The sequence below is a fragment of the Suncus etruscus genome, chromosome 17 (genome assembly GCF_024139225.1).
Source record: "Suncus etruscus isolate mSunEtr1 chromosome 17, mSunEtr1.pri.cur, whole genome shotgun sequence".
Classification (NCBI taxonomy): Eukaryota; Metazoa; Chordata; class Mammalia; order Eulipotyphla; family Soricidae; genus Suncus; species Suncus etruscus.
The window spans coordinates 29,782,094-30,070,451 of NC_064864.1; the positions used below are offsets into that span (position 1 = coordinate 29,782,094).

General features: G+C 44.7%; 3 protein-coding genes, 3 non-coding genes and 1 pseudogene across 14 annotated transcripts in view; 5 read left to right on the forward strand and 2 right to left on the reverse strand.

Annotated features, from left to right (window-relative positions):
* Nucleotides 1-5,732: 5,732 nt before the first annotated feature.
* Nucleotides 5,733-61,384, forward strand: OPN4 (opsin 4). Its single transcript, XM_049790389.1, has 11 exons — nucleotides 5,733-5,764; nucleotides 49,295-49,385; nucleotides 51,228-51,373; nucleotides 53,384-53,517; nucleotides 53,820-54,023; nucleotides 54,452-54,623; nucleotides 54,943-55,107; nucleotides 55,968-56,075; nucleotides 57,295-57,475; nucleotides 59,518-59,652; nucleotides 61,346-61,384. The coding sequence occupies exons 1-11, from the start codon at nucleotides 5,733-5,735 to the stop codon at nucleotides 61,382-61,384; spliced, it is 1,407 nt and encodes a 468-aa protein (XP_049646346.1).
* Nucleotides 41,273-41,379, forward strand: LOC125995290 (U6 spliceosomal RNA). The gene has a single exon (XR_007490836.1). It is a non-coding gene; the product is annotated as a U6 spliceosomal RNA (small nuclear RNA).
* Nucleotides 61,385-64,436: 3,052 nt separating the features above from the next.
* LDB3 (LIM domain binding 3) lies at nucleotides 64,437-135,683 on the forward strand. 8 transcript variants are annotated; one of them, XM_049790663.1, is made up of 14 exons: nucleotides 64,437-64,529; nucleotides 77,961-78,112; nucleotides 78,595-78,670; nucleotides 85,944-85,966; nucleotides 86,892-87,095; nucleotides 92,149-92,318; nucleotides 92,740-92,776; nucleotides 105,570-105,734; nucleotides 110,228-110,346; nucleotides 120,879-121,350; nucleotides 123,787-123,967; nucleotides 124,692-124,812; nucleotides 129,079-129,194; nucleotides 135,594-135,683. In XM_049790663.1, the coding sequence occupies exons 1-14, from the start codon at nucleotides 64,437-64,439 to the stop codon at nucleotides 135,681-135,683; spliced, it is 2,019 nt and encodes a 672-aa protein (XP_049646620.1). The 8 variants fall into 8 exon arrangements, with proteins under 8 accessions (XP_049646620.1, XP_049646617.1, XP_049646618.1 ...); XM_049790660.1 differs by lacking the exons at nucleotides 85,944-85,966; nucleotides 105,570-105,734 and adding an exon at nucleotides 79,963-80,330; XM_049790661.1 differs by lacking the exons at nucleotides 85,944-85,966; nucleotides 86,892-87,095 and adding an exon at nucleotides 79,963-80,330.
* Nucleotides 135,684-142,657: 6,974 nt separating this feature from the next.
* Nucleotides 142,658-142,848, reverse strand: LOC125995177 (U2 spliceosomal RNA). The gene has a single exon (XR_007490760.1). It is a non-coding gene; the product is annotated as a U2 spliceosomal RNA (small nuclear RNA).
* Nucleotides 142,849-185,357: 42,509 nt separating this feature from the next.
* BMPR1A (bone morphogenetic protein receptor type 1A) overlaps nucleotides 185,358-288,358 on the forward strand; it is a 103,535-nt gene continuing 534 nt past the window's right edge. Inside the window, exons 1-13 of one of the 2 annotated variants that reach the window (XM_049790684.1) lie at nucleotides 185,358-185,400; nucleotides 237,674-237,788; nucleotides 261,169-261,379; nucleotides 268,706-268,868; nucleotides 270,129-270,231; nucleotides 275,112-275,208; nucleotides 275,724-275,823; nucleotides 277,826-277,970; nucleotides 278,611-278,803; nucleotides 282,015-282,312; nucleotides 285,558-285,733; nucleotides 287,302-287,432; nucleotides 287,532-288,358. The exon at nucleotides 287,532-288,358 is cut by the window's right edge and continues 534 nt beyond it. In XM_049790684.1, coding sequence (XP_049646641.1) covers nucleotides 261,313-261,379; nucleotides 268,706-268,868; nucleotides 270,129-270,231; nucleotides 275,112-275,208; nucleotides 275,724-275,823; nucleotides 277,826-277,970; nucleotides 278,611-278,803; nucleotides 282,015-282,312; nucleotides 285,558-285,733; nucleotides 287,302-287,432; nucleotides 287,532-287,657 — 1,599 coding nt within the window. In that variant the 5' untranslated portion in view covers nucleotides 185,358-185,400; nucleotides 237,674-237,788; nucleotides 261,169-261,312 and the 3' untranslated portion in view covers nucleotides 287,658-288,358. The remainder of the gene's footprint in view (nucleotides 185,401-237,673; nucleotides 237,789-261,168; nucleotides 261,380-268,705; nucleotides 268,869-270,128; nucleotides 270,232-275,111; nucleotides 275,209-275,723; nucleotides 275,824-277,825; nucleotides 277,971-278,610; nucleotides 278,804-282,014; nucleotides 282,313-285,557; nucleotides 285,734-287,301; nucleotides 287,433-287,531) is intronic. The other variant, XM_049790685.1, reaches the window with a different exon arrangement.
* LOC125995664 (small nucleolar RNA SNORD86) lies at nucleotides 255,071-255,144 on the reverse strand. The gene has a single exon (XR_007491143.1). It is a non-coding gene; the product is annotated as a small nucleolar RNA SNORD86 (small nucleolar RNA).
* On the forward strand, nucleotides 257,456-257,553 carry LOC125995473 (uncharacterized; annotated as a pseudogene).

Here is a 288,358-nt window from a genome sequence, read left to right on the forward strand (position 1 = left end):
GTCTTGGGTTCTTTCTGTTTCCCCCAAGCACCTATCACTTACTGTTTTATTCAGGATCCTCCCCAAATTTTTTGTTTGTTTGTTTTGTTTTGTTTTGTTTTTTGGAACCATTCCTGGCCACACTCAGAGGTTACTCTTGGTTTTTTTTTTTTTTTTTTTTTTTTTTTAGAGGTTACTCTTGGCTCTACCTCAGAAATTGCCCTGGCAGACTTAGGGAACCATATGGGATGCCAGGGATCAAATCTGGTCCATCCCAGGTCAGCTGCATGCAAGGCAAATGCCCTATTGCTGTGATATCACTCCAGCCCAGGAACTTCCTTCTTTTTTATTTTATTTTATTTTATTTTTTCCTTTTAAGGAGGAATGGAAGGAAGGAAGGAAGGAAGGAAGGAAGGAAGGAAGGAAGGAAGGAAGGAAGGAAGGAAGGAAGGAAGGATGGGAGGGAGGGAGGGAGGGAGGGAGGGAGGGAAGGAAGGAAGGAAGGAAGGAAGGAAGGAAGGAAGGAAGGAAGGAAGGAAGGAAGGAAGGAAGGACGGGAGGGAGGGAGGGAGGGAGGGAGGGAGGGAGGGAGGGAGGGAGGGAAGGAAGGAAGGAAGGAAGGAAGGATGGAGGAGGGAAGGGAGGAAGGAAGGACGGAAGGAAGGAAGTGAAGGAAGGAGGAAGGAAGGAGGGAAGGATGGATGGAAGAACAGAAGGATGTAAGGAGGGAAGGAGAAGGAGGAATGGAGGATGGAAGGAGGGAGGGAGGAAAGGATCTTTTTCATTTTTTTAAATTTAATTTTTATTTTTGGGCCACACTCAGTGATGCTCAGGGATTGCTCCTGGCTATACACTCAGAAATCGCTCCTGGCTTGGGGGACCATATGGGACACTTTGGGATCGAACCACAGTCCATCCTGGGTCAGCCGTGTGCAAGGCAAATGCCCTACCGCTGTGCCATCACTCTGGCCCCAGTACCGTGGTTGTTTTTTTTTTTTTGCGGGGGGGGGGGGTTTGCCTCCTTGAAAATATAGGTTCTGGGGCCGGAGAGATAGCATGGAGGTAAGGCATTTGCCTTTCATGCAGAAGGACGGTGGTTTGAATCCTGGCATCCCATATGGTCCCCCATGCCTACCAGGGGCGATTTCTGAGCGCAGAGCCAGGAATAATCCCTGAGCACTGCCCGTTGTGATCCAAAAACAAAAAAAGAAAAGAAAAGAAAAGAAAAGAAAAGAAAAGAAAAGAAAGAAAGAAAGAAAGAAAGAAAGAAAGAAAGAAAGAGAAAAAAGAAAGAAGAAAGAAGAAAGAAAGAAAGAAAGAAAGAAAAGAAAGAAAGAAAAGAAAGAAAGAAAGAAAGAAAGAAAGAAAGAAAGAAAGAAAAAAAGAAAGAAAGAAAGAAAGAAAGAAAGAAGAAAAAGAAAGAAAGAAAGAAAGAAAAAGAAGAAAAAGAAAGAAAGAAGAGAAAAAGAAAGAAGAAGAAAGAAAGAAAGAAAAGAAAGAAAGAAAGAAAGAAAGAAAAGAAAAGAAAGAAAAAGAAAGAAAAGATAAGAAAGAAAGAAAGAAAGGGGCCGGCGAGGTGGCGCTAGAGGTAAGATGTCTGCCTTGCAAGCGCTAGCCAAGGAAAGGACCACGGTTCGATCCCCCGGCATCCCATATGGTCCCCCCACGCCAGGGGCAATTTCTGAGCAGTAGCCAGGAATAACCCCTGAGCATCAAATGGGTGTGGCCTGAAAAACCCAAAAAAAAAAATGAAAGAAAGAAAGAAAGAAAGAAAGAAAGAAAGAAAGAAAGAAAGAAAGAAAGAAAAGAAAGAAAGAAAGAAAGAAAGAAAAGAAAGAAAGAAAGAAAGAAAGAAAGGAAAGGAAGAAAGAAAGAAAGGAAGGAAGGAAGGAAGGAAGGAAGGAAGGAAGGAAGGAAAGGAAGAAGGAAGGAAGGAAGGAAGGAAGGAAGAAAGAAAGAAAGAAAGAAAGAAAGAAAGAAAGAAAGAAAGAAAGAAAGAAAGAAAGAAAGAAAGAAAGAAAGAAAAGGAAAGAAAGAAAGAAAGAAAGAAAGAAAGAAAGAAAAAGAAAGAAAATATAGGTTCTGGCTGGAGAGATAGCTTGGAGGTAAGGCGTTTTTGCCTTTCCTCCAGAAGGACCATGGCTCCAACTGCATCCCATATGGTCCCACATGCCTGCCAGGGGCGATTTCTGAGCGCAGAGCCGGGAGTAACCCCTGAGCGCTGCCCGGTGTGAACCAAAAACCAAAAAAAAAAATTGTGGTGTTCATACAACAGTGCTGGTGCCTGGTTATCTGCAGTGCTGAGGATCTATGTGTTTGGCCACATCAACTGCCTAAGATTTGGTATTTGCAAAACCAAAATAAAATAACTTTCAGTGGCCAGAGAGATAGCACAGCGGTAAGGTGTTTGCCTAGCATGCGAAGGTCGCTGGTTCAATCCTGGCATCCCATATGGTCCCCAGAGCTTGCCGGGGGTGATTTCTGAGCGTAGAGCCAGGAATAACCCCTGAGCATTGCTGAGTGTGACCCCAAAATCAATAATAATGATGATGATGATAATAATAATAATAATAATAATAATAATAATAACTTTCAGTCTTTTTCTCTCACCCCACTTAGACATTTTTGGGGGGCTATATCTAGATATGTTCAGGATTTACTTCCAGCTCTGCTTTCAGTGGTTACTCCTGGTGGGCTGGGGAACGTATGGGATTCTGGGGATTAAAGGCAAATGCCCTACACACTGTACTCCTGCCTAAATATTTTTTTAGCTTTATTTTTATTGATTGATTCATTGGTTGTTGGGCCACATCCAGCAGTGCTCAGGGGTTACTCCTGGCTCTGTACTCAGAAATTACCCCTTGCAGGCTGGGGGACCATATGGGATGCCAGGAATAAAACTGGGTCCCTTTCTGGTCAACTGTAAGCAAGGCAAAAGCCCCACCACTGTCTCTGGCCCCTTGCCTTAATTTTTTTTTTTTTTTTTGGCTTTTGGGCCACACCCGGTGATGCTCAGGGGTTACTCCTGGCTCTATGAACAGAAATCACTCCTGGCTTGGGGGACCATATGGGATGCCGGGTATCGAACAGCGGTCTGTCCTAGGTCAGCTATGTGCAAGGCAAAAGCCCTACTTGTGTGCCACCACTCCAGCCTCCTGCCTTAATATTTTGAAAAGAGATTTAGAGTTTAGTTTTCTCAAACATATAGACACTCCCAGAAAAAAACCAGTGTTGGTGACTCTATCACTTCCATTTAGAAGCAAGGTTATTATCTTCTATTACTGTCACAATGATAGAAATTATCCCCAAACCTAATAACTTATCTTCAAATAAAAGGGCAATCCTTTTATTTTTATTGTCTCTGTACCTGGTAATGACTGGACTATTTTGGTCTTTTGCAGGGTAGGGAAAGGGTTGTGTGTTCAAAGGTCATCCTGGCAGTGCTGGGATCAAACCTGGGCCTCTGGCATGCTTTGGCTGTGCGCCAACCCTTTACACCATTATCCGGCCCTCTGCCAGGCCGCTCTCTCTTGTGCATGGACTCCATTGCATAGCTATACTCAAATTGTGGCTGAGGCCTGAAGGTCTTCTCATAACTAGAACTTCAATTGGGGTTTTAGCTGGGCTGCCCTTGCTAAAACTCAAGGCTCTTCACTGCTTCAAAGATCCTTTCTGATAATGACTGTTTGCAAGAGGAGAAAAGCAGGTAGCAGCAACAGCAGCAGATCTGTTTGTAAGTCACAGAGCGTCACTTCCCCTGGGCTCTGTTTGTTGGAAGCAAATCATGAGGGGTGGCACATATTCAAGGGAATGGGAATAGACTTCACCCCCAAAGGGAATCATCCTCAGGACTCATGGGCATGTTTTTTTTTTTTTTTTTTTTTTTTTTTTTTTTTTTTGGTTTTTGGGCCACACCCGGTAACGCTCAGGGGTTACTCCTGGCTATGCGCTCAGAAGTCGCTCCTGGCTTGGGGGACCATATGGGACGCCGGGGGATCGAACCGCGGTCTGTCTCCTAGGCTAGCGCAGGTAAGGCAGGCACCTTACCTCCAGCGCCACCGCCCGGCCCCTCATGGGCATGTTTTTACAACCACTGCAGGATCCCTCAGAGATCCTGCAAGCCAAGGCTTCTCAGGCAAGTGCATTAATAGATAAAGTGGGAAGAGGCTCATGAAATACCAGAGAGCAGGCCCTGTGCCAGTGGCCTAGGGTGATTTTTCTCAGCTTTTCACAACTGGGGCCCCTACACCTTTCACAATTGTGGCCCATTCTCATCTTCTTCTTCTTTTCCTTCTTTCTTCTTCCTTCCCTTTCTTCTTCTTTTTTTTTTTTTTTTTTTTTTGTTTTTGGGCCACACCCGGTAACGCTCAGGGGTTACTCCTGGCTATGCGCTCAGAAGTTGCTCCTGGCTTGGGGGACCATATGGGACACCGGGGGATAGAACCGCGGTCCGTCCAAGGCTAGCGCTGGCAAGGCAGGCACCTTACCTTTAGTGCCACCGCCCGGCCCCCCTTTCTTCTTCTTTCTTCTCCTTCCCCTCCTCCTCCTTTTTCCTTCTCCTCCTCTTCTTTCTCTTCCACTTCCTCCTCCTCCTCCTTTTCCTTCTATTTTTTTTCCTTCAGATCACACCTGGCTGTGACCACGGCTTACTCCTGATTCTGTGATCAGGGTTCATTCCTAGCAAGGCTCAGAAAAACATAAGTGATATATGGGATTAAACCCGAGTTGGCCCCATTCAACACAAATACCCCACCTGCTGTTCTATGTCTTCAGCCTCCTGATCTTTTTTCCTTCCTGTGTCCCCATCCCTGTGCTACTAGTTGATCCCCTTGTCTCATGCTATGGTTTCCTATTTAAGGGATTTTTACCCTGAGGGGCACTTTGGTATATCCTGGAGGCCCTCTGGATTTGATTGAGAAACTCTGGTCTAGGGCCCAGGTAGGAAGGTGCCAGCGCTGATCACTGCTTGCTCTAAGAAGCTCCTTCTAGGGCTGAGCCAACTGACCTGGCAGAGGATGCGGACAGACCTGTTTCCCATCACTGTTCTGCCACCCACTAACTCTTAAACTTGGGTGAGTTTCTCCCTTTCGCTCTAGGGATTATGTATGTCAGGATCCTGGCAGAAAATAGAGGACAACTTTGGGTCATTTGAGGAGAATTTAATAAAGGGACAATTTACAAAGTGTGACTAAGGTAACCATAAAGGTTAGTGGAGTACCCTGAAACTAGGGACAGGCAATAACAGGGATTGCACCCTAGATTACCACCCTTACTCCCACATCACTATAGACCCCAGGCTCAAAATAAAACAAAACAGGGCCCGGAGAGATAGCACAGCGGCGTTTGCCTTGCAAGCAGCCGATCCAGGACCAAAGGTGGTTGGTTCGAATCCCGGTGTCCCATATGGTCCCCCGTGCCTGCCAGGAGCTATTTCTGAGCAGACAGCCAGGAGTAACCCCTGAGCACCGCCGGGTGTGGCCCAAAAACCAAAACCAAAAAAAAAACAAACAAACAAACAGAGAGACAGGCTTTTGGAGGCCCCTTTAGGGAGGTTGCACCCAGCCACAAAGTGAAAGATCTGGAGTGGAACCAGATGGGGGTGGGGGCTCCTCATTGTCCAAACCTAAGGGAAAGCCAGAGGAGGAGGGAACTGCTGATATCGTGGCATTACACAGTGGATGATGAATGGAAAGGGGTAAAGAGAGAACTAGAGGAGCAGACAGACTGCATGGAGACTAAGTAGGAAATGTAAGATGTTGCCAGGCCCAAAGGAGGCCATCAAAAGGTTTGGATCTTCATTCAAGAGGGTCAAGGCCCTGGGTCACGGGGCACAGATTTCCCCTACCTGTCAATCTGGGTTGAATTCCCAGCACTTCATATGGCCCTCAGCACCCCATACTCTCCTCCAGCACTGCCAGGAGTGAGTGCAGAGTCATCCTGAGCATTGCTGGATGTGGTGCAAACAAAACAAAACAACCAAACCTCCATTCAAGAGATGTAGAAAAGATGAGGTTCACTAAAGGTGTCCTAACACAAAGCATTCGCATGAATATAATTTCCCCCACAGGAAGTGGAGAAAGGCATTGCTTCTTGTAGACAGCCAACAGCAGCATCTAGTGGTTATTTCTTTCACATTTGACTTTTTTTGTTTTTGTTTTTGTTTTTGCGTTGTTGGAACCACCACCTGGCAGTTTACTCAGGGGTTACTCCTGTCTTTGCACTCAAAAATTACTCCTGGTGGTGCTCAGAGGACCATATGGGATGCCTAGGATCGAACATCCTCATGCAAGGCAAACATTCTCCCCGCTCTTGCCTCTAGACATGAACACATTTAGGTACTCTTATCAAGGTGGCACTTTCATTTTTCACCAGCATTCAATCACTTTGTTTAGGCGTCCCAATCATACCTTTTTTGGGACCCATCTAAGGATGTGACCAAGCAAGAAGTACCATCAGAGAACTAAAAACAATTCAGAAAATTCAGAATAAATGTCAGAGTCATCATGAGAGGCACTGCCTGGCACAAAGAGAAACTGAGGGGCCCTTCCATGCTGGCTTTGCATTTACCACAATAGCCAAGATACAGAAACCCTTGAATACCAACCAATAATGAATGGAGAACAAAATGTACAATGACACAGTATGAGGATTATTGAAAATAAAACTATTAAGTTAAATTAAAAAAAAACAATTAAATCTATGAGGAGAGTTCATTTTTTTTTCTTTTGGATGGTGTTGCTGGGAATCAAACATGCAAAACAAGTGCTCTGACCCCTGAACCACTGCCTGTGAGAAGAATGGGTCTTTTATTTTGGGGTGTGTGCTGTGCTCAAAGCTTATTCCTGGAGGAACTTGGGGGAACCATATGTGATGGTGGGATTGAACCAGGCTGCGCTGTCCTAGAATAGATTCTTTTTGTGGGGAAGGGGGTACACCCAGTGATTCTCAGGTCTTAAGGTTGGTTCTGCTCTCAGGAATTACTTCTGGAGGTGCCAATGGTTTGGTCCGAATCCCGGCATCCCATATGGTCCCCCGAGCCTGCTAGGAGCGATTTCTGAGCAGAGAGCCAGGAGTAACCACTGAGCGTCAGGGAGTGGTCCAAAAGTCAAACCAAACCAAACCAAAACAAAAAATAAAACACGGGGCCGGCGAGGTGGCGCTAGAGGTAAGGTGTCTGCCTTGCAAGCGCTAGCCAAGGAAGGACCGCAGTTCGATCCCCTGGCATCCCATATGTTCCCCCCAAGCCAGGGGCAATTTCTGAGTGCTTAGCCAGGAGTAACCCCTGAGCATCAAATGGTTGTGGCCCGAAAAAAACAAACAAACAAAAAAACACCACAAAAAATATAAAATCAGTAGGTTGTATACCTTAAACATATACATCTCATTTGAAAAAATGATATCTGGGGGCCGAAGAGATAGCAAAGCGGTAGGGCATTTGCCTTGCTCGGGGCCAACCCAAGAGATGGTGGTTCAATCCCCGGCATCCTATATGGACTCCCAAGCTTGCCAGGGGCAATTTCTGAGTTTAGGCAGGAGTAAACCCTGAGTGCCCACCGGGTATGACCTAAAAACAAAACAAAACAGAAAAAATGGTATCTGTTGTCTGGCTGTATTTAATCCATTTACACCGAAGGGTTTGTTTCACTTCTTTTGCTGTTTTTGGGTCCCGCCCAAGTGCTGTTACTCCAGCTTAGTTAGATGGGCTATGTGCTTGAGGACCTGCAGTGCTGGCATCAAACTCCTGCATGCAAAGCATATGCTCCAGCCTGTTGAACTCTCTCTAGCTCTCTCATTTATTTTTATCCTTGCTTTTCTTTTTTTAGGTTTTTGGGCCACACTTGGCACACCAGGGGTTACTCCCCCCTCTGCCCAAAAAAGTATTGCTGGGAATCCAACCCAAGACAAATGCCCTTATTGCAGTGCTATTGCTCCAGCTCCTGTCCTTGTCTTCTTATTGGAAATATATTTATTCCCATCGTGAAACAAAGCAACTTTTACTTTTTTTTTTTTTTTTTTTTTTTGGTTTATGGGTCACACCTGGCAGCGCTCAGGGGTTACTTCTGGCTCTAGGCTCAGAAATCGCCCCTGGCAGACACAGAGGACCATATGGGATGCCGGGATTCGAACCACTGTCCTGCATGAAAGGCAAACGCCTTACCTCCATGCTATCTCTCTGGCCCCAACAAAGCAACTTTTTGAAAGAATGATATTTTCTGGTCTTTGTTCATACAATTTCATCTCATTGATTAGCTGTAGACAAACTTCTACACTGTATTTTTTCCTTTTTTCTTTTTTTATGGGTCACACCCGGTGGCGCTTAGGGGTTACTCCTGGCTCTACGCTCAGAAATCGCTCCTGGCAGTCTTGGGGTCCATATGGGAAGCTGACATTTGAACCACCATCCTTCTGCATGCAAGCCTTACTGTACCCACCTCCGCTTCTGCCCTTTACTGGGAGAGATTTCCGGCCAGCAGCTTTCTCTCAACCGGGACAGAAGGCAGAAAGCAGCTACAAATAATTCGCGAGTGTTAAGCTCTTTTGTGAACACCTAAAAAATTAAGCTGTAGAAATTAGTAGAATGCTCAAGGTGTGTTCCAGTCAAGAGGTTTATTTAGGGAGAGAGCAGGGTTTTTATGCCCTGCTTCAGTGGGAGGAGCAGCAACATAGGATTGAAACTTAAACCAATCAGATTTGTACAGGTACAACGATTTTAACCAATGGGAGCATAAACACATTTTGATGGCGGGAAGGATAAAGAGGAACCTGGCAGGATGGGGGGAGGGGAAGCAAATCCTTAAACAAATAGTTAATAGATTTTTCTTTTGTGCAAGCAATAAGGATTACAGTTTAAACCTTACAAAAACCTATCTATAATTACGTTTTTGAGAGCAGTTACAAAAAACAGGTTCCATGGAAAGGTTAAGGAATCTGGTTTAAGCCAGATTCTGTGTGCCGGGCTAAATTTATTTGCAGAGTTTCTTTTTGGCTCGGGGCTAAGCAAACTTATGGCTTGAATCAGGCAGCGGTGAAAAATTCATTCAGAGTTCCATTGAATATGTGGGTGTACGGTCGCCCACACCTTACTTCCATGTTATCTCTCCTGCCCCTCTACACTGTATTTTTGAGTTTAGTGATACAATCAAAACTTGAGAATTGGGGCTGAAGGGCCAGAGTGATAGATAGCACAGCAGTAAGGCATTTGTCTTGCATGTGGCCAAGATAGTACGGACGGTACTTTGAATCCCGATATCCCTTATAGTCCTCCGAGCCTGCCAAGAGCAACTTCTACATGCAGAGTCAGGAGTAACCCAAGTGCCGCTGAGTGTGATCCAAAAACCCAACCCCCCCAAAAAAAAAAACCCCAAAACCAAACCAAACAAAATTGGGGCTGAGAGATAGTATACAGTCTAACTTTGGGGGACCATATGTGGTGCTGGATATTGAACCAAGGTTGACCACATGCAAATCAAGCACCTACCTGTTATATTATCTATCAGGCCCCCAAATTTAGTCTTTTTATATTCTGTGTATGTGGGTGTGTGGGATGTAAGGAATTGAACCCAAACATCACATATGCAAAAAATTCTACCTCTGAGCCACATTCCTTTGTCCAAAGTTATTCCTTCTTTTTTTTGGGGGGGGCACACCCATTTGACGCTCAGGAGTTACTCCTGGCTATGCGCTCAGAAATCGCTCCTGGCTTTGGGGGACTATATGGGACACTGGGGATCGAACCGAGGTCCATCATAGGCTAGCGCTTGCAAGGCAGATGCCTTACCTCTAGCGCCACCTCTCTGGCCCCAAGTTATTCCTTCTTGAGCTTATTCTTCCAAACATTAAGAAGTGATTTTTTGGACTGAGGGTTAAAGAAGAGATAGATCCGTGATAGCTCAAGACTGAACTCAAGACTGAACATATCCAAGACTCAAGACTGAACATCCGGGGCCAGAGAGATAGCATGGAGGTAAGGCGTTTGCCTTTCATGCAGAAGGTCATTGTTTCGAATCCCAGCATCCCATATGGTCCCCCGAGCCTGCCAGGAGTGATTTCTGAGTGTAGAGCCAGGAGGAACCCCTGAGCACTGCCGGGTGTGACCCAAAAACAAAAACAAAAAAACAAAAAAAGAGACTGAACATCCAAGTCCTGCCATGTTTGTGCTCTTGTTCTGCTTTGTTGAAACAAGCTTACTTAGGCTCTGAAGGGTCTTTATGTGGAGCAAAAAGCTCAGTCAGACAGGTATGAGTAGACTGCTTTGTGAGGTTACAAATGGAGAGATAGCATTAAGGTAGAGCATTTGCCTTGCATGCAGAAGGATGGTGGTTCGAATCCCGGCATCCTATATGGTCCCCTGAGCCTGCCAGGAGCGATTTCTGAGCGTAGAGTCAGGAATAAACCCTGAGCACTGCCGGGTGTGACCCCCAAACAAAAACAAAAAAACAAAAAAACAAACAAATAAAAAAAAAAAAAGAGTCACTATGGGGAGGCCAGAGTGATATTATAGGGGGGAGGGGACTTGCCTTGCATGTGGCTGACCTGGAGTTTGATTATGGGTATCCCATATGGTCCCTGAGCATAGAGCTAGGAGTAAGCCCTGAACATCACTGGTTGTGCCCCTAACAAAGTCATTATGGTTTGGAGAGAGTGCAGGGAATAAGGGAAGGGGTTTGTCCACACGTGACCAACCCCAGTTTGATTCTTGACCACTGAGCCCTGCAAGCACAACTCCACCTAGCCCCCTCCCCCACAAAAATAAGCACAAGCATATTGGGAAGGGAGAAAAAAGTAACCATGTCACAGTGGTTTATCATTTCATACTCTCTAGGATGGCTTTTTTTTTTTTTTTTCTCAAAATGTTGATATGTGGAGAACTTGGAACTCTACTATTTTTCTGGTAGGAATATAAAAAGATGCCGTTGCTGTGGAAAACAGCATGGTAGTTCCTCAAAAAGTTAAATATAGAATTACCATATGATCCAGCAATCCCACTTCTGGGCGTATGCCCAAAAGAATAAAAAACAGTAGCACAGCAGTGTTTGCCTTGCAAGCGGCCGATCCAGGACCTAAGGTGGTTGGTTCAAATCCTGGCGTCCCAAGTGGTCCCCCATGCTTGCCAGGAGCTATTTCTTTTCTTTTCTTTTCTTTTTTTTTTGGCCACACCCGGCGTTGCTCAGAGTTTACTCCTGGCTGTCTGCTCAGAAATAGCTCCTGGCAGGCACGGGGGACCATATGGGACACCGGGATTCGAACCAACCACCTTTGGTCCTGGATCGGCTGCTTGCAAGGCAAACGCCGCATCTCTCCGGGCCCCACCAGGAGCTATTTCTGAGCAGATAGCCAGGAATAACCCCTGAGCATAGCTGGGTGTGGCTCAAAAACCAAAAAAAAAAAAAAAAAGGGGGGGGGGGACAGAGAGATAGCATGGAGGTAGGGCGTTTGCCTTTCATGCAGAAGGTCATCAGTTCAAATCCAGCTTCCCATATGGTCCCCTGTGCCTGCCAGGAGCAATTTCTGAGCATGGAGCCAGGAATTTCCCCTGAGCACTGCCGGGTGTGACCCAAAAACCACACACACACACACACACACACACACACACACACACACACACACACAAAAGAATCAAAAACAGGAACTCAATAGATATCTGTATACCTATGTTCGAAGCAGCCATTATTCGTAATAGTCAAAAGGTGGAAGCAATATTAGTGTCCACAGCAGATGAATGGCTAAACCGAATGGGGTTCATTTATTTATATGAGATGTTATTCAGCTTCAAAAAGGTGTAGACTGAAGGATAACTCACACGGTCCAGCACATTTCTGTCATGTATTTGTTTGAGTTTGCTTCCTAGAACCTCATGGGACTGCCAGGTGAAGTCCTGGTGAATAAAACTCTGAAAAGATTGAAGTTGGTAAAATAAGTCAGACACAAAAAACCAAACATATCATTCTACTTATGATATATATTATATCATATAATATATGAGGTACTTAGAATAAGGAAACTCAAAAAGAGAGAAAATAGAAAAGGGGCCAAAGTGGGAGGAGGAAAAATTTGGGGCCAGAGCAATAGCATAGTGGGTAGGGCATGGCGTTTTCCTTGCACATGGCTGACCGGAGTTTGATCCCTGACAATCCCACATGGTTCCCAAAGCACTGACAGAAGTAATTTCTTTTGTTTGTTTGTTTTTGGGGCCACATCTGTTTGATGCTCAGGGGTTACTCCTGGCTAAGCGCTCAGAAAATATGGGACAACGGGGGATCGAACCGCGGTCCTTCCTTGGCTAGTGCTTGCAAGGCAGACACCTTACCTCTAGCGCCACCTCACTGGCCCCCTTTTTTATTATTTTTTAAACTTTATTTATTTATTGATTGTTTTTTGGGCCACACCCAGTGGTGCTCAGGGGTTACCCCTGGCTCTGCACTCAGAAATCGCCCCTGGCAGGCTGGGAATTGAACCCGGTTCCTCCCGGGTTTGCGGCAGGCAAGGCAAACACCCTACCACTGTGCTATATCTCTGGCCCCATTTTTTTTTGGGGGGGTCACACCTTAAAAAGTGTGTAGTACTCAGGGATTGCTCCTAGCTCTGTGCTCAGAAGTTACTCTTTGCAGGCAACCTAGGACGGACTGCGGTTCATCCCCAGCATCTTATATGGTCCCTCAAGCCAGGAGTAATTTCTGAGCGCAGAGCCAGGAGTAACTCCTGAGCGCCGCCGGGTGTGACCCAAAAACCAAAAACCAAAAACCAAACAAACAAACAAAAAACAATGGGGCTGGAGAAATAGTAGAAGGTAAGGTGTTTGCCATGAAGGTGGATGACCTGGATTCCATTGCTGGTAACATGTACTGTCTCCGGTCTCCTGAGCTCTTCAGGAGGGATCCTTGAGTGCAGAATCAGAGTAATTCCCTGAGCACCACTGAATGTGGCTCAAAACAGCAAAAGAAAATCAAGATGGTCTAAGGGCCAGAATGATAGTATGATAGTGCAGTGGATAGGGCTTTTGCCTTGCACACGGCCATTTCAAGGCCCTGCCTTCAAGTTCCCAGATTTGTTTGCTTCACAATAATAGCAAATATAGGGGCCGGAGAAATAGCACAGAGGTGTTTGCCCTGCAAGTAGCTGATGCAGGACCTAAGGTGATTGGTTCGAATCCCGGTGTCCCATATGGTCTCCTGTGCCTGCCAGGAGCTATTTCTAAGCAGATAGCCAGGAGCAACCCCTGAGTACAGCCGGGCATGGCCCAAAAACCAAAAAAAAAAAAAAAAATTAATAATAGCAAATATAGTATTTGATAAATATAATATAGTATAATAGCAAATGTAATATTGCTTTACAATAATAGCAAAAGTAGCACGATGCCAAAGGCACTTGCCTTGCACATGACCCACCTGCCTTCAATCCCCAGAATCATCTAGAGTGATCCCTGAGCACAGAGGTAGAAATAAATAGAACGCCAACCTGCATGGTCAAAAATAAAAAGAGGGAGGTGCCCCCTTCTCAATAAAATCTCAGATTATATGTATACCCTGAATTGGTGGATTTGGGAGAAATGAAAAGCATTTCATTGTTTGGTTGATATGTTTACATGCTAAAGCAGGATGAGGAGGCTCATCTTTGTTGATAATAAGTCACGGTGCTCTTTGCTCTATATTATGCTCTATATTTTGCTCTATAGTCTATATTTGCTCTATATTTTGCTCTATAGTCTATATTTGCTCTATATTCTGAAGGCTAGGTATAGTAGGGTCCTGTTTGTTGGTATATCAGCAGAAGTACAAGCTTTTTGCTGGGGGGGCATATAGGGGAGTCACAGTGCTCAATGGGGGAATAGAGTCTCTTGGATTATTTTTTCTTTTCTTTTTTTTTGGGGGGGGGGCACACCCGGTGATGCTCAGGGGTTATTTCCGGCTATGCGCTCAGAAATCGCTCCTGGCTTGGGGGACCATATGGGATGCTGGGGATCGAACCCAGGCTCCTCCACCTCCACTTGCAAGGCAAACACCCTACTTCTGTGCTATCGCTCTGGTCCCTTGGATTATTTTTTCAATTATTTTGTCTTATTTGTAGGTCCTTCCCTGTGGTGCTGGGGGACCAGGGTATGCTAGAATGTCAAACTTAGGGTCTTCATAAAATGCCCTTGAGCCCAGCTCTCCCATCCCTCCTGATTTTCCCATTCAGGACCACAACACCACCTGAAAATGCTGGCAGAGACTCTTTCCTGCCCTTCCTCCCATTTTGGTGAACAGGGGAGTCAAACTGGCCTCTATGCAGGAGAGGGTCATTAGAAGTTGAGTTCTCCCACCTGGCTGCCACAAATCTCAGTCAGTTCTTTTTGTTTTTGTTTTTGGGCTACACCTGGTGATGTTTAAGGGTTACTCCTGGCTATCCACTCAGAAATCGCTTCTGGCTTGGGAGAACAATATAGGACGCAGGGGTGGTGGTGGTGGTGGGGGATCGAACCGTGGTCCTTCCTAGGTTAGTGCGTGCAAGGCAGATGCCCTCTTGCTTGCGCCACTGCTCTGGCCCCAGTCAGTTCATCTTTGTTATTTATTTATTTATTTTCTTCCAGAAACTGATTTTCAGTTAAAGTATTTGCTTGTGCTTTTCAATACCATGATGAGCTAACTTCTGAAGAGAAATTCTGAAAACTAAGAGTCTTTGTTTCAGCTTTTAAAATGTAATGAAAATGTATCTAGCAGATATTAAACCATTTACTTGCTACAAAGCTTGGTTTATCAAATTTTGCAGCTGCTGTGGAGATGAATTGTTCTCCAAGGACAAAGACATTTTCTGGCTTCTTCACTGAGTCTAGAGGCCTGAAGCAAGCAAAGAGGGGAGGTTCCTCCTTCCCCAGGACCCCCACCTCCAGGAGATCTACCTGTTCCCACAGGCCTGACAGCTACACAGACTGTTCTTGCTGCTCTTTGATTTCTTTTATTTATTTTTTTCTTTCTGGTTCGCTTACTTAGCTCTATACTCAGGGATCACTTCTGGCAGGGTTTGGGGAACCATATGTGTGGCCATGTGCAAGGCAAGCACCTTATCCCTTTGTTTATCTCTCCAGTTTCACATTATTATTATTATTATTATTATTATTATTATTATTTCTTTTTTGGTTTTTGGGCCACACCCAGTGACACTCAGGGATTACTCCTGGCTATGAGCTCAGAAATCGCCCCTGGCTTGGGGGACCATATGGGATATGGGGGGGGGGGGGAATCTAACAGCCGTCTGTCCTAAGCTAGCACGTGCAAAGCAGATGCCCTGCCCCTTGCACCACTGCTCTGGCCCTCACCTTATGGTTTTCAAATTACACGTCCTTCATATATTTCACGCACAAAAGTCCCCTTTTACAGATGCAGTAGCTGAGACTGAGAGCAGTGGTGGTGTCCAGCCCAAGGGTGCTGGCTAAGGTTGTGCACTTCGGCAAGTCCAAGTTCATTGCTTGGACAAAGGGGGCTCCCAGAGGCAGAGCTACTGTGGCTGGGATGGAAGTCCTTTGAGATTGCTCTCCTAACTGAAGGTCTTCTCACGCTGGAGCTTTAAGTGCTTCAGGGAACAGAAAGCACCCAGGGACTCATCCTTCTGCCCCTTCCAGATGCCAGGAGCATCCCTTGAGCTGCCCTGCAAAATCTGAGCTAAACCTTTCACAGGAGCTATTGCATCTATTAAATAGTCCCCACTAGACTCAAATGCTTCCTTCTTCCCCTGGGCTCTTCAGTTGCACTCAGTTGTTAGGAGTTAGAACAATTATTTGCCTATTATTTGACCAATTGATTCTTTTCTTTCATTTTTCTTTTTCTTTCTTTTTATTCTTTTCTTTTCCTTAGATATTTGTGCTACACTCAGCAGTGCTCATCAGAGCTACTCCCCCAGAGTCCCAGCTCGAGATCACTTGTGTCCTATCCTCTGCGCTCTCTCCCTGGCCCTGGAGCAATTAATTCTTTACTGTTTGCGGGGCAGAAACTCTTAATTTCAGCAAACCCCGTTGCAATTCCTTTGCCATTCCAATGCCCAGCACAGTGGGGCCCTTAATCGAGAGCTCCCACTCTTTCTCCCCAATCCGATCACTCTCGGCAAGGCGTAGTCCCTTGTGCTTGTGCTGGACGCGAGAGAAGAAAATGCTCTTACACACAGCGGTTTGCCTTGCACGCAGCCGATCCAGGACAGACAGCGGTTGAATCCTGGCGTCCCGGATGGTCTTCCAAGCCAGGAGCAATTTCTGAGCGCATAGCCAGGAGTAACCCCTGAGCGTCACCGGGTGTGGCCCCCAAACAAACAGACAAACAAACGAACTCTTACAACCGACCCTAGTCCCAGGCCCCCTACTTCTTTCTGTGGCCAGGCCCCTGCACTCTCCGAAGAGCAGCAGCACCACCCAGTGGCAGACTAGCTGTACTGATTGTGTGAGCTGCTCTCCAAGATACTGGATGCCCTTCTTTTTGTGTGTGTGTGTGGGGGGGGGGGAGGATTTGGGTCACATCCGGCCGTTCTCAGGGGTTACTCCTGGCTCTATGCTCAGAAATAGCTCCTGGCAGGCTCGGGGGACCATATGGGATGCCGGGATTCGAACCACCGACCTTCTGCATGCAAGGCAAATGCCTAACCTCCATGCTATCTCTCTTGGATCCCCTTCTTTCTCTGCATGCATTTGCAAATGCCCAGCTAAAAACATTGGGAGGTGGGAGATTTAGAGGGTCACACTCGACGGTCCTCAGGGATAATTTTTGGCTCTACGCTCTGGGGGACTTGAGAAACTATACGGGGCTACTGGGTTCAAACACTGATAGCCCACAGGCAAGGCAAGTGACCTGTCTGTCCATTGTGGTATTTCTGTGGTTCCAGGAGCATATACACTGTTCTGTTTTTGTCTCACACCCGACTGTGCTCAGGGCTTACTCCTGGTTCTGTGCTCAGGCAGTGCTTGGGGGACCATATGGGAGGCTGTGAATTGAACCAGGTCAGCTGCATGCAAGACAAACACCCTACCTGCTGTGCCTTCATTTAGCCCCCATTTTTTGGGGGGTGTCACACTCGGTGGTGCTCAGGGGTTACTCCTGGCTCTGTGCTCAGAGTTACGTAAATTTTATGGCTTTAGATTGCCTTGTGTGCTGTTAAGAAATATATATATATTTTTTCGGTTTTTGGGCCACACCCAGCGGTGCTCAGGGGTTACTCCTGGCTGTCTGCTCAGAAATAGTTCCTGGCAAGCACGGGGGACCATGGGGGACCATATGGGACACCGGGATTCGAACCAACCACCTTTGGTCCTGGATCGGTTGCTTGCAAGGCAAACACCACTGTGCTATCTCTCCAGGCCCGCTGTTAAGAAATATTATAATTTGTTACAATCTGGGGACTTGAGGGACAAAGTACATGGATTCTATTTTATTTATCTTAATGTTCTTTCGCTGAAAGTTCAAAGTTAAGATATTAGCAAGGGGACTTCTTCTGAGAATTATGATATGGGTGATTGTCCTTCCACTGTAACTTTACCTTGTCCTCTTTCTTTGCATCTTTGTTCTCATAAAAAAAAAAAAAAAAGAAAAAAAAAAGAAAAGAAATCGTTCCTGGCAGGCTCAGGGGACCACATGGAGTGCCGGGATTCGAACCACCAACTCAGCTGCGCGCAAGGCAAACACCCTACTGCTGCTGCTGTGCTATTGCTCCAGCCCGGCCCCCCCCCCCATTTTTTTGGTTCACATCCAGCAGCGCTCAGGGGTTACTCTTGGCTCTATGCTCAGAAATCCCTCCTGGCAGGCTCAGGGGACCATATGGGATGCTGAGATTCGAACCACCATCCTTCTGCATGTAAAGCAAATGCCTTACCTCCATGCTATTTCTCTGGCCCCGCCCCCATTTTATTTTTTTTTTGGTTTTTGGCTCATACCCATCAGCGCTCAGGGGTTCCTCCTGGCTCTACGTTCAGAAATCACTCTTGGCAGGCTCAGGGGACCATATGGAATGCTGGGATTTGAACCACCATCTTTCTGCATGAAAGGCAAATGCCTTACCTCCATGCTATCTCTCCGGCCCCAACCTCCCCAATTTTTTGAGATCAGCAGGAACTACCTCCAAGCACCTGCTTACCAGACAGCTGTGACCCTAAACAAAACAACAGCAAAAGCTGTCAAAAGAGAATTGGGCTATTGGTGTTTCAATTTTCAACTCCATATGATTCCTTGAGCACAGCCAGCCTGAGGGCAGAGCCCTGCACACAGCCAGGTGTGGCCCCAACCCCCCCCAAAAGAATTCCTCCTCAAAATATAATAGTAAATTGGGCACCAAGATTTATTTATAAGATTTACTACCACATTCTTGGCATCTGTGAACAATAGGAAGTAATCAGAGAAGGGAGCAACGGGAGAAAGCAAGAGATTTGTAGAATGGTGTATTAGTCAGTCATGAAAGTGGAGATGGGAAAGAATTGCCATTGGAGATGGGATTTTAAACGAGGTTGGGTAGGGTGGTAGTTTTTGTTTGCTTGCTTGTGCGTTTCTGACTTTTCAGTTTTCCTATAATAAAGATATATCGTTTTCCCAATCAGACAAATCATTATGAAAAGCAATTTATTTACCTGTGGCTGAAATAAACCAATCTCAACTCTAATGAGGCCAAAGTGAAAAAGCCCATCAGTGTTATCTGAACCTCAGAATAATGATTGTAAAGCAGGTTAAGAGGTGTCTCAGCCACTTTATTCTTTCAATCCTGTTTCAGATAGGACTCAGACTCAGCATGTGAGTGATATGACCAAGGTTACATGACCTGTGTAAATGGAAGGGACATTCTCAGGGTGTTGAAGAAATAGTTGTGAGCTGAAATAAAAAATAGCAGAGATATTTAGATGCATAGTTTTATTCAGTAGAGGAAAACAAAATAAAACAAAAAGGAAACACATTTTTTTTGTGGGGTCACATTCAGTAGCATTCAGAGGTTATTCCTGGCTGTACACATGGCAGGGCTGGAGAGATAGCACAGCTGTAGGGCATTTGCCTTGCACACAGCCGATCCAGGATGGACAGTGGTTCAAATCCCGGCACCTCAGAAGGTCCCCCTAGCCAGCCAGTGGCGATTTCTGAGATCAGAGCCAGGAGTGAACTCTGAGCGCCTCCAGGTGTGACCCAAAAACCAAACAAAAAAAATTACTCATGGCAGGTTCAGGGGCCTATATATGGGATGCGAAGGATTGAATCAGGTTGGTCGTGTGCAAAGCAAATACCCTACCTGCTGTGCTATCTCTCCAGCCCCTGGGAACACTTTTTTTTTTAATTGAATCACTGTGAGATACAGAGTTAAAAAGTTGCTGATGGTTGAGTTTAAGTCACACAATATTTCAGTATTCATCCCTTCACCAGTGTTCATTTACTGCCACAAATGTTCCAATTTATTTCCTGTGCCCTTCACCCTCACCCCTGTGCCAGCCTGCCTCTACTGCAGACACTTTTCTTCTATCTCTTTTCATTTTTTATTTTGAGATACTGTGGTTTGCAATATTTTTACTAAAAAGGCATCATGTGGGGTCTGAGAGATAGCATGGAGGTAGGGTGCTTGCCTTGCATGCAGAAGGACTGTGGCTCAAATCCCGGCATTCCATATGGTTCCCTGAGCCTGCCAGGAGCGATTTCTGAGTACAGAGCCAGGAGTAATCCCTGAGCACTGTCGGGTGTGATGCAAAAACCAAAACAATAAAAAATAAATAAATAAATAAAGGTATCCAGTTCTTGTCCAGAGAGTTTATTTTCAACAATTATTGTCATAGTGGTTCCTTCTCTTTCCTAACTGCTCCTCAACTCTTTGCTGCAAACTTCCTACCAGGGATTAGTCCTCCTGACTTTCTTCTCTAGGTATTATTAACAAACTATGATTTTTTAAAATATTCCACAAATGAATTATTTGATGTCTATTCCTCTCTCTGATTAATCAAATTTCATGACTTTATTTTTGCTAAAAGTTGCAGAGTATTCCATTGTACACAGTGTACCACAGTTTCTTTAGCCATTCATCTGTTCTTGGGCACTTGGATTGTTTTCAGATTCTGGCTATTGTAAATAGTGCTGCAATAAACATAGGGGTGCAAAGGCCTTTTCTGCATTTTTTGAGGGCCGCTACGTATATTCCCAGAGTGGTATTCTTTGTTTGTTTGTTTGTTTGGGTCATACCTGGCAGTGTTCAGGGGTTACTCCTGGCTCTGTGCTCAGAAATCACTCCTGGCAGGCTCGGGGGACCATATGGGATGCCAGGATTTGAATCAGGGTCTGTACTGTGTTGGCCGCATGCAAGGCGAATGCCTTACCACTGTGCTATCCCTCTGGCCCCTCAACTTTTATTTATTTATTTATTTATTTATTTATTTTTGAGGAAGATCCATTTTGTTTCTCAAAAAGACTAGACCAGTTGACATTCCTACCAGCAGTGAATGAAAGCCCCTATATGCCTGCATCCATGCCACACTGGGTATCTTGTTCTTTTTTTTTTGGCTTTTGGGCCACACCTGGTGATGCTCAGGGGTTACTCCTGGCTATGTGCTCAGATCGTTCCTTTCTTGGGGAATCATATGGGACTCCAGGGATCAAACCACAGTCCGACCTATGCTAGCGTGCGTAAGGCAGATGCCCTACGCCAGCCACCACTTCTGCCCCTCTTGTTTCTTTCTTTCTTTTTTTTTTTTTAAATACACTACTTTATTTAATTTCAATGGTTTACAAAGTTGCTCATAATAGTTTTTCCTTTCACTTTTCTGTGTTGATTAGCACAAGAACTCTTAATTATGTCAACCCTGTCCCTCAGGTGATTTATATTAAATTCTGGCTAATAAAACCAGCTCAGGGGAGAAACAGAGGTAGAATGAAACAGTGAGAACAGATCAGCATAAAAAACAGAGACCAGATCAGCAAGACAAAACACAACAGCATATAGAAAAAGAGAACAGCCAGCCAGAACAGAACAGCAAGAGAGCAAGATCCTAGAGGCTGCTCAACTCCCTGGGCCTTTTTTTGACCTTACCTCATGATTGGACTTGATCTTCCTCTTTCTCCTGTAACACCTCTGCAGCTAACTCACCAGTCCAAGGATGGCGAATTACCATGAACTGCGGATGGTTGAAAGCAAGCTATAGGTGATAGCTGTCAACCCTCAGGAAATCAACCAACCAACAAGCCCCAGAATTTTCCCCACAGTTGAATGTCAGAAAACCACTTAGCGGGGCCTGAGTGGTGGTAAAAGCGGTAAGGCGTCTGCCTTCAGTGCACTAGCCTAGGACAAATCAGGGTTCGATCCCCCCGCGTCCCATATGGTCCCCCAAGGCAGGAGCAATTTCTGAGCGCTTAGCAGGAGTAACCCCTGAGTGTCACTGCGTGTGGCCAAAAAAACACCCCCCCCCCCAAATTTTTACTTGAAGGCTGCAAGAGGGGCCAAAAATATAGCTTAGGGGTTAATGCACTTGCTTTGCCTGATCCTGGTTCAATTCCTGGCATCATATATGGCCCATAAAGTGGAAACTTCCAAGAGTGATTCCTGAGCACAGAGCCAGTAAAAAGCCTTGAGCACAGCCCCTAGGTCACTACCTAAGCTTTTTTCTGTCTTCTACACCCCATCACAGGCTACATTTTTTTTTTTTTTGGTTTTTGGGTCACACCTGGCCACGCTCAGGGGTTACTACTGGCTCTATGCTCAGAAGACGCTCCTGCTAGGCTCAGAGGACCATGTGGGATGCCAGGATTTGAACCACCAACCTTCTGCATACAAGGCAAATGCTTTATCTTCATGCTATCTCTCCAGCCCCACAGGCTACATTTATACAGTCAATAGGGTAGAACTTGATACAAAGAAAAGAAGACACTTTCTAGCACATGAAACTTCATATGATCAAAGTGATCCCTAAGCACAAAGATAGGAGCAAACCCTGAGCACTACTGAGTCTTGCCTCAAAAAACTAAACTGCTTTTTCTTTTTGGTTTTCAGGTCACACCTTGCTCTGCGCTCAGAAGTTGCCCCTGGCACGCTCTGGGGACCATATGGAATGTCGGGATTTGAACTATCATCTGTCCTGGATCAGCTTCGTGCAAGGCAAATGCCCTACCACTGTGTTATCTCTCCGGCCCAAACAACTAAACATTTTTATAAGATTTACATTTCGGGGCCGGGCGGTGGCGCTGGAGGTAAGGTGCCTGCCTTACCTGCGCTAGCCTAGGAGACGGACCGCGGTTCGATCCCCCGGCGTCCCATATGGTCCCCCAAGCCAGGAGCGACCTCTGAGTGCATAGCCAGGAGTAACCCCTGAGCGATACCGGGTGTGGCCCAAAAACCAAAAAAAAAAAAAAAAAAAAAAGATTTACATTTCATGGGCCCGGAGAGATAGCACAGCGGAGTTTACCTTGCAAGCAGCTGATCCAGGACCAAAGGTGGTTGGTTCGAATCCCAGTGTCCCATATGGTCCCCCGTGCCTGCCAGGAGCTATTTCTGAGCAGACAGCCAGGAGTAACCCCTGAGCACCGCCGGGTGTGACCTAAAACCAAAAAAAAAAAAAAAAAAAGATTTATATTTCAGTTACCAAAAGCATTATTATTTTTTATTATCATTATTTTTGAGCCACATCCAGCAGGGCTCAGGCCTTACTCCTGGCTCTGCACTCAGAGATCACTCCTGGCAGTCCTTAGGGTCCATATGAGGTGCTGGGGATCAAACCTGGGTCCATCCCATAGTTTGGCCACCAATTGACCGTAAGATTGTTTTTCAGTCTTTTACTTTAATCCTATGTTGGCAGTTTCTGTGTTTACTGTTCAGGTATGTCTTTTGTAGGCAGCAGAAAATTGTGTTCAGTTTTCTGATCCATCTAGTAACTCTTGCCTTTTTATTTGGTTTTTGGGCCATACCCGGCGGTGCTCAGGGGTTACTCCTGGCTGTCTGCTCAGAAATAGCTCCTGGCAGGCACGAGGGACCATAAGGGACACTGGGATTCAAACCAACCACAACTCTTGCCTTTTGATTAGTGAGTTCAGGCCTCTTAAATAATACTGAGGGCCCAGAGGACCCTGAGCTCCTGAGCACAGCAGTAGGGCATTTGCCTTGCACAGGGCCAATCCAGGACAGATGGTGGTTCGAATCCTGGCATCCCATATGGTCCCCGAGTCTGTCAGGAATGATTTCTGAGAGTAGAGCCAGAAGTAAGCCCTGAGCACCACTGAGCATAACCTCTCCCTCAAAAAAATACTGAGATGAAGGAATTGATTGCCATCACTTTGTAGAAATTATGAGTGTGAAGTTTGTCTTTTTTTTTTTTTTTGGTTTTTGCTTTTTGGGCCATACCTGGTGATGCTCAGGGGTTACTCCTGGCTATGTACTCAGAAATTGCTCCTGGCTTGGGGGACCATATGGGATGCCTGGGATCGAACCGAGGTCTGTCCTGGGTCAGCCGTGTGCAAGGCAAACACCTTACTGATGTGCTATGACTCAGACCCCTGAAGTTTGTCTTTTTATTATATTATTATTATTATTAATATTTTGGTTTTTGGTTTTTGGGTCACACCCAGCAGCACTCAGGGGTTACTCAGGCTCAAAAATCGCTCCTGGGAGACTCAGGGGACCATATGGGATGCTAGGATTCAAACCACCGACCTTTTGCATGCAAGGCAAATGCCTTACCTTCATGCTATCTCTCCGGCTCCTTTTTTTTTTTGTTTTTTTGCTTTTTGTTTTTTGGGTCACATCCGGCAGCGCTCAGGGTTACTCCTGGCTCTGTGCTCAAAAATCGCTTCTGGCAGGCTCAGGGAACCATATGGGATGCCAGAATTCGAACCACTGTCCTTCTGCATGCAAGGCAAACACCTTACCTCCATGCTATCTTTCCGGCCCTATTGTGAATCTTATGAAGAATCTATTTTATGGGCCCGGAGAGATAGCACAGCGGTGTTTGCCTTGCAAGCAGCCGATCCAGGACCAAAGGTGGTTGGTTCGAATCCCGGTGTCCCATATGGTCCCCCCGTGCCTGCCAGGAGCTATTTCTGAGCAGACAGCCAGGAGTAACCCCTGAGCACTGCCGGGTGTGACTCCCCCCCCAAAAAAAAAGAATCTATTTTATGCTCACCCCTTTGTTACCTTGCTGCACTCAGGATTATATCTTTGACTTTTGTCATTTTTATTTATTTATTTTTGGGGAGAGTTTTTGGATCACACCTGACAACTCTTAGGGTTACTCCTGGTTCTGTGCTCAGAAATCACCCCGGCAAGTTTGGGGGAACCATACGGGATGCCGTGAATTGAACCGGAATCTGTCCGGGATTGGCCATGTGCAAGGCAAATGCCCTACCCTGTGCTATCACTCTGGCCCTGAGAGTTTTGTCATTTTAATATCATGTGTCTTGGAGACTTTTTATTTGGATTTTTTTTCTTTTGCCTTTTGGGTCACACTAGAACCCAGTGGCTCTCAGGGATTACTCCTGGCTCTGTGCTTAAAAGTTATGCCTGGGGCCCGGAGAGATAGCACAGCGGTGTTTGCCTTGCAAGCAGCCGATCCAGGACCAAAGGTGGTTGGTTCGAATCCCAGTGTCCCACATGGTCCTCCGTGCCTGCCAGGAGCTATTTCTGAGCAGACAGCCAGGGTAACCCCTGAGCACTACCGGGTGTGGCCCAAAAACAAAAACAAAAACAACAACAACAACAACAACAAAAAGTTATGCCTGGCAGGCTTGAGGGACTATATTGGGATGCTGAGGATTGAATCTGGATGGGTGATGTGCTAGGCAAATGCCCTACCTATTGTGCTATCTCTCCATTTCCTATTTAACTGAAACCCTTTGAGCTTAAATCTGAGTTCATAACTCAATCCTCAAATCTGGGACATTTTTGTTTTTGTTTTTGTTTTTGGGTCACACCTGTCAGCACTCAGGGGTTACTCCTGGCTCTCTGCTCAGAAATTGCTTCTGGCAGGCTCAGGGGGACCATATGGGATGCCAGGATTTGAACCAATGACCTTTTGCATGAAAGGCAAACGCTTTACCTCTGTGCTATCTCTCCAGCCCCCTGACATTTTCAATAATTTTTTTGAAAACTACTTTTTAGGGGCTGGAGAGATAGCATGGAGGTAAGGCGTTTGCCTTTCATGCAAGAGGTCATCGGTTCGAATCCCAGCGTCCCATATGGTCCCCCGTGCCTGCCAGGAGCAATTTCTGAGCATGGAGCCAGAAGTAACCCCTGAGCACTGCCGGGTGTGACCCAAAAACCACAAAAAAAAAAAAAAAAAAAAAAAAAAAAAAAGAAAACTACTTTTTAATTTCTTCCTGTTTCTTGGGGGACACATAATTTGTATAATGTTCCTCTTGGACTTATTCCATATTCTTTGGGGTTTTTCATTTTCTTTAAAAATCTTCTTCTGGGGCCGGGCGGTGGCGCTGGAGGTAAGGTGCCTGCCTTGCCTGCGCTAGCCTAGGACGGACCGCGATTCGATCCCCCGGCGTCCCATATGGTCCCCATATGTTGCCAGGAGCAACTTCTGAGCGCATAGCCAGGAGTAACCCCTGAGCGTCACAGGGTGTGGCCCAAAAACCAAAAAAAAAAAATCTTCTTCTAATTATAGTTCTGTATAGTTTCCTTATTTCCTTATGGTTGCCTTATGATTTCAATCTAGATACCCTGAAGATTCTTTTTTTGCTCAGATCCGGTGGTGCTCAGGGGTTACTCCTGGCTCTGTGTTCAGAAATTACTTCTGGGGCCAGGCGGTGGCGCTAGAGGTAAGGTGCCTGCCTTGCCTGTGCTAGCTTCGGACGGACCGCGGTTCGATCCCCCGGCGTCCCATATGGTCCCCCAAGCCAGGAGCGACTTCTTAGCGCATAGCCAGGAGTAACCCCTGAGCATCACCGGGTGTGGCCCAAAAACCAAAAAAAAAAAAAAAAAAAAAAGAAATTACTTCTGCAATGGGCCCGGAGAGATAGCACAGCGGCGTTTACCTTGCAAGCAGCCTAGCCAGGACCTAAGGTGGTTGGTTCGAATTCCGGTGTCCCATATGGTCCCCCGTGCCTGCCAGGAGCTATTTCTGAGCAGACAGCCAGGAGTAACCCCTGAGCACTGCCGGGTGTGACCCAAAAAAAAACAAAAACAAAACAAAACAAAACAAAAAAAAAAGAAATTACTTCTGCAAATGCTTGGGAGACTACATGGGATGCCAGGTTTTGAACCCAGGTCAACCTAGTGCAGAGCAAATGCCCTACTCTCTATACTATGACTGGGTTATGAGGGTTCTTTTAAATAAGTTATTCTCTGTATGAAAATTGACACAAGAGGCTGTTCTCTGAGTTTGGGCTCAAAGTAGCCAGAGTCAGGCATGTCCTCCACAGGTTCACAGATGTCTATAGCTTCTCTAGCAAGTCTGATACACCCTTTGTCAGCTTCTCTTTCTCAGTCTTCCCAGGCTGAAGCTGAGTGTGGCTTCCTCTACTTGGCCCAGAATTAACCAAAATTAGAGGAAGGTGCGTTAGGATAAGTAGAACAGAGTATTCCCATAAAAGAATAGAAAAAAACAGATTGTGTTATACTTTGTATGCTTTGTCAACATATGGAAGTTTAGGACTTAAAATTGGGATCATGGACATTTATAGTTTAGAGACTAGGTTTCAAGTCCTGTAAAAAGTATCCAGATTTGGTTCAGAGATAGTAAGTACAGTGAGTTGGGTGCCTGCCTTGCACCTGGTCAACCTAGCTTAAAACAATGGCACTACATACAGTCCCCTTGCGCTGACAGAAGTGTTCCACACGCAGTACTCCTGCATAGACCCTGAACCTTAAAGATAAATTTCTTTATGAAGGGGCCAGAGAGATAGCATGGAGGTAGGGCTTTTGCCTGGCATGCAGAAGGACAGTGGTTCGAATCCCAGCATCCCATATGGTCCCCCGAGCTGCCAGGAGCGATTTCTGAGTGCAGAGCCAGGAGTAACCCCTGAGCACCACCAGGTGTGACTCAAAAACCAAAAAAAATTCCTTCATGAAGAAATTTGTGCCATCCCCCCAAATATTTACCCAAATTGTTTCCCTGTGAAATAGAGGCATAATAGCATCTTATAGGGGTGCTTGAAAATGAAATAGAGGGTTTGTAACTGCTGCTGCACACGAATAATTGATGATGACCATAATAAGGATCTCATAATTTCATCATCACTATGCTTGACATGAACATTTTTTCTCAGAATAGAGGTAGATGTTTAAGAATTGCATCTGAGGGGCTGGAGAGATAGCATGGAGTTTGCCTTGCATACAGAAGGACAGTGGTTCGAATCCCATAATCCCATATGGTCCTCTAAGCCTGCCAGGAGTGATTTCTGGCATAGAGCCAGGAGTGGCCTCTGAACATTGCCGGATGTGATCTAAAAACAAAAACAAAAACAAAGACAAAACAAAACAAGACAAAGGGCCCGGAGAGATAGCACAGCGGTGTTTGCCTTGCAAGCAGCTGATCCAGGACCAAAGGTGGTTGGTTCGAATCCCTGTGTCCCATATGGTCCCCCGTGCCTGCCAGGAGCTATTTCTGAGCAGACAGCCAGGAGTAACCTCTGAGCACCGCTGGGTGTGACCTAAAAACCAAAAAAAAAAAAAAATTGCATCTGAGCGCAGAGCTAGGAGTAAAAAAAAAAAAAAAAAAAAGAATTGTACCTAATTGTTTTATTTAGTCTCATTTGTTTTGGGGGTTTGTTTGTTTGTTTTGGGCCACACCCAGTGATGCTCAGGATATTCTTGGCTATGCACTCAGAAATCGCTCTAGGCTCCTGGCTCAGGGGACCATATGGGATGCTAGGGATTGAGCCCAGGTCTGTCCTGGGTCAGCCGCATGCAAGGCAAGCATTCTACTGCTATGTTATCACTCCGGCCCCCTATTTAGTCTCATTTGAAATGAACTCCTTAAATTATCCTCAAATTGGGGCCGGCGAGGTGGCACTAGAGGTAAGGTGTCTGCCTCACAAGTCTAGCCGAGGAAGGACTGCGGTTCGATCCCCTGGCGTCCCAGATGGTCCCCCCAAGCCAGGGGCGATTTCTGATCGCTTAGCCAGGAGTAATCCCTGAGCATCAAACGGGTGTGACCCAAAAAACCAAACAAACAAAAAATTACCCTCAAATTTAAAGTAGCTTGACTGGAATTATATAACATTTAAAGAGTAAGGTGATTTAGCAAATTTACCAGAAAAAAAAAAAAAAAGAAAAGAAAAGAAGATGGCTTGAGCTTCATTTAACTGACTTTACAGATTGACACGTATTCTTTTTTTTTTTTTAATTATTTAAATTTATTTAAAGGAAATATATCACATAGTTGACACAATTGGTCATAATACATTTGTTTCAGGAATAACAAAGGACACATGTATTCTTATGTTTTTTTAGGGGAGGCCTCACCTGGTGGCACTTAGGGGTCACTCCTGATTCTGCACTCAGAAGTCACTCCTGGCAGGATTGGGGGACCATATGGGATGCTGGAGATCAAATCTGGGGCTGTTCTGGTTTGCAAGGCAAACCCCCTACCACTGTGCTACCACTCTGACCCCTAATATATATTCTTTTTCTTGTTTGTTTTGGACCACCCCTGCAGCACTCAGCAGTTACTCCTGGCTCTTTGCTCAGAAATTGCTCATGGCAGGCTCGGGGGACCATATAGGATGCCGGGATTCAAACCACCGTCCTGCATACAGGGCAAATGACTTACCTTCATGCTATCTCTCCAGCCCCACCATGACATATATTCTTTTTTTTTGGTCTTTGGGCCACCCCTGCAGCACTCAGGGGTTACTCCTGGCTCTATGCTCAGAAATAGCTCCTGGCAGGTTAGGGGGACCAATGGGATGCCAGGATTCGAACCACCATCCTTCTGCATGCAAGGTAAATGCCTTACCTCCATGCTATCTCTCTGGTCCCAATGACATACATTCTTATTAAAAAAAAACAAAAACTCGGGGCCGGGCGGTGGCGCTGGAGGTAAGGTGCCTGCCTTGCCTGCGCTAGCCTAGGACGGACCGCGGTTCGATTCCCCCGGCGTCCCATATGGTCCCCCAAGAAGCCAGGAGCAACTTCTGAGCGCATAGCCAGGAGTAACCCCTGAGCGTCAGAGGGTGTGGCCCAAAAACCAAAAACAAACAAACAAACAAAAAAAAACTCTTTGCTATAACTCTGGTGCTCAGAGGCTACTCCTTATTTTGTGCTTGAGAATCATTCCAGGCAGTGCTGAAAGTCAAATCCAGACCTCCACCTCATAAAATTATGCTCCTTGGGGTTGGAGAGCTAGCATGGAGGCGCATGCAGAAGGATGGTGGTTCGAATCCCGGCATCCCATATAGTCCCCAGTGTCTGCCAGAAGTGATTTCTGATTGTAGAGCCAGGAGTAGCACCTAAGCACTGCCAGGTGTGACTCAAAAACCAAAAAAAAAAAAAAAACTTATGCTCCTATCCTTTGACATATCTGGATACCCCCTCCTCATAATTTAAATTAAATTTATATATTTTTTAGTTTGGGGGCCACACCAAGCAGTGCTCAAAGATTATTCCTGGCTCTGCACTCAGGAATCATCCCTGGTGGGGCTCATATGGAGTGTTGTGAACTGAACTTAGTTCTGCCATACGCAAGGGAAGCTGTAATGTTGCTCTAACCTCTCATTTGTTTGTTTGTTTGTGTGTTTCTTATTTGAGTTACATCGAGCATGATTTTTAGGAGTTACTCTTTACTCTTGTAACCATATAGATGAAACCTGGGTCGGCCATATGCATGCTGTAGCATCTTTCTATCCTCTGGCCTCTCAGATGTTTAAATATTTATTAATTATAATTTAGTTTTTGGTTTAGGTCATATCAGGCAGTGCTTGGATACAATCACAGCTATGTGCTCAACAGTTATACCTGATGACAAAGGGGACCATATACCCAGGTCTTCTTCTTCTTCTTTTTTTTTTTTTTGTTTTTCAGGCCACACCCATTTGATGCTCAGGGGTTACTCCTGGATAAGCGCTCAGAAATTGTCCCTGGCTTGGGGGGACCATATGGGACGCCGGGGGATCGAACCGCGGTTGAGATCTTTCCTTGGCTAGCGCTTGCAAAGCAGACACACCTTACCTCTAGCGCCACCTCGCCGGCCCCACACCCATGTCTTCAACATACAAAACATACACTCAGCCCATGGAGTCATATCTTCAGTTCTTCTTCTTTTATTTATTTGTTTGTTTGTTTGTTTGTTTGGGTATTTTAGGTCATGCCCAGTGGTGCTCAGGGATTATTCCTAGCTCTGTGCTCAGGAATCACTCTTGGCAGTGCTTAGGATACTGTATGGGATGCCAGATATTGACCCTGGTTCAGATACACTATTACTCCTGCCCCTATTTTATTTGAATTTAAATTATTTTATTGAGATACCACAATTTACAATGTTCTTATTCATGATTGAATTTCATCCCTTATTTCTTTTTCACACCTCTCTCTCTTTCTCTTTTTTATTTTTTGGTCACACCCAGCAGCGCTCAGGTGTTACTCCTGGCTCTATGCTCAGAAATCGCTCCAGGCAGGCTCAGGGGACCATCTGGGATGCCTGGATTCAAACCACCGTTCTTCTGCATGCAAGGCAAAGGCTCTACCTCCATGCTATCTCTCCGACCCCCACACCTCTTATTTTTAAACACTAGGTTCTTTGTCTTTAACCTTATCTTGCAACTGTGTCATAAGGCTCAGGGGGCCTTGCTTTTCCCACCCCTAAGTAGACAGTGTTTGCACATTCCTGTGGTAAAATACCAGTCTCCCACGTCAACTGTGTCTGGTGGGTCCCCATTTCCACCTACAGTAAGTGTGACATTTGAAAGCTTGAGATCTCTTTGATGGTAAGTAGGGAATTGAAATTTTCAAGATTTGGTTTTATGGATTTCAAGAAGGAGGTTTTTAAGAAACCTGTTAGATGACTCAACAGGATACTCTAGGGGTAATCAAGACACGAACATCACTTTACAAAATGTGAAATGGTTAAAAGAAACAAAATAGAGTGATCACTTTATGAAATATGTGATTTTTATTTTGTTTTGTTTTATTACTTTTATTTTTATTTTATTCTATTTTTTGGTTTTTGTTTTTTTGAGTCACACCCGGCAGTGCTCAGGGGTTACTCCTGGCCTCACGCTCAGAAATTGCTTCTGGCAGGCTCAGAGGACCATATGGGATGCCGGGATTCGAACCAATGACCTTCTGCATGCAAGGCAAATGCCTTACCTCCATGCTATCTCTCTGGCCCTGTTTTATTTTATTTTTTAGTTACTTCTGGCTCTACAACTAGGGATTGCTCCTGCAGAGCTCAAAGGATCAGACAGTGCCATGGGTCAACCACAGGCCTCCTGCAATGCAAAATACATTTTCAATCTGTTGACTCATCGCTCAGTCCCAAATACATGGCTTTTAAATATTAGTACGTCAATCAATTAGATAAATATATACTATTTCTTTCATACTTCAGCAGTTTTATATATTTGCAATAAACAAAACAGAGAAATTTGATTTGAGAAGGAGTTGTCATGCATTGGTTATAGAAGATGTTTTTCCAGTTATAGAAGAACAGATTCAAGTACCCTATGGCCTTTTGGTACTTTGTGAAGTTACTCCAGTTTTCACACCTCAGCTTTCAAATATCACACTTTCTTCATGCAAAAAACTCTAAATGCTCTAGTTTTGGTCCCTTGCTATTCGTCAGAAAATCACCGACTCTGTCCACTTTTCTGTGAGTCTCTGTTGGTTTCTCACTGACTCATTTCCTCTCACTATACAGGGCACAGGGCAAGCACATAATAACTGATTTTAATTTAGGAGTAAATAAGTAAATCCCTTGGGGCTGGAACAATGGCACAGCAGTAAGGTGTCTGCCTTGCCCATGCTAGCCTAGGAAGGACCGCTGTTTGATCCCCCAGCGTCCCATATGGTCCCCCAAGCCAGGAGCGATTTCTGAGCGCATAGCCAGGAGTAACCCCTGAGAGTCACCGGTGTGGCCCAAAAACAAACAAACAAAAAAAAGAAGTAACTTCCTTCATTTCTGCTTTTGGCCAGGAAGATTATGTTCCTTCGTTCTAGAGTTTAGCATTAGAAGGAGCCCCAGAAACCAGACAGAGGTCAAGAACAAGAAATAAGTCCTTATTTTGGTCCTGAGGATTTTTTTGGTCACACCTGGCAGCACTCAGGGTTTCCTCCTGGCTCTATGCTCAGAAATTGCCCCTGGCAGGCACAGGGGGCCATATGGAATGCCTGGATTCGAACCAACGTCCTTCTGCATGAAAGGCAAACGCCTTACCTCCATGCTATCTCCCCAGCCCCGGTCCTTAGGATTTTGACACAATCTAGAACATCTTCATTGATACAAAAATTTATGCTGAGGCCTAGGCAGAGATCTGTAGCCTCCTCCAGAGCTGCTCTGTGGTTCTAGTCAGAATTCTGCTGTACTCTAGCACTGAGTCTGCAGGATGGTGTGCTCTGCTCTATGAAGCCTGGGGGAAAAAAGACTGTAGGATTGCAAACACTGGGCAAGAAGATTTCTACCTTACCTGTTGACACCCACTTGAAAGTGATGGAGTCAGGGGTGGGAGAATGTGAGGGTCTAACCTCCTTTGCTAGGGGCAAGGAACTTATTCCATGGCAGTCAGTTCCCAGGGCTGGAGCTGCAAGATGCCTTCTGTTTGTTTGTTTGTTTGTTTATTTATTTATTGGCTTTGGGTCACAGCTGGTGGCCCTCAGGGGTTACTCCTGGCTCTGCACTCAGAAATCGCTCCTGGCAGGCATGGGGTACTATATGGGATGCTGAGATTCGAACCACGGTCCAAATCCCTACCGCTGTGCTATGTCTCCAGCCCCTGCAAGATGTTTTGATACAATTATTCAAAATCCAGCACCATTCTTGGTAACTTATGTTATAACCTCAGCAGTGCTTACTGTGGTTTGTTGTTGCTGTTGTTGTTGTTGTTGCTGTTGTTTTTGGGCCACACCTGGCAGTGTTCAGGGACTACTCCTGGCTCTGTGCTCAGAAATCACTCCTGGCAGGCTCAGGGGACCATATATGATGCTAGGAATCAAATCTGGGTCCATCCCAGGTCGGCTGCATGCAAAGCAAATGCGCTACCAGTGTGCTGTTGTTCTGGCCCCAGTAGTGCTTACTGTGAACAACATTTGGGAGCCAGAAAGCTGCAAGAATATGAACCTGGAGCAGGTAGAATGCTTGCCTTGCAAGCAGCAAGTTTGATCCCTAACACTGCATATGGTCTCCTAGATAATTTTCAGGAAAAAAAAAATGTGAACCACAAACTGCCTATCTCCCTGCTCCATGATGCCCAATCTTGTCCTCTAGGTTTGGAAGGATCTGGAAAATGTGCTCCTATGGCTCCCTCACAGTCACTCACCTCTTTTCTCTTTTGTTCCCCCTGCTGTAATAACAGGTTCTTTCCTGCTGCTTTCCAAAGTCTGTCCAGGAGAACCAGAGCCTACAGAGCCTGAGTGCTTGTTGGGCCAGGCTTCCAGATCTTACAGAGAGATAGCATGTTTTATGGTAGCTAAAAGTCAAAAGCACTCATGAACCTCACAGTTCATGCACCTCCCTGGATCTGCTCAGTCGTGATGGTCAGACAGACTCTACCGTGGCCCTATGTAGGACTGTCCAGCTCCATCACATGCTCAGAGCTCAGGTAAGGTTTGGAGTATTATTGGAAAGAGACTACAGAGATGGACCTGGTCCTATAGTGGACCCCACATCTGCTTAGTGTCCACCCATCCAGCTACCTGACCCTGCAGCATTGCATAACACACACACACACAAACACACACACAAATTCACAAACTCACTCAGACTTGCACTGTCTCACTCTTCCTACTATCCCATAGCTTCTCTCTATTGAGTAGCCAGCAGTTGCAGACCCACAGGTACTTATGCTTCCTTACTGGCCTGCTGTGTCAGTGTACAGAGCCATGGCTGCTAGATGGCAGGTAAGAAATGTCACTCTCTGTGCTGCTGTCTGTGCCAAAAATATACCACCAAGGCCTTGGGGTATACATTGTATGGGGGCACCATTCAGAAAATGGTGCAGGCTACATTGTATGGGGGCACCATTCAGAAAATCAGAGGAAGAGGCTCCTGGGGAAGGCAGGTAAATGCAGCAATGGGAGATGGGAAATCAATTCTCTCTTCCCCCTTCCAGTCAGATTTGTTGGTGTCATAATGGTTCACAGCAGCCTCTGAAGACCAGATGAGTGAGCAATCACTCAGCTTTTGACAGACAACGCTGAGGCCAACTCAGTCATGCACTGCCTCATTCTGATTCTCTGGGTGCCACTGTCTCACTGAATGTTCTCATCTTTGCTTTTGCAAACTCTGTTTTCTGGGGAATTTGACTTTCTCTCTGGTTCCTTGTTTTGTTTGCAAAGAATGTTTTGGTGCCAGTTTGCTCACACAATAGTAAAGTACAGAACAAATCCAGGAGTTCTCTTGTCCTGGTCTATCCTGGATTGATGGGTTGTCGGGGGTGATAGAGGGATGATTTAAACTCTTTAGCTACCATCACTCCCATGCTCACTGCTGTAGTTGCAAAATCCAGTCCTGAAGTAGGGTCCAGGAATGAGTAGACAGAGCTGAGAATACTGATGCTCTTGGTACTGATGTGTGATCATGAGAGGAGAAATGGTGACAGTTTTGCTCTTAGAGGATTCTGAGGAATGTATTGATTGATTGGCCCTCTTCTCTTCCTCTTCCCCTCCCACCCTGTTGGCTTTTGGACCACACCTGGCTGGTACATAGGATTCACTCCTGGCTCTGTGCTCTGGAGGAATCATTCCTGGGAGGATTCAGGATGTTGACCATCATGCAAAACAGGAGGCTCATTTATCATTCTGGACCAGATTCTGAGCTTTATTTTGGGGTTTATACCTGTAACCCACCCCCCCATTCTTTGTGTAAGGGGTCTTGGGGAGGTTACAAAAGGTTTGGCCTAGGGGCAAAAGGGGATTTTGCATGGGTGCCGGATGGAGGAGGAAGCAAGAGGAGGAGATGGCTGAGGAACAAGGTACAATGCAGGTACAATCCAGCATAAATTGTTATGGCCACACATGTTGGCTAGGGCATGAATAAAGCTGAGATTTCCTGAAGCCTGCCTGTGAAAGGATTTTCTCTTCACTGCCACCCTGAACCGGTAGACCTGCCGGCTGGAGGGGCTTGGAGCCACGTGGCCTGGGACGGCAGAGAAAGGCCCCTCCATCTCCATCCACCATCATCCAAGCCCATCCAAAGGGCCTCTTTATTATTTAATTCTACACATACCTAACAGTCTCTGAAGACCAGATGAGCGAGCAATCACTCAGCTTCTGACAGACAGTGCTGAGGCCAACTTAGTCAGGCTCTGCCTCACTCTTGATTCTCTTGGAGTCACTCAGGTTTTACTCCTAACTCTGTGCTCAGTGATCACTCATGGCAGTGCTTGGGGGATCATATTGGATGCTGGGAATTGAATCTGGGTTGGCAATCCTAGCTGCAATTTTTTTTTTTTTTTTGGTTTTTAGCCCACTCAGTGGACCATATGGGATGCTGGGGATTGAACCCAGGTTTGTTCCAGGTTGGCTGTATGCAAGGCAAAAGCCCTACCGCTGTGCTATCTCTCCAGCCCCATAATCTACAATTCTTTTTTCTTTTTGGTTTTGGGGCCACACCTGGTGATGCTCAGGGGTTACTCCTGGCTATGCGCTCAGAAATCTCTCCTGGCTTGGGAGGTCATATGGGAAGCTGGGGGATTGAACCGCTGTCTGTCCTAGGCTAACGTGTGTAAGTCAAATGCCTTACACCCTGTGCCACCTCTCCAGCCCCAATCTACAATTATTTTTTTTGTTTTTGTTTTTGTTTTTGCTTTTGGGTCACATCTGGCAGTGCTCAGGGGTCACTCCTGGCTCTGCGCTCAGAATTCACTCCTGGCATGTTTGGGGACTGTATGGGATGCCGGGATTCGAACCTCAGTCCTTCTGCATACTAGGCAAATGTACTCTACTTCCATGCTATCTCTCCGGCCCTCAATCTACAATTCTTATTCTTTTCTGTACCAGGAACCTTTTTGGAGACTCTTTTTCTTTGTTTTGGGGGTCATATCCAGGGATGTTCAGGACTTTCTCCTGGCTCTGCACTCAGGAATCACTTTAGGTGGGGTTTCAGCACTCACTATATGGGATACTGAGGATTAAACCCTGGTAAGCTGTGTGTAAAGCAGGTGTGCTGTTATACTATTGCTCTGGCCCAGATCCTTTTGAAGTCTTATGCAGACTAAGCATTCAGGAATGTTTTCAACACATAAAATAAAAACACAAAGCATTGCCCAGGAAACTAATTACAGTGAAATAGTGTTGCTAAAACATTTCCTAATGAAGTGATGATGGAGTTACATGCCTGCTTCTCTATGAGCAAATCAACCAGATTTAGGGAAGAGGCAAAGGAGAGCTCTTTGCAGGAAATTTATTTTGAAATAGCTATGAGCAAAACCAACATTGCATCATCGTCTCAATTATATTACATTCATAGAGTGTTTGTGAGGGAGAGGAGAGAGCACAAATGATGCTTAACAAGTGTAAGGCTCTGAATTTGATCTTTGGCACTTCATGGCCCCCAAATACCACCAGGTGTAGTCCTGGGGGGGCTCCTGAGCACCACCAGAGTTGCCCTTATTGAAAATAGATATAAGTAGAACACAATGATAAGGAAATAAATGAAAGTGGGAATAAAGTCTTGTCAAGTTGCTAGTGTTTGTCTAGAGATGTATAAAGCAGGTAAAAACTTAAGGATGTACAAGGAAGTCAAGGTCATATGCTACACTGTGACTCCACCCTGGATGTAGGTGTACCTATCTGAGACCCGCCCATTTCTGGGAGGGGTCTTGGGAACTGAATATTAGGTGTGACCTTACCTACAAGACCCCGCCCATTCCTGGGAGGGGTCTTGAAATAAGATAGATAAGCCTTTGAGGGAGGGGATTAGAGGGCTTGGCCCTGCTGAGCTCTCTGGCTTTTGGGTCTCTGTGTTCTGGTCTTTGACCAGCGTGGAGCCCAAAGGGAAGATGGCTGAAAGGAGTTAAGAGGCAGAGCTAGCAAAGAATGGCTGTATGCTTAATTGGTTATGATATTGGCCACACATGTGGTGAATAGGGCATGAATAAAGTTGATGCTTCCTGATGTCTGCCTGTGAGTGAGTCTGATTCCGCCGTTCACCTGGGCCTGGGACCGGCTGGCTGGATGGGGGTTGCGGAGCCACGTGGCCTGGGATGGCATCCACTTCCATCCAGCCCCATCGTTAATTATTTAATTCAACACTACACAGAGCTGTGCAGGTTTTTGTTTGTTTGTTTGTTTTGGGTTACACCTGGCAGTGCTTAGGAGTTACTCCTTGGCTCTATGCTCAGAGATTGCCCCTGGCAGGCACAGGGGACAATATGGGATGCCGGGATTCGAACCACCGTCCTTCTGCATAAAAGGCAAACACCTTACCTCCATGCTATCTCTCCGGCCCAGCTGTGCAGGTTTTCCTGACCTAATTCCTGCATTTTTGAATGCACATGTGGAGGTCACAGGCAAGGCCAGAATGTAGCTGCTTCTGTTCCACTGCTCCTGTGAATTTGGGGCTTTGGTGTAAAATCACCCCACACATCATATCTCCAACCCCAGGTGAACAAATCTGAATCAGGATCGCACATGAAATAATCCAAACCAGACTGAGGATGAAACGCTTAGAGTCTGGCAATCTTCTATCTCGTATCCATAGCAAGCTGCCTGCCAGAACTGTTTTTATTGAGTACAGAGACCACCCCCAGGTCAGGGAGAAAGGACAAGTAAGGGCAGATAGCCCTATCCTGAGCCTGTCCTGCCCAGGTTTAAATGTAAGACAGTCTTTGTTTTGGATGAAACCAAGTTGTAAACAAACAGATACAAAGAAATGAGGGATGATCTTTGTTTTGGGTAAAACAAAGTATAATATAACAACTTCCCCTTTTTTGTTCAAAAAATGGAGACGGGTACTTGGGAGAGAACCCCAGATCAGAACTTATGAAATCGGCTGTTATTTTGGATAAGCATAGTAAAAAGTTGGCTGTAATAGCATCAAAGTTTAAACTGTATACATCATTCTCAAAACAATCAGCCTTTTCCATATCTTATACATGTCACAAAACTTTTTCATAGATTTCTCTGAATCATAAACATTAGAACCTTTCTGTGGAAACATTTTAAATTCTTTGAAATTCTTTTTTTTGTTTGTTTGTTTGTTTTTGGGCCAGACCCGGTGTTGCACAGGGGTTACTCCTGGCTATCTGCTCAGAAATAGCTCCTGGCAGGCATGGGGGACCATATGGGACACCGGGATTCGAACCAACCACCTTAGGTCCTGGGTCAGCTGCTTGCAAGGCAAACGCCACCGTGCTATCTCTCCAGCCCCAAAATTCTTAAACATTCTTACACCGAGCACTGTAATACAAGTCTATAGTATCTAAGTTCCTTTTCCATCTTCTTCTATGGACAAAGAAATTAGACCTTTTTTGCAGACATAACTTGAGGAGTTGTTGCTACACATAGCCATTTTCTTTCTCCCCCTTTTTCTTTTATTGTTGTGATGATCAGGTGTGCTAAACTGTGGTGCTAGTGCAGTGTTTTTCAACCCTTTTGTGCAAAGGCACACTTTCTTCATGAAAAAAAAAATCACGAGGCACACCACCATGAGAAAATGTTAAAAAAAATTTAACTCTGTCTATATTGACTATATATAAAGTAATTATCTTGAATAGAATCAAATAAACACAATATAATTATTTTATAATTACTTTACTATGAAATAATAAAGTATTTTATAATGATTGGTCTATTTGTGAGCTGAAGTCGCACGTTACGAATGAAATTGGAATTTTTCCCATGGCACACCAGACAATATCTCATGGCACACTAGTGGCCCACAGCATAGTGGTTAAAAAATGATGTGCTACGGGCTGGCTCCTGGCAGACCTCCGTATGTGCCAGGGGCCTCTTGGCCCGGCCTAGGGTAGGGGGGCCTGGACTTGGGTCACCCGACCCCCCTCTCCCCCTTTCCTCCGGATCTCCAGGTGGGTTTCTGGGAGGACCTGATGGGGCACCCTGGGTTTTCCCCACCCCCAGGCCAGCTGCGGAGATTGGCCTAGGGTTGCGCTTGAGCTCGTGAGATTGGCTTGGGGGGTGGTGTTTGATCTGTGGGGTGGCAGATAGTTTGTCAGTTATACTCATGCTGTCACTGGCAATTTCATACTAGTCTACATGATGCAAACCGCGCGGGGGCTAGTGCCCCCGCGCGAACGTATACTCCTCCCAACCATCACTACCCCCGATTTACCCCTCTTAAGTTCTATAATACACAGTTTTAATCTCAGACCAAAGACATACAGTGGATCTAACAATCCCAGAACTATTTAGAAGGACATAAATTAAACACATATATCTTTTGAATATTTCATGTATATTTTCTTTAATGGTGTAACTCTCTCTATATTCTTCTACCATGATGTTTCTATCCACTTTCATCTTGTCTTTTCTTTGTAAGCTGTTCAATAAGGATTGTTGGTGGAACTGTCCCTCAGTTTGATGCCTATGATTGAACTATGTCATGGAAATTGCTGGTCTTGTTCCTATGGCCTCCAGATGCACCAATAACGCTTCATGGCATTGATCCTTCTTTGCATAGACACATTAAAATAGGAAAACACTATACCTACAGATAAGTTCTTATCTAATAAATCTCAGTACAATGTACCTTACACCCTGAACATTGATAGAATGACCTGGCACAGGCCTCAGAGGAATGGGCATCCTCCATTCACGCCAGAACCAGGCAAGCTATCTACGAAACATCCAAGGTCTTTTATAGCAACAGCTGGAAGCAGTCCTCTACCAGGAAAGACACTACCAAGGGTCTGACATCGACCTCCTAAAAAGAGACTTCCGATTACACTGAGAAGACTTGACAACAACAATGACCTGCTCTACAGGACATGGTTCTCTCTAGTGCCCCTTAAGTGTGAGATGAAACGAGAGGATGCTCTGCACCATCCTGACTGCAATATGGGATATGCAGACTCCAGGACCTTTAATACAGAAGCATGATACCAACAACAGAGACTATGTGAGGAATGAAGGTGTATTGCCACTACAGACGATGACTTGAATTGGACAAACTAGTTTGCCTGGAGCCTAGAGTCAGTCCTGTGCCAGGAAACTTCAGGGGTAGGGTCTCCTTGTATTTAGACCATAATTTTTCTTTCCATGTCTCTTATATTTTGGTGGGCCTATGCAAACAAATGCCACTCTAACACCATTTATTACTACTTTCCCTTGACTCCAATCCTTAAGAAAAACAACCCACTAAAACTTTTGAGGTTAACTTAAACTAGTAAGCATGTGCATGGAACAAGATAAATGTACTTTGCCCTCAATGTTTAAGGAGTTACATAAGTCTAATCTCTTTGGATTATATTGTGTGCTGCTAAGAAATAGTATGTAATACAACTGGGGATTTGAGGGACAAATTAATTGTATTGTACATGGGTTCAGTTTTGTTTTTCTTAATTTTCTTTGGTTGAAAGATCAAGGCTGGGATATCATCGATGGGACTACCGAGAATTCTGCTTATGGGTGATTGGGCTTCCACTGTAACTTTACCCTGTCCTCTCTCTTTGCATCTTTGTTGTCATAATTAATAAAAGCAAAAAAAAAATGATGTGCTAATATATTTGGTTGTGGTGTTCTCAAGGGGTCTCTGTACTGCTCAAAGATCTGGGCTGCCCCATCCCATCCCCACATTCTCAGTAAGTAAAGATGTGCTGAATCTCTTCATGCATGTTCTTACCAGAGATTCTATTTCCTGGCTGTGGTGCTTAGACATCTTTTTTTTTTTTTTTCCTTCTGCATGCAAGGCAAATGCCTTACTTCCATGCCATCTCTCTGGCCCCACTTATACATCTTTTTTTTTTTTTTTTTTTTGTGGTTTTTGGGTCACACACGGCAGTGCTCAGGGGTTATTTCTGGCTCCAGGCTCAGAAATTGCTCCTGGCAGGTACAGGGGACCATATGGGACGCCGGGATTCGAACCGATGACCTCCTGCATGAAAGGCAAACGCCTTACCTCCAAGCTATCTCTCCAGCCCCCTAGACATCTTTTATTTATGGTACTCATTGGGGTTGCCTCACATTTTTCCTTTACTTTAACTTTTTTTTTTTTGGTTTTTGGGCCACACCCAGCGGTGCTCAGGGGTTACTCCTGGCTGTCTGCTCAGAAATAGCTCCTGTGCTCGCTTCGGCAGCACATATACTAAAATTGGAACGATACAGAGAAGATTAGCATGGCCCCTGCGCAAAGATGACACGCAAATTTGTGAAGCGTTCCATATTTAAAAAAAAAGAAAAAGAAAAAGAAATAGCTCCTAGCAGGCACGGGGGACCATATGGGACACCGGGATTCAAACCAACCACCTTTGGTCCTTGGATCGGTTGCTTGCAAGGCAAACACCACTGTGCTATCTCCCCGGGCCCTTATTTTAACTTTTGATTCACATCTGATGGTGCTCAGGGAACCGTGTGTTGCAAGAGAGCAAACCTGGGCCTCCAGTTGGCTCGACTCATTGAGTGATCTCTATTGCTCCCTCACATCCCCTTTATTTAAAAATAGGGGTGCCCACATATACCTGGCTGTGGTCCAAATCCTTTCAGGTGAACACAGAAGGTTTTAGTATCCTCATTCTGCAGTGAGGATGCTGAGAGTCAGACACACATGGCTCCTTGTCATGTCCCAGATTCTGGCAGCAGATGGGAGTGAAGCTGGGTGATGGGACAGGGGCTTGCAATGTTCGCAGCTTTGGGACTCTGCCTGCCAAGCGGACATGTCTGTAGTCACACCCAAAGACATAATCAATGAAGAACAAGGTTTTCATTCAGAGGGTTCCAGGGCTGCACTGCAGTGCTTAGATACAAGAGAGCTTGTGGGGTGGTCGCCGAGGTGTCTCTAGATTCAGGGCAGTGCTTCACTCAGCACAGCTTTAGATTTTGTGTTGAATCCCGATTCATTTGTCTTCCAGATCCACTTTCTCTGAGCAGTTAGCAATTGCTTGGAGTGGTCATGAACCAAAACATGGCCTCCCTTTAACAACCTAAACTTAAATGACCCTGTAATACTGGCAGGCCAGGGGGCAAAGGGTGGTGGTATGGGATGCACTCTGGGTCCATTGGTGGAGGGAGGTTGACACTGGTGGTGGGAATGGCCTTGTATTATTGAATATTAAAATTCAGTTATGAAGGATTCTGTAGATCACAATTATTTCAATAAAATAAAATTAAAAACAACAACAACAACAATAACAACAAAACCCATGGCCTCCCTTTCTCAGATACACACCTCACTGTGTATGTAGGGGACATCTCAGGAACAGGGTTAAGGTCTCAGTGGAGGACTAGAGAGATAGTGGTTAGGGCACTTACTTTTTTTTTTTTTTTTTTTTTTTTTGGTTTTTGGGTCACACCCGGCAGTGCTCAAGGGTTACTCCTGGCTCTATGCTCAGAAATCGCTCCTGGCAGGCTCGGGGGACCATATGGGATGCCGGGATTCGAACCACCGACCTTCTGCATGCAAGGAGGCACTTACTTTTGACAGAGCTGACCCCAGTTTGATCCTGACACAACATATGGTCTCCTGAACATTACCAGGAGTGAACTCTGAGAAGAGCCAGAACATGACTAAAAACCTCTGGTGTGGCCCTCCTCGTCTTTCTCTCAATAAGTAAAGATCTGCTGAAGCTTTATTGTGTGTTATTTATTTCTGTTTGGGGGCCACACTTGGCAATACTCAGGGCTTACTCCTGGCTCTGTGCCTACAGGTCACTTCTGGTAGTGTTTAAGGGACTAAATGCAATGTTGGGGAATCTAACCAAGATGAATTACATGCAAGACAAGCATCCCCACTCAAGCATTTTGAGAAGGAAAATAGGTTCTGCTGTTTCACTGTGTTACAAAAGGTCAGAAATGCAAAATAAAAGCATTGACCTGGATCTGGAGAGATAACACAGCGGTAAGGCATCTGCCTTGCATGCAGAAGGACGGACAGTGGTTCGAATCCCAGCATCTTATAGGTCCCCCAAGCCTGCTGGAGGCTATTTCTGAGCATAGAGCCAGGAGTAACCTCTGAGCACTGCCGGTGTGACCCAAAAAACAAACAAAACAAAACAAAACAAAACAAAACAAAAAAGCATGGACCTTAGATAGTATCTCTTTTAGACTTCCCAAAAAGTGCTCCATGTATTCCTTGGGAACTATCAGTGATTCTAAAGAAAGACTTTTTGTTTCTTTTCTTTTGGGGTGGAAGAAGCACACCTGGAAGTGGTTGGGACTTATTTTTGACTCTGCACTCAGAAATCACTCTCGGTAGGGCTCAGGGGATCATATAGAATACTGGAGACTGAATCCAGGTCCGCTGCATTCAGAGCAAGTGCCTTACCTTGTGTATTATTGCTCTGGTCCAACAAGCTTGTTTATTTTTGTTTGTATTTAGGCCACACTTGGCAGTGCTCAGGGGTTACTTCTGGTTCTGCGCTCAGGGGTTACTTCTGGCAGGCTCAGGGGATCATATGGGATGCTGACGATTGAACCTGGGTTGGTCCCGGGTCAGCTACGTGCAAGTCAAAGGCCCTATCTTCTGTGCTATCACTCCAACGACCGAGAATCTTGTTTCTTAAAAACGCTCTGGGGTGATGATTCAAAACGGTGACATGCCTGACATAGGAAGACCAAAAATTCCACTTCTACAGCATGTAGGCCGCCATACTTCTGGACCTGAGTACAGCAAGGCCCACACAGCTGATCCAAGGATCGCTGGGAAGTTCTTAGTTTCTATGGGCTCCTCTGCCTTTCTGGGGTCCATAGTCATTTGTTGTTTTTGAGCCACACTCTGCCATACTCAGGGCTTACTCCTGGCTCTGTATTCAGGGATCACTCTTGATGGGATCAGGGGACCACCTGTTGTGCTGGGGATGGAACCCAGCTTGGACATTTGCAAGGCAAGTGCCCTACCTGCTATCTCTCTAGCTACTCAACGCCCTGTCTGGACAGGGCATGCAGTTTTCAGTTGAGGCAGGCCCCAGACAAGCTGCCAGCCAGCGCCTGCAGGAACATATGCACAGAGATATTTGATATTCCCTTGGCAACAACTCCTAAGAGTTTCCCAGGAGTCTCTAGATAACCAGATTAGTCCTTGCTGGTCACTGCACAAGGAAAATGATCTTTGGGAGAGGGGGAACCGTAGGACTAACCCAGTAATAGCACAAAAGTGTTGCCGGCTTTGCCAGTTGCAGGCCAGGAAAACCACTGCCTCAATATTTTGGTTGCTGCCAAAATTCTGTGTGTTCAGGACTTTTTTCTCTCTTGCCTTTTAGTTTTTCTTCTTCTTTTGGATGTTGGGCCACACCTGAATGTACTTAGGGTTTGCTTCTGGCTCTGCTTGGTGGACCATATATGGTGCCAGGGACCAACTCAGGAGCCACATGCAAAACAAGCACCCTAACCCCTGTCTCTTCACACCCCTCTTGCTTTTTCCACCAGATTTTCTGTATGGGATTTCATGACTTTCTACAAGGGTTAGCAATTGGGAGCTCAGAAGCCTATGAGCAAAAGTCAATCTTTGGCTCGATGGACAGCACCCATAGGACTATTCTACTGTACCTAAGTGTGGCTACGTGTCAGCCTAGGGTCTGCTGTTGAGCTTTTCTAGCTCTTGTCTGAGCTAACAAAAAAGCATCATACAGGGGCCGGAGAGATAACATGGAGGTAAGGCGTTTGCCTTTCATGCAGGAGGTCATCGGTTTGAATCCCGGCATCCCATATGGTCCCCCGTGCCTGCCAGGAGCAATTTCTGAGCCTGGAGCCAGGAATAACCCCTGAGCACTGCCGGGTGTGACCCCAAAACCACAAAACAAACAAACAAACAAACAAAAAAACGCATCATATAGTGGATCTAGTGAGACACTAAGGCCTGGGTCCAATCCTCTGTACCACAAGGTCTCAGGAGCATCGCTGGGAGTAGCCCTTTAGAATCTCTGGGTGTAGTTCAAAACCCAAACATCATTTCCCTCCCTCCTAGCAGCCCCTAGATTGTGCTAATGCCAGGTCTCCTGGACCATCTGGCTATCCACTTTATATGCCCATCCCATGGGTAAGGGGTCTGGAAAGCTTTTTCCACCTCCGGTCCTGACATTGAGGTGTAAAGAGCAGATGGCTGGTCAGTGCAGAGTTGTGGTTATGGTCTCCAAAGTACTGTGATGCACCACTCACCCCTTTCCTCTCCCCAAGGCTCAGCCATTGTGACAGAAGGGGGGCAAGTGTGATCTACTGCTGATACCCTAGCTGGGCTGAGCAGCAAGTGGCCTGCATTGGCTCAAGAGGACAGATCATATGAGAGTAGAAAGCTGGCACTACTACCTATTTAAGCTAGTTGATCATTCTGGGTGGGCTGAAATAAAACACAGAAAAAGGGGACTCTGAGATGAATTGGGAGCTAGCCTGCCCCACTGACTGGCCCCAGAGAGGGGTAGAAGTCTGGAGTGGTGCCAGCTCCTCCCCGCTCCATTCCTGCTTTGCTTTCTGGCACAGGGAGCCACTGTTTCAGGCCAACCTCCCTCTGGGCATCAGGAGAAGATGGGAGACAAGAGACAAAATCCTTGGGCTTCAGTGCCCTGCTCTTCTTGCAGTCCTTCCATTCTTGGCAGTGGTTTTCTTGCTAATGCTAATCTGGGTCACCTCAGTGTCCCCTTTGATCAGTTTCCAGCCTTCAGAAGTTTCGTCCAGCACTTTTCCAGTGTAGCAGGTAGTTAGATCTCTAGATTCAGGAGATCTAGAATTTATCTTTTTTTGTTTTTTGTTTTTGGGCCACACCCGTTTGACACTCAGGGGTTACTCCTGACTATGCGCTCAGAAATTGCCCCTGGTTTGGGGGGACCATATGGGACGCTGGGGGATCGAACCGCAGTCCATCCTATGCTAGCACCTTACCTCTAGCGCCACCTTCCCGGCCCCCTTGAATTTATCTTATAAGCACTTCCAGAATCCAGGACCAGAAAGATTTATTTTGTTTTTGTGAGTGTGCTAATGTTGGGATCTGAATTCTGAACAAGGATGGACACCATTTTGTAAAAGCCACATGGCAAGCTTCTTCTTAGGTTCTGAGCAGGGAGAAACATCATTTTGTAAGAACCACATGGTGTGAGCCATATGCTGGGGTTTTACAAGCCTATTTCCATAGACCCCGCCTCAATCTACCTGGCTATACCCGGTAGCCTATCAGGGAAGGACAAGGAAGTAGTAGGAAGGTACCCCTAGACAAGAGCCAATTATTTTTAAGGATCATCAGAAAGCTGGAACCTCCCTATATCCCTTCCCTATATAATCTTTATCATGACCTTGGGCAGGGCTCATTTCCTTCGGGGATGGCCCTGGCTGGCCAGGCTGGGGAATCTTGTTGGCAGATGGATTAAAGTCTTAAACTTTATTCCAGTTCTGTGGTTTCGTCCTTCTACTCTGGAACCCTACACTATGAGCTTTATTGGGCACCGGGTCAATGGTAAGACTACAGTTGTCTGGAATGTAATGAGGGAGAGGGACCCAATTGAAAATAGTCATTCCAAGTGACACCATTTGTGCTCAGGGAAAGGAGAAGAGGTTCCAATAGTAGAGTCTGCAGGAGGCTGTCTGTCCTCTTGCCTTGATGAGGTGGTGTGTAAACCGAGGCCAAGGGAAGGGGCAGGGAAAGATTTGAGAGCAGCCCATTGAAAGAGATCAGATGAGGAGAGACGGTCCATATTTGCTGGTTCAGAAGAGGCCAGATTGTCTGGGTACGGTGAGAAAGTCCTGGTGGGCAGAAGTGCAAACCATGAGGACCTTTGTGTGGGCCAGATTCGTGGGCTTCTTCTCCTCCAGCAAGAAGGGCTGCCCCTGAGCTGACTCCCAAAGATCTGATCTCCCCTTGATCCAAGATCCAATTCAGATTTCAGCCCTGAGGACAAGGACGGTCTTGAAGGGGCACCAGCTAGCACTCTCAGACACCCCTGCTGGGCTGGCAGCCACACCCAGACTACTTGGCACCAAAGCTTGGCTGCCTGTCTCGTCTCTCTTCCCAGTCAGACTGTTCTGGGCAGTGGCAGGGGGCAGCTGCCTCCCTGGCATGACAACAGCATGACCAGTTCACCCAGAAATTCGAGGGGAGACACATGCGTCTTCTCTCTGTGATGTGTCTTGTGTTTGTTTCCCTAGTAAAGCCATTTCTTATTATTCCCTTCCAGTGGGGACAGCTCCTCTCTACTTTGTACTTTTCCCTTATCTTCTTGGGAGAGTGGGAGTGGAGGGTTAGGTGTATACCTGGCAGTGCTCAGGCCTTATTCCTACTCTATGCTTAGGATAACTCTAGGAGTAGGACAGGGGTTATCTGCATGCAAGGCAGGAAATGTAACTCCTCTCCAACCTCTCTGACACCTTTCTTTTCATCATCTGGCAAACATTTCCGGGACCATAGGTGAGCTAGTTTATCTGCATTTACTGCTATGTATCAGGTGGGGTTGTGGGACAGGGTCAGATGGACTTTGTATTGACTCAGATTTGCTCCCAGCTAGAGAAGTAAATTCCAGTACCCCTAAGCTCAAATCCACTTTGAAGTCCACTCTGGACTTCAAGGAGAGGACCACAGCAAGCACCTCAGCCTCACCTGCTATTGGAGTTGGTCTCTGTGGCCAAGTGGAGGGATGGGATTGGGAAATCATGCTGAGCTGAGAAGGGTTGATTTGGGCAACCCTAGCTCAAATGTAGTACTCCAGAATTGTCCATAAAAACTGAGGAAATGGTGCTTAAAAAGGAGGAGACATGCCATTCCAGAGCTGAATGGGTTTTAGCATTCTGCCTCAAGACATGACCCCAAGGAAGACATTTCTGGGTCAGAGCAATTGCACAGTGAATAGGGTGCTTGCCTTGCATATGCCTGACCTAGGCTTGATGCCAACACTCCATAGAGTCCTCTGAACACCACCAGGAATGATCCTAGAGCACAGTGCTAGGAGTAAACCTCGAGCACTGCTCAGTGTGGCTTACCTTCCTAAAATAAGGCCCTTCTGAAAGCCCAACTGGGTCACTCATTCACCCCTAAACTCACAGCAACCATCTCTTGAAAGTGTAGGGGCCGGGTGGTGGCGCTAGAGGTAAGGTGCCTGCCTTGCCTGCACTTGCCTTGGACGGACCACGGTTCGATCCCCCGGCGTCCCATATGGTCCCCCAAGCCAGGAGCAACTTCTGAGCGCATTGCCAGGAGTAACCCCTGAGCAATACTGGGTGTGGCTCCAAAACAAAACAACAACAAAAAAAGAAAGTGTGGACATCTTCCATCTCCTCTCTGGGACCGGTTCATTCAGCTCCTGCTGCCTTCTCCAAGTTTTCCCCACCTTTAACCTGGGGTTCAAGTCCAAGCATTTGTTTTGAATCTTCATCCCAACTGTGCTTTATGCTAGCTCATCCTTGAGGATACTTCACCTGTGAAGTGGATGGCTGGCCTCTGTGCTGGCCAGGTTGAGTGTAAAGGAAGTGATAAACTGTCATGGGCCAGACCCAGAAAATGGCACTCATTGGAAAGACTGTGACTGAGTTTCCCTGTTCACTGGATTATGCTGGAATCACAGAGGCTATTTATGATGAGTTCAGGAGAAAGAGATAGAGATATATAGAGAGAAAGAGAGAGAGAAAATGGTCAGAGGGAAGGACAGATTTTTCTAACCAGTGTCAAGGAGCCTTGCCTGGCAGTCTCTGAAACACATACTCTCTCTCTCTCTCTCTCTCTCTCTCTCTCTCTCTGACACCCACTTCCACTTTCATGCACATACATGCGCACTGCCATCATGACACCATTTATTGACAGACACCCAGGGACCTTTGTTGGAAAGAGTTGGGGGGGGCACTGTGTAACTGGGCATGTGCACAGACTGCTCCAATCCTTAAAGGTGAGGACAGACTCTGTGGCTGTGAGTCGCCATAACTGCAACACTCGTTCCTTTGTGCTTTGCTGGATACAGAGCAGCCACCAGTTTTAAGATCTGTTTCAAGCTGGGAGCATGCAAGATACAGGAAGAGGTGGCTAGAGAAGCAGGCAGGGCAGTTGGGACATGCATGACAGCTAATACCCTGAGTCCCCGAGCCCTTGACTTCTCTGTGGCCTTGGGAAAGAACCACTCCACCTCTGTATGAATCCTCCCTTGCGGCCACAAGTTTGACCAGGCCAAGTTCTGCATTCCAGCTGCATGGCCACTCCTGCCTCACCCAGCCTGTTGGACAGCACCTGGGGCAGCACCTCCAGCCTGGGCCACCAGCCAACTCTCAGCCCTACGGTAAGTCTGGGGTAGGCATGGAACCTTCTCTTTCCCATTCCCCTTCTGGGCCTGCTCTTAGGGCCATGACAGGGTTCTAATTGGGAGAGGGAAGTTTAAGCCCTGTTGTGAGGTTTGGGTGTAGTGAGAATGTCTGGTATGCCCACTGTGGCTATCCCTCTCTGAGCCTTCCTGGACTTAGAAACAAAGAGAGAGTATAACTAATGGCCTTAACCCAAGGAGCAGAGAGAACACACTGCAGGAGGGGACACTGGATACTGTTCTGGATACAAACCTAATTTTGATGACCTCCATGCCTTTCTGAGTTGGTCTATACTCCATAGAACCTTCCAGACAGGAAGGATACCCTTAGCTTCTGGATGGTTTCAGGTAGGTGTTTTCTGCTGCTCCATAATCCTAGCCAAAACCCCAAGACCATACCTTTAATTCACTGCGTGTGGGAAAGCTGGTCAAAGTCCTGGATAAGATGAAAAGTCTCCAGTAGTTACAGGGTCTGGAGTAGGATAAACTAATCCATTTTTCCTTTTTCAGAAAGGAATGGGAGAGGGAAGGCTTGGTTTCTTTAAACTTCCTGATCTGCTTTTTTTTTGCCCATCCTTGGTGGTGTTGGAGATGAAGGTTTCTTCCTCTCTATGCTTTGGGGTCACTGCTGATGATGCTCTGGGGACCACTCAGTGCCAGGATGGAACCTTGGCCTCCTGCATGCAACACCTGGGCTCAGTCCTTTGAGCACCCTCCAATCTGAGGGAGGGGTTGCAAAATTCTTTGTCTGCCAAAGAGGTCATGATGTCCTGCTGTGCCCTGTAGGGTTGGCCTCCAGTGTGGAGTATCTGGCACATGCATGGGCCTATGCTCCACATGGGCACTTTATGACTTCCAAACAGGAGTGACCCAAGGAAAAAGAAAACAACTGGGATGCTTGGCCACAGATAGGCTCAGGGGTCTCTCCTGGTAAAGCTCAAAGGCCAATACAGTGTTGGGTATTGAATCTGGGACTCTGGGGATAGAAACTCAAGATCCTGCCAAGCTTCTATCTCAATCTCTGAGCCATCTCTCAAGCCTGAATGAGAAACAGTTTAATGAGAACTCTTCCCCTCATTCTGTTCTTGGCATCAAAATCAGCTTGTTTTGTTTTGTTTTGTTTTTGAATATGCCACACCTGGCTGTGCTAGAGATTACTCCTGATGGGGCTCAGGGGACCATACATAGTGTGAAGGATTAAACTTTGGTGACCTTGTGCAAGGTAAAATCCCTAGCTGCTGTCATCTTTTTTTGTTTGTTTGTTTTGTTTTGTTTTGGGGCCATACCCGGCGGTGCTCAGGGTTACTCCTGGCTTTCTGCTCAGAAATAGCTCCTGGCAGGCACTGGGGACCATATGGGACACCAGGATTCGAACCAACCACCTTTGGTCCTGGATCGGCTGCTTGCAAGGCAAATGCCGCTGTGCTATCTCTCTGGGCTCAACTGCTGTCATCTTGCTACAGCCCCATTAAGATCAGTTTTATCTCCTTCACTCTTGAGAATATAACTTCTTCTCTGAGGGCATCTGAGAAAGGGGCTTCCATTCCTCTTCACCTCCCACAACCTAGGGGATCTTGAATATCACTGTTGACTATCTTGGGCATTTGGGCAGGGATAATATAGGGAAGAGAAGCCCCAGTAATTGGTTCTGCTTTTTCCTAAGAGAGGGAAAATCAGGGCCAGAGGGCTAGCATATTATGGGGAAGGTGCTTGCCTTGCAAGCAGCTGACCAAGGTTTGACCCCCAGCATCCCATATGATTCCCTGAGATGTCCCAGGTGCCAGAAGATAATTGTTGTCATTTTTCTTCATCTCTCTACAGATAACTGAGGATCAGGCAGCCACATGGGTCCCCTTCCCCACAGTGGACATTCCAGACCATGCCTACTACACCCTGGGCACAGTGATCCTACTGGTGGGGCTGACAGGGATGCTGGGCAATCTGACGGTCATCTATACTTTCTGCAGGTGTCTGGTGGGCAGAACTCTGGCTTGGGGATAAGGATGGTGGGTTATGTGGAGACAAGATAGACCCAGAGAAAAACGTATTGTAGAAGCAGTGAAAATTGAGAAGTTCTCCCCCAGACCTCAGTCTTCAAACCAGAGAAGTGGCCATAAAGGAGTCTGAGTGTCTTGAGTGTGATATGATATGTGCCCCCGCTCTGTGGGATGAGTATCCTAAGGACACCCCTAAGATACTAAATGGTCCCTGCACATTCTACCCTGTTCCCAGCTCACCTCTGCCATCACCTGCCTCACAAGTAGGCTTTCTCCTTTCTCCTTGAAGTCAGGGTCTGATCACAGTCTCTCTGCCACTGCTTTGGCCAAAGAACTTCAGACAAGTAATTTCTTCCTTCCCCCTTCCCTCACTCCTTCACTCTTTCCTTTCCATTCTTCCTCCTCATTTTTTTTGTTTGTTTCTGGGCCACACTTGCAGCACTTGGGGGTTACTCCTAGTGGGTTATCTCTGGCTCTGTGATCAAAAATTACTCCTAGCAGGCTTGGGGGATTATATGGAATGCTGGAGATTGAACCCAGGTAGGAGCAGGTGCAAGGCAAACATCCTTTTTTGCTTCCTTCCTTCCTTCCTTCCTTCCTTCCTTCCTTCCTTCCTTCCTTCCTTCCTTCCTTCCTTCCTTCCTTTCTTCCTTCCTTCCTTCCTTCCTTCCTTCCTTCCTCCTTTCATCCCTTCCTTCCTCCCTCCTTCCCTCCCTCCCTCCTTCCCTTCATCCCTTCCTTCCTCCCCCTTCCCTCCCTCCTTCCCTTCCTCCCTTCTTCCCTCCCTCCCTCCGTCCTTCCCTCTCTCCCTCCATCCTTCCCTCCCTCCCTCCTTCCCTTCCTCCCTCTTCCCTCCTTCCTTCCTCCCTCCCTCCATCCTTCCCTCCCTCCCTCCCTCCCTCCCTTCCTCCCTCCCTCCCTCCCTTCCTTCCCTTCCTTCCTTCCTTCCTTCCTTCCTCCCTCCCTCCCTTCCTTCCTTCCTCCCTTCCTCCCTCCCTCCCTCCCTCCCTCCCTCCCTCCCTCCCTTCCTTCCTTCCTTCCTTCCTTCCTTCCTTCCTTCCTTCCTTCCTTCCTTCCTTCCTTCCTTCCTCCCTCTTTCCTTCCTTCCTCCCTTCCTTCCTCCCTTCCTTCCTCCCTCCCTCCCTCCCTCCCTCCCTCCCTCCCTCCCTCCCTTCCATTTTGTTTCTCTGATCCTAGTCCGTACTCCTGGTAATACTTGCAGTGCTCAGGAGCCTCCAGGGTCATACCCACGTTGTCAGCGGGTCATGTGAGACCAGAAATTGAATGACCTCAGGGGCTCATGTGCATAAGCCATGTGTGGCCTTTGAGCCATTTGCCTGACCCTGAAGTCTCTGTGTTTCCACCTGGATAATGGGAGATGGAGACAAAGATGGATAGTTCCAGAAGCCAGTTTGATGACAGTACCCCAGTGCACAACCCTCTCTGCTCCTGCACACCCAAGGAGAAGACTGCAGACAGTTGTGCTGAGGAGGATTAGAGCCACAAAGTGATTCTGGTTGAAGGGGGTTGTGGTGGGAGGAGGAGCATGGATTTCCTGGGGAAGAAGGGGAACTGAAAAGCTTATAGGAAGGTGGTGTTAGAGCATGTGGGAGGACCTGGGGAAAAGCCACCCTGGATTCCTAGACCTGGAGGTGCTTGGGGAAACAGACACAGCTAACCAGTAGCCTCTGCCAGGCTGCCCAGGTATCCTAAAATCTTGCTTTCTGCTCTTACCCCTCAGCATGCACCAGCTGACCCCAGATCAGTGGGGCAGGCCACATTGGGCTGTAGGATGTGGTTCCTCTCCTGCAGCCTAGAACTTTTCCTGTGCCTCCTGCATGTGTGTGTGTGTGTGGGTGTGTGTGTGTGTGTGTGTGTTTGCATATATGTGCATGCAAGGCAAAGGTAGGTGTGTGTGTATATATATGTATGTATGTGGTGCCATGGTAGTCGTCTTCTGACAGCATCTGACCCTCACAGGAGCAGAAGCCTCCGGACACCTGCCAACATGTTTATTATCAACCTGGCTGTCAGCGACTTCCTCATGTCCTTCACTCAGGCCCCTGTTGTCTTCGCCAGTAGCCTCTATAAGCGGTGGCTCTTTGGGGAGGCAGGTAGACTCTTGGGGCTCCTTTGGGCTGGAGGGAGGAGGAAGACATGTGATGGGAGTGTCCATGGTAAAGGGGGAGTCTATGAGATGGTGATTTGCTTCAGCTGGGCAGAGGATGATGTGACCCTGAGGGCTGCCACCTACTCTGTTCCTGTGTACCTGTTTCCCAAAGCCATGACAAGGGGAGGGAGAAGTGGGGGTCTCATACCTGCCTTTCTTGAGAAGTGAGGGCAGGAGCTGAGCACCAATTGGGCCTTCTTGGGGAACCTGATGCTTGCTGCCCTCACTGAGGTCAGGTGCCCACAGGCTGCGAGTTCTATGCCTTCTGCGGGGCTCTCTTTGGCATCACCTCCATGATGACCCTGACAGCCATCGCACTGGACCGATACCTGGTCATCACACGCCCACTGGCCTCCATTGGGGTGGTGTCCAAGCGGCGGGCGGCGCTGGTCCTGCTGGGCATCTGGCTTTATGCCCTGACCTGGAGCTTGCCCCCCTTCTTTGGCTGGAGTAAGTGAACTGGTAGAACCAAGGGAAGGGAAGCTAGACTGAGAGGACAAGAAGTGGGACTTGGAACTCTCAGCTCTCAGAGGGACATCCAGAGGGCATGACTGGCAATAAGGGACTATGGCTGCCCACTGGCCATTGAGGGCCTTCAGAGTGTCAGAATTGGGGCTGGACATCATCAGATGGGAGGATCAGCAATTGGTTGAAGGCTTGGGGAGGGATATCTAGGGACTTGGTGAACACTGTTCCCTGTGGATTCTCTGTTCCTCTTTTCCCTTGTCATTTCTTCCTGAGCTGGTGGCCCTGACAGAATCTGTTAAAAGGCTCTTACTATGCTGAGCAGGGCTAGAGGTGGGGCCAGTGTCCAAAGAACCCCACAACCAAAGTCCCTTGGATGGGTGCCTGAGCCTACACCCTGTTTTGGCCATCAGGTGCCTATGTGCCCGAGGGGTTGCTGACCTCCTGCTCCTGGGACTACATGCGCTTCACACCATCCTTCCGAGCCTACACTCTGCTTCTCTTCTGCTTTGTATTCTTCCTGCCTCTGCTTGTCATCATCTACTGCTATATCTTCATCTTCAAGGCCATCCGGGAGACGGGCCAGTAAGCTGGGCCTGGGGAAAGATTAAATAGGGTTGGGGCCTCCTTGCTCCCACCGAGAGGGCCCCTCAATTCCCCAGCACACTTCAGACAAGCTTGCAGGGAGGCATCCTAGAACTCAGCCCAAGTATCCAGGGCTGAGGGTGGGTCAGCAGAGAAGAGATCCAGGCAGGTGGGACCACAGAGCAAGCCTGGGCTGACATACAGAGATGTTCCTAGGAGCCCAAACTGCCTGTGCTGGGAGGGTCTGCCCTTCCCTAAATGCCCCAGGGAGACTTGCTGTGCCCAAGGTGGGGCAGACCCATGCTTCCACTCTCCCTAGGGCTCTTCAGACTTTCAGGGTCCGTGAGGGTGGCTGTGAGTTCCCGCAGCAACAACAGCGGCTCCAAAACGAGTGGAAGATGGCCAAGATCATCCTGCTGGTCATTCTTCTCTTCGTACTCTCCTGGGCGCCCTACTCCACGGTGGCCCTTCTGGGCTTTGCTGGGTGAGCAGTGGTCAGGGCTGGGGGTCTGGAAGAGCGAGCAAGGAATAGCATCTCCCCCCTGGCCAGCCAGCCTCTCCTGCAGAACCCAGCTGAGAAGGGGGTCCCTCGGGTGGGGTTCATCCACCTGGACGAGGCCCGCCCACTAGCTCGAGGCTCTACTGGGCCACTTCAGATCTGGCTGAGGTTCTATGGGGGTTCCTAAGTTCCACTGGACCCCTTAGGGGACATTTGGATTTTCCTGGGGCGCTGGCTCCTACACCAACTGGGTTGAAGGAACATAGACGGGCATTCTGCTCACCTCCTGCCCACCAGTCCTCTGTGGCTTAGGTCTGGTGCCTTTCGCCTCTGCAGCAGTGTGAATGCGGGTCAGACTCTTGAGGCCATAAAAGCATTTTATCCTGGGCATGCCTGGGTGATTGCAGGCCTTGTCCTGGCCCAGGAGCACTCTGGGCCCCTCTCAAGTCCACCCAAAATCTCTCCTTTGGCATAGCCAGGAGAAGAAAGGGCATCAGGGTTATGGGTGGGCTAAATTAGGGGAAGGATTAGGCTGAAGATCAGAGGACCCAGGGCTAATTGCTGGCAGCACAGCTCTGAGAAACAGAGAAGTCTGATGAACCCCAACCCAGCCTGATATACCCTTTTTTTTGACTGTTCCTCAAGGCTCCATTCCCTAATCAGAATCACCCCTAGCACTGCAGTCCTCAGCTGAGCTGACTTGACTGGGTTGGTTGGACCCATATATGTGTGGCCCGATAGGGAAGGGTTCCCAGGAAGAAGATTCCTGAAAAAGCAGGTGAGCTGTGAAGTATGTGGACGAGGTCAGCAGGCAGGGTAACCCCCACTTTTCTGCTCTGTCCTAGGTATGCTCATGTGCTGACGCCCTATGTGAACTCAGTGCCGGCCGTCATTGCCAAGGCTTCTGCCATCCACAACCCCATCATTTATGCCCTGACTCACTCTAAGTACAGGTTTGGTGCCCTTTCACCCCAAGCCCTGGGGCTGTGGTCCAGTCAGAGGTTGGTCATTATTCTTACCTCCTAGCATGCCTTGGGCAGGGGGCTGCTAGCAGGTAAGAGCAGTCATCCACAGGATGGGGTCTAGGATTGATGCGTTCCCCCCTCTGCTGCCCAGAGGGTTCAGCTTTGGAGGAACCCCCAATTTCCCTGAGTAGTAGGGCTGCTTCTCCCTTTCAATTCTGCCCTCTGCCTGGTGGTTTCAGTAATTCACTGCCCTGCCTGGGCCACTTCAGCCCTCATCCTAGCCAGCTGAGAAGTTGTTCCAGGTAACTCAGTTCCAGAGAGGTGCCAAGGCCAGTGCTTTGAGGGCTGGAATCTTTCTCTTTCCCCCACCTAATATAGCTGCTACCACTTTGAGTCCATCAGTCACTTTTTTTTTTTTTTTTTTTGGTTTTTGGGCCACGCCCAGCGGTGCTCAGGGGTTACTCCTGGCTGTCTGCTCAGAAATAGCTCCTGGCAGGCACAGGGGACCATACGGGACACTGGGATTTGAACCAACCACCTTTGGTCCTGGATTGGCTGCTTGCAAGGCAAACGCCGCTGTGCTATCTCTCCGGGCCCCCATCAGTCACTTTCATCACAGCATCTGTCTGTCTGGCTAGAATTATTTGTGACTCCCACTACTCATTCTTTATGTTTTTGTTCTTTGTTTTCTTTTTTTCAGGGGGTGGGGGTTCATACCAGGTGATATTCAGGGGTTGCTCCTGGCTCTGAGCTCAGAAATTATTCCTGGCAGGGGGCTGGAGTGATAGCACATCGGTAAGGCATTTGTCTTGCACGCAACCAACACAGGACAGCTGGTGGTTTGAATCCTGGCATCCCATTGGTCCCCTGAGCCTGCCAGAGGCAATTTCTGAGTATAGTGCCAGGAGTAATCCCTGACTACGGTGGGTGTGACCCTTCAAAAAATAAGAAATTACTCCTAGCAGAACAGGCTCGGGGATGCCAGGATGCCAACCTGGGTTGGCTGTGTGCAAGGCATATGCCCAATCCCCTGTGCTATGGTTCCAGCCCCCGCTGCTCATTCTCAATATTCCAGTCTTTCTGTCCTCAGCCCCAATCTAAGTAAGCTTCCTCCCTGCCCCAGGGCCCTCAATGATGCAGTATGTCCATCTTCATGTCTGTCTATCCCTCGCCTGGCCCTGAACAAATGTGTATTATGTTCCTACAGAATGGCTATTGCTCAGCACCTGCCCTGCCTGGGGGTGCTGCTGAGAGTGTCTGGCCAGCAACCTCGCCTGTATACCAGCTATCGCTCCTCACACCATTCCATGCTGAGCAGCCAGGCCTCGGACCTCAGCCTGGCTTCTAGACGTGGACGCCAGACATCTCTGGGCTCTGAGTCTGAAGTGGTGAGGATCTTGGGCTCTCATGGACATGATACCTGGCTGTCCCTCCTCAGGTAGCACCTCTGAAATTCAGCAACCCTCAGCACCCCAGGGTGCTGGCAGGAAGGATTCCTCACAAGTAATTCACAGCCTTTCTATACATTGTCCCCTTTGCCAGGCAGGACGCTGGGGCCAGAGTGGTGATAGGTTGGTTATTCAGCAGCTGGCTCAGAACTGAGCATGGGCCTTCCAGTCAGCCACCTCTTCTGCCTGCAGTGACTGACTCAGATTAGCGTTTCTTTCCCCTGGACTGTGAGAGAGGAAATAGCACTTTGGTGATGACAGTGCCTCCGAAATATGTAAACATTTACCCTTTTATCGACCAACATTTCATGACTTGATAAAAGTAAAAATACTTTTGGTTTTTTGAGCCACAGCTGGCAGTGCTCAGGACTTACTCCTGACTCAGCACTCAGGAATCACTCAAGTACTCAGGGGATCATATGGGTGACAGGGATCAAACCCAGGTTGGCTACATGTAAGGCAAGTGCCCTACCCTCTCTTGCCTCAATTAATTGTGTGTGTGTGTGTGTGTGTGTGTGTGTGTGTGTGTGTGTGTGTGTGTATGTTTTGTTACCTCTGGTAGCCCTCAGGTTTATACCTGACTGTGTGCTCAGAAACTACTCCTGGCAGAGTTGGGGACCTTATGGGATACCGGGGATCAAACCCAGGTTGGCAAAGCAAACGTCCTACTCACCATGCTATCACTCCAGCACCTAATTAAACATTTGTAAAAGAGGGGCCAGAGAGATAGCATGGAGGTAAGGCATTTGCCTTTCATGCAGAAGGTCATCGGTTTGAATCCTGGCATCCCATATGGTCCCCCGAGTCTGCCAGGAGCGATTTATGAGTAACCCCTGAGCGCTGCCAGGTATGACCCAAAAACAAAAAACAAAAATTGTAAAAGATAAAAAATAATTTTTTTTTTTTGGTTTTTGGGCCACACCCGGCGATGCTCAGGGGTTACTCCTGGCTGTCTGCTCAGAAATAGCTCCTGGCAGGCACGGGGGACCATATGGGACACCAGGATTCGAACCAACCACCTTTGGTCCTGGATCGGCTGCTTGCAAGGCAAACACCGCTTGCTATCTCTTAGGGCCCGATAAAAAATAATTTAAAAGATGATCTTGGGTTAGAGAGATAGTACAGAGAGCAGGGTATTTGCCTTGCACCGGCCAATTCAAATTCCATTCCCAGCAGCCCATGTGGTCCCCTGGACCCTGCCAGGTATGATCTTTGAGTGCAAAACCAGGAGTAAACCCTGAACACAGTGGGGTGTAACCCAGAGACCACAAATAAATAAGTAAATAAATGAGCTTTTCTGGCCCTTGTTTGGTCTCCCAAGAGATGGCGGGGGGGGGGGGGAGGCTTTCAACATGAAGCATTTCCTATATAGAACCTCCAATTGTCCATAGGCTACACAGCATTTGTGCTGGTACAGGTCGCATGGAACCTGGGTTCTAGCCACAGCTTATCCCTGTCCTTGTTGTGCAAGCTTAAGCAGATCATTCACCCTCTCTGAGTCTGTGTGGTCTCTTCTGAAGAAAAAAAACAGCTTTCCATTCACAGTGGACTAAGGTGTGCTGGGTGTGTGCTGACACCACAGCCATTGTCAGTCCTTGGAGTCTATCTATAGCCTATATATAGCCTCTGGAGCAGTTCATCCCTTATGTCCCCAGGATTGTTCACTGCCCTGTGACTTCTGTTGCCAGCTACCTTTCTCACTCATTCTGGATAAGGGCACACTAATCCCCTTCTAAGGGTCTGAGCTGGGTGCTGAGAGGCACCCACTATAGGGAATGATGACAAGAAGTGACTTACTTGTGAACAGTCAGCCTAAGCCTTCCTGAGACTTCCATCCCTCAGTTTATAGGCATGAACAGACACTCCCAGCCCCACAGTACACTCACTGAAACAATTTGAGGGCAGATGGAGAAGTGCCTCATGGGAGGTGAGCACGGAGCAAGTTTCTGACTCTGACCATATAAGACTCTTATTTCTTCCAGGGCTGGACAGACACAGAGGCTGCTGCTGTGTGGGGGACTATGGGTGAAAGATCCCATTGCACTCAGGGCCTGGAGGACATGGAAATCAAGATCCCACACATGCCCTTGGGACTGGAAGAAGAGGATCTTGGGAAGGTGACTGAGCTTGGTACCTGTCAATCTGCAATGGGGAGGGGCTGATGAACAGGTAGCCCTGGAAGTGGTCCCCTAAAGGGACTTGTTCTCATGCCTGAATCCCTCTGAGAATCCCTCTTCTCCACTTGTCAGCCTTCACTTAACCACCTTGGGGCTCAGGGATCATCATACCTTCTTGATTGGGAGGCATGACATGGGAGGTGCTGAGAGTGTCTCTGTGATTGTGTGTCCCGGGAGCTGGTGAGTACAGTTTGTGGAGAGATGCATCTGCGTCAGCGAGTGACTGTGAGAGAATGGGATGTGCTTTGGCAGAGGGTCACCGGTGTGTATGTGGGGTTGTCACCATGGCAGTCCTGGGGCATGTGCAAATGTATCTGCTCTAAGCTGAGTGTGGGGCCATGGAGGTGAGTGATGGGAGGCAGGACAAACCTGAGGGGAGCTGCACGCAGTGTTTGTGCTTGCTGTGAATGCCCAGAGATTAGGCTGTCCCCCAGAATACTTGTGGCTATTAATAGAAGGCCAGCTGTCGGCCCAAGTGCCTGTAGGATGGAATGTGGGTGGCGATGAGAGAAGGCCCAGTCTGGAACGCTGGCAACGCCATGTGTGCTTCACCTTACCTGATGGCGCCCAAAACTGCCCCTCTAATTCTACATTGAACCCCCAGACCCTCTAGACATGTTGATCCAGAGGACTGACCTATTCTGGGCTTTCAAATTCCCCACTGAGTTTATTTCCAAACACTTTCCTGCCTAACTTCCCAAGGTGGCTCTTTCCATGTTTCAAAGAGGAGGAGCCCTAGTTACTGCTCCGTACTGCTCTGAAGTCCCTTCTCTAGCATTTACAACCCTGGAAGCAAATGCTCCCTTGATGCTCCAGCGCAAGGGAGGACTCTTCTCCCACCCTGAGCTCACCCTCAGACTCAGAGCCACTCCCAGGCCAACATGCAGGAGACACACAGTGTTGCCCTAGGGGACAATGGGGAGAGGAAGAGAGGAAGAGGCAGCAATTCCTGATCATTTGTGCTAAGCATGGCATGGAGATTCGGTGAGCAGCATATTGAGAGCAGAGGCAAGTTCCCAAGGGCTGCCCATAGATGTGTCCAACAGTGTGTCCCAGAGCAGCTCTCTGTGCCAGGAGCCGCCAAGAAGACCTTGTGGAATGCCTAAGGGAGAAGGGGTGTAGGAGATGGGGAGAGGGGCAGAAAGTGAGAGCAGCAGGGAAGTCTCCATCAGAGCTGCATGTAGGCTTCCTTAGTATGATTCCCAGTGGGGGCATGTAGGGAACCCTGAAGACTTATAAAAGAGTGTTAGGAGGGTCGGTAAGCTCTGTTGTGACTACAGAAGGACAGAATGACTGGAACAAGCCGCAGAGAGGAGGCAAGAGAAGCGGGGTTGGAGACCAGGAGAATTGCCAGAGACAGGCAGCAGGGCAGAGGCACAGAGGAGGGTGAAAGTGGATGGCAAGGGTGAGAAATCCCAGAGTCATCCTGCAGACAGCCACAGTCACTGCCACCTCACCATGCAGGCCTCGTGGCCTGCTGTCTCCCAGAAAGCCCATCTCTACACTGCCAGGACACAAACCAGCCCTTCCTCGGGCCTTCCCTTCCCACTCAGTGACCCTCCACACAGGGCAGAGGGGTCCGCTTCTGGCAAACACTTGTAAGTCTGCATAGATTTGTGCTGCTTATTTGCAGACCAAGGGGCTGCTCCCCAGCCTGGAGTCCAAGATGTAGGGCACCGCTTTTCTCCTGAGACATCCTGCTCCCCGACATCATCTCCACAACTTACACAGATCCGGGATCATCCTGAGCCACTGTGCTAGATTCACAGCTCTGCACGCCAAGCTCCTGCCCTGCCAAGCAGTTTGCACCCACTTCTCAACTCAGCAGCCGCTCGCCAGGCTTGGCCTACAGAGGGGCAGTTGCTGCCTCTCCTCAGATGCTGTGTGCTCTGATTGTCGCGGTGATCACCAGGAGGATGGCTTAGCAGGTCACACCGGCCATTTCCGAGCAGCCTCTGCATTTGGGCTGGGCATCACAGTAGCAAAGGAAGGCTGGTATCACTTCCCCTACCGCTGACAGAGAAAGTCAGGCAGAATGACTGGAAACTGTCACTCACTTCGGCAGACGGCAGCTCCCACTGTGACCATGTGACCATATTCTTGCACAGGCGCATTTCCTTTGCATGGGCCCCAAGCACCTCTGTGCATATAGTGTGCATTTATGGAGTGTCCTGGCTTCCCCTAAGTGCATCCCACGGCTGTATGGCTCTGCGAAACTCTAGGAAAATAAAATGTAGAGATTTCCTTGAATAAGCATGGACTCTATCTATGGTCGCTTAGCAAGACAGGCTTCTGCAGCCCAGTGTGTCTCTCTTACTTCTAACAGGGTGAGAGTGGATTTCCCTCTTTCCACTTCTCCATGAGCTGTTGTTATCAGGAAGCATCTTCCGTCCAGTCTGTGGGTACCAGCTGTTCGCTGACTGCCTTTGGGTCTCCCAGAGGAGGCAGATGGAGGGGAGCTGGCCTTTCCCATTTAAGAGGCATCCATCGCACTACCCCTCCCTTTCCCCAAGGGCAGCATCACGCATCAGGCAGTGCCCAAGTCTGGAGAAATACAGCATAGCTCTGGGGGCACTGGTATTTGTCTAGGAGACCCCATTCAGGGACCCCATTTTCTCTCCTTTACTGGTCATGTTCTGAAGCTGGCTCCTTCCAGGCCTGCCTAGGCAGACATGCCCCCAGATAGCAAGGGATAGAAGCAGAGGCAAGGGGTGAGAGGGTATGAAAGGAGGGAAGGCAAGGTGCCTATCTCTTAGTAGTAGGAAAAGTACAGTGTGTTAGAAAGGAAATGTTTCTCAGCAATGCTCAGGAGCCCAGGGGCTATTCCTTGAGACACTCCTAGTGTCTGGGACCACCAGTACTATACTCAGTGGTCAAGATTGGGGCCATTGCCAAAGATCTAACTGGGGACTCCAACATGCAAGGCCTGTGCTCTAGCATTTTGAGCTCTTTATGGCTCTGCCTCCACCACCTGATACTTTTGTGACTTTGGGCAATGCACCAAAAGCCTCTTTATTGTGATGACTCTACCAAACACATTGGATAGCCAAGTCAGAGTATGAGGTGGGGAGTTGAAAGCTAGAGAATCATTTAAACTCAAACTTGGCTTTGTTTGTTTGTATTTTTCTTTTGGGGTCACACCTGGTGACACTCAGGGGTTTCTCCTGGCTATGCGCTCAAAAATCACTCCTGGCTTGAGGGACCATATGGGGCAATGGGGGATGGAACCGCAGACTATCAAGCCCAACGCAGACAGACGCCTTATGGCCTGCATCATCGCTCCACCCCATGTTTTGTTTCTGTTTTGGGTCACATCTTGGCGGTGCTCAGGGGTTACTCCTGGCTCTGTGGTCAGAAATCGCTCCTGGCAGGCTCGGGGACCATATGGGATGCCATAATTCAAATCACCTTTGATCCTCGATCAGCTTCATGCAAGACAAATGCCCTACCGCTGTGCTATCTCTTCAGCCCTTAAACTCAAACTTGCACTGAATCGTCAGGGCCCTGCCCAGAGCACTGTCACCTTCCTGGGCCAGAGAACAGGTGTCCAAGCCTCAGTTTCCCCAGACAGAAGCTAGGGTGAACCTTGATCGCCTGTATCATCCAGAGCCTGAGGTTTCTTCTGGGAAAGGGCAAGAGAAAAACCTTGGCACAAAGCCGGCAGGGACAGGAGAACCAAGGGACCTCAGCCCCTACCCAGAACACGCTGTCTCTGGATTATGGGTTGAACATGCTGCACACATTTTCCCTCCCTGCTTTTCTGTCCTGAGTCCCAGCAGCTGAGCAAATGGCATCTCCTCCCCTCCACCCTGGTCCTGCCATTCCTGCGCAAAGGGCATGGGGCCTGGCATACACTGCCAGCAGCTGGCACTTTCCATGTTGCTGTCAACTTTTCCAGAACACAAATGGGGAGGCAGAGCCAGGAATAACTGCTGGGTTTCAGAAGTCTGGAGGGGCGGGGCCTGCCCCAAACCTGCTTTCAGATTCTGTAACAACAGGTACTGGTAGAGCCTGGCTGCTCCCCAGTTGGGGTCTGCAATGATGAATGGCTGAGGCCCAGGAACCTGTAATATGCCACTAGCCCCTCTAAACAAGTCCTAGTTCCCAGGGGCCCCATTCCACCTCCTGTGTGACCTTGGAGAAGTCACTGCACCTCTCTGAGCCTTGGTTCCTGTGGGCCAATGCAGCTACTTCTCAGGAAGGGATAATGGCATGAAGGGCTTGGAAAGACACTTGAAAGGAAAAAAGAAAGCAAAACCCCTGTCCATGGTCTTCTGAGCCTTTAAAGGAGTAGGTTGGTCTGAGCAGGAAGAGGCATGGCTGAGCTTTCTAGAAGGGAGAGGAATCCAGAGCCCGGAACATTTATCACTAACCTGACCTGTCCTCTCTTTTGCGTCCTGGAAAGGGGGTGCCGGCTGCTGGACACCCTCTCCAGGGGCTATATTAGCCTTGTGAGTCATGGAGGACAGGCTGGGAGGCTGCAAGCGGGCGGGCCCAGTGTAGGGTTACAGTCCATTTATGGGCTCAGCGGAGGGCAGATATCTGTGTCGACGTTCGAATTCGTTCTCAGCTATTCTCAGAAGCTCGCACAGCCAGCCCGGCCAGGCAGCAGGCAAGGCCCGGTCCCCGCGCGCGGTGAGGTCAGGGCTGGGAGGCAGGTGCCCCAGGCATTCTCACTCCACTCTTCTCCCCTGTCCACAGAGGCAGCTGCACTCAGCATCAGCATGTCCTACAGTGTGACCCTGACAGGCCCTGGGCCCTGGGGCTTCCGCCTGCAAGGGGGCAAGGACTTCAACATGCCCCTCACTATCTCGCGGGTGAGTGTGCCGTGCCAGCAGCCTGCTCCCCACAAAAGCTGGGCATTGTAAAAGAGGGTGTGTGTGTGTGTGTGTGTGTGTGTGTGTGTGTGTGTGTGTGTGTGTGTGTGTGTGTGTGTGTGTGCGTGCGCGCGCGCATCCATCTGTCTTTCTGGGGCTCACAGAAAATGTCCATTCTTATTTTGGGGGAAGATAAGGTAGGGGCTTGACTAGACCATCTGTGACAGGCCCTGTGCAAACCAGTTAGTTCTGAACATGAAATATTCTGCATCCAAGTGCACTATGAACTGAGGAAGAAGGTTTAAGCGGGCATGGGGGTAGAGAATACTAGGCTCGCCTTCTTTTTTGTTTGTTTGCTTGTTTTGGGGCCATACCTGGCTGCTCTCAGGAGTTACTCCTGGCTTTGCTTTGAGAATTAGTCCTGGCAGGTTTGGGGGACCAGAAGGGATGCTGGGATCAAAAACAGGTTGTCTGCTTGCAAGTCAAATGCCCTACCCACTGTGCTCACTCCGTTCACCCCTACCCCCGGTTTACCTTCTTAAATCCTTTCTCTTAAGATGGGTTCCGACTACCTCCTAAGTGTGAACTTCTCTGCAAAATGGGAAGAGACTGGTCTTAGCAAGGAGCTAGCAGGATAGCAGACAGACAGACAGAGGGAGAGGGTGCAGGCCCTGTTGCCAAGCTCAGGGTTGTACCGGTTACAGGGCTTCAGCACAGCTTAGCCCTGATCCCAGAGAGCTGGCTCCTCTGTTCACTGCCTTCCTGAGCCTGCCAGAAACCTCTCATTCTTGTCATCTGGTTTGGGCTAGGACTTTCTTGCTCATCAGGCCAGACCCCTGCTCTGTTTGTCTCTCTCTTGCCTGGCTCTCCTTTGGCCCTTGGAGAAATGGTCCTTGGGTTTACAGTGTTTGCCCTACCTGATGGGGATGCACAAAACTCTAGAGACCGAACAGCTATCTGGCAAGAAGCTAGACCTGCTCAAGAGGAAGCTCTTTCAAATAGAGAACTTCCTAGCAAGCTGGGCAGAACAGAGCCAAAGGCAGCAAGGCTCAGGGTGACTTGAGGTGGAAGTAGGCAAAGACCCTGCTTGGGAGGTAAGGTTGGGGTGGAGCCTCCGTCCCTCAGTGCTGAGGTGTAGGGCCACATTTTCCCTGATCTAGGCAGGTCTGTCTGGGTGACTGTCCACCTAGAAATAAGAAGACTGCAGGTTCCTTCCTTCCTTCCTTCCTTTCTTCCTTCCTTCCTTCCTTCCTTCCTTCCTTCCTTCCTTCCTTCCTTCCTTCCTCCCTCCCTTCCTTCCTTCCTCCCTCCCTCCCTCCCTCCCTCCCTCCCTTCCTTCCTTCATTCCTTCCTCCCTTCCTTCCTTCCTTCCTCCCTTCCTTCCTTCCTCCCTTCCTTCCTTCCTCCCTTCCTTCCTTCCTCCCTTCCTTCCTTCCTTCTTTCCTTCCTCCCTCCCTCCCTTCCTTCCTTCCTCCCTTCCTTCCTTCCTTCTTTCCTTCCTTCCTCCCTCCCTCCCTTTCTTCCTTCCTTCTCTTTTACTTTCTCTCTATCTCTTTCTTCCTCCCTTCCTCCCTTCTCCCTTCCTTCCTCCCTTCCTCCTTTTTTCCTCCCTCCCTCCCTCCCTTTCTTCCTTCCTTCCTCCCTCCCTCTCTCTCCTTTCTTTCTCTCTCTCCTTTCTTTCTCTCTCCTTTCTTTCTTTCTTTCTTTCTCTCTCTCTCTCTCTTTCTTTCTCTCTCTCTCTTTCTCTTTCTTTCTTTCTTTCTTTCTTTCTTTCTTTCTTTCTTTCTTTCTTTCTTTCTTTCTTTCTTTCTTTCTTTCTTTCTTTCTTTCTTTCTTTCTTTCTTTCTTTCTTTCTTTCTTTCTTTCTTTCTTTCTTTCTTTCTTTCTTTCGTTTTTGGGCCACACCCAGTGACGCTCAGGGGTTACTCCTGGCTATGCGCTCAGAAGTCGCTCCTGGCGAGGGGGACCATATGGGACACCGGGGGATCGAACCGCGGTCCATCCAAGGCTAGCGCAGGCAGAGCAGGCACCTTACCTCTAGCGCCACCGCCCGGCCCCCTCTTTCTTTCTTTTTTTTTTTTTTTTGTTTTTTGGGCCACACCCGGTAACGCTCAGGGGTTACTCCTGGCTATGCGCTCAGAAGTCGCTCCTGGCTTGGGGGACCATATGGGACGCCGGGGGATCGAACCGCGGTCCGTCTCCTAGGCTAGCGCAGGTAAGGCAGGCACCTTACCTCCAGCGCCACCGCCCGGCCCCATCTTTCTTTCTTTCTTTCTTTCTTTCTTTCTTTCTTTCTTTCTTTCTTTCTTTCTTTCTTTCTTTCTTTCTTTCTTTCTTTCTTTCTTTCTTTCTTTCTTTCTTTCTTTCTCTCTCTCTCTCTCTCTCTCTTTCTTTCTTTCTTTCTTTCTTTCTTTCTTTCTTTCCTCTCTCCTTTCTTTCTTTCTTTCTTTCTTTCTTTCTTTCTTTCTTTCTTTCTTTCTTTCTTTCTTTCTTTCTTTCTTTCTTTCTTTCTTTCCTCTCTCCTTTCTTTCTTTCTTTCTTTCTTTCTTTCTTTCTTTCTTTCTTTCTTTCTTTCTTTCTTTCTTTCTTTCTCTCTCTCTCTCTCTTTCTTTCTCTTTCTTTCTTTCTTTCTTTCTTTCTTTCTTTCTTTCTTTCTTTCTTTCTTTCTTTCTTTCTTTCTTTCTTTCTTTCTTTCTTTCTTTCTTTCTTTCTTTCTTTCTTTCTTTCTTTCTTTCCTTTCCTTTCCTTTCTTTCTTTCTTTCTTTCTTTCTTTCTTTCTTTCTTTCTTTCTTTCTTTCTTTCTTTCTTTCTTTCTTTCTTTCTTTCTTTCTTTCTTTCTTTCTTTCTTTCTTTCTTTCTTTCTTTCTTTCTTTCTTTCTTTCTTTCTTTCTTTCTTTCTCTTTCTTTCTTTCTTTCGTTTTTGGGCCACACCCAGTGACGCTCAGGGGTTACTCCTGGCTATGCGCTCAGAAGTCGCTCCTGGTGAGGGGGACCATATGGGACACCGGGGGATCGAACCGCGGTCCATCCAAGGCTAGCGCAGGCAGAGCAGGCACCTTACCTCTAGCGCCACCGCCCGGCCCCCTCTTTCTTTCTTTTTTTTTTTTTTTTGTTTTTTGGGCCACACCCGGTAACACTCAGGGGTTACTCCTGGCTATGCGCTCAGAAGTCGCTCCTGGCTTGGGGGACCATATGGGACGCCGGGGGATCGAACCGCGGTCCGTCTCCTAGGCTAGCGCAGGTAAGGCAGGCACCTTACCTCCAGCGCCACCGCCCGGCCCCATCTTTCTTTCTTTCTTTCTTTCTTTCTTTCTTTCTTTCTTTCTTTCTTTCTTTCTTTCTTTCTTTCTTTCTTTCTTTCTTTCTTTCTTTCTTTCTTTCTTTCTTTCTTTCTTTCTTTCTTTCTTTCTTTCTTTCTTTCTTTCTTTCCTCTCTCCTTTCTTTCCTCTCTCCTTTCTTTCTTTCTTTCTTTCTTTCTTTCTTTCTTTCTTTCTTTCTTTCTTTCTTTCTTTCTTTCTTTCTTTCTTTCTTTCTTTCTTTCTTTCTTTCTTTCTTTCTTTCTTTCTTTCTTTCTTTCTCTTCCTCTCTTCCTTTCTTTCTTTCTTTCTTTCTTTCTTTCTTTCTTTCTTTCTTTCTTTCTTTCTTTCTTTCTTTCTTTCTTTCTTTCTTTCTTTCTTTCTTTCTTTCTTTCTTTCTTTCTTTCTCTTTCTTTCTTTCTCTCTCTCTTCCTCTCTTTCTTTCTCTCTTTCTTTCTCCCTTTCTTTTTGTTCTCTCTCTTTCAGTTATTGGGCCACATCTGGTGGCACTCAGGGGTTACTTCTGACTCTGCCCTCAGAAATCACTTCTGGCAAGATCAGAGGACCTTATAAGATGCTTCTATGTGGCTGACTCAGGGCAGCCATGTGCAAAACAAACATCTTTACTGCTGTGCTTTTGTTCTGGCCCTTGTTTTGTTTTTGTTTAGGGCCATACCTGTCTTTTCTCAGAGCTTACTCCTGACTGTACAGTCAGGGATCACTCCTAGCATTGGAGGGACCATATGGGGTGTCAGAATCAAATCTGAGTTGGCCATATGCAAGACCAGCACTCTTTGGTATTCTATTGGTCCAGTTCCAGCCCTCTTCTGTCTCAGTCTCTCTCACTTTCTTGTGCTTGGGTCTTTCTCAGCAGTTGCTCTAGCTATGGTTGGTGTCCAGGAGATCGTGTTGTGCCAGGTTGAATGGGGCCTCCAGCCCTTTGATCTGCCTTTCTAGGGGGAGTGTTTCTTCTCTAGGACAGGAAAGATTTACGTAGGACCCATGGAGGAGGCAGAGAGCCAAGAAAGGCAGAGGGGAGGGGGATAGATAGACCTGAAAGGTAGTTGGGGAGGAGGGGGGAGAGTAGATGACTATGCTGAGGTGCAATTTTAACTGTGGTATTTTGGGGCAATCCTAGAAGAAGCATCCTCACTCAAGGGTGCCATAGAAACTGCAAGATCCTTTTTCAGGGTGGGGTGTTGATTGAATCTACACCAGAGAAGAGGCCATGCCTCTTCCTTCTCTAGGAATTCCAATTCATCCTGTCTCCACTCCCAGGCTCCCTGACCTGGATACCACAGGGAAAGTGAGAGCCTTATATACTTGCTTGATGACCTAGACATATGTGGCCTTTGCATCCCTCAATCCCTCTAGTCACATAGAACGCAGGCCCCCCTCCCTACTTTTCCGTTTTAACAGCCCTCATGCATGGGCCTGAGCCCTGATCTTCCCAGACCCACCATCCTCCAGGCTTTCTGCTGGAGTTCCTGCCATCTCAGTGGAGAGAAACAAGCCCTTGGTGCAACAGCACCCAGGATAGTCGATGATCTCACCCTGGCTCTATGCACCACCTGGCCCCAGCCAGCCAGGGCTTAAATTGCAGAACAGAGAACCTTTAGCTGCAGCCCAGAGGCCTTGGCTTCCTTCTATGAAGGACATTCTTCTATAATGTCCTTACTACTAGGAAGGGGGTGTTTTGAGATGTGCTAACGCCAATGATTGGGGACAGGGGAGGGGCTTATAAAAATAGATCCTGAAGCTAAAACAGGGCATGGGGGTGGACAGAATGGTCTGTTGCTACCTTCAGGGCCACAGAGCACACCACAGAGGCTTCCAGAGCAAGCTGGATTGGTGTTAGGGCCTCCCCTGGACCTGAAACGTCTGATTTTTTTTCTTTCTTTGTGTCCCTATTTTCTTTTTATCTTTCTATTTTGGGGGGTGATAGGGGGCACACCTGGCAGTGCTCAGGGACAGCTCAATGCTTGAAGTTCACTCCCAGCTATGTTCACGGGGATCAGGAGGGGGGACGATATAGTGAACATGGACTTTCTGCATGCAAAGCTGTGCTCCAATCATTAACCCATCTTCCTGGTCCTGGATCCTCTTCATCAAGTCCTTTGTGGCTTCTGATGGCCATAGTCAGGTGTCCCAGTTCCATGCTGCTTGGCCAGCATACCCGCCGGCCCTCCCCATGGCCTGTGATATTTCTTGTTGCCCTAAACGCCTGCCCCTCCAGGGAATGCAGTCCCAATATTCTCTTTTTTGTTGCTTTTGGTTTTTGTTTGGGGGTCACACCAGAGGTGCTCAGGGGTTATCCTGACTGTGCGCTTCTGGCTTGGGGAGGGGCATATGGGATGCCGGGAATCGAACTCAGGTTCGAGCAAGGCAAACGCCCTACCGCTGTGCTATTACTTTAGCCCCAATATTCTCTGAAGGAGCAGTTCTATCATCAGGCTATGCCCCAGTCCTATGGCAGGTCAATAGCTGCTCAAGCAATTAGATTTGGGCCTCTGTCACAGGGTCTAAGCAGCACATTACAGTGGGAGATTAGTCAAGGCTGGACTGCTCCAAGGGAGCAGGACCCCAGGCATGCCTGCTACCTGCAGGCTAAGTAGGGTCACTCTGCATAACCATGGGGGCAACAACAACCCCTCTAAGCTGTCCTGAGGACCCACTGGAGATTCAGGTGGAAGACTGAAGGTGGAGGGGAAAAGCCTCCATTGATCCGAGACAGGTGGCTGAGCCTGCAATTTGATCTGTCCCCAACCCAAGCTCCTCCCCCAGGAAGTGGGAGAGGTTGGGCGCAGTTTCAAAGCCTGAGGCTGGGGCCAATGTTTGGACCTTGCCCCAGGTGCATGCTGTGACCCTGCATTTTAGGGAAGGGGTTTGTGCTTTGGATTGGCTTTGCCAGAAGAGTCAACTTCCAGTTTGGCCTCCTCAACAGCAAAACCCAGCTAGGGCGCTGCAGGAAGCACTCCTGGGCTTCCCACTAGCACCACAGAAACCTGCAGAAAATTGGGGGTATACTGGGCTACTCTGGGGAAGGCCTGTCTCTGCTTCAAGACTTTCATACAATTGAACCTTCACACTCCAGCCTATCAGGCTGGCCTGGGGCCTCAGCTCAGAGGCCCCTGCCCCTTTGACAGTTCATGGGGACTCAGAGGACAGAAGGCCCCTGGGGAGTAAGGGGGATAGGCTGAGACTATTCTGGGGCATCTGTGCTGTCAATTCCTGGAATTCTGAGGCTGCTGGAGCAAGCTGTGCTGGTTCTTGGGCAGCACCTCCCAGTGCTGACAGACCTTTGCCGTTTATAGCCACACTGAAGGTCAGGTAAGCCTCCCCAGAGGAATGGGGCCCTCCCTGGCTGGGAGATAACAGGCAGAGAGAGGCCCACAGCAGTGCATTCTTTGAGGACCCTCACCCCACCCTGCCAGTTCCTGCCTCCTCCACCCCCACTCCTCTTTGCTTCTCTTCCAGGGCTCAGAGCTCTCCCTGACTCCTGAGGGACCTGAAGCAAAGAGGCCTAAAGTTGGGCTGGTCTTGGGGGAGCCCTGCTCAATCAGGCCTTGAGCTAGGACACAGGATAAAGGAAAGTTCATTGGCTGCCTCCGGGGGCTTCTCAGGCTAAAAGCAAGTGTGAGGAGGCCTGAGAGAGGTCCCTGGGCCTTTGGAGAGCTCTCCAGCTAGGGAGATGTCATGCCCCTCCTCAAGTGTTCTATCTTTACATGTCTCTCCTTCTGCTTTATCTCCACCCTACATTCTCAAACAGCTTCTTCCACCCCACCCCTGCCTGGTTTGGGAGATGAAGCAGGACTAGGCTTAAAAGTGTTCCAGGACAAAAAAGAGGAAGGAGAAGGAAAAGAGAGAGGGAGAGGGGGGGGGAGAGAGAGGGAAAAAGAGAGGGAGAGAGAGAGAAAGAGGGAGAGAGAAAGAGGGAAAGAGAGAAGACTTAAGCTAGGGAAAAGTGTGGTCTACTTTTCAAGGAGTAGGTTATGGGGAGGTTATGGTGGAGGCTGACGTCAAATATAAGAGACACAGAATGGTAGAGGCAGAATCTACTGATAATATTGGGGAATTCTGGAGGTGAGGAAAGAGAGAAATCTGATAGTCCTTGGGTGGCTACAAAATCAGGGAAGGGGAAGCGTGGCTTTAAGATTTATTTTTGTTGTTTTAGGGTCAGATTTGGCAATGATCAGGGGTTATGCTTGGCTCAGAAATCACTCCTGGCAGGCTTGGGGAATCATATGGGATGCCAGGGATTGAACCTGGATTGGCCACATGCAAGGCAAATGCCCTACCCACTGTACTATTGCTCTGACCCCAAGACTTAAATTTTTTAGTGGTGGGGATTGAACCCAGGCCCTCACATTGAACCAGGCCCTTGTTCTAACACTGAACTATGTCCTGGGCCAAGACACTTTTTGTTTTGTTTTTGGGCCACACTTGGTAATGCTCAGGAGTTAACGCCTGGCTTGGCACCCAGGAATTACTCTTGGTGGGCTTAGGAGAGACATATAGGATACCATGAATCAAATCTGAGTCATCACTCACAAGGCAAATGCCCTACCCAGTGTACTATTGCTCCAGCCCCAAGATATTTTATTTATTTATTTATTTTTTGAGTAGCCCTAGATTCATTGTGAAATGGAGTAGAAGGTACGTAGGCCTCTCATCTACTTCCTACCTCTATACACATATTACCTCCCCCATTATTTGTACTGCCCATCAGAGTGGCTCAGCATTTCCTATTCAGGAACCTGCAGTAATGCATCTTAATTTCCCAGAGTCCAGAATTGACCACAACTTACACTCTGGCTGTGGTACAGTCTCTGAGTTTGGACAGTGACTAATATATGACTGGCGTGTCACCGGCACTGTCCTAAACATCTGTGTAGCAAGAAGCATTTTGGTTTTTGGCCATATCCAGAAGTGCTTGGCACTCAAGCATCACTCCTGGTATGCTTGGGGATCATATATGTGGTGCCAGGGATTGGTCACATGCAAAGAAAACAAACACTCTACCTGCTGCTGTACTATTGCTCCAACCCCAGAAGAAGTATTTTGAGCAGAGAGATGGACTTGACTGGGTTTGGGATCAAGTGGAGGGTGAGGGATAGAGCCAGGCCTAGGGGCGACTGGAAGGGGTGAGAGTGGCGCATAGAATGTTTGTAATTCAGTTACACCATGGGCAGTGAACACAGAGCTCTGTTGGAAGTCCTGGGCTCATTAGCCTGGGAAGGTGACTGGGTGAAAAGGGCCAAATGGTGCTGTGCACAGCACATGATCACTATCCTTGCTCTGATGCTTGTCATACTCATATCTCCTCAAGCAGATCTAGAGGAGAAGGGTCTGTATGTCTGTGAGCACTGGCAGAGATGACTGCGACTTTCTAGGGAGTCCCGCAACCCCTCTGCTGAAGACAACTAGGAGAAGAGGTGTGAAGTGTGGGTAAAGTTTAGTTCAGGTGTTACCCTCTTGACTCTATACTCTGCTGCCTTTACCTCTAATCATTTCCAGGGGATCAGCCAGAGCCCTTTCCAGCATTTTCTTTCTCCAAGATGCTGGACAGTATTTCTTTCTCCTTCATTCAGGCCCCTCCAGGACAGAGGCATGGAGACTAACAGTGCAAACTCAAGAGCAGTTGTGTGTGACAATACAAAAATAAGAATTGGTTTTCAGCTGGAAAGATGGCATGGATAGGGCATTTGCCTTGCATGCAGAAGGATGGTGGTTCAAATCCTAGCATCCCATATGGTCCCCTAAGCCTGCCAGGAGGGATTTCTGAGAATAGAGTCAGGAGTAACCCCTGAGCACTGCCGGGTGTGACCCCCCCAAAAAAAAAAAAAAAACTAACTAAAAAAAAGAATTGGGTTTTAGGTGATTTAAGTCCATGCTCTAGGCCTAGTTGTCTCCTTACCTGCAAGAGCTGAGGCCATGGTTATTCCCTGACGTCAGTGATGCCTCCGAGGTGCACTAAGACCATGGCTTAGCAAGGTAGGATTCCTGTGGGTCAGGTGGTGACCGTGGCCTCCAAATACCTAGAAGCTGTCTTAGAGAGCTTTTGACAGAGGACTTTGGACTTGGAGCTCTGCCCAGGGCTGAATTCCCAGTTGAGAAGCGCTAACCACCAAGCTGGAAAGTGAAGTGGGAATGAAACAAGTATTGAAAAGAAATTTTGAAACTGTGCTTACCAAGGCAGCAAGATAGGTGGATGTTGGGAGCCCTGTTGGTGGAGGATGTGGTATTGCAATGCCGTATTCAGAAATGCTGTCGGTAGAGGCTGGTGAGACAGCACAGCCATAGGGCATTTGCCTTGAACACAGCCAAACCAGGACGGACCTGCGTTTGATTCCTGGCATCCCATATGGTCCCCCGAGCCTGCCAGGAGTGATTTCTGAGCACAGAATGAGGAGCAACCCCTGTGTGCTGCTGGGTGGGGCTCCCCCCAAAAAAAGAAATAAAAGAAATGCTATCAGTAGCAGTATTGTAAAACATGGTGCATAAATTTAAAAAAAAATACTATTTGGAGATACCAAAGGAGAGGTAACTCAATGGGCTGAGAATATATTTTGCATGCAGAAGACTTAGGTTTGATCCCTAGCACTGCCTGATCCCCTAAGCACAGAGCTGGGAGTAGGCCTTAAACATTGGATGTGGTCCAAAAACCAACCTCAACACCCAATAAAGGATTTTTTTTGCAGAGGCCTTGTATACACAAGATGGATCCTTAGCATCTGTGCTTAAAAAATGCTTAAGCATTCTGTGCTTAAAAAAAAAAAAAAGGTAAAAATAATTTTAGGCTTCTCAGTGAAGGAATATTAAACTCCCCAGTGTTTTGCACAGGCAAATCAAGGGCTCTACTGTTCCCCTGGCCCACAAAAAAATCTTTCAAATGCTTAGAAGGTGATATATATAAAAAAAAAAGATATACAAGTAAGAAACATTCCTAGGATTTCACTGCTTTTGGTTACTTTCTGTGACAAGGAAAGCAGGGAGAGGGAGTCAAGTTAGGTAAGAGCTACCTGGGCACATCAAGTTTGATGTGAGATCTTCCTGAGGCCTGCTAGATCAGAGTTTGGGGAGGGGGGGCAGGATATTATGGTCCTGGGCTGAGCTGGGAGGATTGAGGGTCCTTGACTCCATTGCCCACCCTCTTAGGAGACTTGGACATAACATAAGAGGATATGCCCTCTTACATATATTAAGTCCCCAAGTCTTGTGATCAGGGGCCCTGTTTAAGGCAACCCCAGATGAACAGAGAGTGCAGATATAGTGGGAAGCTCAAAGGACTGGCTAACAGGAGCCTTTGGGGGAATTTGGTCACTAACAAGGCTGAGCTCTTCCCAGGGACAATAATGGACCTGTACTTAGAGTCGTCTGAACAGAACCATTCCTATAGCTAAGAGGGAGAAGGGCAGGGCCTGACAAAAGTAAAGCAGGAAACTAGCAAAAGAACTGGGGCCACTAAGCCTATTGGGAGACAAATCAGTTCCCAGGGCAAATCCATAAGGAGAACATTCCAGATGGCTCCACATTTGGTTGTAACTCATCTAGCCCAGTTTCTGTTGTATGTCATTCTGGTGTCCTTGTCATTATCTGTCTCCTCCACCACCCTATGAGCCACAGGTCTGTCCTATTCTCTGTGGCATGGCAGTACTCCACCTGGGCATTCTCTAGTGCCAGGTGTTGATCCCCTTTTCTAGAGGCAATGAGAAGTGTCTGGGGCCCAGCAAGCAGTCTTCCAGGACAGCAGAGAGGCATTCATTGTACAAATACCTTGGTGAACAAATATAGGTATGAAATATAGGTATGAAAAAATAGGTATGAAGGGTCACATTCTCTTGCAGATTGGTTGAGGTTTGATTACCCCAGAGCTCCCAGAAAGGAAAGGCAATTTCCATTGCCCTGTCCAACCAGGACAGGGGAAGCAATTCCAGTTGTATAGATACGCAGAAAATAATCCACACAGACAAGAGAAACATATACCAAAGAGAAATATTATAAAGGCCTCTAAATATTTAACAGGTATATCTTCACCTCTCTTTGAAATTATAGACATTGATGATGGATGGTGAGAATAAATAGGGAACACAGCAGGTTGAATGAGATACTCATTTGGGGATTCATTGTACAGTCTTCTTGCTTTATCTGTTTAAAGATGTCTATGATAAATGTTGAGTTCATACAGGCCTGAATGTAAAGCCAGAGAAGTGGAAGGCCTGGCAGCATAGTCAGCCCTCTGGAGCTTCCTTCCTTCAGAGAAGCTTTTTCCTCATTAACTTTTTCATTGTTAACCCCTGAAAACCAAGGGAAGCACATACTGTTGTTATTAATGGGAGCATCTAATGTGGTGTGGGGATGAAGATCATGAATATTTGAAAAAATCCTGAGGCATTTTAAATTGCCCTTACAGGAGCTAGAGGAGCAGGCTGGAATTCACTAGCCAGATGACATGATTTCCTGGTAATCTGGAGTCTTATTTCTCTGATATTCTTGCTTTGGCTCAGCAGTTTCAGGGATGGGGATGTTGCTCTAGGTATATGAAGGCATCACAGCTCTCGGGGTCTGGAATGGTGGGTCTGTGGCAATTGGCAAAGGTGTTGTTGGCTCTGCATTTCTCTCTGGTTATCTATTGCAGGTGGTTTCCTGAGTCACCATGTGGTGCCTAGTGGCACCATTCGGTGGGAATGGGCTGGAGGCTGGGCTGGCAAATATCTTGTGGGATAGGAATTCCCTTGAGGAGCCCAACAGGAGGTTTCCATTTCTGTTTGCAAACCCAGGGCCTGGCTAAAGGCCTACTTGGGCTTGACAATCAGGGCCAGGATTTCTCTAAGTCCTCTTTGGGCTTTTTCTAGGATGGTCCCTAGGCCTTGGTCAAAGTTATTTCCAGGTAGTGTTAGAAACTGGCCCTGTCCTTTAGAACCTAACTGAAAGGTGACTGAGATGTACCCAGAGAAGCTAGGAGGTCTGGCTAGTGGGTGTGTTGGAAAGGAAAAGCCAAGGAAGAGTCCGTAACTTTAACTTGACAGGGTTTCTCCAGAGGTGGGACCTACATGGCATAGAAGGACGTTTCCGCACTTGATACTTGTAACTCATCTAGCCCAGTCTCTGCTGGGCAAGGGTCAGGTTATAAAGCCATCACGGTGTCATGGGGTGTGGGTGGAAGGAGCTAGAATCTTCCTGATACTCCATGAGACATCTTTAAATGTCAAGCTATTTTAGATGATGCCTCAAAATCCGCCCAAACTTTGCATTTCACATGGTATAACTTTTAGACTTTCACGATGCTATGACTAGTGACTGCACATGGAGAACTTGGCATCATGCATATCATTAGGTGTGAGACATCGGGGTTCCCAAGGCTTTCCTAGTATTGCAGGGAATGTTCTGAGAGTGGGAGATCCATAACATTATGAGTTCGTGTTGGAGAACCACAGTAACTGGAAAAGTGGGGTCCCACTTGCATGAGGATGTTTGTGAGGGATCATTTGTTCTGCCTGTTGACTTGGCAGCCCCTCTGAGCGAAGCTAAGTTTGAATCTCTCTCCACTGGAGACTGAAAGGTGCTCCATGGGTTTTTCAGGGTGCAGAGATGACAGAAGGCTAACTGGTATAAGAAACTAAGGTAAAAAGGGTTATTACAAGCCCTCCTATACTTAAAGAGGTCAAATAATATGAGTGTATTATTCAAACAACACACTCTTCAATGCTCTTTCCTTAGTCATTCCTCCTTCAAACAGGGACTCCAGGATCCAAGTCTTCTCCAGGTTGGGGCATGACTGTCCTCCTCTTCTGCCTTTAGTCACCCAATATGCAGAGTTCAGAACTTCCTGGAGGCACCCCAGGAAGGTAAAGGACTTACCCCAGGAGGTAAATGATTGCCAGAGACAGGCCTGGAAAGGGTGTACCTTACTTCTAGTCATATCCCATTTTCCAGATCAAGTCCTTAAGCTGAATTCAGGGTCAAAGCACCAGAAAATGGGGCTGTTGTCAGCCAGCAGGAGAAGTGAGCCACTGGTATTGGTCACTGTGAGTGAAACACAAAGCAACAGCAGTTCTACTGGCTGCTCAAAGGCCACTCTTCAGGGGACTTGTCTACCTTCCCTATGTCCACTCTTCTGTGCTTCTCTTTCCAGATCACTCCAGGCAGCAAGGCCGCCCAGTCGCAGCTCAGCCAGGGTGACATGGTGGTGGCTATTGATGGTGTCAACACAGACACCATGACCCACTTGGAGGCCCAGAACAAGATCAAGTCTGCCAGCTACAACCTGAGTCTCACACTGCAAAAGTAGGTGGGAGCTCCCAAGAATGGGGATGCTAGGTTGAGGGCACCGGGAGCCCAAGGGCCTTTGTTCAGTAGCAGGGCTATGCACAAGACTATATGAAAGGGAAACCAGAGACCACCCAAGACTTTCTTAGATGGTCTCTGGACTAGATGAAGAGCCAGGTGCAAACTGTCCCCTGTCACATGGCTCCTTCATTTTCTAGATGAGAGGGCAGACACAGTGCTGTGTGATGTTGGGTTTGGAAACCAGAGTCTTCCATTTCCTCCTACCCAGAAGCCCTCAATGACCTGGCAGAGGTTCCTGGATATGCCATGTCCAAGGGTTTTGACACTTCTGGACCTGTCTAGTGTCTTTCTGGGATACCTCCGGCCATGGGGTGCTCATTGGGTCTGGAGCTGGCTCTCTGCCTGGTCCCAGATTTCTGTTCCTTTATCTAGTCCGAGGAACAACCGTCCTCACAGGGTTCTACTTCTGCTTTCTCTAGGTCCAAGCGTCCTGTTCCTATCTCTACAGCACCACCCTCGATACAGTCCCCTATGCCGGTGATACCCCACCAGAAGGTAGGTGCCATTTTCAGGTTGCAGGCCCCACTCAGCTATGGTTCATGGAGTCAGGCCCTTGATCTGCCTGGCCCCTGGTGTCACAACTGCTGCCATCTGTCCATCCTGTCCCTGCTGATCGCAGTCACTGGATCATTGAGACCCCCTGAAATTTGGATTGTGGAGTGTCTGTCTGGTATGGCAGCCACTCTGAGCCTCCTGTCTGGGCCAGCAAGAGATGTGGTTAGGCTGGGACCATCTCAGGAGAGACTAGCCAGACAGGGACAAGCATCCAGGAGGTTGTGACACTCATTCTCTTGAATGGCATAAAAGCCAGTCCCCAAAGGACAGACAGATAGGGGCCTCTGAGAATCCTTCCCCTAATCCTCATTGGAGAGCTGGAAGCAGCCAAAATGCAGGCGTGGGAGAAAGGGGGAAGCCTAGACACACTCCCACAACCCCTTCCCAGCCTTTTTTAAGCATTTCAGCCCTGGTGCTTCAAGGATCTGACCCAAAGCATAGGCATCCAGCCCCTGTGGGTTCTACCCTACTCCTCCTGGCATGCTGTCATGCTGAGCCTTGCTTATATGTGAGCAGTGGGTAATGTGTGGGAAGAGCATGAGGAAGATACTAGGGCTGGACTGTATATTGGGCATACAGTCACTTGTAGACCAAAGGTCAATACTCAGGCTGGAGCGATAATACAGCAGGCAGGGTACTTGTCTTGCAAAGAGCCGACTTGGGTTTGATCTCTACTACCACATATGGGCCCCTAAACACCTCCAAAAGTGATCCCTGAGCTTAGAGTCAGGAGTAAGCGTTGAGCACTGCTGAGTATGGCTCCCAAACGAAAACAACAAACCAAATGTCAACGCCCTCCTTCCTCAGTTTCCTTTCCGGCATCTCTGCCTATCCACTGTCAGCTGGGGAGAAAGGGCTCTTTCACTGACCATGTAGGGGGGCATCTCAGCGTGGAATCAGAGACTGGGCTGTCCCACCTCCTCTCAGGGGTCCCTTCCTCCCAGGAACCTCATCCCTTTCTCTGCCCTCACAGGCAGGCTGCCTCAGCTTGGCTTTCTTTGCAGTGCTTTGCCTTGTGCAGGTGGATACCAACCTTGAGCTAGGAGCCCGGGATCTCTCCTGCTTTTCCTGACCAAGTCTTTCTCTTCCAGATGCCACGTCAGGCCCCTCTGGTGCCCTTGCTGCAGGCTACAGGCTGAGGGCACTTCTTTCACACCACATATGGGCTGGGACGCTGGTGGCTTCTAATTCCTCTTTTCTCTCTCCCCTGCATGGTACCCACCTTGGGCCAGGACCCTGCTCTGGACGCGAATGGCAGCCTGATGGTGCCCAGCCCGGACCCCGAGATGGGGACTAGCCCGGGCAGCCTCGGCACCCTGGAGCTCAGGCCGACCATTAACTCCTCCTTCTCCCAGACCTCCGGCTCCTCTTCACACATGGAGGCCTCTGAACCTGGTCTTCCTCGGGGCAGTCCAGGGGCCACAACAAGCCCAGAAGGGGCCCCTGACTCAGTCAGCCCGAAAATGCCCCCGGGCTCAAGACAGCCAAAGCAGTATAACAACCCTATTGGGCTGTACTCGGCAGAGACCCTGAGAGAGATGGCTCAGATGTATCAAATGAGCCTCAAAGGGAAGGCCTCAAGTGCTGGACTCCTAGGAGGGTAGGTAACAGGTATGCAGCTCTCCCCAGGGCTGGATCACCTGGGTCCTCAGTGCTCAGTAGGGCCTGCTCAAGTGCTCTGAGCCAGGAGCTGGCCTCTAACCAGCCTCAAACCCATGAGATGGCAGGGACTAAACACAGTGATCCTCTTGACATTTACCAGGAGCTGGAAGTATCACAGCTTCACAGCCTGGGTTGATATGCTGGATTCTATACCGGGGGGAAACTGAGACTCAGAGAGGTGAATCAAGGACCAAAGGCACAGCTGCTAAGTGAATTTTCCAGGCTTGAAGGCCAGAGACTCTGATTTCCAAAACTTTCACACCTCTGCCCAGGACAAGACAAGCCACTGCCTACAGGAGTTCTAGGGCAGAGGACAATCTAGTCTCTATCCTTTAGGGAGCCCTGAGGCAGGAACAGGGAAGGCAAATTCTCCAGGGCTACATTTGGTCTGGAAAGGCTGCCTGAAGAAAGGAGCTCCTGAGCTAAATGCAGATGGGAGGGAAGAGGCTTGCAGATAGATCTGGGAAGGACAGAGCAACAGGAAAACAGGCCTCCAAGAGCACCTCCTTGCCTACCTTCCATCCCAATCCCACAACTATAGGTCTAGCTGGCAGGACTCAAGAGTTAAAAGATCTGGTAGGGCATTTGCCTTGCATGCGGCTGATCCATGTTCGATCCTCAGCATCCCATATGGTCCCCTGAGCCAGGAGCAATTTTTGAGTGCAGAGCCCAGAGTAGTGTGGCTCAGAAATAAAACAAAAAGCAAACAAACAAACAAAAAAGAGTTAAAAGAACACAAAAACTGATAGGCTGGAGAGATAGTACTGGGGCTTAGGGGCTTGTGTGGCCAGCTTCAGTTTAATCTCTAGTACTAAATAATCCCTGAGTACTGCCAGAAGTGATTCCTAAGCATAGAGTCAGGAAGAGCCTCTCAGCACTACTAGTGTAGTCCTTGAACCAAAAAACAAAAATAAATAAATAAATACAAATGGGAGAACCTAAAATGGAGGTGTCAGAGATATGGAGGAAGGTGAGAAGAGCAACTTCACCTGTTCACTGATGATCTATTGGTCTATGTGCTAAGATAGTGTAGGCCAAGTCAAAGCAGCCCATGTTTGGGACTTCTCATATACATGTCTTGGGAAGACAGGGAAGTCTGAAGGACTGGACCCGAGCTTGGTGCTGAGCTGAGTTCTGGCACACTCTCTATTGTGTGCCCTCTGTGTTTTTTTTTTGCCAGGGTCATAGAGCTAGTACCCCAATGCACTGAATTGCATTCATGCCCACATTCTTCCTTTATCTGTTGTTGAAGGTACCCCAGCTCAGTGCTGCCCTGGCCCTGTCTAGGATTCTTTGTGAGACAAGACTTGAACACGCCAAGATCTGAGCACATAGTTCAAAGTGTCCAAGCCATATACTTAGGCTTTTTCTTTCATTGGGTATTTATTTATTTATTTATTTATTTTTAGTATTTGGGTCACACCCAGCAGTGCTCAGGGGTTACTCCTGGCTCTATGCTCAGAAATTGCTCCTGGCAGGCTCAGGGGACCATATATATATGGGATGCCAGGATTCAAACCACTGACCTTCTGCATGCAACACAAATGAAATGGGTTTTTATTTTGATTGATTATATTTCATTGGGTACTTAGGCTTTTTTTGAGAAGGGTCTTCTGGTAAACACATGGCAAGTGGCAGAGTGGAAACAGCTTTCTCTTTGCTAAGGTGTGTCCTATCAGACAGGGAATTGAGCCTCGGAGAGTTCCACCTGCATCTATGGTAATATCACTGAGACCCCAGTCCCCCAGTCTAGATGAGGCCCAACTAATAGTTTATTTACATTATCTTACTGACTTCAAAGGTGAGTGCCATCTCCTCCACTATAGTTGGGGAATAGACACTCAGCAAAAGTAAATCATTGTCCTAAGGTCACACAGCTAGTGAGCTAATGAGGGGATTTACTCCTTTCTGCACTAAGACAAAGCTCTGCATTCCTGCCCCTTGAGAATCAGAGACTATTCCCTGCATTTCCATGACTTTCTTCTTTCATAAACACAGACTTCACAGAACCTGGCAGGTGCTAAAGAACTAGCTGATCCTCAGAGATCAGGACCTAGAAATCTCCGATGACAGAAGAGGCTTTGGGAAGAAGGGGTAGAGGTGCTTCAATCAAAACAGAGGCAGTGGCAGTGCAGTGGTTAAGGCATTTGCCTTTCATTCAGCCAACCTTGGTTCAAGTCCTGGCACTCCATGGTCCTGAGCACAGTCAGGGGTAATTTTTGGGGTTAGAGCAGCAAGTAACCCTTTGAACAACACCGCACTGACAAAGTGGATCCAACACACCCTTTAAAAAAAAAACATGGAGGCAGAGTCCAGGGGTGTAATTAAGGCTTTTGCCTTGTGTGTGAAGCTCTAAGTTTGAAGGAAAAAAAAGAGGATCAAAGTGAAGTCAAAGTGAAGTTTGATTTGCTATTTCTGAGCAATGCCAGTGGGTGAGGGGAGTCTGACTAGGTCCCTCTACTGGGCTATGACCATCATCTACATCTGAACTCTGTGTCTAATTCTTTTTTTGTTGTTGTTGTTGTTTTTGGGCCACACCCGGTGGTGCTCAGGAGTTACTCCTGGCTGTCTGCTCAGAAATAGCTCCTGGCAGGCACGGGGGACCATATGGGACACCGGGATTCGAACCAACCACCTTTGGTCCTGGATCAGCTGCTTGCAAGGCAAACACCGCTGTGCTATCTCTCCGGGCCCCTGTGTCTAATTCTTGAAGTCAATGTGGGCAAATGCTCATTTACCATTAATAAGAATGGAGGGTTTTACAATCAGGATTCTATTTAGTCTGCATGACCCATCTGTATGATGGGCAACACTTGTCAATTTTATGAACTAGGATACTAAAGCTGAGCTAGGTGGATAATTTGTCCAAAGGCATAACATTTAGAATGAGAAGGAGTAAGATGATTCTTCTGGGGGTAATGATGGCTAAGTGCATGGCACGCAGGAAGCCTAAATTCAATCTCTAGCACCACATAGTTCTCCAAACACTGTCAGAAGTCATCTCTGAGCATAGATCTGGGAATAATCTCTGAGTTCTACTAGATGTTCCCCTCCACTACTTTTTTTTCTTTTTTTTTCTTTTTTTGATGCTATGGGGTTATTCCTAGTTCTGCACTCAGGAATTACTCTTGGTGGTACTCAGGGATGTCAGAAATATAGAATAATTCCAGTAGGTTATATGCAAATGCAAATAGCTATTCTACTATTTCTCCAGCCCTTCACTAATTTTTTAAAAACATATTTTTAGAAATTATTTACCTAAGGGTCATATCCAGTGGTGCTGGGTAGGACAGGTGAGTAGGGACATTTCTGGTGGTGTAATTCAGGCTACACTCAGCAATGCGTAGGGAGCCATGTGATATTAGTTGTCAAATTTAGTACTACTCACATGCCCTACAACTTGAATCGAATCTCTGGCCACAGTGAAGACATTAACCTTTTCCTATCTGGGTCTAGAAGGACAATCTTTCCCCAACTCTTTCTCGCTGGGAAATTGGTAAATTTTGGGACAAGTGGGCAGGAGCAGGTAGGTGGAGGCACAGCTGGATGGGACACTCTGTACTGTCTTTTCCTTATTTTCTTTGGGGCTGGACCTATATTGCAGCATTCCTCAGTCCAGGAGTTTCAAGGGCCTTTGGGAAGGTCCTATATCTTGGGCTACCCCCACCCTGAAGTTGGCTCCTCTCTACTATAGGCAGCTTAGTTGTTAGGTTATCTAACAGAAGCTAAGCCAGAACAAATAGATAAATAATTGCCAAAGAATAAATGCCAAAGAAGGAGCTGGTCTCCCTGGAAGGAAAGATCAGAGGCTGAGAGGCTGACCCTAGAGGTGAACACTGCCCTTCACATAGAACACTAGACATTTCAGCCAGAGCCGACCCTGCAGTGTCAGCACCCACCAAAAATGGAGAAGGAATGGAAGATCTGTACAGACTCCTAAAATAGCTTGGCTTGCAGCTATTTTGAGGCCCTAAGTACAGAAGGAATGTTATCAGCTCACAGGCAGTGTTGGACTTGGGACTGAGCATGGACCCTGGAATCAGCCTAGGGCTGGGGAAGAGCAGTGGTATCTTGGTTTTGGTCTGGTGCCCCAGGGTCAAAGACAGAGCTAGTCAGAACTTAGGAAGGGGGCAGAGTTGAGAAGCAGAGTCACCTTGGGGTTCTGATCAGGCCATTGTGGCTGTGAGGAGGCTGCCACAGTATTTCTAGAAGACTATTGCAGGCACAGGATCTGAAGCAATAGTATTGCCTTATATATGGCAGACTTGGGTTTAACCCTCAGAATTCCATATGATTCCCTGAGCCCCACCAGGAGTGATCCCTGAGCACCACTGAATGTGACTCTAAACCCAAACCAAATATCTATCTATCTATCTATCTATCTATCTATCTATCCATCCATCTATCCATCCATCCATCCTTCTAACCACCCACCCACCCATCCATCCATCCACCCATCTATCTATCTATCCATTCATCTACCTACCTCCTATCCATCCATCCTTCTAACCACACACCCACCCACCCACTCATCCATCCATCCATCATCTATCTATCTATCTATCTATCTATCTATCTATCTATCTACCTACCTACCTATCCATCCATCTACCTTCTATCTATCTATCTATCTATCTATCTATCTACCTACCTATCCATCCATCTACCTACCTTCTATCTACCTACCTACCTACCTATCTATCTATCTATCTATCTATCTATCTATCTATCTTTCTCTCTAGGGCATCACTTCCCCCAGGAACTATCCTTTGATCCTCTCAGACCTGAGTTATCAGAGGCCTATGGGAGTGAGAAATCTGGGGGCTGAGTGTTCCTCTACCATGAACTTCAAATCCACACTTCACCTGTGCCTCCCCCTACTCTTGCATCATTCACCTTGCTGCGCAGTCACTGGACCTTAAAGAGCAATCACTGAGATCCGCCGAACCCCCCCTACTGCTTGTGTCCCCGGAGGAGAAGCCTGGGTCTCCTGCTCCCCAGGGGGGAGAGAGCAATCTTGAGGGATGCCTATGGGGATGGGGATCACAACTGCACAGACACCCCACTCAGCAATTCCTATTCAGAGAACATCTGTGATTAAAGTAGGGCAAGTCTTGTCTAATGCCAGCACCCGAGAGCCTGACCTACAGCTACTGTTGCTTCTCAGGTCTCTAGTGCAGTTTCCTCTCCTGGGGTTTACAGTCAGGCTAATACATATACTGTATATGGGGGGATTCATGTATATGTTATGTGTGCGCCGTTAAAGATGAACAAGAAAACCTTTCTCCTAGTTTTGGGTTCCAGGATCCCCCAAAAGGGAGTCTCTGCAGTGGGCCTGTTACTCTGAAACTGAGGTTCCCCACTCTGCTCTTCCCCTGCCTTGCTTTTGGACTCTCCTAGCCCAGTGCGTGTCCCGGCTGGCTCTGCCACGCAATGGCTAATCTGAGGCTGGTCCTGAGCACTTTTCATCTTCTCTATTCCCCCCCCCCCAACCCCCCTCCAAAGAATCCTGACTCTGATAGCCTTGTCTCTGCTCTTTTTCTTCTCCCAGGTGGTAGCCAACTCTCCAGCCAAGTTAGTATCCAAGGAAAGCATGTGTGTGCGCTTGCGTGCAAAGCCCAGCATGCATCGGCGCGGCTGTCTGGGCAGCGTGCGTCTGCGCCCGCATGTTTTCCTGTGTGCATGGGAGAAAAGGCTTGCATTGATGTCCCGGAGTGTGCTTGCATGGGTGTGAAGCTGCAAGAAAGGAGTGAAGATGTGGGGAGGGGCGCCGGGGCTGTGCTGAATAAGCCCCAGCAGCAGGTCTTGCTCTTTTAGAAGCCTATGGGGTTCTGGAGGGTGGGCCCAGTGGAGTATGAAACTGCAAAGCTCTGTGTGCCTGGAGGTGGTCTCTTGGCTGCGCTTGATCTTGTCTTGGTCTTGGATGGGGAGCTGGTGATGTTGGGAGGGAAAAGCACAAGATGGACAGAGCCTAGCGGCCACACAAACAAATCGGATTTGGGGGAGACTGAGCAGCCCCAACCCTGCTCTGAAGAAGTACATGCACCAAATGGCTGGAGAAACAGAAGAGCACCTTCATGAGGAAACCATTCAGAATCTTCATGGGAATCCCAAGGGACTGCTCTTCGCCTATATTCTGCTTGGGCTGCAGATGCCGCTCATGTGTGGCCTAGCGTCTGTCCCCTGACACCCACTCCTGAGTCCATATTTTGTCTCGGCTGAGAGAGCTGTTGATGCTTGGCTGAGTCCCAGAGGGCCTGCAGAAAGCAAAGCCTGCTGCAAAGAAAAGGCTTTGGGGAGAGGTGCGGGGCCCAACTGCAGTCCAGGGAGAAAAGTGGCAGAATGTGTGTAGCTTCTCTGGGGCCAGGTCCTAAGAGATCTCTCTCTTTCGACACATCCACACTGCCTGCTCTGGTCTTGACACTCCATGTAATACCACCTGTTGCCCTTTTCTCCTTCCACCCCTTTCCTGCACCCCACCCCATGTCCCTTCCCCCAGTGCGGACTACCAAGAACGCTTCAACCCCAACGCCCTGAAGGATTCGGCCCTGTCCACCCACAAGCCCATCGAGGTGAAGGGGCTGGGCGGCAAGGCCACCATCATCCACGCGCAGTACAACACGCCCATCAGCATGTACTCGCAGGACGCCATCATGGACGCCATTGCTGGCCAGGCCCAGGCTCAGGGCAGTGACTTCAGTGGGTAAGCCAGAGGCCAAGGGCATCAGAGATGACAGGCCACTTTCTTTCCTTGCCCTGGCTGCTGGGGGGCTCAGCTGTGGCCAGGGCCATCCAGAGCAAGCACTTCTCACTAGTCAGCCTTGGAATACTTTTTGAAGGGTGGTGGAGAAATGCGGTTCTTCCAAGTGCTTTTCTCAGCCGCTGAATTTTTCCCATCTTCATGGAAAGGCAGCTGGCTTTAGAAAGAGACTTTGGGAGGACTTCTGACAACCAGGACTTCTCCTGATTACCTAGCTCACAAGAAAGCTAAACTAGGTATTTTATGGAGGTGAAGGAGTTGCTACATTTGTCCAAAAACAATTCAAATGATACTGGGTCTCTTTTGGGGTCCATTGGGGAATGGTCTCTGGACCAGCCATTTACTGTGTGTTGGGCAACTAGCCCTTCTTCAAGCCTAAGGAGCACCCTGGACTTGGGCATCTCGCCTATTTGCCCCAAGGGAGCCCAAAGGTGGGCAAACTTAGGCCATCCTTGATTCCTGGAATATACCTGCTTCAGAAGTGGAGGAATGTCAGGGCTGCCAAAAGACAGTTGCTGAAAATTGTGGATGAAACTGGTCATGAGCCAGAATTAATGGGGGTCCCTCTCTTCTCAATGTCTTTTTGTGTCCTTTTCATCTCTTTTTCTGTCTCCATTCCTTCCTTCCTTCCTTCCTTCCTTCCTTCCTTCCTTCCTTCCTTCCTTCCTTCCTTCCTTCCTCCCTCCTTCCTTTCTTCCTTCCTTCCTTCCTTCCTTCCTTCCTTCCTTCCTTCCTTCCTTCCTTCCTTCCTTCCTTCCTTCCTTCCTTCTTTTTTCCTTCCTCTCCCTTCCTTCTTTCTTTCATACTCTTTGTCTTCATTTTCTCTTTTTCTGTCTTCATATCTCTTCTTCATATCTCTATGTGTTTTCTACTTGAGAATATTTCTAGTGTTTCAGAAAACAGCATTAGTGATTTCAGAATGAATTTGGGAATTTTCTGGGAGCTTCTTCTCCCTGACAGGAACTCTCCAACCAAGAAATCTTAAAAATGATGATTACACTTATTATCTAAACTTTATTTTTCTTTTAAAGGATGTAGTAGGAACATTTAAAGGGGCTTTAAAAATCTTTAAAAAACAAAACAAACAAAACAACTCTTACTTGGGGCCGGAGAGATAGCACAGTGTTGGGCGTTTGTCTTGCTTGTAGCCAACCCAGGACGAATAGTGGTTTGAATCCTGGCATCCCATATGGTCCCCCATGCCTGCCAGGAGTGATTTCTGAGTGCAGAGCCAGGAGTAACCGCAGCCACGTGCGACCCAATCCCCCCCCCCTTCAAAAAAAAACTCTTACTAGTGTGTTGCCTTTCCAGACCTCACTTGGGTATCAGTGGGTATCACTTAAGCACGGATTGTAAGGAACTGATTAAATCTCCCAAGAATGCAGCACGTCTTTGGGGCCACCAGGTGGCAGAGGTTGCTTTCAGACTGGTCAGACTCCAGGCTGTAGCTCCATAGCACTCTTGGCAGTGGTGATTGCTTTCATTCCATTGCTCAACAAACAAACAAAAAACAAACAGCATCCTTAGTTCATGAGTCCTCAGAAAAATTTGACTGCCTAAACTGAAGCTCTCACAGGGATTTCCTGTCCACATTTGTTGGACATGTGTGTCCTTGGTAGAAACGAGAACCCAGTGGAAAAGAATGAAAGGACTGCCCTGTGCTAATCTTAGCCCCTGGATCGAGATGTTCTTATATGGCTTTACCGCCAGGGCCTCTGTGATACTTTTTTTTGGTTTTTGGGTCACACCAGGTGGTTCTCAAGGGTTACTCCTGGCTGTCTGCTCAGAAATAGTTCCTGGCAGGCACGGGGGGACCATATGGGACACCGGGATTCCAACCAACCACCTTAGGTCCTGGATCGGCTGCTTGCAAGGCAAACACTGCTGTGCTATCTCTCCGGGCCTCTGTGTTATTTTTTTTTTTAACATGATGCACATGGATCTAATTGAGGCTTCTCACAGAGGACCTTTCCCGTCTCTGCCTCGCCTTTGCCCTTCCCATTTCCTTGCAGCCTAAGAAACAAATCCTTTTCCCTTCTAACTCAGCCCTACTAGGCTGATGGGGCCAGGATGCTAAGGGGTAAAAACACTCCCTCTCTGCCTAAAGGTGCTTCGTTTCTGCTGTTAATTTCCATCATTCCTTCCTCACTGACAGTTTTCTTTTTCTTTCTCTCTTCTTCCTTCCTCCGTCCCACTCCCTTAACTCACTTCTGACTCTAACCCTGCTTCCCTGTGTATGCGCGCCACCCCTCTGCCACCCCCTGATGGACATGCACCCTCTGCTGGGCTTTCCTCTGCTTGGCAGGGCGTCGCCACTGGCGTAAGTAGATCCACGATATCTGTTGCGGCGTGCGTCTGTCTGGTTGTGGGATGGTATGTGGGTATAATAGGTTGTGTCTGAGGACAGCAGTCACTGGCTCCAACCACATTCTTCCTCACAGCCACCTCTCAGCCAGATGACCAGCTCTCCTGACAATACAGGCAAGAATTTATCTTGGGGATGAACTCAGATAACCCATGAACCCAGATTTGGATCACTCATGCTGCCCTTCCTTCCTGGCCAGGAGGCAAATGTGTCCTGTGTCATCCTGGCCATACTGCTCAAGGGCTTCCCCTGCCTTTCTTGCCTACATGTTCACAGCATAGAATCTATTCAGGGAGAAGGTGGCCAGGGCCCTGTTGGAAGCCATATTTCAGAGTCCTCAGGGGAGACATACCTGGTGAAGGCTCACCCATTGAGGGAAAAATATGAGTCCAATATGGGAGCAGCATTTGATTAATGGTTGCCATGAAGGAGCACCAACCTGAGAGTAGCTCCAGAGACTGGCCTCAAGTGCCTCAGTTTTTATTTTTTTTGTTTTGTTTTGGTTTGGTTTGGTTTTTGAGTCACACCCGGCAGTGCTCAGGGGTTACTCCTGGCTGTCTGCTCAGAAATAGCTCCTGGCAGGCACGGGGGACCATATGGGACACCGGGATTCGAGCCAACCACCTTTGGTCCTGGATCGGCTGTTTGTAAGGCAAACGCCACTGTGCTATCTCTCCGGGTCCCCAGGTGCCTTCATTTTTCCCATCTTTTCTCGGGCCCATCTTCACTGCCTGATCCCTAGAGTCTCCAGCAGGCAGCAGCTCCTTCACCTGAATTTCAGTCTCTGTTGGGGTGACAGTAGAACCCCTTGTCTTTGTACAGTCTGGTGGGGAGTGAAGTCAACTCTGGGAATCCTAAGAACTCGTATCTGACAGTTGTTGCTGTCGTGAGCCCTTCCTAATAGAAGGACAGGGGAGCTCCTTCAGGTCACCTTTTGGGGAAATGGCAGCAGAGCCCTTAGAGAGAGGCCCAAGACCAGGCCTGGCTTTGGATTCACATCTGTCCTCCCCAAAAACACAGTCAACACTCCTTCCCTTTCATTCTGGAGGACAGCAGGTTCAGACTGTGCCTTCCTAGGACCCAGTTCACTCAAAGGCTTCAGCATTCCCAGCTTTGGAAGACTCAGGACTCCTCCTCCTAGTTCCCCATGAGAGTCTTTTCCACAACCACTTCACTCTGTTGCCTGGATGTTTCCAATTCTTCCCCCACTTGGACCACCAGGGGATCTGCTCTTGTTCTCCATCTCATCTCAGTGGCTGCTTATAGCGCTCTATAATAGGTGGAGTCTTCAGGGAGAAAAGGACAGTTGTTTCCTACCCTCTTCACTCCCCCTCTGCTCACAACCCATTCTGGCCAAGACCCTGGGAGCAATCCTGAGAGAGCAATTCTAGCTTCTGACATGAAGGGGAGCACTGACAGGGCAAGAAAAGAAAACCAGAGCATCAGACAGGGTGCTGGATATGGCACCTGCCTGGGCTAAGCCATGGCAGCAATCAGGAAGTCCTGGGCATGTGCAAGGCCAATGCAGAGTGGCCTTCCTGAGCACTATTGCTACTGAGGTTGTGGTGGAAAGGACACAGACTGGGTCCCTGCAGGCTAGTTCTAGCTGAGCACAATGCTCTTGCTGCCTACTGTTACCTGTAGCTGGCCTTTCTGGAAGGGCCTCCATTTCAGTATATGTTAAGGGAGAGGTCTAGAGACATAGGACGTTACTGCTGCAAGTAACTCCCGAGTCTTCCTCATTCATGCCAGGATGAAGAGCTTTTGATTTATCATCCATTTTTTTTTAAGTTTTTGAGCCACATCCATGGTGCTCAGCCTTGAGCATTCAGGGAATCACTCTTGGTGAGCTTGGGGGACCATATGGGATACTGGGGGTATGTACAAGAAAATGCCTTACTTGCTGGATCTCAACCTGCCTTTTGATATTCCAAGTCAGATATACCTGAGTTGGGACATACTGGACCCAAAAGTGTGAACTGGAATTGCTTTATTCAGTGAGGTTTTGACCATCTAAACTATTAGGAGTCAAGGGGGGGTACTTTCCAAGATCCCTTTAAAGGCTGCTCTGCCCTGAGACAGAGCAGTAGTGCTAAAGAGTTCCCTGAAGTTCTGCTCCCAAAAGTCGTAGGATACGAAAGCCTGCAGACACAAAGCCATGGAGGAGGGGGGGGGGGGTTTCATGCTGGGGGCTGACTGATTTTCGCCCAACTCCTCATTGAGCCTGCCTATTTGGAGCTGAGCCTGCACAGGCTTTCTGTTTAGATGCATAAGTGAGAGATAGCCAGTGCACAAAGTGGCCTGTCCTCACTCTGCCTGGTCAGGGAGGTTGAAATGACTTCAATTCTGCTGCTTCTGCTGCCTCTTTCCCTAGCCCCAGGGAATCCGGAGTCTTTGGACCTTGCATTTGGAGGTAGTAGGGTAGAGAGAGTGGCTAGCAGGAGTAGCCCCAACTGTCCTGGAGAAGGATCACTGTCTCATGGTCCACCCTGAGCACTGAGGACCCAGTCCAAGCCCTTGTAGGGTGGCAGGGCCTGGTGGGTTCAGAAAAGGAAGCCACCAAGAAGTGTGGAGGTTGGGAGGGGGCGGGATTCAGCTTGGCCCTTGCTCACCACCTCTCTCCGTGTCCAGGAGCCTTCCTGTGAAAGATATGGCTGTAGACAGCGCCTCCCCTGTGTATCAGGCTGTGATTAAGAACCAGAGCAAGCCAGAAGATGAAGCTGATGAATGGGCCCGTCGCTCCTCCAACCTGCAGTCTCGCTCCTTTCGCATCCTGGCCCAGATGACGGGCACAGAGTTTAGTAAGTGCAGGCTGGGCAGTGGGACAGAGAGGACAGCTATTGATGGGGTGCCACTCCTCCTGGGCCCATAAGTATCTAGAGCCAAGTAGTACCAAAGCCCGATGGGTTTGAGGGAGCCTGCTAAGCCCTTTTGTGTCCCTGATCTCCCCAAAGGCGGGTCATTCCTCTTTTCACTGCTCATTTCCCTTTTTGAAGTGGGCTGATATAGTGCTTTCAGACCAACAGGTCATGCTGAAAACTCCTTTCCCATTTCCGCCTATGTATGACCTGTTTCTCCCGGGCCCCTGGCAGGCTGACAGCCTTCTCCTTCCACATTTCATGGTCTTTTTTCAGTCCCCTGTGGCACCCAATGTCTAGAGTAAGAGTTCATCTTCTGTTATGCTCCCATGATGCCTCCTGACCAGTCACTTTCTGCCCACAGTGCAAGACCCTGATGAGGAAGCATTGCGAAGGTCAAGGTAAGTGCTCTGTGACCCCTTCACATCCCACTCCTCCCCAAGTACCCCTAGATCAAATGACTCTTGGAAGGATCCCTCTCACTTCCTGTTCTGGAATATTCCTAGCACCTAATGGATTCCAGCTGATTCTGACTTGGGCCTTGAGTCCCAGCCATGAAGGGGAGGGTGCCTGGAGCCGTGTCTCTATCCCCAGGCCCAGGCAGCAGGAGAACTCTGGGCTCTCCTGGCTGTGTTCCTGGGCAGGGGGCAGCGCTGCTTTGGCCTTTACTGGGCTGTTGAGAAGGAGGGCATCTCTCCCTGTGAGGGTACTGGGCCAGTTGCCCTGCCTACCCAAAAATCTCAGGGTATGTCTTATGGGAACATGCAAGCAAAATGCGGGATAATAAGTGTGCAGAGGGTTGTGTTGAGTGTGCACGCTGGAGACCCAGCCCCAATGTCCAGATCCAGGCAGAGATATATGTTCCAGCAGTATCATGGAACTCCCCAGCTGCTAAAGAAGGATGTGTCTCTATAGGGCCTGGTGTCTCTGGGTGCCATTTCTAGCCCACTTCCCACTGTGGGTTCCTGGACTTGAGGAGAGTGTCCTGGCCTACTGCTTGCTGGGATTTGCTGGGCCTTTGGTGGTGAGGCACAGCCTTGTGTGACAGTTTATGCTTCTGGAGAGCAAAAATCCCCTGAGCAGTGCCTCCTGGAAGGGGCCTGGGGAAGCTTGTATTTGCTCTCCAGTTCCTGGTGGTCACAAGACAGTGGAGAGGGAAGCCTGGAGTCAGCTCCAGTGAATGGGGACTGTGTTTTAGAACCGGAGTCTTTATTGATCCAAGTGTCTGTCACTCTTTAGATACGTGTGTTATGTTTCTAGAAAGCCTATATTAGCTGATGATTTGATGAGGCTCAAAAGTCAGAATCTAGCTCTCAGAAGTGTGACTAGACTTAGCAGTGACTCGGATCTTGTGCCACCTCCACCCCTACTGTTGTGCTACCTAACCATCCCCCCCAGCAGTTTCCCACCAGATTTATCCTATCCACATAGATGCTGAGACATTGCCAAAGGTCTGCTAGTGGCTTTTCATCTTACGCCCCAAGCAGACAGCTGCAAGGCTCCAGGTTCCTTCTGTCAAGCAAGCAGCAGGCATGACTGAAAGCCCTGCCAGGTCACACAGCCTGGCACCTCCCCTCCAGCCCCCTTGTTAAAGAAGTTGCTGTTGTTTTGTTTGCCTGCTGAATCTCGTCCATCGGTCACAGAGAGGACACAGTGTCTTCTCTTGTTCTCTCTCTTGCCCGTGCTGTTTCTGCAGTTGTGAGGTAGGAGTTCATAAGATGCCACATGAAGGACCTTCTCCGGGCTGTGACTGGCCTCCTTTTTCCACCTTCCAGAAGCATCTTGTGGGGCTTGTCCTACCTGATTCTATTGATACCTGGGGAGTGTTAATCCTCATGTGCTTCATTGGGCCCCCACAAAAGATGAGGGATCCTGGGATCTCAAAACCCCCATGTAATGTCTCAGAGACCCTCCTCTTGCTTATACTCTCACCAGGTTTGTAGAAGGGAAATCTAAATTGAAGGCCCAGAAAGAGGCACTAGCTTGAAAAAGCAATCTGTTCCCATGATTCTCCACCACCATCAGCCCTTCTTCCCTCTGGTGTCTCTGACTATGCAGTAGAGGTTCTGAGGTATCAAGCACATCTTCTGCTTATCACTGGGGTTCTGGGAGTGCAAAGTCACTTTCCTTCACTTTGATTCCTGCAAGGTTTTCCTCAAAGCCTCTTCTACAGCATCTGTCTTCCTCATGGCACCAGGAGGTGGCAGGGCACTGGGTGGTGGTGGCAGAATTTCCAATTCAGTCAGGCCCATGTAGCATGAGGCACCCAGGGGCTGGGTGTATAATATGCAGGGTTTAGTTCTGGCTTCTTTCTATTTGTGGTCTACACTTGGGGCTTCTCCTAGCTCTGGTTTTAGTGGTTGCTCTCAGCAGTGCTGGGGAAACTATACAACTGAGTTCTCTCGGGAACATCAATTATGTAATCAATTATTACTCTGGTCTTAACCCATGTACAGCTGCCACCCCAGACTCACCTGAGTGGCTGCTGAGCATAAGGCAGCACTCCTGTACCCTCCCTGCTCCTGGGAACTTGCTCTTAGGGACCCACTGAGCCACATGTCCACTCATCAAAGCTGCCCTATCCCCTATTCCCTTGTTAGAGAGTCCCCCACCTCTTTCTCCATTTCCTCTCTAATTGGTGTTCCTGACAGTAAGTCTGGGTGTCCCTCTACATCCTCCAAGCTGCTTCATTACACCTTGCTTCAAAGTATCTTCCACCTACAGAACCTGCTGTCCCAGACCAACATGTACAGGGGTTTGGGGTGCTTGTACCAGTCACAGTCTGGGACACTGTATTATGGTACAGTATATGGGAAGGCTAGCAGGAGTGCCATGATGCAGTGGCATCAGGCCAGGACATGAACGGCCTTGAAGGTAGGCTGAGTCTGCATGTAGCATGTCAGAGAACCCTATGACCTCTCCCTTGCTGTCATAGGTCCTTCCTTCTGTAGAGTTCCTAAGCAGTTCCACCTGCTCTGCTCTCAGGCCTTGCTCTCTGTTTTGTACCAGGGAAATGACTTTAGAGTTTATTGTCCAGCCCAAGGCAGAAACTAGTCTTTGGGAACCCTGTCCTTACAGCAGGGGCAGGACAGGCCTCTAAATGGCCCAGGCATCAGCTGTGGACTTGACTAGGGGAGTCCAAGAAAGACCCCAGTACCTTAGCAGCCTTGATATTAGTCTTTGCTGTATTGACCAAACCCTGCTTAGCAGATGCAGGAAATACAACTTTCCCACTTCCACCAAAGATGAGTACCTCCATACCAAAGCAGAGTCCCTCTTCTAAGGAGGCCTTCACTTCTTCCGTCTGTCTTTGGGAAGGCATACTGGGATGCTGTTGGCCCTGGGCAGGCCTATACTGGGGAGTCCTGACAAGGTCCCAATAAGAGGAAACAAGGCTCCATCCTAGGATGATATCTAATGTATAAGACATCTGAATGTACTTGTATCATTCTGTGTGACCCAGATTCTATGTCCCTGGCCAATTGCATGTTTTTTTGTTTTGTTTTTGGGGTCATACCTTGTGGTGCTTGAGGACTACTCCTAGTATGGTTTGGGATGCCAGGGATCAAACTTGGATCTTCCTCTTCTTTTTTTGTTTTAATTTTTGGGCCATACTCAGTGACACTCAGGGTTTTCTCCTGACTATGCACTCAAAAATCGCTCCTGGTTTGGGGGATCATATAGGATGCTGGGGGATTAAACCATGGTTGTCCTGGATCAGCCATATGCAAAGTAAATGCCCTAGTACTGCACCATCACTCCGGCCCCAAGGTTTTCCTTTTCTGCTCCAGCCTGATGAGCTTTTGCCTTGGCCTCTGTGTCCCAGGATACTGAGAGCAGACTTGATTTTAGTATGAAGTTCACAAAACATGAGGGCTGCATTAAACACCCTCCTCTGCAAACAATGTCAAAGTCCTTCCCCATCTAAGGTTCTTTGTCCTGGGGTTCTCCTGGACTCTTCTGTGGAACATAAGGACTAGCCTGACTCCTAGGCTGTCAGTACTTCCCTTCCCATGAATAGGGGGCTCTGTCCAGCATGTGGGGCCCCAAGGCTCAGCCTCTGCCTTTAGAACCCACAGCTATCAGTAACAGAAGTTCCCTGTGTTGTGGATTTTGAGTTCTGCTGATTTTTGAGGGTCCTGCTTGACTTGGCATCACAGGTTTGAGAAGCACAGCTAGGTGCCCAAGTGCAGTGGGTAGGATGCTTGCCTTGTCCATAGATGACGTGGGTTCAATCCCTGGTCTGCCAGGAATGATCTCTGAGTGCAAAGCCAGGAATAAGCCTTGAGTACTACCAGTGTGGCCCAAAAACCAAACAGGAAGCATAATTGGAGAAACAGGACCTCCCACTGAATGTCACTAGAGCAGTCCTTGTGGGTATTTTAGGACCTCTCTTCTCTCTCACATGTTCTCTTCTCTTTGGTCTCTGGCTTGCTAGTACCTTTAAGGGCTATAGTAGATAAAGTGTGCATATGTGCATATGAGTGACTCAAATTAGATTCCCAACTGACTCTCCCACCCCCCCAATATCACCAGGAGTGATCCCTGAGTGCAAAGTTAGAAGTAAGCTCTAAGCACAGCTGGGTGTGGCCTAAAAACAAAAACAAAACAGTAATAGAAGCATTAATCTCTGGAGGATGATCCCTCAGCCTGTCCCTGGACACTGATGATGAAGCTACAGACCTTTCGGGGCACACCTGTGCAGCAGTGACCTGGGTGGCCTTGGAATGGGTGATAACTGTGGTTAATGGGGTTGTGGGGACTTGCTGCAGGCCTACTGTTCCTCTCCCAACCTTTTAGGGTCAGGGGCAGGTCTCTGCCTCCACCACTGAGTATTTGAAGTTTCTAGCTGTTCATGTACTCTTGGCTCTCTCCTGGTATTTGGAACATTTGACTGAACTAGTGAGTTTCTTGTGTATCCAAAGAAGGCCCCTTTTGTCAACAGAATCTTCCACAAAAACCAAGAGCAAGATGCAGGGTGGCAAGGGGGAGGGAGCCTGGCATCCACATGGCAGGATACAGGTGTGGGAAGGCAGTGGGCATGCAGAAATATAGGAACAGCATAGTCCATCCTAATTTAAAGACCAAAAGTTGATATTTTATAATTTGGCAATTTATTTGTTAATGAAATAATTACTTTGGAAATAATTGCCAATATACATGGACTTGTAAAAAATTTTGCAGAGATAGGCTGGAGTTATAGCACAGCTATTGGACTGACCTGGGTTTCATCACTGGCATCCTCTGAGCCTGCCAGGAGTGATTTTTTTTTTTTTTTTTTTTTTGGTTTTTGGGCCACACCCTGTGACGCTCAGGGGTTACTCCTGGCTATGCGCTCAGAAGTTGCTCCTGGCTTCTTGGGGGACCATATGGGACACCGGGGGATCGAACTGCGGTCTGTCCTAGGCTAGCGCAGGCAAGGCAGGCACCTTACCTCCAGCGCCACCGCCCGGCCCCAGGAGTGATTTTTGAGCGTAGAGCCAGATGTAACCCCTGAGCTCTGCCAGGAGTGGCCCCCCAAAAAACAAAACAAAACAAAATGCAGAGAGATCTCATATATACTTTATCCCTAATAATTTCTTCTTGCCAAATGATACTAACCAGTGCCATAATTCATCATCATAGATCCAGAACATTCCCCTCATCACCTAGAGATGAGCCCGTGATGCCTTTATATACTACTCCCCCACCACACACACACATATACACACCCTGTGCTGTTCAACCCCTCTCTATAGCCTCTGTCCTTTTCTCTGTTTCTAGAGTTTGTCCATTTAAGGTGTATAGCTAGAAGCATATCATACAGGGCCCTTTAGAACTGACTTTTATTACTAAGCCTGACCTCCTGGGATTCATCCAAAGTTGTAAGAGATCACCAAAGCCACCTGTGTCTCATTGCTGACTTGTAGTCCACAATCTGGATTAAATTCATTTTTCATGGGGCCAGCGAAATAGCATGGAGGTAAGGCATTTGCCTTCCATGCAGAAGGATGGTGGTTCAAATCCCCCGTCCCTGCCAGGGGCGATTTCTGAGTGTAGAGCCAGGTGTAACCCCTGAGCGCTGCCAGGTGTGACCAAAAAAAAAAATTCATTTTTCATTTTTCAAATGTCTTCAAACACTTTAACACAGGTTAAAGACACTGCACGTGGGTCAAATGCAGCTCCAGATCACCTGTTTACTCTCCTAATCAGGGTGGGAAAGACCTTGCCAACTGGACAGTCGAGGATTTGGCATTTGTGGCTTAGGCAGCACTCTTCTTTTCTGCCTTTCTGGATGCTCCTTGTCTGCTTTGTCCTGTGCGCCTGCCTGAGCAGGCTATGGGTTGAGTCTCAGGTGCTGCTGGTGGAAAGTAGCTGGGAACCCTGCTTTCAACCTGTGTGCATGGCCTTGTGAGTGTGCGTGGTCACATGCAAGCTTGCTGAGTGCAGACTTGGCTGCTGGGAGTTGTCCTTGTGTTGCAAGCTTCTCTCTGAGGACAGGGAAGATTTGGCAGAGACCTGGGACAGTACTGTAGGCAGCAGGCCTGCTCACTAGGCCCCACCATATAGGGACAGGTGTCCCTCCTTCTTGATGCCCAGCTAGGGCCCACATGCCCACTAATTAGGTTCACCCAGGGGATCACAGCCAAAGCAGCCCTGCCCACCTCTAACCACACAGGCCAGGAAGAACCCAAAATGGCCCCTTTGCCCATCCTTACCTCAGGCCTTCTAGCCAGCATCCCATCTCTTAAGCTGAGGCTTCAGTTCCTCCAGTCTGGCCCTCAGGATTCTACTCTTTTCCCAAATCAGGTTGGCTTCTTTAAAGTGCCCATAGGTGGCAAAACCTCTCCACACCCAAACTCCTCTGTCCCATCCCCTCTGCCCTACAGGGAAACAATGAACATAGCCCCTAACCCCTTTCTCTCTTCCTCTCTTCTCTCTCTCTGTCTCTCTGTGCCACAGGGAAAGGTTTGAAACGGAACGTAACAGCCCACGTTTTGCCAAATTGCGCAACTGGCACCATGGCCTTTCAGCCCAAAGCCTTAATGTTAAAAGCTAAAGGCTGCCTGGAACATCCCCCTTACCCCTCTCAGAGCCATGCCCTTCTTCCCCTCCACTTGTATCTCCCACCTCCATCTGACATGTGACCCCCCTGATGATGCTTGAGAATATAGAGCTGTGCTGGAGAAAGCCTTTGAGAGTCAACTCCAGCAGGTCAGCTCTCTGCTGTCTCCCAGAAATGATCCATTGTGGCACTGTCCCACTTCCTTCCCCATCCTTCAGTGACACCCCTCTGGCTCCTCAAGGAGCCAGATGACCAGGTCTGCTGCCAGAAAAACACTGTGCCCCCACCTAAGTGTTCAGCTCCCCTTGACTGCAGCCCCCAGCAGAGACAGTCACCTGGTCTCAGGTTGTCTGGTGCCATCCTGAAGCAGCCATAGATCAGGGGCCTGAGAGTTGGCTGCTTCCTTGCTTGCTCCTACTGGCTTGAGAGCAGCCTGATCAAGGCCCTGTGCAGAGGAAGTGGAAGGCCCAGGCGAGGAGGTGGAGCCCCCTCCTGGCTGTGGAGAGACTGGGGCACTCTTCTCTGTGCTGTGTGTGATTCCTTAGGTCGCCATCCTGTACATAGAAGCATGCTTGTTCTGAAATAAAGAGGATTTGAACTGAACCAAACTAGCCCCAGTCATGCTCTCTCTGTGTGCAGACCACCCAAGAAGCACTTGCTGGGCTGGGAAAAGGAGGAGAATCCCTGGAGGGGGGCAGGACTGTGCCTGGCAGCCTGGGGCCCAGGACAGTTCTCTGTCTGTTCTCCCAGTCCTCACACCCACCTAGCAACTCCTGGGTTGGGAGCTCAGGCAGAGAAGATGGTGGCAGCTGCCAGCCTCTTATGGGTGTTGTGTCTATAAGGGCCAGAGGGCTTCCACAGGAGCTCTGCCTCTCCTCCCAGCATGGCTCCAGCAGCAGGCTGTGTCTTCCACTCTGCCTGACCCAAGGCATGCAAAGCCCCTCCAAGAAGTTGGTGCTCATACCAAATGACCTGGAGAGCAAAAGAAAGAGCTCCACTCTTTCTTTAAGTTAAGGGGCACCACTTAACTAAGGAGCAAAGCCTGTGGGGAGCAAATGAGGGATTCTCAGTAGGCAGAGAAGATAGAAAACATACAAGGCAGAGTCTTTTTTTTTGGGGGGTGGTCACATCCGGCAGCGCTCAGGGGTCACTCCTGGCTCTACGCTCAGAAATCGCTCCTGGCAGAATCAGGAGACCATATGGGATGTCGAGATTTGAACCACTGTCCTTCTGCATACAAGGCAAATGCCCTACCTCCATGCTATTTCTCTGGCTCCAAGGCAGAGTCTTGATCAGGTGACTGGAGGGCCAGAAGACCCCATCCACCTGTGGGTTTTTCCTGGACTCGAACACTTACAGAGAATACAAATGACAGGCTTTTTTCCTCCCTACCATCATGTCCTCACCCTGGTGCTCTCCCCTCTATAAACAAGGTTCACCCCATGGCTCTGTCATTGTCCCAGTGATTGCTGTGGCCCACAGCCATGCTCCCCATACCTGCCTGTGTCCTGGCTCACCTTCTGCCTCTAAAGGGAGGATGTGCTAATCCCATGGTCAGGGAGGTGATACAGTCTGACCATCACCTGAGATTGTTCCTAAAGCTTCCTACAGCCTGGTTTGCAACTCCCATATCTTGCTGCCTCCAGCAATCTGACTCCACAGCTCAAACCAAGGCCCGGCAAGTGGTCCTCAATTTTAGGACAGAGGGTGGTTGTTTCTAGGCTTGCCAGGACATACCCATGTCTTCCTGACCTTCCACTGAGGACTTCTCAGGCCCCAAAATAGGACCTGCCTATCAGAAACCAGTTCCAGACAGAGTTCCAAGGCTGGCAGAGGGCCTGCCAACTATTCAGTTCCCATGGTGCCATAGCCTCATGGCCTGCCAGTGGAAGTCCTTGCTATCTCACATGATTGAAAGCTCTTGTCTGCTTGCCAGCCTTCCTAGTGCCTTGCCAGGCCAGGGATCTCATCAAGCCCTTTGGAGTAGCCAGCAGAGATGGCGCTCCTCCTTTTTCTGTGGGGAAGGGGCACATTTGACAATGCTCAGGAGTTACTTCTGGCTCTGCGCTTAGGAATTGCTTCTAGCAATACTCCAGGACTATATATGAGGCTAAAGTTTCAACCCAAGTTGGTCACATGCTAGCCACATGCAGCTAGTACCTGTTGTACTAGCTCTTCAGACCCAGAGATATCCCCCTTCAGCAATTTATGTTTGTGGGCGTTAGTTGAGATGCCATGTCTGGCTTTGTGGGTACAAAAGAACTGCAACTGGCTCTGTTAAAAGCTGGTTATGTGAGAAGCACCCGTGGGCTGGGGGGTTATAGAAAACTTCCTAGAGGGGCCTGGAGAAATAGCACAGTGGTGTTTGCCTTGCAAGCAGCCGATCCAGGACCTAAGGTGGTTGTTTTGAATCCCGGTGTCCCATATGATCCCCCGTGCCTGCCAGGAGCTATTTCTGAGCAGACAGCCAGGAGTAACCCCTGAGCACCGCCGGGTGTGGCCCAAAAACAAAAACAAAAAAAACCCCAAACAAACAAAAAAAGAAATAACTCCTGGCAGGCACAGGGGACACCGGGATTCTGTTCTGTTTGGTCTTTTGCTGCTATATTGTTAGGCTACACCCAGCAGAACTGGGTGTTTATCTCAGATGATGTTGGGGGCCCCTCTTAGTGGTGCTTGAGGAATTCTTCAGTGCCAGGGATTGAACCCAGTCCTCTAAGACATCTCTATGGCCCTTCACTATATGCAGAAAATTGGTGGATCCACCAAAGGTTGCAGGGTGCCATTCCACACTGACCTGTGATGTCACACAGTTCTCATTAACATAAATGACAGTGTCAGTGTGTTCCTGGAGTAGTGCAGCAAAACAACCTTGCCATGTGGCACAGTGGGGACTGTCCTGAGCAGCAACATGAAATGTCAGTGAGTAGGCAACAGCATGTCTGATCTCCAAACTAAATATTCAAACTGGTGAATTCTGCCATCACTCAAACCAAATAGATGCTTATATTCTGTTTTCTAAGTGAATACAAATGCCACCATTCCCACATAGGAATCACTCCCCAATACTATCAATAACAATAATCCCACCATATCAACAGTTCCTCAAGACTCAGAAGAGCACCAATATTATCCTCATTCTTTCCAGATCAATGAACATGAACTAGGTCCTATCTTGCCGTTCACTTTATGTGTTGGTCCACCAAACTGAACAGGGGGTACAGATTGGTGTCCTTGATACCAACTGAGTTGAGGGAAGAGATTATTTGAAAGGGTGATTGTAGCCTGTTTCTTTTTCCTATGGCTACATCCTCCTCAGGCAACTTTATATAAGTGTAGTTGATTTGGCTGGATTCTTGTGCAAATGTTTAAACCGAAGTATAACCAAGGCAGGCGATGACTATGAAGTCCTAGACCAGGTGGGTTGAGCTCATGAGTGTCTCTAGGTCTGAAGCCAGTATCACACATGCCTGCTCTTTGATACCCCTTCCTTGGGGATTTTGGGTTTTAAAGAACTACAGATAGGGGCCCGGAGAGATAGCACAGCGGTGTTTGCCTTGCAAACCACTGATCCAGGACCAAAGGTGGTTGGTTCGAATCCCAGTGTCCCATATGTTCCCCCGTGCCTGCCAGGAGCTATTTCTGAGCAGACAGCCAGGAGTAACCCCTGAGTACCACCGGGTGTGGCCCAAAAAACCAAAACCAAAAAAAAAAAAAAAAAAAAAAATATATATATATATATATATATATATATATATATATATATATATATGTAGCCAGGAATAATCTCTAAGTGCCACCAGGTGTGGCCTAAAAACAAAACAAAAGGCAAAAAAAAACTAAGACGGCATCGCTTGGGAGCTTGTGAGAAATGTAGACCAAGGATATAGTACAGTGGTGAAAAACATGCCTTACCCATATAGGGCTGGGATTTGATCCGTCACTATACATACACACAAAGAAGATGGAGGGCTGGAGTGGTAGGGCGTTTGTCTTGCATGTGGCTGACCTAAAACAGACCGTGTTTTGATCCCCCTGTGTTCCATATGGTCCTCCAAACCAGGAGTGATTTCTGAGCGCAGAGCCAGGAGTAACCACTGTCACTGGATGTGGCCAACCCCGCTCCCCCCCCCAAAAAAGAGAAGGAAATGGAGATGCTCAGTTCCACTCCAAACCTACCAAACAAAACTTTTAGGTTGCATTTTAGCAAAATTCCCAAGCAATTGCATTTGCATATCAGTATCTGAGAAGCATTGTAAAGATTACAGCTTACACATGTCTCAGCCACTTGGCAGCTGTGTGATGTTTTAGTAGAGACCAAGTCTCTCCAGTTACACATCTGGTAAGTGAGAATCACAATACCAGGCTCCAGGAAGGTGGAAAAAAAATAGAATGTTGAGAGCACAGCTGTTCCAGCATTCATATAGTGAAGTGTTTTGAAGGGGAGAACTTTAGTTTAAGTAGGGTTAAATTTCAAGTAGGGTTAATGCCTTTTGTCAGGGAATGATTCTCCTTGACTGATCAGAGACGTTTCTTTTCTCTTCTCTGGGAGGACCACTGAAGTAAGGGTTTAGGCTTCAAATCCAAACACTCCTTGGGTCCTGAATCAACTCCTGCTGTCACTACAAATCAACCTCAAGAGCTCGAACTATTATTTTCTCTCCATCCCGTCCTCTAGTAAAGAAAATGGAGTACCACACAGGGGGTTGGGATGAAGGATTAAAGACAGGTGCCTGGCACATCGAGCAATGTCAAAGAATGAATTCCACCTCCTGGAATTCCTGTTCACAAGTGCTATCCTGTTGCTATGGAAGCAAATCCAAATCTTGATCTGGTGACCCAAATGAACCAAGAATGTGCATTTCTGTGCTTCTCTACCTAACTTAACTTCTATTGACTGCCTGTGTCACAGGTAGCAGATAGCAAGCCCCTTGATTCAGGTTGTGAATTCAGAAATAACGGGCCTCATTTGCGCAGAGTTGTTCTTGGGCAGAGGTGTATATCATAGCAGGCAAGCTGGAGCTATGAATCCTGGTCCTCCATCATGATCTGGCACCTGTGGAGTTTCTCCCATTGTGGCTATCACACTGGTTCTCACTGGTGAGAAACACCACTCTTGTTCCCAGTCACAGATCAGTATGTACTCATGGCAGGGCCATGCCTGTGTCCCTTTTAGGGAGAGTGGGGGTTAGTTATAGTTCCCAGCTCACATGAGAGGCTCTCTCAGGTCTGCCTGTCCCTTCCCTATGGGATGAGAATATTAGGGTCCTGACACATCTCCAGGGTTTACCCCCCCAAAAAAAATGCACCATTGCTTCTTTTCTCAAATCCCCTTTCCATGATCTGCTTGTCATGTAGCTTTCATCTACCTTCCAATGTCTGTGCTTGCAGATGTCACCAACACTTTTGAAGTCCTCAACCCAGATGTTCCCAATTCCTAAATTTGTATCTCATGAATATCTTATCTGACTTTCATTAGAATCCCGGTTGATAGTGCAATTTACTATCTCATCACTCTAGGTACTGTTGTTTTTGTTTTTGGTGTTTCAGCCTTATCTGTCAATATTTAAGGCTTACTCCTGATTCTGTTGTCAGGGATCACTCCTGACAGGGCTCAGGCTACCCTGAGGTGTCAGGAGTGTCAGGAATTCAACCAAGTCAGTCATGTGCAAGACTCTACTCACTGTGCCTTCTTTTGGCCACTCTGAATTTTTACAATAGATACAGAGAAGAAAAATGAGGATGTGCAAAAAAAAAAAAAAAATGAAGGATGGAGTTTTTTTCAGGCTAGAGAACATTTTTTATTTAGGGTGAGTCTCTGTAGTATGAACCCTTACCAACTAAGGTCTCAGAGGGCTCATTCCCCATAAAGTCTTGGGGATGGAACCCAGGCTTCCAGCTTGTGAGGTAGCTTCTATTTTACTTGGGGACTGGGGCCACACCCAGTGGTGCTCATGGGTCAATCCTGCTACATTACTTCCATGTGGTACACAAGCAGTATATCTGGAGTGCCCCCTGAGCATCATTGGGTATAGCCCCCCAACCCAAAAAAATAAATAATAAAATAAAGGGCTACATCCCTGAACTTGGGTCCATGCCTTAGAAAGGCTCCTCTTGACCTGTTGTCTTTCTTGGTCCTGCCTCATCAGCACCCCTATTGAGCATGCTCCAGTGTGTACCAGCCAGGCTGCCACCCTGCTGCCCGCTTCTGCCCAGTCGCCCGTTGCTGCCTCTCCCAGTGCAACCTCACCACCCCTGGCCTCTGCTATCGCCTCTGCTGCAGCCCCTACCTCAAGTCGTGTGGAGAGTCCCAGGTAACTGCCTGCCATGCTGGCCTGATTGCAGCTAAGGGGAGCAAGAAAAGCCTCTGCTGGAACTGTGTCTGCACCCCCCAGAGGCCCATCCAAGTGGTTAAAATGCCAAGGGTCCTGAAAAGTCAAGGTAATATCGTATGGTGCTCAAGGGACAGGAAATGCAGAGCTGCATTTCCAGGAAGCAGGTTTGTGGCTGAGGACAGAGGGACAGATATGAGTTTCGTTTTTTGTTTGTTTGTTTGTTTTTGTTTGTTTTTGGGTCACACCAGGCAAAGCTCAGGGGTTACTCCTGGCTTTATGCTCAGAAATCGCTCCTGGCAGGCTTGGGGGACCATACGGGATGCCAGGATTTGAACCACCGACCTTCTGCATGCAAGGCAAATGCCTTACCTCCATGCTATCTCTCCAGCCCCAGGCATGAGTACCATTGCTTCTCATGGACACATGCTTTAGTGAGAGAGGTTAAAGTCACACACAGTGGTACTTCTCCAAGCCATATGCAGATTGAGCATCTCCAACTGTGACCCTGAGACCTTCAATTATTGCTTGGAATAGGAAGAATGCATAGAAAACATAGAAAAGCCTGGAAAAGATTCACAAGTATTGCAGGTGACTACATTGTTACCTGCCCCTGAAAGTACCTTTGAAGGGGCCCGGAGAGATAGCACAGCGGCATTTGCCTTGCAAGCAGCCGATCCAGGACCAAAGGTGGTTGGTTCGAATCCCGGTGTCTCATATGGTCCCCCGTGCCTGCCAAGAGCTATTTCTGAGCAGACAGCCAGGAGTAACCCCTGAGCAATGCTGGGTGTGGCCCAAAAACAAAAACAAAAACAAAAAAAGAAAGTACCTTTGAAGACTGAGGGAGGGAAGGAGAGAAGGGTGTTAGGGAATGCAGAGTTGTCCGAGAGAAAGCTAGGCAGATCATTCTGGAAAGAACAGGTAGAGTAGCAGGCCTGGTATCCAGCTCTTTATGGGCTGCATGATGTGTTGGGGTCAGAACCATGAGCCAGATCCCTATCCTCATAACTCTCTTCATGGCTTTGTTGGAGGTCATGCTAATACAGGCTTCACATTTACCCAGATGGCCCAAGCTTGGCCTTTGTCTCACGTGAGGGCGAGCCCCAGCCGATGAAGGTTGTTTCACCCTCTCTTCCTCTACATTCCAGATTCTCTTGAGGAAACTATATGAAACCCTGTGTGCAATGGAAAAGATAAGGGTCAAAGTGGGAGAATGCTGAACTCCCCAGACTAGGTGGGGGAAGCCCTAGATGCGGTGACCTTCACGCAATCTAGCCTGGTCCTTGGAGTCCCAGAGCAGGTCTTTTCCTGACACACAGGCTGGGGATAGAGCTAAAGCTCAGGGATCCAGAAGTAGGTAAATGGCCTCCAGAAATCTCAGAATTCCTTTTGTTTGTTTTTGTTTTGAGGCCACATTAAGCAGCGCTGAGGGATCACTCCTGATTCTGCACTCAGAAATTACTCTTGTTTGGGGCCATGCTGCCAACCTAGAAGGGACTCGGTTCAATTCCCGGCATCCCATATGGTTCCCCAAACCTGCCAGGAGCAATTTCTGAGCCCAGAGTCAGGAGTAACCCCTGAGCACCGCTGGGTGTGGCCCCAAAACCAATAAATAAATAAATTGTGTTTGTTTAAAAATATAAAAAGGAGGGCCCGGAGAGATAGCACAGCTGTGTTTGCCTTGCAAGCAGCCGATCCAGGACCAAAGGTGGTTGGTTCGAATCCCGGTGTCCCATATGGTCCCCCGTGCCTGCCAGGAGCTATTTCTGAGTAGACAGCCAGGAGTAATCCCTGAGTACCGCCAGGTGTGGCCCAAAAACCAATATATATATATAATGAAAAGGAAAGAAATTACTCTTGTTGAGCTCAGAGGACCATGTGGGATTCCAGAGATTGAAACTTAATAGGGCACATTCAAGACAAGTGTCTTACCTACCATATTGTTGCTCCAGTTCCAAGTTTCAGAATTGTACATGTAGGTTTTAAACCTCTGCCTCCTCTCTCAACACTAATCTCTGATGTAGTACTTATTAATCTTGGGGAAACCCCTGGCTTACTCCCACTATAGAGGAAGCACTTCACCCTTTGGACACTGCCTTGTTCCTTTTATTGAGAACCTTACATCACTGGCCCTGACAGGATTTAACAGGAAAGGAAAGACATGCTTAGAGAGGGGAGGCTGGGGCCTAACTCCACCATCACACAATTTTTTTTAGCAAGGTAGATCTGAAAGCTACCCTTGGCTGGGACTTTCTTCTTCTTCTTCTTCTTCTTCTTCTTCTTCTTCTTCTTCTTCTTCTTCTTCTTCTTCTTCTTCTTCTTCTTCTTCTTCTTCTTCTTCTCCTTTTCCTTCTCTTCCTCCTCCTCCTCCTCCTCCTCCTTCTTCTTCTTCTTCTTCTTCTTCTTCTTCTTCTTCTTCTTCTTCTTCTTCTTCTTCTTCTTCTCCTTCTTCTCCTCCTCCTTCTTCTTCTCCTTCTTCTCCTTCTTTTCCTTCTCCTTCTCCTTCTTTTCCTTCTCCTCCTCCTCCTCCTCCTCCTTCTTCTTCTTCTTCTTCCTCCTCCTTCTTCTTCCTTCTTCTTCTTCTTCTTCTTCTTCTTTCTCCTCCTCCTCCTTCTTCTTCATCTTCTTCTTCTACTTATTCTTCCTCCTCCTCCTCCTTCTTCATCTTCTTCTTCTACTTCTTTTCTTTTTGGTTTTTGGGTCACACCTGACAGTGCTCAGGAATTACTCTTGGCTCTATGCTCAGAAATCGCTCCTGGCAGGCTCGGAGGACCATATGAGATGCTGGGATTTCTGTATGCAAGGCAAATGCCTTACCTCCATGCTATCTTTCTGGCCCGAGTTGCCCTTTTCAACCTCAGCCCATCTGAACCAACCTTTCAGTTCCTTCCACATCCGACTCAGAAACTTGGCAGTGGGCGAGGTCCACACATGCCCAAATCCACCAAGAGGAAGATGTTTCTTTATCCTCTAAATCAAAGAGGAAGGCCAAGCCTGGATTTATTGGAGTATTAGGAAAAGAAAGCAGGAAGGGCTGGCAGGAATATTTCCAAGCGTTCACTTTCTTAGCTCCTCTATTTTTTCTACCAGTAGACATGGAGTCACAACTAGGATCCACATTTGCCTTGCATGCAGAAGGATGGTGGTTCGAATCCTGGCATCCCATAAGATCCCCTGATCCTGCCAGGATCGATTTCTGAGTGTAGAGCCAGGAGTAGCCCCTGAGCACTGCTGGGTGTGATCCCTCCCCCCAAAAAAAACCCAAACAAAACAAAACAAAATTAGGATCCAAAGGAGGCAGGGAGAGACCAGGGATTTTCTGTAGGTGTTCATTAGCTTTATTTTGGAGGTAAAAGGGGTTTGGGGCCATGATAGAAGTGTTCAAGGACCACCCTTAGCTCTGTGCTAAGGGAACCATGTGGTGCTGAAGATCAAACCAGGATCAACCCCCTACCTTACTGTAAAGTAAGGGCAGCACCATACTTAACCCCTGTTATCTTTCTGAATCTCATTAGTTTGATGTGAGAATGGGGGGAAGTTTGAGTGACCCACAGAGAGTTGAAATCGGGGAACCATTGTATTAGATAAAGTTGGCTTCTCTCCCAGGCTCTTTAGAAAGAAAAACCTGAGACAGCGTGTCCTTGAGGCCAGTGAAATGGGGCACTTTCTCCCAGTCCCTTGGGGGAACATCTCTTTGGTCCCTGGTCATTTGATCACAAGTAATAACCGGCTTATCTAGGTTTCTTTTTTTTTTCAGGGGGGGGGTCACACCTGGCATGGGTTACTCCTGGCATCGCTCCCAGCCAGGTTGGGGAACCATATGGGATGCCGGGATTCGAACCACCATCCTTCTGCATGCAAGGCAAATGCCTTGCCTCCATGCTATCTCTCCGGCCCCTTATTTAGGTTTCTTAACAGTTAACTCAGCAGATGGAAGGGATGAAAGGAGTCCTATAGGAGGAGAGTGTGTGTATATGTATATGTATATGTATACAAATGTGCGAAGAGGGCTAAAGGATTCTAGACTTCCTTTGAACCTTCCATAGAACACTAGTGCCCAGAAACCTACTCACTCCTGCAACAACTTGTGGGGTGGTGGTGAAAAAACCAGGTGATCTGAGGCTGTGAGGTACCCCGAAGGTTGAAAGGGCAAGCAACTCCAGCTCTACTCTCTTCTGCCTCAGCCTAGTAGTCTCTCTTATGGGGAGAAGGATTTCTATCCCTTTGTCTAGTGGCTTCCTTCCCTTCCCTGTGGGGGCACCAGCACATCTGAACATGATTGAGACTCAAACCAGACTTACCATGACTCAAGCTGCCTCCCCCAAGACCCACTGAGGTCTTTCTTTCACAGTCTCTGGCCATACTACATGGAAATCCAGGCCATGATTTCTACTTCCAGAGGCTCTGGCCGGGCTACATGCCCCAGGGCCTGGTGGAGCTCTCCTTCGGCTGCTAACTCTTTCCATTGGTTCCAGGCCCCAGGCGACCTCTCCAGCACCTGCCACTCATACATACAGCGAGGCCCCTGCCGCACCTGCGCCTAAGCCCCGGGTTGTCACCACTGCCAGTATCCGGCCTTCTGTCTACCAGCCAGGTGAGAGACAGAGTGGGTCAAGAGGCTATCTGCAGAGTTGAGTAGGGGTTCTGGGGGGGCCAGTGGTTAGTGAGGCTAGTGAATTTAACTTGCCTTCCTCCCACTGGGTCAGAATCTTCTGAGGTCTGTTCTGGCCATGGGAAGACAAGTAGACAACACCAGGCAGGATGGGACCTCCAACTCTGCAGGAAAAAAACCCTCCTAGATGGAGGTTTCTAGACTCAAGGTGGGGAAGAGAAGCTGGAAAGCAGCTGGTTTCTCCAGGAGCCTGCTTCAAACTGCCAGAGGACAGACAGCTATGGGGAGAGCATATTGGTCATGGTGTGGCCCCTGACCGGCTACTCAACTGGGTGGTTTTTTTTATTTCCTCACACAGAACACAGGTGACCGGCCATTATGGGAGGCAAATGGCAGGCCAAACTTGCTGGCTGCTGTACCATTTGCTTAGGTCCCCATTCTTATCATCGCCTAGTCCTCCTTGCAGGGACAAGGTCGAAGCCTTATGTTCCCTTCTTTCACAGGAAAAGTTGGACCGGTTCCCCAGTTTCAAATGTCAAAAGGCAGTTTTCAAGGTAGCTTGTACCCCACCTGTTTCTTGCCTGCCCTTGCTCAGTGAAGCTAAATGATCTCTGGCAGATGTTTTTCAGGCCAGGAAAATATTCCCTAGGAGTTGTTTCTCAGAATATGTCCACAAGAGGGCTCCTGGCACCCAGCACTGGGTGCTGATATCACCGTTTCCTCCTTCCCACTGTATTGTTTCTGATTTCTACAAGGGCAGAGCTGTGGGATACTTTTCTCTACTTTTCCTCAGCCTCTGACCCAAACCTGGCACTGAGAAGCTGCCCAGGACAGGTAGTGAAAGAATGACTGGAATGAATGCAATTTGAAGGGTGTGTGGAAGAAGCTGGGAGCTGTGCTCTTTGGTGGTCCAAATAGGAATACCATCACAAGGGTCCCCAACACAGTCTTCTGCCGTTCATTCCATAGGTGGGTAACGTGGGGCCATAGTATCAGCTTTTTGTTGAAATCATTTTGTTTTTATCCTATTTTTATCTCTTTACAGCTTTCTTACATATGAAAAATAGTAGTATTGTGTGTTTCTGGTCACAACAGAATTAGAAAACATTCTTCCTTTGCCCACCTTTACTACCCCATTATTATACACATAACTCAGGGGTTACTTCTGGATCTGTGCTCCTGGCAGGCTTGGAGGAGATGCTGAGAATCGAACCCAGGTCTATCCTGGGTCGGCCACGTGCAAGGCAAATGCCCTACCACTGTGCTATTTCTCTGGCCCATGCCATTTTTTTTTAATGTGACAAATGTGAAGTTTGGAGCTAGTGACTGATTGGGAAAGAATGAGCCAGCTAAGTGTACAACAGGCCAAGGGTACTATTCTGTTGGTTAAGCAGCCATGGATGGAGTCAAGGAGTATATCCAAATCAAGAACTATGAGAATTTTTACTGTGTCTGGAGTACGTGGGGCAAAAGACAGGAGAGACAGTATGCAGTAGGTATGATACTTACTTTGCAGATTATGGACAATTGGGGTTTGAGCCCTGCATTTCATATGGTCCCAGAACCTGTGGTTCAAAAATAAAAACAAAATAGGAACTGAGTCAAGAAGGATTTTCTTTGGAGGTATTTGATTTGATGTGTAGGGCCGAGGAACCAGGTCTAGCCTCATTTTTATAAAATGCAGACAAACCCTTCACCAGAGTCTGTTCTTGTCCATAAGGAGAAATGCTTCCTCTTTCCTATCTGATTATCCTTGTTGGAAGAACAGGCAGATAGGGTGTGTGTGTGTGTGTGTGTGTGTGTGTGTGTGTGTGTGTGTGTGTGTGTCTGGGGATGAAGTGAATTTCCTAGCACCGTGCTTGGCACCCAAGTGGTGGCCTCCTCTGTCCTTTTTGTGGCAATAATGTGAAGTTTTGAGGTTACAACTCCCAGATGGGGGAACAATTTGCAGTGAGTTGCAAAGATGAAATACCTCTGGAGCTGGAGGAAGCAACTGCCCAGGGTGGGAGACACAGGAGATAGAACACTGGCGTAGGTAGAGAGCCGCCAAGAATGATCCATGAGTACTGAGCCAGGAGTCAAGCCCTGAGCATCAAAAGGTGTGACTCCAAAAATAAAACAAAAATTAAAAAAAGAGAAGATGGTGTTTGGGGCCAGAGCCACAGTACAATGGGTACAGAGATTGCTTTGTATACAGAGTACCAGCAAACTGTAGAGTGGCCCTAGCTCTTCAAGAGTGATCACTAAGTACAGAACCAGCAGTCAACTCTGAACACTGCTGGGTGTGACTCTAAAACAAAAACAAACAAACAAAAAAAGGGGGGGAGTGGGAAGGAGTTAGGATGAGCTGCATTTCCTTCTAGCAATGCCCCACCTAGGCGGGTTCTTCCAGCAACCTTCCAGGAAGGGACAGGCCCAGGGTTGGGCTGCCCCGCCCCATCTCCTGGCACACCCTCCCCCTTGACACGCCAGGGGGCAGCATGAGCCCGAAATGGGGCCCGTCTGGCTCTCCCATTCCTTATGCACAGAGAGGGGGCCCGGAAAGGAGAGACGTGCTGGATTCCGCAGGCCTCGGGCCTCCTCGGTGTTTCTAAACCACCCAGATGTTAACTCATTCCTGCCAGGGGGAGAGGGGAGGGGTGCAAGGCAAAAAGGCTGCAGGAGTGTCCAGCCCTCGCCAGGGTGGCCAGCTGCTGCTGGATGAAGCTCAAAATCGGGGAGTAGGCGGGAGCTTACTTCCCAGACACCCCCAATCCCACCACTACCGCCCCAGCCAGCCCAGGCTCTCCATTTGCAGTGGCGTTGGCAGCTGGAATCTTATCGCTGGTGCCAACTCTGGACTGCAGTTCCCTGGCACCTGCCCCCCTCCAGGGCTGGGTGGAGGCGGCTGTATGCAGGCCGGGCCTGGTGTATGGAGGCCGGGGCGTGGGTTGGGCCCTCTCAGGGAGTCTGGACCGACCTGCAATGAGTCAGAAATCACCTTGTTTAATTACACATTCCGAGGCTGCCCAGTGCCAGTGCGATAGGGGTTCTTTTGAACTGGAGCCCATTAGAGATGAAATATCACCTTCTAATTTAGATTGGGTTTAATTCCCTCGTGCAGAAATAGCAACAGCCCGGGGCTGGGAGATGGGGTATCAAGTCTCTCTCCCCAGCTCGGTTCTTCGGTGCAGTCCTGCTGCAGCTGCTCACTGCTGCATTAGACTAGCTAGAGTTCTTTCTTGCAAGAAAGGGTTGCTACTCCTGCAACAGGAGGTCCCTAGCTTGGGTTCGGCTGCAGCCCCGAGCTGGGACACAGCCAAACTATGTCCAGATTCAGGATTCACTGCCCCCCCTTCTTCCCCCCTTTCTGTGCAGACTTCAGCATTGCAAGAACTTCCATGAAGGTGGGTGGGCCAGGGTGTCTGCCAGGCCTTGCAGGGGAAGAAGGGGAGCGAGCAGTCTGCCAGGCACCAGCAATGTTAGTGTTGCTGAGGGAAGCGAGCAGAACTGGGCAAAGACCCCATTTGGAAGGGGCATGCTAAAGCCTGTTTTGCTAAAGTCTCCAGGAGTGGCTGTAAGCAAGGGGGTTGAATCTGAAGGGCTTGAAAGGAGGTTTCTGCTAGTGAGTCCACTAGCTACATGATTTTTAAGCCAGGGACTAAAGTGCTCCAAACCTCAATTTCTCCTTTGTAAGATGGACTGGAGAATAATACCTGCTTGATGTAGGTTGCAGCAAATATTAAATGAAATTATGCCCTTGACGGCCCTAGCGGTGGAAACAAAGTCAAGCCGCTGGTAGCCACTGTTTTTGCTGAGGTCTGTGTAGTCCAATAAACGATAAATCATCTAGAAGGCATGCCTTTAAACATTTCAGAGGAAACGGGTGAAATCTGTTTAATAGATTTACTTAACTCCTATATTCAAAAGATGTCAACTTATAGCCCAAATATCACTCCTTTTTGTCTGTTTGTTTCTTTTTGGGTCACACCCGGCAGCACTCAGGGGTTACTCCTGGCTCTTTGAATGGATTAACATTAAAAAATATAGGGCCCGGAGAGATAGCGCAGTGGCGTTTGCCTTGCAAGTAGCCGATCCAGGACCAAAGGTGGTTGGTTCGAATCCCGGTGTCCCATATGGTCCCCCGTGCCTGCCAGGAGCTATTTCTGAGCCGACAGCCAGGAGTAACCCCTGAGCACCGCCAGGTGTGGCCCAAAAAACCAAAACCAAAAATATATATATATATATATATATATTAGGGTGCTGGAGAGATAGTACAGCAGAAGGGCATTTGCTTTGCATGCGGCCAATCCAGGACAGATGGTGGTTGGATTCCTGGCATCCCTTATGGTCCCTGGAGCCTGCCAGGAACGATTTTTGAGTGCAGAGCCAGGAGTAACCCCTGAGCGCCTCCAGGTGTGACCCTAAAACTTATATATATATATATATATATATATATATATATATATATAATCATTGCCCATTTGATATTAGTATAAATTTTGTTGTTTTTTTTTTGTTTGTTTTGTTTTGCTTTGTTTTGTTTTGTATTTGGGTCATACTTTGAAGTGCTAAGGGTTTATTCAGGGATCACTCCTGGCGGTGCTGTAGGAATGATATAGGGTGCCAAAATAGAACCTAGGCCAGTCACATTAAGAGGTAAATAGTAGGCCCGGAGAGATAGCACAGCGGTGTTTGCCTTGCAAGCAGCCGATCCAGGACCAAAGGTGGTTGGTTCGAATCCCGGTGTCCCATATGGTCCCCCGTGCCTGCCAGGAGCTATTTCTGAGCAGACAGCCAGGAGTAACCTCTGAGCATCACCGGGTGTGGCCCAAAACTCCCCCCCCCCAAAAAAAAAGAGGTAAATAGTGCCTTCCTCATGTTCTGGTGCCACTGTCAAGTTTCTTTTTTTTTTTTTTTTTTGGTTTTTGGGCCACACCCGGTAACGCTCAGGGGTTACTCCTGGCTATGTGCTCAGAAGTTGCTCCTGGCTTGGGGGACCATATGGGACACCGGGGGATCGAACCGCGGTCCGTCCAAGGCAGCGCTGGCAAGGCAGGCACCTTACCTTTAGCGCCACCACCCGGCCCAAAAAATTGTTGGTCTTTTTTTTTTGTGTGTGTGTGTGGTTTTTGGGTCACACCCGGCAGTGCTCAGGGGTTATTCCTGGCTCCAGGCTCAGAAATTGCTCCTGGCAGGCACGGGGGACCATATGGGGCACCGGGATTCGAACAAATGACCTCCTGCATAAAAGGCAAACGCCTTACCTCCATGCTATCTCTCCGGCCCCAAGACTCTTTTTTTTTTGGGGGGGGCCACACCCTGTGACGCTCAGGGGTTACTCCTGGCTATGCGCTCAGAAGTTGCTCCTGGCTTCTTGGGGGACCATATGGGACGCCGGGGGATCGAACCGCGGTCCGTCCTAGGCTAGCGCAGGCAAGGCAGGCACCTTACCTCCAGCGCCACCGCCCGGCCCCCACTGTCAAGTTTCAAAGTAATGCTTTGTACCTCCATATGTGTTTATGTCTTCTCACATAACACTACCAATGTGCCACTGCCATCTGCCATCACAATGCCCCACCCTCTCCCCCAGCCCCTCATTCATTACTTCCATACTTCTTGCCCTTTGTCACAGGCAAGCACTCTTAAGTTTTCAGAGTCTACGTGTTATTTTATGCTGTTTTGCCAGTTTGGTTGCTGGGTTATTTATATTTCACATAAAAGAGAAAGTCACTTAGTAATTATTTTTTATTTCCTGACTAATTTAATTTAGCATAATCATCTCAGGTCGCACCTGTGTTATCTCCAACGGCCCTTCATCATTTGGGGGACTTTCTCTTTCTTTGTTCAAGAAGGGCAGAGTTTGGGGTTATTTCATTCTTTATAACAGCTGGGTAGATAAATACCATAGCTTCTTTATCTAGTCATCTGTTGATGGACATTTAGTTTTGGCTATTGTGAATAATGTTATATAAAATAGAGGTATAAATATTCTTTTTGTTTGTTTTTTTTGGGGGGTCACACACAGCAGTGCTCAGGGGTTACTACTAGCTCTGAGCTCAAAAATGCTCCTGGGGGCCAGAGAGATAGCATGGAAGTAAGGCGTTTGCCTTGCATACAGAAGGATGGTGGTTCGAATCCCAGCAGCCCATATGGTCCCCCGAGCCTGCGAGGAGCGATTTCTGAGTGTAGAACCAGGAGTAACCCCTGAGCGTGACCCGAAAACAAACAAGCAAAAAAATCACTCACGGCAGGCTTGGGGGGCCATATGGGATGCTGGGAATCAAACTACTTTTGTTTGTTCAGGGTTAGATGAGTGCAAGACAAATGCCCTACCACTCTCTCTCTGGCCCTATGTACAAATATTCTTTTCAATTCATATCTTTACTTTCTTCATAAATGCTAGAAAATGGTGTTGCTAAATTATCTGATACTTCCATTTTTAGCTGTGTGTGTTTTTTTTTTTTGTTTGTTTTGTTTTTGGGTCACACCCGGCGGTGCTCAGGGGTTACTCCTGGCTGTCTGCTCAGAAATAGCTCCTGGCAGGCACGGGGGACCATATGGGACACCGGGATTCGAACCAACCACCTTTGGTCCTGGATCGGCTGTTTACAAGGCAAACACCGCTGTGCTATCTCTCCGGGCCCAGCTGTGTGTTTTTGTTTTGAATGTGCTGGGGATAAAATCCATTATCTCACATATGTATGAGACATGAATCCATTTAAGTCTCAAATACATTAGTTTTGTTTTAAAATTATTGTGTGGAGGATACATCTGGCAGTCCTGGGTAGTGCTGGACAGGGCAGATATAAGGGGAGGTGGTGCTGGGAATTGAACCTAGGGTTTTACACCTTAAGACATGTGCTCTACTCCTTGGGCCACATCCCTGGCCCCTATTTTAAGTTTCATAGGAATCTACATACTGTTTACTGTAGAAGTCACAGTCAATTTACATTTACCCAAACATTGCACATGAGTTCCTTTTTCATCCTATTCTCAACAACATTTCATTTTTTCCAATTGGTAGATAAGGGACATTCTTATAAGTGTGCCGTGTTATTTCATTATGGATTTGATATACATAACTGAGATTGAGACTTTTCCATATGTCTGTGAGGCATCTGTAAGTCTTCTTTGGAAAAATTATTGCTTTCAGAGAGCAGGAAGAAGGGTGGTGAAAATGAGGCACGCCCTTCTCCCCACTCCTAGACCTTGATAAACTCAATCTCACACATCCTCACTTTTCACTTGGCCACGATAACCATAGGCCAAGAGAGAAAGCAGCTAGCCCTGAATTATGTCACTTTAGCCTCTCTACCTAATCTGAATGAGTCCTTCAAGAATCCAACTTTAATCAAGCTAGGATAAAATTTCTCTCCAATCCAAGCTGTTTTTCAAGAAAACAATGGTCACAAAAGCTGTAACCTGAGCCTCGAAACCCAGCTGTCTGGTGATCTACTTTGTTTTGGCACCTGGACATGATTTGGGTTTAGCAAATGCGCAGCAGATCATAGGGCAGAGTGCAACTGCAAGCATCTTCAGGAAGTCAAGGCCCAGCTGACCACCCCCAACCTCTTCCCAGCCCTGGAGATGTGAGTCTTGGAGTTACTCTGAGGTTCTCCCCACCCCAAATCGCTCACACCTACCAGTGTTCTGCAGGCAGCCAAAGCCTAGAGAGTTATACCCCCACAGTTACAGGTATTTTAGCCAAATCCCAGGCTGAGTTCTCTCCAAGCTCTCCAGAGCAGAGCTCTACTCCAAATGCTCTATTTAAAAAAAAAAAAATTCTTTAATTGAACCACCATGAATATAGTTACAAAGTTGTTCATGATAAGATAAAATCATACAATGTCCAATACCCTTCACCAGTGTACATTTTCTGCCCCAGCCCCCAAGCTTCCCTCCTGGAAGACTTTTTATTCTCTCTCTCTTCTTTTTTTTTAGACACTGCAATTTGCACTATTGTTAATGAAGGGGCATCATGCATATCACTTTATCTCCTTTAGACAGAGTGATTATTGTCATAGTGTTCCCTCCTCTGCCCTATCTGCACTCCCTAGCTATTTATAGCAAGCTTACTACCATGGATTGGTCCTCCTGGCATTTGTCTCTATTGTCTTTGGATATTATTATCATACTATAAATATGTAATGTACTATATATGGTATATGTTACATATATACCATATTATATATATAATACCACAAATAAGTGTCATCATTCTTTTTTTTTGTTTTTGGTTTTGGTTTTTGGGTCACACCAGGCAGCGCTCAGGGGTTACTCCTGGTTCTATGCTCAGAAAGAGCACTCCTGGAAGGCTTGGGGAACCATATGGGATGCTGGGATTCGAACCACCATCCTTTTGCATGCAAGGCAAACGCCTTGTTTCCAAGCTGTCTCTCTGGCTACAAGTGCCCTCATCCTACCTCTCTCTCTCTCTGACTCATTTCACTCAGCACTTTATATTTATTCATGTATAAACAAATTTTGTGACTTTGTTTTTCCTAACAGCTCCATAATATCTTATTGTGTGTAGATGTATCATAGTTTCTTTATCCACTCATCTGTTCTCAGGTACTTGGGTTGTTTCCAGATTTTGGCAATTGTGAATAGTTCTGCAATGATCATAGGAGTGCAGAGGACTTTTCTGTATTGTGTTTTGGGGCCACTAGGGTATATTCCCAGGAACAGTATTACTGAGTAATATGGAAGCTCAATTTCTAGTATGTTGAGGAATGTCCATTCTCTTTCCAAATGGCTGGACCTGTCTACATTCCTATCAGCAGTAAATAAGAGTTCCTTTCTCCTCGCATCCTCACCAGCACTGGTTGTTCTTTTTGATGTGTGCCAGTTTCTGTGGTGTGAGATGGCATTTCATTATAGTTTTGATTTGCATCTTCCTGATGATTATGATGTGGAACATTTTTTCATGTGCCTTTTGGCCATCTGTGTTTCTTCTTTAATGAAGTTTCTGGTCATCTCTTATTCCCATTTCTGTATGGAGAGTGATTATCATTATGTCCCTCCATTCCTGTGGGGTTAGTTTAAAGAACTGGAACACATGCTGTGTATAGGAGTTCTGGGCTCAGTCCCTGACACCACATTGTCCCTCGAACACTCCTGGGAGTGCCCTCACCCATGACATCCTCCTTTCTCCATCAAGTAATGCTCCAGAAATAGGTCCTAAGCACTCCAGCCATGGTTCCCAAACAAATAAACAAAACGTTCAGATCTGGAGTAACCAGAAGTCAAGTAGTTTTATCTTGGGAAGGATTGGAATTGTATTGCTTTAAGAGTCGTCTCCTTTACAAAAAATATAAAAGAAAAAATAAAAGGAAAAAAAGAAAGAAAGAGAAAGAAAGAAAGAAAGAAAGAAAGAAAGAAAGAAAAAGAAAGAAAGAAAGAAAGAAAGAAAGAAAGAAAGAAAGAAAGAAAGAAAGAAAGAAAGAAAGAAAGAAAGAAAGAAAGAAAGAAAGAAAGAAAGAAAGAAAGAAAGAAAGAAAGAAAGAAAATGGGGGCCGGGCGGTGGCGCTGGAGGTAAGGTGCCTGCCTTGCCTGCGCTAGCCTAGGACGGACCGCGGTTCGATCCCCCGGCTCCCATATGGTCCCCCAAGAAGCCAGGAGCAACTTCTGAGCGCATAGCCAGGAGTAACCCCTGAGCGTCACAGGGTGTGGCCCAAAAACGAAAGAAAGAAAGAAAGAAAGAAAGAAAGAAAGGAAGGAAGGAAGGAAGGAAGGAAGGAAGGAAGGAAGGAAGGAAGGAAGGAAGGAAGGAAGGAAGGAAGGAAGGAAGGAAGGAAGGAAGGAAGGAAGGAAGGAAGGAAGGAAGGAAGGAAGGAAGGAAAGAAAGAAAGAAAGAAAGAAAGAAAGAAAGAAAGAAAGAAAGAAAGAAAGAAAGAAAGAAAGAAAGAAAGAAAGAAAGAAAGAAAGAAAGAAAGAAAGAAAGAAAATGGGGGCCGGGCGGTGGCGCTGGAGGTAAGGTGCCTGCCTTGCCTGCGCTAGCCTAGGACGGACCGCGGTTCGATCCCCCGGCTCCCATATGGTCCCCCAAGAAGCCAGGAGCAACTTCTGAGCGCATAGCCAGGAGTAACCCCTGAGCGTCACAGGGTGTGGCCCAAAAACGAAAGAAAGAAAGAAAGAAAGGAAGGAAGGAAGGAAGGAAGGAAGGAAGGAAGGAAGGAAGGAAGGAAGGAAGGAAGGAAGGGAGGGAGGGAGGGAGGGAGGGGAGGGGAGGAAGGAAGGAAGGAAGGAAGGAAGGAAGGAAGGAAGGAAGGAAGGAAGGAAGGAAGGAAGGAAAGAAAGAAAGAAAGAAAGAAAGAAAGAAAGAAAGAAAGAAAGAAAGAAAGAAAGAAAGAAAGAAAGAAAGAAAGAAAGAAAGAAAGAAAGAAAGAAAGAAAGAAAGAAAGAAAGAAAGAAAGAAAGAAAGAAAGAAAGAAAAAGAAAGAGTCGTCTTCTTTGACAGTCCTCTACCTAGGGTGGGGGAGTGAGGGAAATGAATGCCTAATGCAGTTTCTTTCTGGTATTTTTGCTTTCAGTGCCTGCATCTTCCTACAGCCCATCCCCAGGGGCCAATTACAATCCAGCTCCCTATACACCCTCCCCTGCTCCTGCCTATACCCCATCACCCACCCCTGCTTATTGCCCCTCCCCAGCCTATACCCCCGTGCCAGCCCCCACATACACCCCCTCTCCAGCCCCCACCTACACCCCCTCTCCAGCCCCTACTTATACCCCCTCTCCGGCCCCTGGCTATAACCCCACACCTACCTATGGTGGAGGCTCTGTGGAGCCTGCCAGCCGTCCACCTTGGGTGACCGATGACAGTTTCTCTCAGAAATTTGCCCCTGGTAAGAGTACCACTTCCATAAACAAGCAGACCCTGCCCCGAGGGGCCCCAGGAGCCCCCCCAACAGCTGCCCCCTTAGCCAGGGGCATTGTTCAACGGGCTGAGCGCTTCCCAGCTAGCAATCGGACTCCACTCTGTGGCCACTGCAACAACATCATCAGGTAGGATTCCTATACTGGTGTAGGGAGGGATGGGGTGCAAGGCTTACTCATGGGTGGAATACTAGGGACGGGGGCTGAGGCATAAAGGGGATCTAAGAGGGAAGGCCATCTGTAGGGCAGCCCCTGAACCTTCCGACTGGTATCTGGTCGACCCTTTTAGAACAACAGCTTTCCTACCTATGTGACATTACTACCCAGGAGAGTTGGGAGAATTCCATGAGGTAAGTGGGCATCAGAGGGTTGCCTGGTGCCAGAACTTCCCTCCTAGGCTCTGGCCAGATTCTGGGAGTCTCAGACCTTGCTGTCATGTTGCAAGCTGGTAAGCAGTGCTGGTCTGACCCAACCTCCTCCCTTTTGAGTTACTTCTAGAACTTTCAGAAATCAGCCCCATAATGCTTGAGCTTGGGTAGGTATCTACCACAACACTGAAATAAAACAAGTTATTTTATGTTTAGAGTCTAGGGATATTGGGAAATGTTAGTTTAAATAGTTCATTTATGTGTGTATGAGATATAAAACTTGTTTATTTGGGCCGGGCGGTGGCGCTGGAGGTAAGGTGCCTGCCTTGCCTGCGCTAGCCTAGGACGGACCGCGGTTCGATCCCCCGGTGTCCCATATGGTCCCCCAAGAAGCCAGGAGCAACTTCTGAGCGCATAGCCAAGAGTAACCCCTGAGCGGCACAGGGTGTGGCCCAAAAACCAAAAAAAAAAAAAAACTTGTTTATTTGAAAAGATATATATTTTCGGGGAGGTGGCGCTAGAGGTAAGGTGTCTGCCTTGCAAGCGCTAGCCAAGGAACGGACCATGGTTCGATCCCCTGGCATCCCATATGGTCCCCCCAAGCCAGGGGCGATTTCTGAGCATGTAGCCAGGAGTAACCCCTGAGCATCAAACGGGTGTGCCCCCCCCAAAAAAAAAAGAAAAGAAAAGATATATATTTAAAACCCCTTTTTGAAAATAAAATGACAGAAAAGAATTAGAAAATTTGTAAAAGTAAAAATGGAAATTAAAATTTTGTATTTGGTCCAGAGAGACATTTCAGGGTATAAGGCACACAGCCAACATGTTTTGATCCTCAGTACCATGTAAGCCCTGCCAGAAGTGGTCCTTGAGCCCCCAAATACCTTCCCAAATGAAAAATATAAGCAAAGTCAAAACATTTCCTATGATCCCACTGATCTACCATCTAGATCTAGAGTCTTAAGCCATTTACCTTCTTTTTTTTTTTTTTTCCTTTGAGGAGGGCACACCCAGCGATGCTCAGGGTTACTCATGGCAATACAAATTGCTCCTCAGAAATCAGGAGACCATATGGGATGCTGGAAATCAAATCTGGGTCTGTTCTGTGTGATCATGTGCAAGGCAAATGCCCTACTACTGTACTATTGTTTCAGCCCACACTTACCTTCTTTTTTTTTTTTTTTTTTTTTTTGGTTTTTGGGTCATACCCGGCAGCATTCGGGGGTTACTCCTGGCTCTGAGCTCAGAAGTCACTCCTGGCAGGCTCTGGAGACCATATGGGATGCCGGGATTTGAACCGAGGTCCATGCTGTGTTGGCTGCGTGCTATCGCTTCAGCTACCTTATTTTTTAATGTCTTTGTTACCTTTCTGAGACCAAAACTTATAATAGTACCTACTTCATAGGTTTATTGTGATAGGTTAAACAAATTAGTAAATATAAATTCCTTCTTGAATGATGCCTGACACATGAATAAAAATACTTAATAAATGTTAAAACACCAGGACCTTTACACTTGCTTTTGTTATTATGAGCCATAGTAGTCAGCCGAGTAATTGGTTTAAATATAATAAGCTAACCTGAGGCCCTGACATATTTGAGTTGACCCCTGCTTCTCTTTACCATTACAGACAAAATAACTATGAATATAACTCTGAGTTGAGCTTTTTGTTTCCCGTTGGTTTTTGAGCCAACACATTCAGCGTTGCTCGGAGTTTACTCTTGGCTCTCTGTTCAGAGATCAGTTCTGGCAATCTCAGGGAATGAGGGATTCAGTCTGGGACTACAGCATCCTACTATCTCTCTGGTCTCTCTGCATGGAGCTTTATTTTTTGAATTTCACATAATTTTATTTTATATTTTTATTTATTATTATTATTATTATTATTATTATTGGTTTTTGGGCCACACCCGGCATTGCTCAGGGGTTACTCCTGGCTATCTGCTCAGAAATGGCTCCTGGCAGGCACGGGGGATCATATGGGACGCCGGGATTTGAACCAACCACCTTAGGTCCTGGGTCGGCTGCTTGCAAGGCAAACACTGCTGTCCTATCTCCCTGGTTCTATCACATAATTTTACTAAAATAGTCAAAGAAGTCAAGATTATGGGGTCAAAGCTTGAACACTGACAGAATCTCAATATATCTGCTCTCAAACCTTTGGAGCTGTCTTAGCTTCTATTCTCTGCTTCCCCAGGGGCCCCTTTCTGGTAGCCATGGGCCGTTCCTGGCACCCAGAGGAATTCAACTGTGCCTATTGCAAGACCTCGCTGGCAGATAGGTGCTTCGTGGAGGAGCAGAACAATGTATACTGTGAACGGTGCTATGAGCAGTTCTTTGCCCCAATCTGTGCCAAGTGTAACACCAAAATCATGGGGGTAAGTAAATGGGCAGTGTCCTTCTCTCTGGCCTTGTCCCCGTCCTTTGCCAATCTCTGCCCTCCCACAGACTGCAGGGTTCCCTGAGGAAGTTAAGTAATGGCTGCTGACAGAGGTAGAGACTTCCTGTGTAATATGGAAAGGGGTTGGTTTGTCACAGGAACACATGGACTTCCAGCCATGGAAGATTATCCCTCTGAACCACACAGCTCAGAGAGACAGAAGAGCTGCAAATCTTCTTTTCATAGCCTGACCTACCACGGATGTGAAATTGTCCTCTGATGTCCCTTTTGTAAAAGGGGGTGATGATGGGGCCGGGAAGGTGGCGCTAGAGGTAAGGTGTCTGCCTTACAAGCGCTAGCCAAGGAACGGACCTCGGTTCGATCCCCCGGCGTCCCATATGGTCCCCCCAAGCCAGGGGCGATTTCTGAGCTCATAGCCAGGAGTAACCCCTGAGCGTCAAACTGGTGTGGCCCAAAAACAAAAACAAAAACAAAAAAAAAAAAAGGGGGTGATGAATGGTACCTCCCTCCCAGCTTATGGAAGCACACACAAAACTTGGTGCCTCAATAGTTCTGCTAGTGTAGCATCCCCTCCTCTTTCCTCAATGCATTTAAGGCCCTTTCCTGATCTTTCCTGCTCTGTCCCCCATCCCTCAGTGACTGAGAGCTAGAGGGCAGGGAGGGCCTGTTTTCTGCCTCTCTGAGCAGCACTTTCCCCCCAGGAAGTGATGCATGCCCTGAGACAGACCTGGCACACCACCTGCTTCGTTTGTGTGGCCTGCAAGAAGCCCTTTGGGAACAGCCTCTTCCATATGGAAGATGGGGAACCCTACTGTGAGAAAGGTAGGACCTCTCTATGCTACAGGGGAACTACCCCCTTTCCCAGGCTGGGAGCAGATTTCCTGCCTCTGTCCACTGGTACAAACAGAACCCCCTAAGGCTCCCAGTAACAGAATCAGGCTCATGTGTGTCAAAGGAAATCCACCAGATTATCTGCCTTGCCTATTTGGTGCTAGCCCTGCAGTGGACATGTCTATAACTACTGCTTTCTTCCATGCATGAAATATATAGATTCCGTATTAGAGTTTGTAACCACTTGGGGACCTTTTAGGTGATTTTTGTTTGAGGGGTATGGCATACCCAGCCAGAGCCAACTCCCGGCTCTGCACGTAGAAATCACTCCTGGGGAGCCAGAGTAGTGGCACAGCAGAAGGACATTTGCCTCGCACGAGGCTAACCTAGGACGGACTGCAATTCTATCCCTCAACGTCCCATATGGTCCCCCAAACCAGGAGTGATTTCTGAGCACATAGCCAGGAGTAACCCCTGAGCATCATTGGGTGTGGTCCAAAAAGCAAAAAAAAAAAAAAAAAAAAAAAAAAAAGAAAGAAAGAAAGAAAGAAAAGAAAAAGAAAAGAAAGAAAGAAATCAGGGTCCCACATATATATCACTGGGTTTCACTCTTAAAAAATAAAGAAAAAGAAAAGTAAAATGAATTAAAGTTATACTTGTACACTATTTTTTTGGGTACCAGACCAGCAATGTTCAGTACTACCCCCAAGCAGTACTCAGGGATAACTTCTGCTTCTGTGCTAATATTGCACACCGGAATCATATGCAGTGTAGTGTCTATCTTACCCAAAATTTTAGTTTTTTTTTTTGTATTTTTTGGGGAACCATGGATCAAACCTGGGCTGCTACATATACAATATGGGCTCTCTCTAGCCCCCACATCTTCTTAGGTTGATGAGATTGAAAAGTCTCTGCCAATTAAAGAAATTAAATATTTTGTTAACGACAAGATTGATGGGCTGGGCCAGAGAGATAGCATGGAGGTAAGGCATTTGCCTTGCATACAGAAGGACAGTAGTTGGAATTCCGGCATCCCATATGGTCCCCCAAGCTTGCCAGAAGCGATTTCTGAGCATAGAGCCAGGAGTAACCCCTAAGCGCTGCTGGGTGTGACCCAAAAGCTGAAAAAAGAAAAAGATTGATGGGCTGATATTTTTAAATATGTGCATTTACATGACAAACTATAATTCAACCCCAATGGGGAAATCATATATTAAAAAAAGCATACATGAGATATAACTTATCAAAGTTATAGATAACCAGAGGCAAATAGATAACCAGAGAGAGACAACATGCAGTCATGTAAAGAGGATGAACTGTGGAGTTCTGACTAGTCCTGTGATGGAGTGACTACAGCCCCTTTCCTTTTGTCCAACAAGAGAATGCTCTTTCACAGACCACCATCAAGATGAAACAGAAGACTGTCAAAAAGTCCTTGAAAGGTGGGAGTGATAGTACAGTGGTAGGGTATTGGCCTTGCACGTGGCTGACTCATATTCAGTCCTTGGCATACCATATTATCCCCCATGCCCTAGGAATGATTTCTGAAAGTAAGCCCTGAGCACAACCAGGTATGGCCCCAAAACAAAACAAAAAATAAAACAAAAAAAAGTCATTTGATACTGGGTTGGCAAGTAATAGGCACTCAAATCAGCTTCTCTTCCCTCATTGTCTATGAAGGGAAGGACCAGGAAAATGATTTGGATGACTTGGGCTTTCATATGGAAAACCTGGGTTTGAAATCTGTCACTTTGTGGTTCTCCCCCAGTATCTCTGAGAATAGCTACTGAGCACTTCTGGCTGTGTTTCCCAAACCATTGTTAATGAAGTCTTTCAGAACACAAGCCAACTTTTCTGAGTATTTGTGCCAAGTATTTCACATACACTACTGTATTTAATCTGCACAATAACTCCATAAATTTAATGTTACATTTATTTCCATTTGATGAGAAAGCTGAGGCACTGAAAGGTAAGGTGACTTATCTCAGGTCTGAAGAGCTCTTTACTAGGGCTGGGATTAGAAGCCAGTAAGAGTTCATAAACACCAAGGAGCACTGCCTCTCAGCATGGGATTTAAGAAAGTTAAAAAGGAATTATCACCCACAAGGAGATGTGACTAGAAAATCATGTAAGATCTCGGGCCGGAGAGATAGCATTGAGGCAAGGTGTTTGCCTTGCATGCAGAAGGACAGTGATTCGAATCTGGCATCCCATATGGTCCCCCGAGCCTGCCAGGAGGGATTCTGAGTGTAGAGCCAGGAGTACCCACTGAGGGCTGCTGGCTGTGACCCAAAAAACAAACAAACAAACAAACAAACAAACAAACAAAAAACTCGAAAAGACAATCATGTAAGATCAGCCAAGTAAAGCTGATTTATGGTGAGACAAACATACCTCTGGGAGGATTGTAAAAGGCATCAAGGTTTTGTAGAAGACTCTGGAGGAGTTTCACCATGACTGCAGCAGAATTGTTGCGGCTGTGACCCAAGGAAGACAGAACCTGTGCCAGAGAAGCAAGGACCTGGCCGCTGAGACTCAGGCCTGTGCCTCAAGTCCTTCACCTTTCTGAATCTTACTTCTCTCATGCACAAAGTCAAACAACAACAAAAATAATAGTTTGTTCATCAAAGAATTTTGCCAAATTAAAATATATTTATTCATTGATAGTCATTGACTCAGCCATGTGCACATTCATTCAATGTCTACGTTGAATCCAAATCTGTGTGCCAAATGCTGTGTGGGAAATTAAAAAAAAAAAAATTAAGGAACCGGAGAAATAGCACAGCAGTAGGGTGTTTGCCCCGAGCCTGCCAGGAGTGATTTCTGAGCGCAGAGCCAGGAGCAACACCTGAGCAATGCAGGGTGCGACCCAAAAACAAAACAAAAAAATAAGACTTAGAGCTTGAAGTAAAATAGTTTTTGTGAGAATTTTAATTTTGGTTAACTGTGAGCTAACAGTTACTCTCTCCTTGGTTAGATCACCTCATTCTCATCGGACCAGGTCCCAAAAAAGTAACTGTTTCTAGCTGTGAAATTTTATCTTTTTTTCTGTGTGTGTGTGTGTGTGTGTGTACACCTAGCAGCGATCAGGGCTTACTCCTGGCTCTTTAGTCAGGGATCACTCCTGGAGGGGCTTAAAATACCATATGGGATATCAGGAATCAAATTCAGGGTTAACTATGTGTAAAGTAAGCATCCTATTTACTGTACTATTGCTCTGGTTTATAGTTGTGAAAATTTGCTAATACAAAACCCCAATGATAGAGGAATAGCTAGCAAAGAATATTTGATAACTTTTTTAAATGTTAAGGATAGTAATTGTTTTTTTTTTGGGGGGGGGGTCATATCAGGCAGTGCTCAGGGGTTACTCCTGGCTCTACACTCAGAAATAGTTCCTGGCAGGCTCAGGGCACCATATGGAATGCTGGGATTCGAACCACCGTCCTTTTGCATGCAAGGCAAATGCCTTACCTCCAAACTATCTCTCCAGCCCCAAGAATAGTAATTCTTTTAAAATAATTATAGCTATTAGGGAATTCTGTTCACTTTATATCTTAGTGGGGTTTGGGCCACACTCAGTGGCACTCAGGGTGCTCAGAAATTGCTCCTGGCAGGCTTGGGGGTTCATATGGGATGTCGGGGATTGAACCTGGGTCTGTCCGAGGTCAGCTGTGTGCAAGGCAAATGCCCTTCCACTGTACTAACGCTCCAGCCCCTATTTAATTTTATTTTGGGGGATTATTTTGTCTGTGCTATAAGACTTGGCAGGCAAGAGAGATAGTATAAAGGTTAAAGCACTTACCTTATACACGGTTAACCCCAGTTTGAGCTCCAGAAAGGCATATGGATTCTCAAACAATGACAGGAGTGATCCCTGAGCACAAAGTAAGGCCTCAGCACTATTGGGTATGTCCCCCTCCCCCAATAAAATCCAATAAATCAATCAATAATTTTAAAAAGAAGTGACAGAAGCTGAGGAGAAAATCAATCTGTAGCAAAGTAATGAGAGATTCAGAAAGTATTTGCAAATCAGACCAGCACAGAATACCAACTAAACCTAAATTTACACACCAGTGCCAAATATTGGAAGAGGGAGAGCAAAACGACCAACGATTATGTAGCAGATTGTTTTGTCTGTAAGATGGGTCGTAGCCAACCTAGTTTTATCCATTGCTCCCTGACCCATTGATTTGGGGGCTTTCTTAGTATTGTGTGGATGCTCAATCGGCCTATTCCTTACTCCGCATTTCATTCCAGACTACGTCAATCTCTTCAGCACCAAATGTCATGGCTGTGATTTCCCAGTGGAGGCTGGTGACAAGTTTATCGAAGCTCTGGGGCACACTTGGCATGATACCTGCTTCATTTGCGCGGTATGTTTTGACCCGGAGTTCTGACTTCCTTGGGGGAGGAGGCACCAAGTGGGGCCAGATGACCAAACCCTCAGACCACTTTCAGCTCTGACATTCTGCTATTCTTATTTCTTGGCAGCTGGGGGCGGGGACAGTTTGTGCCCATACCCAATAGTTCTCAGCTTACTCCTGACAGCAGTAAGGAATTGGTTTTGGCAGTGCTCAGGAGACTATATGGGGTGCTGGAGATAAAAACTGGCTTAGCCTTGGGCAAAGCAAGAGCCTTACCTACTATATATTCTTCAGTCCCTATTCTGATCTTTTTTTTTTTAAAGTCTGGCAAAGTGCCATGATATTTTGTTGTGTCATAATCTAGTAAAGTTTATTACTAATAATTATTTAGAAATCTATGTCGCTCTGTTAACTCTTGGTTTCCATTAGGCCAAAAGAGTTCTCAGGATCTAGCAAACCAGCAATTTATCTCACTAGCAATGTTTATTTATTTTTGTTTTGTTTTGTTTTTGGCTTTTGGTTTTTGGGTCACACCCGGCAGCACTCAGGGGTTGCTCCTGGCTAGTCTAAGCTCAGAAATTGCTCCTGGCAGGCTCAGGGGACCATATGGGATGCCGGGATTCAAACCACCGTCCTTCTGCATGCAAGGCAAATGCCCTACCTCCGTGCTATCTCTCCGGCCCACTAGCAATGTTCTTAATAATGGGCACAGTAATATTGCTTGGATTTAAATAGGGGTGGAAGACTTCTATGGATATTTATTCATTGTTATAGATGTGATGAAGTCACTAAAGGCTTCTCTGAAATTTTCCAGGTAAACAGGAGATTGGAGTTTGTTCACTAATCTTATGGAAAGCTGAGATACATTTCCCTTTGTTAGAGCCTTTAGAAAGTAAGACCTGTTCTTGATATGTGGTTGCCTGGAGATAAGCCCTAGATTAACTATTAACCATGGACAATTTATTTCTGCTCAATGACCAGGTCACTTTTACTTTGAGATTGGGTTTCCTTACATGGCTTTGAGTTGGAGAAGGCATGGCAATGAGCCTCCCAATTTTTGTTTGTTTTGGTTTTGGGTCACACTCGGCAGTACTTAGGGCTTATTCCTAGTACTACGCTAAGAGATCACTCCTGGTTAGGTTCAGAGGACCATATGAGGTACCAAGGATTGAAACTGGATTAGCCATGTGTGAAGCAAACACCCAACCCCGTATACTTTTACTCTTTCTGTCCTAAGCTTTCCAATATTTAGCTGCATGAGTTTTAGGAAATGGTCCTTCCACCAAAGTCCTGGTTATGAACCTATAATTGATTAAACTTTATTTGGAATACAGGAACATGATATTACTACCTTTTTTGTGGGGGGGGTCACACCCTGTGGCACTCAGGAGTTACTCCTGGCTCTGCGCTCAGAAGTCACTCCTGGTAGACTCTGGGGACCATATGGAATGACAGGATTCGAACTGGGGTCCATCCTGTGTTGGCCACATGCAAGGCAAATGCCTTATCGCTGGGTTGTCGCTTTGGCCCCCTTTGTTTTTAATGTGGGGCCTTTCCTATTACTCCTAGCATAGTATTCAGTCACTCCCAGTGGTACTCAGGGGACTATATGGTTGAACCCTGAGTCACTACAAGCAATCTATATGTTCCAGTCCTTTGAACTATCTCCACACACACCTTGTTTCCCCCCCCCCCCCACACACACACCTTTTAAAATTTATTTTATTTTATTTTTTGGTTTTTGGGTCACACGTGGTAGTGCTCAGGGATTACTCCTGGCTCTGCACTCAGAAATTGCTCATGGCAGGCTTGAGGGACCATATGGAATGCCAGGCTTCAAACCACCATCTATTCTGAATCGGCTGAGTGCAAGGCAAATGCCTATCTTGCTGGCCTCATTAACCCCCCCCTTTTTTTTAAACTAGAGCTGTTTAAAGATAAAATTGGGGATGTATAAAATCTCCATGTAGTTTCAGGTTAAATAAATTTTATAGACTTGAGACCTGTATTAGGGTTATAATCAACCTGAACTCATAAACTTTACTGCAGTACACTTCAGGTTTTTACATTTTACTCTTCACTTTTACATTTTAGCATTTGTGAGGTGCATTGTTAACTCACTCTGTGTATTAGTGTGCTAAGACAGTCAGAATAAAGTATCACAAAGGGATGGCTAAAATCCCAGAAATGTAATCTTTCATAACTCCTGGGACTAGAAATTCACATTTGAGGATCAGCAGCGCCATGCTAGTCCTTAAGCATAGTTGCTGAGCCTGCAGCTGCATGATCCCAGTCTCTGTCTCCATCTTCACATTGTTGGGTTTTTTTTTTGGGGGGGGGGGTGTCACACCTGGCAGCGCTCAAGGGTTACTCCTAGTTCTATCCTCAGAAATCGCTCCTGGCGGGGCCTGAGAGATAGCATGGAGGTAAGGCGTTTTCCTTGGGTGTGGTTCGAATCCCAGCATCCCATATGGTCCCCCGAGTCTGCCAGGAGTGATTTCTGAGCCTGGAGTCAGGAATAACCCCTGAGTGCTGCCGTGTGACCCCCCCCCCCAAAAAAAAAAAAAGAAATCTCTACTGGCAGGCTCAGAAAACCATATGGGATGATGGGGTTCAAACCACTGTCCCTCTGCATGCAAGGCAAATTGCCCTACCTCCATGCTATCTCCCAGCCCCTATCTTCACATTGTTGGCTTCTTTCTGCAACTTCACATAACAATCTGTTGTGTGTCTGTCTGTCAAGTGGACATTCGTCATATTGGATTAATGCCAACCTTACTCCCAGTGTGAGGTCATTTTAACTTACATCTTTGATGTATCTGCAAAGATCCACTTTTTTTTTTTTTTGACACACTTGGCAGTGTTCAGGGGTTAATCTTGGGTCTGCACTCAAGAATCACTCCTGGCAGGCTCGGGGGACTATATAGGATGCCGGGTATTGAATCTGGGGCAGCCGAGTTCAAGGCAAGCACTCTACCCGCTGTGCTATCATTCCGGCCCCCAAAAATACACTTTCTAAATAAAACTGCTATGCTTGGTAGTATGGGGGGGGTAAGGACTTCAACTTATGAATTAGGAGGTGGCCAATTCAATCCATAACCTGATTTTCCAAGTTAGATCAGATTTTCTAGTTGCCTTTCAGCATCTGTTAAATATATAGTGGACTCCCCTCCAAAAAGGAGCAATGATTGGGGGTCAGAAAAATAGTAGGGTATTTGCCTTGCACATAGCCAACCTGGGTTTGATCCATGGTACCCCATATGTTCCCTGACTCCTCCAGGAGTGATCCCTGAATGCAGAGCCAGGATTAAGCTCTGAGCACCGCCAGGTCTGGTTTCCCAGAAAAAAGGGACAGTGATGTATGGTAGGCTGGAGTTGTACCCCGCAGAGCTATGATCAGAGCTATTGACTCTTACATTTAAGCTATGACATATCTGATAATCTGCCTGCAAATCTGGCTACCCAATATTTAGAAAGATCCAAGAGACTTGAGGGGCTAGAGAGATAGCTCAACAGGCTGGGTGCATGGTTTGCATGCAGTAGGTCAAGTTCAATGCCTTGCACTGCATGGTCACCTGCACATCTCTAGAGGTAGGAGGACCACCAGAACACCACTAGGCATAATCCTGAAACCACTAAGAACATAATTTGGGGGGTTGTTTTTGTTTTAGGGTCACACCCGGCAGCGCTCAGGGGTTACTCCTGGCTCTATGCTCAGAAATCGCCCCCAGCAGGCTCGGGGGATCATATGGGATGCCCGGATTTGAACTACCGTCCTGCATGCAAGGCAAATGCCTTACTGCTGTGCTATTTCTCCGGCCCTAAGAGCATACATTTGAAAAGATACTTGGAGGGCCCGGAGAGATAGTACATCGGCGTTTGCCTTGCAAGCAGCCGACCCAGGACCAAAGGTGGTTGGTTCGAATCCCGGTGTCCCATATGGTCCCCCGTGCCTGCCAGGAGCTATTTCTTTTTTTTTTTTTTTTTATATTTGGGCCACACCCGGTAATGCTCAGGGGTTACTCCTGGCTATGTGCTCAGAAGTTGCTCCTGGCTTGGGGGACCATATGGGACACCGGGGATCGAACCGCGGTCCGTCCAAGGCTAGCGCAGGCAAGGCAGGCACCTTACCTTTAGCGCCACCGCCCGGCCCCTCAGGAGCTATTTCTGAGTAGACAGCCAGGAGTAACCCCTGAGCACCGCCGGGTGTGACCCAAAAAAAAAAAAAAAAAAAAAAAGAAAAGATACTTGGAGACTAGGGAAGGCAGTACATAGCCCAAAAGATCAGATCTCTGAAGACAAAACAATGCAAGACCTATGACTCATGGAAAGAGTGCCATGGCACAGGGAATTGCAAGTCTGCCTGCTCCTTCAGGTCTGCCGTGTTTGGCAGACAGTCATAGCAGCAGCAGTCCTAAGAGACCAAAAGAAGCAATGAAATCTGGATTGTTCAGGCTGACATTACAAATAAGTTCCAGCCAGCTGTGAAAATGCCACAGGCTACCCCAAAGACCCACCTATAGAAACAGGTTGATTCTGCTCTTTGGAGAATCCTTGTCTTCCCCAAACCAGCCTGGGCAGCACTTACTGCTCTAGTATACATGATTGAGTCATTGTCTTTGTTTTAATTCTGGTGTTCGGGATTGAACCTACCTTGGAGCCCTGCCTGATAGCCTCGATGTTTCACTTCTGAGATGGGGAAACGTTGTACTATTCCTCAGGAGGAATGTTTTTTTTGGTTTTTTTTGTTTGTTTGTTTGTTTGGGCCACACCCGGCGTTGCTCAGGGGTTACTCCTGGCTGTCTGCTCAGAAATAGCTCCTGGCAGGCACGAGGGACCATATGGGACACCGGGATTCGAACCAACCACCTTTGGTCCTGGATCGGCTGCTTGCAAGGCAAACACCGCTGTGCTAACTCTCCGGGCCCAGGAGGAATGGTTTTAAGTAGAGAGAAGAATGGAGGGAATGAGAAATTGAGAGAGAGAAAGAGACTGTCTCTCTCATAGTCTCTCTAAATCAGTCAGACTCCCAGTCTAATTTCAGTTACTCAGAAAATATTACTGAGCTTACTTCTTTCAGTTATGTTTCTATTGTCATCAAACTGCATCCAAATACTATCACCTTCAGATGTATAATTTTATCTCTGCTTTCTTTTTTGGGGGGGCACACCTGGTGGTGCTCAGGGATTACTCGTGGCTCTGTGCTCAGAAATTACTCCTGGTAGGCTCATGGGCCTTATGGGATGCTGAGAATTGAACCCAGGTCCTGAGACAACAACGTGCACCCTACTACCACTCTGGCCCTATATTTGTTTTCTTTTGTTTGGTTTTGTTTTGGGGCCACACCCAGTGGTGCTCAGTGGTTACTCTTGGCTCAAAACCCCCTCCCCAGTGATATGCTTGATACCCCTTCAGTAACAATATTGCAAAGCACAGTGCTAAAAGAAAAAAAGGAAGAGATAGAGAGTATAGAAAAGTAAGAAAAATGGGGCCAGAGGGATAGCACAGCTGTAGGGCATTTGTCTTGCGCTCGGTCAACACTGGATGGAGCACAGTTTGATTCCTGGCATCCCATATGGTCCCCCATATAGTCCCCTGAGCCTGCCAGGAGCAACTGACCTAAAAATTAAAAAAAAAAAAAAAGTAAGAAAAAAATTTGCCATAGAGGCAGGTGGTGCGGGGTGGGGAGTGGAGAATGAGAGGGGAAATTGGGAACAGTGGTGGCAGGACATATGCACTGCTGAAGGGTATTGGATATTGTATGTCTGAAACTCAATCATGGAAAACTTTGTAACTGAATCTTATGGTGATTCAATAAAGAATTCGTTTTAAAAAAGAAGAAAAATGGGGCCCGGAGAGATAGCACAGTGGCGTTTGCCTTGCAAGCAGCCAATCCAGGACCAAAGGTGGTTGGTTCGAATCCCGGTGTCCCATATGGTCCCCCGTGCCTGCTAGGAGCTATTTCTGAGCAGACAGCCAGGAGTAACCCCTGAGCAATGCCGGGTGTGGCCAAAAAACCAAAAAAAAAAAAAAAAAAAAGAAGAAAAATGGAATTCATAGTCAGGAGAAACAGACTGTACCTTGAAGAGCACCTTATCTTAAATGGGTCACTGAAATCTTTTTATTTATTTATTTATTTTTATATTTTGGCGATGCACAGGGGTTACTCCTGGCTCTGCTCTCAGAAATCACTTCTGGCACGCTCGGGAGACCATATGGGATACTGGGAATCCAGCCCAGGTCTGTCCTGGGTCAACCAAGTGCCAGGCAAACGCCCTACAGCTGTGCTTTCTCTCCAGCCCAGTTACTGAAATCTTATATTCCTGTCTGCCTTCCATCCAGACTCATGCCATCGTTGTCTGTTAAGCACTAAAGCTTTGTCTCATGCTGATGTGTTTTCTGTCCCAGGTCTGCCATGTGAATCTGGAGGGGCAGCCATTCTACTCCAAGAAGGACAGACCGTTGTGTAAGAAGCACGCGCACGCCATTAACGTGTAGGGAGCCCTGGGCTTCTGCTGAGCTCAAGCCAGAGCTCTTTCACTGCAGGCAACGAAGGACTCAAAGAGGCTGATGTTTCATCTTGGAGGAAAGAGGGGAGACAGGAAGCAACTGGGCCCTTTTGAAGAATACTTGTCATCCTTTCTTTTGCATAGTTCACACTAGAAGCCAAATGAAGATTCTAAACCAAGCGAGTAATACATTGGTCTAATACTTCAGATGTTCAGGACAGAATTTTGAGAACTCAAAAAGTGGAAAGAAGTAACATTTCCAAAATGATCCACGTCTATGGGGTCACCAAAGCAGGGAAATAATCTCAGAGCGGTTATGGAGAATCCCAAGCATTCTGTGGAGTTCTTTAGAGCTATTCTGGCAAACAGAATGCAGTGCCAAACAGTCCGCACTGCAGGGTATTTTTAGTCATAGCTGAGGGCTGGTTAGCTAAAGCCTACTGGGCTCTCCTCACCAAAAAAGGAAGTGTTGCATTGTTAGCATCATGGAGTGATTTCTCCACATCAGTCTGCAGACCTTGAACAGACCTGAGCATTCTGAAGGGAGCCCAGGCATCAGAGGAGATGGGCAAAGGCTTCAGAAAGGGCATTGGCTCTCACTGCAGAGAGCAGGAGAAAGGCAGACTCTTCACCTTCTCTTTCAATCTGAAACAGCTGAAAGACTTGGCTCCTTTTTGAATTGTGATAGGAAAGTGGAATTGGATTTTTCCAGTTTTGCTTGGCTGTGTGAGTTTTTTTTTTTTAAATGACTGCTGTTAGGTTGTGGGGTTGTGTTTGGCTTTTGTCTTGCTTTCGGGGGTTCATTTTTGCTAATGATTGGCTTTGTTAAATGGGGAGATATAATATTTAATTCCCAATCCCATGTCTACTTACTTCTAAGTCTTTCCTAGCACCCTTCCCAAACAGATCGAATGATGTGTGGAGAAGAGAGAGATGGCGTCTGTAACAGGGGGAGGCAGAATAGGCTGTGAACAGACCCAATCAAAGTTGGGGTGGAGAACTTTTTTTTTTTTTTGCCAACTTCAATAAGAATGAGTTGGCAGACCCTCCCTTCTCAGATTGGCACCATCCTTTCTGTCAGCTCCTTTAAGTGAAGCACAGCAGTTACACAGAATGGTGTTGAATGTAGGAAGGAAAAGAGAGGAGATAAAAATTTTGTCACTTTGGCCAACATTTTAAAAATGTATGTGCTGCATTGATCTAGCAATTATTTAAGTGTGCATTGAAATAGATTCGGGTCTTCAGACTGCTCAAATGTATGAACAATTGTTCGAAGAAGCATTTTAAAGTTGTTGGATGATGCAGAGAGAAGCTTAGTTCCTGAGGTTGGCCATGGTAGACTCTTTTCCTTTTAGGAAACACTGTGATGATGATTGAAAATTTCTTTGAAGCAGGTAGTTTGAATAGATTTTTCTCACTTGCACACTTGGGCTTTCTTTGGGCTGACTCATGGATATCCTCTCTTCACTCTTCTTTTGGGGTTTCTCTTCTCACATTTGCAATGTTGTGTGGGAATGAACTAGAACACGTTTTCTTTTGAGAGTGGAGGCTGTCAAGGGACTGCTGATCTTAATGTCCTTGGTGTGTTCTCCTTGGAGGACATAGCTGATTTTTTTTTTAAAGAACAAAGCCACAAATCTCCTCAGGGAGCACTAAAAAGACATAAATGTGCTTCCACCACCCCAGGGCCTTCTTTCCCTTTGGTGCCATAAGAAAAAGAAGAGAAAGACTAGGCAGAGTGAAATCTGCAGGAAATGCTGGGAAAATTTTCAGGCATTGCCAACAAATACCTTAGACTTTTCTATACTTTTTGCAGAGTTCAATATACATGGACTAGGAGGTTGCTGAATATTTATTTGTAAAGGCTCTAGATGGCTTTTCTGAAAGCAAAAACTAAACAGAACTACTAAATCACCAGAGACTTGTCTTGAGGAAAGGAAAAAATGTTCCCTAGAGTTAAGTTTCCAAAATAACTTTTTAAAGGTTTACAGATACACACACACACACACACACACACACACACACACACATCATTAAAAGGTTTACAGTCATTATTATGAGAAATGAACTATCTCAAAGGATAATTTTGTCAGAACTTTTTATTCAATTTTTTTGCATCTCAGAGCAGTATAAAGTCTGAGGAGCTCTTTTTTCTTTTCTTTTCTTTCTTTCTTTCTTTTTTTTTTTTTTTACCAATACACAAAACAAGCAGAAACCATTATAAAGGTGGCAAGGGAAGGAGATAGCTTTGAGTATGGTTCTTAGAGCAGAAAGATGGCACTTGCCTTATTTGTGGCCAATCCAGGTTCAATCCCTACCATCTTATACAGTCAGTCATCCAAGCCCTGCCAGGAGTGATGCCTGAGCACAAAGCTGGAGTAAGTCCTGAGCAGCTCTGGGTATGATTTAAAAAATAAAACAAAAACTTATGAATATGGTTTCCTCAGTGTCTATAAGATGGATTAAATATTAGGGTTAAGGTTATAATTATTCAACTTATTATTTCAAGATAATACCCATGTCCTATAGCATCAAACACAGTTTTCAGCTGATCATGGTGTGGCTCTGTTATATTTAAAAATCTATAGTTCTTGTCTCTTTAATTGAATATTTATAAACATTAACATTTTACAACTGGGTGATTTGTATATGCAGTGTTTATGTTAGAAACTTAGCTTTTATAAGGTTCACTTCTCAAACCAGGTACTCCTCCTTTGGGTGTTTTTTGTTTGTTTTGAAAAAATGTTTAAGATGTCAGAAGTGGAATGTAGTATGGTAGAGGTGTGCTTCAAAACATTTTGCATGTTTTTCTTTAGGGGGAGGGGCAGCTTATGAATTCTACTTTTTAAAAAATAAAACCTTGAAAGAATATGCAAATACTAACTTTTCTGTACAATTCTTTTTGATGCGACATTAAAAGTAGGTTATTTCTAGGTAGTTAAAAATATAGTTTGAGGGGCCAGAAAGATAGCACAGAGGTAGGGCAGTTGCCTTGCATGCAGCCAACCCAGGGTGGACGATGGTTCGAATCCTAACATCCCATATGGTTCCCCTAGCCTGCCAGGGGTGATTTCTTTTCTTTTTTTTTTTTTTTTTGGTTTTGGGGCCACACCCGGCGATGCTCAGGGGTTACTCCTGGCTGTCTGCTCAGAAATAGCTCCTGGCAGGCACGGGGGGGAGGGGGGGCATATGGGACACCGGGATTTGAACCAATCACCTTTGGTTCTGGATCGGCTGCTTGCAAGGCAAACACTGCTGTGCTATCTCTCTGGGCCCGCAGGGGTGATTTCTGAGCACAGAGCCAAGAGTAACCCCTGAGCTCCACTGGATGTGACCAAAAAAAAAAAAAAAAGTTTGAGATAAAACAAAATGCCCTATAGAAAAGAAACACATAACTTGCTGACTATGTTGGCTGTATAGCTCCATAGTTCAATAGAAACAAAGATATATGAATAAAATGTTTTGCTTACAAAGTATATTTTCCAGAGGCAAAAGTTATAGCATAGCATAGCAGGTAGGGTGTTTGCTAGGTACGTGACCTACCCAGGTTCAATCCCCAGGATCCCATATGATTCCTCAGACCTGCCAGGAGTGATTACTGAGTGAAGAGCCAGGAGTAAATCCTGAGTGCAGCCAAGTGTGGCCCAGAAACAAACAAAAAAAGTTAATTTTCCAGTTTAACAATAAGCCTGGAGAGCAGAATTTTCTTTCTTTCTTTCTCCTTTGTTTCTTTGTTCCTTCCTTCCTTCCTTCCTTCCTTCCTTCCTTCCTTCCTTCCTTCCTTCCTTCCTTCCTTCCTTTCTTTTCTTCCTTTCTGTCTTTCTGTCTTCCTTCCTTCCTTCCTTCCTCCCTCCCTTCCTCCCTCCCTCCCTCCCTCCCCTCCCTCCCTCCCTCCCTCCCTCCCTTCCTTCCTTCCTCCCTCCCTCCCTCCCTCCCTCCCTCCCTCCCTCCCTCCCTTCCTTCCTTCCTTCCTTCCTTCCTTCCTTCCTTCCTTCCTTCCTTCCTTCCTTCCTTCCTTCCTTCCTTCCTCCCTACCTTCCTCCCTTCCTTTCTCTTTTTTTTCTGGTTTTTGGGTCACACCCGGCAGCGCTCAGCGGTTACTCCTGCTCTATACTCAGAAATCGTTCCTGGCAGATTTGGGGGACCATATGAGATGCCGGGATTCGAACCACTGACCTTCTGTATGCAAGGCAAATACTCTAACTCCATGCTATCTCTCCAGTCCCCAAGCCAGGAGTTTCAACCTCTGCAAGCAATGTGTGTGTGTATATACACTGTCATGACCCCAATGAGCACCGCAATCAGAATGTGGGTGAACACTACAACTGAAGGAATACGATCCCCAGCAAACATTGTGGTAGTACGTGTGAATACTGCAAATACATGGCCCAGGTTAGGACTACAACTAAGCACACAACCCAGGTCATGGTAACAACAACAAAAAGAAGGGGAAATGATAAGTAAATAAATAATGAAAACCTTTCCAGTTTTGTTGTTGTTTTGGGGTCATGTTCAGCTATGAATGTAATGCATAAGCATTACTACTAAGGACTTGGGTGGGAGACCATATGAGATGCTGGGGATCAAACCCAATCAGCTCCATACAAGGCAATCTCTCCAGCACCAAACAAGGAAAACTCTTCTGAGAATACAATGTGTAACAAAATTCATTCAATCATTTACCAGATCTTTTGGTATCAAATATTACTTTAAAAAAAAAAGGGGAACTTTTTCATAATTCATTTGATTCTTAGAACCCTTTCTGTATCAAAAATTGCAAGAATTGTGCAATTATTGGAGCTGGAGCAATTGCACAGTGGGCAGGGTATTTGCCTTGCATGCAACTGACCTGGGTTTGATCCCTGGTATCCCACATGCCAGGAGTAATTTCTGAGTGCAGAGGTAAGTGCAGAAGTAAGCCCTGAGCACCACCATGTGTGGCCCCAAAACAAAAGCAAAAAGAGTTGTATAATTATGAATAAAATAAAAATCCACTATTTGGGGACTTCTTAAAGCTATAGCCATTAAAAATTTAAAAGGGAAGTGTCTTCCCCAGCACAGACAATTAGCTAGGAAAACAGCTGAATCTTTAATATGGTAAGACAAGGGTTTCATTTGGTTCTTGGATTCTTTTTTTTATGTTGTGTGTTTGCGTGTTTAGGGGAGATGGGGGTCCATCCAGTCATGCCAGCACTTACTCCTACTCTGTGTTCAGGGATCATTTCTGGTGGTGCTTGGGGACCTTATGTGGTGCCAAGGACTGAATCTGCGTCAACTGAAAGCAAGGCAAGTCCCCTAACCACTGTACTAGTTTTTTGGACCCCCAAGAGAGTTTAATTTGGTGCCTAGGAGCCACTCCTGCAGTGCTTGAGTGAGTAGACTCAAGCACTGAGTAGACAGTGCTTGCAGTCAAACCTGGGTCTCCTGCATGCAAAATATCTCCTCATCCCTAGAGGAGGGTTTAGATCAAAGCTGAGTACCACCTGAATGTATTGGAAGAATCTCTCTAAGTTTAGCTACCTGAAAATCAAGGTAATAATAACTATTTCAGGAGTTTTTTTTTTGGGGGGGGGGAGTCACACTGGGTGGTGCTCAGGGGTTACTCCTTGCTCTGCACTCAGAAATTGCTTCTGGCAGGTATAGGGGACCATATGGGATGCTGGGATTCAAACCACCGTCCATCCTGAATTGGCTGTATGCAAGGAAAGCGCAGTAGGTCTTTGCTATCTCTCTGGCCCCTACTTCAGGAATACTTTGAGAACAAAATGCAATAGTTTTCAGATGAAAATTTCAATGCCAGTGTCAATTTATTATCACTAATAGAGAGAGGTCAGAACCCAAGGCCTTTAGTCCTGCTTCAGTTTCTCAACTCCAGCTTGTCTATCCATCCAAAAATTAAAAAATTTGAAAAAATAGTAGCAAGAAAACAGATTATACAAATAAGTCAGAATCATGAACTAGATGGATCAGAATTTTGCATAATTGCCTTATACTAAAATTTCTGCCTTTTTATCGGAGGAATTGGGATAAAATAAAGATTTTGGGCTGGGGGAGTTAGGGTGATATCTCAGTAGATTAAGCACTTTGCATGCAGGAGACCTGAGTTTAATCCCTGGCATGGCATGTTCATCTTAGTCCCAAAAGAAGTGACTCCTTAATAACTGAGCTGGAAGTAGTCCTTGAGCACCACTGGGTATGATCAATTAACAACAACAACAACAACAAAAGAGTATGTGTGTTATAGATAAGGACAAATGAGTAAACATTTCAAAAACCCAAGATTCTTGGTGGCAGGTGAAGCATTGAAGTATAGATTTGAACTGGCCTTGGAAAAGTGCATAACTAATAGACACATGAAACTGCTTGTGTTCCTGCCCTATTGCTTTGAATTATCACTGTCCAGGGTAATCAGCGCTTCCCCCCAAAGATCTTTCCTGCCTAGTAACTATGATCAAATCCTGATGTAGTCCATCTATGAAAAATAATAATAGTTCATGAGGATCTTGTTGATTATGTCCAGCAAACTGGTCTTTAAGCTGACCAATAGCTTATCTTAAAGTCTTTAAGATTGGGCCCGGAGAGATAGCACAGCGGCATTTGCCTTGCAAGCAGCCGATCCAGGACCAAAGGTGGTTGGTTTGAATCCCGGTGTCCCATATGGTCCCCCATGCCTGCCAGGAGCTATTTCTGAGCAGACAGCCAGGAGTAACCCCTGAGCACCGCCGGGTGTGGCCCCAAAACCAAAAAAAAAAAAAAAAAGTCTTTAAGATTGATATACTTGTTATGTCCGTCCCACAAGGTTTTGATAATCTTGCCAGATTCTTCTGCTAATTTGCCTTTATGTCCCAAAGGATTTAATCTGTTAATGTCCTTCTTAGAATAGTCCTGATCAAAAATAATGTGTCAAATTTGCAATATTATACAGGTATTTCAGTATTGAGTTCATTTAGCAAGTGCATTAATTAATTTTGCACCGTTCCTGGATGTACTGAAATACCAGGTTGATGCGTGGAATGGACGGAGCAAGCTCCTATTCCAGTTCTGAGTGCCAAAAATCCATTTAATATATTGTCGTCGAATAGACGACGTATCAGATATTAAACTAATAAGAACAGATACTACACATGATCTCAGCCAAAAGGCCGAGAAGCGATTGTTAATTTATTTAATATATAGTGACTGAGAACCTATTATGTGCTGAACACTACTCTAAATATTAAGAATATGATAGTAAACCAATCAGACAAAAACAGACCTGTTCCAACAGAACTTAAATCTGAAAAGGAGGGCCGGAGAGATTACATGGAGGTAAGGCATTTGACTTGGTTCGAATCCTGGCATCCCATATGGTTCCCCGTACCTGCCAGGAGTGATTTCTGAGCGTAGAGCCAAGAGTAACCCCGGAGTAACCCCTGAGCGCTGCTGGGTGTGACCCAAAACAAACAAACAAACAAAAATCTAAAACGAAATGAGCCAAACAACACACATAAGTTACATTATAAGAAGAAATAATTGACTATTTAAAACTAATCTTCTAGGAAAAGATAATGCTGGACTTAGTCTCTTTCTTTGGGGGGGCGTTTGGGTCACACCCAGAGATGCTCAGGGGTTACTCCTGGCTCTGTGCTCAGAGATCGCTCTTGGCAGGCTAAGGAGACCATATGGGATGAACCAGGTCCATCCTGGATTGTCTGCATACAAAGCCCTATCACTGTGCTATCTCTCTAACGCCTGAACTTTGTCTCATTGATGACAAAGATGTGGCATGGAGTGGATTCTGGATCATAAAAATTTGGGAAATAGCTACATATGCTTTAGCTCTGGAGATAACATACAGATTAGAGTTGTGTAAATACTCCATCACTTAATAAAACCTGTTTAACTTATTTGGGTACAGAATATGCACTCCATGAGGCTGGAGAGATAGCACAGCGGTAGGGGGTTTTGCCTTGCAAGCAGCCAACCCAGGACCGATAGTGGTTCGAATCCCAGCATTCGATATGGTTCCCTGAGCCTTCCAGGGGCAATTTCTGAGCAAAGAGCCAGGAGTAACCCCTGAGCATCGCTGGGTGTGACCGAAAAACCAAAAAAAAAAAAAAAAAGAAAAGAAAAGAATATGGGCCTGGAGAGATAACACAGTGGCGTTTGCCTTTCAAGCAGCCGATCCAGGACCAAAGGCGGTTGGTTCGAATCCCGGTGTCCCACATGATTCCCCGTGCCTGCCAGAAGCTATTTCTGAGCAGACAGCCAGGAGTAACCCTGAGCGCTGCTGGGTGTAGCCCAAAAACCAAAAAAAAAAAAAAAAGAAAAGAAAAGAAAAGAATATACACTCCAATTGGAAAACTTTGCCTAACATTTTGATTCAGTTTTTCCTGAGCTCTAGTTTCTCTAGTACAGTTCTCAGTCAAATAATCTTTCTCAAAGATTTAACCCATTTAGGGGCCAGAAAGATAACATGGAGTCAAGGCGTTTGCCTTGCATGCAGAAGGACGGTGGTTCGAATCCCAGCATCCCATATGGTCCCCCGAGCCTGCCAGGAGTGATTTCTGAGTTATATAGAGCCAGGAGTAACCCCTGAGGGGTGCCGGGTGTGACCCAAAAACCAAAAAAAAAAAAAAAAGATTTAACCCATTTGAACTATTTTTATTTATTGGTTTGATAACCACACCGAGTTTTTAATGTTCTAAGATCACTCCTGGTAGTGGTTAGGGATTAATACTAGGGATTGAATTTGGGGCTCCTCCATGCAAAACATACTCTCCAGTCCATTGAGCCTATTTGCTTTTGTCCCATTTGTCTCTGATTCTATTTGCTTACTTTATTATTTTATCCGGGAAGGTGGTACTTTGAGCCACACCTACAAGTGCCAAGGGGCTGCAGCTTCTAGCTCTTTGCTCAGAAATCACTTCTGGCAGTGTTCAGGTACCATATGTGGGACAAGGGATCAAGCCCAGCTTGGCTGCATGCTAACAAATATAATGTTCAATGCTGAACTCAGGACAGGGGAGTCGATTTTAGCTTCCATTATTCTTCATCCATACTGCCCATGTTATTCCATGTAAACACACTGCCTAACTAAAACAGAGTGCTTATTACTGTAAATAATAGTTTCAAGACACATCGCACTGTCCAGTTGTCCTGTATCTCTCCTGTATAGAAGTTCTGCAGCTGCCACTGTGTGACCTGACCATCCTAACCCCCACCTCTTTCAGACTCTTTATTTCAGTGTGTTGCAGGTACCACCCAGTCATTGAAGTTTGGAATCTGGGAGTCAGTCACTATGAATGTCTTTCTTCACCCACGGCTGCTCTTTTGGACAACCAATAATTACTAGCCACCAAATTTACTTCCTGAAACTGTCTTGAATCTGCTCCTCAGGACTTCCGTCTCCAAATATCTCTTGTTTCAGTTATGCCACCTACTTTCTTACTGACAGCATCACTTTCGTTTAACTTGGGGTGGGGACCACACCTGTTGATACTCAGGGGTTACTCCTGGTTGTGTGCTCAGGTGTCGTTTTTGGTTAGTACTCAGGAGATGAGATGTACTGTCACGGCTTGAATTGGGATCAGCTGCCTACAAAACTAGTGCCTCAATTTTTTTTTTTTTTGTGCCTCATTTCTTGTGCTATTTCTGCAGCCTCCTATATTTATTTTTGGGCCAGACTCCATGATGCTCCAGGTTTATTCCTCACTCAGAGCTCAGGGAACACACCTAGAGGGGTTTGGGGACCATATGTGATGCCAAAGATGGAACCTGAGTCAGCTTCATGCAAGGCATACCTTATCTGCTGTATTATCTCTCTACTCCATTTCACTAAACAATTTTAAATTAACTTTGAGGTATTATGTATTAAATTTGAGGTATTAGTATTAAATTTAATTAAATCATTTAAAATTAAGTCCCCTTCATTTTGTCCCCAAACCACGCAGAACCCATACCGCATAGTGGAGTTAGGGAAACATTTTCAAAAATAAATTTGATCAGGGCCAGGTTGTAACTAAAAGGAAAAAACATATCTTACATGTGAAATGCCCTGGTTTGATTCTGAATACCATATGGACCCCTGAGCATAGATGAAGATGAAACTGGGGACCCGGGCCACTGTAGGGAAAGGTCCTGCAGCAAATAAAATAAAATAAAATAAAAATATATCTGATCCTGGACTGAAAGATATCTCAAAGGGCTTGAGCTTAAACTTTGCATAGAGGAACCCTGAATTTGATCTCCATCACCACCTGAACCCCTGAGCACTTCCAAGAGTGACCTTGACCACTGAGCCAGAGGTCAGCCCTGAGTACTAACATTTTGATCCTGTAATGGTCTCAATTGACACTCAAACAGAGGTCAGGAATAGAATTTAACAGTAGAGTACTTAACTTATCTATGTGAGGTCTTGAACTTGAAACTCGTTTCCACTAAAACAAATCCCAAAATTCCCCAAAACACTTCTTTTTTTTTAATTTATTTTATTTTTGGGGAGGACCACACCCAGCAGCACTCAGAGGTTACTCCTGGCTCTATGGTCAGAAATCGTTCCTGGCAGGCTCGGGGTACCATATGGAATGCTGGGATTTGAATCACTGTCCTTCTGTATGCAAGGCAAGCACTCTACCTCCATGCTATCTCTCCAGCCCCTCCCCAAAACACTTCTTTTTTTTTCTTTTTTTTTTTTTAATTTTTTCTCTTTATTTGAATATCTTGATTACATAAATGATTGTGATAAGGTTTCAGTCATATAAAGAACACCCCTCTTCACCAGTGCAACATTCCCGCCACCAATGTCCCAAATCTCCCTCCATCCCACCCCACCCCCACCTGTACTCCAGACAGGCTTTCCAGTTCCCTCATTCATTCACTTGATTATGGTAGTTCTCAGTGTAGTTATTTCTATAACTGTGCTCACCACTCTTCGTGGTGAGCTTCATGGAGTGAGCTGGTGTTCCAGCCCTCCTCTCATTGTCTCTGAGGATTGTTACAAAAATGACTTTTATTTTTCTTAAAACCCATAGATGAGTGAAACTATTCTGCGTCTCTCTCTCTCTCTCTCTCCTTCTGACTTATTTCACTGAGCATGATAGATTCCATGTATATCCATGTATAGGAAAATTTCATGACTTTATCTCTCCTGACAGCTGCATAATATTCCATTGTGTATATGTACCACAGTTTCTTTAGCCATTCGTCTGTTGAAGGACATCTTGGTTGTTTCCAGAGCCTGGCTATTGTGAATAGTGCTGCAATAAATATAGGTGTGAGGAAGGGGTTTTTGTATTGTATTTTTGTGTTCCTAGGATATATCCCTAGGAGTGATATAGCTGGGTCGAATGGGAGCTCAATTTCCAGATTTTGAAGGAACCTCCATATCGCTTTCCATAGAGGCTGTACTAGATGGCATTCCCACCAGCAGTGGATAAGAGTTCCTTTCTCTCCACATCCCGCCAGCACTGATTGTTCTCATTCTTTGTGATGTGCGCCAATCTCTGTGGTGTGAGGTGGTATCTCATCATTGTTTTGATTTGCATCTCTCTGATGATTAGTGACGAGGAGCATTTTTTCATGTGTCTTTTGGCCATTTGTATTTCTATTTTATCAAAGTGTCTGTTCATTTCTTCTCCCCATTTTTTGATGGGATTAGATGTTTTTTTTTTGTAAAGTTCTGTCAGTGCCCTGTACCCAAAACACTTCTAAATGACTTTCGAATTATCCCTTATTAAAAGTCCAAGCAAGGGGCCAGAGAAATAGCATGGAGTAGGGCGTTTGCCTTGCATGCAGAAGGACAGTGGTTCGAATCTTGGCAGCCCATATGGTCCCCCCGAGCCTGCCAGGAGCAATTTCTGAGTCTGGAGCCAGGAGTAGCTCCTGAGCACTTTCGGGTGTGACCCAAAAACAAAAACAAAAAAATTTTAAATGCATATATACTGTATAAATGTATTTAGTATTTTATATAGTTTGGCTAACATTAAATGCACACCTAAGAGTCATCTTCATAGCTGCTTCTTGTGAAAATAGGAGATAAATGATACATAAATAGTCAATTATTAGGGTACTACGAAAATATTGAGGCAGGAATGCAACTCATGTATGTTGTGCCATGGAAGAGTTAAGTTCAAGGGTTAAAGCAATAGTATAGTGAAGAAGGCACTTGCCTTGCTTGTGGGTGACCCAGATTTAATCCCTGGCACTGAATATGGTCGGTCCCTGAGCTCCTACCAGGAGAAATCTCTAAGTGTAGAGCCAAGGATAGACCCGTAGGGTGGCTCCAAAACCAACCAACTAAAACAAACAAACAAACATAAAACAAGAGAAGTTAGCCCCACAAAGCTTACTGTCCCCTCTCCCTATGATGTTTTATATGCAGATTAGCTTGGACTTTTACCTCCATGCTATCTCTCCAGTCCCAATATGCATTAAATTTTAAACATTTTTTCTGTTTGTTTTTTTCCATCTACAATTAGTTATTAGATTGTGGGGCCAGAGAGATAGCATGAAGGTAAGGCATTTGCCTTGCATGTAGAAGGGTGGTTCAAATCCCGACATCCCATATAGTCCCCTGAGCCCGCCAGGAGCAATTTCTGAGCATAGAGCCTGGAGTAACCCCTGAGTGCTGCCAGGTATAACCCAAAAACAAAAACAAAAAACAAACAAAAAGATATTAGATTGTTTAGAACTAAAAATGGCAAAAGAAGGCCATGGTCAAGGTCTGGAAAGATGATCCAATGGGCACTTGCCTTGCATACAGCCACCCCAAGTTTGATTCCCAGCATTCCATATGGTCCACTGGGCACCTCCAGAAGTGATCTGGGAGTGCGGAGCCAGGAATATGTCCTGAGTATAGCTTGTAGTCCAAAACACTCAAACAAACCAAAAATATAAAACAAACAAAACAGAAGGTCATGTCATAATCACATAGGTGGGGACTGAGTTTCTCTTTTCACAAACAAATTGTATTCAAAACTCAAAATAAGTTTTTAAATAAACCCTGACAAGCTACCTTTCCAATTGCAAATCAGTTATCCCTTATCTAACACTAGTCCAAAGTCTCTTTGATGCATGAAAATGAGGAGACCAAAACTATTTCAAATGATTTTTTTGTTTTTGTTTTTTTTTTGTTTTGTTTTGGGTCACACCTGGCAGTGCTCAGTGGTTACTCCTGGCTCTGCGCTAAGAAATCCCTCCTGGGAGGCTCAGGGGACTATATGGGATACTGGGATTCGAACCACCATCCTTCTGCATGCAAGACAAATGCCCTACCGCTGTGCTATCACTTCGGCCCTCAAAATGATTTTTAAATAGAAGAGATTGTACAGTAGGGAGGGCACATACCTTACACACAGACCACTTAGGTCCATCCCTGGCATCCTATATGGTTCTCCAAACTTTCCAGGAGAGATCCCAGAGCACAGTCAGGAATAGCCCCTCAGTACATCTGGGTGTGACTCCAAAACCAACCAACCAAACAAGAGAAGTTAGCCCCAGAAAGCTTAGCTGTCCCCTCCCCTCATGAGGTTTTATATGCAAATTAGCTTGGATTCTTTTTTTTTTTTTTTTTTTTTTTTTTGGTTTTTGGGCCACACCCTGTGACGCTCAGGGGTTACTCCTGGCTATGCGCTCAGAAGTTGCTCCTGGCTTCTTGGGGGACCATATGGGATGCCGGGGGATCGAACCGCGGTCCATCCTAGGCTAGCGCAGGCAAGGCAGGCACCTTACCTCCAGCGCCACCGCCCGGCCCCTAGCTTGGATTCTAACAGGGATAATGAGAAAGTCATTTATAAGCATTTTGGGGGCTTTTGGGGGATTTGTTCTTGGAGTAACAGGTATCAAGCTCAGGGCCTCACAATAAAAGGCAAATATTCTACTGCTGAGTTCTAAATGGGTATTAAATTGGGTATTAAATGAGATTATTATAGGATCAACAAAGTTTGTTTTTTTAATTATTTAAAGAAAATGCATCACGGGAGCCAGAGAAATAGCATGGAGGTAAGGCATTTGCCTTTCATGCAGAAGGATGGTGGTTCGAATCCCGGCATCCCATATGGTCCCCTGTGCCTGCCAGGGGCGATTTCTGAGCATAGAGCCAGGAGTAACCCCTGAGCAGTGCCGGGTGTGACCCAAAAATTAAAAAAAAAAAAAAGAAAAGAAAAAAGAAAAGAAAATGCATCACATAGTTAAACAAACCTTTGTTTGTTTTTGGATCACATCCGGCAGTGCTCAGGAGTTACTCCTGCTCTGAACTCAGAAATCGTTCCTGGCATGGGGGACCATATGGGATGCTGGGATTCGAATCACAGTCTGTCCTGGATTTGGCTGCATGCAAGGCAAAAGCCCTACCACTGTGCTCTCTCTCTCTGGCCCCTGAACAAAAAAAATTTTTTAACCTAAACACAGTCTCTGGGAATGTCAAAAGGACTTGGCATTTGTGAGGAAAAACTGGTGCAAGGCATCCAGTGTGTGACTGGGGTGGAGGTGGAATGCAAGTAGTGAGGGTATTCTATCTTGCATGCAGTCATCTCTGCAGGGACAGCTGCTGTCACCTCCCAGTTTGTTTGTAACCTTCTGGTGAGCTGTAGGATAGGAAGGGAGGTGTTGGAGAAAAGTTGACACAGATTAGAGAAGGGCCTGGTTCATCATAGGGTACGGTTTTTGTCTCCTTTCTTTTCTTTTCTTTTCTTTTTTTTTTTTTTTTTTGTGGTTTTTGGGTCACACCCGGCACTGCTCAGGGGTTTTCCTGGCTCCGTGCTCAGAAATCGCTCCTGGCAGGCACGGGGAACCATATGGGACGCCAGCATTCGAACCGATGACCTTCTGCATGAAAGGTAAACGCCTTACCTCCATGCTATCTCTCCGGCCCCTTTTTGTCTCCTTTTCAATACAAAGAATATACAATTTCAAACACAAAATAAATCACAAAACTCAGTATTTATTTGAAAGAGAAAATGAGTCACAGGAAATTACTGGAAATCAGTGAACTTTCAAGTCTCTTTATTTTGAAATCGTTTTAGGCAAGTAAAATTCTTCATAAAGCCTAAGAATGTTCCAGGAATCTCATAACCTGACTTTCCTGTCAACCTACAACATTCTATAAACTCTCGGTATTTATAGGGGCGTTTACAAATAAGGAATACCTAAAGCTTCATTAGTTTCTGATAAAACTACTATGGAGGAATAGAGTGACAGCACAACGGATAGGGTGTTTGTCTGCATGTGGCCGACCTGGGTTTCCCGTATCCCCTATGGTTCCTGACTCTACCAGGAAGGGTGATTTCTGAGCCCCTGAGTGCTGCCACAGTTAAAAAAAAAAAAAAGAAAAAGAAAAAGAAAAAAGAAAAAAAAACTATTCAGAGAGAAGCCAATAGAATGAAGAATATTATATTCATTTTTTTTGGGGGGGTATTAATTTTCTGGCTTACAATCTATGTTAGGGAATGACAATGTTTTTCCACGGCTATCTAGAAACCAGGACCAAGATATGCCTTGATGTTGGGAGTTGGGGACCAGAGCTATAGCACAGTGTTAGGGCATTTGCCTGGCATGTGGCTGACCTAGGGTCGGATCTAGGTTCGATCCCTGACATCCCATATAGTCCCTTGAACCTGCCAGGAGCTATTTCTGAGTGCAGAGCCAGGAGTAACTACTGAATGGCACCGGGAGTGACCCAAAAACCTAAATAAATAAAAATAATAACATCTGGGGCCGGGCGGTGGCGCTAAAGGTAAGGTACCTGCCTTACCTGCGCTAGCCTAGGATGGACCGCGGTTCGATCCCCCGGTGTCCCATATGGTCCCCCAAGAAGCCAGAAGCGACTTCTGAGCGCATAGCCAGGAGTAACCCCTGAGCGTCACCGGGTGTGGCCCAAAAACCAAAAAAAAAAAAAAAAAAAAAAAATCTGATTATCAAGGAAGTGGAAGCTTGAAATGGGCCTAGACTTTGCTAGGCTTGATCGCCAGGAGCGATTTCATAGCATAGAGCCAGGAGTAACTTCTGAGTGCCACCGGGTGTGGCCCAAAAACAAAAACAAACAAAAAATGTGCAGCTAGGATTGTATTCTCTTTGGTTAACATTTGTTGTGGAAGTTCCTCTTCTTGGTAGAAACACTATATTTTCTTTTTTTTTTTTTTTTTTTTTGGTTTTTGGGCCACACCCGGTGACGCTCAGGGGTTACTCCTGGCTATGCGCTCAGAAGTTGCTCCTGGCTTGGGGGACCATATGGGACACCGGGGGATCGAACCGCGGTCCGTCCAAGGATAGCGCAGGCAAGGCAGGTACCTTACCTTTAGCGCCACCGCCCGGCCCCGAAACACTATATTTTCACACAAGTATTGGGAGAGGACAGACTTGAGTTTACTTCCATAAACATTCATAAGTCAAGCCTGGTACATAGCTAAGTACTTTTCACATTCCACATTTTTCATTAGTGGAAGGGTAATGCTTGGTTGATGGTATGAGCTTGATGGTGCAGTGCTCCAGCCTGGTGGTATGAGGAGGGATGGAAGCAAGTGGTAGGCATGTGGTTCCAGGGATCAAGCCCAAGGTCTTGCATATACTAGACATGAGCTTTACCACTTGCATTATTTACCTGATTAAATATATGAATTTAATAGCTAAGAATTTGAATTTAGAGACAACGGAGGCACAATTCCTGCTCCATCAGAGGCAGTTTGATGGATTAAAAAATAAATAGTTTTGCTATCATATGGCACTAAACATTTCTTCAAAAAAAATTTTTACCATGTAAGCATAAAAACAAAGGACGTAGAGCCCAGAGAGATAGCACAGCGGCATTTACCTTGCAAGCAGCCGATCCAGGACCAAAGGTGGTTGGTTCGAATCCCGGTGTCCCATATGGTCCCCCGTGCCTGCCAGGAGCTATTTCTGAGCAGACAGCCAGGAGTGACCCCTGAACACCGCCGGGTGTGGCCCCCCCCAAAAAAAACACAAAACAAAAAACAAAAAACAAAGGACGTAAGCATATCCTCTAGGGACCCTCGTGATCATACACATTTTGGGGCCCCACCCAGCTGTGCTCAGGGGCTACTCCTGACTCTGCACTCAGAAATTACTTCTGGCAGGCTTGGGGAACCATATGGGATGCTGGGGAACAAACACCCCGGTCAACCAAGAACAAGGCAAATGCCCTACCCACTATGCTATCTCTCTGGCTCCTCATAAACTTTTTAGGTAAAGATAAAATTATGCCCTGTCTTAAATGTTATTAAATATTCTGCCCCAAAGAAGATGCCATTGTGACATCATATACTCCATGTCAAAAGTTAGTAGGTACCTTGACTTGCAAAATAGAATGCATGGAAAGTTAATAGAATAGAAATAAGCTCCTGGTGCTTCAGGACTTCTCAGGAGAGACACTATCTTGGCCTGGGAGTAGGCAATGAAGGCATTTTAGAGAAGGAAATTCCTGAGCTAAGGCTGGAATGAAGAACTGGAGTCCAGCCCAAGATGAAGCAGAATTCAGCCTACTAATTACTAAACTGCACAGGGCTGCATTTGAAGTAAGGCTCATTAAGAGTTTTATAGTTTGTTTTCTTTCCCCTTCAATACAAACACTAATGGACCAATCACTTTCTAGAAGGGAAAAGAAAGGTAACTGAAGTTAATTGATTGTTGACTATGCCAATTGTTTGCCGAACGTACACTCAGTTAATTCTCACAAGTGTTGTTATGATTGATTCGATTTATCCCCATTTTATAGATGAAACAGGGATTGAAAGGTTGACAAATTCTTTTCAGGGTCAAAATTAGGAAATTCAACCAGAATTCTGAGTCTGAAAAGTTAATTTTCCTCCTCCCAGATCCCAGTTACTTAGCTTGTTTCTGATGTGTTTCGCCAGTGTGTGGAAGCAGCAAAAAAAAAAAAAAAAAAAAAAAAAAAAAAAGGACAGGTTTCAAATTTCAGGGAAGAAAGGAAAGAAAAACAGGCTTCCATGTGCTCCCTGACAAACTCCTTTCCTCATGGAAAGTTCTGTGAAGGAACAGCTGAGATCCCTCTGCCTGGCAATCATAGCACTCACGAAGCCAAGAGCTGCTGAATCTGGACTTGAAGTAAGGGTTCACTGGATCTACTTTGGGAGTGTCCACTGAAGTCTGCTTTATTCAGTTTATAATTTGCTGTAAACAGCTCGCTGTTCCTAATTAGACCTGTCTGAGCATGCCTGAACATTCAGGAAACGAGGACTTCTTTTTATGGTTCTCTTCTCAGTGGTAAAAAATGAGAGCCCTCTTCAGTCTCATGAATCTTCTTAATCTGTTGGGCCTTGATTCCAAGACTCTGGACTACAGTCGAGAAATGTGTGGATCCTGGTCAAAAGTCTGGCAAAGGCCTGGGTGAGGGAATTGTTAGCTACCATGAGTCATCTCTTCCAAGAGAAGCTTCTGTGATTCTATTTAGCAATGCTCTAGGAGACATAAATGTGGCTTCTCTGATACTTTTCGTTTTTTTTTTTTTTTTTTTTTTTTTTTGTTTTTGGTTTTTGGGCCACACCCGTTTGACGCTCAGGGGTTACTCCTGGCTATGTGCTCAGAAATCGCCCCTGGCTTGGGCAGACCATATGGGACGCCGGGGGATCGAACCGCGGTCCTGATCCTTGGCTAGCGTTTGCAAGGCAGACACCTTACTTCCAGCGCCACCTACCCGGCCCCTCTCTGATACTTTTCATGTGAGGAGAGACGAGAATATTGATTTGACAATTGAAAACTCCTGATTAAGAGTAATTTTGAGGGGGCCGAGAGATAGCATGGAGGTAGTGCATTTGCCTTGCATACAGAAGGACAGTGTTTCGAATCCCGGCATCCCATATGGTCCCCTGAGCCTTCCAGGAGCGATTTCTGAGCACAGAGCTAGGAGTAACCCCTGAGTGCCACAGGTGTGGTCCCAAAACCCAAACCCAAAAACAAATCAAAAAGAAGATAGTAAAGTAGGTAGGGCACTTGTCTTGCATGGAGTCAAACTCAGGTTTGATCTCCAGCATCCCATATGGTCCCAAACACCACCTGGAGTGATTCCTGAGTGCAAAGCCAGGAGTAACGAGGTCATCTGGGTGCGGCCCCCAAACCACTCAAACACACACATTATCATAAAGTGTAATTTTTACTAATTAACTAAGAAATAATTATGAATGCCAGAGCAATAGTCCAGAGGTAGGGCATTTGCCTTGTACACTACCAATCTGGGTTCAATATCCATCATTTCATATGGTCCCCTAAGCACCTCCTGGTGTGGCCCAAAACAAAAAAGAACAACAAAAATAAATTATGAAGTTGGAGACATAATATGGCGGGTAAGATGGTTGCATTATACATGTCTAACCTAATCTTGAGCCGCGGCACTCTATATGGTCCCTTGAGGTCCCAGAAGTGATTTCTGAGCCCAGAACCTGTAATAATCCCTGAGTACTGCTGAATGTGACCCCCCCAAAATAATTAAAATACACACACACAAAAAGGAATTAAGTATGTGTATAACTTCAGAGGTTAGAGGTTGATCACATGCTTTGCATGCAGAGGGCTCAGGTTTGATCCCTGGCACTGTACGGTTCTTTAAATTCTACTGGGAGTGATCCCTAGGAGCCAAAAGTAGCTCCTGAGCATCACTGGATGTGATCCAAAAACAAAACAAAACAAAAAAATAAAAAGAATAGCATAGGTGCCAGAGTGGTAGTATAGCAGGCAGGACACTTCTTTTGCACATGACCAACTCAAGTTTGGTCCATGGCATCCCATATGGTCCCTCGAATACTATCAGGTATCAGAAGTAATCCCTGAGTGCCGAGCCATATGTGGTCCCCATAAAAAGACGAACAAGAAGAAGAAGGAGGAGGAGGAGGAGGAGGAGGAGGAAGAGGAGGAGGAGGAGGAGGAGGAGGAGGAGGAGAAGAAGAAGGAGGAGGAGGAGGAGGAGGAGGAGGAGGAGGAGGAAGAGGAGGAGGAGGAGGAGGAGGAGGAGGAGAAGGAGAAGGAGAAGGAGAAGGAGAAGGAGAAGGAGAAGGAGGAGGAGGAATACTCACTAAAAAAAATCTGAAAAATGGGGCCGGAGAGATAGCATGGAGGTAAGGCGTTTGCCTTTCATGCAGGAGGTCATCGATTCGAATCCCGGCGTCCCATATGGTCCCCCGTGCCTGCCAGGAGCAATTTCTGAGCCTGGAGCCAGGAATAACCCCTGAGCACTGCCGGGTGTGACCCAAAAACCAAAAAAAAAAAAAAAATCTGAAAAATGCGTATTTTATTTATCACATAATCACAATCTCACTTCCCAGAGATGACCACAACAATTTTTTTTTTTTTGGTTTTTGGGTCACACCTGGCAGCACTCAGGGGTTACTCCTGGCTCTATGCTCAGAAATCATGCCTGGCAGGCTCAGGGGACCATATGGGATGCCGGGATTCGAACTGCCGACTTTCTGCATGCAAGGCAAATGCCTTACCTCCATGCTATCTCTTCAGCCCCTGACCACAACATTTTTGCCAATTTTTTTACCACTTTTTTTTTTGAGAATAGTTTGGGTCACACCCTGTGGCACTCAGGGGTTACTCCTGGTTCTGTGCTCAGAAATCACTCCTGGCAGGCATGGGAGATCATATGGGATGCTGGGATTCAAACCACAGTTCATTCTGGATCTGTTGTGTGTAAGGCAAACGCCCTATCATTGTGTTATCTCTCCAGCCCCTTTCTTTTTTCTTTTTTTGGATTTTGGGTCACACCCAGGGTTGCTCCTGGCTTTAGGCTAAGAAATTGCTCCTGGCAGGCTTGGGGGACCATATGGGATGCCCGGATTTGAACCCCTGTTCGTCTGCATGCAAGGCATGCTATCTCTCTGGCCCTCCAGCCCCTTTCTACCACTTTTAAGAAACGATTATTTATTCATTGTGATAAATTGTTTTCTTTTTTGTTTGTTTTTGATTTGGGGTCATACCTAGCAGTGCTCAGGAGCTACTTGTATTTCTGTGCTCAGAACTTCTAGTTCTGACATTGGTTGGGGGACCATTGGTGCCAGAAATCAAACCTGGGCCTCCCACATACAAAGCATGTAATCAGCCTGCTTGAGCTCTCTGGTTTATGGTAAGAATCGTTTTTTATATAAGTCACTTACTGAATAACCACTCCTTCCGCAGATTTGGTATTCTACACATTTGGGAACTTCTCTATCAATGCACTTTACAAATAATGTTTGGAACATAGTTTTTCCTAACCACTTGTTTTGAATATTGAGAACAGAAGTATCAGTAAATGGAATTAGATACCATTCATGAGGTTTGAACTGAATAGGTCTGTGCCAGCACTGTCCAATAGAACATTCTGTGAAAATGGAAAATACGCTATATTTATGTTCTTTCAGCTTGATAGTCTCTAACCTCAGATAGCTATTGAACACTTAATGAGCTGACTGAGAAATTCATTCTATCTAATTAATTTAAAATTTACATAGCCACACAGAATAAGTGGCTATTGATCTAGGCGATGCAGATATACATAGATTTATGATCACTTACTGGTCTCAGAGTATATGGTTGGCAGGGATCAAAGGCCGGTATTTAGAATGCAACATTTCTATCACTGGGGAACTCAGATTACTTCTCAGAATAAAACAGCCACCCCAAGTCCAGAGATGGATTCACATTTAGTCTCTGAAGGATGTCAGTCACTAGCCACCTTCTGCCATTAACTAGCAATTAACTAGTCTTAGGAAAAGAGCAGCTATCTCCAGAGAAATGCCAAGTAAATAGGAGATAAGAGACTGTAAAAATGAAAAGCCTTTCGTTCTTTCATCACAGGATAATCCAATGCATGTAGAATTAATGGCAAAAGGCTCAATAATAGCCTTTGTGAGGAAATAGGAGCAGTGTTGCAGGATATCCTTTTTCCGCACTAAAGCACCCAATTCTTTCAATTTTATATACAGCGGAAGCAATTAATTGCACTAGAAAAAAATTCACAGTTGGCTTTTCCTGGTGGCCCTGTAAGCAGCAAGTACTATTGTTCAACTTCCGGGACAGACAAAAAGTCATTTTACTGACTGAGATTTTTCTGATCTTGACTTTTCTTTTTTTTTTTTTTTTTTTTTTTTTTTTGGTTTTTGGGCCACACCCATTTGAGGCTCAGGCGTTACTCCTGGCTATGCGCTCAGAAGTCGCTCCTGGCTTGGGGGACCATATGGGACGCCGGGGGATCGAACCGCGGTCCATCCTAGGCTAGCGCAGGCAAGGCAGGCACCTTACCTCCAGCGCCACCGCCCGGCCCCTGATCTTGACTTTTCTAAAGATAAAAAGAACATGTCTATTAACATCTAAAATTTAATTCTTGTCATTGCATGTTTTTTAAATAAGCAGCTGTCAAAGTTAATATTTTCTTTGTAATATAATCCAAGTATGTGATTTAATGCTGGTATTTTCTCCTAAACTTGATGTGACTGAATCATAACTTATTTGCTTTTATTTGTTTATGTGTTTATATGCGGTTCAACTTTGCTTTTGTTATTAACATTCATAGATTATAGGATTAAAAACCTAGAAATTCAAACTTTTATACTATTCGTTTGAATGGTATTGTTATATATTTAGATGCATCAAAAACATACTGTATTTTTACCAATTCTTAGATACATATTTGCAGAGATATTATCATTTCTGAAAAGAAACTTGATAGTTTTTCTTTTCTACTTTACATAAATATTTCTTTTTTTTTTTTTTTTTGGCTTTTGGGCCACACCCGGCAGTGCTCAGGGGTTACTCCTGGCTGTCTGCTCAGAAATAGCTCCTGGCAGGCACGGGGGACCATATGGGACACCAAGATTCGAACCAACCACCTTTGGTCCTGGATCGGCTGCTTGCAAGGCAAACAGCGCTGTGCTATCTCTCCGAGCCCACATAAATATTTCTTATAATTAATGATGTCTTAGTTTTGATAAAATGTGGTATATATAGATGATTAAAATTAAATTATTATTTTATACATTATTGCAAGTAGAACAACTGAATTAACTTTCACTATTAAAAGCATTCCCATTGTCCCTGATCTTCACCCAGGAAGACAGACTATTTACATTACTCAAATGAAAAATTTAATTCTCACATTTCATATGGGATTCAAACTGTCTTCATTCTGACAGGTAGGCATTTTGTCACTTTTATTACCCCATCACATTTTTCTTAAACCCCCCCCAGTTCTAAAGATTTTTTTTTGGTTATTTGTAATATTGCCTATTGTGGAAAAATAAAGCACATTGATTAACAGCCATCATTCCTTAGGCCACCACTCTTAAGACTGCCACCAATATTTAGTCTATTAGTCTTTTTATAGGAATGAATATTTCATGACACAGAACTAATATATGCTTAAATATATCTTGCCAAATATTCTAAAGGGTACATTTTAAACAGCCAAGAAGCTAGTTCTTGAAGCAGGGATCATGGTGATGTTCCAAGAAAAAATCATTGGGCCAGGGTATAGGTTTCCCACCACAGAACACTGCCAGGAGCACCTTTACATAGCAGATGACACCCTTGGAAATTCTGCAATGTGCATTATGTAATACTGCAATGTGCCATCCTGCAGCATAGTCACTATAGGGGGTGGGTCCAGGGAGGGTATAAAGGGATGAGGAATGAGAGGGGTCCTTTGTGACTCTGAGGACAGAGCAATATAGCTCCAGGAGTTTGTGACTATCTCCAGTTGGATCATGAAAACAAGTGGATTAACAGAAGCAAGAATTTCAATAATAGGGGCCAGAGCAATAGCACAGCAATAGGTCGTTTGCCTTGCACACAGCCAATCCAGGACAGACGGTGGTTCAAATCCTGGCATCCCATATGGTCCCCGGAGCCTGGAGCCTGCCAGGAGCAATTTCTGAGTGCAGAGCCAGGAGTAACCCCTAAACACCATTGGGTATGACTCAAAAACCAAAAAAAAAAAAAAAAAAGAAAGAAAAAAAAAAAAGAATTTCAATAATAGGGGGCTGGAGCAACAGTACAGTGATAGGGCATTTGCCTTGTACATGGCCAACTATGAATGAACTCTGGTTCGATTCCCGGCATCCCATATGGTTTCCCGAGCCTGACAGAAATTATTTCTGAGTACAGAGCCAGAAGTAACCCCTGAGAGCTGCCACCAGGTGTGGCCGAAAAACAAACAACAGAAAAAAAGAATTTCAATAATAACCCAGGCAGGCTCTAGCCTGGGGCCGTTATTTTGCTACTAGATAAATTGTCCTTCCTCAGGACACCGGGCCCCCTTTTCACATATTACTGAATACAAGTATTAAATTTTGGGGCCGGGCGGTGGCGCTAAAGGTAAGGTGCCTGCCTTGCCTGCGCTAGCCTTGGACGGACCGCGGTTTGATCCCCCGGTGTCCCATATGGTCCCCCAAGCCAGGAGCAACTTCTGAGCACAAAGCCAGGAGTAACCCCTGAGCGTTACCGGGTGTGGCCCAAAAACCAAAAAAAAAAAAAAAAGTATTAAATTTTGTTTAGCAGGAAGACATAGTCAGCTAAGCTATGAGAAAAGTCAATAAAGCATTATGGAAAGAAAAAGTGAAAGTTCAGTACTGAGCAGTTAAAGACTACTTCCTACAAGAGGAAGTACTTAGGCAATAAAGAAAGGAAGATGGCATTAACAGGAAAATGAATATATAGTTCAACAGTAGAGCACTTGCCTTCCATGTGTGAGGCCCTGAATTTGATTCCTGGCCCTAGAGGGGAAAAGGAATGGTCTGGAAGTGAGGGGGGAGAAACCGATTCCTTCCTTCTTTCCTTTTTCATGTAAATATTTTTATAAATAGACACAAAAAAAACCTTCTCAAGCCACCTGGGCTTCTGCTTACAAAGCATGAGCATTACCTCTTTGAGCTATCTCAACCTGTGTTTAGTAGATTTTAAGGTTTTGGATGAAAGGAGTCTACTATAATACATAGTACATTCAGTCATTTAATACTAACTCCTTACTAAGTCATTTAGTACTCTCCTATCCAGCAGACTAGATTCTAGAGATAACAACTGAGTGAGAATAAGACGGTCCTTTAGGGGGCCGGAGAGATAGCATGGAGGTAAGGTGTTTGCCTTTCATGCAGAAGGTCATCAGTTCGAATCCCGGCGTCCCATATGGTTCCCCCGTGCCTGCCAGGAGCAATTTCTGAGCATGGAGCCAGGAGTATCCCCTGAGCACTGCCGGTTGTGACCCAAAAACCACACACACACACACACACACAAAGACAGTCCTTTAGAACTTCCAACCCATCACTAGGCAAGGTACCCACAAGATGCCTGCTGGATAAACTAGTATCCATGATCACAGTACCACACCACACTTAGAAACATGTCTATGGGGCTAGAGTGATAGTACAGCACAAAGTGCATTTGCCTTGCACACAGCCAACCCATGCTCTATCCCCGGCATCCCATATGGTCCCCTGCACCTGCCAGGTGTGATTTCTGAGCACAGAGCTAGGAACCTTGAGGACTGCTGAGTGTAGCCCCCAAACAAACACACACAAAGAAATATGCCCCCAAAACAAAAAGATATAAAATTTTTTCACAAATACATATGTTCTTTCATAGATATGCACACACACAACATCTTCTCACTCACATATTTTATACTTTGATTTTGTTTGTTTGTCTTTTGGCCACACCCAACCATTTTTAGGAGTCACTCCAAGCTCTGCACTCAGGAATCATTTCTGGTGGGGCTTGAGAGACTATATCAAGTCTGAATCTGGGTTGGTTGCATAAAGGCATGTGCCTGTTTTGCTGTATTTCATTGTATACTCTCCAGTTCCCTACCTTGATGATGATGATGATGATTATTATTATTATTATTATTTTGGTTTTTGGGCCACATCCAGTGACACTCATGATTTCTCCTGGCTATGCGCTAGAAATCGTTCCTGGCTCAGGGAACAATATAGGACACTGGGGATCGAACCAGGTCCATCCTGGATCTACTGCGTGAAAGGCAAATGCCCTATCACTGTGCTATTCCACCGGCCACCTTGATTTTTTTCTCTTTTGGTTTTTGGGTCACACCCGGTAGCGCTCAGGGATTACTCCTGAGCTCTATGCTCAGAAATCGCTCCTGGCAGGCTCAGGGGACCATATGGGATGCTGGGATTCGAACCACTGTCCTTTTGCATGTAAGGCAAAATGTCTTACCTCCATGCTATCTCTCGAGGACTAGCCCTTGATTATTTTTTAATCAGATAAAAATAAAACAATACCTTGTTAAGACCAAGAAGTTAACTCATAGGGCTAGCTTATATGCTTTGCCTGTGAGAAGCCTGGGTTCCATCTCTGGTACCATTTGGTCCCCCTTATTACCACTCATCACTGGGAGCAAATCCAAGTGCTGACCTAGGAATAATCCCTGAACACTTGCTGGTGTGACTCAAAAACCAACTCACTGGGGCCCGGAGAGATAGCACAGCGCCGTTTGCCTTGCAAGCAGCCGATCCAGGACCAAAGGTGGTTGGTTCGAATCCCGGTGTCCCACATGATTCCCCGTGCCTGCCAGAAGCTATTTCTGAGCAGACAGCCAGGAGTAACCCTGAGCGCTGCTGGGTGTAGCCCAAAAACCAAAAAAAAAAAAAAAGAAAAGAAAAGAAAAGAATATACACTCCAATTGGAAAACTTTGCCTAACATTTTGATTCAGTTTTTCCTGAGCTCTAGTTTCTCTAGTACAGTTCTCAGTCAAATAATCTTTCTCAAAGATTTAACCCATTTAGGGGCCAGAAAGATAACATGGAGTCAAGGCGTTTGCCTTGCATGCAGAAGGACGGTGGTTCGAATCCCAGCATCCCATATGGTCCCCCGAGCCTGCCAGGAGTGATTTCTGAGTTATATAGAGCCAGGAGTAACCCCTGAGGGGTGCCGGGTGTGACCCAAAAACCAAAAAAAAAAAAAAAGATTTAACCCATTTGAACTATTTTTATTTATTGGTTTGATAACCACACCGAGTTTTTAATGTTCTAAGATCACTCCTGGTAGTGGTTAGGGATTAATACTAGGGATTGAATTTGGGGCTCCTCCATGCAAAACATACTCTCCAGTCCATTGAGCCTATTTGCTTTTGTCCCATTTGTCTCTGATTCTATTTGCTTACTTTATTATTTTATCCGGGAAGGTGGTACTTTGAGCCACACCTACAAGTGCCAAGGGGCTGCAGCTTCTAGCTCTTTGCTCAGAAATCACTTCTGGCAGTGTTCAGGTACCATATGTGGGACAAGGGATCAAGCCCAGCTTGGCTGCATGCTAACAAATATAATGTTCAATGCTGAACTCAGGACAGGGGAGTCGATTTTAGCTTCCATTATTCTTCATCCATACTGCCCATGTTATTCCATGTAAACACACTGCCTAACTAAAACAGAGTGCTTATTACTGTAAATAATAGTTTCAAGACACATCGCACTGTCCAGTTGTCCTGTATCTCTCCTGTATAGAAGTTCTGCAGCTGCCACTGTGTGACCTGACCATCCTAACCCCCACCTCTTTCAGACTCTTTATTTCAGTGTGTTGCAGGTACCACCCAGTCATTGAAGTTTGGAATCTGGGAGTCAGTCACTATGAATGTCTTTCTTCACCCACGGCTGCTCTTTTGGACAACCAATAATTACTAGCCACCAAATTTACTTCCTGAAACTGTCTTGAATCTGCTCCTCAGGACTTCCGTCTCCAAATATCTCTTGTTTCAGTTATGCCACCTACTTTCTTACTGACAGCATCACTTTCGTTTAACTTGGGGTGGGGACCACACCTGTTGATACTCAGGGGTTACTCCTGGTTGTGTGCTCAGGTGTCGTTTTTGGTTAGTACTCAGGAGATGAGATGTACTGTCACGGCTTGAATTGGGATCAGCTGCCTACAAAACTAGTGCCTCAATTTTTTTTTTTTTTTTGTGCCTCATTTCTTGTGCTATTTCTGCAGCCTCCTATATTTATTTTTGGGCCAGACTCCATGATGCTCCAGGTTTATTCCTCACTCAGAGCTCAGGGAACACACCTAGAGGGGTTTGGGGACCATATGTGATGCCAAAGATGGAACCTGAGTCAGCTTCATGCAAGGCATACCTTATCTGCTGTATTATCTCTCTACTCCATTTCACTAAACAATTTTAAATTAACTTTGAGGTATTATGTATTAAATTTGAGGTATTAGTATTAAATTTAATTAAATCATTTAAAATTAAGTCCCCTTCATTTTGTCCCCAAACCACGCAGAACCCATACCGCATAGTGGAGTTAGGGAAACATTTTCAAAAATAAATTTGATCAGGGCCAGGTTGTAACTAAAAGGAAAAAACATATCTTACATGTGAAATGCCCTGGTTTGATTCTGAATACCATATGGACCCCTGAGCATAGATGAAGATGAAACTGGGGACCCGGGCCACTGTAGGGAAAGGTCCTGCAGCAAATAAAATAAAATAAAATAAAAATATATCTGATCCTGGACTGAAAGATATCTCAAAGGGCTTGAGCTTAAACTTTGCATAGAGGAACCCTGAATTTGATCTCCATCACCACCTGAACCCCTGAGCACTTCCAAGAGTGACCTTGACCACTGAGCCAGAGGTCAGCCCTGAGTACTAACATTTTGATCCTGTAATGGTCTCAATTGACACTCAAACAGAGGTCAGGAATAGAATTTAACAGTAGAGTACTTAACTTATCTATGTGAGGTCTTGAACTTGAAACTCGTTTCCACTAAAACAAATCCCAAAATTCCCCAAAACACTTCTTTTTTTTTAATTTATTTTATTTTTGGGGAGGACCACACCCAGCAGCACTCAGAGGTTACTCCTGGCTCTATGGTCAGAAATCGTTCCTGGCAGGCTCGGGGTACCATATGGAATGCTGGGATTTGAATCACTGTCCTTCTGTATGCAAGGCAAGCACTCTACCTCCATGCTATCTCTCCAGCCCCTCCCCAAAACACTTCTTTTTTTTTCTTTTTTTTTTTTTAATTTTTTCTCTTTATTTGAATATCTTGATTACATAAATGATTGTGATAAGGTTTCAGTCATATAAAGAACACCCCTCTTCACCAGTGCAACATTCCCGCCACCAATGTCCCAAATCTCCCTCCATCCCACCCCACCCCCACCTGTACTCCAGACAGGCTTTCCAGTTCCCTCATTCATTCACTTGATTATGGTAGTTCTCAGTGTAGTTATTTCTATAACTGTGCTCACCACTCTTCGTGGTGAGCTTCATGGAGTGAGCTGGTGTTCCAGCCCTCCTCTCATTGTCTCTGAGGATTGTTACAAAAATGACTTTTATTTTTCTTAAAACCCATAGATGAGTGAAACTATTCTGCGTCTCTCTCTCTCTCTCTCTCTCCTTCTGACTTATTTCACTGAGCATGATAGATTCCATGTATATCCATGTATAGGAAAATTTCATGACTTTATCTCTCCTGACAGCTGCATAATATTCCATTGTGTATATGTACCACAGTTTCTTTAGCCATTCGTCTGTTGAAGGACATCTTGGTTGTTTCCAGAGCCTGGCTATTGTGAATAGTGCTGCAATAAATATAGGTGTGAGGAAGGGGTTTTTGTATTGTATTTTTGTGTTCCTAGGATATATCCCTAGGAGTGATATAGCTGGGTCGAATGGGAGCTCAATTTCCAGATTTTGAAGGAACCTCCATATCGCTTTCCATAGAGGCTGTACTAGATGGCATTCCCACCAGCAGTGGATAAGAGTTCCTTTCTCTCCACATCCCGCCAGCACTGATTGTTCTCATTCTTTGTGATGTGCGCCAATCTCTGTGGTGTGAGGTGGTATCTCATCATTGTTTTGATTTGCATCTCTCTGATGATTAGTGACGAGGAGCATTTTTTCATGTGTCTTTTGGCCATTTGTATTTCTATTTTATCAAAGTGTCTGTTCATTTCTTCTCCCCATTTTTTGATGGGATTAGATGTTTTTTTTTTGTAAAGTTCTGTCAGTGCCCTGTACCCAAAACACTTCTAAATGACTTTCGAATTATCCCTTATTAAAAGTCCAAGCAAGGGGCCAGAGAAATAGCATGGAGTAGGGCGTTTGCCTTGCATGCAGAAGGACAGTGGTTCGAATCTTGGCAGCCCATATGGTCCCCCCGAGCCTGCCAGGAGCAATTTCTGAGTCTGGAGCCAGGAGTAGCTCCTGAGCACTTTCGGGTGTGACCCAAAAACAAAAACAAAAAAATTTTAAATGCATATATACTGTATAAATGTATTTAGTATTTTATATAGTTTGGCTAACATTAAATGCACACCTAAGAGTCATCTTCATAGCTGCTTCTTGTGAAAATAGGAGATAAATGATACATAAATAGTCAATTATTAGGGTACTACGAAAATATTGAGGCAGGAATGCAACTCATGTATGTTGTGCCATGGAAGAGTTAAGTTCAAGGGTTAAAGCAATAGTATAGTGAAGAAGGCACTTGCCTTGCTTGTGGGTGACCCAGATTTAATCCCTGGCACTGAATATGGTCGGTCCCTGAGCTCCTACCAGGAGAAATCTCTAAGTGTAGAGCCAAGGATAGACCCGTAGGGTGGCTCCAAAACCAACCAACTAAAACAAACAAACAAACATAAAACAAGAGAAGTTAGCCCCACAAAGCTTACTGTCCCCTCTCCCTATGATGTTTTATATGCAGATTAGCTTGGACTTTTACCTCCATGCTATCTCTCCAGTCCCAATATGCATTAAATTTTAAACATTTTTTCTGTTTGTTTTTTTCCATCTACAATTAGTTATTAGATTGTGGGGCCAGAGAGATAGCATGAAGGTAAGGCATTTGCCTTGCATGTAGAAGGGTGGTTCAAATCCCGACATCCCATATAGTCCCCTGAGCCCGCCAGGAGCAATTTCTGAGCATAGAGCCTGGAGTAACCCCTGAGTGCTGCCAGGTATAACCCAAAAACAAAAACAAAAAACAAACAAAAAGATATTAGATTGTTTAGAACTAAAAATGGCAAAAGAAGGCCATGGTCAAGGTCTGGAAAGATGATCCAATGGGCACTTGCCTTGCATACAGCCACCCCAAGTTTGATTCCCAGCATTCCATATGGTCCACTGGGCACCTCCAGAAGTGATCTGGGAGTGCGGAGCCAGGAATATGTCCTGAGTATAGCTTGTAGTCCAAAACACTCAAACAAACCAAAAATATAAAACAAACAAAACAGAAGGTCATGTCATAATCACATAGGTGGGGACTGAGTTTCTCTTTTCACAAACAAATTGTATTCAAAACTCAAAATAAGTTTTTAAATAAACCCTGACAAGCTACCTTTCCAATTGCAAATCAGTTATCCCTTATCTAACACTAGTCCAAAGTCTCTTTGATGCATGAAAATGAGGAGACCAAAACTATTTCAAATGATTTTTTTGTTTTTGTTTTTTTTTTTGTTTTGTTTTGGGTCACACCTGGCAGTGCTCAGTGGTTACTCCTGGCTCTGCGCTAAGAAATCCCTCCTGGGAGGCTCAGGGGACTATATGGGATACTGGGATTCGAACCACCATCCTTCTGCATGCAAGACAAATGCCCTACCGCTGTGCTATCACTTCGGCCCTCAAAATGATTTTTAAATAGAAGAGATTGTACAGTAGGGAGGGCACATACCTTACACACAGACCACTTAGGTCCATCCCTGGCATCCTATATGGTTCTCCAAACTTTCCAGGAGAGATCCCAGAGCACAGTCAGGAATAGCCCCTCAGTACATCTGGGTGTGACTCCAAAACCAACCAACCAAACAAGAGAAGTTAGCCCCAGAAAGCTTAGCTGTCCCCTCCCCTCATGAGGTTTTATATGCAAATTAGCTTGGATTCTTTTTTTTTTTTTTTTTTTTTTTTGGTTTTTGGGCCACACCCTGTGACGCTCAGGGGTTACTCCTGGCTATGCGCTCAGAAGTTGCTCCTGGCTTCTTGGGGGACCATATGGGATGCCGGGGGATCGAACCGCGGTCCATCCTAGGCTAGCGCAGGCAAGGCAGGCACCTTACCTCCAGCGCCACCGCCCGGCCCCTAGCTTGGATTCTAACAGGGATAATGAGAAAGTCATTTATAAGCATTTTGGGGGCTTTTGGGGGATTTGTTCTTGGAGTAACAGGTATCAAGCTCAGGGCCTCACAATAAAAGGCAAATATTCTACTGCTGAGTTCTAAATGGGTATTAAATTGGGTATTAAATGAGATTATTATAGGATCAACAAAGTTTGTTTTTTTAATTATTTAAAGAAAATGCATCACGGGAGCCAGAGAAATAGCATGGAGGTAAGGCATTTGCCTTTCATGCAGAAGGATGGTGGTTCGAATCCCGGCATCCCATATGGTCCCCTGTGCCTGCCAGGGGCGATTTCTGAGCATAGAGCCAGGAGTAACCCCTGAGCAGTGCCGGGTGTGACCCAAAAATTAAAAAAAAAAAAAAGAAAAGAAAAAAGAAAAGAAAATGCATCACATAGTTAAACAAACCTTTGTTTGTTTTTGGATCACATCCGGCAGTGCTCAGGAGTTACTCCTGCTCTGAACTCAGAAATCGTTCCTGGCATGGGGGACCATATGGGATGCTGGGATTCGAATCACAGTCTGTCCTGGATTTGGCTGCATGCAAGGCAAAAGCCCTACCACTGTGCTCTCTCTCTCTGGCCCCTGAACAAAAAAAATTTTTTAACCTAAACACAGTCTCTGGGAATGTCAAAAGGACTTGGCATTTGTGAGGAAAAACTGGTGCAAGGCATCCAGTGTGTGACTGGGGTGGAGGTGGAATGCAAGTAGTGAGGGTATTCTATCTTGCATGCAGTCATCTCTGCAGGGACAGCTGCTGTCACCTCCCAGTTTGTTTGTAACCTTCTGGTGAGCTGTAGGATAGGAAGGGAGGTGTTGGAGAAAAGTTGACACAGATTAGAGAAGGGCCTGGTTCATCATAGGGTACGGTTTTTGTCTCCTTTCTTTTCTTTTCTTTTCTTTTTTTTTTTTTTTTTTGTGGTTTTTGGGTCACACCCGGCACTGCTCAGGGGTTTTCCTGGCTCCGTGCTCAGAAATCGCTCCTGGCAGGCACGGGGAACCATATGGGACGCCAGCATTCGAACCGATGACCTTCTGCATGAAAGGTAAACGCCTTACCTCCATGCTATCTCTCCGGCCCCTTTTTGTCTCCTTTTCAATACAAAGAATATACAATTTCAAACACAAAATAAATCACAAAACTCAGTATTTATTTGAAAGAGAAAATGAGTCACAGGAAATTACTGGAAATCAGTGAACTTTCAAGTCTCTTTATTTTGAAATCGTTTTAGGCAAGTAAAATTCTTCATAAAGCCTAAGAATGTTCCAGGAATCTCATAACCTGACTTTCCTGTCAACCTACAACATTCTATAAACTCTCGGTATTTATAGGGGCGTTTACAAATAAGGAATACCTAAAGCTTCATTAGTTTCTGATAAAACTACTATGGAGGAATAGAGTGACAGCACAACGGATAGGGTGTTTGTCTGCATGTGGCCGACCTGGGTTTCCCGTATCCCCTATGGTTCCTGACTCTACCAGGAAGGGTGATTTCTGAGCCCCTGAGTGCTGCCACAGTTAAAAAAAAAAAAAAGAAAAAGAAAAAGAAAAAAGAAAAAAAAACTATTCAGAGAGAAGCCAATAGAATGAAGAATATTATATTCATTTTTTTTGGGGGGGTATTAATTTTCTGGCTTACAATCTATGTTAGGGAATGACAATGTTTTTCCACGGCTATCTAGAAACCAGGACCAAGATATGCCTTGATGTTGGGAGTTGGGGACCAGAGCTATAGCACAGTGTTAGGGCATTTGCCTGGCATGTGGCTGACCTAGGGTCGGATCTAGGTTCGATCCCTGACATCCCATATAGTCCCTTGAACCTGCCAGGAGCTATTTCTGAGTGCAGAGCCAGGAGTAACTACTGAATGGCACCGGGAGTGACCCAAAAACCTAAATAAATAAAAATAATAACATCTGGGGCCGGGCGGTGGCGCTAAAGGTAAGGTACCTGCCTTACCTGCGCTAGCCTAGGATGGACCGCGGTTCGATCCCCCGGTGTCCCATATGGTCCCCCAAGAAGCCAGAAGCGACTTCTGAGCGCATAGCCAGGAGTAACCCCTGAGCGTCACCGGGTGTGGCCCAAAAACCAAAAAAAAAAAAAAAAAAAAAATCTGATTATCAAGGAAGTGGAAGCTTGAAATGGGCCTAGACTTTGCTAGGCTTGATCGCCAGGAGCGATTTCATAGCATAGAGCCAGGAGTAACTTCTGAGTGCCACCGGGTGTGGCCCAAAAACAAAAACAAACAAAAAATGTGCAGCTAGGATTGTATTCTCTTTGGTTAACATTTGTTGTGGAAGTTCCTCTTCTTGGTAGAAACACTATATTTTCTTTTTTTTTTTTTTTTTTTTTGGTTTTTGGGCCACACCCGGTGACGCTCAGGGGTTACTCCTGGCTATGCGCTCAGAAGTTGCTCCTGGCTTGGGGGACCATATGGGACACCGGGGGATCGAACCGCGGTCCGTCCAAGGATAGCGCAGGCAAGGCAGGTACCTTACCTTTAGCGCCACCGCCCGGCCCCGAAACACTATATTTTCACACAAGTATTGGGAGAGGACAGACTTGAGTTTACTTCCATAAACATTCATAAGTCAAGCCTGGTACATAGCTAAGTACTTTTCACATTCCACATTTTTCATTAGTGGAAGGGTAATGCTTGGTTGATGGTATGAGCTTGATGGTGCAGTGCTCCAGCCTGGTGGTATGAGGAGGGATGGAAGCAAGTGGTAGGCATGTGGTTCCAGGGATCAAGCCCAAGGTCTTGCATATACTAGACATGAGCTTTACCACTTGCATTATTTACCTGATTAAATATATGAATTTAATAGCTAAGAATTTGAATTTAGAGACAACGGAGGCACAATTCCTGCTCCATCAGAGGCAGTTTGATGGATTAAAAAATAAATAGTTTTGCTATCATATGGCACTAAACATTTCTTCAAAAAAAATTTTTACCATGTAAGCATAAAAACAAAGGACGTAGAGCCCAGAGAGATAGCACAGCGGCATTTACCTTGCAAGCAGCCGATCCAGGACCAAAGGTGGTTGGTTCGAATCCCGGTGTCCCATATGGTCCCCCGTGCCTGCCAGGAGCTATTTCTGAGCAGACAGCCAGGAGTGACCCCTGAACACCGCCGGGTGTGGCCCCCCCCAAAAAAAACACAAAACAAAAAACAAAAAACAAAGGACGTAAGCATATCCTCTAGGGACCCTCGTGATCATACACATTTTGGGGCCCCACCCAGCTGTGCTCAGGGGCTACTCCTGACTCTGCACTCAGAAATTACTTCTGGCAGGCTTGGGGAACCATATGGGATGCTGGGGAACAAACACCCCGGTCAACCAAGAACAAGGCAAATGCCCTACCCACTATGCTATCTCTCTGGCTCCTCATAAACTTTTTAGGTAAAGATAAAATTATGCCCTGTCTTAAATGTTATTAAATATTCTGCCCCAAAGAAGATGCCATTGTGACATCATATACTCCATGTCAAAAGTTAGTAGGTACCTTGACTTGCAAAATAGAATGCATGGAAAGTTAATAGAATAGAAATAAGCTCCTGGTGCTTCAGGACTTCTCAGGAGAGACACTATCTTGGCCTGGGAGTAGGCAATGAAGGCATTTTAGAGAAGGAAATTCCTGAGCTAAGGCTGGAATGAAGAACTGGAGTCCAGCCCAAGATGAAGCAGAATTCAGCCTACTAATTACTAAACTGCACAGGGCTGCATTTGAAGTAAGGCTCATTAAGAGTTTTATAGTTTGTTTTCTTTCCCCTTCAATACAAACACTAATGGACCAATCACTTTCTAGAAGGGAAAAGAAAGGTAACTGAAGTTAATTGATTGTTGACTATGCCAATTGTTTGCCGAACGTACACTCAGTTAATTCTCACAAGTGTTGTTATGATTGATTCGATTTATCCCCATTTTATAGATGAAACAGGGATTGAAAGGTTGACAAATTCTTTTCAGGGTCAAAATTAGGAAATTCAACCAGAATTCTGAGTCTGAAAAGTTAATTTTCCTCCTCCCAGATCCCAGTTACTTAGCTTGTTTCTGATGTGTTTCGCCAGTGTGTGGAAGCAGCAAAAAAAAAAAAAAAGGACAGGTTTCAAATTTCAGGGAAGAAAGGAAAGAAAAACAGGCTTCCATGTGCTCCCTGACAAACTCCTTTCCTCATGGAAAGTTCTGTGAAGGAACAGCTGAGATCCCTCTGCCTGGCAATCATAGCACTCACGAAGCCAAGAGCTGCTGAATCTGGACTTGAAGTAAGGGTTCACTGGATCTACTTTGGGAGTGTCCACTGAAGTCTGCTTTATTCAGTTTATAATTTGCTGTAAACAGCTCGCTGTTCCTAATTAGACCTGTCTGAGCATGCCTGAACATTCAGGAAACGAGGACTTCTTTTTATGGTTCTCTTCTCAGTGGTAAAAAATGAGAGCCCTCTTCAGTCTCATGAATCTTCTTAATCTGTTGGGCCTTGATTCCAAGACTCTGGACTACAGTCGAGAAATGTGTGGATCCTGGTCAAAAGTCTGGCAAAGGCCTGGGTGAGGGAATTGTTAGCTACCATGAGTCATCTCTTCCAAGAGAAGCTTCTGTGATTCTATTTAGCAATGCTCTAGGAGACATAAATGTGGCTTCTCTGATACTTTTTATGTGAGGAGAGACGAGAATATTGATTTGACAATTGAAAACTCCTGATTAAGAGTAATTTTGAGGGGGCCGAGAGATAGCATGGAGGTAGTGCATTTGCCTTGCATACAGAAGGACAGTGTTTCGAATCCCGGCATCCCATATGGTCCCCTGAGCCTTCCAGGAGCGATTTCTGAGCACAGAGCTAGGAGTAACCCCTGAGTGCCACAGGTGTGGTCCCAAAACCCAAACCCAAAAACAAATCAAAAAGAAGATAGTAAAGTAGGTAGGGCACTTGTCTTGCATGGAGTCAAACTCAGGTTTGATCTCCAGCATCCCATATGGTCCCAAACACCACCTGGAGTGATTCCTGAGTGCAAAGCCAGGAGTAACGAGGTCATCTGTGTGCGGCCCCCAAACCACTCAAACACACACATTATCATAAAGTGTAATTTTTACTAATTAACTAAGAAATAATTATGAATGCCAGAGCAATAGTCCAGAGGTAGGGCATTTGCCTTGTACACTACCAATCTGGGTTCAATCTCCATCATTTCATATGGTCCCCTAAGCACCTCCTGGTGTGGCCCAAAACAAAAAAGAACAACAAAAATAAATTATGAAGTTGGAGACATAATATGGCGGGTAAGATGGTTGCATTATACATGTCTAACCTAATCTTGAGCCGCGGCACTCTATATGGTCCCTTGAGGTCCCAGAAGTGATTTCTGAGCCCAGAACCTGTAATAATCCCTGAGTACTGCTGAATGTGACCCCCCCCAAAATAATTAAAATACACACACACACACACAAAAAGGAATTAAGTATGTGTATAACTTCAGAGGTTAGAGGTTGATCACATGCTTTGCATGCAGAGGGCTCAGGTTTGATCCCTGGCACTGTACGGTTCTTTAAATTCTACTGGGAGTGATCCCTAGGAGCCAAAAGTAGCTCCTGAGCATCACTGGATGTGATCCAAAAACAAAACAAAACAAAAAAATAAAAAGAATAGCATAGGTGCCAGAGTGGTAGTATAGCAGGCAGGACACTTCTTTTGCACATGACCAACTCAAGTTTGGTCCATGGCATCCCATATGGTCCCTCGAATACTATCAGGTATCAGAAGTAATCCCTGAGTGCCGAGCCATATGTGGTCCCCATAAAAAGACGAACAAGAAGAAGAAGGAGGAGGAGGAGGAGGAGGAGGAGGAGGAAGAGGAGGAGGAGGAGGAGGAGAAGAAGAAGAAGGAGGAGGAGGAGGAGGAGGAAGAGGAGGAGGAGGAGGAGGAGAAGGAGAAGGAGAAGGAGAAGGAGAAGGAGAAGGAGAAGAAGAAGGAGAAGGAGAAGGAGAAGGAGAAGGAGGAGGAGGAATACTCACTAAAAAAAATCTGAAAAATGGGGCCGGAGAGATAGCATGGAGGTAAGGCGTTTGCCTTTCATGCAGGAGGTCATCGATTCGAATCCCGGCGTCCCATATGGTCCCCCGTGCCTGCCAGGAGCAATTTCTGAGCCTGGAGCCAGGAATAACCCCTGAGCACTGCCGGGTGTGACCCAAAAACCAAAAAAAAAAAAAAAAATCTGAAAAATACGTATTTTATTTATCACATAATCACAATCTCACTTCCCAGAGATGACCACAACAATTTTTTTTTTTTTTTGGTTTTTGGGTCACACCTGGCAGCACTCAGGGGTTACTCCTGGCTCTATGCTCAGAAATCGTGCCTGGCAGGCTCAGGGGACCATATGGGATGCCGGGATTCGAACTGCCGACTTTCTGCATGCAAGGCAAATGCCTTACCTCCATGCTATCTCTTCAGCCCCTGACCACAACATTTTTGCCAATTTTTTTACCACTTTTTTTTTTGAGAATAGTTTGGGTCACACCCTGTGGCACTCAGGGGTTACTCCTGGTTCTGTGCTCAGAAATCACTCCTGGCAGGCATGGGAGATCATATGGGATGCTGGGATTCAAACCACAGTTCATTCTGGATCTGTTGTGTGTAAGGCAAACGCCCTATCATTGTGTTATCTCTCCAGCCCCTTTCTTTTTTCTTTTTTTGGATTTTGGGTCACACCCAGGGTTGCTCCTGGCTTTAGGCTAAGAAATTGCTCCTGGCAGGCTTGGGGGACCATATGGGATGCCCGGATTTGAACCCCTGTTCGTCTGCATGCAAGGCATGCTATCTCTCTGGCCCTCCAGCCCCTTTCTACCACTTTTAAGAAACGATTATTTATTCATTGTGATAAATTGTTTTCTTTTTTGTTTGTTTTTGATTTGGGGTCATACCTAGCAGTGCTCAGGAGCTACTTGTATTTCTGTGCTCAGAACTTCTAGTTCTGACATTGGTTGGGGGACCATTGGTGCCAGAAATCAAACCTGGGCCTCCCACATACAAAGCATGTAATCAGCCTGCTTGAGCTCTCTGGTTTATGGTAAGAATCGTTTTTTATATAAGTCACTTACTGAATAACCACTCCTTCCGCAGATTTGGTATTCTACACATTTGGGAACTTCTCTATCAATGCACTTTACAAATAATGTTTGGAACATAGTTTTTCCTAACCACTTGTTTTGAATATTGAGAACAGAAGTATCAGTAAATGGAATTAGATACAATTCATGAGGTTTGAACTGAATAGGTCTGTGCCAGCACTGTCCAATAGAACATTCTGTGAAAATGGAAAATACGCTATATTTATGTTCTTTCAGCTTGATAGTCTCTAACCTCAGATAGCTATTGAACACTTAATGAGCTGACTGAGAAATTCATTCTATCTAATTAATTTAAAATTTACATAGCCACACAGAATAAGTGGCTATTGATCTAGGCGATGCAGATATACATAGATTTATGATCACTTACTGGTCTCAGAGTATATGGTTGGCAGGGATCAAAGGCCGGTATTTAGAATGCAACATTTCTATCACTGGGGAACTCAGATTACTTCTCAGAATAAAACAGCCACCCCAAGTCCAGAGATGGATTCACATTTAGTCTCTGAAGGATGTCAGTCACTAGCCACCTTCTGCCATTAACTAACAATTAACTAGTCTTAGGAAAAGAGCAGCTATCTCCAGAGAAATGCCAAGTAAATAGGAGATAAGAGACTGTAAAAATGAAAAGCCTTTCGTTCTTTCATCACAGGATAATCCAATGCATGTAGAATTAATGGCAAAAGGCTCAATAATAGCCTTTGTGAGGAAATAGGAGCAGTGTTGCAGGATATCCTTTTTCCGCACTAAAGCACCCAATTCTTTCAATTTTATATACAGCGGAAGCAATTAATTGCACTAGAAAAAAATTCACAGTTGGCTTTTCCTGGTGGCCCTGTAAGCAGCAAGTACTATTGTTCAACTTCCGGGACAGACAAAAAGTCATTTTACTGACTGAGATTTTTCTGATCTTGACTTTTCTAAAGATAAAAAGAACATGTCTATTAACATCTAAAATTTAATTCTTGTCATTGCATGTTTTTTAAATAAGCAGCTGTCAAAGTTAATATTTTCTTTGTAATATAATCCAAGTATGTGATTTAATGCTGGTATTTTCTCCTAAACTTGATGTGACTGAATCATAACTTATTTGCTTTTATTTGTTTATGTGTTTATATGCGGTTCAACTTTGCTTTTGTTATTAACATTCATAGATTATAGGATTAAAAACCTAGAAATTCAAACTTTTATACTATTCGTTTGAATGGTATTGTTATATATTTAGATGCATCAAAAACATACTGTATTTTTACCAATTCTTAGATACATATTTGCAGAGATATTATCATTTCTGAAAAGAAACTTGATAGTTTTTCTTTTCTACTTTACATAAATATTTCTTTTTTTTTTTTTTTTTTTGGCTTTTGGGCCACACCCGGCAGTGCTCAGGGGTTACTCCTGGCTGTCTGCTCAGAAATAGCTCCTGGCAGGCACGGGGGACCATATGGGACACCAAGATTCGAACCAACCACCTTTGGTCCTGGATCGGCTGCTTGCAAGGCAAACAGCGCTGTGCTATCTCTCCGAGCCCACATAAATATTTCTTATAATTAATGATGTCTTAGTTTTGATAAAATGTGGTATATATAGATGATTAAAATTAAATTATTATTTTATACATTATTGCAAGTAGAACAACTGAATTAACTTTCACTATTAAAAGCATTCCCATTGTCCCTGATCTTCACCCAGGAAGACAGACTATTTACATTACTCAAATGAAAAATTTAATTCTCACATTTCATATGGGATTCAAACTGTCTTCATTCTGACAGGTAGGCATTTTGTCACTTTTATTACCCCATCACATTTTTCTTAAACCCCCCAGTTCTAAAGATTTTTTTTTGGTTATTTGTAATATTGCCTATTGTGGAAAAATAAAGCACATTGATTAACAGCCATCATTCCTTAGGCCACCACTCTTAAGACTGCCACCAATATTTAGTTTATTAGTCTTTTTATAGGAATGAATATTTCATGACACAGAACTAATAAATGCTTAAATATATCTTGCCAAATATTCTAAAGGGTACATCTTAAACAGCCAAGAAGCTAGTTCTTGAAGCAGGGATCATGGTGATGTTCCAAGAAAAAATCATTGGGCCAGGGTATAGGTTTCCCACCACAGAACACTGCCAGGAGCACCTTTACATAGCAGATGACACCCTTGGAAATTCTGCAATGTGCATTATGTAATACTGCAATGTGCCATCCTGCAGCATAGTCACTATAGGGGGTGGGTCCAGGGAGGGTATAAAGGGATGAGGAATGAGAGAGGTCCTTTGTGACTCTGAGGACAGAGCAATATAGCTCCAGGAGTTTGTGACTATCTCCAGTTGGATCATGAAAACAAGTGGATTAACAGAAGCAAGAATTTCAATAATAGGGGCCAGAGCAATAGCACAGCAATAGGTCGTTTGCCTTGCACACAGCCAATCCAGGACAGACGGTGGTTCAAATCCTGGCATCCCATATGGTCCCCGGAGCCTGGAGCCTGCCAGGAGCAATTTCTGAGTGCAGAGCCAGGAGTAACCCCTAAACACCATTGGGTATGACTCAAAAACCAAAAAAAAAAAAAAAAAAAAAGAAAGAAAAAAAAAGAATTTCAATAATAGGGGGCTGGAGCAACAGTACAGTGATAGGGCATTTGCCTTGTACATGGCCAACTATGAATGAACTCTGGTTCGATTCCCGGCATCCCATATGGTTTCCCGAGCCTGACAGAAATTATTTCTGAGTACAGAGCCAGAAGTAACCCCTGAGAGCTGCCACCAGGTGTGGCCGAAAAACAAACAACAGAAAAAAAGAATTTCAATAATAACCCAGGCAGGCTCTAGCCTGGGGCCGTTATTTTGCTACTAGATAAATTGTCCTTCCTCAGGACACCGGGCCCCCTTTTCACATATTACTGAATACAAGTATTAAATTTTGGGGCCGGGCGGTGGCGCTAAAGGTAAGGTGCCTGCCTTGCCTGCGCTAGCCTTGGACGGACCGCGGTTTGATCCCCCGGTGTCCCATATGGTCCCCCAAGCCAGGAGCAACTTCTGAGCACAAAGCCAGGAGTAACCCCTGAGCGTTACCGGGTGTGGCCCAAAAACCAAAAAAAAAAAAAAAAAAAAGTATTAAATTTTGTTTAGCAGGAAGACATAGTCAGCTAAGCTATGAGAAAAGTCAATAAAGCATTATGGAAAGAAAAAGTGAAAGTTCAGTACTGAGCAGTTAAAGACTACTTCCTACAAGAGGAAGTACTTAGGCAATAAAGAAAGGAAGATGGCATTAACAGGAAAATGAATATATAGTTCAACAGTAGAGCACTTGCCTTCCATGTGTGAGGCCCTGAATTTGATTCCTGGCCCTAGAGAGGAAAAGGAATGGTCTGGAAGTGAGGGGGGAGAAACCGATTTTTTTCTCTTTTGGTTTTTGGGTCACACCCGGTAGCGCTCAGGGATTACTCCTGAGCTCTATGCTCAGAAATCGCTCCTGGCAGGCTCAGGGGACCATATGGGATGCTGGGATTCGAACCACTGTCCTTTTGCATGTAAGGCAAAATGTCTTACCTCCATGCTATCTCTCGAGGACTAGCCCTTGATTATTTTTTAATCAGATAAAAATAAAACAATACCTTGTTAAGACCAAGAAGTTAACTCATAGGGCTAGCTTATATGCTTTGCCTGTGAGAAGCCTGGGTTCCATCTCTGGTACCATTTGGTCCCCCTTATTACCACTCATCACTGGGAGCAAATCCAAGTGCTGACCTAGGAATAATCCCTGAACACTTGCTGGTGTGACTCAAAAACCAACTCACTGGGGCCCGGAGAGATAGCACAGCGCCGTTTGCCTTGCAAGCAGCCGATCCAGGACCAAAGGTGGTTGGTTCGAATCCTGGTGTCCCATATGGTCCCCCGTGCCTGCCAGGAGCTATTTCTGAGCAGACAGCCAGGAGTAACCCCTGAGCACTGCCGGGTGTGGCAAAAAAAAAAAAAAAAAAAAAAAAAAAAAAAAAAAAAACTCACTGGGCCAGCAAGACTATCATTTGGCTGGATACACAGAGGTTCTGGGCTCAGTTCCTGGCACTGGGAACAAGCCCTGAGCAGAGTTAGAAGTGGCTTCTACTAAAAAAAAAAAAAAAAGTGGCCTCTACTAAGCATGCATAACCTGAAGTGTTCTCCCTAACCTCTGAAATTTAAAAAAAGCAGCTAATCAAATAAAGTCTTAAAAATAAAAAAATTTTTTGGTTTCTATGTCACACCTGGCAGGGCTCAGGGGTTACTCCTGGCTCTGCACTCAGAAATGGCTCCTGGTAGGCTCAGGGGACCATATGGATGCCACGAACTGAACCCACATCCATTATGGGTTGGCTTCATGCAAGGCAAATGCCCTACTGCAGTGCTATCTCTCCGCCCCCCCCCCAATTTAAAAACAATATAATTACTGTTTAATAGTATTTATTTAAAAAATATAACCAAAGATTTATAAGCCCACGGCTCTGAGGACAAAAGCTGGATAGAGGGAATAGGCTACAGGACAAGGAAGGACAGGATTTAACATGGGGTTGACTGGGAATCCCAGCTCCAGGTGAGCAGTGGGAGGAACTCTTTCCTTCTAGGCAGTACCTGATAGCCAGAGAGTAGTGAGCAAACAACAGCTGGTAGTCCAGAAGGGCAGTTGGTATCAGGATGTTCAATTTGGTGTGAAGGGGGAAAGGCAGCCTTGTAAGATGAATAAAAATTTGAGGCCAAAGCCATAGCACAGTGGGTAAGGTACTTGCCTTGCAAGCAGCCAACCTGGGTTCACATCCTTGGCACTCCATATAGCCACCATTATTTCTGCCAGGAGAGAAGTAATTTCTGAGCACAGTTAGTGTGCCCCTAAAACACACAACAACAAAAAAGAGAGATGGAAAATGGATGCAGAGAAACTGGAACGAGGAGCTGGAGTTATAATCTATGTAGCAGGGCTGAAACCAACTTCAGAGAGCAGAGTTCAGAAATAGAAAATTAAAATAAAATGAAATAGCAGTATCCAGGCAGAAAAAGATGTCTCTGTTTGTTTTTCATAACTTTTGTCTATTCCATTTTATTTACTGGGATTTGGGATAATCAGTATTGCACAGGGTTTACTCTTGGCTCTGGGCTCAGGGATCTCCCCTGGCAGAATGTGGGGGCTTCATAGGACTCACTTGGGATCCATCACATGTAAGGCAAGTACCCTGCCCACTGTGGCCCTAAGATTTGTTTCTAGGTTTAGAGGTCCAAAAACACAAAGCCAAAAAGCCCTCTTACTCCTATGTTCATTGTAGCACTATTCACAGCTACTAGTGCTTTTTTTTTTTGTGTGTGTGTGTGTGTGTTTTGGGTCACACCCGGCAGTGCTCAGGGGTTATTCCTGGCTCCAGGCTCAGAAATTGCTCCTGGCAGGCACGGGGGACCATATGGGACGCTGGGATTCGAACCGATGACCTCCTGCATGAAAGGCAAGTGCCCTACCTCCATGCTATCTCTCCAGCCCAAGCTACTAGTGCTTAGTAGCTATTGGCAGTCAGTTCTGGGGAGTGCTTGAGGAACATGCAGTACCAGGGATGAAATCTGGACTTTCTGCATTCAAAGCATCTGCTTCAAGTTCCCTCAATATTGGATTTTTAAAATCAACCTAAGGCATCATTCTGCATTGCACTCTAACTTACGTCCATACCAAGATTTAGTGCTATTCTTTGTTTCAAGTCTTTACAATAGGAAAATAACTTTGATTAATCTATTGAACTCCTGCCTTTTCTGAAGACATCAGCCACCAACATTTCAATGAAGGTGAATTACTTACAGCTTTCCTGATCTGCCATCACACTTTTTCACTTACTCTTAAATCCAAATATGAATACCTTTATAATTTATGGTGACTAAAAAAAATATAGAGAGGAATGGAGAGACAGTGGCAGGGCATTTGCTTTGCATGGAGCTGATCCAGGATGAATGGTGGTTTGAACCCTGGCATCTCATATGGTCCCCCATGCCTGAAAGGAGCGATTTCTGAGTGCAGAGCCACGAGTAAGTAACCTCTGAGCGCCGTTGGGTTTGACCCCCAAACAAACAAACAAACAGGGCACGGAGAGATAGCACAGCAGCGTTTGCCTTGCAAGCAGCCGATCCAGGACCAAAGGTGGTTGGTTCAAATCCCGATGTCCTATATGATCCCCTGAGCCTGCCAGGAGCTATTTCTGAGCAGACAGCCAGGAGTAACCCCTGAGCACCGCCGGGTGTGGCCCAAAACCAAACCAAACCAAACTAAACCAAACCAAACCAAACCAAACAAAAACAAAAGAAGAAATGTTTGGAGGGAATTCTATACTTACTACTCATTTATTTAACAACTATCAAGCCCTTGCTATGTATCAGACAATAAAAGTGTAAGGAATTAGCTGAGAGAAAGATTGCTCTCATGGATTTTAGATTTTAGTGGGATAAAGAGATTCAAGATTTTATGTTGAAACCTTCCCCAAGGGGGAAAAAGATCCAGACTGTAAATAACAAAATGAACAGGTAATTTACATTTACTATTATTATTATATTGTTATTGTTTTGGGAGCCACACCTGGTGATGCTCAGGGGATCATAAGGGATGCTGGGGATTAAACCTGGGCTGGCTGTATGTAAGGCAAGTGTTCTACTCACTGGGCTTGCTGTGTGTAAGACAAGTGTCCTATTCCTAACTAGGTAATTTTAGGTGGTTAAAAAAAAAAAAAAAGAAATTAGGTATGATGTGCTGTTCATTTAACAGGTGATCAGGAATTTATCCTGGGAGTCTTAGAATTGCAAGAGAAGGGTACCTTTCTGTTTTGAAGTGGGGTTACAGAATTTGAGCATACAATAACCACTCCTGGGACCTATATCTCTAATTTAAGAGAAAAGCCCATTCTATTAACTTACTTAAAAGAGAACCATTGCAGCAGAGATTGCTTTTAGGTTTGGGGGCCAGACCATATATGTCCAAATATCTCCCTGCACTTCCTGGCTGTTCATTTGGTGGGCAGGAAAACCGGAGAAACAGGCTGGCATGCACACACATGCCAGGTTCCTGAGAGAACACCAGTCCCAGCTCAATTGTGGGCAGGGAGGTTGCCTGCTGAAATAACATCAAGGATTTATGCGTGGGCACTATTTAAGGAGAGGAAAAGAATGTTGAATAACATTACCAAGGACTTGAAATAGAGAATATTTTGCAGAGAAACACGGTTATAAATTAAAATTTGATGTCTCAGTTTGGCTCACCTTTGTACAAATGCATAGAGCATACTTGGGCAACTCTGATTTGTACTTTTCACACCTACCATATTAAAGTCCAAACCTGAGATTCTTGTCTATTTTATAGACTGATTCATGTCTGTGAATCGAACGTGGAGGTAGAGAGTAAGTCAATACATTTCTTTTCATGGTTTTATCTTCTATGACAGCATACAATAATGAGTTCTTTGACTATAAGGTCTGAATTTCCTCGAGCAAAAGTTTCACCCTTTCCCTTAAAATGAAAGCTTGTTTGGAGGAAACTAGAAAAAAAAAATGACAAATTTGAAGTGATGCAATGAAACTCACTTATCACACATGGCAAGATAATTGTATTCCATGACTCAAACTCCAGACAGCTGAGGGAAAAAAATGAGGGTCTGAGGCACTAAGGACAAATATCGATAAAAAGTGATAGAATTAAAGATGGAGCAAAATATCCTTCAACAATGCAGGGGAATTGAGACAAACACACAAGACTATGAAGGAGTTAAACATTTCTTTAGGCGAGATTGTGTGTGAAAACAAACGCCAGTATCTGGCACATTCTTTTCTTAGCCTCTTTCTTTTTATCCTATTTTAAATAGAGACGGTCAAAAAGGTAAAAAAAAAAAAAAAAAAGTGCTTTTTTGTAGAGAAACAACTTAAAACACATTCGCTGAAAAAAAACAAAACAAAACAAAGAGATCAAGGTCACATTGTACTCTCTCTTCATCTAATTCATTGTCACTATGTACCTTAAATATAACTGTGAAAGACTTGTAATTCATTTTGATCACAATAAAAAAATTTTTTTTTTAAAAAAGGAGGCTTTGAGTTTTTTTTTTTTTTTTGGGCCACACCCGGCCGCGCTCAGGGGTTACTCCTGGCTGTCTACTCAGAAATAGCTCCTAGCAGGCACGGGGGACCATATGGGACACCGGGATTCGAACCAACCACCTTTGGTCCTGGATCGGCTGCTTGCAAGGCAAATGCCGCTGTGCTATCTCTCCGGGGGCTTTGAGTATTTTTAAACAATATTTTGATCATAATAAAAAATTGTTTTAAAAAAATGAGGGCTTTGAGTATTTTTAAACAATATTTTGATCACAATAAAAATTTGTTTTTTAAAAAAGGGGGCTTTGAGTATTTTTAAACAATATTTTCTACCAGGAGGGTGGAAAAAGGACAGAGAGAGAGGAGGGGGAGAGAGAGAGAGAGAGAGAGAGAGAGAGAGAGAGAGAGAGAGAGAGAGAGAGAGAGAGAGAGAGAGAGAGAGAGAGAGAGAGAGAGAGAGAGAAATGCACTTTTTCCCAAACAGAAGGGAGAATACCTTCTTTGCTGTGTTCCTTTGACTCATCCTTAATGAAATAATGCATTGTGATCAACTGTGTCAACAATACTATAGCCTTTAATATTAAAGGAGTTACATAAATTTTGCGGCTTTAGATTGTTTTGTGTACTGCTAAGAAATGTTACAATGCACTACAATCTGGGGACTTGAGGGACAAAGTAATTGTGCATGTGTTTTGTTTTATTCTTCTTAGTGTTTTTTTTTTGGCTGAAAATGAGAATTCTGTCTAGGGGTGATTGTCTTCCCACTGTAACTTCACCTTGTCCTCCCTCTTTGCATCTTTATCTTCACACACACACACACACACACACACACACAAGGTAGGAGGCTGCAAAAAGTCAAGTCTAAGAGGTCAAGCCAAGAGTGAGGGTGATTGTCTTCCCACTGTAACTTCACCTTGTCCTCCCTCTTTGCATCTTTATCTTCACACACACACACACACACACACACACACACACACACACACACACACACACACACACACACACACACACACACACACACAAGGTAGGAGGCTGCAAAAAGTCAAGTCTAAGAGGTCAAGCCAAGAGTGAGTCGAGGTAGGAAAAAGCAGCAATATTTATAGTGCGCTGACTTCAGCTCGGTTCGACTTAAGCCTTTTGGAATTCACAGCTCCAAAGGCCACAGGGCTGCCATGCAGGTCACACACTGGGGCTCCCATGATGCACCCCAGGCTTGGCTAGGAGTTCCAGGATCCCTGCAGAAAAAACCCTCTGCAATTGTTGCAAGAAAAGGTGCCTCCATTGCCCCCTCTCTATCCGTATGCAAGTGGGCCAAAAGCCCAGAAAGAAACCGGGGTGCAGAACAGATGTTGGTGCAGGCTCCAGTTTTTCTTCCTTTGGGGGCGTCCTAGCAAATGGCCAGCGTGCAGAGGCCCAGCCTGGACGCGAGTGTGTGTGTGTGTGTGGGGGGGGGGAAAGGAAGCCTGGCGGCAAGACGCAGCCAGCACCCCCCACCCCACTACACTCCACACCGCAGTAGCAAGCACTCGGGCGCCGTAGTGCCGGCGCCGGGTTGCCCCCTTCGCCGGCAGTAGGGCGCCAAAGGAGCCGAGCCGAGCCGAGCCGAGCCCCGGACCATTCGGGCACTTCCGCCGCGCGCTCGGTTCCTTTCGTCAGAGCGGGGCGGGGCGGGCTGAGGCGCGCGCGCGCGCGTGTGTGTATACGCGTGCGCGGGAGAAACTGAGGCGCGAGGCGAGCGCGCGTGCGCGGGCGGACCGAGCCTCGCAGCGAGTTCGCGCGTGCGCGTGTGCGCGGGGTGGCTGAGCTTCGAGGCGAGTGTGCGTGTGCGCGGGGTGTCTTGAGCTTCGAGGCGAGTGTGCGCATGCGCGGGGGCGGCTGAGCCTCGAGGCGAGTTCGCGGGCGTGTGCGTGTGCGCGTGCGCGGGTGGCGGAGGCGCGAGGCGAGTGTGCGCGGGTGGCTGAGGCGCGAGGCGAGTTCGCGCGTGTGCGTGTGCGCGTGCGCGGAGTATCCGAGGAGGCGCGAGGCGAGTTCGCGCGTGTGCGTGTGCGCGTGCGCAGGGTGTCCGAGGAGGCGCGAGGCGAGTGCGCGCGTGCGTGCGCGCGCGCCGCCGCGTCCCTCAGACAGCGCCCCTCCCTTCGCCCCGCGCGGAGTGTCTGAGGCGGCGGAGGCGACGACGGCTGGAGGCTGAGGCTGAGGCGAGGCGGCGGAGATTGGAATCCGCCCGCTGGCTCCGCGGAGGAGGAGGAGGAGGAGGGCGGAGCTCCGGCGCGTCCGTCCGTCCGTCCTGCCGTCCGTCGGGGCGTCCGTCAATCGAGTCCTCACGGTGGGCCGCGCGCGTGTGGCCGCCGCGCGCAGCCCCGGGGCGGAGGCCGAAGCGAAGCCGAAGCCGAAGCCGAAGGCGGCCGGACGATGAGTTCTCCGGGCTGCCGGTGAGTCGCGCTCGAGCCTCCCCTGCGCCTCCTCGGGCTCCTCCGCCCGGCCGGGCCGCCTCGTGCGAGGCTGCGGGGCTCGGGGGCCCCCGAGCACGACCCCAAGTTCCTCAGCGAGCGGCAGCGGGCACGCTCGCCCGCCCGCCCCAGCCGAACGAGTTCTTGGGGCGCCCCCCCGACTGTGGGGTTCCCCCCTCACCCCGGTGAGGCCTCGTTCTTTCTGGGGCTCCCCCCCCCACTGGGCCTCGCGCGGGCGTCGCTCCCAGGCCCTCTTTTGTTCCCCAACACCCCCCCCACAGACCCCCTCGAGACTCTGGCCAAGTTTATGGATCCATTCATTAATTAATTCATCTGTTTGTTTATTTATTTATTTTTTTTAGGGGTGTAGGTAAACGCTGCTTGAAATCCTTGCATGGACACACACCACGAAAAAAGGAGATCCCCGGGGAGCTTGAGACCCTGTTTTATTTTGGGGGTGTCTCTGGACGCTGCATGCAGAAGCAAAACGGAAAATAAAGGAGGCGAAGGAAGGTTTTTTGGAAGAGAGGGGTTTTGTTGGTTTTTTTTGGGGGGGGCGAGGAATGGCCTTTGCCCCCCCCCCTAAAAAAAAACCCCATTTCGTTCTTTTCACCTGTTGTCCTTCCTTCCCCCAAGCTGCCTCGGCTGCAACGTCTCGTTGTGATTCGGCAACTTCATTTTTTATTTTTAATTTTTGCAAAAAACTTTGCTTCGGGCCGGGTGCTATGTTACACACATCCACACCCCCCCCCCCTTTTTTTTTCTTTTAGAATTCTTTTCTTTGACTCGTTTTTTTGCAGACTCCCCTAGTGGAAAGGTTTTGGCCAAGGGGAAAGAAAGAAAGAAAGAGAAAAAGAGACAGAAAGAAAGAAAAAAAGAAAGAAGGAAGGAAAGAAAGGAAAAAAAGAAGAGAAAAGGAAAGGAAAGGAAAGGAAAGAAAAAAGCTTGCATCAGAAAAATAATCATAATAAGGTGCCGTGTGTTAGGAATCGGGCGTTCATTGTTGACTCGTCTTGCTTTCTGCTTGCTTATTGGGGTTCAGGTTTTTATTTTATTTTATTTTATTTTATTTTATTTTATTTTATTTTTTAGGTTGGTCCCAGTAGCTTGTAGGGTTTGCTTGAAACGGTTTGCAAAAGTATTTCTGTAGACCCAGTGTGGACTGGGCACTATCTCCGGCCTTACGTCATTTTATCTTTAGGATTTAATAATCTTTGGTTATTGTCGTTCTGGTTGTTTTCTTTTTTTCTTCTTCTTCTTCTAAACAACTAAATCGAGACGCAGGAATTTAAATGACTTGGATTGGAACCCAGGATTTTTCTCTTGCTCCTCACTCAGTCAGGAACTGTTGGAGCCGTAAGACAAGTCTAAAAACAGAAACCAAACACTCACCCCCCCCTCCACCCCCATTTTAGGAGCTCTTTTCAGTTTGAAAAAAGATCGCTATGCTTTGTTTGAATCGAAAACAACTCCTTTATTGTACTTACTTCCAAGACGAGGTTCACTTTGAATGCGAGAAGAATGTTACCAGGACAATGGCACTTAATGCTCATTAATGACTGTTTTCAAGGGTTGCACCAGAAAGTTTGTTTGCCAGAGTTATCTCAATATTTAAATATAAAGCTAAAAAAAAAAAAAAAAACCCAAAACAAGCGGGGCAGTTTTGAGGGTTGAGTTTACAAAATTCAAATTGCAACTCCCCCTTTTGAAAGAGAACCAATGTTCTATTTTCTTTTTTCTTTCCTGCACATTTACCGTGTTTTCTGATATTTTATACTTTACTGGAACTTTGTGGCATCCAGTGGAACTCTTTCAGAACAATCCACTAAGATGGAAGATTACTTTTTCCTCCTAGCCTAACACCTTGTAAAAATGTTCTTTTTCCCTACTTAACAACGCAGTATGAGTTACTTTCTCCTTTTGGGTTCTAAAATTTACAGATGTGTTTGAGATTTTGTTAATTTACAAAGACACTCGAGTCCGTCGTTCTCAAGCTGTCTTGATACTTTTCAAATCATATTCACAACACTTTTACATATTAAATACATGTTCTTTAAAGAAAAGTGGTAAAATAAGGCAATTTGAAGTAAAGTTAAAATTCGATCCTTCATTGTCCCATTGAGAGTGAGAGTGAGAAGAGAGGGGGGAGAAAGTAATCTACTTTTTCCTGCCTTGACTTCCTGAATGTCCATTCATTTCTTTAACCTCTTATTATCTGGATTTCACCTTCACAAAGGTCACCCTATAACCAATTAAAACCTTTAATGAAGCCTCTTTTCTAAGCCAACTCTTTCTGCTCTATGAAGAAAAGAATGACTTCTAATGAATTCTGTGTTTTTTTTTGGTTTTGTTTCGTTTTGTTTTTTTGTTTTCTTCTCCCACTGTTGGTGTCAACCAGGGCCCCACATGTGTAAGGCAGGTGCTATACCAGTGAGTTACATTCAGTGCTCAGAAATAGCTCTTGGCAGGCTTGGAGGACCATATGGGATGCCAGGGATTGAACCTGGATCGGTCGGGTCAGCTGTGTGCAAGGCAAATGCCCTTCCCACTGCGCTCTCTCTCTGACCCACTTCTCATTCTTTTTTTTTTGGTTTTTGGGCCACACCCGGTGATGCTCAGGGGTTGCTCCTGGCGAGGGGGACCATATAGGACGCCCGGGGTCTGAACCAGGTCCGTCCTGGGTCTGCGTGCTGCATGCAAGGCAAAAGCCCTACCACTGTGCTGTCACTCCGGCCCTACTTCTCATTCTTGTAGTGCCTTCTTTTAGTTTTCTGTCCTTTATACATTTTATTTGATAAGCATGAACTGTAATCTAGCACCCTGTGTATGCTGGTAAGATGCAACAACAAAACTGGGCCTATCTCTGATGTAGCTTATGTCTAGCTGGAGAGGAATATTTGAAGAATGAATTTCACTTTGAAAACAATTCTGAATATAATTAAACTGCAGTATATTATAAGAGCTTAAAATGTGGACCTGCCTCTGGTGATGGTGGTGTTGGAAAAATCTGAGAAGGCCTCCTTTGAAATGTTCCTTTGGAAAAAGATTCTTTGGATGTGAACTGTTTTGAAAGATGAGTGAGAATTAGCTTGATGTCCTCTTTTTATTCATTTTTCCTCTTTTGCTCTGTGTTTAAAGTTCCCTTTCCAGATATGTGTGTGTGTGTGTATGAGAGAGAGAGAGAGAGAAAGAGAGAGAGAGGGGGGGGGGAGGAGGGGGGCTGGACTGATAGCACAGTGGTATGGTGTTTGTCTTTCACCTGGCCAATACAGGATGGACCCCGGTTTGATCCCCAGCATCCCGTATGGTTCCCCAAGCCAGCCAGGAGTGATTTTTGAATGCAGAGCCAGGAGTAATTCCTGATCGCCACTGGATGTGACCCCAAAAAACAAATGCCCCCCCCAAAGAAAGTTTTTTGTGTGTGTGCGTGCATGTATGTGTGTGTACATATGCTCTACTCATGCTCTGTCCTGGTTCTGTATTTAGGAATCACTTGGTAATACCTTGGAAACTACATGCATTGTAACTGGGTTGGCCTTGTGCAAGGCCCTGTACTCTCTCATAACTTTTCTCTGTATCTGCTTCCTTCACATAATGATCAGATCTCTGTTTGTTTGTTTGTTTTGGAAGTCACACATGGCGATGCAGAGGCTTACTCCTGGCTTTCTATTCAGGAATTACTCCTGGTTGGACTCAGGGGGCCACATGAGGCGCTGGAAATCCAATTTACAGTCAGCCACATGCAAGACTTAGCTGCTGTACTGTATCAGTACAACTCTCAATCTTGATATTATACAAAACTCAGAACTTCAGTCCATTACATCTTTTCTGGAGTCAACTTTTTGTTTTTTGTTTTTGGGTCACACCCGTGCTCAGGAGTCACGTCTTTTTTTTGTTTTGTTTTGTTTTTGGGCCACACCCGATGGTGCTTAGGGGTTACTCCTGGCTGTCTGCTCAGAAATAGCTCCTGGCAGGCACTGGGAACCATATGGGACACCGGGATTCGAACCAACCACCTTTGGTGCTGGATCGGCTGCTTGCAAGGCAAACACCGCTGTGCTATCTCTCCAGGCCCCTCAGGAGTCACTTCTGACTCTGCGCTCAGAAATCACTTCTGGCAGGCTCAGGGGACCATATGGGATGCTGGGACTCAAACCACCATGTGTCCTGGTTCGAAATGCCCGACAGCTGTGCCATCTCTCTGGCCCCTGGAGTCAATATTTTTTTTGGGGGGGTCACACCCGGCAGCACTCGGGTTACTCATGGCAGGCTTGGGACCACATGGGTTGCCGGGATTAGAACCACCGTCCTTCTGCATGCAAGGCAAATGCCTTACCTCCATGCTATTTCTCCGGCCCCTGGAGTCAACTTTTTAACTTCCATGGTGTTAAAATACTCTTTTCTAACTGTCAAAACTGATAGAATTCCTTTTTTGATTGTTTTTGGGCCACACATGATGATGTATTCTAGCCAGCTGTGTTACTTCCCTAGAATCATACATTTTTTTTCATTTTTTTATTTTTTGGTTTTTGGGCCACACCCGGCGGTGCTCAGGGGTTACTCCTGGCTGTCTGCTCAGAAAGAGCTCCTGGCAGGCACGGGGGACCATATGGGACATCGGGATTCGAACCAACCACCTTTGGTGCTGGATCTGCTGCTTGCAAGGCAAACGCCGCTGTGCTATCTCTCCGGGCCTGAACCACACATATTTTTGAAAGAAGTAACTCAGACACTGGAGAGCTAGTACAATGGGTAGGGCACTTGCCTTGTACACGACTGATTGGAAGTTGATCCTTTGCCCTTTGCCCCCACTTCACCAGGAGTGATCCCTGAATACAGAGCCTGGTTAAGTCCTGAGCACAACTTGGTGTGTCCTTCTGCCATCCCCCCAAATAGTAAACACATAAGTAAGTAAATGTTGGTTATTTTACTATCTCTGTTGTAGATCAGTCCCAGTAGCAGGTGCTTTGCTACTGAACTACAGCTCAGGCCCTTAAAGATGTCACTGTTTTCTTTTTCTTTTCTTTTCTTTTCTTTTCTTTCTTTCTTTCTTTCTTTCTTTCTTTCTTTCTTTCTTTCTTTCTTTCTTTCTTTCTTTCTTTCTTTCTTTCTTTCTTTCTTTCTTTCTTTCTTTCTTTCTTTCTTCCTTCCTTCCTTCCTTCCTTCCTTCCTTCCTTCCTTCCTTCCTTCCTTCCTTCCTTCCTTCCTTCCTTTCCTTTCCTTTCCTTTCCTTTCCTTCCTTCCTTCCTTCCTTCCTTCCTTCCTTCCTTCCTTCCTTCCTTCCTTCCTTCCTTCCTTCCTTCCTTCCTTCCTTCCTTCCCTCCTTCCCTCCCTTCCTTCCTCCCTCCCTCCCTTCCCTCCGTTCCCTCCCTTCCCTCTCCTCTGCTCCCCTCTCCTCTCTTTCTATATTCTCAAGCAATGCTCAGCTTACCCTCAGTGGTGCTTGAGTGAGGAGATGTGGTTCCTGGGGTCTAACTTGAGTTAGAGTTTTGCATTATCTCCCAGGCTTCATTACTCAACATAATCTATTTTGGGGGAGGGGCACACACAATGGTTCTCTGTATTTACTCTTGGTTCTATGGACAGGGAATCACACCTGGTTGGGCTCCAGGGATTTGAACCTGGGTTGTCCATGTGCATCACAAGCACCCTATCCACATACTGTTCTTTGTTTGTTTGTTTTGGGTGGTCACACCAGTGGTGCTCAGGGGTTACTCCTGGGTCTGCGCTCAGAATTCACTCCTGTGAAGCACGGGGGACTATCTGGGATGCTGAGATGCGAACTACTGTCTGTTCGAATCTGCTGCTTGCAAGGCAAAAACACCCTACTGCTGTGCTATCTCTTCAGCCCCTCCACTGTACTCTTGCTCTGACTTCAAACTAATAAATATATAGGTTTTTTTTTTTTTTTTGTTGTTGTTGTTTTTGGTTTTTGGGTCACACCTGGCAGCGCTCAGGGGTTACTCATGGCTCTATGCTCAGAAATTGCTCCTGGCAAGCTCAGAGGACCATATGGGATGCCGGGATTCAAACCACTATCCTTCTGCATGAAAGGCAAATGCTCTACTTCCATGCTATCTCTCCGGCTCCTCAAACTAATATTTTAAAGATTGTTAGATTATTTTATTTTTGGGGGGTTGGGCTACACTGGCACTGCTCAGGGGTTACTCCTGACTCTTTGCTTAGAAATCGCTCCTGCCAGACTGGGGGCCATATGAGATGCTGGGAATCAAATTCGGGTCCGTCCAGGGTTGGCTGTGTGCAGGGTAAATGTCCTATCGCTATGCTCTCACTCTGACCCCTGATTCAGTTATTTTAAAAAATATTCTGGGTAATCTTTAGTCATGATTTTTTCTTTGTTTGCATTTGAATCGTAACCACTGGTGCTCTGTACTTCCAGCTCAGGGTGGGAGTGCCAGACTCAAACCTTGACCACTAAAATGCAAAGTATGCACTACAGTTGTTGAGCAGTAGTTTGAGTATAGGCTTAAGGAAATCAGCTGATTTCCAGGTTACTCCAGATTGAGTAGATGTAATCTTCCGGATGCCCAGTGGGTTTCTAAATTTTTGGGGTCTGGAGAGAGAGAGAGTACAGTGGATAGGGCACATACCTTGCATGTGGTTGACCTAGCTAGGTTTGATCCCTGGTCTCCTGAGTCCTTCCAGGAGTGACCACAGTGCCAGAGTGAGAAGTCAGCCCTGTGGACCACTGAATGTAGTCCCAAAACAACAAAATAAAAATAAAAAAAACTCCCTGAACTTAACTGTTCATTTGGGTAGTTAAATAAAGAGCAAATGAGTAGATTAAGAAATTACTTTTGTGTGGCCCAGAAACCAAAAAGAAAAAAAAAAGGTGAATCTGAGTCACTCATATTGTGGACTTTGCTACTTTTTTATACTTCTGATGAACCTTGTTTTCTTATGGAATACTATTTGTTATACCACTGATAATACCTGTTTCATTTGTGCTCTAATGTATATAATTTGCGGGAAAGGGTTTGGGCCATACTTGGTAGCACTCAAAGGTTATTCCTGGCTCAGTGCTCAGAAATTGCTCCTGGCAGACTTGGGGGACCAACCATATGGGATGCCAGGTATTGAACCTGGCTCTGGCCCCATCCCAGGTCAGCCACATGTAATGATAACACCCTACAAAACCAGTTTCCTTCTCTACTGTATGTAATTGCTTATTCACTTAAGATGGAGGATAGGGAAAAAGAATGAAGGTTAGGGTTATGTCAAGTAGAGAGATAAAGAATCACAATTGTTTTGGGAACCATACTTCATACTGTTCAGGTAAAGTTCCAGGCTCAGTGCTCAGAGGTCACTACCAGTTGTGGTTAGAGGACCATATTGTGCTAATTATCAAATTCAGGTTTTTGTGCAAAATGTATATATGCAGTCATTGAGCTTTGTCTCTGACCCCAGATTTCCAGTTTAAGGTGGCTAATTACGGGGCCGGAGAGATAGCATGGAGGTAAGGCGTTTGCCTTTCATGCAGGAGGTCATCGGTTCGAATCCCGGCGCCCCATATGGTCCCCTGTGCCTGCCAGGAGCAATTTCTGAGCCTGGAGCCAGGAATAACCCCTGAGCACTGCCAGGTGTGACCCAAAAACCAAAAAAAAAAAAAAAAAAATAAGGTGGCTAATTACATAGTCGAGAATCAGGAAAAAGAAAAACTGAAGAGACTGAAACTTGTAAGGAGGCTATTTCATTAAGTCCCAGTTGAAGATGGTTGTAGATAATTAGGGCCTAGAATGGACAGAGGTTTTTCATTAGCTGTGGGTGAGAGAAACTCTTAAGATTGGCAAGAATAATACTCAAGTTTCTACCTTGGAAACTCGTAGTAGGATAGAGTGGAGTTAGAGTTTGAGATGAATGATGTTGAAAGCTGATTTGTGGAGGAAAGTAATTCATTTTTTGTTTGTTTGCTTTTGGGCTGTACCCAGCAATGCTTAGGGGTTAATCCTGCTGATGCACTCAGAAATTACTCCTGGCAGTGCTCAGGGGACCATATGGACTGCCAGGGATTAAACCTAGGTCAGCTGTGTGTAAGGCAAGTGTACTGTTGCTACAGCCCCAAAAGTAGTTTTAGTTTGATCTTTCTACTTTCCAAATACTTCTCAATCAAGCAAAGAGAGATTTCCCTTTAGCAATTGCATATATAATCCAGGAGTTTGACAGATATTTGAGCTAGAGGTAGACATTTAGTAGTGACTACCTCATAGACTGTATATTTCAGCAATACCTAGGAACTACTTACCGTATTTTCCGGTGTATAAGACGACCCCCTAATTTTGCAGTTAAAACATAGGTTAGGCCTATATTCGGTATCACACAGAACGTTCCTGTGCTGCAACTGTATGTACCACAGTGAGCCAATCACAACAAGCAAAGGTTCAAAGGTTCTACTGTAATAGACTTCCTCTCTGACTCTGGCCAATCTCAGCAGGCTTTTTACAGTGTAGATTCGCGTCCAGAACATTGTCTAATTTGCATGCATAAAAAACCTGCTTGGATTGGCTGAGTTAGAGAGGCGGTCCGAGCAGCCTGGCAGTGATTGGTGCAGGATCGAGTTGGAAAATTCATTTTGTGGCAATATTCAGACAATTTTTGTTCAGCGGCATATTGAAACATTTTTTGGGATATGCTCGGCGTATAAGACGACCCCCAATTTTCGATTGACTTTTTTTGTTTCAAAAGTCGTTATACGCCGGAAAATACGGTACATTTCTTTCTTTAACCTTTGAAACTAGTTAACCCCTCCCCCAACCTGCAGGCTCAGACACACAGCTGACTCTACTGGGGGGTTACTCTTGGCCTTGAATTTTTTTTCTGATGGTCCTCTGGGGACCATGCAGTGGTTAGTGGTAAGGATTGAACCCAGACCTCCTGCATGCTAAATGTGCAAAGTCCATCAATAACCCTGCAGTGTGGTTGATTTTGCTTGCAAGTGATGAACCCAACTCAAATGAATATAAGGACATGCCTCCCTGTTGATTTCCTGATGCCTCTGCATACATTGGTGATCACAGTAGCCTCACTGCTTGTGATTTCTGGCAAGAAGGAATTAGAAGGTAACCTATAAGCACAAGATTTCGAGTTCAGTCCCCAGTGCTTTTGCACATGCTGAGGCTTTTTAGGGAACCTTTCAGAAAGGATTTTAGATAATCAGGCCTGCTTTTTTGGACAACACCTGGTGATGCTCAGGGGTTGCTCCTGGCTATCCACTCAGAAATCGCTCCTGGCTTGGGGTCCATATGGCATGCCAGGGGATCGAACCACTGTCAGTCCTGGTTCAGCTATGTGCAAGGCAAACACCCTACCACTGTGCCACCGCTCAGGCCCTTGAGGGAGATTTTTTTAAAAATAAAACAGTAGCTACTATGGATGAATTTGGAAACAAGAAAAAGAGAAGTAGTAAATTTTTTTTTGTAAACTGCAATACCTTCTAATTCTACCATTAAGTAACTGCAACCTTAGATACTGTAATAAGACTAGTATCAGGAACTCCATTTTTTTCTTTTAAAAAATGTTTATTATTGTTTATTACCTTCACTTTTTATTGTGATGACTGGAGAAGCATACAAGCCTGTTTGTGGGTCTTGTGAGGTTTGTAACACCACACCACTAAGCTGTGGTGTTAGCAAAGGTTGTGGTGTTCACATACTTGATCCTTGTGCTCATTGGGGTTTGCATACCATTAGTTTCCGTTACTGATAATATGCTGACCAAGTTGAGCACTTTTAGTTATGATTGTGATGCTCATCAGGTGTTGCTAAGGTGATCATGTGATACACTACTTACCAGGAGTTACACATCTAGTTTTTGTTGCTTGTATATATTTTTAAATTTTAATGATGGCCAGTGTCATAACTCTTTAGTGGTGCTTTCACTTACATATACCTGACTGATGTGGCCAGCAGTTACTTGGAGATGGAATACATCAAGGGCAGCCAGGTTCAAATAAAGCAAACTGGATTGTATCCAGTCATGTCGGACACTGGGGATTTGAATTTGTGGCCAAATGCTTGGAAGGCAGGTGCTCTAAGTCACAGTTCTATTTCTTCAGCTGAGCTCTATGTTCTTTTCTTTTTTATAAATTTTTGGGCCCCACCAGGCAGTGCTCAGGGTCTACTCCCAGCTCAGAGGTCACTCATGGCAGTGCTCAGGAGACCGTGTAGTGATGGGGATAGAATCCGAGGTCTCCAGCATGCAGAGCATGAACTCTAGCCCTTTGAGCTATATCTCTGGCCTCTGATCTTCTCTCCCTTTCTTTATATCTCACCCACCCACACCAGGGTATACTCAGGACTTAGTCCTGGCTTTGCACTTGGGGATCACACCTCTGGTACTTGTGACCATGTGGAGTGCTAGGGATTTAACTGGTTGGTTGAGTACAAGTAAGTGCCTTGTCCACTGCACTGTTCTCTTTAGCTCTTGATCATCATTTTCTTTTTTTCTTTTTGGTTTTTGGGTCACACCCAGTTGCACTCAGGGGTTACTTTTGGCTCTGTGTTCAGAAATCACTCCTGGCAGTCACGGGTAACTGTATGGGAATCACTGTCCATCCTGGATCGGCTGCCTGCAAGGCAAACACCCTTTCACTGTGCTATCTCACCGGCCCCTAATCATCATTTTTTAATATGAAAAAAAATAAAAGGGGGGGGGGCGGACCTATAGCACAGGGGATAGGGTTTTTGCCTTGCACCTGGTCAACCCGGGTTGGATCCTTGGCATCCAGTATAGTCCCCCAAGCCTGCCAGGAGTAATTTCTGAATGCAGAGCCTGGAATAACCCCTAAGTGTCACTGGGGTTGTGTCCCAAAATTCAAGAAATGGGGGAGGGGTGCTCTGGGAACAAGATTTAAGTGCTGGAGCATGTGGGAGCCCATTGTTCATTCCCTGACACTGCCTTGTTTCCTGAGCACCACTGGAAGAGATTCTTGAGTTTCTGGGTATTTCTCTGCCATACCCCTTCCAAAGTTGAAGGGACTTCGTATATGTATACTTAAAGATCTTTTTCTGCTTAAAAAAAAAAAAAAAAACGACAAAAAACCCATGACTAAAGGGGGAAAAGGGAATGAAAAAAAAGAAAAAAGAAAACTCCGTGATTTTAAGGCAGAGCAGTTATTTAGTAGCTGAGTTTGTTGGTCCTTTACTGCTTTTGGACTCTGACATAAGTGGATTTCTGACTTGCAGCTGAAAAGTCATTCTTCCTGCCACACAACTATTGTAAATAGCAGAAAGATACTCATGAGCAGTAATAGTCTTTCATTGTCAAGCTCTACTTTCTTACCATAATTTTTGAGCATTAATTGTTTTCTTTGAGTTTGATCTAAATTCTTTTCTTTAATTTTGATTTAAATTATCTGAATGCCATTGTAAATGCTCTCAATTTTGAAATGAAGAAATTACATGTTCATGACATTAAAACTTGTGATGTTACAAGTGGAGATGACATGTTCATGAATTTTGAAGTTATATTCAGTGGTAGCATTATTATGGTCAGGGCCACATCCAGTGATAATCCAGACCGGCAGTGTGTGTTTTATGATTCTTTGTTCAGGAGATCTCCAGGTCTACAGTGCTGGCATGGGAGAACACAGGGTGGAGGCCTTTTAAGCATGTGCTGTATTACTAACTCCATGGTCTATTAAAATTTGTAGGTTTATGGAGCTGGAAATATAGCATAGTGGTAGGGCGTTTGCCTTGGTAGTTCGAATGTCGGCATCCCTTATGGTCCCCTGAGTCTGCTAGGACCAATTTCTTAGAGCAGAGCCAGGAATAACCCCTGAACGCTGCTGGGTGTGACCCAAAAACAAAAAGAAAAATGATTTGTTTATTTGGTTTTGGCTTTTGGCCACACCTGGTTATGCAGTGTGGCTGTATTTCTACAGGCTTGGTGGAGGGAACCATGTGATTTCAGGGATTGAAATTGGACCTCTTGCATAGCAGAGCACACACTCAGTTCCTTTGAATGATCTCTTTTCCACAAAAAGATCTTTTAAATTGTTATGAAATAAAAATTCTACAGCAGGGCTAGGTAAGGTGGTTAGAACACATGATAAACTGAAAGGCTGCGTGCAACGAAAATACCTTACTGGTGTGCTCTCTCTAGCCACCTTTCCTGTTTCTCTAAATAAAACAATTTAATTTCACTATTTCACATTCTCCTGAAGTTCTCTGTGGAGGAAGATGACCATCCTGAGCTCAGGACCCACTTTTCTCGTAGAGAGCAAGTCCTCATTTCAGCTTGAATGCACAGCTCATCCAAATTCAGGGAGCAGTCCTTGTGCTGTGTAGATTAAGTGGACTTCAGGAGAAGCAGCTTCATAGCTGCCTGGTAGTAATGATGGGATGTGGGTTTGAGCATCCATGCTACAATAGACACATAGCAGATGACCAGTCTTACCCAACCCAGGTACTTTTTTGTATGACTGAGATGGATTGAGCAGAAGTAGAAGCCCTCTTCTCTCAAGGCTACCTTCTTGTTCCCAGCTTCATCAAGTCACCTTTAGCATTTGGCAGGAAAATTGAGAGTGCCCTGCAACTTAATTTGTGAGTCACTTGGGGAACCCTCTTTTTTTGGGGTTGGAATCACTTCTCCAATTCTTCACCACATTTCTTTATCAGATAACTGCTTGCCAGAATTCACTGACCAGGGCTTTTCCTCACGGATTGATGTTGCCTTAAAGGAGGTCTGGAGGAGGGGACAGAGCAAGAGTATATAGGCACTGGGTATAGAAAAGCACTGACATATTTCATAAGGGCATAGGCATAAGGTGTAGAAAAGCATTGATATAGTTTCATTGTCATGTCCACATGATTTGCCTTTGGACAGACTTCTTGGGGCTTTGGGATGAGAAAATTCATAGATGATTCTAAGGATTTTTGCATGTTCAATTAAGTTAATAGTGCTATCACAGAGATGTGGAAACCAAGTCAGCAATCTCATATTCCTTTCTTGCTTGTTTTTGGGCCACACCCAACAGTGCTCATGAGGCTTACTCCTGTCGGTGCCCAGGGGACAATATGGGATGCTGAGGATCACCCCATGCACTGTACTATTGTTTTGGGCCTCTTTAAGTGTTCTGATCAGTGTGCTAGGTCTGCAGGGAGAATCAGTTTAAGACTAGCACTAAGGACTTAGCCAGACCAGATCTGAACTCTGAAATCTGAATACACTGGTACTTTAAAGTCCTGACAGATGTTGGTTAAGATTGTTGCTGAACTTGACTTCATTTTCCCAACCCTTTGTGATGAGCTGCTTGTGCAGAGAGCCTGAGGAACCCACCTCAGCCCTGTTTGTCTGACTCCTGAGACTGTAGGTATTGGCAGCCCTAGCAACCTTGCAGGCAGAGATCATCTATTCCATCTGCCTGGAATACTGAGTGACCCCATCACCACTGACTGTGGGCCCAACTGTGACTCCTGTGTCTGGATGTCATTGAAGGACACATTCCCTTGCCCAGTCTGCCAGTAGAGGCACTTCATTGCCAACCCCTGAGCTGGGAAGGCTGGTTGACCTGCTAAGCTCCTCCACAACTCTAGGAATAGTGAGATAAAGCAGAAAGACGTGTGTACATGAGGGGAGCACAGAAGAAGTTCATGACCTTCAGAACTTTGCATCCAATCACCTGCCCACTAGGAACACTACTGAGAACCATAAAGGTCACTTTTCAGCTCAGGCAGAGGCTTGACAGGTACTTCGAGTCCCAGAAAAAGCAGTTGGTAGAAGTGTAGAAGACAACTCATCTAATATAGAAATGTGCCATTGAGGGGCTGGAGCAATAGTACAGCAAGTAGGGCACTTGCCTTTCACGTGGCCAACCGGAATCCAATCCCTGGACCTCCATGAGTGATTCCTGAGCAGAGCCATGAAGTAACCCCTGAGCACTGTCAGTTCTGGCCTAAAAGACAAAAAGAAGTTTACCATCGAGAGATGGGAAAGCAAGAAGTCAATTAGGTACTGTGTGTTAGCAACTAAACCAGTCTGTAAAGCTGTGAGCAGGGGCCATTGCTATCCTGATACACATTCCAAAGAAACTCAGTGCCAGCATCACTGTGTTTTGGACCATATTTTCATCAGAAAAGGCTTACTCAAGGAAGTGGCAGAGAGCAGCATGATGTCTCAGTGTTCTGGGCAGAGCATCTAATACAGGTGGGAGAGCTTGGAGCTGTCTATGCGGTTCTTGTGGCTTAGAAAGGCTGGCTAGGGGCTGGAGAGATAGCATGGAGGTATGGCATTTGCCTTTTATGTAGAAGCTCGGTCGTTCTTCGTATCCCGGCATCCCATATGGTCCCCTGAGCCTGCCAGGAGCGATTTCTGAGCACAGAGCCAGGAGTAACCCTGAGTGCTGCCAGGTGTGACCCAAAAAACAAAAAAACAAACAAACAAAAAAGGCAAGCTATTCTTTTTGTCCACAGAACTTGGTCTTGTGCAATAAATAGCCTTCAGAATTCCCAAGAAGTAATCCTGATTCCCTACATGATATTCCAGCCTACATCTGTTGAGGATCAAGAACTGAGAAGTTGATGGGAAACCATGGCTGAACAGGTGGTCCTGGTCTGTGAATGGTTTGGTTTTGGCTGACACCATTGGGAAGGGCAGGTGGTAGATAAGCCTGAGTGGGCCACAGGGACTGCTACTTCTCTTCTAGCAAGGGGCAGCAGTTCCTATCACTTCTGAACACATGCTGGACACTATTCCTTCTTGATAGAGGCTACTTGGCAAGAGGATGCTCTATATAGTCTCATGGGATTGACATCTACCTGGACTATGTATGATCTGAACCAGGTGTTTTTTTTTTTTTTATCCTGTAAGTGATAGGTCTCACATGCAGTCTTTCATGGAGTAATCAGCTCGGGATTTAAGCCTTACTTCTGTATGGGTTTTGATTCTACCCCTCTGAATGTATGTATGTGCAGTAAGATATTATGAAGGGGGGGCTGGAGAGATAGCATAAAGGTAAGGCATTTATTTGTCTTGCATGCAGAAAAACTGTGGTTAGAATCCCAGCATCCCATATGGTCTCCTGAGCCTGCCAGGAGCGATTTCTTGATTTCTGAGTGTAGAGCCAGGAGTAACCCCTGGGAGCTGCCGGGTCCATCTTGTGTTGGCCCTGTGCAAGGCAAACACCTTACTGCTGTGCTATTGCTCTGGCCCCCTGTTTTTTGTTTTTTATTTTCATGATATGTAACAATTCTTTTGTTACAAGAGAATTTGGGGCCGGGCGGTGGCGCTAGAGGTAAGGTGCCTGCCTTGCCTTGCTAGGCTTGGACGGACCACAGTTTGATCACCCGGTTCGATCCCCCGGTGTCCCATATGGTCCCCCCAAGCCAGGAGCAACTTCTGAGCGCATAGCCAGGAGTAACTCCTGAGTGTTACTGGGTGTGGCCCAAAAACCAAAAACAAAAAAAAAAGAGAGAGAGAATTTAAGGAAAAAAGCTTAAGTTGTCTTATCATTTAAATTTATCAAAAGCTCATTATGATTGAATTTTGTCCTAATTTATTTCATCAACAATACAGACGTGATTTGTACAAAGTAAATGTTCAAATATTTATATCAGTTGACGTAAAAGGAGACTACAACTTGCCACTGTGGCATAAAAAACTATTTTAATATGAAGGCATTCAAAAATAATCTTGTTGCTGCTGCTGCGCACTCCCTTATCTGCCTAAAAATAGAACCTCAGCTAAGAATTCACTTGTCTTAAACTCTCTCCAGAGTTTGTCAGAAGTAGCCTCTCCAGAAATTTTGTTTGTTTGTTTGTTTTGGATCATATTGGCTGCATTTAGGAGTTACTCCAGGCTTGCACTCAGAAATGACTCCTGGCAGGCTAGGGGACCTTATGACATGCTGGGGATAGAAAGAATCTGGGTAGACCGTGTGCAAGGCAAACGTCTTACCGCCCTACTTGCGTGTGCTATAGCACTGGCCCTTCCCCAGAATTTTAAATTTTAAATCAAGAGGAAGGATTTACCACTCCAGAGAAGAGAATACTACACCCAAACAGACTTCACAAAAGAATTACTGTCCTACCGCATTCGATCCCCAGGCGTCTCATATGGTCCCCCCCCAAGCCAGGGGCAATTTCTGAGGGCTTAGCCAGGAGTAACCCCTGAGCATCAAATGGGTGTGGCCTGAAACACCCCCTCCCCCCCAAAAAAAGAATTACTGTCCTAAAGCCCATTTACCTTTCTGAAGTAATTTGTTTTAATTACCCTTCCTGTAAGCAAACCCCAAATATGATCTATCCCCTAGAGTCACATTTTTTTTTTTTCTGTAAATTCTGGTGAGTGAGTAAAAATCTTTTTCTCTTGCTAATCTATTTTTGTCAGTTTAATTTGCAGGTTCCAAATTCTGAGCACATGAAGGTAGAGAAGTTTTCTGTCCTTGACAAAGGCCAGATAGACAGTTTTTGACTCTTAGAGCAAGGAATAATAAGCAAAGTGAATGGTTTGTTTTGTTTTGGGCCCAACCAGAAGTCCTGAGAAGAGGACTATATGCAGCTTTGTTCTGGAGGTGCTGAAGGGACCTTGTGGTTCTGGGTATCTAATCAGGGGTCCATAAACATAGCAGGGGCTCCAACCCTTTGAACTACCTGCTCCTTAAAAACCTATATTTTGATTGGGGGGATTAGACATCCACTGATGCTCAGGGCCTATAACTGGGTCTGTTCTTTGGATTGACTGGTCTTTGCCAGTGTGAGGGGCCACTATATGTGGTGCCAAGTATTCAAACTGGGTTCAACTGTATGTAAGGCAAGAACTCTACCTCCTGTTCTATTTCTGGTCCTAGTTTTCAGGCCTAATTTTCAGGACAGTGTGTGAGGGGTTACTTCCTCACACAGCTCTGTGCTTTGGGGTTGCTTTAACTTGTACTCAGGGAATGGTGCACTGTGCAAAGCATGTATGAGTTTTCAACCCATCACAGTATGTCCCCAGCCCAGTATTTTTCTTTCCACTTTTACCTTGCTTTTTGGGCCATACCTTGAGGAGCTTGGGGCCTATTTCTGGCTCTGCTAGGGGATTGATCATTCCTTGCAGTGCAGGGAATCAAATTAGGGCCTCTTACATGCAAAGAATGTGCTCACACTGAACTATTTCTCCACCTCTCTCATATATGTATTTATTTGGGGTGGGTTGGGTCATATATAGTAGTCCCCAGAGTTTACTCCTGGCTTTGTGCTCAGGAATCACTCCTAGCAGTGCTGGATTTGGCTGTATGAAGTTCCTTAACTCCTATACTGTCCCTCAGTACTATACATTTTAATGTGTTTTCCAAAATCATACTTTTTTTTGTTTGTTTGTTTTTGGGCCACACCCGGCGGTGCTCAGGGGTTACTCCTGGCAGGCACGGGGGACCATATGGGACACCGGGATTCGAACCAACCACCTTTGGTCCTGGATCGGCTGCTTGCAAGGCAAACGCCGCTGTGCTATCTCTCCGGGCCCCCAAAATTATAATATGTTAAATTAAGCCCCCCAAATTATAATTTGTTAAATTAAGAATAAAATACTAGGCCCGGAGAGATAGCACAGTGGCGTTTGCCTTGCAAGCAGCCGATTCAGGACCAAAGGTGGTTGGTTCGAATCCCGGTGTCCCATATGGTCCCCCGTGCCTGCCAGGAGCTATTTCTGAGCAGGCAGCCAGGAGTAACCCCTGAGCACCGCCGGGTGTGGCCCAAAAACCAAAAACCAAAAAAAAAAATTACTATATTTAATAGAGACATCACATCTTATGATATATTCCTTCAAAGGTAGGGCCATTATAGGATGGATTGAAAATACTCTATTGATAGGTTGCTGGGGTTGGAGGGGGTGTGTAAAAAAAAAAAAAAAGAAAATACTCTGTTGACAAAGAATTTTTCTAAAGTTATTGACTTTCTTATTTTTCTTAGCATTTTATCAGTTTGCATAGAAGATCATTTATAACAGGTTTTTAGTGGTCAGTAGTTGAGAAGGAAATAAAGGTAATAATTTTTAACAGGTTCTAATGGTTAATTAGTGAAAATAAAACAAAAATAATTCAATTAAGTTTAATATAGTAAGGGCAGGAGACAGAGCATGAGAGAGATAGGTGGGGGGAGGAAGGGAAGGGAGCAGAGAAAGAGAAAGAACAGTGTTAAGGCAAGGATTGCAAACAGCCAACCATAGTTCAGTCCCTGGCACTGCATATGGCCCTGTGAACACTGCTAAGAGTGATCTTGGACACAGGCATGAGAAAGCCCTGCACACAGCTGGGTATCTCCCAAAACCCAAGGGATTACATCTAAGCATGTAACATTTGTTGTTGTTGTTGTTTTTGGGTCTCATCTGACTGTACTCGGGCTATTCCGGGGGGACTATATGGGATGCTGGAATTCAAACCATTGTCAGTTCTGGATCTACTGCAAAGCAAACACCCTACCACTGTGCTGTCTCTGGCCCCAATTAATGTCAGCTTTATCTTAGAAAGCAATCTAGAAGGTTGGAGAAATATCTCAACTGGCTGAGCTTTACCTGCTGCAGGCCCTGGTTCAACCTCAGCAGTGCATAGTTCTCCAAGCTTAGCTGGTGTATCACCAAAAAAAGCAAATTTGAATAACTTTCAGGATCTTTGAAAAATCTAACCCCGATACTTTCTGATTGCATGTATTGTTTTTATTCACATCAATGACATTTGAATTTGCAAAGTACTTCCATAGACTGACTAGTACTACCAGAACTTTGACTTAGGGCATTTTTTGTTGTTGTTTGGTTTCTTTTTGGTCTTTTGTATGTCAAGCATGTGAAATTAATGAGGGTTAATTGCCCCACCAACATAAAAATGAATTAAAAAAATGTCAGCAGCTAAAATAAAAATTATTATTAAAAAATTGTCAGCAGCTGTAGAGATAAGACTGAGGTTAAGGTTCTTTCTAGCCTCATCACTACATATGGTTCTTCAAATACAGAGCCAGGAATAAGCCCTGAATACCACTGGGTTAACCCCAAAACAAAAGCAAACAAATGGACAGAAAGTGTAGAGTGAAATGTAGACTCAACTTTTTTTTTCCTATGCTCAGAAATTGCTCCTGGAGGGCTCAGGGGACCATATGGGATGCCAAGATTTGAACCACTGACTTTCTGCATGTGAGGCGCAAAGGCTTTACCTCCATGCTATCTCTCTGGTCCCAGGACTCAACATTTTTTTTTTTTTTTTAGTTTTTGGGCCACACCCGGCGGTGCTCAGGGGTTACTCCTGGCTGTCTGCTCAGAAATAGCTCCTGGCAGGCACGGGGGACCATATGGGACACCTGGATTTGAACCAACCACCTTTGGTCCTGAATCGGCTGCTTGCAAGGCAAACGCCGCTGTGCTATCTCTCCGGGCCCCAGGACTCAACGTTTTAAATAAAAGCTCAATCTCAGAATTTTGTAGTTGTTGTATTCGTTTTGGAGCCACACCTCTCAGGGTTACTCTTGGCTTGCATTTAGGAATGACTTGTTAAGCTTGAGGACCATATGGGATCCTGGGAATTGAACCAGGGACAGCCAAATGCAAAGCAAGCACTCAACTCACTGTACTATCTCTTCAGCCCCAAAGCTTAAATTCTTTCCAGGGCTTAAGATCTGATAGAAATCTATCAGAAGATGTCAGGGAGTAGAGTCTCATACTAAAGAACTGGGCATAGTTGTTTTAGAGGAATATTGTAGTTTTTGCTCCTTTTTTTTTTTTTTTTTGTTTCTTGGGGTCTCCTGTGATTCGTGTGGAGGAGTGTGGGGAGTTAAAAGACAATCAGTTCTGAAGGTTAGACATGCTAGCAAAAAGTGGAATGGAACATTCATTACCTAAATAATAGTCATTGAACAGTTGATTGGTTGTCTGTGGGATAAATAAAATCATAGAAGTGTATGGGCAGAGGACATGGCAGTGGAACAACCTGTATTTGTTTTACATTTCTGTAAGTTTAAGTGGGTGATACAAAAAGTAACTAGGTGGAGGCTGTAGCAATAGCACAGTGAGTATGTGGTTTGCCTTGCACGCGGCACACCTAGTTCGATCTCTAGCATCCCAGGGTCCCCCAAGCCTGCCAGGAATTATTTCTGAGCGCAGAGCCAGAAGTAATCCCTGAATGCCACTGGGTGTGCCTCCAAACCAAACCAAACCAAACCAACAAACAAAAAACAACAAAAGTAACAAGGTGCCAGAGCATTAGATCAACAGTTTTGTCACTCTCCTTGCATATGGCTGATCTGTTTTGATCAGCCACTCCATATTGTAAGATAACACCCAGCTGTTAACCCAAAACAAAGGGATTACTCAGGCCTTCCTCTTTCCTTTAAACCTGTTCCTTTTTTTTTTTTTTTTTTTTTTTTGGTTTTTGGGCCACACCCGGTGACGCTCAGGGGTTACTCCTGGCTATGCGCTCAGAGGTCACTCCTGGCTTGGGGGACCATATGGGACGCCGGGGGATCGAACCGCGGTCCGTCCTAGGCTAGCGCAGGCAAGGCAGGCACCTTACCTCCAGCGCCACCGCCCGGCCCTAAACCTATTCCTTTCATATGTAAAAGCCCACCCAGATCACTTGACCTTCCCCACCCTATTGTGTTTTGTACTGGGTTGATAAAGAAAGGTCAGTCCGGCTTTGGCATACACAGAGACACCTTGAGGTGAGAAGCCACTAACTTCATGTCTCTCCTGATCTGCTTGGTTTATTACTTTTTCACGGCAACCCTACCTGCTTCAGACCTGTTCACAGGGGATGGAAATACAGCATGTGGGGATTAATATCACAATGTGGGGATTTATTTTACACATATGGTCCCCCAATTCCTGCCAGGAGTAACCCCTAAGGCTGCCAGGTTCCCCCTCCCCCCAGTAACCAGAACTCAACCAATAAAAAAACTATGATGATTTTTGTTGACACTAGGGTGTTACTCCTGGCCTGTACTCAGAAATTACTCTTGGTGGTGTTCTGGGGACCATATGGGATGCCAGATGAATAGGTTGCACGCAAGGTACTACCTGCAGTACTAACTCTCAAATCTCAGTTATCTTCCCATGGCTTAATCTACTAAAAATCAATAGATCCTTCGGTAAGGAAATTCACAGTGGTCAGTCTCTGTTCCTGTATATGTGTGGGGGTGGTGGGGACACATCCTGTGGTGTTCAGGGCTTACTCCTGGTTTACTCCTGACTCAGGAATTACTCTGGATGGCTGATGAGACTATATGGAATATTGGAGATTGAATCAAGGTCGGCTACATGTAGAGGCAGGCCCTAGCTGCTGAACTATTTCTCTGGCCCATTCAGTCTTTTCCTTTACCCCTAGTTTGACATCCTATGATACAAATCGTAAAGTTAGTATGAGCCAGGTTAGTGGCATTGGATTACACAGTGCTCAGATGTTGAGAAAGTTTATTGTATTTTCCCTCATTTCCCTCCTTTGTGTCCTATTCCCATTGGGTCAGATGAACACCTCTTCCCATTTGAACTTTCTTGAATCCTGGACCAAGCCTGTGTTTATTGAACTAGAAGATTATTGTAAGATTGAAGATTAAAAATATAAATGGTAGTAAAAGTAAATTGGACTAGACTGGACTTTTTAAAAACTGAAAGCTTCTGGAAAATTGTAGGAGTTGTTCCAGATGCCATTAAAAGGCAGGAAAGGGGAGCTGGATCAGCCACAGCTGGTGGTAGACACTGGGCAAAAACAAAACTTGCTCTTGTGTTTGTATCAATTTCAGGCCCTTTACTAAAGTTACATGACTATTAACTGAACTTCCTACTAATCCCCTTTGATAACAGCTCCCTTTTTTCTCTTTGGATTATGGCATTTACATGATCATTTCATTTTGGGGGCTGGGGCTGGGGTGGGGTCTTGCCTCAGATATGTGGTCTAGGGGCTGGAGTGATAACATAGCACAGTTGGTAGGGTGTTTCAATACCTGACATCCCATATGGTTCCTTGAGCCTGCCAGGAGTAATTTCTGAGTGCAGAGTAACTAACCCCTGCTAGGTGTGTTCCAGAAAGCCCCTCCCTACCCTGTCAGCCTTGTGCAAAGCAATCATTCTACCCATTGTACTATCTCTCTGGCCAAAATGGTTTTTTTTTTTGGGGGGGGGTTCCACACTTGGCTGTGCTCGGGTTACTCCTGACTCTACGCTCAGAAATTGCTCCTGGAAGGCTCGGGGGACCATATGGGATGCTGGGATTCCAACCACCACCCTTCTGCCCTACCTCCATGCTATCTCTCCGACTCCCAAAATAGATAATTTTGAAAAAAAATTTTACTTTATCAATTCAGCTTTCATTTGCAACATGTGGAATTTCAAGAGTATTATCTATGTGTATGAGTGCAAACATAATTTAAAAAACAAGAGTTTTACCCCAAATATGAGATAAAAATGAAATACAGTAAGGGAATAACAAATGGTCAGGGTCATCAGAACAGAATATTTGGGGGGCTAGAGTGACAGAACAGCAGGTGGTAAGACATTTGCCTTGCACATAGCCAACCCAGATTTGATCCCCTGCAACCTCTATGGCTCCTTGAGTCTCTTAGGAGTTATTCCTGAGCACAGAGCCATGAGTAAGACCTGAGTACTGCTGGGGTGACCCCCAAACTAAGAACTGTTAATAGAACTGAACTTACCTGTGGGGTCTAGGAAGGGTCCTAGTAGAGGTCCTAGTAAAGGGAAGCGAGCACTCTAGTGGTGGGTGTAGTATGTGTGTATAAAAAGTGTAAGTTATGGGACTGGAGAGATAGTATGGAGGTAGGGCATTTGCCTTGCATGCAGAAGAACAGTGGTTCGAATCCCAGCATCCCATATGGTCCCCCCGAGCCTGCCAGGAGCGATTTCTGAGTGTAGAGCCAGAAGTAACCCCTGAGCGCTGCGGGTATGACCCAAAAACAAAAACAAAAAAAGTGTAAGTTACAAAAAAAAAAAAAAAAAAAAAAAAAGTGTAAGTTACAATATTGTAAGTTCCTTAAAAAATAATAGAAGTAACATATATAATTCCAGTACCTAAACAAAAATTAATTAAAAAAGGTAATGTTGGGGCTGGAGAGATAGCATGCATGTAGGGCATTTGCCTTGCATGCAGGACAGTGCTCGAATTTCAGTATCCTATATGGTCCCTGAGCCTGCCAGGAGCAATTTCTGAGCGTAGAGCCAGGAGTAACCCCTGAGTGCTGCCGGGTGTGACCCCAAAAAAAACAAAACAAAAAGGTAATGTTTCACATTTGATGTTTTTGGGTTTTATTTCCCAACAATGATGGATTTAAAGAGAGTATGTTGTGAGGAGCACATTTTCTGTGTAGAGGAGGCTCAGGTTCAATTTCTGGCATTTTATGGTACCCTTTGTGCTGCTGAAAATGACCTCTGAGAATCACGCTGCAAGCAGCTCCCTGAACATTCCTATTGAACATTGGGAATCCTAAAAACCAGAAGACAAGAACACAACAGGAACTGGAGTAGGACATTTGCCTCGCAGACAGCCAAATCTAAGTTTGATCCCTAGCATCCCATACTGTCCTTCAAGCCTGTCAGGGATGATTCTGAGCACAGAGTCAGGAATAACCCCTGAGCACTGCCAGGTATGACCCAAAAATCAAAAAAAAAAAAAAAAAAAAAAAAAAAGGGTTCTTGCAGGAAAAGAAATGAAGAACTGACTCATTTTCTAGGTAACTTTAAAGATATGTAAAGTGAAACAATCCACTCACAAAGGACACATACTTGTTTGTGACTTCATTAGTATTTTCAGAATAGAAAATTCATAGTGAATTCATTTGTGTGCCAGGTAGAGGTGGAAAGGAAAGTTGAGCATGATTGCTAAAGATGCCTTTTCAGGGTGATGAAAATTTGAGGCTGGAGCGATAGAACAATGGTAGGGCTTTTGCCTTGCACGTGACTGCCCAGGACGGACCTGGATTTCATCCCCCAGTGTCCCATATGGCCCCCCAAGCCAGGAGCGATTTCTGAACGCATAGCCAGGAGTAATCCCTGAGCGTCACTGGGTGTGACCCAAAAACCAAAAAAGAGATGAAAATTTTTGTAATTAGGTTGTACTCACAGTTGTACAACTTTGTAAATATTTTAGTTATTCTAACTTCATAGGAGTTCATTAGGGGTTAGAGACAGAGAGAGTGCAAAAAGTTAAGTTTGTGGGGCCTGAGTGTGGTGTCTAAGGCATTAGCCTTGAGTATGGCCAACCCGTGTTCCATCCCTAGCACCACATATGGTCCCATGAGCATTGCCAGACATGATCCTTGAGCACAGAACCAAAAATAAGCCCTGAGCACTGCTGTGTGTGTCTACCGTTCAAAAAATTATTTTGATTTTTGGGTCACACCTAGTGTCATTTGGTTAACTCCTGGCTCTGCATTCAGGAATTATTCCTGGCAGGCTCTGGGGACCATATGGGATGCTAGGGATTGAACCTGGTCAACTGCATGCAAGACAAATGCCTTACCCGTTGTGCTGTTATTGCTGCAGTCTCTCAAAACGTTTTTTTTTTTTTTTTTTCTCAAAAAGCTGTAAAAAAAAAAATTGAGGGTCTGGAGCGGTGATGCAAACGGTAAGGCCTTGCGCGTGCTAGCCTAGGACGGACCACAGTTCAATCCCCCGACATCTCATATGGTTCCCCAAGCTAGGAGCGCTGGAGCTATTTCTGAGTTCATAGCCAGGAGTAACCCCTGAGTGTTACCAGGTGTGGCCCAAAAACAGAAAGAGAAAGGGGGGGGGTGGAGGGAGGGAGAGAGATAGGGAGAGATTATGTGTGTGTGATACTCAGTGGTACTTCAGTACTGCTCCTAGATCAGTTCTTTTGTTCACTCTTGGAGGTGCTCAGGACCACAAAATGTTGAGAATTGTACCTACATTGAGGTATTTCTTTGCCTCCATGAGTTAATTTTGTAGTGTGTGAATGATATCTCCCTAAGTTAAACCCCGCAGCCCCCAAAAATATCAATTCCAAATGTTGATGTTTCTCTTGAGAAAGTTACTGTAATCTTTGGGAAAATTATATATTTTTTGCCAAGTAGAAAGTTTAAATATTTTTACAATTTTGTTCATAAATTTTAATTTACAATTTTGTGGTCTTTCAGGAGTTTAGTTCTGTTCATCTATGTGGGATAGGTGGAAGCAAAGAATTAAAAGCAAGAAAAACAAAAGAGATAGCTTTTCATAACTTTATATATAAACGGTTAAAAACAACAAAATGGGGGCCAGAGAGATAGCATGGAGATAAGGCGTTTGCCTTTCATGCAGAAGGTCATCTGTTCGAATCCCGGCGTCCCATATGGTCCCCCGTGCCTGCCAGGAGCAATTTCTGAGCATGGAGCCAGGAGTGGCCCCTGAGCACTGCCGGGTGTGACCCAAAAACCACAAAAACAAAAACAAAAAACAAAAAAACAACAAAATGGCCCCCAAACTCTGAAAACCATGGTGTTTACTGGAGGCAAAGGGAAGAGGACTCAGAGAGATGGAGAGATCCTTTGGGTTAGGTATAGCCTTGGAACACAGGTGGTAGCTGTGATATTCTGCACATGCAGAGATGTGAAGTTAAATCTCATTTTCTGATACTGAAAGGCCACGTAAAATAAATTCTGTAACCTCAAAATGTAGCCTTTTGGGCCGGAGTGATAGCACAGTGGTAGGGAGTTTACATTGCAGGTGGCCAACCCAGGTTTGATCTCCAGCATCCCATAAGGTCCCCCAAGCCTGCCAGGAGTGATTTCTGAGTGCAGAGCCAGGAATAACTTCTGAGTGCCACCAGGTATGGTCCAAACACTCCCCCCTCCAATAGGTAGTCTTTCATAGTCAATATGCACAGAAGTATTTAGTTTCATATTCAATATTAATTATTGAGCAGTCACTATTTGCTATGCAATCTTTTAAAAATATTGTGACTATAGTCACGAGCAGACCAACTCTGTCTTCCTAGAACTTAATGCTCTTACATCCCTAGTTTAGAGATAGATTTTATTTTATTATATTTATTATGTTTTGCATTTTGTTTTTTGGGTTACAATCAACCAGTGACGCTCTGGACTTAATTCTTGGCTCTGCAGTCAGGGAATACTCTTGGCAGTATTCGGGAGACCATATGGGTTGTTGGGGATGAACCCAGATTGACTGAGTGCAGTGTAGGAGGAACCCAACATGCGTTCTATTTCTCCAGCCCCACGGATTTTATTTTTGAAGTAAAGTTTTTTGTTGTTGTTGTCTTGGGGCCATGTCTGGTGGTGCTCAGGACTTAGTACTGGTCCTTTGCCCGGGAATTATTCCTGGCAGTACTTGGAAGCAATGCTATGGGGCTGCTAGTGATAGAACCTGGGTTGTCTACATGCAGGGCAATCACCCTCCCTGCTATACTATCTTTCATCATTCCTCAATAAAATAGTTTATTAAGAAAAAAAAATTTTAGAGAAATATGAGGTAAGAGATCCCTGAGCGCCACTGAATAAAAACATTGTATACCTGAAACTTAATTATGAATAACTTTGTAATTTCACTGACTAAATTTTTTTTAAAAAAGAGCACCTATTGAACAATTTTATCATAGTTTTTCTATTTGTCGTGATTCTTCGGCAGTTGTTCTTTGCATTCACTAGCACACTGCCTGCCTTATCCTGCTTCTAGAGGTGTATCATGATCTTTAGGGTGTGGTTTCCTTTTTAATTGTAGAAGCCAATAAGGTCTCTAGTCTGACACTGTCATTTAGTTCTCTACAGCTAGGGAAGGTGGTTTTTTTCTTTTAAGGACTCATGCAACTAGATTGAGCCTAACTGTTCAGTCTCCATCTGTCTTCACATCTGCAAAGTTCTTTTGCCTTGCAAGATACATGGGTTATATATGATGATACCTTTACTCTGCTGGAACCATTGTCTATTACTACATTTGGCTTTTAGTTGTTTATAGAACTTTAAGCTTCTACTTTCTTTCATGAGTTTTTATTGATAAGATTTACAGCCCTAAATGTCAACACTTTTGCAGTTGGATCTTTCATCAAGGGTTCATGTTCATCCACATTTTGACTCAGGCAAGACACTGAATCTGTTTTCCCACTGGTAAAATGGGGATAAAGCTTACTCATGTTCTGAACTAGAAATAGTTGTGTTGGGGCCGGAGCTGTGGTTCAGTGGTAGGGCATTTGCCTTGCACGCGGCTGACCTAGGACAGACCATAGTTCGCGTCCAATATGATCCCCCAAGCCAGGAGCAATTTCTGATCGCATAGCTGGCTGTGCGGCCCAAAAACAACAACAACAACAATAATAACAACAACAAAAAAGGAAATAGTTATGGGCATTTACTGACTTTTTGGGGACAGTCACAGGTAAACAAATTTGTGACCATCCTATTCAGATTGTAAATGGTTATATAATTTAGTGGTAGAAATTAGAATTTAGAAGTCCTCTTAAAAAAAAAGTCCTCTTAAATATATAAAAATTGAATGTGGAAGATAGTTCATAGGGCTGAAGCTCATCCCCACCTCTGCCCCCATGATCACCTCTGAGCAGTAAGGTATGACCCACAAACAAAAGTGTGTAAAATCATGTAAAATTTTAGTGGTATTTGGACCAGAGATTACAGAGGTTAAGTAAGCTACTTCTCTTCTATGTGGCTGCAGCTGTAGCAATGATTTGAATCCCTAGACTCCCCTCACCGTGGCCTCCTAAGCATCACCAAGTATGACCTCTCAGCACAGTGGCTTGAATATAGAGCCAGGAATGCCTCCATTCTTTTTAGTATTAAAGAATGCTTAGGGCCCGGAGAGATAGCACAGCGGTGCTTGCCTTGCAAGCAGCTGATCCAGGACCAAAGGTGGTTGGTTTGAATCCCGGTGTCCCATATGGTCCCCGGTGCCTGCTCGGAGCTATTTCTGAGCAGACAGCCAGGAGTAACCCCTGAGCACTGCTGGGTGTGGCCCAAAAACAAAACAAAAAAAAAAAATAACTTGAAAATTGAACTTAAGACTTTAGTCAGTGGCTAAAGTTTAATATTCAAATTTAGATAGTTTGTGTCCATAATTAATTTTTTCTTTTTTTTTTTGAAAACTTCATAGTAGATAATCACTGTCTTGATTACAGGAGCTAATTAAATATATTTAATTTACCTTGTACTGGTAATAATATGGTAGTAATATGAAAACTTGCTGCTTTTTTTTTTCATGCACTTAATATTGAAGTAGCAAAATGGTCTTCGTATATAGTTGACCTATCTATAGGCTCAGTGTTTGACACAATTTTATATATTAAGCGAAAACTATTTTAAAATAAGTTATTTGATTTATTTCCCCCTTATACTGTAATAGTGAAGAAATTTTACCCGAGGCAGCACAAAGATGCCATTTTAAGAGGTTAAATTACTTTCTAAATGTTACTGTGGAAGAGAGAAGGAAAAGAGATCAAGTTACACATTCTTTGTTCCAGAACCTACCACTGCACTTCTAGTTCGGAGCCACACTGGCGAGGCTAGAATATGCATTCTCCACAAAGTCCCCAACCCTGCCCCCACTTAGGGAACAAGACTTTCAGATGCTTTCCTGTTCCTGACAGAACCCCCAAAAGAAAACCTTTTAATTTAAGTATCCTTGAAATTTATGCTTGGTTTCTCTATTAAAGGTTTTATTTTTGTTGTTCTTGTTGTTTTTGGGTCACACCCAGCTGCTCAGGGGTTACTCCTGGTTCTACTCTCAGAAATAGCTCCTGGCAGGCTTGGGGACCATATGGGATACTGGGATTCAAACCATTGTCCTGCATGCAAGGCAAACAAATGCTTTACTTCCCTATCTTTCTGGCCCCCTAAAGTGTTTTTTTTTTTTGTTTTGGTTTTTGGGCCACACCCGACAGTGCTCACGTGTTACTCCTGGCTGTCTGCTCAGAAATAGCTTCTGGCAGGCACGGGGGACCATATGGGACACCGGGATTCCAACCAACCACCTTTGGTCCTGGATCCGCTGCTTGCATGGCAAGCACCGCTGTGCTATCTCTCCGGGCCCCTAAAGATTTTACTTTTATATATACTTTTATCTTCTAAGTGAACTGAAAGGTATTTCTTTTTTATTTTTTGAAAGGTATTTCTTTGTATATTCAAAAGATATATTTTCTTTGGGTTACTTGTAAGTTATATTTTTATAAGTTATATTTTAACACTATAATCAAACAAATTAATATTGAATTAGAGTATTTGAGTTTTGAGAAAGAAATAGAATTTGTGGCATAAATGGTATGACTTAGACTACATTTAATAAAAGAGAGGTAAAGTGTTCCCAGTTATATTTCTTTTGTTCTAGTGCCTTGCTGCTTTTAGATAATTAAAACATGGAAGGGATTTTTCACATAAAAGCTGTTATAGAAATCCAGTCCTATATTCGGCATGTTAAATTGGTTGTTTTGTGTTGTAATTTTTCCCCATTCAGTTATAGGATATTAACTTTTTAATTTTTAAAGGAATTGTTTAAGATTTGAATTTTATACTATGTTTATATGTAACTGCTATTTCTGAGGGATGAAAAATTTAAGCATTACTTATAAACTTGATACCTCTGATAAACATCAGTCTATTAAAATTGATCTTTTACTTCTTTCTACATTACGTTAAGTATTAATAACACACTGGAGCTGGAGAGATAATATAGTGGTTAAGCCTTGCATGCATCTGACCTGGATTTGATCCCAGGTACCACATATACTTCCCTTAGCACTGCCAGGTGTGATCCCTAAGTACAGAACCCAGAGTAAGCCCTGGGCACAGCTGGATATTATCCAGAAATAATGCAAACAAAGATATGTACTTTGCTGGTAGGCCACATCCCTGGCCCTCTTCCTGTCTTTTCTTTCTTTTTTGGGGTGGGCACACCTGGTGACAAATGCCCTACCTGATGTGCTGTCACTCATCCCCCCTCATCTTATATTTTTCTCATCTTTCTCTCTCTCTCTCTCTCTCTCTCTCTCTCTCTCTCTCTCTCTCTTTCTCTCTCTCTCTCTCTCTCTTTTGCATTTTGGGCCACACCCTGTGGTGCTCAGGGGTTGTATCTGGCTGTGTTCCGAAATCGCTCCTGGCTTTGGGGGACTATATGGGACGCTGGGGGATTGATCTAGGTTAGTGTGTGCAAGGCAAACATACTGCTTGCACCACCACTATGGCCCCTCATCTCTATATTTTTATTTATTTTAAAATCTATATTTAATTTAAATACCATGGTCACAAGATTGTTCATAATATATTTTTTACAGATAAACTTGCTCATGATTGAGTTACAGTTATATAATATATAACTACCTTCACCAGTAAGCATTTCTCACCACAAAAGTCAACAGTTTCCCTTTCACCCTCCTTGATGCCCTCTTCTTTCCTGCCTGCCTCTGGGGCAATTATTCTCTCTCTCCTCTTCCCTCTCTCCTTCTCTCCCTCTCCCCAAATGAAGGGATGCCATGAATGTGCCTTTCTTCTTTTTTTTTTTTTAACCATCTCTTTCAATTAAGTTTGTCTCTCTTTTTTTAATTTTTTTTGGTTTTTGGGCCACACCTGGCGATGCTCAGGGGTTACTCCTGGCTGTCTGCTCAGAAATAGCTCCTGGCAGGCACGGGGGACCATATGGGACACCAGGATTTGAACCAACTACCTTTGGTCCTGGATCGGCTGCTTGCAAGGCAAACGCCGCTGTGCTATCTCTCCGGGCCCGAATGTGCCTTTCATATTAGACCCTTCTCTACTCTAATTGCACTCTACTCTTTATGGTAAGCTACCTACCATGGATCCTGATTTTCATCTCTGTTCTCTCTCGATATCATCTCCACACTGTCTTTTGTTTTTCTTATATCCCAGCATTGAGTAAGAGTATTCCCTGTTTATCCCTCTCCCTCGGACTCATTTCACTTGGCATAATACTCACCATGCCCATCCATGTATAAGCAAAATTCATGACTTCATTTTTTCTAACAGTTGCATAGTATTCTATTGTGTAGATGTTCCACAGTTTCTTTAGCCACTCATCTGTTGTCGAACACCAAGGTTGCTTCCAGATTCTGGCTATTGTAAATAGTGCTGTGATGAACATAGTGCAGAGGTTATTTTTGTACTGTGTTTTTGTGTTCCTAGGATATATCCCTAGGAGTAGTATTGCTGGATCATAAGGAAGGTCAATTTCCAGTTTTTTAAGGAATATCTATATTGTTTTCCAGAAAGCCTGGACTAGACGGCAGATGAGAGTTCCTTTCCCCCCACATCCACATCACTGGTGGTGGTTTTTATTCTCTGTGATGTGTACTATTCTCTGTGGTGTGAGGTGATACCTCATTGTTGTTTTGATTTGCATCACCTGATGATAAATGATGTGCTCATCCTATTTTCTAAATAGAATATAACTGTTCTGGAATATTTTCTTCAAAAGAGCAACTAATAGAAATTTGTGGTTATACATTAGAGTCCATGATGTTCTGTTTTGTCGTAGTTGTTTAAGTTTTACTGTTTTCAGTATATGTTTTAGTTCTAATTTACCAGAGCTCAATAATTTGACATACAATTCACTTTCTGTATTGTGGTCCTAATTCTTTGATGCTTGTCTCTCTGTTTTGAATGGGAAGGATTACTCCCAAGAGAAGAAATAGGTGCCCCAAAGTTTTTGGGACACACCCATCAATGCTCAGTTGTTACTACTGGCTCTGCACTGAGGAATCACTCCTGGCTGTGCTTAGGTAAATGTTTTGGTTGTCTGGGATGGAACTTGGGTTAATCACATGCAAGGCAACATCCTACCTGCCATACTGTCACTTGGGCCACATCCGATGTATTTTTGCAAAACCAAGTAATCAGCCCATTTGTCAGGAATTGACACTTAATGAAATATTAAAATATATATCTTCATATATGTGGACTTTTTAGCCGTTCTCTCTGATATTTGTTAAATAGTGGTTTTATCTATTTAATTTTTAGAAATATATAATGTGTTCCAGTTACTTAAAATGTACATTGAGGGGCCGGAGAGATAGCACAGTGGTAGGGAGTTTGCCTTGCATGCAGCCAACCTAGGATGAATGGTGGTTTGAATCCCAACATCCCATATGGTCCCCTGTGTCTGTCAGGGCCGATTTCTGAGCATAGAGCCAGGAGCAACCTCTGAGCGCTGCCGGGTGTGATCCAAAAACCAAAAACCAAAAAAAAAAAAAAAAAAGTACATTGAGTCCTAGAGCACCAGCACAATAGTTGGGCATTTCCTTTGAATGTGGCTCACCTGGGACTGATCTGAGTCCTATCCCCAGCATCTGATATGCTTCCCTGAACCTGCCAGGAGCAATTTCTGAATGCAGAGCCAGGAGTAACCCCTGAATGCTGCCAGGTGGTGACCAAAAAACCAAGAACCAGGGGCCGGAGAGATAGCATGAAGGTAAGGCGTTTGCGGTTCGAATCCCGGCATCCCATATGGTCCCCTGAGCGCTGCCAGGTGTGACCCAAAAAAAAACCGAAAACAAAAACAAAAAAAAACAAAAACCAAGAACCCCCCCCCCAAAAAAAAGTACATTGAACTTTGTACATTGAGTTTTATTCTTTAAAATCGTAATATGTGTATTTCATTTTTTTCCTGCCCCGGCCGCCCATAATATATGTATTTCTTTGTGGGAATATTACAGCTTTTAAAGCATCAAAATTGAAAATTTAAGCATAGTATCTTATTCTATATATAAAATAGAAATATATATTTATGTTTTAATTCAAACTTTGAAGTTTTATTCTCTCTCTCTCTCTCACCCTCTCTCCCTCCCAGTGGTACTCGGGTTACTTCTAGCTCTGTGCTTAGAAATTACTCCTGGTGGGCCCGGAGAGATAGCATAGCGGCGTTTGCCTTGCAAGCAGCCGATCCAGGACCAAAGGTGGTTGGTTCCCATATGGTCCCCTGTGCCTGCCAGGAGCTATTTCTGAGCAGACAGCCAGGAGTAACCCCTGAGCACCGCCAGGTGTGGCCCAAAAACCAAAAACCAAAAAAAAAAAAAACCAGAAATTACTCCTGGCATGGGGCCAGAATGGTGGCGCTAGAGGTAAGGCATCTGCCTTTCGTGCGCTAGCCTAGGACAGACCACGGTTCAATCCCTTGGTGTCCTATATGGTCCCCCAAGCCAGGAACGATTTCTGAGCGAAGAGCCAGAAGTAACCCCTGAGCGTCACCGGGTGTGGCTGGAAAAAAAGAAAAAGGAATTACTTCTGGCAGGCCAGGCTTATGGGACCATGTGGGATGCCAGGGATTAGACCTAGGTCAGTTGTGTGCAAGTCAAACAAACACCTTACCTACTGTGCTGTCGCTCCAACACAGAAATTATGTTTTTTTTTAAAATTAAAAGAATTTTGAGGGGTACCTCCCCAACAGTGCTTAGACCATAGTCTACAAGGCAGGCTTAATGATTTGGTGCTGGGGCCCAGGCAAGTTTGGGAGTTACCAGAGCTATACCCAGTGGTGATCAAGTGTCAGTGTCCGGGGCATACACCATGCAAGGCCTTTTGTACTGTTTCCCCAGAAGTCACTTATCCCCCTTTTAGGGGCCTCATGGGTTACATCTGGCTCTGCACTCAGGAATTACTCTTGGCATTGTTTGGAGACCATATGGGATATTGGGATTGAACCAAGGTCAGCTGCTTGCAATACAAACACCTACCCAATTGTACTATGGCTCTGCCCCTGCCCCCAAAAGAGAACACTTCAGTATAATACAAGTTAGTCTTTTTAGTTAATATTGTTAATAAACGTTAATATTGAGAATTTATCTAGTACTGTCTCAAAACACACCTCAGAGAGAACCTATCACCACAATTTATTTTTTCTTTGTGACACTAAATCTCATTAGAACTAAATTAGAATTTATGTGAACATTTTAGATTTGGTTCCTTTCCTAGAGGCTGTAAACTATGGAAGTAGGAAATATTATTTGATTTACTGTTGTCTGGCCTTACATCTGTAACATCATTCAGTACATTTTCCCCCTTTTATTAAGACACTGTGATTTATAATAGTGTTGATATTAATGTATTATAGTTACATTGTCACTGCTTCCAATGCCAACATTTTCTCCACCACTGTCTCCAGGTTCCTTCTTGTTCTCTTACCCTTAGCATGCTCAGTTCTATAGACAGACTCTTTGGGTGTGTTATCATTGGCTATGTCAGTAATCACTTTTAAAGACCTTCTTTTTTTTTCTTTCTTTTTTTGTTTTCTTTTTTCCCCTCCCCCCCTAAAGACCTTCTTTTTTTTTTTTGGTTTTTGGGTCACACCCGGCGGTGCTCAGGGGTTACTCCTGGCTGTCTGCTCAGAAATAGCTCCTGGCAGGCACGGGGGACCATATGGGACACCGGGATTCGAACCAACCACCTTTGGTCCTGGATCGGCTGCTTGCAAGGCAAATGCCGCTGTGCTATCTCTCCGGGCCCCCTAAAGACCTTCTTAAATGGATAAACTTTCAGTGTTTCTAGAAGTCCTGGAAATAAATATGTTACATATACAGATTATATTAAGAACTGACTTTGGGGGTTGAAACAATAGTACAGTATAGAATAGTGTTTGCCTTTCATGTGGCCTACCCAGATTCAACATCCAGCATCCCATATATTCCTCCAATCATTGCCAGGAGTAATTCCTGAACACAGAATCAGTAGTAAACCCCCTGAGCATTGCTGAGTGTGCCCCTCCAAAAAGCAAACCAAAAGAGAGATGACTTCAATTTTACGTCCCTTTCTTTCTTTTTTTTTTTTAATTAACATTCTGGTGAGTGTGTGTGGATGGACGTTCACTGAACACATGTAATGAGGGAAGGAAAGAGGGGGTCAGCCCCACCTCCGTCCTCCCCAGCCTACTCCATTCCCCCTTCCCCCTTACGTGCCTTTCTTGATCCAAAGATCAGTGATACTAGAGAGCACAAGTAATTAAAATTAATGTTTAGAAACTTTCTCAAAGGCTATTGTCCTTCACTCCTTTTGTACCTTAATATTCTTTTGTACCTTAATATTCTTGTATTTATTTGTGACTGATAATACCTGTCAAAAAACAAGCCTTAGGACCAGAGCAGTGGCACAAGTGGTAAGGCATCTGCCTTGCCCATGCTAGCCAAGGACAAACCACGGTTCGATCCCCAGTGTCCCATATCGCCCAAGTGATTTCTGAGTGCATAGCCAGGAGTAACCTCTGAGCGTCACCGCGTGTGACCCAAAAACCCAAAATCAAACAAAAAAACCAAAAACAAATAAAAACAAGCCTTACTAACCATTCCTGCTGGATTAAGTGCTGAGAAAGAAAAATTGAGAACTTAAAAGTTTTCATTTTTGTTGTGTTTGTTTTACTTTGGGGCATAAATCTGTGTTTAGGGGCCACTTCCTGCTTAATGCTTCGGGAGATGTTTCTGGTAGAGCTTAGGAGACCATGTGGTGTCAGGGATATAACCTGGGACACTCGAATTCAAAGCCTGTGCTTTGAGTCATCTTCCTAGACCCAGAATAAGAACTCTGAACTATTTTTAATATATATTGGGGATACTGTGGGAGAGATTAAAATATAAATATTTATAAGGGTTATATATATGTAATGATCTTTAAAGATAATATGAAATTGTAAATCAATTGTAGTTTATTATTCTCAGTTGGAGTTTAGTTTCCTTTAAAAGCCCTTACAGGGATAATGCATTGAATTTGATAACTTTTTTTTTCCATGCTGGTGATTGAATCTAGTTTTATTTATAGCCTTTGTTCTGGGCTTCAGATTCAGGGTCTCACACATATAAGTCATGTGTTCTTTGTGTGTGTGTGTGAGATAGTATAAAGCTTTTGGCTGAAATTTTTTATCTTTATTTGGTCAGCAACCAATAATAAGGGGACTGGAGCCATACATAGTACAGCGCTTCCTTTATGCTGTGTGTGTGTGTGTGTGTGTGTGTGTGTGTGTGTGTGTGTGTGTGTGTGATAGTGCAAAGCTTTTGGCTGAAATTTTCAAGCGCTTCCTTTATGGTGTGTGTGTGTGTGTGTGTGTGTGTGAGAGAGAGAGATAGTGTAAAGCTTTTGGCTGAAATTTTTAATCTTTATTTGGTCAGCAACCAAGAATAAGGGGACTGGACAGCGCTTGCCTGGCCAACCCTAGTTCCCATCCCCGGCACCTAATATGGTCCCCCAAGCTCTTCAGGAGAAATCCTTGAGTGTAGGAAGCATAACAGGAGATGCAGCCATGAATAAGCCAAGGGCCCAGAGAGATAGCACAGTGGCGTTTGCCTTGCAAGCAGCCGATCCAGGACCAAAGGTGGTTGGTTCGAATCCCGGTGTCCATATGGTCCCTCGTGCCTGCCAGGAGCTATTTCTGAGCAGACAGCCAGGAGTAACCCCTGAGCACTGCCGGGTATGGCCCAAAAACCAAAAACCAAAAAAAAAAAAAAAAGAATAAGCCAAGCACTTTTTTTTAAATTATCTCTATTTGGTGAAAGTATATAATTTGTAAAAAGTATTTTAGCTAGAGATTTGTTGTTTGCTTAAAAAATTCTGGTTATTGGGGCCAGAGCAATAGAGCAGTGATAGGGCATTTGTCTTGCATGCAGCTGACCCAGGACAGACCTCGGTTCGATTCCCCTGACATCCCCTATGGTCCTCTGAGCCAGGAGCAATTGATTTCTGAGCACATAGCCAGGAGTAACCCTTGAGTGTCACCGGTGTGACCCAAAAACCAAAAAGAAAATAAAAATTTTGATTATTGCCTCTTCAATGAAAGTCCATGCTACCCCTTGAACATGTTTCACTTGCTTGTCTCTACAAGTTTCTACACTTGTCTGCCTGTATTCTCTTTTGAACATACTTCTTCCTTTCTTTCCACTCACATCTTTCTAAGTAAGTTTCAATGCAAACTATCTTGCTTCATCAAAGGAAAAAAAAATCTGTGGAAGGATTATTTTATTTTGACTCAGGTATTTTTTCCAATTGGAGGCTATACATTCCTACTAAAGCAAGGTTTAGAAGTGATACTTCTGAAAGCACTCAGGAGGAACCTATTTCAGGTCTCTTTCCTTATTTTTGGCAGCCTCAGTTATTTTTTGGGTTGTAGATGGCCATTTTTTTCTTTGATTGCATGTCTGTCCAAGGTTTCCTCCCCCTTTCTTTCCTCTCACCTTTCTCTCTTTCTTTCTCTCCCCCACCTCCGGCATTGTGGGGTTTGGAACTTCAATATATACATGGGGGGGGGGACACACTTAGCAATGCTTAGGGGTTACTACTCCTAATTCTTCACTCAAGAATCACTCATGATGGTACTTAGGGGACTATGTGGGATGCTGGTGGTCAAATTTGGGTTGGCATATGCAAGACAAACACCCTACTCACACTATTATCACTCCAGTCCCATATTTCTTTTCTCTTTTTAAGATTTAATTTAATTTTTTGGGGGGGGGAGTCACACTCAGTGGTGCTCAGGGGTTACTCCTGGCTCTGCGCTAAGAAGTCGCTTCTATCAGGCTTGGGGGACCATATGGGATGACGGGATTCGAATTGGGGTCCATCCTATGTTGGCTGCATGCAAGGCAAATGCCTTACTGCTGTGCTATCGCTCCGGCCCTGATTTTATTTTGTTTTTAAGCTGCACCTGGTGATACTTCGGGGCTGTTCTCACTAGATATTGACAGTTGCTCCCACTAGAACTCAGGGACCTTGTGGGTGCTGGAGTTTGAACCTGGAGATCCAGCAACCAAAACGTGCACTCTAGCTCTGTTGTGCTTTTGTTTTTGGACCACACCTGGCAGTGGTCAGGCTTGCTTTGGCTCTGTGCTCAGGGATCACTCCTAGCAGACTAGGGAACCATATCAAACCTTGTTGGCCATGTGCAAGGCAGGCACTGTACCTACTGTACTATTTGGTCTGGTTTCCCCTTTTATGTTTTTAATTTTACCCATATGAGAAATTATTTCATGAATAGAAAAATGTAAGAACAGCACACCAAATGGTTTATACTCATTATTTAGATGCATTAATCTTTAAAACATCCACATTTGCATTTTTCAGGTTCTCTCCTTCCTCCAGAGGGACAGGAAGGTTTTAGAGGAGGGTAAGGTACCGTTGAGACACGTTTGTTTTTTTCTTGATTATTTGGGTTTTTGGGGGGCCACATCCAGTGGTGCTTAGGGGTTACTGCTGGCCCTACACTCAGAAGTTACACCTGGCAGGCTCGGGAGCCATCTGGATGCTGGGGATCAAACCCAGGTCGTCAGCTGCATGCAAGGCAAATGCCTACCCACTGTGCTATCGCTCTGGTCCTGAGACACGTTTTTAAAATAGATTTTGTTTTCATTTCATATATTTTTTTGGGGGGGGGCACGCCCGGCAGAACTCAGGGGTTACTTCTTTTTTTTTTTTTTTTTTTTATTGTGACCAAAGTGCATCATTTATGGTACATAGTGACAATGAATGAGGGGCATTCCCACCACCAGTGCTCTCCTCCCTCCGCCTCTGTTCCCAGTATGCATCCCATATCTCCCTCCTTTACCCCCCAGAATGCTAGTGCAACTGGTCTCCACTTTACAGCTAGTTGTAGATTGAACATCTATTCCACCGTCATTGGAGATAAAAAGGATAAGAAAAAAGGGAGAAAAAATTTGGTGACAACTACCAAAAAAAAAAAAAAAAAAAAAAGAAAGAAGAGAGAGAAAAAAACAAAGAAAAGAAAAATGGAAAAAGAAAAAAATGGACCCAGTAAATAAAAATAAAAACTAATCTCTAAATAATAACAAGAGTGAAAAAGAAAGAGAAAAGCAGAAGAAAAAAGAGAAAGAAAATAAAGTTAAAAACTAACAAATCAAAACAAGAAAAAGTATGGGTGCTGGAGTGGTAGGGTTTGGCGTTCCCCCCACTTTTTTTTTTTTTTTTTTTTTTTGCATAGGCATAGTAAGCATTGGGGAAGAAACAGAATTCCCATGGCCTAAGAGATTCAGGGTTTCTTCATCCTTGAAGCATACCATCATGGGATCAACCCCTGGCTCCATATATACCCTATCCCAAAGGCTTTTTTGTGATGCCAGGAAAGTTTTCTCTTGGTTGTGTGTGAGAAAATCAAGCCACTGTAGCTAGTGATCTTGGTATTTGCACAGGTTATATAGGCCAGGGTCTAGGATAGAGTCTCTACGTTCTAGAGGTTCCTATCCATCGTTGTTGTATTCAGTCTTCTGTAACACTTGCTCCCTGTTTTCGTTTAGTCCATAAGCCGAAGCCTAGGATATTATGTATCCAAAAGTTCTGCTCAGTCTCTGTTGTCCAGGTTGGACCTCTGCAATAAGACATCTTGTTGTTGTTGTTGTTTTTTATGTGTGCTGGGCTACAGCCTAGGGTAGGGTTTTCCTTATTAGTCCCAAAGTAGGTTCTGTTCAGTCATGGTTGTCAAAGTCAGTTTCCTGTTGCTGGTGCTCTTATTTTTCACAGTTCGAAGGATGCTATCTCTTCTGATTTCCATTTAGTGTAGGTGCTGTGATAGGACAGCCTGCTCTTAGGTCAAGTTTTCCTTTCCTCGTTGTCATATCAAAACTGGCACAAGTTGGTGTCAGAGCAGTGTTATAAATCTCCCAATGGATTTAGTTCCTAGTGGTGTTGCCCGGAGCTGTATCATTTCTACGTCGGGGATCTGGGGTTTGGGATTGGACTAACACTGTTCCAATCTCCTGGGGACTGCTTGTATCCATATGACACATGTTCAGGATGGGAGGCACCCTTCTGCTATAAAAATTGAGTTCTTATACCTAGAAGATAAGATCTTGTTTCTGTGTCTATGGTTTCCCCTTTTTTTACTGTGCCCATACAAAAACTTATGGTGTCATACTGTGTTGCTGGTGATATTCTGGGTAAGGATGACAGGCTACATGCACAATCTCTGTCGTCTGGTTTTGTTCTGAGCTTTTATCCCAGTCAAGGCTTTTTGTACCAAGCAGCACCAAAAATGGTAAGGATAGAGAAAAATATGTATATATTAAAATAGAACAACTAGATAAAACTGAGTTAAAAAGAAAAGGTATTCGAATAAAACAAGTGGTGGAGGAGGCTACCTGTATATTTAGGAATACACATCTTAAGATGTATTGTTATACAGGTATTGAACTTTCATAGGCAATATAAGACTCCCAATTAGGTCTTTTGATATATTCTTGTGGGGAATAAAAGCCAAGGTACTTTTCGATTCACAGGCCTTGGAATTGAGTTTGAAAGATGCTTTGCTGCATTACGAAACCATATAGTGTCTTTGAGCTGGGAGTTTTGCTGAGGCTGATTCCTGTATCGTGCAACAGTCCACGATTTGGTGAGGGTGAGAGGGGCCATCAAGCATGAGTCAGCAGGCGTGCTGGTTGTAGTTCTTTCCCGAGGCCTGAAAACAGGACACAGAGGGTGTCTTTCACTGAGGTGCTGGAGGTGATCTGTTGGGGCAGGAGGTCAATCTTGGTGCCTACCGAGTTAGGAACTGAGGGTAAAGAGGGTTAAATTAGGGGAAGATGACGGATCAGGATTGGGAGATGAGGGGATAGAAGAGACACAGGGGTAGGGGAGAGGCAATACATGACAGGGGCTATATACAATACATATATATGAATTGTTTGTGATTTCGGCTTGGAGACAGTTCGGAAAGTCACGTCCACATAAAGACTGACTTTAAAGATCTATTTGAGTGTTATCATACAAGTCTTTGGCATTTCGTTTCCTTTCCTAGGAACCATCTAGAATAAAGAATATTTTTAGATAATGCTTAAAAAGTATATTTGTCGTGTGGGCGCGCGCATTTATGAAAATGAATATTAGTAAGAAAAGACACCCCTGCAGGGGTCCAATATGAATATGGGATGAGTTTCCCCCCTCCCCCCAGAGCCCAGTTGCCATACGTGGCCCTGAAGACCAGTTTGGCATGGGGGGCTCTCAGTCTCCTGAACTAAGTGGTCAGCCCAGGAGGCCATTGGCCAGCTGTCTGCCCAGATTTCAGCCATACCCGTAGGAGAGGAGCAGGAATCCTGGCATGTGGGATCTTCCGGGTCCAGCTGCAGCCTCCCTCTCCAGTATGAAAAAGCATGGGCTCAGGGGTTACTTCTGGCTCTGTGCTCAGAAATTGCCCCTGGCAGGCTCAGGGGACATATGGGATGCTGAGACTTGAACGCAGGTCTGTCTTGGGTGGGTCATGTGCAAGGTAAACACCCTACTATCTCTCAGGACCCGTTCATCTTAATTTTTTATTTTCTGGCTCCATATGTTTTGGTGCCTATGCGCTATTCTTGCTGTGGTGCGTGGGGCCCATTTCTGGTGGTACCAGAAGAATCTGTTGTACCAGGGGTTGAACCTGGGACTCCTGTATACAGACCATTAGCTTCATCTCTTTAAGCCATCTCCTGGCCCAAATTTTATCTTTTAAGTTTTAGGTTCACAGAAAAAATATCCAGAGATTTCTTTTTTTTTTTTTTTTTTTGGTTTTTGGGTCACACCCGGCGGTGCTCAGGGGTTACTCCTGGCTGTCTGCTCAGGAATAGCTCGTGGCAGGCACGGGGGACCATGTGGGACACCGAGATTCGAACCAATCACCTTTGGTCCTGGATCGGCTGCTTGCAAGGCAAATGCCGCTGTGCTATCTCTCCGGGCCCGAGATTTCTTATATTCCACCTGCCATCCACCAAGCACAGCTTTCCCTATTATCGATATATATCACTGGAATGATTAGCATTGAGTTGTGTACATTTTTTTTTTTTTTTTTGGTTTTTGGGCCACACCTGGTGACGCTCAGGGGTTACTCCTGGCTATGCGCTCAGAAGTCGCTCCTGGCTTGGGGGACCATATGGGACGCCGGGGGATCGAACCGCGGTCCGTCTCCTAGGCTAGCGCAGGTAAGGCAGGCACCTTACCTCGAGCGCCACCGCCCGGCCCCGAGTTGTGTACATATTACATATACAAGAACTAGAACACACAGGAAAAAGTTCAACATATCATTATGATTCCTATATCTCCCACCTCTATATAGAAGTGTGGTGAGGTATCATTGGTTATTGAGTTAATTTAAGGGAACAGGCAAAAATATATGATTTCTTTAACCAAATTTTTTTCTTTTGTCTTAAAACTTAAAAAGTAGGTGGAGAGACAGTACAGTGGGGTTAAGGCACTTGTCTGCACACAGCTGTCTTGGGTTGGATCCCCAGCAACCACATTGACCCTGGCCTCTGTGAAGAGTGATACTGGAGCCAGAGCCAGGAGTAAGCCCTGGGCACAACTGCACATGGCTTAAAAACAAAATAAAATAAAAAAAAAACAACACTACCACCTTTCAAGTGCAATGGAAATAAAAGTGTGCCTATGGTAGAGACAGTAGTAGAAGGAAAAGCGCACAGCTCTAAAAATCTCAAGCAAGCAGAGAATTGATTAAGATTAAGGTGTTCAGGGCCGGAGAGATAGCATGGAGGTAAGGTGTTTGCCCTTCATGCAGGAGGTCATCGGTTCGAATCCTGGCGCCCCATATGGTCCCCTGTGCCTGCCAGGAGCAATTTCTGAGCCTGGAGCCAGGAATAACCCCTAAGCACTGCTGGGTGTGACTCAAAAACAAACAAACAAAAAAAAGATTACGGTGTTCATCACCCCTTATTATGCTTCAATTCCTGACATCATTTTGTCACTTTGAGCAACAGTGACAGGTAGGCTCAAAAACAAATGAAAACTGAAACCAAGACAAAAATAAATGAGTTTCTTCTCAGAAAAAAAAAAAGCCAGATAAATGTCATGGCTATATTTTTTCTCTCCATCAGTGATTTATGTATGCTACAATAGTAGTCTTGATTAAAATGAAGGAGAATGTTTCTGTGATCAGATAAATCTGAGTTTGCGTCCCATGTCTTCGACCCAGTGACTAGATTGTTCTCTTTATAGCTGTAGAGATAGTCTAGTGGATAGGGCTCTTGCTTGCCTTGCATATAGCTGTCTCGGTTTGATCCCTGGCATCCCAAATGTTCCCCAGAACCTGCCAAGAGTGATCACAGAGCCAGGAATAAACCCAAGTTATCACCAGTTATGGATGCAAAACAAAAAAAGCAAAACAGAGTCTCTGAAAACACATTTGCTTATCTGTTGATGCAGAATAGTGATCTCTAGAAAGTGTATACATTTGCCTGGAAGTCTTCTAAGTGCTTCTGTACCTACATTAATTCCTTTGATCCTCACCTTTAAATTATATGCAGATATTATTCCTATTTTACTGGTTAAATTCAAATTGTTTCAGGTAAGTGGCAGAACTACGACTCTAACTCTGGTGTAGAAATGCAGATTCTAAACTGTAGAATCAGTTATCTTCTCTTGGTCTTTTTCCTAAAATAATTGTAGGTATACCTGAAACTTATACATTTGATAGCTCTGTACACGTTGGAGGACTATACATCTTGAATACATTATTGGAAAAGAACTAAAATGAATACTTAAAGATGAATATTGGTATCTTATGTGGACATGAGTTTGGTGTAGCTATCCATTTATCATCTAGGTCAGACCATAGGATTATGTATTTAGAGAGCCAGGCTTACGGTACTCTCTGTGGCCCCTTGGTCCTCATCTTTGAACTCATTTGAGCTTTTACCGCCGCCTCTATATATTCTCAAGCCCATGGCAGTGTTTGGAGGTCTCTTTATCCACCTGGGAAACAGTAGTTTCTTGTACTTCTCATTTAATCCTCATATGTGGTAATCTGAGAATACTTGTATTATTTTGAAATTTTACTACCTTTGGCATTATTATCAAGTGATTTATGTTCCTTACCTACCTGTTGATAATAGAGCTGTTTTTTTTTAAATTTATGCACATATAATCTCACAAACTGAGCCAAATGTACAAGATATATTTGCAAGAAGATGGGTTGTAGTAGGCATGTTACTGGATTATGTGAATTGTATTGGGATAGATACTGCTAATTGTCTGGAACTCTACAAAGCCTGTAGTTTTCTTTTTGTTATGGCACTTGATCACATGGGTTGTAACAGTGTAAGCAGATGAGCAACTACTAATGTAATCAAGCAAGATATGCCCCTCCCTTTGGCATGTGGCTCACAGATTTAAAAGACAGGGCTGCTAAGTAAATATCTTACTTGCCTCTCATTCCCCAGAGAAGAAAAAAATCAATGTCAGCTTCCTGGCTAAGTCTTTCTTAAGTCTTTACCACCTAACGTACACCAGCACTCCCAGACCCAGCATTTGGAGGAAGTATCTATATATAACCTGTTTTCGGCTCAGTGTTTTCAGGTTCTTATATAAGGGATAAAATTTGTAGAGTGTTGTTAATTGAAAAATATTTTTATAACTTCTAGAATATCATTTGTTTATTCTCATTGATGCATATATCTTCAGTGAATAATGGTTGGGGACTTAATGAAGGTAGTTTTAACTTTTTAAGTAAATAATAATTAAGCCAAATATTACACAGAAGATAATTAGATCAAATTTCAACATAAACAGTACATCTTAGATATCTATAACTTTGATAGCTAGTTTTCCACTTGAGGTGATAGGTAGTTACCATCTATTTTCATGAAGTGTAATTACAGATTACTTTTTTGTTTTGTTTTGTTTTGTTTTTTTGCCCACACCCAGCAGTGCTCAGGGGTTATTTCTGTGTTCAGAAATCACTCCTGCCCATCTCCGGGGAACCATATGGTATGCCAGGGATCGAACCTGGGTTGATTGCATGCAAGGCATACAGCCTTCCCTCTGTGCTATCACTCTGGCCCTGATATTTACATTTTATATGAAAAAAATCCAACTTTGTTTTAGCAGTTCTAACAAATATATTTCATAATATGTTTGCTAAACAATGCATTTAAAAATGCTATCTTTTGGGGGCCAGAGTGGTTGCGTTAGAGGTAAGGCGTCTACCTTGCAAGCGCTAGCCTAGGATGGACCTGGTTTGATCCCCCTGCTTCCCATATGGTCCACAGGAGCGATTTCTGAGCACATAGCCTGGAGTAACCCCTGAGTGTCAAATGGTTGTGGTCCAAAATGCTATATTCAAATATATTCTAACCTTGGTATTGTTTACTAAAATATATGTCATTCACCATAAGTTGTATACTAAATTTTTATTGATTGAGATTCTGTGATTTACAATATTGTTTTGTTTTGCTTTTTTTTGGTGTGTGGTTTTTGGGTCACACCCGGCAGTGCTCAGGGGAAACTCCTGGCTCCATGCTCAGAAATTGCTCCTGGCAGGCATGGGGGACCATATGGGACGTCGAATTCGAACTGATGACCTTCTGCATGAAAGAAAAATGTCTTACCTCCATGCTATCTCTCCGGCCCCTACAATATTGTTAATGATGGTTTGTTTTTTGTTTTTGGTTTTGGTTTTTGGGTCACACCCGGCAGCACTCAGGGGTCACTCCTGGCTCTATGCTCAGAAATAGCTCCTGGGAGGCTCGGGGGAACATATGGAATGCCTGGATTTGAACCACCGTCCTTCTGCATGCAAGGCAAATGCCTTTACCTCCATGCCTTTACCTCCATCTCTCTGGCCCCTAATGATGTTGTTTTTTTGGTTTTTGTTTTTTTGGGTTTTTGGGCCACACCTGGTGACGCTCAGGGGTTACTCCTGGCTATGCGCTCAGAAGCTGCTCCTGGCTTGGGGGACCATATGGGAAGCCGGGGGATCGAACCGCGGTCCACCCTAGGCTAGCGCTGGCAAACCTTACCTCTAGCACCACCACACCGACCTCTAATGATGGTTTCTTAATCACTAATTTCAATACCACAATATTACAGTATACTCACCTTCTTCCTGCAATGACCCAGTGCCCCTTCCTGTAATACCCTCCCAACTCAGTTATATGATCAATTCAAAACACATTCTCAGCTGTTTAAAGACAATCTGTAAACATTTTGATACTTTACCCTTAATATTTTACTGACTATGTCCTAAGAATAATATTATTATGATAGAGTTATTACCATGTCTAATAGACTTGGCTTTCTGGTTCAAAAATCAAAACTAACTGGGAAGAATGTGTGTAGACCTCACTGTACAGAAGCCCTGAGTTCAACCTCAAGCATCAACAAACCAAAAACAAAACACTGAATCAGCTATAAAGAACTCTTTTGGAGGAAAATAAAAGTCAAGAAAAGCATATCCTATGAATTGCTATGGGGGCTGGAGAGATAGTACAACAGATAGGGCTCTTGCCAGGTTCAATCTTGACGTCCCGTATGGTCCCCAAAGCAACACCAGGAGTTGAGTGCAGAGCCAGGAGTAATCCCTGAGCATCTCCAAGTGTGGTCCAAAAATTAAAAACCAAACAAAATAATATTGCTATGTTGTTACTAAATCTCTTACACACGGTAATAACTATCATAAAGTGAGATGAGATAGTTTTTATTGAATACAACTTATTTAGAAATTTGTGAGGTGTGGGCCCGAAGAGCACAGTGGTGTTTGCCTTGCAAGCAGCCGATCCAGGACCTAAGGTGGTTGGTTCGAATCCCGGTGTCCCATATGGTCCCCCGTGCCTGCCAGGAGCTATTTCTGAGCAGACAGCCAGGAGTAACCCCTGAGCACTGCCGGGTGTGGCCCAAAAACAAAAACAAAAAAAAAAAAAAGAAATTTGTGAGGTGAAAGAGAGGAAGCGCAGGTTATTTGTATTTGTTTATTTATTTTGTTCCTGTTCTGCCTCTTGTTGCTGTGCATAGAGTTACACATACTTTGTTATACTGGTGGGGGAAGCCCCCCTATGGCCGCAGTGCAGTGACTCTTAATAAAAGTCACTTTTACTTAAAGGCTCCCCTCCCTTCTCTTTTTGTTGTTGATGAGATTTTACCCACTTGAGTTTGTGGTGCTTCATGCTTGAGTGTCCCCTTGTTGAAGTGTTCTTTGGGAGTGCTTGCTTGCATTTTGGTTGTAGTGCTTGTTGGAGTTAACACACTTGAGTACAGTGTTCACACATGTTGGTTGTCAAGGTCAACACATTTGGTTGTGTTGTGTGTGGGAGATCACTTTGTTGTGGCACAGGGAATCCAAAATGGCACCCTGTGCAGATTGCTCATGGCTCATAAGGAATAGGGCAGGAACTGAGCCCCTGGCCTCACATTTGCCAGGCAAACTCTCTACCACTCAGTTATCCCCAGGCCCCTCGAGAATTTTTTGCTTGTTTGTTTTTTGCCACTCCCAGGGCATCCAGGGGTTACTCCTGGCTCTGTGCTCAGAAATCACTCCTGCTAGGCTGGGGGGAGGGGCATCATATGCCCAGGATCAAACCCAGGTCAGCTGCTTGCTAGGTAGATACCCCAACCACTGTGCTATCACTCTGGTCCCTTATAATTTTTTTAACTTTAAAAAAAGGACTCCCCTTCATACACATAGATAAAACATCTCACTAAAAAATGGATGGCATGGCATATATTTTGTGTGACTATCTGATACCACACTGACATTCCACACTTAAGTGATATTAGTTGACTTCCTGTTTTTCTTGTCTGTGAAATTGAAATAACCTTATACAACTGTTTTGTGATGATGGGCTCATTTTTTCTTCCATTGGAATTCACTGGACTGTGCTCAACAACACTTAACTTAGTGAAATGTTGCTTTATTCAGATTATCTTAAAGTAGACATGTCTATAAAAATAGATTATCATATTTTAGTGTGACTACAATGTATTATTACCAAACTCCTAGGAATGAGTAGTTGCTAAACTGGTAGTGGAGGATTTAACAGAAGAGTGAATATTTGAGGTGGAGCTTTGAAAGGACAAATGGAAAATCTACTGGTAGGAGACAAACAAATGGCCATTCTGATGTCTTAATTGAAATAGCACCTCTGAAGAAAAGTAGAAGCATAAAATAGCCTTTGAGGAATCTGGGAAATAGCAAATTAATTTAATTTGACCAGTAGGTGGTGTCAGACAGCAATTTTATCTAAAGATAAACTGCAAATTTTGTAGGCTGGAAGCAGACTAGAAAACTTCGTGAACAACCATTTAAAGAATTTGGACTTGGGGCCGGAGTGGTGGCACAAGAGGTAGGGTGCTTGCCTTGCACTTGCTAATAGGATGGACCTTGGGATCACAGTTTGATCCCCCGATGTCCCATATGGTCCGTCAAGCCAAAGAACGATTTCTGAGTGCATCGTCAGGAGTAACCCCTGAGCGTCACCGGTTGTGGCCCCAAACAAACAAACAAAAAGAATTTGGTCTTTATTTTGTATAGAATTGAAAGTCATCGGAACTCCTTAAAACATATTGTATTTTATTTTTATTAAATATTTTAGAATTGCACCATGAATATTTGAATATCTCATTTCCCACTGCTTGTTCTAGGCAACAACTCTGCTTTTATCTCTCAATTTTTTTTTCTGATTATTTCATATATGTGAACTCACTCCTATAAGAACTAGTAGGTTGGTTTTGTTTTTTGTTTTGGTTTTGGGGTCACACCCGGAAGTGCTCAGGGGTTACTCCTGGCTCTATTACTCAGAAATTGCTCCTGGCAGGCTCTGGGGACCATATGGGATGCCAGGATTTGAACCACCATGCAAGGCAAACACCCTACCTCCATGCTACCTCCCTGGCCCTAGTAGGGTTTTTTAATAGTTTCTTTTACTTAATGTGTTTTTAGGTTTAGTTGGTGAAACATATGTGTAAATATTTTTGTTTCTTTGTACTATCTGACAGTATTACATTGTACTATACTTTGCTTATCTGTTCACTGGGTGATAAACATTTAGATTGTTTCATTTTTTGACTAATATGAAAAATATTGTTGAGAGGGCAATAGATAGCTCAAAGTGTTGGAATGCTTAGCATAGGAGAGTCCAGCTTCAAACCAAGGAACTACTGAGGGTAACCCCCATGTATTGGGCAGGGCTAATAAGCAGTCCAGGTATGGCCCTGAAAACAAATTTACAAAAATTAGTGTTGTTTACATGGATTTTTTTTGGGGGGAGGTGAGGTAAGAAGGGAACATTTGGGCTATACCCTGGGGTTCAGGGCCAATTTTAGCTCTGTGCACAGAGGTTACTGCAGCAGTGCTCTGGGAACTGTGTTGTTCAGGGAATGAACTGGGTTAGCCACATACAAGGTAAACTATTTAGTACTATCCAGCACCATAATGTATCTTCATAAATTTTATAGACACACCTTTTAAAAATTATTTTTAAGGCACTGTGGTTCATAGTTATTCATGCTTGTGTTTCAGGTATACTGTGTTCCAGCACTAATTCCATCACCAGCATTGACTTCCTTCTTCCAGTGTCCCAGTTTCCCTCCCACCTCCTCCTTCCCCGTCTCTATGACATGCACTTTTTTTTATTTTCTTAAGGTTCTGTGGTGTACATTACTGTTACTGATAGGGTTTCATGCCTGACACATTCCAACTTGACATCTTCCTTCAGAGTGACTCTCCCTCAACTGTAGTCTCAATGTCATCCCTGCCCCCATTCTGTTTTTCACTTCACTTCCCTGTGGTCTTCATCCTACTTCTCAGTTGCCTTTGGGCAATCATTATTCCTGTACTATGTTCTTATATCCTGCATATGAGAGAGATCATTCTGTAAATACACATTTTTATTTTTCTTGGATAACTTGCTATAGATGGAAGGAATTTTGCATCAACTGGTGCATTTCTGTTTATATTTAACTTAAATTTAAAAAAATGGGGTGGGTTAGAGGTGGGCTAGAGCAGTAGCACAGCAAGTAGGGGTGTTTGCATTGCACATGGTCAACCTGGGTTTGATACCTGACTTCCCATATGATCCCCTGAGCGCTGGAGCCAGGAGCAACCTCTGAGCATTGCCCAGGTAGGTGTGACACAAGAAAAACAACCAATTGGGGGACCCTCTTTTTTGGGGGGCCACACCCGGTGACACTTAGGGGTTACTCCTGGTTATACGCTCAGAAATTACTCCTGGCTCGGGGCACCATATGGGTTACTGGGGATCAAACCGAGATCTGTCCTGGGTTAGCCGCATGAAAGGCAAATGCCCTACCGCTGCGCCATCGCTCTGGCCGCTGTTGAATCATTTTTTTGTTGTTTGTTTTTGGGCCGTACCCACTGGTGCTCAGGACTTAATCCTCAATCTGTGCTTAGGGGACCATATACAGTGCCAGGGATCGAACTGGGATCAGATGCACGCAAGACAAATGTAGTAGCTTTTATATTACTTCTCTGATTACTATATTTAACATTTTAAGAAATTGTCATCTTATTCTTAAGGTGTCTGTATCATTTAAGATCTTTGTTTTGTTTTGGGGCCACACCCAGTAAGTGCTTAAGGGTTACTCCTTTCTTTGTACTCAGGCATCACTCCTGGTGGTGTTTGGGAGACCCTAAGGAATGTTTATATCAAGTCATTGTTGGCAGGTGCAAGACACCTTAATCCTTGTACTATATCTCTGGGCTCTTTGAAGTTTATATTTCCACAGAAATATTTGAAAGCTCTGATTTCCACATTCCATTAGCAACATTTATTATATTAATCTGTCTTTTGATTATAGACATTCTAGTGGGTACATAGTAGTATCATTATAGTTTTAATTGGTATTTTCTTCATGACATGATGCTTATAATCTTTTCATGAAGCACAGTTGTAATTTAAAAACATGGATAAAAATGAAAACAAGCTTTATGAAAGATATGAGAATATGCGAGATAATATTGTAGAGTTGACACATACAGATTTTAAAGATATATCAAAGTTAGACTGGACAGAATTTAATAACACAGTAGGCCATAGAGAGGTGGAACTAGTGATCTGAAGATTTTCGACTTCAGGGCTGGAGAACTAGTACTGCAGGTAGGGCACTTCCCTTGCATGCAGCCAACCCAGATTCAGTCCCTACCATCCTGCCAAGAGTGGTTTCTGAGTATAACAGGAGTAACCCCTGAGCACTGCCAGGTGAGACTCAAAAACCAAAAAAAAATAAAAATAAAAAAATAAAATAAAATTTTAGTGCTTTCCATCTTTGAGTTTTATGATTGTTGCCTTAGCAAATTTAGGACAGTTACAGTTAAAACCTACTGAGACTTTGTTTTGTTTTGTTTTTGGGTCACACCCGGCAGTGCTCAGGATTGCTCCTGGCAGGCTCAGGGGACCATCTGGGATGCTGGGATTCGAACCACCATCCTTCTGCATGCAAGGCAAACACCTTACCTCCATGCTATCTCTCCAGCCCCAAAATTTATTTTAAAATATGCATGTTGTTTACTTAAAAACAAGATCTTAAAAACAATTTCATTGAATGTATCTTTTTTTTTTTTTTTTTTTTGGTTTTATGGGCCACACCCATTTGATGCTCAGGGGGTTACTCCTGGCTAAGCGCTCAGAAATTGCCCCTGGCTTGGGGGGACCATATGGGACACCAGGGATCGAACCTGGTCCTTATTTGGCTAGCGCTTGCAAGGCAGACACCTTACCTCTAGTGCCACCTCTCTGGCCATGAATGTATTTATTTAAAAAATATTTTTAAACTGTATGAACATTACCTATGTCCTACTGTAAGAGCAAAAAGATCTATCCTCAAGTCTATTTAAGAGTACACTTATGGGGCCAGAGTTAAGATGCTTGCTTTGCATGCTACTGACCCCAATTAGAAACCTGGCACAACATACAGGCCACTGAGCTCCTCCAGGAGTGATCTCTGATCACAGAGCCAGGATTAAGTCCTGAGCACTGCTAGTTGTGGGCCAAAAACAAAACAAAACAAAGTAAATACACTATCAAAAGAATCTTCAGAGACCATAGAACTTATAGGTTCATTGCAATCTTTGCATTGCAGATTGATCCCACACACTACATGTTATCTTTCTTGACACTTCTACTGAGATTTTTTGACAAAAATGAAAATAAGGAGGCTGGAGTGAAAGCATAGCGGGTAGGGCGTTTGCCTTGCACGTGACTGACCTGTGTTTGATCCCCAGCATCTCATATAGTCCCCCGAGCCTGCCAGGAGTAATTTCTGAGCGCAGAAAACTGCCAGATATGGCCCCAAAACAAACAAAAAAAGTGTAAATAAGGTTAAAAATTAAATTATCCGTTTTGCATAAACAAGAATTGTAAAGAAAATTGTAAATAAGAATTGTAGAATTATAAGTTTTAGTATTTATTTTGGTTGTTTTTTTCATTTGTCTGTTGGCTGAGAATCGCCAAGAAGGAGCCTCTGGGCCTCCTGAGGCTTCAGGGACACCCGTCCCCCCCCCCCCCCAAGTTAGTTTTATATGTGATGAACTTTTAAAATTATGTATGTATTATTCTGACAAAAAATTTTTTTAGTCTTAGTAAGTCCTTTTCTTTCCTAAACAGATTTATGAAAATATGCATCAGTTTAATACTGTCTTGGCATTCATGAGATGGAAGCATAGGTCAAAGCTGTTCAGAGAAACTTGGAAATACAATTTTCTCTAGTCACATCTGTGAGGTAAGGGGAAGACTTTGAAGAAAAAAATGTGGATAATATAAAAAATATCCTTTTGTATTAATGCTATAACCTTATTTTTTATTTAATCATCTTCCTTATGAGTGAGTAAGTAGTTCTAAATTTTCTCTCCTTAGAATATTTATCTTTGGGGCTGGAGCGATAGCACAGCAGTAGGGTGTTTGCCTTGCACGAGGTTGACCCAGGACAGGCCCCGGTTCGATTCCTGGCATTCCCTTTGGTCCCCGAGCCTGCCAGGAGTTATTTCTGAGCACAGAGCCAGGAGTATGACCCAAAAACCAGAAGAAAAAAAAAAAGAAATATTTATCATTTTAAGGAATAAAAAGCATTTATTATTAATGTTACTTTCTAATTATAATGATATATCTTATATTTTTTTACTCTAAAATTTACAAGGCAGAGTTAAGAATGGAAGATTATTTGGAACAAATATGTATATTTTTCTGAGGCTTCAGTATTTTAGAATTTACATTGAAATTGTTACTCTCAGAACTTTAGATTCTTGGAAATGGAATTTATTTTAGGGGCTAAAAAAAGCATCGTAGGCACTTGCTGGCACATGATTGACCCAGGGTTTTTTTGTTTTTGTCTGTTTTGTTTTTTGGGCCACACCCAGTGACACTCAGGGATTACTCCTGGCTATGTGCTCAGAAATCGCTCCTGGCTTGGGAGACCATATGGGACTCCAGGGGATTTAACCGTGGTCCATCCTGGGTCAGCTGCATACTAGGCAAATGCTCTACTGCTGCATCACTGCTCTGACCCCTCGTTGACCCAGTATTTTATCTTTAGCACCACATACGGACTTGAACCCTCCAGGATGTGGTCACTGCCCCCTAAAAAATGTAGAAAAATAAAGTAAATTACATAGAAATAATTACAGAAATAGAAGTACAGGGTCAGAGAAATCAGTTATTTCAAGAAAGAAAAGGATGGGGACTACTATAGTGATCAGAACATATTAAACTAAATATAAATCGATTAGGAAGTCAGAGTAAGTCTCAAGCAAATACACATATGTGTCAGTTAGCTGTATGGAAGGCAAAAACACCTTACCCACATACTCTCTCCAGTTTTTTTTTTTTTTTTTTTTTTTTTTTAGTTTGGTTTTTGGGTCACACCCGGCAGTGCTCAGGTATTACTCCAGGCTCCACTCTCAGAAATTGCTCCTGGCAGGCTCGGGTGACTATATGGGACGCCAGGATTCAAACCAATGACCTTCTGTATGAAAGGCAAACACCTTACCTCCATGCTATCTCTCCGGCCCCTCTCTTTCTATTTTTAAATAATGACACTTCCAATATTTTTTATTTTAAATGATCAAAATTAAAATTTTCCCTTTTGGGGGGCTGGAGCGAATAGCATAACTGTAGGGTATTTGCCTTGCATGCAGTCGACTGAAAACAAACCCCAAGCCCGCCAGGATCAATTTTTGAGTGCAGAGCCAGGAATAACCCCTGAGCACTGCTGGGTGTAGCCCCAAACAAAAAAATAATTAAAAATAAATAAATTTCCCCCTTTTTATTGGAGGGATGTGATATTCGAATCACATCTGATTGTACTCAGGGCTTACTCCTGCTTCTGTGTCCAGAGGTCATTTCAAACTGGTTCAAACCTGGGTCAGCCATGTGTTCTGTTATTCTATCTCTTAGACTCCCATATTTTATTCTTTTTGAGGGAAGGGGGTTAGGTCACAAAGGCAGTGCCCAGAGGTTACTCCTAGCTCAGTACTCATGATCCTGTGGGGATCATATGAGATACTGGGGATTAAACCCAGGAACCCAGATTGGCTGTGTGCAAGGCAAACGCCTTACCTGCTATCTATCGATCCTGCCCCCCCTTATTTTATTCTTGATTCGTTTTTCTCCTTGCAATTAAATTGAGAGTACAAAATACTCAGTAAAATAGCTTCTTGCTTTTTTTTAAAGGGTACTATGTTTAGAGTTGGTTTTATAAATAGTAAGAACAATATGAATATAAGAACAATATAAGAACAATGTCAAAGTTGAAAACGTGCATTAACATCACATAAAAAGCCTCTGTTATATTGTTGGAGGTGATTGTCAGTGAGACAGTGTATAGGAGTTATATGTAAATAGTCTTGAAAGATGAGTAGATAATTGCTGAGTGGAGTTTGGAAGGCAAGAACATTTTACATAGTTATTAACATAAGCAAAAGAAACTTGAAAACATATAGAATATAGAAAAGATAGAACTAATTTTTTTAGGATTTGAATTCAGGATATCAGAGGAACAGAGGAACATGGCTAGAAGAGATCCTAATTGGAAGATTTTATTGCCACAGTTAAAAGTTCAGACTTTTGGGGCTGGAGCAGTGGCGCAGCAGTAGGACATTTGCCTTGCACGTGGCTGACCTAGGATAGATTGTGATTTGATCAACTGGAGTCCCATATAGCCCCCCCAGTCAGGAGGGATTTCTGAGTGCATAGCCAGGAGTAACCCCTGAGCATCACCGGGTGTGGCCAAAAAACAAAACAAAAAAGGTCAAACTTCTGAGAGTTTAAGTTAGAGTTCTTTTGTGTGTGGGGTGGGGCAGGGGTTTGGGTGTGGGTCACATCCGGCATCCCTCAGGGTTTACTCCTGGTTCTGCGCTCAGAAATTGCTTCTGGTAAGCATGAGGGCCTTTATGGGATGTTGGGATTCGAACCCCCATCTTTTGCATACGAGGCAAATGCCCTGCCGCTGTGCTATCTCTCTGGCCCTAAGAAGTAACTTCTTTTTTTTTTTTTTTTTTTCTGTTTTTGTTTTGGGGCCACTCTCAGAGGTTACTCCTGGCTCTGCCCTCAGAAATCGCTACTAGCAGGCTCGAGGGACCATATGGGATGCCGGGGATCAAACCTCGGTCCATTCCCGGTTCCCGGTTCATTCTGGCCACATGCAAAGCAAAGGCCCTACTGCTGTGCTGTCACTCTGGCCCTTGGAAGTAACTTCTTTGAAATGCTCTGTTAATGCCTCTGGAATTTACAATCTGTCATCAGTATGTAACTTAGCTGCTCTTTAACTTTTATCTCCATTTTTTACTAGTTTAACTGATCCCAGAGAGGTGTCTTTAATGTCCATTATCACTCAATCTCCTCTATTAGTTCTTCTAATTCTAAGCTTAATCTTTTTTTTTTTTTTAAACCTTGAAACAAGCAATATCTTTATTATTTTGACACTGCAGTGCAGTGCTCTGGAAGAATAGAAACCTAGTGAGTCAGCTTCTTGTGGTCTAAAGGGAGCGAGCAGAACTCAGACTCCTTCTTAGGTACTTCTTTCCAGGTGGCTGGAGATACCCAAACAAGCTTTATGCATTTGGCCATCCTATTACCTGTACTTTCTTAGCTGGATGACAGAGTCTGTCACTTCTGACTTTTTTTTTTTTATTAATATCTTTATTTAAACACCTTGATTACAAATATATTTGTTGTTGGGTTTCAGTCATGTAAATAACACCCCCCTTTACCAGTGCAACATTCCCATTACCGATGTCCCAAATCTCCCTCCTCCCCACCTCACCCCCACCTGTACTTTAGACAGGCTTTCTACTTCCCTCATTCATTCACATTGTTATGCTAGTTCTCAGGGTAGTTATTTCTCTAACTGCACTCACCACTCTTTGTGGTGAGCTTATGTCATGAGCTGGAACTTCCAGATTTCCTCTCTTTATCTCTGAGGATTATTGCAAAAATGTCTTTTATTTTTCTTAAAACCCATAGAAGAGGGAGACTATTCTGTGTCTTTCTCTCTCTCCCTCTGACTTATTTTATTTAGCATAATGGATTCCATGTGCATCCATGTATAGGAAATTTTTATGACTTCATTTCTCCTGACAGTTGCATAATATCCCATTGTGTATATGTACCACAATTTCTTTAGCTATTTATCTGTTGAAGGACATCTTGGTTGTTTTCAGAGTCTGGCTATTGTAAATAGCACTGCAATGAATATAGGTGTAAGGAAGGGATTTTTGTATTGTATTTTTGTGTTCCTAAGTTATATCCCTAGGAGTGGTATAGTTGGATAATATTTCTAGGTTTGAAGGAATCGCCATATCACTTTCCATAAAGGTTGAACCAGACGGCATTCCCACCAGCAGTGAATAAAGAGTTCCTTTCTCTCCACATCCCTGCCAACACTACTTATTGTCATTCTTTGTGATATGTGCCAATCTCTATGGCATGAGATGGTACCTCATAGTTGTTTTGATTTGCATTTTCCTGATGATTAGTGATGTGGAGCATCTTTTCATGTGCCTTTTGGCCATTTGTATTTCTTCTTTATCCAAGTGTTCATTTCTTCTCCCCATGTTTTGATGGGATTAGATTTTTTTTCTTGTAAAGTTCTGTCAGTGGCTTGTATATTTTGGATATTAGCCCCTTATCTGATGGGTATTGGGTGAATAGTTTCTCCCACTCAGTGGGTGGCTCTTGTATCCTGGGCATTATATCCTTTGAGGTGCAGAAGCTTCTCAGTTTAATATATTCTCTTCTGTTTATCTCTGCTTCCACTTGTTTGGAGAGTGCCGTTTCCTCCTTAAAGATGCCTTTACTCCCCAAAGCATTGTACAAATTTAATGTGATTCTTCTAAACAGATCCCATGACATTCTTCAAAGAAGTGGATCATACACTTCTGAAATTCTTTTTTTTTTTTTCTTTTTTCTTTTTGGTTTTGGGGTCACACCTGGCAGTGCTCAGGGGTTACTCCTGGCTCTATGCTCAGAAATCACTCCTGGCAGGCTCAGGGGACCATATGGGATGCCGGGATTCGAACCACCAACCTTCTGCATGCAAGGCAAACGCTTTTACCTCCATGCTATCTCTCCGGCCCCCACTTCTGAAATTCTTTTGGAACAATAAACACCCTCGAATAGCTAAAGCACTCCTTGGGAAAAGGAATATGGGAGGGATTACTTTCCCCAACTTTAAAGTGTATTACAAAGCAATAGTTATCAAAGCAGCCTCGTATTGGAATACGGAGAGACCCTCAGGTCAGTGGAATAGGCTTGAGTACTCGGAAAATGTTCCCCAGACATATAATCACCTAATTTTTGATAAAGGAGCAAGAAATCCTAAACGGAGCAAGGAAAGCCTCTTCAACAAGTGGTGTTGGCACAACTGGTTAGATAAACACTTGCAAAAAAGCGAACTCAGACCTCCAGCTAACACCATGTACAAAGATAAAATTCAAATGGATTAAAGACCTTGATATCAGACCTGAAACCATAAGGTGTATAGAACAACATGTAGGTAAAACACTCCATGACATTGAGACTAAGCTTAGTCTTGAGCTGAGTTCCCATAAAATTTTGTTTGTTTTTTGCTATGTCAGGGGTCAAAATCAGGACCTTACAAATGCAAAGTAAGTGTCCTACCACTGAGCTACATTCCTGAATCTTAAGGGTTTTGTTCTTTTTTGGGGGGGGGTCACATCAGGTGGTGCTCAGGGCTTACTCCTAGTTCTGCACTTAGGAATCACTCTTGACAGTGCTCAGGGAGCCATATGGGACAGCTCAGACCCAGGTTGGCCACGTGCAAAGCAAGTTCCCCACCTGCTGTACTAGCTCTTTGATCCTCAAACTTAAAGTTTTTTTTGGTTTTAAATGTCCACTGCCAGACATTTAGGATCTAAGGTACTCACTTAGTTTTGACTTCAGGTATCTATTATTTTTCAGTGGCAAACCAGTAAGCTTGGTAGGCAGAATGATTTCTATTCTGTGAACTGATAACAAAGGATTAAAATACTCATTATTTGTTTCTTGAAACACTTGGTGTCCTCAGAATATCTAGGCACTCCTTCCTCCAACATTCCTTAGCAGCACAGCAGACTCTAGGTCTACTAAAACTTGCTACCAGAAAGCACTTGTAGCTCCAGACTTGAGAATATGAACTACTATTATATCTACTTTTTTTGGGGGGGCCACACCCAGCGGTGCTCAGGGGTTACTCCTGGCTGTCTGCTCAGAAATAGCTCCTGGCAGGCACGGGGGACCATATCGGCTGCTTGCAAGGCAAACACTGCTGTGCTATCTCTCCGGGCCCTTTATCTACTATTGATCTTTCCTTAGGTCCTTAAACATTTGCCCCATATTCCCTCTCTTATATGAAGGATGCCAAGCCTCGTAGTCTCATAAACACAGGCTTGCCTCTAGGCTTTATTATCAAGCTACTCTTGAAAGTGTTTGAGAACCACATGTAGAGTTAGAGATTGAGCCAGGTTGGCCAGCGCAAACAAAGCAAGTATCTTAATCCTTACACTGTCTCTCTAGCTCTTATACCTAAGTTTTTATGATAGCATTTTTTTTTCTAGCTTAGCTACTTTAGATTCAAGTTGTTGCTTATTATTAACAACTCTATTCAATATATTGTGGGAGAATATGCTATAAAAATGTTAGTGACATTTTTCATTCTATTATAATGTTAAAATTTATAATTAAATTTGAATTTATAATTTTATGAATAAAATTTATAACAAAGTTATAAAATATAGCATTTAATAGTGCTGAGTATTGAACTGGGCAATTTTTATGCTAAGCATTTGCTCCAGACCCATCTTCTGGCCCTATAATACATATCATGTATTATATCATGTGTGGGGAGGGGGTCTCCCAAACAATGTTCAAAGAACCTCGAGCCACTCCAGGTGATGCTTGGCTATTGGACCAGAGGCTCAATGCAAGGATCAGAGATGCAATGTTGCTTGGGCCCTGAGGTGTTAGGGATTACTTTGGGCCATTCAGCAGTGCTTAGGAGGAATCAAATGGGTTGGATGTATGCATCCTTAACCACTGTGCTATCTATCTCCCTAGCCTCTATAATTTATATCTGTATCTTCATCCTAACCTCTTTTCTGATCTGCCCTCTTAGTTTTTAATTGTTGGTACAGTGATTTACAATGTCGGGATCTGACACAGTTTTTGTTTGTCCTTGGGCTTATCAACTTCTTACCATTTCTTCTTTTTCTTTCCCTTCCATTCATCTATCATTTGTGGGTTAGAGGAATTTTGATTGTCTACTTTTAAAATAAATTATGTAAACAGGAAGTGAGTAAATCATTCCATAATAATTTAGTTTTAGAAGATTATACATAATGGAGAAAAACTTACACATAGTAACTTCTAATGAATGAGTTATACATATAACAAATATGGAACATAGGGGCCGGGCGGTGGCGCTGGAGGTAAGGTGCCTGCCTTGCCTGCGCTAGCCTAGGACGGACCGCGGTTCGATCCCCCGGCGTCCCATATGGTCCCCCAAGAAGCCAGGAGCAACTTCTGAGCGCATAGCCAGGAGTAACCCCTGAGTGTCACAGGGTGTGGCCCAAAAACCAAAAAAAAAAAAAAATATGGAACATAATAGCTTTATTATATATAAAAAGTATCACAGAAAAATTAATAAACTTAGAGGTAACATTCAAAATGTGGAATAAGCCAAATAAATATAAGGGAGAATGTTTTTGTGTTTGCATTTTATGTATTGGATCTAAAATTTTTTCTTCTTCTTTTTCTTTTTAATATTTTTTTGTTTTTGTTTTTGGGTCACACCTGGCAGCAGTGCTCAGGGATTCTTCTGGCTCTGTGCTCAGAAAAGGTTCCTGGCTTGGGGTTCCTGGATGCTGGGGATTGAACTCTCTTTCGTCCTGGATTAGCCCTTGCAAGGCAAACACCCTACCACTGTGCTACCACTTGGCCCCCAAAATTTTTTCCTAATGTATAGAAATCACCAAAGTATTGATTATGGGAGTGCATTTATTAAACTTCAGCTTAGATAGAGAATACAATACTAACTGATTGTAACTGTTGGATTTGGAGATACCTTTTAGATATTAGTAAATTTATAAAAGAAATATTAGCGAATATTATCTGATTTCATATTAGCTTACTCCCTAATTGTTTCCCTTAACAAGATATTAATAGTTTTTATTCCCTTTATTTACTGGGCATTTATTGCTGTTAATTAAATTGTGATATATAACAGCCTCTTGTCCGATTTATTCATGGCCAATTTATACAATTTACATATAAACATTTTACTGAACTTTTACTTGTATCTATTTACTAAAAACTATTTAGAAGTTCCCTTTGTTAGACCACAGTGTTTGTACCAAGGAAATAATGTTTCTTTTAGTCTATAATTATTTCCTCAATTATTTAACTTGTTAAAACTGTGATAGTGTGGGAGTATAACCCAACCCATTGTTTGCCTTAGCAATATTTTAGCTTGTGGGAAGTGATGTTTACTTTAACAAGCTCTTAAGACCATTTAATGTATCGCAAACAGTGAAAACAGTAGAAAAAAATTCTCATTGGCTCTTGATTCTAGTGAGGACTTGAAGTGAACAAAAGGAAGTAGGATGGTTTTGGTTTCATTTCAATTGTGTTGAGATAAGGAAATGGTTATCTACAGCACAGCTCTCTAATATGTGAAAGTAAAAGAAATTGACACAGTATTATCAATTCTATGTTTATTTGTTTCTTTAGGAAATATTTATTCACCACCAGATATATGCTAAGTATTGTTTTATTACAGGAAATTCATATATTTCCAGTTGGAAAAGATACACTTCAGACCTCTTTTCCTGTGGAGTATACATTCTGGAGCAGGTGACAGGCAATAAAAGGGATACAAATTATAATTTTTTGTCGTTGTTTTGTTTTTGGGTCACACCCGGCAGCGCTCAGGGGTTACTCCTGGCTCTCTACGCTCAGAAATCGCCTCTGGCAGGCATGGGGGACCATATGGGATGCCGGGATTCGAACCACCGTCCTTCTGCATGAAAGGCAAACACCTTACCTTCGTGCTGTCTCTCCGGCCCCACAAATTATAATTTGAAGTATAGGTTGACAATTGCTGGAGAAATGATATCAGTAAAGGAATTCCAGGAATGAGAAAAGGTCTGTATTTTTAAATAGGGTAAGCAGAAACACTGACAATAAGCAAAAAATATTTGAGTGAGCACTTGAAAGGAGGTGGCAGGTCATAGAGATGCAAAGGGACCTGGAAGGATAAAGGTCTACCACAGCAAGAACATGCCTCCAATGTTTAGGGGAAACAATAAGGCCAGTGTTGTGGCAGCCTATTTTATAAGTAATAATAGCAGTATAATTAAAAACAAAACACAATAAAAATTTTACTTAAGGGGCTGGAGAGATAGCATGGAGGTAAGGCATTTTTGCCTTTCATTCAGAAGGACGGTGAATCGAATTTCGGCATCCCATATGGTCCCCTGTGCCTGCCAGGGGCGATTTCTGAGTATAGAGCCAGGGTACTTAAGAGTCATGCCTCATATCCCCCCTCCCCAAATTGTCAGTCTGTTGATTATACAATGGAATGCATTGGTATTAGGGCTGTTTTGAGTTTTGTGGGCTGTTGTAGAACTCCACTTTTTTGGGGGGAGGGTCATGCCCAGCAGCGCTCAGGGGTTACTCCTGGCTCTACACTTAGAAATTGCTCCTGGCAGACTTGGGGAACCATATGGGATGCTGGGATTCGAATCACTGTCCTGCAATCAAGGCAAATGTCCTACCTCGATGCTATCTCTCTGGCCCCTAGAACTCCATTTTTAATGAACTGTTGAGCCATTGGAAGGTTTGAATGGAACAGTGTTGTGCTAGATTAATAATTTCTCTTGTTTTTACTTTGTGTACAATGTTTAGAATATGTTGTAAATAAAGTACATTGAAGCTGAGAGAGACCAGTTAGGAGATTCAGTAATGTAGAAAAATGATGTTAGGGGCCGGAGAGATAGCATAGAGGTAAGGCGTTTGCCTTTCATGCAGGAGGTCATCAGTTCGAATCCTGGCGTCCCATATGGTCCCCCGTGCCTGCCAGGAGCAATTTCTGAGCCTGGAGCCAGGAATAACCCTGAGCACTGCCAGGTGTGACCCAAAAACCACACACACCAAAAAAAAAAAAAGAAAGAAAGAAAGAAAGAAAAAAAGAGAGAGAGAGAGAGAAAGAAAGAACGAAAGAAAGAAAGAAAGAAAGAAAGAAAGAAAGAAAGAAAGAAAGAAAGAAAGAAAGAAAGAAAGAAAGAAAGAAAGAAAGAAGAGAGGAAGGAAGGAAGGAAGGAAGGAAGGAAGGAAGGAAGGAAGGAAGGAAGGAAGGAAGGAAGGAAGGAAGGAAGGGAAGAAGGAAAGGGGAGGAAAGGAAGGAAGGAAGGAAGGAAGGAAGAGAAAGAGATAGATAGATAGATAGATAGATAGATAGATAGATAGATAGATAGATAGATAGATAGATAGATGATAGAGGTTTGAACCAAGAGATAACGGGAAGGTAGTGGGAAATGCATACATTCTGGATGTATTTTGGAAGTAGAAACACTAAGATTTGTTCAAAGATAGGATATAAAATATGAAAACAAAGTAGGAAATAGTTAAGAATAATTCTAATGATTTTGGGCATTGAAAAAGAATAGTGAGGCTGTTGTAACTCATATATATGAGAAAGTGTGAAGGCCAGCCAGCATACTTGAGTGTGAAAGGAAATATAGAGCAGAAATGATATTGAGTAGCTGCTAGAAAATTTAAGCCAATTTTCCTACTAATTGAGCTACTATTTTTGTTATCAAGTATCTTTCATTATATTTATTTTTATTTAGAATTAATAACTAAGTTCATTATCTAACCCAGAATATTAAAATGTTTTCTCTTTTATTTTAATTTTGAATATTTTTAAATTTGTTTTTGGTTTTTGGGTCACACCCAGAGGTGCTGAGGGTTCCTCCTGGCTCTGTGCTCAAAAATTGCTCCTGGCAAGCTCGAGGAACCACATGGGATACAGGGAATAAAACCGGGGTCGATGTGGTATTGCGCTGGCCCCCAAAAATTGTTTTTTATAGATGGCTAGTCTTCAACAAATATTTAACTTTTATTTGGGGGTTGGTCACATCCAGTGACACTCGGGGGTTACTCTTGGCTATTTGCTCAGAAATCGCCCCTGGCTTGGGGGACCATATGGGATTCCTGGGGATCAAACGCTATTGGTCCTAGGTTAGTTGTGCAAGGCAAACTCCCTACAGCTTGCACCACTGCTCTGGCCCCAAATATTTAACTTTTTAATAAATTTTAATTATTTTATGAAAAAGTGAAGTGTGCCGTTGATAAGAATCCCTAAAATCAGAATACCTATCTTAGAATCCTTTGAATATATTAAGCACTTTATAAGACTTAGAAAATATATTTTATTTCATCAGTATTGATGAAGTAAAAATAGTATAAATATATGTGTGTATGTTTAAGTCTGTTACTCTCCCTGATCCATTATCTAGTAAATATTTATATGAATCTGGATCCATCCAAGAAAGCTTATAGCCACACTGGTTGTTTGGATTTTGAGCCAAGTCTGATAGCACTTGGGGTTACCTCTCATTCAGTACTCAGGAGTTGCTTGCTCCCTGAGAGCTAGTTAGAATCTTGTGAGGTTGGAGGGTATAACCTGGAGCCCTCCTGCATACAAAGGAATATGCCCTCTAACCATATGGAGTTATCTTGCTCCCCCCCCCCCACCTTGGTTGGTTGGTTTGATTTGGTTTTTGGACCACACCTGGTGGTGCTCAGGAACTACTCTGTTCTCTGGAATCACTCCTGTCTGGCTCAGGGGACCTTATGGGATTTTGAGAATCAAACCAGGGTCAGCTGTGTGCAAGGCAAGTACCCTACCTGCTGTGCTATTGCTCTGGCCCCATACTATTTATTTTAACAAATAATTCTGTATTGTTATTTCCATGACTATTAGAAAGTTGATAAGGCAAAAGAACACTGGGATTACTTGTAAGAAGTTGAAATTTCCAGGGCTGGAGAAATAGCGTTTGCCTTGCAGGCAGGACAGTGGTTCGAATCCTGGCATCCTATATAGCTCCCCAAGCCTGCCAGGAGTGATTTCTGAGTGTAGAACCAGGAGTAACCCCTAAGAGCTGCCAGGTGTGACCCAACCCCCCCCCCCAAATTAAAATTTCAAAACCTAGGAATATAGATAAAGTATACCCCTCTGGGAGTCAGAGAGATAGTGGATAAAGCACTTTGCCTTGCATGTGTCCAATCTGGGTTTAATCCCTTGATACCCCATATGGCTCCTCCAGCCCCCCAGAAGTGATCCCTGAGTGAGGAACCTGTAATAAACCCTTAGCATTTTTGGGTGTGGCTCAAACCCCTTTCTGCACACATCCCCCCCCACCCCAACACATGTCAAGTTTATTATGGGGCTGGAGAAATAGAGTAGATAAGGTACTTGGACACAGCTAACCCAAGTTCAAACCCTGGCATGTTATTGTGGTCCCCTGAGGACCCCCCTGGAGCCCTCCTCTCATAACCCCAGGTGTGACACATAAACAAAACCAAAACAAAACACAAAAATCTGTGCCCTTGGTCCTGGAGCAATAGTACAGCATGATAGGTCACTTGCCTTGCTCACAGCACACCTGGGTTCAATCCCCAGCATCCCATATGGTCCTTCGAGCTGATCAGAAGTAAGTTCTGAGTGCAGAGCTGAGAGTAACAGTAACCCTTAAGAACCACTGGGTATGACCCTAAAACAAAACAAAACCAACAAACAAAATGCCCATGTGGAGCCATGACCCAACCTTCTGTGAGGAAGCTCCAAGATCAGCTACTATCACTTAAGGAGGTGACCCTCATACTTTGATGCAGAATCATTACTGTGTCTGAATGAGTTCTGGAAGAACTCTCAGAGTGTAGAGGGAAATGTGAAATGACTTCTTCCTACTGTTGATAGGGCACAGGTAATTCTGACAGTGACAGCAGATAAAATCAGGATGATGAAAGTCTTTTCTTGGCATCAGTTAGTAATCTCATCACAAAGCAGGGTGGTTTAATATAATATGACTTATGTTGCAGGTGATCTGGCTCCTAGCTATCTCACCAAATATGTTGTAGGACCCAAAAATGAACAAACAACAAAAATAAAACGTGTTTTATGTTTTTAAAAATGCTTCATCTACAGGCTGGAGTGATAGCACAGCAGTAGGGCATTTGCCTTGCACGGCAGCTGACCCAGGACAGACCGGGGTTCGATCCCTGGTGTCCCATGTGGTCCCCCGAGCCAGGAGCGATTTCTGAGCATATAGCCAGGAGTAACCCCTGAGCATCACCAAGTGTGGCCCAAAAAACAACAACAAAAATCTATCAGTAGTATTTATTGTGCTGTTGAGGTCTCTAATATACTGAGATTCCCTAATTAGGGTTGTAAAACATTCGGAATTTCTTGGCACAGAAGGAAGGTAAAAGGTAAAAAGATTTTGAGTTAAGAGGGAAAAGCAGAAATATAAAGTTTAACTTGAAGTTTAAATAAATAATTGAATATAAAGGAAAGGTTAGACTCTAGTAAGAATGTAATTTTAGTTATGATAAAATGAGTGACCTCAAGATTATGAAGACATGGGCCCGGAGAGATAGCACAGTGGTGTTTGCCTTGCAAGCAGCCGATCCAGGACCTAAGGTGGTTGGTTCGAATCCCAGTGTCCATATGGTCTCCCGTGCCTGCCAGGAGCTATTTCTGAGCAGACAGCCAGGAGTAACCCCTGAGTACTGCCAGGTGTGGCCCAAGAAACCAAAAAAAAAAAAAAAAAAAAGATTATGAAGACATGACAATTAGAAGTGGGGCCAAAGCGATAGAACAGTGGTAGGGCGTCTGCCTTGCTGGCATCCTATATGGTCTCCGAAACCTGCCAGGAGTAACCCCTGAGCACTGCCCGGTGTGTCCCAAAAAGCAAAATACAAAGGAGTGGCATCCCTACTGTAGGTCAGAGTTTTACTAGGTGATTGGTTCGCTTTGCTCCTGGCAGGTAGTATTACTTTAAGGCTTTCCCATAAGTTCACATCATGGTCTCCAAATTAGTTGGTTTTTTTTTTAATCTTCACATTTCCTTTCATTACTGCAGTTGCATTCAAATAGTATTTATTCAATCATGTTATAGTTGTGTTTATTTAGATTTGAGTGAGATTATTTTTTACACTAATATTAGAAAATAACCCTGAGTTGTGTTACTTCAGTTAAATATGCATATATTAGTTTAGGCATTGACAGGGTTCGTGGAAATTTAAAATTGGGGAAGGAATGGGTGAACTGCTTGTTAAGGGTATAGGCAGTGTTCGTATGCTAATCCAGACACTAACTAAGGAGCCAAGCAGCCTTGCAAAACAATGGCTGTGGAGCCAGAAAGTCTGCTGTGAGTTTAGGCCTTCTCTAAAAGCTTGTCAGACTAGGCGCCTGGAGCTGCTTTGGGGGAGGGCCGACCCCTGGAAAGAGGATCTTTCTCCTTACTGCTTTATGGAATTGGCAGCTGGCCAGCTTGTTGAAAATCCCCAAACCTCTCTACTAGAAAGTAAAAAAATTAAGAATGGTGGTGGTGGTGTGGATGTTGGGGTATGGGGGGGGGGGGGGGCACTTATCTTGTTTTTTCAGCTGACTTCAGCCTTTTCCTGTTTTCCAATTCTGTTTGAACCATTGGTTCTGCCTCTGCTGTCAGAAAAGTTTTAAATTATTTTTAAAGAAATTATTTATGTTTTATTGAGTTTTTAATTAGTTTTTTCTTAGTGCTGTTTTCTTGAAGAAATTGTGCCAATCTGTATATATAGCAAAGAAAAGCAAATATTTAGATGGCTATTTGAACTTTTTAATCTTCGGGGAAATGAGCAGGGGACACTCACTGCAGTGCTCAGGGGCACCATGTTACGCCAGATATGGAACTTGGAACTCCTGCATGCAAAGCCTGCTCTCCAACCCTTTTAGCCGATGCCCAGGCCTCTATTTAATAACATGTTGCAGGAATCAGGGTGAGAGCTTAATAGTAGAGTTCTTGCTTTCTCTGATGAGGCCTGCCCTGGGTTGCATCTGTAATACCCAAAAAATGTTTTTAACCACTCTTATCAATTAGAATGTTTGTTCAGAGACTAAGAGACAGTACAAGGAAGTAAGGCATTTGCCTTGCATGGGACCAACCCCTGAGCTCGGCCAGAGACAGGAGTAGCCTCTCAGCACTATAGATATGATCCTCAAAACCCCCTTCCATTGTTTTTCCTTTAAAAAAATAGACCAACATTTTTTACCTTTTCTGAGGGACTCCATCAGGGGCCTAACTGGATATTTCTGTATTAGGATAGCATGTGAAATGGTGGCTGCCTAAGCTTCCCCAAGGTTGATATCCATCCTCATGTTCAAGGGGTTGTAGGTAGGGGCCTCACTTCCTTTTTTCCACGTCAGCTTCTCTGTAAGTCTGCATATCTCTCCTTACAAGAAGGCACCTACCTTCCGAGTGAATCTTTCGAGTCAGAGGAAGACAAATTGATACTATCTAGTCTCATAAATCACTTATTTTGTTTCAATCTTACTTTCTTTTCTAGAAGTGAGCCCGAAGTTCAGAGGAAAGTAATTTCCATGTTTTGAGGCTATTGTCAAAGTGTTTTTGACTATATTTTAGATGATCACAATAATCTTGTGAGATTTTTTATTTTTAACTTTTGAGTCATACCTGGCTGTGCTAAGGGTTTACTACTGGGTCTGTGCTCAGAAGAGTCACTCCTGGCAGTGTTCAGGATATCTGGTTCTGGGATTAAACCAGGGTCAGCTGCATGCATAGTAAGTAAGTTCCTTATTTCCTGAAATATCTCGTTGGTTCCAGATGGCTTTATATTGATATAGTGGAAATATATTATTTGTGACTAACAGTTTATGTTGTTTATATTCTTACTATGACGACATGTTACAGAGTCATACATGGTGAAATATAAATGTAGTATTGATGTTTTCATTAACCAGTTTTTAAATAAATGGACTGTTCTTTATACCTTTTGTATTTTTTAATACAATATATTTTGAATATTTAGAATTGACACATAATAGGGACCAAAGCAATATAGTACAGTAGGTAGGGCATTTGCCTTGCATGTGGCCATACATAGCCTACCTGAGATTGATCTCCAGCACCTGCAGTGCTGGATATGGCCCCAAAAGAAAAATAACAGATTTATAGCTTCAACCTTAATTTGTTTTCTCCCTCTCCTCACTTCTTTCAAAACCACATGTCCTCTTGCTTAAAATAGAGATGTAGTGATTTTGATATTTTAGTCTCTCCAAATGCCCTCAGTCCTGTTATGTCTATTTTTTTTTTTTTTTTTTTTTTTTTTTTTTTGGTTTTTGGGCCACACCCGGTAACGCTCAGGGGTTACTCCTGGCTATGCGCTCAGAAGTCGCTCCTGGCTTGGGGGACCATATGGGACGCCGGGGGATCGAACCGTGGTCCATCTCCTAGGCTAGCGCAGGTAAGGCAGGCACCTTACCTCCAGCGCCACCGCCCGGCCCCTGTTATGTCTATTTGTGTGTGTATAAGTATCTGTCTTAACTCTATTTTACCATACTACCACTACTCCAGTCTTAGCCACTGTTTGTCACTCTAAGTTACTACATTATCCTTCCATCTTTTTACATCTGCTTTTGTACTTTCCACTCCTTCCACATAGAAACCAGCTATTTGCCGTCCCATTCCACTTAGCTGTAAGAATCCTTCCTATGATTTGCCTATCATGGATGGTCCTTGTCCTTTTTATTTTTAGTCTCACCTACTACCTCATTATCTTTCATTAATTTTTGTGATTCTAGGGATTAAACCCAGGTCCTTACACATGCAAAGCAAATACACAATCCTTGAGCTACACTCTTCTTGATAGATGAATCTTACATCCTACCTTATCTTATGTGGGGTCATTTCTAGTAGTGCTTGGTCTGTTAGTGGCTGTTTGCTCAGGTGTCTCTCCTGGTTGTGCTCTACCTCCTGGAAGGCAATTATCTCTCTAGTCTCTAGCCCTTATCAACATTTAGAAATAGTTTTGGGTTGTTTTTTCCTTTTTTCCCTTTGCTTGTTTATCTGCCTCAATACATAATCTGTTTCTTTTTCTTTTCTTTCTTTTTTTTTGTGGTTTTCAGGCCACACCCGTTTGATGCTCAGGGGTTACTCCTGGCTAAGCGCTCAGAAATTGCCCCTGGCTTGGGGGGACCATATGGGACGCCGGGGGATTGAACCGCGGTTGTGATCTTTCCTTGGCTAGCACTTGCAAGGCAAACACCTTACCTTTAGCGCCACCTCGCCAGCCCCACATAATCTGTTTGTTATGCTAAGAATTCTTTTTTGGGGCTGAAGGGATAGCATGGAGGTAGGGCATTTGCCCTGCATCAGAAGGACGGTGGTTCGAATCCCGGCATCCTATATGGTCCCCAGAGCCTGCCAGGAGTAACCCCTGAGTGCTGCCAGGTGTGACTCAAACACCACCACCACCCCAAAAAAAGAATTCTTTATTAATGGGGAAGATTTGGTTTTTGGGTCACACCTGTGATGCTTAGGGGTTACTCCTGGCTCTGTGCTCAGAAATTGCTCCTGGCAGGCAAGGATTGGGGGGGGGGGGGATATGGGATGTCGGGAATCAAACTACCATCAGTCCTGGACCAATCAAACTACCATCAGTCCTGGACCAGCTTCGTGTAAGGTAAACTCCCTACCACTGTGCTATCTCTCTGGCCCCGTAAGCCAAGAATTCTTATCTGCCAACTGCCCATTTTATTAGCTGACTAACTTTATTTTTCAAACCTTATTGTTACTTCTCAGCATTACTTCCCTTGACTTTTGTATCTATATTAGGTCACTACTTCATGGCCCAGCAGGACCTGGCTCTTTTCTTTGCACTTACCACAGGTTCTGATTACCAGTACTTGTCATATGTATCATCTTACTCAGGATCAAAATATATTAATTGTCTTGTTTAATGACTGAAATCTAGGTTTGTTTTGCTTTTGCATACTCATATTTAATACAGAAGCAGTCATATAATAGAAATTTAATAAATCTCGGAATAAATAATATTCAGTAGCAAAACAGTTCACACAGGGACTGGAAATAGAATGGAAAAGATTCTGACGAATTATTTCATTAGTCCTTTCCATCTTGCTTGTTTTATTTTTTGTAGAGGTATATTCAGATTTTGTTCCTTTAATATTCTGAGCGTAAATATTTCCTCCCCAGTTCTTTCCATTGTATCTCCAGGATATCATTTCTCTGTTCTTTGCATTCCTGCCATTCTTCTCTAAAATATTTAGGAGATTTTCCTAGTGGAAAAGGCAAGATGATTATCTTCTTTGATTGCAGCTATGAGTTCCTGTCAATGTTTAGTAAGATTTTCTTCATGACTGAGCAACTGTCAGAAGTGCTGAATCAAATCTAATATTTTTTCTTTTTGTTTTTGGGCCACAGAGGGTGACTCTCAGGGGTCACTCCTAGCTGTGCGCTCAGAAATCGCTCCTGGTTTGAGGGACCATATGTGATGTTGGGGATCAAATCCAGGTCCGTTCTGGGTCAGCCACGTGCAAGGCACTATCGCTCCAGCCCCAAATATAATACTTTTTAATTTAATTTAATTTTTTTTCTTGAGGGTGGTGGGCATTGAATCACAGTTGTCTGTGCTGGGAAGTTACTCTTAACTCTGTGCTTGGGGTTTGTTCCTGGAAACCATGTAGTGCTGATATTGAATCAGATCACATGCAAGGCAAGAGCTGTAATCCCTGTATTATCTCTCTGGCCCTAATTTTTTGTGTGTGTGTGTGGTTTTGGACCACACCCTGTGAGTGCTCAAGTATTACTACTTCTGGCTTTGATCAGTACACTGTGTAGTACTGGAAGGAACCTGGGTCAGCCTTATCCTCTGTACTGTCTCTTGAGTCCAACATGTTTCTTTCATAATATCTTTCATAATATATAATCCATTGTATTATAGCTAAATGAAACCACTGTACTTTTAGCCTTCCCTAGATAGATAGCTGTTCTCCATACAAGTTATCACAGTCTTTTAAAAGCCATTCATCTTCCTGGACCTCACAAGTGCTATAGTCCATAAAAATTACTTGTAGCTGGGATTGTCATGGCTTTCACTTCCTTTAACACATTGGTGAGTGTATTGTAAACTTTTATTGAGCACCTGTTGTATTCTAGATGTTCCTAAATATTTTATAATGTGTATTTCCATTGTGTAATATTCACTAGGGCAGAATAAGGTAGAAAATGAACTCTGAAATCTGATCTTATTTATTTTCTTATGTTCTTGCCACTTAGGGAATTTGTGATCTGTGATAAATGCCTTAAACCTTATTTGCCTTGGTTTTCTCATCTGTACAATTAAAAGCATTTTGGGCTAGGGAGTTTGGAGGGCTGGCTTGCATTTCAGAGGTCAAGGTTCTGTACCAGGAGTGCAAACCCACCCATCAACCCCCCCATCCCCCTCCTATCCCTTCAATCCCCAGCATATTGGATGTGGCCCTGCAAAGGTTAAAAAATATATAGTTGTTGTATCAATCTTATAAAGCAGGCTTGGTGACCCAGCAGCACTCAGGGATTACTCCTGGCTCTACTCTCAGAAATCACTCCTGGCAGGCTCAGGGAACCATATGGGGTGCCAGGATTCGAACCACCGTCCTTCTGTATGCAAGGCAAAATGCCTTACCTCCATGCTATCTCTCCGGCACCTATAAATATATTTTAAACATTTATAATGGTGGCATATAGAAGTATGTGTGTTATATATTGCTTTATTTCATTCTCAAGGTTATGAGTTATTCCAGCTCCAGTTTTATAAATGAAGAAACTCATTGAGTTGCTTGCTTCGGCAGCACGTATACTAAAATTGGAACGATACAGAGAAGATTAGCATGGCCCTTGCACAAGAAACTTATTGAGAAGTTAGGTTACTTAAGATAGATCTAGGATTTGTACTGAGGATAGCAGTCAGAAATGTTTAGATATGTCATAGGTGTTTATATAGAAGGAATCATTCCTTCTGTCTTAAAAAACTGTGGACCTACCAAAACCCAACTACAATCATATCTGTTATCAAGCTGTTTAAATAAAGAAACATAAAAAAAAAAAAAAAAAACTTGGGGCCGGAGAGATAGCATGGAGGTAAGGTGTTTACCTTACATGCAGAAGGTTGGTGGTTCAAATCCCGGCATCCCATATGGTCCCCCGAGCCTGCCAGGAGTGATTTCTGAGCATAAAGCCAGGAGTAACCCTTGAGTGCTGCCAGGTGTGACCCAAAAACCAAAAACCAAAAAAAAAAAAACAAAACTGGGCCTGGCAGGTGCTGTGTTTTACAGTTTTACTACCAGTGCATGATACAAAACTACATAGTACCCTTTTTTTTTTTTTTTTCCTTTGAAAGGGAAGACTTCCCAACCTGTATTCAGGAGGCCTGGGATCATTCCTACAAATCCTGGCAGGCTGGCATTTTAGTACAAGCACTCAAGGGTATGTTGTGCTTGGGCCCTGCAGTGCCAGGGATTGAACTGAATTGAATCTGACCAATGCCAGGCATATGCCTTAACTCCTGTACTATCTCAGACTCCTTATTAGCTCTACTTATTTATTTTAATGAATTAACTTGGGATCTGGGGCCACATCCAACAGTGGTTATTCTCTGCTCAGGAATTACATCACTCTAGGCAAGCGTAGGGGATCATTTGGGGTTTCAGGGATCAAATTCTGGTCAGTGGCATGCAAGGAAAGCACCCTATCCACTGTATTGTTTGTTGCTCTGACCCCTTAGCTTATTTTTTTTAATTCAGTTTATATTTTTATACCGCTAGGACTTGAACTGAGGGTTGGAAGCAACTCAATGCAAGACAAATGCTCTATAGCAAAGCCACATTCCAGCCTCACTACTTATCAGCATTAAGCAAATTAATGAAGAAACCTAGACAGTAATAATAATCTGTATTCCTCCTGTGGTTGTGATCTTTAAGGAGAAGCTGTCATATATTTGCTTCTAACACCTTACACTGATATGTACTAAAAAATGCTATTTGTGATGGTGGATTTTTGAACATGTAAGTGAAAATATGGAGTGGAGAGAGAAGGCTAAAGTGAGAGGCAGAAATGATGACAGAGTTTTGAGCTTGGGTGATAGAAACTATAGTACTGTCATAGTTCATGGTGGAGGAAGGGCTCGACCAGAGCGGCATGAAAAATAATGAGTTTACCGTATGGTATGATATGGTATGGTATGGTATATAGTTTACCTTAGAATATAATGTTAGTTAAGATATATTTTAGTCTTTTTATTGTGATTCTGTGGTTTATAATGCTCTTAATGTGGATTTCTCATGCACATAATTCCAACACCATACCCATTACCAGTGTACCCCACCCCTCTCTCAAAGACCTCCTCCCAAGACTAAATTGTGTAAATCAAATATTAGATATACTTAGTAGGTATATTTAAAGGGAAAATAGAAATAAGAGTGATCAGGGGGGCCGGGCGGTGGCGCAAGAGGTAAGGTGCCTGCCTTGCCTGCGCTAGCCTTGGACGGACCACAGTTCGATCCCCCGGCGTCCCATATGGTCCCCCAAGCCAGGAGCAACTTCTGAGCTCATAGCCAGGAGTAACCCCTGAGCGTTACCGGGTGTGACCCAAAAACAAAACAAAAAAAAAAGTGATCAGGGTTGTAAATTTAGAGATTGGGGGGGGTGCCACTCCCAGGTGACACATAGGGGTTACTCTTGGCTCTGCATTTAAAAATTACTTCTGATGGTGCTTAGGGAACTATATGGGATGTTGGAGATTGAATCCAGTTTAGCCACTGTCACTCTCACTGTATTATCTCTCTAGCCCCATACATTTAAAGATTTTTTTAAATGAAACCATATTAAAATATGCAGTACAGATAATGTCTTACATTATGAACCTTTTGGGACTGGAACGATAGCATAGCGGTAGGGATTTTGCCTTGCACGTGGCCGACCTGGGACTAACCCAGGTTTGATACCTGGCATATCATGTGGTCCCCTGAGCCTTCCAGGAGCTATTTCTAAGCAAAGACCCAGGTGTAACCCCTGAGCATCCCTGGGTGTGGCCCAAAAATAAACAAACAAAAAACATTATGAATCTTTTTTTCTCCGTTCTGTGTTACAGCCCTTGGAGTAATAATTGAGGCAAAAAATTCTTAGGTAGATAGAAAGTTCAGATTGCTTATGGTAGGAGTCATAACGGGAGCAATTATGTCATAAATTATTTTAATTCAGGACTAAATAGTTCAGCAATAGGATGAGGAGTAGGAAGTAATTAGATTCATTATTGCCAAACCTTAATTGGATTGTATCTCATATCCATAGTAAGTTAATTTTATCCTAATGAAATGGAATCTGTAATATTAAGAATTATGAAAATAATTTTGGTTAGATAAATTTCTATAGATTTTGCTTTAATGATGAAGCACACTAAATATGTGTTATATTGTAGGTGAGGTTAAACTCCAGGTTCTTATCTATCAGGATTTTAAATTACTGACAAGTAGCTTATTTTTTTAATTCAGACTTTCCTGTTTATTTATTTTGTTTTTTGGGACCACACCCAATGACACTCAGGGGTTACTCCTGGCTATGTACTCAGAAATCACTCCTGGCTGGGGGAACCATTTGGGACACCAGGGGAATCAACCACAGTCCATCCTAATGCCTTTCAACTTGCACCACTGCTCGGGCCCCTTTTCTGCTTATTTCAATATGTATTAAGAGATTTTTGTTTTTGGTTTTTTGGGGCCACACCTGGTGGTGCTCAGGGGTTACTCCTGGCTCTGCACTCAAAAATCCCCTGGCAGGCTCAGGGGACCATATGGGATGCCAGGAATCAAATCAGGGTCTGTCCATAACTGGCATGTGCAAGGCAAATGCCCTGCTGCTGTGCTCCGGCCCCTGGAAGACACTTTTGATATCCTTTTGTATATTTTACATAGAGGGAGCCTAAAGTTAGGAATCGTGATAGCCTACTACTAATTTAAGCATATGAGAAACAATGCCTTTTTCTTTTTTCCTTGAAGTTAGTTTTAATATTAAAAAGGTATTTTGGGGCCAGAAAGATAGGGCGTTTGTCTTAGTCGCAGAAGGTTGGTGGTTTGAATCCTGACATCCCATATGGTCTCCTGAGCCTGCCAGGACCGATTTCTGAGCATAGAGCGTAGAGCCAGGAGTAAACCCTGCCGGGTATGACTCAAAAAACAAAAACAAAAAAAAAAGAAAAGGTATTTTATTGGGGCCTGAGAGATAGCACGGCAGTAGGGAATTGCCTTGCACATGGCTGACCCAGGATAGACAATGGTTCAATTCCCAACATCCCATATAATCCCCCAAGCCTGCCAGGAGTGATTTCTGAGCTCAGAGCCAGGAGTAAACTCCTGAGCCCCTCCAGGTATAACCCAAAGACAAACAAAAACAGGGCCTTTTATTGTTCAAGGATATATGTGACAATTGTTTTACTTTATTTTTTATGATATCCCCAAATACATAACTTAAAAAGTTATTTTTTTTTCCTTTCAGGAGCCAGGAGAAAGCAGTAGAAGTTGGAGTCGTTGTCAAATGATTGAGATCTTTTACAAGAAGATCCCATTGAATAAATGTCACTTAATTAGTGACACAACAAAACCCTTTATTAAAGGTTGCTATACAAGTTAAAATAAAACAATGATTCATCTGTATATTTACATCAGATTATTGGGAGCCTGCTTGGTCATCGTTTCTCTTGTTCAAGGTAAGCCAGGATTCACTTAAGTAATCTCTTTTTTTTTGGGGGGGGGGGGTTTGGTTTTTGGGCCACACCCAGCGGTGCTCAGGGGTTACTCCTGGCTCTCTGCTCAGAAGTAGCTCCTGGCAGGCACGGGGGACCATATGGGACACCGGGATTCGAACCAACCACCTTTGGTCCTGGATTGGCTGCTTGCAAGGCAAACGCCGCTGTGCTATCTCTGGGCCCTCACTTAAGTAATCTTATTTTTTTGTATTTTATTCAGTTGAGGTATTAGTGGTTTATATTATTATTTCAGATGTATCATTTTATATGTTGACACCTATATTTATAATACCTTTTCATCACCACCAGAAGTCTAGTTTCTATTTGCCACCATATAGTTGAACACCCCTTTCCTATCACTCTTCCCCCAATAATAAGATGTGAGATAAAAGTATATTTGTTTTCTTTTGATTAGGGCTCCTCTCATCAGTGTCCCAGCAGTTCACTGTTGTTTTTTGAGGGTCCAACTCAGGCCCTTATAGATGCTAATAGCACCTTATTACTTACTATCTCCCTGGCCTTTATAAGATCAAGTGTAAAATAAAGACCCAACTTGGTGTCATAGACGATAGGTACTCAAAACTCAGATTCAAAATTCCTATCTCCACCAAGATGTTCTTCTGAAATTAGGCTCAGAGGCATGTGCTTTAGGTGCTTGTCATGACTCCTAGTTTGAACCCTAGTCTGCATGATCCCTCTTAACTCTCGGTTTAGCCCTGCTAGACCTTGAGCACTGCAGGGTGGCCTCACCATTGAGCTATCAGTGGATGTTGACTTTGAACTCTGTTGGGAGACCCCTCCCCCATTCAATAAAATAAATAAAATTCCTATTTTAAGATACTACAAATATTTTAAATTAAAATATATTTCATTATTTAAAGCTTCAGATATGTATGGTACTTCTGAAATGCTGAAATTTTAATAAAATAAAAATTATTATTTTTTTTTTGGTTTTTGGGCCACACCCAGCAGTGCTCAGGGGTTACTCCTGGCTGTCTGCTCAGAAATAGCTCCTGGCAGGCACGAGGGACCATATGGGACACCGGGATTTGAACCAACCACCTCTGGTCCTGGATCGGCTGCTTGCGAGGCAAACGCCGCTGTGCTCTCTCTCCAGGCCCCTAAAATTTCTGTTTTTAAATAAATATTTAAATAAATTCAAATTTATTTCATTATTTAAAGCTTCAGTTGTTATGGCATTTGTGAAACAAAATTATTAGAGTACCGAACTTTAATGATCAGGATTAAAATTTTACTATTGTGCGTTCACAGATTGCAACTTCCAGACAGGAAGTTATTGTGATGACTTGTATGATTAGTTGGACTATATTTATGTGCGAACTTTTCCTGTATAGTTTAATTAGGCAATTTTTTTTGTTGTTGTTGTTGTTGTTTTGTTTTTGGGCCACACCCGGCGGTGCTCAGGGATTACTCCTGGCTCTGTGCTCAGAAATCACCCCTGGCAGGCACAGGGGACCATATGGGATGCCGGAATTTGAACCACCGACCTTCTTCATGAAAGGCAGACGCCTTACCTCCATGCTATTTCTCTGGCTCCTAATTAGGCCTTTTTTTTGTTTGTTTGTTTTTGTTTTTGGGTCACACCTGGCACCGCTCAGGGATCGCTCCTGGCAGGCTTAGGGGACCATATGGGATGCCGGGATTCGAACCACTGTCCTTCTGCATGCGAGGCAAACGCCCTATTTCCATGCTATCTTTCCAGCCCCCTAATTAGGCAATGTTTTAAACTAGAAAGACAAATTATTTTTTGCAAAAGGATTTTAGATAGAATTTTTAGACATCTCAACTTTGACTTCACAGATAACTATTTTAAGTATTTTGTTTATATTATTACTGATTAATAACCAAAAATACTATTAATAGCAAAAATGTTTTTGATGTTTTCATTTTAAAATATAAATATGACTATGAAATCTGTTATTTTGTTTTTATTTTGGTTGTTTTGTTCTCCTTTCTTGGGGACAGTGGTTTGAATCATACACAGTGATGATCAGCGTTTACTTCTGGCTCTGTGCTCAAGGATCACTCCTAGCAATACTTGGGGGACTGCATAGATGTGGTGCTGGGATTCAAACCGGAGTGTAAGGCAAGCAACTGCCTTGCCTACTCCTGCCCATTGTTCAGTACTTTGTATTTAATTAAGATTATTATTCAGTTGTTCTATATAATCACTTGATTTGAATTGAACCATTATCACCATCTTTAATAGAGAACTGAGATTCAAGCAAGTAACTATGGAGTCCAGAGAGATAGCACAGCAGGTAGTATGCTAGCATTGCTCCACAGTAGACCCAGATTCAATCCTCAGCTTCCCACAGTGCTCCCAAACCCCTCCTGAATGTAGAGTCAGAACCAGGAATAAGCCCTGATCACTGCAGGGTATAGTCAGAAAAGGTGGGGGTAGAGGAGGTAATGAAGAATAGTTTGTCTGTGGATATAAATTGGGATTTGAATCCTTGACTTCTTTTTTTTTTTTTTTTTAAATAAGGAAGTATTACTATTCTAAACTCAAACACATTCAATGCTTAGTATAGTACATCAAAGGTATATCTTGTTCTTTACAGTAAGTTCTCTGAAAACATTATAACATAATTACAGGATACACACAAAATTAAATATAACAGCATGATGCAACTATTCAGTACTGCATACAGTGCATTATTTATAAGATACCACAAGGACACAATTCTTATAAATTAACATGGATTATTGTTCTCTGGTTTGTGCTATTTATACCTGTTAGTGATAGTGACCATCAACTTTTTTTAAGGTTTGGAGTCTAAGGAGCACTGTAAAAACAATGTTAGTGTGGCAATTATCATTTGCATGGGCCCACCAAAGTATGGGAGTCATGGAAAGGAAAAACTTTGACCTAAGTACAAGGAGACCCTACCCCTGAAGTTTCCTGACAGAAGACCATTTCTAGGCTCCAGGCAAACCAGTTTGTCCAATCCCGGTCATTGTCTGCAGTGCCCATACAGTTATATCTTTCACAGTCTCTGTTGTTGATCTCACGGCTCTGCATTAAAGGTCCTGGAATCTGTACATCCCACATTAAAGTAAATCCTTGACTTCTTAATGCTACATTGTAAAATCTTTTATGTATCGTTAGATTTTTTGAAACATCAGTTACACTAATTTTTTTTTTTTTTTTTTTTTTTTTGGTTTTTGGGCCACACCCGGCAGTGCTCAGGGGTTACTCCTGGCTGTCTGCTCAGAAGTAGCTCCTGGCAGGCACGGGGGACCATATGGGACACCGGGATTCGAACCAACCACCTTTGGTCCTGGATCGGCTGCTTTCAAGGCAAACCCCACTGTGCTATCTCTCTGGGCCCAGTTACACTAATTTTATTTGCCCTTAGTTTACCATAGTAAATGGATACTTCTGTTATGGTTATTGTAATAAGATTTGGCTTGGAGGGGCACGTTCAGCAGTGCTCAGGGCTCTGTATTCAGGAATCACTCCTGTTGGTGCTTGGGAACCATATATTGTACTGGGGATAGAATCCAGGTCAGCCGCTTGCAAGGCAAGTGCCCCTTGCCTGCTGTACTCTCTCTCTCTAGCCCCTGTAAAAAGATCATATAGTTGTTAAAGATCTCAGCTGTCCTCTGTTTCTACGTTCTCCTAAATGAAGGAGGGCTAGAGAACTGACATGACTTCCACAGTCATTCACTGTCTAACCTGAACCACAGTAGACCAGAATCTGTATTTCCTAACAGACTTCTCTTCTTGCCAGCTCCTTAGCCCCAATTGCCTTATACTCAATTCCCTGACAGCTGATTTTTTGCAGGGAGATTCCCTGAACCTGATTAAAAACCCAGCATTACATATGGACCACTGAGCACAAAACCAGCAGTGATTCCTGAGCACTTCTGCTTGTGGGCAAACCCAAAATACCACTATCCCCAAATTTTAGCAACAGTATCAAAATATCAAAATGTGTCTGTGTATCTGTATTGTTTTTACTTTACATTTACATATACTTAGGGTGGATCTTCCAAGAGATGCTCTGGAGACCTGAGTAGCATTATCCCAGATACTGTGTCAACTGGGTCTGAGAGAGTGTGTGTGTGTGTGTGTGTGTGTGTGTGTGTGTGTGTGTGTGTGTGTGTGTGTGTGTGTGTGTGTGTGTGTCCATCCCCACACCCAGTGGTACTCAGGTTGCTCTTGGTTCTGCACTCAGAAATCGCTTCTGGCAGGCTCGGGGGCACCATATTAGATGCTGGGTTCGTTGTTGAACCTGGGTTCGTCCTAGGTTGGTCACATGCAAGGCAACTGCCCTGCTGCTGTGCTATTGCTCTGGTCCCTAAAGAAGAAAGCCCGTCTAGGGACTTGAACCCTCAGATTGGGCCTGAGCTTTAATGTGAGAACCTGAAGATGCAAGGATGCAGTGTATTGCAGTCCTGCAATCTGGTGGATTGTCTAGGTCACCCTGGCAGTGTAAGGGGGGTCTTCAGGGCTGTACCTGGTGATGCTCAGGGTACCTTGTGGTTCTGGGGATGTGACCAGAGTCAGTAGCATGTAAGATGTAATTGTTGGGGCCGGAGAGATAGTATGGAGGTAAAGCGTTTGCCTTTTCTGCAGAAGGTCATCAGTTCGAATCCTGGTATCCCATATGATCCAGGGGCGATTTCTGAGCATGGAGTCAGGAGTAACCCCTGAGCACTACCAGGTGTGACCCCCCCCCAAAAAAAAAAAAGATGTAACTGTTGTGCTGTTTCTCCTTTGGGTTTTTTTTTTTTGTATTTTTTATTAAAATTTTTTTATTTTTAATTATGAGAACAAAGATGCAAAGAAAGAGGACAAGGTAAAGTTACAGTCGAAGGACAATCACCCATAAACAGAATTCTCAGAAGTCCCCTTGCTGATATCTTAACTTTGAACTTTCAGCCAAAGAACATTAAGAAAAATAAAACAGAGCCCATGTACAATTACTTTGTCCCTCAAGTCCCCATATTGTAATACATTATAATATTTCTTAGCAGCACATCAAGCAATCTAAGCCATAAAACTTACATAACTCCTTAAACATTGAAGGTGTAGTATTTTTTTTACATTTCCATGCACATGCATATTAGTTTAAGTTAACCTCAAAAGTGGGTTTTTCTTTTTAAGGATAAGAGTCAAAGGAGCACAGTAAAAACAGTGTTAGAGTGGCAATAATTGTTTGCATAGGCCCACCAAAATATGGGGGACATGGAAAGGAAAAGTCTTGGCCTAAGTACAAGGAGACCCTACCCCTGAAGTTTCCTGGCATAAGACCAACTCTAGGCTCCAGGCAAACGAGTTTGCCCAATCCAAGTCATTGTCTGTAGTGCCAACACACTTTTATTTTTCACACAGTCTCTGTTGTTGATATCATGTTTCTGTATTAAAGATCCTGGAATCTGCATATCCTACATTGAAGTCAGGATGTGGAGCATCCTCTAGTTTCACCTCACAATTAAAGGGCAATGCAAAAAGCCCTGTCCAGTACGCAGGTCGTTGATGTTCTTGTCTTCTCAATGTTAAGGGAAGTCTCTTTTGAGTAGATAGATGTCAGAGCAGCGGTAGGGTCTTCCCTGGTAGAGGATTGCTTCCAGGTGTTGTTATAAAAAAAACCTTGGATGTTTCGTAGATAGCTTCCCTGGTTCAGGGGTGAATGGAGAATGCCCATTCTTCTGAGGCCTGTGCCAGGTCATTATGTCAATGTTCAGGGTGTAAGGTCCCTTTGCACTACAAGATTTGTGTGTTTCAATCTCTATTAGATAAGAACTTATTTGTGTGTATAGTATATTCCCATTTTAATGTGCCTATGCAAACAAGGAACAATGCCGCATGGCATTATATACCCATGTGGGGGCTGCAAGAATAAGTCCAAAACTCCCCATGACATGGTTAAACATAAGCATTAAACTGAGGGACTCTTTCACCGAATATTTCTTATTGAACAGCTCACAGAGAGAAGAAAAGATAAAAAGTGGGGAAAATCTTCACTGTATAAGAGAATATTTAGTTAAGAGTTAGCTGTCAAAGAAAATAGATATAAAATATTCAAAGCCATACGTGTCCATTTTATGTCTTTTGAAATAGGGGTTGTTAAATCCAGTGCACCACGTTGGTGTGTGATTAGGACTGTGCAGTACTGAAGTTAAAGAGGGTAAATAGGGGGCCAGGCGGTGGCACTAGAGGTAAGGTGCCTGCCTTGCCTGCGCTAGCCTTGGACGGACCACGGTTCGATCCCCCGGCTTCCCATATGGTCCCCCAAGCCAGGAGCGACTTCTGAGTGCATAGCCAGGAGTAACCCCTGAGCATCACCGGGTGTGGCCCAAAAAAACAAACAAAAAACAAAAAAAGGGTAAATGGGGGTACTGATGGTTGGGGTGATAGTTAAGAAGTGAAAGTGAGGGCCCGGAGAGATAGCTCAGCGGCGTTTGCCTTGCAAGCAGCCGATCCAGGACCAAAGGTGGTTGGTTCGAATCCCGGTGTCCCATATGGTCCCCCGTGCCTGCCAGGAGCTATTTCTGAGCAGACAGCCAGGAGTAACCCCTGAGCACTGCTGGGTGTGGCCCAAAAACCAAAAAAAAAAAAAAAAAAAGTGAAAGTGAGCTTTACAGGGGTGTGTGAAAGAGCAGAATACCAAATGGACATTCTACATACACAAAACATAACTTAAGAATAGGATTTTTATTTTATTTATTTATTTATTTATTTATTTATTTATTTATTTTGGTTTTTGGGCCACACCCGGCAGTACTCAGGGGTTACTCCTGGCTGTCTGCTCAGAAATAGCTCCTGGCAGGCATGAGGGACACCAGGATTTGAACCAACCACCTTTGGTCCTGGATCAGCTGCTTGCAAGGCAAACAGCGCTGTGCTATCTCTCCAGGCCCACTAATGCAATTTTTATTGCAATTATTTGATAAGCGGATAATCGCGAATACTGCGATATTTGAAGGCCAGCCTCGGGCCACAAAATGTTGTACGAGGGCCGCGAGTTTGAGACCCCTGACATAGATACTACAGTACATGGGATAGTAGTCTTGTGCATACTGGATTGTTAATAAAAGTATGTTAATTGTGTGATGAAGTATTTTTTCATTGCCTCGGTCTTATTAAAAATTAAGTGTTCAAAAATGATTTGCCTTTTGGAATTTGTTTTTTAATTAAGCACATTTACTTCAGTTACTCTGATAAGAAAGCTTAAACTTCTCTTGACTGAAAATTGAAATCAAAGAATTTGCTTTTCAGAAGTTGTTGATTTACAGTTGAATCTTTGAATACAGGGCAGAATCTGGATAGTATGCTCCATGGAACTGGAATGAAATCCGACTCCGACCAGAAAAAGTCAGAAAATGGAGTAACCTTAGCACCAGAGGATACCTTGCCTTTTTTAAAGTGCTACTGCTCAGGACACTGCCCAGACGATGCTATTAATAACACATGCATGTAAGTATTTTATACGAGTAGGGTTGCATTTAATACTATTTTAAGAACTGCTTGCATTATCTTTTTTTTTTTTTAACTATATAGTATCTAGCCAGAGTCAAAAAGCTTACACTGTGTAAAGGAATATTCATTACCATCAAGTGATTAATGGCTACTTAAAATTTTTTTCAATTGCTTTATTTAAGCACCATGGTTACCAAATTGTTCATTGTTGGGTTTAAGTCATACAGTGTACACCGTCATACACCATTGTACCCTTCCTGTTACCAATTCTTTCCCATCCTCCACTCTGCCTTGCTTTAGGGCAGACAGTTTGCTTCTCCCTCTCTCCTTTTTTGACAGTGTGGTTTGTACTGCTGTTGGAAGAGTACAGTGGCTACTTTCTTAGAGGAAATTGTGATAAGTCTTTTTAGAGAATAGGATAGAGAATAGGAATTTGATATGTGTTCAATATTTTTAGTTGATTTAATGACTTGGGGGAGGGGCTTGAGTCCCACCCAGCATTCTAGGACTTAGTCTTGACTTTACACACAATGGGGAACAACCCAGATCAGCCACATGTACAAGGTAAGCACCTACCCACTACCTGAACTCATGTTTTATATCTCTGGCCCGTTTTACAGAAAGGTACATTAAGATCATTTTATAGTGTCAGAAAATAAACTCATTGAGCTGGAAAGCATTCTTTATATGCAGAGGTCTAAATTCAATCCTTAGCACCAGATGGTCTCCTAAGTACCCACAAGAGTGAGCATCAAACCAGATAAATTCCTGAAGTATTATTACAGAAGTATCTCCAAAACAAAACAATTCTTTTATAAAATTTTATAATTAGGCTTTCATAATCCCTTTGACTGGTTAACAAGAAGTTATATGATATTCCTCATTTGGGAGACGTATTTAATGGAAATCTTTTTCAACTGACATAGTATATTTTTAATAAGACCTTTAGGACTTGGTTATGACACCATTGTGTTTTGGGGGGCACCCTCAGTGTTACTTACCACTTTGTGTTGGGGGGCTGCTTCCTGCAGGCAATGCCAGTAATCGAATCTGAGTTGGTTGCTTACAGCACCTTAATCCCTATATTATCTTTCTGGTTCATTGATTTTAATTTACCTAGAAACCCATATGATTTTGCCAGTAAGTCATATGTGAATATAATTCTAGTTTTTATAAAGTGAAACGTTCACACTCAAGTTTAATTAGTACTTTTCTGATATGACATCATTTATTTCTTATTTATCTCTTTTCTTTTAGAACTAATGGACATTGCTTTGCTATCATAGAAGAAGATGACCAGGGAGAAACCACATTAGCTTCAGGGTGTATGAAATATGAAGGATCTGATTTTCAGTGCAAGGTAAGATCTGATTGGATCCCATAAATAAAGCAAGCAGAACCACAGGAATTGATTCCCTGCCCCCCCCCCCCCCAGGAGAAGTTTTCAGGATTGATAGCAACTTTTTTTTTTTTTTTGGTTTTTGGGCCACACCCGGCAGTGCTCAGGGGTTACTCCTGGCTGTCTGCTCAGAAATAGCTCCTGGCAGACACAGGGGACCATATGGGACACTGGGATTTGAACCAACCACCTCTGGTCTTGGAGCGGCTGCTTGCAAGGCAAACACTGCTGTGCTATCTCCGGGCCCGATTGATAGCAACTTTATTTTTTGGGGGGCCACACCCATTTGATGCTCAGGGGTTACTCCTGGCTATGCGCTCAGAAATCGCCCCTGGCTTGGGGGGACCATATGGGACGCTGGGGGATCGAACTTCGGTCCTCCTACGCTAGTGCTTGCAAGGTAGACACCTTACCTCTAGCGCCACCTTCCCGGCCCCTGATAGCAACTTTAAAGATCATGTGTTTCAACCTCTTGGTTCGAAATTGTAATATACAATGCATTGTCTCTATGTGCTTACTATACTTTATTCATTAACACCCATTTCATCTCTTAATAACTTCTTTTTATTTTTTGGTTTTCGGGACACACCCATTGTTGCTCAGGTGTTACTCCTGGCTATGCCCTCAGAAATCACTCCTGGCTTGGGGGACCATGTGGGACGCCCGATTCTATGATCTCAACTGGGTCTGAAATTACTTGTAGAAGAGAACAAGTTAATTTGGTTGAATATTTACAATTTGCACTTACTATGCTAGCAATGGATACATTCTACCTCTTTTTTGTTTTTGTTTTTCTTTTTTGTGTGTGTTTTGGGTCAACCCAACGACACTCAGGGGTTACTCCTGGCTCTATGCTCAGAAATTGCTCCTGGCCGGCTCAGGAGACCATATGGGATGCTGGGAGTGAATCAAATCACCATTAGCCCTGATTTGGCACATGCAAGGCACACACGCTACCGCTGTGCTATCTCTCTGGCCCCCTATTCTACCTCATTTCTTTTCAATCACTTCAAATATTCGGGTATCCGCAACCCCTCTTACCATTTCTTAAATAAAGCCTATATGAATTCAGTAAGATACTAACAATAAATTTTAATTTAAATTTGTTTACATAATTTTTGGGGGCCCACACCTAGTGATGCTCAGAGGTTACTCCTGGCTATGTGCTCAGAAATTGCTCCTGGCTTAGGGGACCATATGGGACGCTGGAGGGTTGAACCGCAGTCCGTCCTAGGTCAGCCACATCTAAGGCAAATGCCCTAACGCTGCGCCACTACTCTGGCGCGCCCCCCCCCCATTTTTTTTTTGTTTTTTGTTTTTTGGGCCACACCTGGCGGTGCTCAGGGGTTACTCCTGACTGTCTGCTCAGAAATAGCTCCTGGCAGGCACGGGGGACCATATGAGACACTGGGATTCGAACCAACCACCTCTGGCCCCTTTTTTTATTTTTTTTGTTTTGTTTTGTTTGTTTGTTTTTTTGGGGTCACACCCAGCAGCGCTCAGGGGTTACTCCTGGATGTATGCTCAGAAATCACTCCTGGCAGGCTCTGGGGACCAAATGGGATGCCAGGATTGAACCACCGTTCTTCTGCATGCAAGGCAAATGCCCTACCTCCATTCTATCTCTTTGGCCCCCTTTTTTACTTAATTTTTAAAAATAATTTTTATTGAGGCAACAGAGTGATGATAATCCAGCCAAGAGGACATTAGCCTTGTACATAGTCAACTCAGGTTTGATCCTCGGCATCCCATGCAGTCCTCCATGTTCCACCTGGAATAATTCCTGGGTACAGAGTCAGGAGCATCACCTGAGCATCACCGGATATAACCCATAAAGCAAAAAATAATATAATGTATAGGTTTTGCCATTTTCTTTACCAGGAAAATGCTTGCTTGCTTCCATTTCAGCACAGTTTCTAATGCAGCTTATATAGTATTTTCTACTTGACTACCTTTCTCTTCTTTGGGTTTGGACACCCTCCACCAAACATATATCTCATCCATCTAAGTCTTAGTGTTAACATAAGATTATCTTTACCCTTTTGCATTATTATTTTAATGAAATGGATTGTCTTTCCTTTTTTTTGGTTTTTCAGGCCACACCCGTTTGCTCAGGGGTTACTCCTGGCTAAGTGCTCAGAAATTGCCCCTGGCTTGGGGGGACCATATGGGACCCAGGGGGATCGAACTGCAGTCCTTCCTTGGCTAGCACTTACAAGACACCTTACCTCTAGCACCACCTCGCTGGCCCCTGATAAGCTTTATTTTAATTAATAGTCCTAGTGACACTCAGGGGTTACTCTGGTTCTGCGCTCAGAAATCACCCCTGGCAGGCTCAGGGGACCATATGGGATGCTGGGAATCGAACCACTATCTTTCCTGGGTCGGGTTCGTGCAAGGCAAACACCCTACCACTGTGCTATCTCTCAGGCCTCTGATAAGCATTATTTTGAAGTTATGCCTACATCTGTGCCAATCCGAGTTTAGTATCTTCTTTTTTTTTTTTTGGTTTTTGGGCCACACCTGCTAGTGCTCCAGAGTTACTCCTGGCTGTCTGCTAAGAAATAGCTCCTGGCAGGCACAGGGGACCATATGGGACACCGGGATTCGAACCAACCACCAGTCCTGGATCAGCTGCTTGCAAGGCAAACGCCGCTGTGCTATCTCTCCGGGCCTGCATTTAAAATTTATTTTAAAAAATGCATCACATAGTGATTATAATACCTTTGTTTCTTTTTTTTGGTTTGGTTTTTGGGCCACACTGTTTGATGCTCAGGGGTTACTCCTGGCTATGCGCTCAGAAGTCGCTCCTGGCTTGGGGGGAGCATATGGGACACCGGGGGATCAAACCTCGGTCCTTCCTTGGCTAGCGCTTGCAAAGCAGACACCTTACCTCTAGCACCACCTCACCAGCCCCGGATTGTCTTATTTTTTGACAATTTTTATGTACTGTCATGTTTTTTTTTTTTTTTTTTTTTTTTTTTTTTTATTTATTTTTTTTTTGTGGTTTTTGGGTCACACCCGGCAGTGCTCAGGGGTTACTCCTGGCTCCATGCTCAGAAATTGCTCCTAGCAGGCACGGGGGACCATATGGGACGCTGGGATTCGAACCGATGACCTCTTGCATGAAAGGCAAATGCCTTACCTCCATGCTATCTCTCCAGCCCCGTACTGTCATGTTTTTAAATAGAAAATGAGCTTGTGACTTTATATATGTATAACTATTTAAAAACTATGTATTACATAATTCACATAGTTGATCAAATACATTTGTTTTTAGTTATGGTGATCTTGGAGCTGCACACCTTTTTTGTGGTGATTATCTGCTTTTCTGCCGAAATTGCTCATAGCCAGATGGCAGAGCCACCAGGCTCCCACTTGACATATGTGGGACACAAGGAATTTGAACTCATGTTCAAACTATGTGCATACAGGTAAAAGGCTCCAACACACTGAGCATTATATTCCTCTGGGCCAAGACCTCATGACTTTAGAATAATGATTTTTAAACTAGCGGCAAATTAATATATTTAGTTAGACCAAAATTGGTCCAGAGACACTGCTTAAGGTGCGTGAATTGTAAAGCCCTGGTTTCTATTTCCTTATCCTCTGGTCTCTCAGGTACCCAGTGTGGACAAGCTCTCTCCTCCAAAAGGATAGGCCAACTGTTTGGTAAAAAATATAAGTGGCTAGAGATATAGTTCAGTTGTAGAGCACTTGTCTTACATGTTCAAGGTCCTGGGTTTGATCTCTGGCACAGCCAAAACTCAATTTTTTTAGAAATACTTACAAACTTTTCTATTACTGTTATTATATTTAATTTAATTTTTTTCTCTTTAAAAGATACTATTTTGCGGGCTGGAGAGATAGCACAGCGGTGTATGCCTTGCAAGCAGCCGACCCAGGACCTAAGATGGTTGGTTCAAATCCCGCCATCCCATATGGTCCCCTGTGCCTGCCAGGAGCTATTTCTGAGTAGATAGCCAGGAATAACCCTTGAGCACTGCTGGGTATGGTCCAAAAACAAACAACAACAACAACAACAAAAAGAGATACTATTTTATTGTTCTTAATAATTTAGCACAGTCTAACTTTCAGTAATCATTTTTGCTCAGAAAATTACTTGGTGGGGGCTGGCTTAATAGCATAGCTATAGGGCATTTGCCTTATAATCGGCTGACCCAGGATGGACCCAGGTTTGATCCCCAGCTTTCCATATGTTTCCCTGAGCCTGCCAGGAGTGATCCCTGAATGCTGCCAGGTGTGGCCCATAAACCAAAAAAAAAAAAAAAAAGACGAAAGAAAAAGAAATCTATTTGGTGGAGGTGGAGGTGGGAAACTTCCAGGCTGGACTCAAATGTCTCTGCTGCAGTTGTCAGCAGCTGAACCTGCAGCTCAGCACAAGAGCCTGAGGACATGTTCCTGTTGGCCCTTTGGAGTCAGCATTACTCGGATTACCTTTAAGGAGCTTAGTGTACTCCATAGCCAAGGCCAGTGCTCAAAAGCCCTCGATTGTCCTCTTTGATGCTATTATTGCCTCTTGTACTGCTTTTATTAACAATCTTTTATAAGTTTTATTGACATACTGAATTAGAAATTGTATTTTTATTTATGATTATCAATTTAATTGGGGGTTTGGACCACATCCAGGGAACTTGGGGGGGTGCTGGATCTGTGCTCAGGCTTGACTATTGATGTGCTCAGGAAATCAATATGGTGTCAGGGATCAGAACAGGTTTGGCTGCACGTAAGTAAACACCTTACCTTCTTTACTATTGCCAAATGTCTTATCAATTTAACATACCAAGCCATTTCTAATTTTATCATCATTCTTCCTCTAGGATTCACCGAAAGCTCAGCTGCGAAGGACAATCGAGTGTTGTCGGACCAATTTATGTAATCAGTATTTACAACCTACACTGCCCCCTGTTGTTATAGGTAGGTTAACTAGTGAGCATGACTCTCAGTAAAATACTTCTTTGGCTTTAAAACCATATATAAGGGGCCGGAGAGATAGCATGGTTTGCCTTTCACGCAGAAGGTCAGTGGTTCGAAACCCGGCATCCCATATGGTCCCCTGGTCCTGCCAGGAGCGATTTCTGAGCATAGAGTCAGGAGTAACCCCTGAGTGCCGCCAGGTGTGACCCAAAAACCAAAAAACAAACAAAAAAAAACATACATAAGCATGCTAGCATTTAATATTTAAAAATAAAACATGGGGGGGGGGCACAGAGATAGCATAGCAGTAGGGCGTTTGCCTTGCAAGCAGCCAACCAAGAACCAACAGTGGTTCGAATCCCAGTATCCCATATGGTCCCCCGTGCCTGCCGGGAGCGATTTCTGAGCACAGAGCCAGGAATAAACTCCTGAGCGTTGCCAGGTGTGGCCCAAAAACCAAAAACCAAAAAAAAAAAAAGGTCATTTATTTACTCTCTTTTTTGCTTTTGTTGCAGGTCCATTTTTTGATGGCAGCATTCGTTGGCTGGTTGTGCTTATATCCATGGCTGTCTGCATAATTGCTATGATCATCTTTTCCAGCTGTTTTTGTTACAAGTAAGATACTGTTTTGAACAATAGATAGAAATGGTTGTTCTTAAATTCTGTAGCAGAAAACATTGAGTACTGAATTCTCAATTAGGAAATCATTACTCTGTGTACTTTGGTTATATGTTTTGGGGTGGGTATTTTGGTGGTGGTGGTGGTGGTTTTTTGGGGGGGTTGGTTTTTGGTTTTGGGGTCATACTCAGTGGTGATCAGGACTTATTCCTGGCTCTGTGCTCAAGAGTCATTTTTGGTGAGACTCTGAAAACCATATGTTGTGCCAGGGATAGAACCCAGGTTGACTTTCACTTAACTAGATAACTAATTTTCTTAAAAAAAAAATAAGACCTGGCGGGTCCAGAGTGATAGCTTAGCAGATTGGTTAGCACAGGGTGATTGCCTTGCACATGGCTGACCCGTGTTCAATCTGTGGCATCCCATATGGTTCTTCAAACCTGCCAGGAGTAGTTTCTGAGCACAGAGCCAGGAGTAATCCCTGAGCGCTGCCAAGTGCGGCCCAAATCCTAAAAATAATAACAATAATAATAATAATAAGACCTGACTACCTATCAGTTAATTGGATCTAACTTTATAACCTCTGTATTCATGAGTACTTAAGACTTTTTTTATTTATAACATTTATAGTATGGTTCTCTATACCTATTTCTATTGAATTTAGGACCACACCCATTGGTGCTCAGGGCTTATTCCTGACTGTGCACTCAAGAATAACTCGGGCCCGGAGAGATAGCACAGCGGCATTTGCCTTGCAAGCGGCCGATCCAGGACCAAAGGTGGTTGGTTCGAATCCCGGTGTCCCATATGGCCCCCAGTGCCTGCCAGGAGCTATTTCTGAGCAGACAGCCAGGAGTAACCCCTGAGTACCGCCGGGTGTGGCCCAAAAAACAAAAACAAAAAAAAAAAAAAAAAGAATAACTCTTGGCAGTGCTCGAGATCAAACCTCATGTATGAGGCAAGCATACCTACCTATTGTACTACCTCTCCAGCTCTGGTATTTGAATACTGGAGAGAGGAGAAAGAAGGGAGGTGGGGGGAGAAAAGAAAAGAAAAATATTTAAAAAATAAATAAAACAAAACCATAGTGGCAAATGAATTAAAGCCTGTGAGGTGTATGGTAACTGATTTGGCAGACAGAAAATCCAATCCTTGAGGTCAGAGAGAGAATAGCAGGTAAGGCCTTGCATGCATTTGACCTAGGTTGGATCCAGCACCATCTTTAAGCCTTGAACATGTCTGGCATGGCCTAAAAACCAGTTTGCTATTTTTGGCTTGGCACATTCATGGTATCATTCCCTGCAGTGCTAAGAAACCATGTGCTATCATGGGTCAAGCCCAGGGCCTCTTTGTATGCAAAGCATGCTCTCTAGCCTATAAAGTTGTCTCTAGTTCATTGTACATTTTGTCTGTTTCTGGGCCGTGCTTGGTAGTACCTGGGGCTTACTCCTGTGTTTGGGTACAGGGATTGTTCATGGCAGGACTCAGAGCACTTTATGGGTTCCAGGGATTGAGCCCAATCAAATGCATGCAAGGCGAACACCCTATTTGCTGTATTATCTCTTCAGATTGTATATTGTGCATAGTTTAATAGAGGATTAATTCACCTTTGACAAGACTAATATTGTGTCTGATTCTTCCTGAAGAATCATAGTTTTGTTATCTAGAGCCCCGCCAGGGTGTGAGTGCAGAGCTAGGAGCAAGCCCTGATTATCGGCAAGTGTGGGCCCCAAAACAAATTTTTTAAAAAAGTTTGCTTTTGGGGGCCGGAGAGATAGCATGGAGGTAAGGCGTTTGCCTTTCATGCAGGAGGTTATCGGTTCGAATCCCGGCACCCCATATGGTCCCCCGTGCCTGCCAGGAGCAATTTCTGAGCCTGGAGCCAGGAATAACCCTTGAGCACTGCTGGGTGTGACCCAAAAACCACACACACAAAAAAAAGTTTGCTTTTATTGTTACTGAGTTGTAATGTTTTTTGTTTGTTTTGCCTTTTTTAAAGACATTACTGCAAGAGCATCTCAAGCAGGCATTGCTACGATCCCACTTTGGGGCAGGTTGAAGCATTTATTCCAGGTGGCGAATCATTAAAAGACCTTATTGACCAGTCACAAAGTTCTGGTAGTGGATCTGGACTACCTTTATTGGTAAGATGAAATGTCATATAAACACAAATGCCTTATTGATACAAACATTTTCTTACACAGTGATAACCTAATTACTACAGAAACATTCCAAGACACGTTTTTTATTCTGAAAAATGGCTATAATAATATAAGATGTAATTTGATGAAGAGAAATATGCAACAAGAAAAATAAAATATGCAGGAAGAGAACCAAAAGCTCTCTGTGTTAAAAGTCAGCTCACAAATTTTGCTTTAACACAAAGTTTTTCACAAACTTTGACAGTTTGAAGGTTAACAGCTTACAAGTCTGGCATCTCTAGGTTAAAGTGATTGGTTGAATGAAGTGTGAATATTTTGGCTTCTGGATCAAAGGAAGTTTCTCCCACAGATCTTCATAGAAAGGATATATATCACTTGCCTTGGTATAACACTTGATTACCAAACACAATTTATAATAATTTTGGGACCTGGATGTGGCTCGGGAGTTAAGAGTATGGCGTATTTGAGGCCCTTGATTCAGACCCAGCACCATAACTCATGCATGTACACACTTGTACTCTATTGTATTCTATATGTGTGTATTTTATGTTCTATTCTGTATTCTGCATGTTTCATTCATTCTCAAGGTAAAAAGAAAAACATTTTGCTTTTTCTTTTGAAGGTTCAGCGAACTATTGCGAAACAGATTCAGATGGTTCGACAAGTTGGTAAAGGTCGTTATGGAGAAGTGTGGATGGGTAAATGGCGTGGTGAAAAAGTAGCAGTCAAAGTGTTTTTTACCACTGAAGAAGCTAGTTGGTTTCGAGAAACTGAAATCTATCAAACTGTGCTAATGCGCCATGAAAATATACTTGGTGGGTACAGCTTTTATTTCAGTCCTATATTCTGACAAGGTTAATGGGATATAGCATGGGAAAAGTGCCACGCAGGCTCTCGGTCTAGTAGAATCCAGTTTCAATACAACACAATCTTGAGTGCCACCTAGCCATTTTATTTACTAACATCTGAGCAAACAACTGTGACTTTCAAATTGGAATACCAGTTATTGGACTTAACTCATGTCATAAAAACTAAGTCTTTTATTGCTAAGTTAGGCCATTTTATAACAGTTACTGCTTTCACTTTCTGAGCTCACTCATATAAACACAATAGGCTGGGTCACCAGGTACATACACGCATCTGGCTTTCTGATAGTTTCAGTTGCTATTTCCCTACCTTCTAATTTAGGATACATAGCTCATTACTCTGCTCTCTACAAGACTAGGCAGTTTGCATTTGTTTTCTAGTACTATCAGAACAAATTACCAAAAACTGGATAGCTTGAAACATCAGAAATTTGTGTCTTGGGGCCGGAGAGATAGCACAACAGTAGGGTGTTTGCCTTGCACGCAGCCGATCCAGGACAGACAGTGGTTCGAACTCCAGTATGTCTTATGGTCCCCTGTGCCTGCCAGGATCAATTTCTGAGCACAGAGCCTGGAGTAACCCGTGAGTGCTGCCGGATGTGACCCAAAACCAAACAATAACCAAAAAAAAAAAAGGAAATAAATTTGTGTCTTGGAGTTTTGAAAATCCGTGGTGTAGGATGAAGTTGCACATTTCTAGCTCTTACCTACTTTCAAGAATACCAGGCATTAAATTGACCTACTCTTAACATAGTAGAATCTCATCTGATCACAGTTCTGTTGACAGAATTTCAATTGCTAAGTGATGTTACATTTAAAGGTACAGGGTAGATGTGAATTACATGTAAGGTGCATTTTTGTTTGTTTGTTTTTGTTTTTTTGGGTCACACCCGGCGTTGCTCAGGGGTTACTCCTGGCTGTCTGCTCAGAAATAGCTCCTGGCAGGCACGGGGGACCATATGGGACACCGGGATTCGAACCAACCACCTTTGGTCCTGGATCAGCTGCTTGCAAGGCAAATGCCGCTGTGCTATCTCTCCGGGCTCGGTACATTTTAACCTAGATCTTAATGACCTTTACTAGTGGAAGATGAGAAGGAAAAGAGGCCAGTAATAAGTCAGGATGAAAGGATAGATGTGATGAGGCACTTGTGGGCGAATGGGAATTTATCAGGATCAATAGTTGCCAGTCTTTTACTTTAGTAATTAAAAGTATTCATTATTTTAGATTAAGAACCATTTTCACACTACTATTTTTAGTTCATGATTTTTTTTTATTATTATTTTGTGTCACACCAAGCATTGCTCAGGAATTAGTCTTGATAGTGCTTGGGGAGCCATATGGGATGCTAGGGATTGAACCCGGGTCAGCTACATGCAAAGCGAACATCCTACCTGCTGTATTATTGCTCTGGTTCTTTATGTTTTAAGAATTACTTCCTGGGGGGCCGGAGAGATAGCATGGAGGTAGAGCATTTGCCTTGCATGCAGAATAACGGTATTTCGAATCCCGGCATCCCGTATGGTCTCCCCGAGCCTGCCAAGAATGATTTCTGAGTGTAGAGCCAGGAGTAACCCCTGAGCACTGTGACCCAAAAAACAAAAACAAAAAAAAGAAGAATTACTTCCTGGGGCCAGAACAGTGCTGCAGTAGTAGGCATTTGCCTTGTATGCACTAACCTAGGACAGACTGCAGTTCTATCACCCAGTGTCCCCTATGGTCCCCCTAGCCAGGAGCGATTTCTGAGCGCAAAGCCAGGAGCAACCCCTGAGCATCACCAGTTTGGCCCAAAAACCAAAAAAAAAAAAAAACTTCCTATATTGATAAATTCCCCAAGATTACTTTTTGTTTGTTTTCGTTTGGTTTGGGTTTTTGGGTCACACCCGGCAGCGGTTACTCCTGCTCTGTGTGCTCAGAAATTGTTCCTGGCAGGCACTGGAGACCGGACCATATGGGATGCCAGGAGTTGAACCACTGTTGGTCCTGGGTCCGCCTCTTTCAAGGCAGATGCCCTACCTCTACGCTATCTCTCCAGCCCCTGTTTGTTTTGTTTTGTTTTGTTTTGATCACATCCGGCAGCGCTTGGGGGTCACTCCTGGCTCTGTGCTCAGAAATCACTCCTGACAGGCTTGGGGGACCATATGGGATGCCGGGATTCAAACCACCATCCATTTTGGATCGGCTGCTTGCAAGGCAAACGTCCTATCTCAGTGCTTTTTCTTCGTCCCCCTCCCCAAGATCATTTTATGTGATTTTTTTTTTTCAGCCAGATCATTACAGTTTGTTGTTATCCTTAAGACTGTTTTGTGGGCCCGGAGAGATAACACAGCGGCATTTGCCTTGCAAGCAGCCGATCCAGGACCAAAGGTGGTTGGTTCGAATCCTGGTGTCCCATATGGTCCCCCATGCCTGCCAGGAGCTATTTCTGAGCAGACAGCCAGGAGTAACCCCTGAGCACCACCGGGTGTGGCCCAAAACAACAACAAGAAAAAGACTGTTTTGTATTTGTTGAGTCATAAAAGGTTACGTAAAAATATTTTATAATCATATTTAAAGAATATTTGTCATACACATTAAATTTTTACTTTATTTTTTCTTTTCTTTTTCCCCCTTCTTGGGAATTATCCAAAGTTTTAAACTTTGCAAAGTGAATGCTCTCCAGTCATATTAAATTTGTACTATCAACACATTATTCTTTTTTTTTTGGGGGGGGTCACACCCAGCAGTGCTCAGGGGTTACTCCTGGTTCTGCACTCAGAAATCACCCCTGGCAGGCAACGGAGACCATATCGGATTTGAACCACCATCCTTCTGCATGCAAGGCAAATGCCCTACCTCCATGCTATCTCTCTGGCCCCATCATTATTCTTTTTTTTTTTTTTTTTTTTTTTTTTTGGTTTTTGGGCCACACCCGGTTGACGCTCAGGGGTTACTCCTGGCTATGTGCTCAGAAATCGCCCCTGGCTTGGGGGGGACCATATGGGACGCCGGGGGATCGAACCACGGTCCTTCCTTGGCTAGCGCTTGCAAGGCAGACACCTTACCTCCAGCGCCACCTACCCGGCCCCCCCCATCATTATTCTTAATACTCTGAACAAACACTTAAAATTATTCCTAGCCACCTCTAATGACTAACCTTGTACATTTGTTTATTGAACAGGTTTTATAGCAGCAGACATTAAAGGTACAGGTTCCTGGACACAGCTCTATTTGATTACTGACTACCATGAAAATGGATCTCTCTATGATTTCCTGAAATGTGCTACATTAGATAATAGAGCTCTGCTTAAATTGGCATATTCAGCTGCTTGTGGTCTATGCCATCTACACACAGAAATATATGGGACCCAAGGAAAGCCTGCAATTGCTCACAGAGACTTAAAAAGCAAAAACATACTCATCAAGAAAAATGGAAGTTGCTGTATTGCTGACTTGGGCCTGGCTGTTAAATTCAATAGGTTTGTGATTCTACTACTGCTTTTAGTTTGCAAACATGATCGTGAGTTTAAGAGTGCTGCTTAAAGATTCTATGGGGGAGGGGGGGACAGAGAGATAGCATGGAGTTAAGGCATTTATTTGCCTTTCATGCAGAAGGACGGTGGTTTGAATCCCGGCATCCCATATGGTCCCCTTGAGCCTACCAGGAGCGATTTCTGAACGTAGAGCCAGGAGTAACTCCTGAGTGCTGCCGGTGTGACCCAAAATCCAAAAAAAAAAAAGATTCTATTGGGATATTTTATAATATTTTTGCAGGGGTCTCAAACTCGCGGGCCGTTTGCTGCCCTCCATACAACATTTTGTAGCCCTGCCCTAGAAGAATCTTTTTTTGTTTTGTTTTGTTTTGTTTTGTTTTGTTTTAGTTGTTTGGGTCACACCCCCCAATATTCAAGGCTTACTACTGACTTTGCACTCAAGGATCACCCCGACTTTGCCTCCTGCGGCCCCCAAGTAAATTGAGTTTGAGACCTCTTGTATAAAAGATATAATATTTTAATAATTTTTTGAAAGGCCAGAGAGAGTAAGGCACTTGTTTTGTGTGCAGCTGACCCAAGGTTCATTCCCCAGCATTCCATATGGTTCCCTGAGCACCTCCAGAAGTGATTCCTGAATGTAGATCCAGGAATAACCCCTGAACATCACCAGTGCAGCCCCCAAAACAAAAAAAATCATGATGATTTTTGAGATTTTGTTACTTTACACTATTATAAATGATGGTTTTTCATGCATATAATTCCTGTATCACATCTGTCACCAGTGAAGACCCCCTTCGTCAGACACACACACAAGCTCAGTTGTATGTATCAGTTCTCCCATTATTTTGCCCTCAGACATTTGTTGCTATCTTGCTGTGTATCTGCTTTTTCTTTTTGTTTTGGTCCCAGGCAGCCGTGCTCAGGGCTTACTCCTGTCTCTGCACTCAGGATCACTCCTAGCAGTCTGAGAGAACCATAATGGAATGTTGGAAATCAAATCTGGGTCAGGGCCCGGAGAGATAGCACAGTGGTGTTTGCCTTGCAAGCAGCCAACCCAGGACCAAAGGTGGTTGGTTCGAATCCTGGTGTCCCGTGTGGTCCCCTGTGCCTGCCAGGAGCTATTTCTTTTTTTTTTTTACACTCTTGAACCAGTGAACTTTTTTTTTTTTTTTTTTTTTTTTTTTTTGGTTTTTGGGTCACACCCGGCGGTGCTCAGGGGTTACTCCTGGCTGTCTGCTCAGAAATAGCTCCTGGAAGGCACGGGGGACCATATGGGACACCGGGATTAGAACCAACCACCTTTGGTCCTGGATCAGCTGCTTGCAAGGCAAACGCCGCTGTGCTATCTCTCCGGTCCGAACCAGTGAACTTTTATTTAGCATACAAGACCTCGTTCAAAACATTTCTTTTTTTTTTTAATATAATTTTTATTTTGATCATAGTGGCTTACATATTGTTGACAATAATATTTTAGGTACATATTTACATAAAATCAGGGGGGATTCCCATCACCAAATTGTCCTCCCTACACCTCCGTTTTTGTCTTACCTCCCATTTCCTCTTCCCTCACCCCCAGGGCGGCTAGAATATGTGGTCCCCTCTGTATCTAACCTACTACTTAGTAGTCTTGCACCTGTTTGGTCTTGATGCCTCCCTTAATTCCCCCTCTAACTGGAGGCAGGACTAGCTAGTTCAAGTTTCGTGGTTTTGCCTGAAAAAGAGAAAAGTAATAAACTGGGGTAAGAGTCTAATACCCTGAAAATGGGCGGAATCCTTCTAGAGGCTCTCATCATCGATTTGGGAGATGAAGGAGAAAAAGAAGGTGAAACACTCCACCAGTACCAAAAGAAGTGTCAAATATCCAGTGAGGACTCCAGCTATATCTATAAGCACCACAAAAACAAACAAACAAACAAAAACAAACAAAAAATACGCCATGGTCTTGAAATAAGAAACATGGCATAGCATATAACGAAAGAAAAGAAAGGAAGAGAAAAAAATAAGTATAACTGGGGACAACAATTTCAATAATCACACCCAAACAGAAATCGACCAAAATAGATAGGTAAATAAAAATAATAATAGGGCCCGGAGAGATAGCACAGCGGCGTTTGCCTTGCAAGCAGCCAATCCAGGACCAAAGGTGGTTGGTTCGAATCCCGGTGTCCCATATGGTCCCCCGTGCCTGCCAGGAGCTATTTCTGAGCAGACAGCCAGGAGTAACCCCTGAGCACCGCCGGGTGTGGCCCAAAAACAAAACAAAAAAAAAAAAAAATAATAATAATAATAATAAATGAAGGTAAAAAAATATATATATATAAAAAATAACCAAGGTTTTGTGCTTTTTGTGTTTTTGTTTTTTCCCTCCTGCCCTGGCACAGTAAATATTGGGGTCATTCGAAAAGGAATTCACTTGGCCTAAGAAATATGGGATTTCTCCGTCCTTGGCCAGGAGCTATTTCTGAGCAGACAGCCAGGAGTAACCCCTGAGCACCGCTGGGTGTGGCCCAAAAAAACAAAAAAAAAAATCTGGGTCAGCCACATGCAACGCAAACACTCCACCCATTGTACTGTCTCTAATTCCCTTGCTGTTAGTCTTCAGTCCCACAAACTAGAGAGATTATTCTGTACCTTTTCTTTTGGCTGACTTGATGTCTTAAGGGGATAATACTTTTTTGAAACACATATCTGAATTTCAGATATGCTTGGAGATTAAAGTCAAGTAGGAGGAGGAGCATGTTATATATTTGAGGTCCTAGATTCAATCCCCAATCACATTCGTCACTGAGAATTGCTAGCTGTAGCCCTGATAACCCCCAACCTTCTCTGAGAATGGCCCTGTGTCTATAATAAAAGTGATGACCTTACCTCTAATTATGTAAGACCACGCATCACTCTCATGAGTTTTCTTTTCTTTTTTTTTTTTTTTCTGTTACTTTTTTGGGTTTGGGGCCACATCCATAGGTGCTAAGCCTTACTCTTGGCTCTGAACTCAAGGTTCAATCCTTACAGTACTCGGGGATCACTATGTGGTGCCAGGGATCAATCTCTGGAGGGCAGTGTGCAAAGCAAACACCCTACCTGCTGTTCTGTCTCTTCAGTCCCAGCCCCAAGGATTTCTTGTAAGGGGGTGTTGAAAAGACAGAGTAATAGTTTTTAAAGAAGGTCACAAAAGTAGGAGTAAAACTCCTGTTCTTGACTCTCAATCTGGACATTGGCTTTTCTTTCAGTGATACCAATGAAGTTGATGTACCCTTGAATACCAGAGTAGGTACAAAACGATACATGGCCCCAGAAGTGCTAGATGAAAGCCTGAATAAGAACCATTTCCAGCCCTATATAATGGCTGACATCTATAGCTTTGGCTTGATCATCTGGGAAATGGCTCGTCGTTGTATCACAGGAGGTAGGTATCTAGGTACCATGTTTTAGGTAGGATTATATACTCATTTTATGAAAAGCAGCAGTATGGTTACATAATGTTGAAGTCCTGTAAGTCAGGAATTTTCAAGACAGCTCCCAAATTTTGTAATTGCTATAGAGGGACTCATCATATGTTGTTATATCTAAAGAAATTCATGTATCTTTAAGGGGTAATGACACCCTCCCTGTAATGGCAGTTGAGTTGAGACATGCTCCCTGTAACTGACAACTGCCCCAAAGTATTAAAAGGGGAACCAACCTGGCAGTTAATAGGAGAGCCCAAGAGACCCAGGCCCAGAGAAAGCATTGGGCAAGATGCTGCCTGCTTCATAACTAACTCTCTCTCTCTATCTCTATCTCTCTCCCTTTCTCCCTCTCTCTCTCCCTCCCCTCCTCTCTTTTCTCCTCTCCCCCACTCCTCTCTCCTCTCGTCCCCCTCCCTCCATCCCTCCGTCTCTCCCCTCTCTCCCCTCTTCTCTCTCACACCCAGACCTACAGGCCTTCCCTGGCCCTCTCTGGCCAGTAAATTACCTGTCTCTCTCAGGAACACCTACACACTCCACAGTGGCAGACTTCAGACCCAATTCTGGGTTGATACATTTTGGTGGCCCTGGATGTGCACCTCACCCCACCCAGTCGCCAGGGTTCCCCATCACCACCACCGGCCCTTGCAGTCTTACAACTTTGCGGCTTTTGCAGCTGGCTCCTGAATTCCCTTAAATACATCAACAATCATAGAAGAGGGGCTGGAGCAGTGGCACAAGCAGTAAGGTGTCTCTGCCTTGCCTGCGCTAGCCTAGGACGGTTCGAGGTTCTATCCCCCAGTGTCCCATATGGTCCCCCAAGCCAGGAGCAGTTTCTGAGCGCATAGCCAGGAGTAACTCCCTGATCGTCACTGAGTGAGGCCCAAAGACAAAAAAAAATCATAATGACAGCTACGATTTATGTATATTACTATGATTTTTAATATGTCTATAGAAATACTTAAAATATATTTTGTACAAGATATTAAATATAGCTCAGATTGATCGCAGTGAAAAGATAAAAATCAAATAAACAATGGGGAAAATGTCAGAAGCAAGTGAGCGCAAGTTCCCAGAAGTCCTCTGAGTGCAGTGGCCTTTGATGTGCTTAGTCTAGCAGCTAATGGTGATAGTTTGTGGGGTATTGTCATCAAGGGGAATTCATTACAGACTTAGTATTTAAGGATTTTACTGGCTGGTGGTTATATGGGCACCTTCTGCCTAAATAAAAAGTACCAAAATGCCTAAATTCCCAGAAAGAACACAGCTCTGAATAGGACCCTGATTGGTCATTATAAGTGAATCATCCAGAGACAGTGCTGTAATTCATCATTCTTGCCTTGCAGGTATGAAGCCATGGGTTTATGGGTTTCCTCAGCACTGCCAAAAAAAAAAAAAAAAACAAGAAACAAAATCACCTGCTGTGTGAATTTTTGTATTCTTTCGTACTGCCATAGTTCATTAAGTTGATGTATATTATTTTCCTTACCACAAGTATTTCCTCATTCTGTTTTCTCACTGCCTTCAGGGATAGTAGAAGAGTATCAGTTGCCATATTACAACATGGTACCTAATGATCCTTCATATGAAGATATGCGGGAGGTTGTGTGTGTCAAACGTTTGCGGCCAATTGTATCAAATAGATGGAACAGTGATGAAGTAAGTGAACCTCAGCTCCCCCCCCCCCCAGGAGGTGATCATTATGTTGCCAAACATTTAACATTTTTACCTACTCATTTTATTCTCTTTACTTTTCAGTGTCTAAGAGCAGTTTTGAAACTGATGTCGGAATGCTGGGCCCATAATCCAGCCTCTAGACTTACAGCTCTAAGAATCAAGAAGACACTTGCCAAGATGGTCGAATCCCAAGATGTAAAGATCTGACAGTTAAATAACCAGGAGGAGAAATTCTAACCTGCAAAACTGTTTCACCCATGGAACACGGTGGAATTAGAGTAGAATAAGGATGTTAAATTGGTTCTTAGACTCTTTCCTCACTACAACTTCACAGGCTGCTAATATTAAACCTTTCAGTACTCTGTAGGATATAAGCTGGGAACTTCTAAGTCCTTCATTCTTTACATATGGACAGCTTTATTTTAAATGTGGTTTTGATGCCTTTTTTATTGGATTTTTATGAACTGCATCAATACTTCAATCCCAATTAAATCACAGTCAAACTTTGGGTACTGAATAACCTGTTCATAAAATAGTGCTTTCTGTGAAAGCCTTAAGAAGATAAATGAATTCAGCTGAGATGGAGAAACAATACACTTTTGCTTTCTACCAAGAAAATGCAATTTGTTTGTATTCTACCTTTGTAAACAGCCTATGGATCATGGTCTGTTTGGGATACTCCTTGGTTTGTAATAGTTTGTCATGCCTTGATAGCAGTGTGTGTGTGTGTGTACGCGTGTGTGTGTGTGCGTGCGTGTGTGCTGTGTGCACCAAAACTCCTGCTGCCATTTGAATTAGAAGAAAATAATTTATGAATGCAGGAAGTTATTGGTGATTGTTGGTTTTGTGCTTTTAAAATGCATTGTTTGACCATATTTTGCCAATTATATAAAAGCCATTTCAAGTGA

Coding starts and splice junctions, on each gene's coding strand:
- OPN4 (XM_049790389.1), top strand. CDS start 5,733: ATGTTGCCAGGCCCAAAGGAGGCCATCAAAAG. Junction 51,374..53,383: donor GTCATCTATACTTTCTGCAG/GTGTCTGGTGGG, acceptor TGACCCTCACAG/GAGCAGAAGCCTCCGGACAC. Junction 53,518..53,819: donor GTGGCTCTTTGGGGAGGCAG/GTAGACTCTTGG, acceptor AGGTGCCCACAG/GCTGCGAGTTCTATGCCTTC.
- LDB3 (XM_049790660.1), top strand. CDS start 64,437: ATGTCCTACAGTGTGACCCTGACAGGCCCTGGGCCCTGGGGCTTCCGC. Junction 80,331..86,891: donor AGTGCTGGACTCCTAGGAGG/GTAGGTAACAGG, acceptor CCCTTCCCCCAG/TGCGGACTACCAAGAACGCT. Junction 129,195..135,593: donor ATACCTGCTTCATTTGCGCG/GTATGTTTTGAC, acceptor TTTCTGTCCCAG/GTCTGCCATGTGAATCTGGA.